Source organism: Odontesthes bonariensis, chromosome 9 (genome assembly GCF_027942865.1).
Source record: "Odontesthes bonariensis isolate fOdoBon6 chromosome 9, fOdoBon6.hap1, whole genome shotgun sequence".
NCBI lineage: Eukaryota > Metazoa > Chordata > Actinopteri > Atheriniformes > Atherinopsidae > Odontesthes > Odontesthes bonariensis.
This window is the reverse complement of record NC_134514.1, coordinates 2,061,380-2,311,244: the sequence shown is the minus strand read 5'-3', so window position 1 is coordinate 2,311,244 and position 249,865 is coordinate 2,061,380. Positions and strand designations below refer to the sequence as shown.

At 43.2% G+C, this 249,865-nt stretch overlaps 8 protein-coding genes across 24 annotated transcripts in view; 3 read left to right on the top strand and 5 right to left on the bottom strand.

Annotated features, from left to right (window-relative positions):
* Nucleotides 1-6,116, bottom strand: part of LOC142388735 (estrogen-related receptor gamma-like) — a 10,163-nt gene extending 4,047 nt beyond the window's left edge. Inside the window, exons 1-4 of the mRNA XM_075474285.1 lie at nucleotides 6,060-6,116; nucleotides 4,288-4,621; nucleotides 2,441-2,594; nucleotides 1-14 (exon numbers count right to left, since the gene is read on the bottom strand). The exon at nucleotides 1-14 is cut by the window's left edge and continues 103 nt beyond it. Coding sequence (XP_075330400.1) covers nucleotides 1-14; nucleotides 2,441-2,594; nucleotides 4,288-4,621; nucleotides 6,060-6,115 — 558 coding nt within the window. The 5' untranslated portion in view covers nucleotide 6,116. The remainder of the gene's footprint in view (nucleotides 15-2,440; nucleotides 2,595-4,287; nucleotides 4,622-6,059) is intronic.
* A 10,450-nt stretch (nucleotides 6,117-16,566) lies between these two features.
* On the bottom strand, nucleotides 16,567-95,586 carry ltbp4 (latent transforming growth factor beta binding protein 4). Of its 9 annotated transcripts, none has more exons than XM_075472758.1 (38): nucleotides 95,232-95,586; nucleotides 83,796-84,016; nucleotides 58,699-58,962; nucleotides 57,824-57,900; nucleotides 57,570-57,743; nucleotides 56,384-56,486; nucleotides 55,211-55,270; nucleotides 52,561-52,683; nucleotides 47,681-47,857; nucleotides 45,551-45,679; nucleotides 44,084-44,371; nucleotides 43,701-43,973; nucleotides 42,384-42,515; nucleotides 41,490-41,615; nucleotides 40,565-40,684; nucleotides 39,731-39,850; nucleotides 38,899-39,018; nucleotides 38,067-38,186; nucleotides 37,431-37,544; nucleotides 37,138-37,257; nucleotides 35,550-35,663; nucleotides 35,355-35,474; nucleotides 31,902-32,027; nucleotides 30,991-31,116; nucleotides 30,201-30,323; nucleotides 28,518-28,649; nucleotides 28,299-28,445; nucleotides 27,783-28,106; nucleotides 27,011-27,082; nucleotides 26,767-26,895; nucleotides 24,863-25,003; nucleotides 24,113-24,265; nucleotides 23,571-23,684; nucleotides 23,297-23,468; nucleotides 21,427-21,716; nucleotides 19,891-20,043; nucleotides 19,744-19,785; nucleotides 16,567-18,918 (listed from the first exon to the last, which is right to left on the bottom strand). In XM_075472758.1, the coding sequence occupies exons 2-38, from the start codon at nucleotides 84,010-84,012 to the stop codon at nucleotides 18,776-18,778; spliced, it is 5,478 nt and encodes a 1,825-aa protein (XP_075328873.1). In that variant the 5' UTR covers nucleotides 84,013-84,016; nucleotides 95,232-95,586; the 3' UTR covers nucleotides 16,567-18,775. The 9 variants fall into 9 exon arrangements, with proteins under 9 accessions (XP_075328873.1, XP_075328877.1, XP_075328878.1 ...); XM_075472762.1 differs by lacking the exons at nucleotides 83,796-84,016; nucleotides 95,232-95,586 and adding an exon at nucleotides 69,681-70,161 and having other exon boundaries at nucleotides 43,701-43,866; nucleotides 43,915-43,973; XM_075472763.1 differs by lacking the exons at nucleotides 83,796-84,016; nucleotides 95,232-95,586 and adding an exon at nucleotides 69,681-70,161 and having other exon boundaries at nucleotides 43,701-43,878; nucleotides 43,927-43,973.
* Nucleotides 95,228-116,406, bottom strand: LOC142388999 (uncharacterized). The gene is made up of 3 exons (XM_075474549.1): nucleotides 116,099-116,406; nucleotides 96,192-96,262; nucleotides 95,228-95,901 (listed from the first exon to the last, which is right to left on the bottom strand). Exons 1-3 carry the CDS (start codon nucleotides 116,356-116,358, stop codon nucleotides 95,228-95,230), a joined length of 1,005 nt encoding a protein of 334 aa, XP_075330664.1. The 5' UTR covers nucleotides 116,359-116,406.
* Nucleotides 116,407-118,336: 1,930 nt separating this feature from the next.
* On the top strand, nucleotides 118,337-125,371 carry ilkap (integrin-linked kinase-associated serine/threonine phosphatase). Of its 6 annotated transcripts, none has more exons than XM_075472750.1 (10): nucleotides 118,337-118,624; nucleotides 120,474-120,590; nucleotides 120,727-120,844; nucleotides 122,030-122,136; nucleotides 122,220-122,313; nucleotides 122,381-122,468; nucleotides 123,759-123,889; nucleotides 123,981-124,100; nucleotides 124,979-125,060; nucleotides 125,165-125,371. In XM_075472750.1, the coding sequence occupies exons 1-10, from the start codon at nucleotides 118,582-118,584 to the stop codon at nucleotides 125,303-125,305; spliced, it is 1,041 nt and encodes a 346-aa protein (XP_075328865.1). In that variant the 5' UTR covers nucleotides 118,337-118,581; the 3' UTR covers nucleotides 125,306-125,371. The 6 variants fall into 6 exon arrangements, with proteins under 6 accessions (XP_075328865.1, XP_075328864.1, XP_075328866.1 ...); XM_075472749.1 differs by having other exon boundaries at nucleotides 120,474-120,599; XM_075472751.1 differs by lacking the exons at nucleotides 124,979-125,060; nucleotides 125,165-125,371 and adding an exon at nucleotides 124,853-124,971 and having other exon boundaries at nucleotides 120,474-120,599.
* Nucleotides 125,372-126,340: 969 nt separating this feature from the next.
* On the bottom strand, nucleotides 126,341-133,573 carry LOC142387964 (claudin-1-like). The gene is made up of 5 exons (XM_075472755.1): nucleotides 133,357-133,573; nucleotides 130,774-130,932; nucleotides 129,790-129,871; nucleotides 129,602-129,715; nucleotides 126,341-126,467 (listed from the first exon to the last, which is right to left on the bottom strand). Exons 1-5 carry the CDS (start codon nucleotides 133,571-133,573, stop codon nucleotides 126,374-126,376), a joined length of 666 nt encoding a protein of 221 aa, XP_075328870.1. The 3' UTR covers nucleotides 126,341-126,373.
* A 3,430-nt stretch (nucleotides 133,574-137,003) lies between these two features.
* On the bottom strand, nucleotides 137,004-145,546 carry parlb (presenilin associated, rhomboid-like b). Of its 2 annotated transcripts, none has more exons than XM_075472747.1 (10): nucleotides 145,431-145,546; nucleotides 141,335-141,524; nucleotides 141,130-141,270; nucleotides 140,502-140,550; nucleotides 139,017-139,112; nucleotides 138,783-138,932; nucleotides 138,628-138,698; nucleotides 137,678-137,779; nucleotides 137,502-137,599; nucleotides 137,004-137,417 (listed from the first exon to the last, which is right to left on the bottom strand). In XM_075472747.1, exons 1-10 carry the CDS (start codon nucleotides 145,505-145,507, stop codon nucleotides 137,303-137,305), a joined length of 1,089 nt encoding a protein of 362 aa, XP_075328862.1. In that variant the 5' UTR covers nucleotides 145,508-145,546; the 3' UTR covers nucleotides 137,004-137,302. The 2 variants fall into 2 exon arrangements, with proteins under 2 accessions (XP_075328862.1, XP_075328863.1); XM_075472748.1 differs by having other exon boundaries at nucleotides 141,335-141,521; nucleotides 145,431-145,545.
* Nucleotides 145,547-147,156: 1,610 nt separating this feature from the next.
* On the top strand, nucleotides 147,157-155,309 carry LOC142387961 (nucleotidyltransferase MB21D2). Its single transcript, XM_075472746.1, has 2 exons — nucleotides 147,157-147,505; nucleotides 152,970-155,309. The coding sequence occupies exons 1-2, from the start codon at nucleotides 147,256-147,258 to the stop codon at nucleotides 154,232-154,234; spliced, it is 1,515 nt and encodes a 504-aa protein (XP_075328861.1). The 5' UTR covers nucleotides 147,157-147,255; the 3' UTR covers nucleotides 154,235-155,309.
* A 15,309-nt stretch (nucleotides 155,310-170,618) lies between these two features.
* Nucleotides 170,619-233,209, top strand: LOC142387960 (fibroblast growth factor 12-like). 3 transcript variants are annotated; one of them, XM_075472745.1, is made up of 5 exons: nucleotides 170,619-171,047; nucleotides 219,344-219,454; nucleotides 221,554-221,657; nucleotides 230,463-230,661; nucleotides 232,882-233,209. In XM_075472745.1, the coding sequence occupies exons 1-5, from the start codon at nucleotides 171,020-171,022 to the stop codon at nucleotides 233,028-233,030; spliced, it is 591 nt and encodes a 196-aa protein (XP_075328860.1). In that variant the 5' UTR covers nucleotides 170,619-171,019; the 3' UTR covers nucleotides 233,031-233,209. The 3 variants fall into 3 exon arrangements, with proteins under 3 accessions (XP_075328860.1, XP_075328859.1, XP_075328858.1); XM_075472744.1 differs by lacking the exon at nucleotides 170,619-171,047 and adding an exon at nucleotides 192,974-193,308; XM_075472743.1 differs by lacking the exon at nucleotides 170,619-171,047 and adding an exon at nucleotides 212,536-213,397.
* Nucleotides 233,210-249,865: the final 16,656 nt, after the last annotated feature.

Here is a 249,865-nt window from a genome sequence, read left to right as displayed (position 1 = left end):
ATACTCGATGTTGCCTTCGTGACCACAAAACAGGAAACGCATTGTTGTGAGTTCACTTTGTGTTGTTCTAATATTCATAAAACCTCATCTGTTTGTGTTTTTTTCCTTCAGAAAATAGCCTTCATAGCATCCAAACAGCAGATTGTGTCTAAAAAGTATAAAATATGGTCATCGAACTTCAATGATACAGTCATTCTTTATCCGTTCTCCTCCAGTCTTTTCACACAGAAATCTATAGAGTTTTGACTCTTTCACCCCCGACCCCTTTAATGTTTAATGGAACTTAACCCCTTAACGCCTATTGTCGCATATATGCTACAAACCGTTTGACTCAATCAACCAGCTGAGATAGCATCTTTATTCCCCCAATGCCGGTTAGTCCATATTCACTACGGACCTAGGAACCTTTATGTAAATAAATATGTTTAAAAAAAAAAAAGGCTGAATAAAAAACATTGTTTTTTCACTGTTATATTACTGTGTTGTTGTTATCTTATTATTGACCATTATGCCTGGTGTAGCAAATTTGCAACATACCAAAATTTCTATTTATTTTTTGTGTAAAAGTGAAATTAATAATCTCAGCATTATTTACCATCTACTTAAGGCTAAAACACACACAAAACATTTTTTTATATACAGCTATATAAATTCAGGCGTTGAGGGGTTAAACTACAGGGCTGTACTGACGAGCTGTGGCGGACTGGAAGCCGCCTCTCAGGCTGATGGTGTTTCAGACCGAAAAACATCCGCAACCTTCAAACTTCAAGCAATAAATCATCGAAACGCCCAAAGTTTCAGATTCTTCTGCTGCGTGCAGAACAAAACCAGAAGCCGGTTTGCAGGTTTCTAACATCTTCGACGGCATGTGAACTTCTGCTCAGTCTGACCTCTCTTTGCCTCCACGGATCAATAAGTGCAGAGGACCAATCAATCGCCCAGTCATCTGAATCCTGGGAGGCTGCGAGCTGATCTGAATCCAGCTTAAGTGAAAGAAAAGCAGCTGATGGTGTGAGCTGATGGCTTCACACACTAATCAATGCGCTGAGCGCGGCGGTATTGATCAGCTCGGCTTATTAACTTACTTTTTCAGGGTTGTTTGATTGATTAAAGACCTTTGAATATCAGAGAATGACACATTTATTTCCCCTTTTGTTTCCTTTGAATCAGAGCAGAGGCGGACGTTAGTTTTCAGAGGATTACAGAAAAACTGCTTGATATAGCAACAAAAACTAAATTTTACATTTCCACCACAAATGAGCTGTTTTCAACTCTAATTTTAAGTCATGCAATACATTTTACATGACATTTAAAGGTGGTCCAAAGGCTTTAAATGAGTTTTTCTGATGTAAATTTGTTTAAAATTGTGATGAAAATTATTAAAAACAAAGTTTAGAATATTTTCATAAATTTATTTTTAAACAAAAATAAATTTATATAAGAATATAAGATATTATTATTATTGGATCCTATACTTCATGTCCCCAACTAAACCGCAACTAAGGAATGACAATAGGGCCAAAACAAGATGATAAATCTGTAAAATAAGACCAAAATGTTGGATAAATGTTATAAATGAATGTGGAAATACTATGACAACATATTAAACATTTTCCTTAATTTCCTTAAAAATGTATATTTTTAATAAGAGTATTTTACATGTGTAACTTTTACTTTAACAGGTCACCCAATCGAAATTATTACCTATTAGTTCACAATGATATGACTGTTGTTTTACATCTTGGTTAGTAACACTTTACAGAAATAGTTTTGTTGCTTTCTGGTTGTTTTTGTTTTTAAACATTACATCATATTTAGAGCTAAATACATTCTTATTACGAGGCCATCATCTCTTTAATGGAAGCCATTTTGCTGGTTGCCTCATATTTCAACACAACAACTTATGATGGGTCACTTCTTGATTGTGTTTGGGTGATAACGTCACTGGCAGGGGGTTAGAAATTAAATATATTTGGTTGGGTTGAAGTTAACAACATCACGTTTGGGACAGAAATGCATTCTTTGTACTACTTCACCATTAACAGAATGGTCGTTATTTTTAGGCCTCTCAACTCTAAATTACCTGTATGAACAAATGACCCATTGGATTGTTTTTTGGAGTTTTTTTTATTTGTTTTTACTTATGTCTGCTATTACTTTGCCCATCTCCCGGTGTTTTTTGTGCCATTTATAAAGAGTGATCTGCTTTCTACCTCCATGAATTAATTAAATTTTCTTAAAACAAAGCAAAAGCAAATAAAATATTCACCAGTATTATATTTTGTGTCTTGCTACCTCAGTTCATTCAATTTATGTGTATGTTTCCACTTTGTTTTGGCACTCGCATTGTTCCATAAAAGAAGATGTGTAAAAGTTTTAGTCCACATTCAGAACTTTGCAGTAGTGACAATAAATGTGGGCTGGACATTGCTTTTCTCACCTTGTATGGTTCTTTTGAAGAAAGCCTTGCAGGCCTCACAGGACGCCACGCCGTAATGATAACCGGAGGCGAAGTCTCCGCATACTAGACACAGCCTCTTGGGCCCAACAGCACCAATAGATGTCAGGTAGTCGCCCCTGAGGATGGAGTCCACCTACAAACAGTAAACATCATCATCAGACAGAGCAGAAACGACCGCCTGAAACCTGCATTTATTCACAATGTAAAAAAATAAGCAGATTAATAATCATTGTCAAACAGGTTTCAAACTGAGTCAGCATGCTAACAAAGTTCAGGCAGTACGGTTTTGCATAATGTCCGATTTATAGCTCACTTAACGCACAATATGGTGACTATTTCTCCTCAGTAACTCTTCATTAGATCAAATTAACCAGATATGTACGGTTCTGCACTGTGAAAAAACCAGAAATATGCTCACTAGTTACTGCTAGCATGTTCCTGCTAGATTAGCATGTTATGGCTAGCTAACTGCTACATTAGCCTCTTCAACAAAAGGCACTGTGCAGCCCAGTCTTTCTAAATTTACTGACAAAAAGCTGCCCGGTTCCAAAGGTTAGTTTATTTTTTTCTTGCAAAGTCTTCAACTTTAGCATTTTCTTGAATGACCAAATTCCATATGAGCAGTTCCTGTCTCCTATTGGACACTAAGAATTATCTGAAAAATACTCTGATAGTGAAGAGAGTTCTGTGTAGTCAGAGTAAGATAATCACAGAGAATCACCTCTCAACTAAACATACATATCTTCTAACAATGGGAATAATCCACGAGAAATATCACCTGAGAGCGTAACTTTTACCTACTAAATTAAAGAAAATTAAGAGCTTGTTCTGCCCTTTCAGTAGTTTCTAAATCCCTGCTCTGTCAACAGCTGAATAAAACTAGTTACAGCTAGTGTGTCCTTGCTAGGTTAGCATGTTAGCATCAGCTCACTAACTGCTACATTAGCTTCTTCAACAAAAGGCCCCGTACAGTTAATCTTTCTAAAGTTACTGATAAAAAGTAGCCCAGTTCCTAAGTTTTACCGAAAATTTTCCTACAAAGTAGTGGTATGTAGCATGCAGCATGTAGCATGTAGCATGCAGTATGTAGTATGCAGTATGCAGTATGTAGCATGTAGCATGCAGTATGTAGTATGCAGTATATAGCATGTAGCATGTAGCATGTAGTATGCAGTATGTAGTATGTAGCATGCAGTATGTAGCATGTAGCATGCAGTATGTAGTATGCAGTATGTAGCATATAGCATGTAGCATGTAGCATGTAGCATGCAGTATGTAGTATGCACTATGTAGTATGTAGTATGCAGTATGCAGTATGTATTATGTAGTATGTATTATGTAGTATGTAGTATGCAGTATGCAGTATGTAGTATGCAGTATGTAGCATGTAGCATGCAGTATGTAGTATGCACTATGTAGTATGTAGTATGCAGTATGCAGTATGCAGTATGTAGTATGTAGTATGCAGTATGCAGTATGTAGTATGCAGTATGTAGCATGTAGCATGCAGTATGTAGTATGCACTATGTAGTATGTAGTATGCAGTATGCAGTATGTAGTATGCAGTATGCAGTATGTAGTATGCAGCATGCAGTATGCAGTATGCAGTATGTAGCATGTAGCATGTAGCATGCAGTATGCAGTATGCAGTATGTAGTATGTATTATGTATTATGTAGTATGTAGTATGTATTATGTAGTATGTAGTATGTAGTATGTATTATGTATTATGTAGTATGCAGTATGCAGTATGTATTATGTAGTATGTATTATGTAGTATGTAGTATGCGGTTTTGAACCTATGGAAACTAATTAAAAGTTTTTCACCTTGGCTGAAAACGAGTCCGTCTGCGACACCGAAAAACAAACCGAGTTGTCTGACGCCGCAGCGCTGCCTCCGATGCTTCCGCCGCTGGAACTACATCCTGCCGGGGAGTCGGGCTCCGGACCCCCGCAGAGGAGACTGTAGGAGGAGGAGGAGGAGGAGGAGGAGGAGGCGGCCGGGCTGGGGAGGAGGAAGGCCGGGTGTGAGGGGCTGAGAACAGGTGTGGTGTCCAGGGGGAAGGAAGGGCTGAGGGGGGAGGAGTGGAGGAAGGAGGCCGGAGACTGAGCTTCATCAGTGGGAGAGGAGGAGGAGGAGGAGGGGGAGGAGTCCAGGAGGCTGAGGAGGAAGAAGAACTTTTAATAAAACAAAAACACAATGAATAAAAAGTCTTAATTAATCAATTCAATCTGTTTATACAAATATGGTGACATCACAAAGTTTTACACAATAAAACACAATTTTACTGCATTATGTTGTCTTTCAACAGGATTTAATAAATCCTATAATAATATATATAATAAATATAAAATAAGAAAATATGGCACAGTATTACAGTGTATGGAGTGACGAGAGTGCCACTAATAGAAAAATACACAGAAAGAAAAATGGGAATAAATTAAAGAAAAAACTGATGTAAAAAAGTGTATTCATTTTTGTAAATCCATATTTTTTTGTAAATTTGTGTTTACTTTGCATATTTTTTACCTTTCATCTGTATAATTTATACAGTTTAAGGCTGATAGATAGATAGATAGATAGATAGATAGATAGATAGATAGATAGATAGATAGATAGATAGATAGATAGATAGATAGATAGATAGATAATTCAGTTTTAAATTCTCTTTATTTTTACACATTTTTGTCTTAATCAATCAATTAAATCTTTTTATACAAATATGGTAACAATATCATATTTCAGACAGATATTGTTCTTCTTCTATTGTTTATTTGTATTTTTAACGGCTGTTTTCCCTCAAAATTTTACAGAATAAATCACAATTTTACTGCATTACGACCGATTATCTGTTTAAACAGTCTTTCAACAGGATTTAACGGGTTAATAAATATAAAATAAGAACGTCTGTCACAGTATTACAGGGTACAGAGTGACGAGAGTGCCACGAATGGAAAAAAAACACAGAAAGAAAAATAGGAATAAATTAAAGAAAAAAATGTGTATTTATGTCTGTAAATCCATATTTTTTGTAAATTTGTGTTTATTTAGCATATTTTTTCCCTTTCATCTGTATAATTTATACAGTTTAAAGTAGACAAATAGATAGATAGATAGATAGATAGATAGATAGATAGATAGATAGTTCAGTTTTAAATTCTCTTTATTTTTACACATTTTTGAATAACAAGTTTATTCTTTCATTTATATTCTCTGATCTATTATTTTCTCATGATTTTACAGATTTATTATTATTGTGGCACTACGATCGTTCCATACCCTGTAATATAAACCATTTATTGCACTTTTATTTGCTTATTGCTGCTCATGTTTTTCTCTCACAGTGATTACAGGGCTTCTGTTTATACATATTTATTTATCTGTTATCTGCTTATAGTTTTATTTTCTGTTATTTACGCCTGAACAGAGTTAAATCTGCACATTTACTTTAGTGTTCGTCTCCTCGTGTCCTGTTATGTGTCACAACTTTTCAGTGTTTTTTAATCATAAAATGTTTTCTCTCTGAGGCTTTCATAACTTCCCTAAAATGCAGCCGAGGATTGTGGGAACTAAAAAAGTAAATGGTTCTTAGACTCACCGGTGAGGGCTGAGGAAGGGATAGTCGGCTGTCAGACAGAAGTCCTTCAGCTCCATCCTGATCTGTGCAAATCCAACAAAAACAGGAAATAAAACAACCTGCTTCAGATTCTTCAGGTGCGGCAGAAACGAGGAGGTGAACACATGTGAGGCTCTGAGGAGTCTGCAGGGTTATTTATCCGTTCATCCTGTCATCCCACAGGAGAGACAGAAGGGGGCGTGGCCAGCTGGCTCAGCCAATCAGCACAGAGTATCACAAGGGGATTGACTTCTTCTTCTTCTTCTTCTCCGATCATCTCTATTGATTTGGACAGTGACAGATGTAGGCCACGGCCGTCCTGCTGATGCCAAACTAAAACTTGTTGTTATGTCTGTCGCACAAAATAATAACAAACAAGTCGATTATTTATTTATTTTTTAAAAAAGGCACAAAATGATTCATTAAATGTAAAACAAAGACGATAAAAGAGCTCCGTAATAAAAAGACACGATCGATTTTAGGTGTGAGGGATAAAAAAGTGAGTTTAAACGGAGCCAAACCAGGTCGGAACGCATCAGAAAAATAATTAAATGTGAAATCAGATGGAAGGATGATGCATTCACAAAATAAAACTTATTTATATGATGATAATATGATGTTAAAATGGGAGATTATCATATTAAATATGTGATTTTTTTTTCATCCAAACAAACATTTGGTGGAATTATTCGACCCTGAATGTGTGACTGAGATCAAATTCGTCTTTTACAGGAGAAACTTTGTTGTGTTTAAGTTTAGTAATAGTTTAGTAAGATGAACAGATAATATAACCAAGCAGTCGACAGGTTGTTTTTCGTCTCTTTCTGAGTTTGTTTATTGTCCCTTTGTGTCTTTTTGTGGTCGTCTTTTGTCTTTTTGTCTTTTTGGTGTTTTTGAGTCCAGTTATTGTAGCTTTAGCTTTGTTTTTAGCCATTTTAGGGCAGGACGATAAATCGATTTGATTGATAAATTTGCCGTTTATGCCCTCTTTGGGCTTCCGTAGTTGAGATCAGCCCATCTGCATCCCACAGAAACAGAAAAAATATGGAAAATGGAAAAACGCGTAGCATATAGCTAAAGATTTGATGCCAGTTCATACGGTGGAAAAGCTTTATTCAGATGCTGAAAACCTTTGATCCCAGATATCTGCTGTTATATATATTTATCTGAAGTTTCCTACGAAGTTAGTTTAAAGTTACAGAGTGAAGTGAATATAGTGAATATGTATCTGAGATATATTCTCAAAGCTGATAAACTAGCTTAGTTTAGTTGGGACATTGTTTTTAGCCGGTGAAGTTACTATATTTTCATTGTTGTGTTTAGTTGTACTTTAAATTTATATTATCTATATATAATCTATATTTTTATTGTTTATTTATTTTTTTTATTGTTTGTTAAATTATTTGTTATTATTTGTTTAAATTTTTATATTTTTGTTTATTTTTAATATATTTTTATATTTTATTGTTCTGACTATTTTCGGATTATTTTATGAATTATGATTATTATTAATTAATTGAATTCCAATTGGCTTGAATTGGACTTACTATCTAAGTGCCTTGAGATGACATTTGTTGTATTTGGCGCTATATAAATAAAAATGAATTGAATTGAATTGAATTGAATTGAATTGAATTGAATTGAATTGACTCCCGTCACATCCATCACCACTAATTACCCGGTTTGGGGTCCTTCCCATCAGTCACTCTATAGTTTGTTCTGTTATTATTGTGCTTTTCTTTGGGTTTTTTGCCTTTTTGAATTGTTCCCTCTGTTAGTTTCTTGTTCTGCTTGATGAATACCTGATCATTCCACATATGTGGAATTTATTTTCACAGCTAAATCAAACATAAAAAGAAGTTTCCATTGAGAGGCTGAGCTGGTGATCAGAGGTTTGACAGCTTCATTTAAGCTGTTTTTTAACATTTCAGCTGTTTGTAGATTCATATTTGCTGCTTATTTAACAATTTTATTTCTATATATTTTCATTTAATTTGATCACGTTTGTGTTTTTTTGTTTTATTTTCCAGTTTTTCCTTTCAAACGAGCAGACAAATTGTCAAAGAAGGAAAAAGAAACAGATCTTAATTTGCATTTTGATAATTTTTAGAATCAATAACCTTAATTTAACCTTAACCTTAAATCAAAATTCCAACAAATGTTATCTCAAAGATCCACTCCAATTCAACCCGATTCACTAGATAATGATTGTATAATCATTATCCAAACAAAGCCAATTCATACGGAACCGGTTTAAAAAGCCGTTTCCTGCTCAGGAAACCAAATATAGGAACATTTGTGCTATTTATAAAGTCATTTACATAACTGTTTATTTTAGGAGTTTTATTAGTTTCAGACTGATTTAAAATGTTTTTTACTTTTTAACATTGGACAGAGGTGGGTAGTAATGAGTTACATTTACTTGAGTAGTTTTTGAAAACATTATACTTCTAGGAGTAGTTTTAAATCTCTATACTTTTTACTTTTACTTGAGTAGATGTGTGCAGCAGAAACTGTCCTCTTACTCCGCTACATTAGGCTACAATGAGCTGGTTACTTTTCTTCTTACCTCTTTGGTATTCTACGCCTCATTATTTTTATCCCCCCGCGTCCGCCTCATTTTAATGTTTCATTCTGACAGAGAGAGAGACTTCCGCCAAAGGCTCTACCACCTGACTGTGTTCCACCAATCAGACGCAGCCGTGCAGTCTGGTCACGTGACCATACTCGATCTCAGCGGCGGGACGGGTTAGCTTTAGCATTAGCAGTCGGAGCAAACAAAGAAAGAAACAGATGAAAAATGTCAGAACCAACGGTGGGAAATGAAGACGCAGACGAGGCCTCATACTGAAAGCATGTTTACCTTACAAAGAGTGAGAAACAGCAGCTACATTATGTGTCTTCTGTGGCAACCAAAACAAACGCACATTTCAGCAGAAACTCAGCATCTAACTTGAGGAAACATGTAGCGCTAAGTTTCCTAAACTCGTTTTCCCCCCATGGATAGGTGAATGTTTGTTTTTTAGGTTACATATGGGTTACATATGTTTTAAACATTTCCTAAGTCTCTTTTATTTTTTATTTAAGTTCTTGAATTTACCTGGATTATTTTAATTTAAGCTATTTTGTAATTAATTAATTAATTTTAATTTATTTTATCAATTGGATGAACTCTAATTTGCCTAAAGATGATTATTTAGTATTTTTGTCTGTCTGATTGAATGCTTGTGTTAACAAATAAATCAGACGTTACTCAACAGTTACTAAGTAGTTTATTCACCGAGCACTTTTTTACTCTTACTCAAGTAATTATTTGGATGAATACTTTTTACTTTTACTCGAGTCATATTATTCTGAAGTAACAGTACTTTTACTTGAGTAGAATTGTTGGCTGCTCCACCCACCTCTGTGTTGGGGTAATAATGGGGATCTGGATGGTGACCCAGAGATAAAGATGGAGGCTGCTGAAGCGGCACTTTCTGACAGCGAGGTGAGAAACAAACACACACACCGTCCTAATCTGACACTCAGACACACAGGCAGCCCAGATCGGTCTCACCTACATCTGCTGTTTCATAAGAGCTGCATGACGAGTCTGTCTGACATATCGCTGTCATCCCAGGTACGGAGCACCGAAGCTGCCGTCAGCTGGAATTAAGGCGAGACACTACAGGTGAATAGGGTAATATTTTAAAATAATAGATATCACCATGAAACTTCTTCAGTTGATTACTTATACAAGTATGAAAAAAAAATGTATTACAAGTTTTAGAAATTTGTATGTTTAATTATGCAAATGAGGCATTATCTCATTAAATATGCGCACATTTGCAGATATTTCCGGAAGCTAGATCTGAACATATGATAAAGCCAAGTGCAAAATTCTTTTTTTATTTTGTTTACACACAAAATGAAAAGAAAATTACAGAGGGATTTCAGGATATCTGCTTTCATTTCCTAGGAAATCAAAATATACTGCCCTTAGACTAAAAACCATCAATTTTCGCTATATTTTTTTTTAAAAAAGTCACATAAATCAGGCCAGGAATGATTTATCAACAAATCCTTCAGTAAATTTCTTCAGAATACTGCTAAGTGTATAACTTGAAAGTTTGGTGTTAGTAGGTGCTCCATAGGCTGAGATATTGATACTGGAAAAATACAAAAAACTGATTTTGAGAAAACGGCATTAATTTTGCCTGCCGTGTCTCGCCTTAATACAGACAATAAATAAATTGCTGAAAAATTCTCTCAATAAGAATTGTGAGAATGTAAAAGAAATAAAAATGTTCTGCTTCTTATTCGTTCTTCATGTTGATAATTATTTACTTTGTCACTCATCTTTCAGTTTTATTTCATTATTTTGTGATGTAAAATGGAATATATTTTATGGACTTATTTGTTACACTCGTCTCTTACTTTGCTTTACATCATTTGATCTTTTTATTCCCTAAAAAAATGTTAAAGGTTAAAGGTCACCCCCAGGTCAGAAACCCAAGAGCTACATCTCAGACTCTGCAGGCCTCAGTTAGCATGTTAAAGGTTAAAGGTCACCCCAAGGTCAGAAACCCAAGAGCTACATCTCAGACTCTGCAGGCCTCAGTTAGCATGTTAAAGGTTAAAGGTCACCCCAAGGTCAGAAACCCAAGAGCTACATCTCAGACTCTGCAGGCCTCAGTTAGCATGTTAAAGGTTAAAGGTCATGACAGCACAGTTAGAAACAGACTGAACAGGTATGGCTTGTGTGGAAGGGCTGCAGGAGAAAGCCTCTTCTCTCTAAAAAGAACATGGCAGCACAGCTTAGGTTTGCAAAGCTGCATCTGAACAAACCACAAGACTTCTGGAACAATGTCCTTTGGACAGAGCAGACCAAAGTGGAGATGTTTGCTCATAATGCACAGCAGCACGTTTGGAGGAAACCAAACGCAGCATGTCAGCACAAACACCTCACACCAGCTGTCAAGCACGGTGGTGGAGGGCTGATGATCTGGGCTGGTTCTGCAGCCACAGCACCTGGGCACCTCGCAGTCACTGAGTCCACCATGAACTCCTCTGGACACCAAAGTGTTCTAGAGTCAGATGTGAGGCCGTCTGTCCGACAGCTGAAGCTGGCTCATCAGCAGGACAAATCCCAAAGATCCCAAACAGCAGATCTGCAGGTTCACAAACTGCAGTTTAAAGCAGTGAAACTACGGCTGTGTTCGAAACCGCCTACTACATACTACATACTACATACTACATGATACATACTGCATACTACATGCTACATACTACATACTTGCATTCCGCATACTCATCGATCAGACAGTATGCAGAGCGTTTACCCACAATGCATTTCGCTCCTACCCGAGCCGAAATCAGCCGGCCTGAAGCTGATTTCTCTTAAGCTCTAAGCTCTGTAAACTTTAGCAACATTTGAAACATTTTCAGGTGAGAAAGTAGTCGTTTAGATCCCCAACGTGTTGAAAACCTGACAAAATACCGGCTATTTACAATTTAGTTCCCACGAATTCGGCGCTACTAAAGCTAGCCGCAGTGAGCTAACGCACTTCCGGTTATTTTCACAAAATAAAATACCCGTTGCCTTTTATCATAGGGAAAGCCATTACCATACAATTGGTGCTTTTGTTTTGAAAACAGGAAGTGAACCTACCCTCGTTGTAGCTAGCTTGAAACAGCCGTTTTGACAGGAAATGATGATCGGCGACGTCACGTTACGTTGCATCTTGGGTAGTTTGAGTATGAGTAGTAACCTCATGATGCATACCCAACATTTCAGAGAATCTAGTATGCATCTGGGAACTTAAAAAAAGTTAAAGTTAGTAGGAGTAGTGGGAGTAGTAGGAGTAGTAGGCGGTTTCGAACACAGCTAAGCTTTCAGCGCAGCAAAAACATCCTGAGATAAGACGGGTGAGATCCCTCCGACGGGGTTTCCTCAGCTGACCCACTCACCTGCATCAGATCTGGGTCAGCTGAGTCAAGGCTGCAGATAACCTCAGATCCCTGCAGTGCTTACACTGCACACACTGTGAACAAGTCCACACCTGTACTGACCTTCTGTTTGCATGTCTTAACACGTTATACACATCTTATTACATATTATTACTTTGTTCTTTTGTTTGGATTTGGATCGGGCTTTGAGCCCGGATGGACCAGCGCGCCACCGGTTTGGTTCATTCTTCAGAAATATTCCCAAACTGAGCCCAGTTGTCTCCAGATCTGAGCTGGAGGGGATGATTCATGGGTGCGTTTCTTCTGTTTTAATTAGGGCTGGGCAACGATTAAAATGTTTAATCTAATTAATCTCATTTGTACGCAGAATCCAAAAATGAATCCAAAAGTAGCGTATAGCTTTTAGCATTTAGCTTTATTTTAAATGTGCTGCCATATGAATGAAAGTGCCATAACATTTGTTGTGCAAACACACTTTTAACATCAGCATCTTTCTGTAGTTTTTATGTAGAAGCCTCGCTCCACTGTCTGTTTCCTTGAATGACTTGCTGCTATCAGTTGTGTGTTTTGCCTTTAAGTGATATTTTAGACTGGAACTACTACGCTGAGAAGACAATTCAACTTGGCAGTGTTTACAGATGACTTTGGTTCTGTCGACTCCGCCGTCTGGAAGAACTTTAAAATGAAAATGGCCGAGTAAAAGTTCCGTACCCTTCTCCATGTTTGGTGGATCCGCCGATTACTTTCTTTTCCTGTTCCACAGCAGACAGCAGCAGACTTTTACAAAATAAAAGCCTGTGAGCAGCAGACTTTTACAAAATAAAAGCCTGTGAGCAACAGACTTTTACAATAATAAAAGCCTGTGAGTAACAGACTTTTACAATAATAAAAGCCTGTGAGCAACAGACGCATCGGACGGCCCTGTGCTGCATGTTGTTCCCCCTCTCTCTGCCCCCCGCTTTCTGTCTCTCTCAACTTTCCATTAAAGGTGGGGTCTGAAAAACGGTTCCTGCAAGCTATATTTTTGAAAATACACAACCTTGCCTCTCCCTTCAGCCCACCCCTCGAAACCACGCCTTCAAAACACATGAACGAGTCACGAGTCTGTGAACGCGCAGGGGGGGGGGGGGAGGGCTGACAGCTGATTGGCATGTCAGAATCCAATAGAAGTAACTCTCATCATTACTTCTATTGGTCAGACATTTCCTCTTGCTACACCCTCTACAATGGACTAAAATATTATTTTTTTTCCCCAAACATTCTATTTTAGTGGGTGCAATGGGGTCTTGAGGAGGTTTTCAGACAATATGATAAAAAATGCTCCAGAAAACATCTCATACCCCACCTTTAAAGGCACAAAAGCCCCCCAAAAAAACTAAAAAAAAACTGCAGTGATGCACGATAAAATATTTATCGGCATTAAATAAATAAATTTATGACTTAAATTTATAATTTATAACTAACGAGTTAACTCGATAATAACGAGTTAACTCGCCCAGTTTTCACACGCCTTAGCAGTACATCATTGAACTGACTGCAGGGGTCCAGAATCCAGCCGCTAAGCTGCTAACGGAACCACCTGAAAGGTCACGTCACACAGCGTGGTCGGGCTTCCTCTGATCTGAGCAAACCTTTAAAGCCAGACCACAGAAGCAGGTAAAACTGTAGAGTCTTTACACTCAGCTTCACATTTAGCTTAAAAATGAAGTCAGTAAGGACTCAGTCTGACGTTTTATCCCAGAAGTTTCATCCGATCGGCTGATTTTCCAAAGTAAATGCATAAAACTCCTCATTTTAAACCTGTTTTCTGACTTGTAGTCCACTTAGTTCATGTATTCCAGCCTAACAACAGGATTCTGATGGATTTAGCCTTTGTTTTATCCTAACAATGATTTATACTGACTTAAGGAGGACTTTTTGGATCCCAGAACCAGGTGAGGGGTCCAGAAAGAAGCCGTTTTTGTTGTTTTCTCACTCTTTAGGCCACAACTGCTCTGAATGAGGATATCTGCAGCGATTTACGCAGTGATGGCTGTTCTGTGAAAGCAAAAGCTGATATTCTGCTGGCTCGCGGCTTCAGCCTTGTACTCGGTGAACCTCTTTAATCCCCTTAATGCTGCCTGAGGGTGTGAGTGTGTGTGGATGGATTGGCCTATAATATAAAGTGGCTTAGTGGCCTGGATCTGTATAAACAGTGCAAGCATTAGTTATGGAGCCAGGTAGAGGATTAAAGGCAGGCAGCACACCAGCGTCACCTGTGGCCACTCAGGAACAAACAACAGAAACTGGCAGCTAGCTGGTTAGCATTTTGCTAACACAGCTTTCCACAGGGTCACTGGGAACAAAGAGCTCAGAGGATAAAGATGCGGCTTCAAAATAATCAGAATCGTCCAATATTAATAGCAGAAGAAGACTTATTCATCTCCCTTCTTTAACTTCTTTGGTAACCATTTGGCCGATCCAGATTTTCTCCTTTTAAAAGTTTCATTACTTGTAAACAAAAGAAAACTGCGGTTTTAACTGAAAATTATTAATTAATTTATCTTAACGAAAATACAAACTATGTACAGTTTATTAGAAAATATACATAATTTTCCTTTGTTTAAAAAAATTCTGGAGGGGAACATTTTTTTCCTTCAAGCTACAAGCTAACACATACCTGCGTTTATCAGCCTTTTAGCCAACAGTTGAGCCATAACAATTACATTATTGAACAATTCTGAAACATTTACGTGAGAAAACTGGGCTGGTTTCAGTATTTTAGTGGGAAATTTTCTTTCATTTTAACATCGTTAGCATTCGATCAGCTAACAAACTTGTGCTAATCTTGAAAGCTAATTTGAAAGTTAACTATTAACGTGATTTTCAACATGAGATAGTTAAACTTTTTTTTTCTAAAGCTTATCTGGGGTGTTGGAAATTCATTTCAAAAACGTAAAATGAGGAACAAAAACACATCAACTACGGTGTAATAGCAATGCTATAATAGCATGGTCACAATTGTGACCCTATTTGAGATATGGTAATGTTTTGTTTTGCTTAATGTACGGGGCAGGGTTAATTATGGGCACCCATATTACTCTTGTGTAGACTTATTTTCCCGTTTCCGTCATGAATTTCGGCGCGCTACTAGTCTAGCAGCGATGGTCCGACCGACATAAAAAGCACACCGCTGCCTGCGCAACGACCTCAATCAGTATGCTATTACGTTTGGCTCTCATTAGTCGAAAGGAATTCTGGCAAAATGGGAAAAAGTGGGAAAATTGTGGATGGGAAAATGCATTGAAAATTCAAAAATAGGGCAAAATGCATTTTGAAAATGCCATAAAAGCTGTATTTTAAACAGGACCTTGATAAAAATGACATTGCTGTCTACAGCAGACCTGTCTTAGGAATTTCGGGCCTCGCAGATGCCCAAAATTCAGTGGGAAAATCGATTGAAAAGCACTTAACGAGCCAAAAATGCCAAAAACTGCCCTATTTTGGAGGCCTCATAACTCAGCCATACAATATCACAGAGACCTCATTCAAAGTTTATGTGTGACAGGAGACTCTCAACTTCAACCAAACTAAACCTTTTTTTTATAGGGCGGGCAGTAGATTAGCACCCATCAAAATTTCTTCAAAATGTTCTAGTTTATTATTATGTCTAACCTAAACCATTTATGTTTTATTTTCTAAATCTTACCATGTATTTTCCAGCAATCTCTTAACCTTCATGTTGTCTTCAATTTTAGTTACATTTCAGAGAATAGCACCTACATCATAACCTCCAATCCTCTCTGTGCCGCACTTCTTTTCCCGTAAACACAAATTAAACGTGAACCAGCATCTTAAAACAACACGAAACACATTTCATTAAAAGTGTGCAAATATATTTTCATTTCTTGTCAAACACAGTGATAAAAATGTGAATCATTAACAATCAAAACAAACATATCAAAAAAACAGACTTAAATTTAGAAAATGTACATAATTTGCAATGTGAAAGCTGGTCTCTGAGATACAGTGCATGTTATACTTCAAACTTCAGATTCAGCATGTTAACTGCCCCAAGAATATGATAAACACACAAAAAAAGTTCACTTCCAGGCTGTAACAACTCCTGTCATTTAGTGGAATTAAGGATTCTTCTGATAAAGTGAATTATTATGCACACAAGCAGCAGCTTCTGTACACGACTGAATAGAAGCTGCACTTGAGTTTGAATTTATGCTCCGAAAAAAAGACAAATAAAGACAAAAAAAACAAATATAAAACTACAGATATGTCAGTAACTCGTGAACACAATTAGTATTTATAAAATCCAACTGAAGACACCAAATTAAGAGATTACTTATATATATTATAGCAGATTCAACTAAAACTTTCTTAAAAGAAAAAAAAAAAAAAGATTAATCCACATTTGGTCTATTTGTACTAAATATTCATTCAGGAAACTCTTTGCAGTTCTACATGACAGACGTAGAATATTTTTGTTTTTACAAAAATAAAGAAAGAAAAACAAAAGCAAAAATAACAACAATTTAAAGGTGAGTTAGTATTTATTAAAAATACGGTAAAGCAAGAGGCAACATTTGGACATTTGGATACTTTGAGCAATCCAGGATACTGTGATTATTCTTTAAATCTCCAATATCCACTCACAAGCTAACTCTAGATTATCAGCGTTAGCAGCAGACTAGATGATAAAGACCAAAACCTTAGGCCCCTAACAGCTGGACCATAAAAACTGCCAAAATTATATGAAATTCAATAATTAAGATATTTGGTTGCTTCTGTATTTCAATATTGGCTGCAGCTCTGTGAGGAAACCACCAAATCAACAAATGCTAACACTTCCCAGCTCGTTTATCAGCTTTTGAGCTAAAAGTTAGCTAATAAGCTAATAAAAACAGCCAAAAATATACAATTCAACTATGTAAATACATCAATTGAAAAAAATTTGACTTGTTGCCTCAGTATTTTGGCTACAGGTGTAAACAAATTATCTTTTTTTTGTTATCGTAAGACTAACATCTCGCAGCTTGTTCGTTAGCATGTGAGTTAACAATAACAACCAATGAAAACAAGTATAGTTTGAAAGTTTTTTTCTAGCTACCAAATTAGTATTAGTTGTTAGTAAAGCACTTGTGGTAAACTGTAAATTAATTTGAAAAAAACATGACAAAACATGGCACAAAAAAATAGTAGATACTGCTGTTAACTAATGTTTGAAATTTATCGCTAGCAAAAGTTGTTTCGGGCTTTTTACGTAAACAAATAAAAACTGCTAATATTACATAAAATATAAAAATTATAAATGGTTGATTTCTTTGCACTTGTTGCTTCTCTAATTCAGTGGCAATACAGCTCAGTGAGCAACGTGTGTTTTTCTATTTCTTTTTAACTTTATGTTAGCATTAGCTTTTTATAGTTAATAGTGTAGATGCTAGCATAGCTGAGTGCTAGCAGGTAATAGCTGTATTTTCTTTTTCTTTTCCCCAGATATCTGTGTTTTGGCCAGCCTATTACCAACTGAAGCTACATTAACCCAACTTTATTTTGTACTGAATTTAAATCATTAATAAAGTCAGACAATATTTTCTGAACCACTCAACCTACAAATCTTTGTTTTACCTAAATGCTATTTTTAATATTAATTTTCAACTAAATTATTGCTATATACTGTCAAAATCACAACTGGTTACATACACTACAGTTCTTTATCTGAAATCGAGTGCTATTAAGTGATGTTAATGTCTTATTGTTACCAGGAAACATAAAATAAAACTTCTACAGCACAACTTTAGTAATTATCTCTTACTAAAAACTACAATTATTAACCCATTAACCCATCAATGCTGTGAGTTTTCAGGAAGTCACAAACATAATCTTGTAATTTGGATGAAGCTTGGTTCCCAACGCAGGGCTAACCTGCGCCAAACAGTGCTAGCATTGTTTAAACTCTGGGCTGAACAGGGCTAAACTGGTTCAGACTGACTTCACTTAGTTAATATTTTGTATTAATTCTCAGCAGATATTTTAATTCGCTTTTTTGTGAATATTATGGACTGGGTTTCATGAATTCATTACTCACTGAAGCACAAAGAAAGCATCCGAAGCTAACCATCGCTAACCAACCAGCTAACCAATTAAACAAAATTAAATGTCTAAACCCGAAACTATTTCTATATTTAGGAGAAAATTGTACACTGATAATTTGTGCTTGGCAGAGCCTCTTTGCCATCTTTGGATGCGATTTCTTAAGTTCTGGATGTGACATTAAGGAGGATCGTATCAGTGTAAACCGTAAAGAGTTCACAGAAACAATGAGTTTATACCGGTAGTTCTGTTCATTGTGTTAATCAGCAGCCAAACCAAATTATTATCGTTTATTTTAACCACTATCCAGCTAACAAGCGTCCTGTGAAGATAAAAGCCCTAAAATCTTAGCAGCTAGCTAAAGAAAAAGCACAAGTGGGGTGAAAACCATCCGGCTGGCCACACTGATGACCGCAGGGTCCCATTTTCAGGCTAAAACAGCATTAAGCTAATGTTTAATCAGGTGGGGCTACATGCTGCACAGGCTAACCCAGTTTAGTGCAATAAAAACAATAGAGTCCATCTGTCCAGAACATCTTCACCCGATAAATCTGTAGTTTGCCAAATGTCGTCCGATAATTCCGATGATAAAGCCAGTTAAACATGCCGCTGTGCAGCCCAGTCTGCTCTAATAAACTCATTCCAGGCCAGTTAGTTCCGGTCTAAGCGGCCACGCAGTGATTCGGTCTGCGGGACATCACGTATCCTCTGCGGCAGACGCAGCGGAACGAACCCTGGGTGTTCACGCAGCGAGCGTTCACGCACGGGAACTCCAGTTCGACGTCGTCCTCACACTCGTTTATATCTGCAAATGCAAAAAAAAGGACAAACTTTTACTGATTAAATCAATTAACCGTGTTAATCCTGAGCGGGAAGCAAGAATAAAAACAACAAAAAAACTAGGGCTGGGCGAGTTAACTCGTTATTATTGCGTTAACTTGTTAATTATTTCACGCCGATAAATATTTTATCGCGCATTAACGCAGGTTTTATTATATATTTTATTATTGTAAAAGTCTGTTGCTCACAGGCTTTTATTTTGTAAGTATGTTGCTCACAGGCTTTTATTTTGTAAAAGTGTGTTGCTCACAGGCTTTTATTTTGTAAGTCTGTTGCTCACAGGCTTTTATTTTGTAAAAGTCTGTTGCTCACAGGCTTTTATTTTGTAAAAGTCTGCTGCTCACAGGCTTTTATTTTGTAAAAGTCTGTTGCTGTCTGCTGTGGAACAGGAAAAGAAAGTAATCGGCGGATCCACCAAACATGGAGAAGGGTACGGAACTTTTACTCGGCCATTTTCATGTTAAAGTTCTTCCAGACGGCGGAGTCGACAGAACCAAAGTCATCTGTAAACACTGCCAAGTTGAATTGTCTTCTCAGCGTAGTAGTTCCAGTCTAAAATATCACTTAAAGGCAAAACACACAACTGATAGCAGCAAGTCATTCAAGGAAACAGACAGTGGAGCGAGGCTTCTACATAAAAACTACAGAAAGATGCTGATGTTAAAAGTGTGTTTGCACAACAAATGTTATGGCACTTTCATTCATATGGCAGCACATTTAAAATAAAGCTAAATGCTAAAAGCTATACACTACTTTTGGATTCATTTTTGGATTCCAAGAAATGGACAACCTTGTATCAGTCCATCAGCAAGTAGACCAAATATTCTTGCATCTGTAGAGAAAAAGTTAGCATTAAAATACGTTACACCTCACTCGGACAGCAGCTTTTCCTTTGAGCTGGAGTCAGAACCCGACTGTATGAACCCACACAGCTTACCTATGCAGGTCATGGAGGTCATGTCCAGCTTGTATCCTTGGTAACAGTCACAGGTATAACCCTCTGCAACGCGAATGCACCGGCCGTTCTCACAGCCGTGCAGTATCCCACAATCCTCTGCTGCGCTCAGGCCGGCGTACGACTCGTAGCGCCCTGAAAGACGAGAAGGAAAGAGCAGCTTGGTCACCACTTTTTTTACCAAACGTCCTAAAAGCTCAAATAAGGGCAACTGGACTTCTTCTTGGTTCCTTTTACCCTCATCTAAAAGGTTTCTTCAGTCCCAGACGAGTTGTCGGGGAGTTTAGCTGACCCATCTGACCAATGTGGGGGTTATTTAAAGAGGAGATATCTAAATGCTAAAGATATTTAAAGGAGAGATATCGTGCACTTTTTAGAAATTTGACACTTTTATGGCAGCTTGAAGGTTTCCAAACAGCAGCTGATTAGCGTTAGCTGCTGCTAAAGGAACAGCAACAACTCCTTAGAAGCTGGTGTACGTCACCTTCATTAGCTAAGCTGTTAGCGTTAGCTGCTGCTAAAGGGAGAGCAATAGCTCCTTAGAAGCTGGTGTACGTCACCTTCATTAGCTAAGCTGTTAGCGTTAGCTGTTAGCATTAGCTGCTGCTAAAGGAACAGCAATAACTCCTTAGAAGCCGGTGTACGTCACCTTCATTAGCTAAGCTGTTAGCGTTAGCTGCTGCTAAAGGAACAGCAATAACTCCTTAGAAGCTGGTGTACGTCACCTTCATTAGCTAAGCTGTTAGCGTTAGCTGCTGCTAAAGGAACAGCAATAACTCCTTAGAAGCTGGTGTACGTCACCTTCATTAGCTAAGCTGTTAGCGTTAGCTGCTGCTAAAGGGAGAGCAATAGCTCCTTAGAAGCTGGTGTACGTCACCTTCATTAGCTAAGCTGTTAGCGTTAGCTGTTAGCATTAGCTGCTGCTAAAGGAACAGCAATAACTCCTTAGAAGCCGGTGTACGTCACCTTCATTAGCTAAGCTGTTAGCGTTAGCTGTTAGCATCAGCTGCTGCTAAAGGAACAGCAATAACTCCTTAGAAGCCGGTGTACGTCACCTTCATTAGCTAAGCTGTTAGCGTTAGCTGTTAGCATCAGCTGCTGCTAAAGGAACAGCAATAACTCCTTAGAAGCTGGTGTACGTCACCTTCATTAGCTAAGCTGTTAGCGTTAGCTGTTAGCATCAGCTGCTGCTAAAGGAACAGCAATAACTCCTTAGAAGCCGGTGTACGTCATCTTCATTAGCTAAGCTGTTAGCGTTAGAGTTGGATCAGTTGGAACTGATCCTCAGTGCAGCTGACAGCAGAACATTTCCACCAGAAGCTGGCTTCATCCGGCCAGCAGGGTGGTTGCGAGGGGGTGGGGCTTAGCGGAGGAGGCGGAGTCAATCAGAACTTTGGTCCACTTCAATCTTCGTTTTCATTTCCTGTTGTTTCAGCATCTGTTTTTTGTATTTTTAGATTTTATTTGTACACTGTTGAAAATGAATTAAAAAAATAAAAATAATTGGATTTCACTCACTCTCATACACCCTCCGCGGTGCTCCTCCCCCTCCCCCTCCTCCTCTCTGCTCGGTGAAGGGAGGGAATGGCGGGCCCGGCCTCCACGCCCTCTCCTCCTCCTCCTCCTCCTGATCCTCGTAGGGGTATCCGGGCAGCGGAGCCAGGCTCAGAGGGGGCAGCTCGGGGCGGGATGGAGGAGGAGGCCGGGCCCCGAACCCGATCTCAGATCGGGGGTCCGGGGGGACACGGAAGGAGGGAGGCCTGAGCGGGGAGCCGTCGGGGGAGCCGTAGTCTCCTTCGGTGTAGTAACTAATGCAGCCGGACAGAAACAAGATGACTGCCTGCTCTTCAGCACTGTCGGCTACAGCAGGTCACATGTCATCAGTGATGTCACCAAATGCAAATTAGGTGACTGACTTTACTACGTTCATAAAACTTTGGGTCCCACTCAATATTTTTCCCATTTACAATCTCTATTTTTCTAAACTTAAGGCAAGGCAATTTTATTTATAGAGCACAATTCATACACAAGGTAATTCAAAGTGCTTTACAACTACATAAAATCACAAGAAGACAATAAAATCATTTAAAAAAAATAATAATAATTTTTTAAAAATTAAAAAAAATTAAAAACCCATTAAAAATAATCATTAATTAATTAATTTAAGAGTGAAGAGTGCAGATAAAATACTTTCAGGTGTCATATGCAAAGCTAAATAGAATTGTTTTCAGCCTGGATTTAAACATTGTCAGACACGGCAGGCAAAAACAGGAATTTTTCATATGGTCAATTCTGAGATTTTGGGCCGGTCTACTCCTTGTATATGTGTTCTTTCAGCCTGCTATGAAGAAAACGTTGCAAACATAAATTAAAATGTTTATTTTATTACATTTTGTTTACTCGCAGCAGCACGTTTCGCTCGAATTTACCAAAAAGTTAGCATTCCAACGCGCCATGCCGAGCTTCATCCGTTTACTGAAGTCTGTCATGACCGGTATCGTTAGAAAGCTCTGAGTCTCCTGCACAATGATATGAAACCCAAATAATGGTACTTCCTTTCTATCAGTAACCAATCAGGAATGTCTAAAGGCAGATTTATAGCAAATGAGAGAATCTCATTGGCTCGTTTCTGCTGACGTGATTCGCTCAGACGCATCACGTGGTGGACTCTGACGCTCCGAAAATCCCCCACAGCTTTAAAAAGAAAAGAAACCAACAATTGCGCTTTGCTAGATGCAATAAATAATCTTTTATTGTATTGAGTTTGTATTCTTTATTAATAAGTTTATTTTATTCTATATTAGTATTACTAAGGACCTGAGCATTTATTCTGTTTTTGAGCCATTGTTTCCAATACAAATGTTTTAAATTTCCCTATTTAAATCCTTTAAATGCCGTTTTCTCAAATTCAGTTTTTTGTATTTTTCCAGTATCAATATCTCAGACTATGGAGCACCTACTAACACCAAACTTTCCAGTTATACACTTAGCAGTATTCTGAAGATATTTACAGAAGGATTTGTTGATAAATCATTCCTGGCCTGATTTATGTGACATTATAATAAAAAAATATGGCGAGAATCAATGTTTTTTAGGCTATGGACAGTAGATTTTGATTTCCTAGGAAATGAAAGCAGATTTCCTGAAATCCCTCTGTAATTTACTTTTTATTTTGTGTGTTAACAAAATTAAATATGCAAATGTGCGCATATTTAATGAGATCATGCCTAATTTGTATTATTAAACGTACAAATTTCGAAAACGTTTTTTTTCATACTTGTATAAGTAATCAACTGAGGAAGTTTCATGGTGATATCTATTATTTTAAAATATTACCCTATTCACCTGTAGTGTCTCGCCTTAAAGGAGAAAACGGGTGTTTCCTCACCTGTAGTCAGAACCTCGATAGGCTTCGTCCGGCAGGCTGAAGGAGCCCGGCGTCCGCCCTCTGAAGCCCGACCTGCTGCCCCCTGCTGGAGAGTAATCGTCATAGTCGGGACGAGTGAATTCTCTGCTGGGAGCCAACGCCGGGGGGAAGAAGTCCGGACCGTAGGGAGAAACTTAAAGAGAGAGGGAGAAAAGGGAGGTTTGAGTAAGATCTGAGTCAAAGAAACTAGCAGCTAGAAGCTAACGGAAACAGATTTTCGGGGTGACGCTTAAACCTTCTCGTCCGGGTCCTGGTCCTGGTCTCACTCCGGTTTCTATCCCGGTCGAGTCCGGAAAACTCCCCGGGTACAAAGAGGAGGTAAACGATCTGCACAGAGTGGCGTAGTCTTCTACAGAGAGAAAGGAGGGAGAGATTCTTCAAGCATCTAACACACCTGCTCCTAAAATTATGTTTAAATTCAGGTTATGTGCTCAGAGAGTTGCCTTTCATAGGCGTCATAAAAGATGGCCGATCTGTGAGAGCTGCTAAAATCTGGATAATAAAAGCTGTTAACGTCCACGTTGTGCTCCTAAGAAGCAGGGTGTGAAAAACTAAGTGAACCCCTGATCCAATCAGGGCTAACATGCTAACTGAGGCCTGCAGAGTCTGAGATGTAGCTCTTGGGTTTCTGACCTTGGGGTGACCTTTAACCTTTAACATGCTAACTGAGGCCTGCAGAGTCTGAGATGTAGCTCTTTGGGTTTCTGACCTTGGGGTGACCTTTAACCTTTAACATGCTAACTGAGGACTGCGGGTGTTTTATTTGTTGTTGTTTACCGGACTCGGTGTGAGGACAGAGGGAACAGGCCAGCCCCCAGCCCTCCCCGTACATGCAGCAGCAGTCGATGAAGGTGACCTGAGCTCCGAGCAGAGGACTCTGACACATCAGGTCTTCGTTGACGTGCTGCCAGCACAGAGACAAGTTCTCATCTGGAAACAAACCAAAGGATTTATCTCTCAGAGTCGTTTCTACGCAGATGACACACCTTAAAATACGTCCACTTTATAGCTCCAAACTCAGGCTCTTTCTTCATCAAACATCGATTCAAGATTCAAAGTTTTATTTGTCACATGCATTGTTATACACGGTACAACAAGCAGTGAAATGACCGCCGTCCACAAAATACAAACTATTAACTACAAAATATAAACTAGGTAGAAAAGTAACATTAATAGAAAGTTAAAGTAAAATTAAAAATTCCTAAATTAGAATAGTAGAATATCAAATAAAATATATAAAATATATAAGCAAGATTAAAATAAAAAATGAGATTAAGAATATATACATATAGAATGAAATAGAGTACAAAATAAAGTAGGGTAAATTTATGTATGTGCACAGGTTAAAGTCCGAGATAAGTACACCGTGTGTGCAAAACCGCAGATTTATGCATGTGTGAGGTGTGAGCGAGAGTAAATCGTTGTCATTTAAAAGTTAACTCTCACTTCTCTCAGTGAATAACAGCAGCTGTGCAGAGCTACAAAGGAAAGGCTAACGGAAAGGCTAACGGAGGGGGCGGGTCTTACCCACGGTGAGGTGGGAGGAGTTCACACAGTTTCGCTGGGTGTCATCGAGCACCAGATGAGGCGGACAGCTGCAGTAATACGAACCGACGGTGTTCACACAAACTCCTCCGATACAGCTCTCCTCCTCACACTCATCGTGATCTGAGACAAACAAACAGTTTTATTTTAGGAAGCGTTTGGCCGTTAGCTCAGGCAGCTAACAGGAAGTGTTTGGCCGTTAGCTCAGGCAGCTAACAGGAAGTGTTTGGCCGTTAGCTCAGGCAGCTAACAGGAAGTGCTTTGCCGTTAGCTCATGCAGCTAACAGGAAGCGCTTGGCCGTTAGCTCATGCAGCTAACAGGAAGTGTTTGGCTGTTAGCTCATGCAGCTAACAGGAAGTGTTTGGCCGTTAGTTCATGCAGCTAACAGGAAGTGTTTGGCCGTTAGCTCAAGCAGCTAATAGGAAGTGCTTGGCCGTTAGCTCATGCAGCTAAAAGGAAGCGCTTGGCCGTTAGCTCAGGCAGCTAACAGGAAGTGCTTGGCCGTTAGCTCATGCAGCTAAAAGGAAGCGCTTGGCCGTTAGCTCATGCAGCTAACAGGAAGTGCTTGGCCGTTAGCTCATGCAGCTCAAAGGAAGCGCTTGACCGTTAGCTCATGCAGCTAACAGGAAGTGTTTGGCCGTTAGTTCATGCAGCTAACAGGAAGTGTTTGGCCGTTAGCTCAAGCAGCTAATAGGAAGTGCTTGGCCGTTAGCTCATGCAGCTAAAAGGAAGCGCTTGGCCGTTAGCTCAGGCAGCTAACAGGAAGTGCTTGGCCGTTAGCTCATGCAGCTAAAAGGAAGCGCTTGGCCGTTAGCTCATGCAGCTAACAGGAAGTGCTTGGCCGTTAGCTCATGCAGCTCAAAGGAAGCGCTTGACCGTTAGCTCATGCAGCTAACAGGAAGTGTTTGGCCGTTAGTTCATGCAGCTAACAGGAAGTGTTTGGCCGTTAGCTCAAGCAGCTAACAGGAAGTGTTTGGCTGTTAGCTCATGCAGCTAACAGGAAGTGTTTGGCCGTTAGCTCATGCAGCTCAAAGGAAGCGCTTGACCGTTAGCTCATGCAGCTAACAGGAAGTGTTTGGCCGTTAGTTCATGCAGCTAACAGGAAGTGTTTGGCCGTTAGTTCATGCAGCTAACAGGAAGTGTTTGGCCGTTAGCTCAAGCAGCTAATAGGAAGTGCTTGGCCGTTAGCTCATGCAGCTAAAAGGAAGCGCTTGGCCGTTAGCTCAGGCAGCTAACAGGAAGTGCTTGGCCGTTAGCTCATGCAGCTAAAAGGAAGCGCTTGGCCGTTAGCTCATGCAGCTAACAGGAAGTGCTTGGCCGTTAGCTCATGCAGCTCAAAGGAAGCGCTTGGCCGTTAGCTCATGCAGCTAACAGGAAGTGTTTGGCCGTTAGTTCATGCAGCTAACAGGAAGTGTTTGGCCGTTAGCTCAAGCAGCTAATAGGAAGTGCTTGGCCGTTAGCTCATGCAGCTAAAAGGAAGCGCTTGGCCGTTAGCTCAGGCAGCTAACAGGAAGTGCTTGGCCGTTAGCTCATGCAGCTAAAAGGAAGCGCTTGACCGTTAGCTCATGCAGCTAAAAAGAAGCGCTTGGCCGTTAGCTCATGCAGCTAACAGGAAGTGTTTGGCCGTTAGCTCAGGCAGCTAACAGGAAGTGTTTTATTTCAAATCTTTGATAAAGATTCAGAGCGTGAGAATTTCCCTCAGAGAGTGACGGGTCGGAGAAGGCGGGGCTTTCACATGGTTCTGGTCATGAGTGACATCATCACATGCACATTAGGTGATTAAATGAAGAGTGACTCAATGTTTTTTCCTTTATCTCTGATAAGCTGCAGCCTGTTGAAGCCTGGCTGTTAAAATGAGGAAAAAGCTTTGTGTTCGTGTTCGTACCGACACACTCCAGCAGCGTGCTGTTGTACACGTATCCGTTGGAGCAGTAGCAGCTGTATCCAGGGATGTTGTTGACGCACACTCCGTTCTTACACACCTCTGGCTGGAAACGCTTACATTCGTCCACATCTGGCAACAAGAGAAGAGGATGAAGCTGAATGTTGGTCTGAGACGCTGCTCTGCATTGGGTAAGAAGAACGGGAGGTAAGCTGATCAGGTGACCTCCACCTGCAGCTGAGCGTACCTGTGTAGCTGAAGGCTCCTGAACCAGGCGTCACATAGCCCCTCCCACTGGGACACAGCGTCAGAAACTCAGCTGGAACACAGAGAAATGTTAGCGTTAACGTTAGCCAGAGAACGAATCCAAAGCGTTAGCATTAGCCAGAGAACGAACCCAAACTGACACGCTGTGGGCCGGAGGCAGAGGTCCACCTTGTATGCTTGGAGCCCCGAGCCACTAGGGGGCCCCAGAGAGCTGAGGTGCATTCAATCAAAGATTGTCTAGTTACTTTATAAACTGTCTCAAACAGTGGCGAACGTTCGTGGTGAAAATGTTTTCTTTGAACAGTTAAATTTAAATGATTTAGTCAAAGATTGTCTAGTTAACATGCCATTCTATAATTCCATAATTGCATTGTTGACTTCGTCAAACTCACGTAGAGTTCCACTGTAGGCTATGTTCGCGGAGAACTAGCCCCTCAGAGTGTTTGCGATTGTTGGCAACGTTCGCCGGAAATACAAGGCTAGTGGAAAAAACCATACTTATGAAATCGTGAACAGCTTTACTTGTCACAAAGAATCTTTAAATTAACACAATTATTATTGGATGGCCAGCTACACCCGGTAGATAAATAGCAACAGGCGAATATAAGTGCCAACGTAGATAACCTATCAAGGATCATTTTTCGTTGGTGTCAGATGTTTTGGTGACGAACACTGGTCGGTAGGGCCCCCTAGGATTTTTTTTGCTTGGGGCCCCCACAGACTCTAGAATCGCCACAGGCCGGAGGTCTCACCTGTGTCCACAGGCGGGCAGGTGAGGTGCTGGCAGCCCAGGCCCCAGCCCTCCCCCACCGTGCAGCAGCACTCCTGCTGGCTGGTGTTGGCGGCCAGCAGGCTGCAGGCGTCCAGATCAGCCAGGTTATAGTAGCACTCCCTCAGCTCACCTGGACGGGCTGCGGGGAGGGGACGCAGCACCGGGGGGAGCTGCACCGCGCCGACACGGAAGGGGGAAGAAGAAGAAGAAGAGGAAGAAGAAGAAGAGGAAGAGGAAGAGGAAGAGGAGGAGGAAGAGGTAGAAGAAGAGGAAGAATGGTGGAGGCTGGGAACCGTCTCTGCTCCTGGTGAAGAGAGGAGAAAAAAAAAAGATCGACTTTACTTCCTGGTTTGGGTTCAAATTAAGTGCTGACTGATACGGTTCTGTCCTCTACATGAATCGTCTTTTGGGACATAAATTAACGGTTTTAGCTGTTTTAACTTAAGGTCAAAGTTCCCGGTGACATCACAGCTGATGTTGTGGGCGCTGTGCTGACCTTGTGGCGGCGCTGGGCTGACACACTGTCTGGTCGTAGCGTTGAACACGTCTCCGGCTCGGTCACATTTACACCTGAAGCTTCCCTCCACGTTCTCGCAGCGAGCTGAGCCGCACACGCCCGGCTGGGACGCACACTCGTCCTCATCTGAGAGACAACACACGGTTTTATTCGTGGTAACGTTCAGGCGTAAACTGAACATGTGTGCGTCAGACTCACCTGCACAGCGGCCGTCCTGGGTCACCTGGAAACCCGGCTCACAGGAAGTAAGGCAGAGGTACGAACCAATCGTGTTCTCACACCGCTGCGACCCGCAAACCGAACCGCCGGAGGAGACGCACTCGTCAACATCTGAGAGACAAACAGAGACACCGTTAGCTGAGTCAGAGTCAGAGGTCGGTAGTAACGAGTTACATTTACTTGAGTAAGTTTTTTAAAACATTATACTTCTAGGAGTAGTTTTAAATCTCTATACTTTTTACTTTTGCTTGAGTAGATGTGTGCAGCAGAAACTGTCCTCTTACTCCGCTACATTAGGCTACAATGAGCTGGTTACTTCTCTTCTTACCTCTTTGGTATTCTACGCCTCATTATTTTTATCCCCCCGCGTACGCCTCATTTTAATGTTTTATTCTGACAGAGAGAGAGACTTCCGCCAAAGGCTCTACCACCTGACTGTGTTCCACCAATCAGACGTAGCCGTGCAGTCTGGTCACGTGACCATACTCAATCTCAGCGGCGGGACGGGTTAGCTTTAGCAGTAGTAGCAAACAAACAAAGAAACAGATAGGTGTTGCTGCTGTTGGCCCAAGCCTTATCAGAAATGGGCTCCATGGAAGGGTGCCATAAAGCATAACTCAGCCATAAAGCATAACACAGACCTCATTCAAAGTTTATATGCGACAGGAGACTCTCGGCTTTAACTGAACCAAAGGGTTTGTTGATACATTATACAGCTTGACACAACGGCAGTTTACGTTTTAGGAAGACTACATCTCAGCTGAGGTGTCTCTCCCACTCTGCTTCTCACTCTAAATTCGATACTGCACCAATTCCTCGAACAAATGTCTCTCATGTCCGAAATATCTGCCCGATCTGGACAAATTTTACTTCAAAACGTAGGCATTTTTGTTCTCTTTCACCCAAAGTCACACTCATTGAGCTCTGCCACACAGATTTCTTACAAATTGCCTCTGAGCACAGAGGTCGCCTCTCCATTTCCATCATAAACGCCTAAAAATCATAAAATTCAGGTGAAAAATTATTTTAAAACTGCCATAAAAAACGGGCCACACATAGTAGCCGAATGAAAACTACACCGCTGGCTTCTGCCGTCTCTTGGGGCGCTGACGGTTCAAGAATTATTCGGATACGACTTTTACTTTTCGAACAGCGACCGTTTGTTCGAGACAGTAGGATACAGTCAAAATTATAGTGCAATTTTAAGAAGCCATAGTGAGCGTACATGTCAGAGACACAGACGAGCCGCACCTGCTCCTGTTACCGGGGCAACGCCTTGAGCAGCACCTGCTCCTGTTACCGGGGCAACGCCTTGTTAGCCTGCTCAGTTCTAAGACTGCTTATGAGGGAGGAGCCAAGATGGCTGCCATGTTAACACAGCTTCATGTTATAAATCTGATTGCTCTTCTCCTTTAAACTGATAGTGAGGGGAAGTTTAAAAATACCCACAATGCAATGGGAAAATGCATTGAAAAGCACTTAACGAGCCCCAAAATGCATTTTGAAAATGCCATAAAAGCTGTAATTTAAACAGGACCTTGATAAAAATGTTTACATGGAGAAATATAAAGAAATGAGGCTGATCAGTACTGACAGTGTGGAGCAACTTCACTCAACTAACTCATGTTGACTTTGAATTTGAGATGTTTGTGTTTGTTTTACCGAGGCAGGCGGTCTTCTCCGGGTTGGTGGTGAATCCGGCTTCACACTCACAGCTGAACGAACCTTCGGTGTTCACACAGCGACCGTCTGAACACACACCCGGCTTCACACACTCGTCCTCATCTGCAGAAACACATAAATACTGTAACTATGGAGACTAAACAAGTCAAATATACAGAAAAATACACGTTTTTAATGAGACTTTCAGAAAATATCAAATATAAAAGTACTTCATCCTGAAATAAACCAACAAATCAGCCAATTGCATTAATCCAAATACACAAGTTTATATTAATAATCATCAGACTGTAATAGAAGTTATTTATGCTCTTATTCTGAAACTTTATGCTCTTTATACTCAGTAGTTACTCTTTATATGTGTTACAATTTTAAATATTACTGTGAATATTTGTAGGCTTGATATTTTTCTGTGACATTAAATTCAGTTTTTATTTAGTTTGAACAGTTTTAAGATAAAATAAATTACTTTAAATATTGATTTCTGACATGCTAGAGCTGATTTAGACACATAAAATCAGATGTTTTCCTGATAAAAAAATTGATTTTTGTGTTAATTATGTGACATAAAAGCATTTAAAACCACTACACAGCAAACAAGCTGAATATAAACTAAACATTTCTAGATTTTAAACTCATTCTCACATCACGACTCTCTTCTAAAACAGGACCAGGACTCTGAGGACGGCTGGTTCAGGAGGGTAATGATCTAAATCTGATTAAAGTTTGATTAAACTATGAACACGGAAACAGAAGCGGTCCCGGGACTCACCGAGGCACGCCGTCCTGTTGGCGCTCAGCGTGAATCCCTGCGAGCAAACACACATGTAGGATCCAGCTGTGTTCACACACTCTCCTCTGGAGAAGCAGAAGTCGCCCTCCAAACACTCGTTAATGTCTGAGGAAAACAAAGAAAATACCCGTTTAACAGCAAAATAATAAATAATAAAATAATACAAATATAATAATAATAATAAAAAATAAATAAACGGGGATGATGATCCTCCAATAGATACAAAAAAGCGTGTGTTCCCTCAGGTGTGTGTGGTTCCTCAGGTGTTAGTTAGCCACAGAAACACAGAGGCTACGCTGCTACATGCTGACCGCTAGTTAGCCACAGAAACACAGAGGCTTCGCTGCTACATGCTAACTGCTAGTTAGCCACAGAAACACAGAGGCTTCGCTGCTACATGCTAACCACTAGTTAGCCACAGAAACACAGAGGCTTCGCTGCTACATGCTAACCGCTAGTTAGCCACAGAAATAGGATGGACACTGTGATGTATTGGTACTTCATGTCGTGTCCACCACACCACTAGGGGTGCCCTCGTACCTCCTATATGTATTGTGACTGAAGTAGAATAAACCAGTGTTTAAATACCAAGCTCAGATGCCGGTCATGTTTGTGTAGCTCATATCTTTGGCAAGATATTATAGACACATTACAGTTTGCCAAGAAGTCCTTAAAGGAGCTGCCTTCTGTGTGCAGAAGGAGAGATTTAAAGGGACAAACTAAGTGCTAAAGATGGCTGCTTTAATGGAGCCATCAAACATTATGGAGGGTTGTGTATATGTTAGAACTTCTGTCAAATTATTTCCCCGATTCTGTGATACCATGACAGATCCTCCTGTTTCTGTATGTGAGAGTTAACCTGTTCTTCCCCCCATCTGTGAGCCACTCACCTCTGCACTGCCTCCCCAGGCCGGAGGTTCGATAGCCGGGCTGACAGTCGCACCGGAACGAGCCGATGGTGTTGACGCAATCCCGATCTCCGTCACACGCCCCGCCGCTCGCACACTCATCAACATCTGCAGCAGAAACAACCAGGGGTGCATTTATTATGTTCTTATCACCCAAAAGAAAGAAGAAGAAGACGTCCTGAGATTAGAGCAGATTTAAAGCTGGAACTCTTTTCACAATGAAGGAGGTAATATAATAAACATCGATTTAAATTGGATTTTCCTGAAGTTAGAAAGGAGGACCACATGTGGACGAAGGTTTTTAGTCCCAAAAACAGCTTTATTCCTGCTGCCATCACCGAACTGGAGACTGAAGCTGAAAGTCGAGTCTGTTCCAAAACTAAAAGGACACGAGTCTGAACCTCGAGCTGTGAGGGAAACTTTCAAATGTCGGAGTTTTGTTGAAATCAGATGAAACATCATGGTTACACTGAGTGAAAAAGCAGCTAAAAGCGCTAACGGCACTTTGTGCTAATAAATCCATACACGAGACAAATGAACACTTCTACAAACGCTCAGAAACACAGAGTTTCTCACACAAGCAGCCATCGTTTGCATTTACGACCCCCTGTGACTATAACCCCAGCGAACGTTCAATCCCTCACCCGCCCCTGGGGCAAACCTCTAGAAAACCGACCAATCAGAGGACACGCAAAGCTAATCTAGAGGTACCAAAGAGTACCAAAGTGTACCAAAGAGTACCAAAGAGTACCAAAGACATTACATTACATTACATTACATTACGGTCATTTTGCAGACGCTTTTAACCAAAGCGACTTACAATAAGTGCGTTCAACATCGGTAGGCAAAAGAACTTCAGGTCACAAGAAATCATAAGTGCATTTCCTTCCAAAACCAAACAGCTAAGAGCAAAACTAGTGCTAGAGTAAGTGCGGTAAGTCAGATACCTCAGCCTCTCACCAACTGCACACCAGTCACAGCGGGGTGGGGATGCAAACCCTGGTTCGGGTAGGGGGTAATGAAAATATAGAGGGTGCCAGTGGTGGAGGAAACAATAAGTGCATAAGGAACTAGGACAGAGGAGGGTAGTTTTCCTTGAAGAGATGGTTTTCAGCCTGCAGCGAAAGATGGGCAGCGACTCAGCTGTCCTGATATCAGTCGGGAGATCGTTCCACCATCGGGGTGCCAGAACAGAGAAAAGCCGTCACCGTGTCGATCGTGCGCAGGGACCCCTGAGTGACGGGGCAGCCAGGCGCCTGGTGGCCGCAGAGCGAAGTGGTCGGGCGGGGGTGTAGGGCTTGACCACAGCCTGGAGGTATGAAGGAGCTGTTCCTTCCACTGCCCTGTAGGCCAGCACCAGAGCCTGAAACTGGACCTCAGCCTGGAGGTATGAAGGAGCTGCTCCTTCCACTGCCCTGTAGGCCAGCACCAGAGTCTGAAACTGGACCTCAGCCTGGAGGTATGAAGGAGCTGCTCCTTCCACTGCCCTGTAGGCCAGCACCAGAGTCTGAAACTGGATGCTGCAGCTACAGGGAGCCGGTGTAGAGAGCGGAGAAGGGGAGTGGTGTGGGAGAACTTGGGGAGGTTGAACACCAGACGAGCAGCAGCTTTCTGAACCAGCTCCAGAGGTCTGATGGCAGAAGCCGGGGCGCCAGCAAGGAGGGAGTTGCAGTAGTCCAGGCGGGAGATGACAAGAGCCTGGATGAGCACCTGTGCTGCCTTGTCGGTGAGGAAGGGGCGAATCCTCCGGATGTTGTAGAGGAGGAATCGGCAGGAACGGGTCACTGATGCGATGTTTGGCGAGAACGACAGTTGGTCGTCCAGGGTCACACCCAGATTCCTCGCGGTCCGGGTTGATGTCACCACAGTCATCCATGGTGATGGCCAGGTCTCTGAACGGGCAGGCCTTCCCCGGGAGAAACACCAGCTCAGTCTTGTCCAGGTTGAGCTTAAGGTGGTGCATCGACATCCACCCCGAGATGTCTGCCAGGCACGCAGCAATGCGTGCTTCCACTGGGGTGTCAGAAGGGGGAAAAGACAGAATCAGCTGGGTGTCGTCTGCATAGCAGTGGTAGGAAAAGTTATGGGAGTGGATGACAGAACCAAGAGATGATGTGTAGAGGGAGAAAAGAAGAGGACCCAGGACCGAACCTTGGGGAACCCCGGTGGTGAGCCTACGTGGCTTCGACACAGACCCTCTCAGTGTGACCTGGTAGAAGCGATCTGTCAGGTAGGATGAGAACATGGAGAGTGCAGAGCCAGAAACCCCCATTCCCTCCAGGGTAGAGAGAAGGATGTCGTGGTTCACTGTGTCAAATGCTGCAGAAAGGTCCAGGAGAATCAGGACAGAGGAGAGAGAGTTAACTCGAGCAGTTTGGAGTGACTCAGTTACTGCTAGGAGGGCCGTCTCAGTTGAGTACCAAAAGAGTACCAAAGTGTACCAAAGTGTACCAAAGAGTACCAAAGACTACCAAAGAGTACCAAAGAGTACCAAAAGAGTACCAAAGTGTACCAAAGAGTACCAAAGACTACCAAAAGAGTACCAAAGACTACCAAAGAGTACCAAAGACTACCAAAGAGTACCAAAGAGTACCAAAAGAGTACCAAAGAGTACCAAAGACTACCAAAGAGTACCAAAGACTACCAAAGAGTACCAAAGAGTACCAAAAGAGTACCAAAGACTACCAAAGAGTACCAAAGAGTACCAAAAGAGTACCAAAGAGTACCAAAGACTACCAAAGAGTACCAAAGAGTACCAAAAGAGTACCAAAGTGTACCAAAGAGTACCAAAGACTACCAAAGAGTACCAAAGAGTACCAAAAGAGTACCAAAAGAGTACCAAAGTGTACCAAAGAGTACCAAAGACTACCAAAGAGTACCAAAGAGTACCAAAGAGTACCAAAAGAGTACCAAAAAAGTACCAAAGTGTACCAAAGAGTACCAAAAGACTACCAAAGAGTACCAAAGAGTACCAAAAGACTACCAAAGAGTACCAAAGAGTACCAAAGAGTACCAAAAGAGTACCAAAGACTACCAAAGAGTACCAAAAGAGTACCAAAAGAGTACCAAAGTGTACCAAAGAGTACCAAAGACTACCAAAGAGTACCAAAGAGTACCAAAAGAGTACCAAAGAGTACCAAAGAGTACCAAAAGACTACCAAAGAGTACCAAAGAGTACCAAAAGAGTACCAAAGAGTACCAAAGAGTACCAAAGAGTACCAAAAGAGTACCAAAGAGTACCAAAAGAGTACCAAAAGACTACCAAAGAGTACCAAAGAGTACCAAAAGAGTACCAAAGAGTACCAAAAGAGTACCAAAGAGTACCAAAGACTACCAAAGAGTACCAAAGACTACCAAAGAGTACCAAAGACTACCAAAGAGTACCAAAGAGTACCAAGTGTACCAAAGCTAACCAAAGCTAACCAAAGAGCGTACCTGTGCACTGTCCGCTGGTCAGAGTGTATCCCGGACGACAGGACACACACCTGTAGGATCCCACAGAGTTCACACACATCTGTCCAGGACACTGAGACGGCTCTGCACACTCGTTGACATCTGAACACACACACAGAGCGTTAACCCCCCGTTTACCCGTCAGGTTTTGATCATTCACCAGATTAGAGCGTTTACCTGTACAGGTGTTGTTCTGGAGCTTGTAACCATGGCGACAGACGCAGCGGAAGCTCCCGGGTGTGTTTTCACAGCGACCGTTGGAGCACGGAGCCTGACGACACTCATCGATATCTGCAGAGATGGAACAGAAAGGGGAACCTCTGATTCATTCACCTGGGAATTACTGCAGGTGTTTCCAGGTAACCAACATTCAGTTCAATTAAAGGTAACTTGAAACAGCCGGCGGCACGTTGGTGTGCCGGTCAGCACCGTCGCCTCCGAGCAAGATGATTCCTGGTTTGAATCCTGGCTGATACCTTTCTGTGTGGTTAACTGGTTTCTCTAAAGTGTCCGTAGAGTGTGAGCGTGACCTGTCCAGGTTTGCCCCGCCTCTCACCCAATGACAGCTGGGATAGGCTCCACCCCCCGTGACACTAGCTTTGTTCAAAACCGCCTACTTCTCCTACTAACTTGAACTTTTTTTAAGTTCCCGGATGCATCCTAGATTCTCCTAAATGTTGGGTATGCATCATGAGGTTACTACTCATACTCAAACTACCCAAGATGCAACGTAACGTGACGTCGCCGATCGTCATTTCCTGTCAAAACGGCAGTTTCAAGCTAGCTACAACGAGGGTAGGTTCACTTCCTGTTTTCAAAACAAAAGCACCAATTGTATCCTAATGGCTTTCCCTATGATAAAAGGCAACGGGTATTTTATTTTGTGAAAATAACCGGAAGTGCGTTAGCTCACTGCGGCTAGCTTTAGTAGCGCCGTATTCGTGGGAACAAAATTGTAAATAGCCGGTATTTTGTCAGGTTTTCAACACGTTGGGGATCTAAACGACTACTTTCTCACCTGAAAATGTTTCAAATGTTGCTAAAGTTTACAGAGTTTAGAGCTTAAGGGAAATCAGCTTCAGGCCGGCTGATTTCGGCTCGGGCAGGAGCGAAATGCATTGTGGGTAAACGCTCTGCATACTGTCTGATTGAATGAGTATGCCGTTTGCAAGTATGTAGTATGTAGTATGCGGTTTCGAACACAGCCACTGAGTTGGATACCTTGAAACAGAAAGTGTCCATAAGGGATGAATTTCAGCCCCATAATATGCTAATTACCAGTTTTCACCACTTTCAGGCCATCTTTAGGTTTGATTCTAACCTAAATACTATGGAAACATTGTTCTATATTACCTCATTACAACTGGATTATTATTACCATATTACCAGATTCCTCATCAAAATATTGCAGCTATACAATCATTTTATTTTAAGTAGGTTACCATATATTACTTTAGTAATAACATATTACCTTGCCATGACCTCACATCTGGCCAGATGTGACTGAATGTAAGGTCATAGCGTTGGCTGCGGTAGAAATGGAGGAAAGTTTTGGAGACGAGCTTCAAGAGAAAGTCCGTAACTCCCCGCATCTTAATCTTGTCTTTAATCAGTTCCACTGTGGAAACATTGGGTGCACACGGCGGGTTTTTCCCCATCTGAGTCATCTGTTTCCACCAGAAATGTTAGAAAGCTGGAAGGCTAAGCTAAATGTGGCTAACGCTCGTTAAACACCACAGTGCTGTGATCAGGTGAGCGGCGTTACCTGTGCAGAGCCCGTTGAGCAGCCCGTACCCCGGCTGGCAGGACGCGCAGCGGTACGAGCCCAGCGTGTTGACGCACTCCTGACTAGGACACTGCATAGGGTCCACACACTCATCCACATCTGGAACACACAGGTGAAATCAAAAATAACAAAAATGATAATTATCAATAAAATCAATGCTGAGCCGTTAATAAAGACCTGATGACTCAGCAGGTGATGAAGGCTCAAATATTCAATCACAACTGGACGAGCAGATCTGTTTTCATGCAGGTGGCGCCATCATGTGTCTGTACCTGTGCAGGTGTTGCCAACCAGCTTGTAACCAAGGCGACAGACACACCTGTAGCTGCCCGGCGTGTTGTCACAGCGACCGTCTCTGCAGGGATTCTGCTGACACTCGTCGATGTCTGAGAGTTCACGACAAAACGTATAATAAAATATATAATTTAATATTTCATAATGTTTTCAAATTTTTTATCTAATTATTGTTATCATTATTATTATTATTGTTAATATTTAATTATTGTTGTTATTTCATTAATCTCGTAAAAAAACACAATGTAATCAATAAAAACTGATTTTAGGACATATTCTAATCATATTTTCTCAACAGATTTGAAGATATAAAGTAAAAAACATTTTCCAGATATTTTTATTGTTAATCTTAAAATATTCTTAAAATATTTTTATAATTATTTTGGGACATTATATAGCAAAAAAAACATTTTCTATATATTTTTTAAAACAATATTTTTAACATTTTATTCTTACATTTTCCTGATTTTTTAACGATATATTTATCAAATATATTCTAGACTTTCTTTACAACTTTCAGGCAAACAAAACAATTCACATCCAATTATAAGCAAATAATAAGTAGACACAACGAGAAACATTTCAACAAACCAACAACAGGAAGTGGGCGTCACCTTGGCAACCGTTCTGCTGGCTGTTGCTTCTGTATCCAGAGGGACAGACACACCTGTAGCTGCCCGGCGTGTTGTCACAGCGACCGTCTCTGCAGGGATTCTGCTGACACTCGTCGATGTCTGAGAGTTCACAACAAAACGCACAAATGTATAACTCAATATTTCATCATGTTTTCAAATTGTTTATCTAATTATTGTTATCATTATTATTATTAATATTTAATTATGTTGTTATTTCATTAATCTCCTAAAAAAACAACGTAATCAATAAAAACAGATTTTAGGACATATTCTAATCATATTTTCTCAACAGATTTGAAGATATAAAGTAAAAAACATATTTCAGATATTTTTATTGTTAATCTTGAAATATTCTTAAAATATTTTTATATTTCTTTTTGGACATTATATTATATAGAAAACTTAAATATTTTCTATATATTTTTTAAAACAATATTTTTACATATTATTCTTACGAAACATTGTCATTTCAATAATTATTCATCTAAATATAAAGTAAAAAAAGGTATTTCAGATGTTTTTTATTGTTAATCTTGAAATATTCTGAAAATATTGTTTTATTTATATTTTTAATTTATTTTCTTGTAATTTTATTATATAGATAACAACAAAATATTTCCTATATTTAAAAATTTTTTTTTTACTATTCTAATATATTTAACTCATTTACAAACACTATCTTACTATTAAGTATCACATAACACACAAATCACATGCAATTATATGTTATATTATGTATATTCATTAGCGAATAATAAGTACATACAACAAGAAACATTTCAATAAACCAACAACAGGAAGTGGGCGTCACCTTGGCAACCGTTCTGCTGGCTGTTGCTTCTGTATCCAGAGGGACAGACACACCTGTAGCTCCCCGGCGTGTTGTCACAGCGACCGTCTCTGCAGGGATTCTGCTGACACTCGTCGATGTCTGAGAGTTCACAACAAAACGCACAAATGTATAACTCTATATTTCATCATGTTTTCAAATTGTTTATCTAATTATTGTTATCATTATTATCATTAATATTTAATTATTGTTGTTATTTCATTAATCTCCTAAAAAACAACGTAATCAATAAAAACAGATTTTAGGACATATTCTAATCATATTTTCTCAACAGATTTGAAGATATAAAGTAAAAAACATATTTCAGATATTTTTATTGTTAATCTTGAAATATTCTTAAAATATTTTTATATTTCTTTTTGGACATTATATTATATAGAAAACTTAAATATTTTCTATATATTTTTTAAAACAATATTTTTACATATTATTCTTACGAAACATTGTCATTTCAATAATTATTCATCTAAATATAAAGTAAAAAAAGGTATTTCAGATGTTTTTTATTGTTAATCTTGAAATATTCTGAAAATATTGTTTTATTTATATTTTTAATTTATTTTCTTGTAATTTTATTAGATAGATAACAACAAAATATTTCCTATATTTAAAACATTTTTTTTTACTATTCTAATATATTTAACTCATTTACAAACACTATCTTACTTTTAAGTATCACATAACACACAAATCACATGCAATTATATGTTATATTATGTATATTCATTAGCGAATAATAAGTACATACAACAAGAAACATTTCAATAAACCAACAACAGGAAGTGGGCGTCACCTTGGCAACCGTTCTGCTGGCTGTTGCTTCTGTATCCAGAGGGACAGACACACCTGTAGCTCCCCGGCGTGTTGTCACAGCGACCGTCTCTGCAGGGATTCTGCTGACACTCGTCGATGTCTGAGAGTTCACAACAAAACGCACAAATGTATAACTCAATATTTCATCATGTTTTCAAATTGTTTATTTAATTATTGTTATCATTATTATCATTAATATTTAATTATTGTTGTTATTTCATTAATCTCCTAAAAAAACAACGTAATCAATAAAAACAGATTTTAGGACATATTCTAATCATATTTTCTCAACAGATTTGAAGATATAAAGTAAAAAACATATTTCAGATATTTTTATTGTTAATCTTGAAATATTCTTAAAATGTTTTCATATTTCTTTTTGGACATTATATTATATAGAAAACTTAAATATTTTCTATATTTTTTAAAAACAATATTTTTTACATATTATTCTTACAAAACATTTTCATTTAAATAATTATTAATCAAAATATAAAGTAAAAAAAGGTATTTCAGATGTTTTTTATTGTTAATCTTGAAATATTCTGAAAATATTATTTTATTTATATTTTTAATTTATTTTCTTGTAATTTTATTATATAGATAACAACAAAATATTTCTTATATTTAAAAAATTGTTTTTTTACTATTCTAATATATTTAACTCATTTACAAACACTATCTTACTATTAAGTATCACATAACACACAAATCACATGCAATTATATGTTATATTATGTATATTCATTAGCGAATAATAAGTACATACAACAAGAAACATTTCAATAAACCAACAACAGGAAGTGGGCGTCACCTTGGCAACCGTTCTGCTGGCTGTTGCTTCTGTATCCAGAGGGACACACACACCTGTAGCTCCCCGGCGTGTTGTCACAGCGACCGTCTCTGCAGGGATTCTGCTGACACTCGTCGATGTCTGAGAGTTCACAACAAAACGCACAAATGTATAACTCAATATTTCATCATGTTTTCAAATTGTTTATCTAATTATTGTTATCATTATTATTATTAATATTTAATTATTGTTGTTATTTCATTAATCTCCTAAAAAACAACGTAATCAATAAAAACAGATTTTAGGACATATTCTAATCATATTTTCTCAACAGATTTGAAGATATAAAGTAAAAAACATCTTTCAGATATTTTTATTGTTAATCTTGAAATATTCTTAAAATGTTTTCATATTTCTTTTTGGACATTATATTATATAGAAAACTTAAATATTTTCTATATTTTTTAAAAACAATATTTTTTACATATTATTCTTACAAAACATTTTCATTTAAATAATTATTAATCAAAATATAAAGTAAAAAAAGGTGTTTCAGATGTTTTTTATTGTTAATCTCAAAATATTCTGAAAATATTGTTTTATTTATATTTTTTATTCAATTTCTTGTAATTTTATTATATAGATAACAAAAATATTTTCTATATTTTTTTTAAACATTTTTTTTACTATTCTAATATATTTAACTCATTTACAAACACTATCTCACTAATAAGTATGACAATTATTTTTTACATATTATTCTTATATTTTCCTGATTTTTTTTAACGATATCTTTATAATATATTCTGGATTTTCTTTACAACTTTCAGGCAAACACAACAAATCACATCCAATTAAATATTATATTATATATACTCATTAGCGAATAATGTATAGACACAACGAGAAACATTTCAACAAACCAACAACAGGAAGTGGGCGTCACCTTGGCAACCGTTCTGCTGGCTGTTGCTTCTGTATCCAGAGGGACACACACACCTGTAGCTGCCAGGTGTGTTCACACACTCTCCAACCAAACACACAGGTGGAGACTGCGCACACTCATTCACGTCTGCGCACAAAAAGATACGAAAATACGCTCATTTCAAAAATGATTTTCATCCGTCTGAGAATAAACGGCCATGAAGAAATTAGTTTTGTTTAACATCAGCTAGGAAAATAAATTAATGATAAATAAATAAATAAATATGCATAAAAAACAGTAGAGAAGATGAAAGTTTTAAAAGTTTTAAAAAGTCAGTAAAAATTGACTGATAATATAAAACTTAAACAGTAAAATCATCAAAAGACAGTGAATTTATTTAAATCTGAAAAATGAAGGAAAGTATATTTTAAAAAATAATCAAGATTACAGAAACATCCCAATAAAATATTCTCCTATTATTTAAACAATATTTAAATTTAAAAATTTACAAACAAGGAAAGAGCAAAGTCGCAAACAAAGAAAATCTGAATTAATTTGTCAGAACTGAAAGATAAACCAATAAAGAATTATATAAAAAGAATAAAAGATAAGAAGTAAGAAACATTATATAAACAAAGATAATCAATTAAATTGATGAGTAACAGAAAAATAAGAAATATTATGAACAAATATGGAATAAAACTATAAGCTATAATAAAAATAAAACTCAAAAGATGATCAATATCTAAAAATATTTAAGATGTCAAATGTCCTCAAATAATTCAAAACAATATTTTAAATAATCTGAATTTAGAAAACTATCAAAAATATCATAAAAATCATCATAAAATAAACTAAAAATATTTACAAATATAATCAGAATCTGAATAAATTGAAAGGATAAATCCGCCTCACCGTGACAGTTTGTGCGCTGAGAGTTGGGCTGGAATCCCTGATCACACACACAGGTGTGTTTCCCACCTGGCTGGTCCACACAGCGGCCACGCCCACACACACCTGGTCTGCTCTCACATGCCCCGCGCACCCCTGCAGTTTTAAGAGAAAAATTAGACAAAAATCGGATTTATTTTCAGTTTTAAGAGAAAAATGACACAAAAATCTGATTTTTTTCAGTTTTATGAGTAACATTTGACAAAAATGTGATTTATTTTCAGTTTTAAGAGAAAAATTAGAGAAAAATGTGATTTATTTTCAGTTTTAAGAGAAAAATTAGACAAAATTCTGATTTATTTTCAGTTTTAAGAGAAAAATGAGACAAAAATCTGATTTATTTTCAGTTTTAACAGAAAAATGAGGAAAAAAATCTGATTTCTTTTCAGTTTTAAGAGAAAAACTATACAAAAATTCGGATTTATTTTCAATTTTAAGAGAAAAATTATACAAAAATCTGATTTCTTTTCAGTTTTAAGAGAAAAATGACACAAAAATCTGATTTTTTTCAGTTTTATGAGAAACATTTCACAAAAATGTGATTTATTTTCAGTTTTAAGAGAAAAATTAGAGAAAAATCTGATTTCTTTTCAGTTTTAAACAGAAAAATGAGACAAAAATCGGATTTATTTTCAGTTTTAAGAGAAAAATGAGACAAAAATCTGATTTATTTTCAGTTTTAACAGAAAAATGAGGAAAAAAAATCTGATTTCTTTTCAGTTTTAAGAGAAAAACTATACAAAAATTCGGATTTATTTTCAATTTTAAGAGAAAAATTATACAAAAATCTGATTTCTTTTCAGTTTTAAGAGAAAAATGACACAAAAATCTGATTTTTTTCAGTTTTATGAGAAACATTTCACAAAAATGTGATTTATTTTCAGTTTTAAGAGAAAAATTAGAGAAAAATCTGATTTCTTTTCAGTTTTAAACAGAAAAATGAGACAAAAATCTGATTTATTTTCAGTTTTAAGTGAAAAATGAGACAAAAATATGATTTATTTTCAGTTTTAAGAGAAAAATGAGAAAAAAATCTGATTTCTTTTCAGTTTTAAGAGAAAAATTAGACAAAAATCTGATTTCTTTTCAGTTTTAAACAGAAAAATGAGACAAAAATCTGATTTATTTTCAGTTTTAAGTGAAAAATGAGAAAAAAAAAATCTGATTTCTTTTCAGTTCTAAGAGAAAAATGAGACGAAAATCTGATTTATTTTCAGTCTCGATGACATGAATGTCAGAACTTTTGTTCCCTGACTCCTGTCTGTTGGTGCTGGTACTCACTCTGGACTCTGGTAGGTCGGGTTGTTGGGCTCATAGCTGGCTTGTTCTGCTGGGGGGGGAGCTCTCCGCCGGGTCTGGACCCGCGCTCCGGGCTCTGTGGCTGGGCTGGAGCTGGGAGCGAGTCCCCTCGGGCTGCTGGCTGATCGGGTCGGGACCCCAAAGACGATCCAGAGGAGGAACCAGAGGAGGACCCAGAGGAGGACCCAGAGGAGGACCCAGAGGAGGACCCAGAGGAGGACCCAGAGGAGGACCCAGAGGAGGGCTGACTGCCTGCTGAGAGCAAAAACCCACCCAGTTACACCCAATAAACACATATACAGGGACCGTTTTAATCTTCCTTTTCTATGAGATAGATTCAGGGTTCAGGTTTCAGAGAGAGCTACCTGGAAGCTGAGGTTTTGGTTGTGTTGTGAGTGACGGGGAAGAGCTGGACCGGTTCTGCTGGGTGGCTGGCCTGCCCTGGACGGCTGTGGTGGGAGGCTGTACGGGCCTGGCTGGGCTGGGTCTGAGGCTGGGTCTGAGGCTGGGTCTGAGGCTGGGTCTGAGGCTGGGTCTGAGGCTGGGTCTGAGGCTGGTACCAGCTGATGCAGAACTGGAAATACTGGTTCCAGTGGAGGAGGGTTTCTGCTGAGAGCTGTGGGTTCCACCACCACTGGACCCAGATTCAGGACCTGGAAGGGGGGTGAAGATATTGTTGATGTTTTATTCATCATTCAAGAACGGAAGCATTTTAAAGGGGAACTCCGGTAAATACTGACAGTAGGACACAGAGAGGTGCGTATCTGCGCTCCCTGTGTGGAGATAGCGCTGTTCGCTCAGCCTGTCATGCGAGGCTAATACGTGGTGGCTAAGGGGCAAGCGCTAACCCTTCCACGTAAAACGACAACTTACACACTGCAGAAACGTCACACCACTTTATAAACCATCCAACAATAAAGTCACAAGCCTTACCATCAAAACCATATGCATGGTTCTCACATTACTGGCATGGGGACGTTACAAAACAACTTTATAAACAGCATGTCACTCACCGGCTGGTTGTACGCTCGCGCATGTGAAAGCCCAAAAGATAATCCCATATACAAAACAATTATCTTCTCTAGAAAAACTGCGTTCAAGTATTTAAAACATTACAACAATACATGCCCAGTAATATTGTAATCCCTTTAACTGCTGGTGAACAACAGATGATTCTTATAAACACGTTAAAATAAAAAAAATCTTGTGTTTGTCCACAGTTAACTCAACATTAATCGCATGATTGTTCACAGTTAACTCAACATTAATCGGAAATTATAGCTTATAGCATTTAGTTTTATTTTAAATGTGCTGCCATATAAATAAAAGTGCCATAACATTTGGCAAAAAATCGATACTTTATCGGGAAACGAAGTATCGATATATATCGCAGTATCGATAAAGATAAGACTTTGTAGTGGAGAAAAAGGAGTCGGACTCACCTTTGTTTTTAGCTTGAGGCTTCTGCTCTTGGTTGGGTTAAAAAAAACAATCCTAATTCAATGCTAGGCTAAGCTAATTTAGCTTGTTGCTATTGTGATTGCTAGTTTAGAGATAGGTTAATATTAGCTTTATTGCTAATGCTAATACTTGCTAACCTTTTGCAAATTTAAAACTAGGTTAATGCTCAACCTGTTTGTTGTTTACAATAATAAAATAAATAATAAAACCTGCGTTAATGTGCGATAAAATATTTATCGGCGTTAAATAATTAACGAGTTAAAGCATTAATAACGAGTTAACTCGCCCAGCCCTATATATATATTTGTTATATATGTTTATATATCTCCATACAGTGCCGTCCTGCACAGAATGACGAGCTGATCAGCTACCTTTGTTGTCCTGCGGCGTCAGCAGGGATCCTCGGCTGCTCAGCTGCTCGTTGACTCTCTGGGTGAACTGAAGAGTTGCTGCTGTGTAGTGATAACCAGGACCAGCCGGGCAGATTTCCTTAAAGGCAACTGGAGGAGTAACAAAGGGAAGAAACATGTGAACGTCAACATCTGAAACACAGAAAAACGATCCCTCTGTTTTTTATTGCTGCAGATTGAGGAGGTGCCCTGGGTTTAAAGGGTGGGTTTCATCTCGTCACCCAATGGGCCCAAAGCGCCTCAGCTGAAGGGATAGATGAGCCCTACTTCTTGATCCCCATTAAAAAGAAAAGGGTCAAATTATCACCACTACAAAATGGAACGGGTCATGGCCAAACAGTCAATGGAGTATCCTAACATGTGGGTATGGGACATGTTGTCAGTACCCTTCACACAACATTTTAAGAAAACAAACAAAACAAAGAATATTATGCCATCCTAGATTCATTTTCCATCTAAACGTCTTCGATGAATGATTTTGGGGGCTCTAAGAACACCGAGGCATCCTTGAAACTTCACCAGATGAAGTCCTTTAAAGGATCCTTGAAATCGGATCAGTCTTTCTGTGAGATTTTATGATGTGGTGTCCTAGAAATCCAGCCGATAAGGATCCTTTCGTGACTTTGAGAAGCTCCTGTCATTTCCTGTCATCTACAGACAAACTTTGTGATGGATTTAAAGTCGTTAGCCTGGACCAAAGAAAAAAAAAAAAGAGATAAACACAGCGAGTTATAATTATTCGGGCCCTCAACTGATTTAAATATTTAATCGCGATTAATCGCAGGATTGTCCACAGTTAACTCAACATTAATCGCGAATTAATCATAGGATTGTCCACAATTAACTCAACATTAATCGCATATTAATTGCACAATTGTTCATAGTTAACTGAACATTAATCACAAATTAATCACAATTTCATTTAATGTTCCAAATGCACCTTAATGGGATATTTTTCAATTATTTTACCAACAGAGCAGACAAATCTGTTTGCTTTACGCACATGCATACATTTCAGTCAATCATATGTGTCCTTTTCCAATGAATTTAATTCTTGATCGATTGATTTATTAATTTAACTTCTCATATTTTGTTGTTTTGGGGGAGAAAAAAAGTTAAATGACAAAACTGCCTTTAAACATCCGGAAGCTGAGATTTTGCAATTTACGACTCAGAATGTTTTACTTTATGGTCGCCTAGAATTATTCTGGATTTTTGATGAATACTTTGTGGCCTCTTCAACAAGGAATTCATGTGTATGGCTGCACGTGTGCAGGGTTCTACGGCTGTGTTCGAAACCGCATACTATATACTACATACTACATACTGCATACTGCATACTAGATACTGCATACTGCATACTGCATACTGCATACTAGATCCTGCATACTTCATACCACATACTTCCATACTACATATTCATCGATCAGACAGTATTCAGAGTGTTTACCCACAATGCATTTCGCTCCTGCCCGAGCTGAAATCAGCCGGCCTGAAGCTGATTTCTCTAAAGCTCTAAACTCTGTAAACTTTAGCAACATTTGAAACATTTTCAGGTGAGAAAGTAGTCGTTTAGATCCCCAACGTGTTGAAAACCTGACAAAATACCGGCTGTTTACAATTTTGTTCCCACGAATTCGGCGCTACTAAAGCTAGCCGCAGTGAGCAACGCACTTCCTGTTATTTTCACAAAATAAAATACCCGTTGCCTTTTATCATAGGGAAAGCCATTACCATACAATTGGTGCTTTTGTTTTGAAAACAGGAAGTGAACCTACCCTCGTTGTAGCTAGCTTGAAACTGCCGTTTTGACAGGAAATGACGATCGGCAACGTCACGTTACGTTGCATCTTGGGTAGTTTGAGTATGAGTAGTAACCTCATGATGCATACCCAACATTTCAGAGAATCTAGTATGCATCCGGGAACTTCTCGCTTACTCAAACTCGCACACTAACTCAGAAAGTTAGTAGGAGTAATAGGAGAAGTATGCGGTTTGAACACAGCCACAGTTATTATGACAGTGGTGTTACATCTCACACCTGTAGGAGGAGCCAAAGAGCAGGCTGGAGTTCCCAGCCTGATGACCCACCTGAACCAAAGTAAGGGCACCTCTGGCAGTCGGGTCCCCAGGCTTTGCCGACCCGGCTGCAGCAGCAGATCTGTTTGGTGATGTTTCGGACAATCGGCATGGAGCAGGAGGACGGACCAACACCCGAGTCCAGGACCCGGTAACACTGACCCTTCACTTCTGATATCACACTGTGGGCTGAGGAGGACACACAAAGACGGGGATGAGCTGCATGGAAGGAGCTCAGAGCTCGTGTTTGGGGTCCGAACCGAGCCGAGAGCCGAAGTGCCGGCAGAGCGCTGCATGCAGAACCAGAACATGCTGTTCTATGGGTAAAAGAGACGCAGTCAGAAACAGAAAACAAGCTCTGAGGTGGACAGCCTGAACCAAACCTGTTCACAGTTATCTCAACATTAATCGGGAAGTAATCACATGATTGTTCACAGTTAACATGAATCGCAAAGTAATCGTATGATTGTTCACAGTTGACTCAACATGAATCGCAAAGTAATCGCATGATTGTTCAGTTGACTCAACATGAATCGCAAATTAATCGCATGATTGTTCACAGTTAACTCAACATGAATCGCAAATTAATCGCATGATTGTTCACAGTTAACTCAACATGAATCGCAAATTAATCGCATGATTTTTCACAGTTAACTCAACATGAATCGCAAATTAATCGCATGATTGTTCAGTTAACTCAACATGAATCGCAAATTAATCGCATGATTGTTCACAGTTAACTCAACATTAATCGCATGATTGTTCACAGTTAACAACATTAATCACAAATTAATCGCATGATTGTTCACAGTTAACTCAACATTAATCGCAAATTAATCGCATGATTGTTCACAGTAAACTCAACATTAATCGCAAATTAATCGCATGATTGTTCAGTTAACTCAAAATTAATCGCATATTAATCGCATGATTGTTCACAGTTAACAACATTAATCGCAAAGTAATCGCATGATTGTTCACAATTAACTCAACATTAATCGCATGATTGTTTACAGTTAACTCAACATTAATCGCAAATTAATCGCATGATTGTTTACAGTTAACTCAACATTAATCGCGAATTAATCGCATGATTGTTCACAGTTAACTCAACATTAATCGCGAATTAATCGCATGATTGTTCACAGTTAACTCAACATTAATCGCGAAGTAATCGCATGATTGTTCACAGTTAACTCAACATTAATCGCAAATTAAACGCATGATTGTTCAGTTAACTCAACATTAATCGCAAGTTAATCGCATGATTGTTCACAATTAACTCAACATTAATCGCATGATTGTTTACAGTTAACTCAACATTAATCGCGAATTAATCGCATGATTGTTCACAGTTAACTCAACATTAATCGCGAAGTAATCGCATGATTGTTCACAGTTAACTCAACATTAATCGCGAATTAAACGCATGATTGTTCACAGTTAACTCAACATTAATCGCGAAGTAATCGCATGATTGTTCACAGTTAACTCAACATTAATCGCGAAGTAATCGCATGATTGTTCACAGTTAACATGAATCGCAAATTAATCGCATGATTGTTTACAGTTAACTCAACATTAATCGCAAATTAAACGCATGATTGTTCACAGTTAACTCAACATTAATCGCGAATTAAACGCATGATTGTTCAGTTAACTCAACATTAATCGCGAAGTAATCGCATGATTGTTCACAGTTAACATTAATCGCAAATTAATCGCATGATTGTTCAGTTAACTCAATATTGATCACAAATTAATCGCATGATTGTTCAGTTAACTCAAAATTAATCGCAAATTAATCGCATGATTGTTCACAGTTAACAACATTAATCGCAAAGTAATCGCATGATTGTTCACAATTAACTCAACATTAATCGCATGATTGTTTACAGTTAACTCAACATTAATCGCAAATTAATCGCATGATTGTTTACAGTTAACTCAACATTAATCGCGAATTAATCGCATGATTGTTCACAGTTAACTCAACATTAATCGCGAATTAATCGCATGATTGTTCACAGTTAACTCAACATTAATCGCGAAGTAATCGCATGATTGTTCACAGTTAACTCAACATTAATCGCAAATTAAACGCATGATTGTTCAGTTAACTCAACATTAATCGCAAGTTAATCGCATGATTGTTCACAATTAACTCAACATTAATCGCATGATTGTTTACAGTTAACTCAACATTAATCGCGAATTAATCGCATGATTGTTCACAGTTAACTCAACATTAATCGCGAAGTAATCGCATGATTGTTCACAGTTAACTCAACATTAATCGCGAATTAAACGCATGATTGTTCACAGTTAACTCAACATTAATCGCGAAGTAATCGCATGATTGTTCACAGTTAACTCAACATTAATCGCGAAGTAATCGCATGATTGTTCACAGTTAACATGAATCGCAAATTAATCGCATGATTTTTCACAGTTAACTCAACATGAATCGCAAATTAATCGCATGATTGTTTACAGTTAACTCAACATTAATCGCAAATTAAACGCATGATTGTTCACAGTTAACTCAACATTAATCGCGAATTAAACGCATGATTGTTCAGTTAACTCAACATTAATCGCGAAGTAATCGCATGATTGTTCACAGTTAACATTAATCGCAAATTAATCGCATGATTGTTCAGTTAACTCAATATTGATCACAAATTAATCGCATGATTGTTCACAGTTAACAACATTAATCGCAAAGTAATCGCATGATTGTTCACAATTAACTCAACATTAATCACGAAGTAATCGCATGATTGTTCACAGTTAACTCAACATTAATCGAAAATTAATCGCATGATTGTTCACAGTTAACTCAACATTAATCGCAAGTTAATCGCATGATTGTTCACAGTTAACTCAACATTAATCGCAAGTTAATCGCATGATTGTTCAGTTAACTCAAAATTAATCGCAAATTAATCGCATGATTGTTCACAGTTAACAACATTAATCGCAAAGTAATCGCATGATTGTTCACAACTCAACATTAATCGCATGATTGTTTACAGTTAACTCAACATTAATCGCAAATTAATCGCATGATTGTTTACAGTTAACTCAACATTAATCGCAAATTAATCGCATGATTGTTCACAGTTAACTCAACATTAATCGCGAATTAATCGCATGATTGTTCACAGTTAACTCAACATTAATCACGAAGTAATCCCATGATTGTTCAGTTAACTCAACATTAATCGCAAATTAAACGCATGATTGTTCACAGTTAACTCAACATTAATCGCGAAGTAATCGCATGATTGTTCAGTTAACATTAATCGCAAATTAATCGCATGATTGTTCAGTTAACTCAATATTGATCACAAATTAATTGCATGATTGTTCAGTTAACTCAACATTAATCGCAAATTAATCGCATGATTGTTCACAGTTAACTCAACATTAATCACGAAGTAATCGCATGATTGTTCAGTTAACTCAACATTAATTGCAAATTAATCGCATGATTGTTCACAGTTAACTCAACATTAATCGCAAATTAATCGCATGATTGTTCACAGTTAACTCAACATTAATCGCAAATTAATCGCATGATTGTTCACAGTTAACTCAACATGAATCACAAAGTAATTAATTAATTAATTGTTTGGAGGCTCTTATTGGGGTTTGAGAGAGTTTAAAAACTGGTGTTTGTTTGTTTCTGTGAAGCACAAGACATTTTGTACCCTGGAAAAACATCTGTAGGACGATAAAGATGTTGGCAGAAAAAACAGAAAACCGAACGCAGACATGTTGTTAATGAACCGGCGTTAAGCTTGGATCGGCACGATGTCACCAGACAGCAGGCAGACCAGCATCCCGCAGCTCCTCCTCCTCTGATTGAATGCCGGTTGGAATAGGCGAACACCGGTCAGGCTTCACTGAAACCGTCTGAGCAGAAAAACCAGAAAAACCGGAACTCTGATGATGGTCAGTGGGAGAAACGTTTAACTAAAATCTGATGGACGTTCAGACTAAAACTGTAAAACAAAACTTACTGTTTCTGCTTAAGAAATTAGATTAACGGTTGTTTAGGCCCAAATCGTCTGGATGTTCTTCTGCTAATTGTGGAAATTAAGCATTAATATTAAAAGTATTGGCATCCGAGTATTACAGGAGTCATTCTTTTTATGTACGTTCTGCCATTTTTTAACAATTTGGCATAATTTTCTGAGGTCTTATTGAGATGTACAGTATGCAGTGACCTCAGACGCCCTGATTTATGCTCCCAGGAACAGGAAGAAGGGGTTTTACACCTCAGACGCCCTGATATATGCTCCCAGGAACAGGAAGAAGGAGTTTTACACCTCAGACGCCCTGATATATGCTCCCAGGAACAGGAAGAAGGGGTTTTACACCTCAGACGCCCTGATATATGCTCCCAGGAACAGGAAGAAGGAGTTTTACACCTCAGACGCCCTGATATATGCTCCCAGGAACAGGAAGAAGGAGTTTTACTAAATATGTCACCTGATTTGGTCTGAATATTTGCTCTGTAAAATAGAAATTATAATTTAATTTAATTTTAAATCCAATGCGTTGAAAAAAGGCAGAAACACCAGTTTCACCATCTTACTGTGGACAGATTTAATACTGAAAGACTAAATTTAGTGAGATTTATTCTGAATAATTCTGTTTTTTGAAGACTTGAAAGACTTTAGAAGATGCTGAAATAAAAAAGTCTGAACTGTAGAAGGTTTAAAGCCTAAAAGTGTCAGTTTCTCTGAGCAGAAACTCCAGCAGGAACACCAGAGCAGCTCAGACGGGTTCTGGAAGTCCCGACAGAAGTCGCTTTATTCCTCTTTTCACGTTCAAGCCGGCAGCGGCGTGCACGTGCACGTGAGTGTGTGTGTGTTACTTACAGATGCAGATTCCGTGCGCGGCGTCGAGGATGAACCCCACCCTACACACACAGCTATAGCTCCCCCTGGTGTTCACACAGAGCCCGTTCTCACACAGCCCCGGCTGGAGGCACTCATTCACATCTACACACATTAACACACAGTCAGTTATCAGAGCCTTCAGTTATCAGGCCCCTCTCTGAGGAACCAGCTGCCAGTTTGGGAGGCAGAGCCTTCAGTTAACAGGCCCCTCTCTGAGGAACCAGCTGCCAGTTTGGGAGGCAGAGCCTTCAGTTATCAGGCCCCTCTCTGTGGAACCAGCTGCCAGTTTGGGAGGCAGAGCCTTCAGTTATCAGGCCCCTCTCTGTGGAACCAGCTGCCAGTTTGGGAGGCAGAGCCTTCAGTTATCAGGCCCCTCTCTGTGGAACCAGCTGCCAGTTTGGGAGGCAGAGCCTTCAGTTATCAGGCCACTCTCTGTGGAACCAGCTGCCAGTTTGGGAGGCAGAGCCTTCAGTTATCAGGCCCCTCTCTGTGGAACCAGCTGCCAGTTTGGGAGGCAGAGCCTTCAGTTATCAGGCCCCTCTCTGGGGAACCAGCTGCCAGTTTGGGAGGCAGAGCCTTCAGTTATCAGGCCCCTCTCTGTGGAACCAGCTGCCAGTTTGGGAGGCAGAGCCTTCAGTTATCAGGTCCCTCTATGTGGAACCAGCTGCCAGTTTGGGAGGCAGAGCCTTCAGTTATCAGGCCGCTCTCTGTGGAACCAGCTGCCAGTTTGGGAGGCAGAGCCTTCGGTTATAAGGCCCCTCTCTGTGGAACCAGCTGCCAGTTTGGGAGGCAGAGCCTTCAGTTATCAGGCCCCTCTCTGGGGAACCAGCTGCCAGTTTGGGAGGCAGAGCCTTCAGTTATCAGGCCCCTCTCTGTGGAACCAGCTGCCAGTTTGGGAGGCAGAGCCTTCAGTTATCAGGTCCCTCTATGTGGAACCAGCTGCCAGTTTGGGAGGCAGAGCCTTCAGTTATCAGGCCCCTCAGTTATCAGGCCCCTCTCTGTGGAACCAGCTGCCAGTTTGGGAGGCAGAGCCTTCAGTTATCAGGCCGCTCTCTGTGGAACCAGCTGCCAGTTTGGGAGGCAGAGCCTTCAGTTATCAGGCCCCTCTCTGTGGAACCAGCTGCCAGTTTGGGAGGCAGAGCCTTCAGTTATCAGGCCGCTCTCTGTGGAACCAGCTGCCAGTTTGGGAGGCAGAGCCTTCAGTTATCAGGCCGCTCTCTGTGGAACCAGCTGCCAGTTTGGGAGGCAGAGCCTTCAGTTATCAGGCCCCTCTCTGTGGAACCAGCTGCCAGTTTGGGAGGCAGAGCCTTCAGTTATCAGGCCCCTCTCTGTGGAACCAGCTGCCAGTTTGGGAGGCAGAGCCTTCAGTTATCAGGCCCCTCTCTGTGGACCCAGCTGCCAGTTTGGGAGGCAGAGCCTTCAGTTATCAGGCCCCTCTCTGTGGACCCAGCTGCCAGTTTGGGAGGCAGAGCCTTCAGTTATCAGGCCCCTCTCTGTGGAACCAGCTGCCAGTTTGGGAGGCAGAGCCTTCAGTTATCAGGCCCCTCTCTGAGGAACCAGCTGCCAGTTTGGGAGGCAGAGCCTTCAGTTATCAGGCCCCTCTCTGTGGAACCAGCTGCCAGTTTGGGAGGCAGAGCCTTCAGTTATCAGGCCCCTCTCTGTGGAACCAGCTGCCAGTTTGGGAGGCAGAGCCTTCAGTTATCAGGCCCCTCTCTGTGGAACCAGCTGCCAGTTTGGGAGGCAGAGCCTTCAGTTATCAGGCCCCTCTCTGTGGAACCAGCTGCCAGTTTGGGAGGCAGAGCCTTCGGTTATCAGGCCCCTCTCTGTGGAACCAGCTGCCAGTTTGGGAGGCAGAGCCTTCGGTTATCAGGCCCCTCTCTGTGGAACCAGCTGCCAGTTTGGGAGGCAGAGCCTTCAGTTATCAGGCCCCTCTCTACCTTTAAGACCAGGCTTAAAACTTTCCTTCCTGATAAAGCTTACAGTTAGGGATGGCTCAGGTGACCCTGGAACATCCCATAGTTCTGCTGCTATAGGCCCAGCCTGCTGGGGGAGCTCCCATGATGCACCTCTCTGTGTACATGTGACATCATTGTTGTCATTAACTTGTGTTTCTCTCTCTCAGCAGGTGTCCCTGGCCTGGTGTTACGGTGCTTGTTGTCCCCTCTTTCCTGTCCTCTCAGCTGGTTCAGGCAGATGGTTCCTGGTTCTGGTTCTGGTTCCTGGTTCTGGTTCTGGTTCTGGTGGAGGTTTCTTCCTGTTAAATGAAGTTTTTTCTCCCCACAGTCGCCTTGTGCAGCTCAGGACGGGGGATTGGATCAGAGAGAAGTTTCAGTCTGTTGGTTTACTGAGCTGGAAACTGAGCTGGTTTTTAATGGCTTGAGATGACATTTGCTGTGATTTGGTGCTTTATAAATAGAAACTGAATTTAATTGAATGGAGGAACCATGAAACAAACTAAAAATCAAATATCAATATGTTGGTTTTTTCACCTTTTCTTATTATAAATCAGTGTTTTCTTCTGTTTGTCCAACAACTAATGAAATTATTTCCACATCTCAGGAATGAATGGAGAAACACTTCAACTCAGGAATCAAACCAACAACTCTGCGCACGTGAGTGTCAGACTTACCAACGCACTGAGTTCCGTTGGCTCGCTCGAACCCGACAGGACAGCTGCTGTTGCTCTGACCTGATGATCGATAATATGATAGAACGGATCAGAACAGAGTATAGAAATAATCAGCAGCTGATGAAATCAATCTACACATAAAAGCAGTCGTTTAATGCACTCTGACGTGGTTTTTACACAGCTGTTTAAGAACAACTGGAATGATTCAAAATCATCTCCTTGTGTTTGATGGACAGCAGCTGGGGGGCGTGTCCCTGCCCAGATCAACACTGATTGGCTCTCTTTGTCATGGTTCGCTGCAGACTCTGAGGTCACACGTTAACCGAGTTAAATGAAATTAAGAAATTTCATTTAAATTTCAAATTTAGATTTTTTTCAAAATTTCAAAATTCAAATTTAGATTTTTTTCAAAATTTCAAAATTCAAATTTAGATTTTTTTCAAAATTTCAAAATTCAAATTTAGATTTTTTTCAAAATTAGTTTTTTTTTTCAAAATTGGATTTTTTTTCAAAATCTAAAAATTTTAAAGAAATATTTGAATTTTTGATTTTTTTTTCAAAAGTTTGAAATTTTAAATAAAATATAATTAGAAATTTCAAATTTTAAATGAAATATCATTTGAAATTTCAAATTTTAAATGAAATATTTGAAATTTCAAATTTTAAATGAAATATTTGAATTTTCAAATTTCGAATTTTTTTTCTCAAAAATGTTAAATTTCAAAATTTAAATGAAATATAATTAGAATTTTAAAAATTTAAATGAAATATTTTAAATTTCAAATTTAGATTTTTTTTTTCCAAAAAAATTTTAATTTAAAATTTTTAAAATTTTAAATGAAATATCATTTGAAATTTCAAACTTAAGACATTAAAACACAAACACAAAAACATCTGATTGGTTTATACGGAGTCGGAGGGCCACTTTAAATTCTGAGGAGGACTCTCTCTGAAAACTCGACCATCATCAGAAACAGGAAGAGAATGACGGGTCCTGATGTTTCATCTCCATCTCCGAGGAGAGGCTGAAGCGTGACCTCAGAATAACGGACTTCAGATTAGAGTAACGGACTTCAGATTAGAGTAACGGACTTCAGATTAGAGATGGAGCAGCGCTCACCTCTCGGGTTTGAAGCTGCCGACCTCCGGCTGTGCTACTCGATGTGTTCGTACCTGCGCTTTCAGGACAGAGGACGCAGTCGGTGAAGCCCCAGCCCTTCCCCGTCCCTCGGCAGCACGTTTCCTTGCTCCTCAGCCCAGGAAGCGGAGAGCTGCACTGCACAAACACAAACACGTCTACCATAAATACTCCACTGTGTTTTAAAGCCCCGGGGGAACCTGGGTGGGCTCATCCTATGAAGCTAACAGATGTTTCACTAACTTTAACTCTCTCAGGAATCAGCACATTGTTGCTCATCAACAGTTAGGTTGTTATTTATCAAATTAATCAAATACAACACCAAACCAGAAAACAGTGCGGAAAATAAATGATAAGAACATTCCTTTGGTTATTTTTCCATTTATTTTTACTTATTTCCTGCCAGAGAGTCTGAACTCAGCATATTTCATCTGTTAACAAACATCATTTTTATATTTCAGCCTCAGCCTGGAGGTCAAATCATGATGAATGTTATTATAGTTTCAAACATTTCAAACATGAAACATCTTTATTTTCTTCCTCATTAGTAGCTCTGAATTACCTGGAGATCCTACGCCAAATGAAACCAAGATGGCGAGACAAAGCAGAAAATATCTCGAGTTAATTTGAGTTAATTTGAGTTAATTGAGTCAAATTGACATCAAATGAAATCTGAAGTAAATCTTTCCAACTTTATCTGATATGTGGTTTCAGACGTAAATAATTCAGGAAAATATAATGAAACAATGTTTTTTAACCCAAGTTTAAAACAATTAAAATATTTTTGTGATGGATTTCTTTTATTTTCACGATAATTAAAAAAAAATAATACAATACTTAAGGCAAGAACCAACGCTTTTGATGCTAATCGGACATTTAAGACCTAAAACTGGGCCTAAAATGAGAAAAAACTGTAAAAGCTGTTATCAAATCAAATTTATTTATTTATTTATTTATTTTTATTATGTACAAAACAATTCAAAGTGCTTCACATAAAGTAAAAGCATTGCAGTGTAAGAAGCATTAAAAATACATAAAATAATATAAAGAGAAACAAATAAAATAATTTAAATGAATTTAAACAGTCCAGATAAATTAAAAGCTGTTAAAAGCAGCTCAAGCTAACAAATAAACTGGTTAAAAACTGCTTTAAGAAAAGAAAACAGTTATTTTTTGGTGTATTCGTGGTCATTTCTGCATGAAGCATCGTCTCAGACTCACCTGTCCATCCTTCACCTCTCTGAAGCAGTACTTGAAGCCGGACTGCTGGGTGTAGGTTCCACCTCCTCTCACCGTCTGGGCCTGGATCAGACCCGCCTGGACCGGAGCCGGGGCCCCCGCAGACCCCGAGGTGGATAAGGAGGAGGGGGGGGTCCTCAGACCGGGACCGGACACCTGGAACAGACCACCAGGGAAACGCTGAAGGAAACATGACAACATGAAGAGCTCAACCGTCCAATCAGGAGCCGTCTCACCTTCATCACCTGGTGGATCTTCACGCTGGCCTCGGGGGGGTGCTGAACACTGACCTTCACCATCTGTGAGCCGTGAGCTGCACAAACATGTTGGAAACAAAAGCAAATATCACAACCAGCCAGAAGCTCTGACCCGAACCCGGTTCAGTTCGGATCAGAGATCAGCTGCTGCGGAGCAGAACAACAAAGAACCTTTAAATCAGTTCATATCTGTTCTAATGAGGCTTAAAGTGAAGAAAATATTATTCAGATGTCATCAGAACATGTAGAATGTGGAAAACTATGTTAAAATGTCAAAAATATATAATAATAACATTAACAAAAGTGTCCGAAACAAGAACATAAAACAGGTTTCAAAAACAAAATAATAAAGTAAATGAGATAAAATCTAATAAATTTAAAAAGGTAAAAAAATACATAGAATACTTACATAATATTATATAATATAATATCATATAATATCAAATTATATTATATAGTATATAATATTATATTATAAATACTCGTAAAATATCAATTAAAAGATAATTATAAAAAACATTTTTGCGAACATTACGTCCTTTTACTGAATACGTCACCTTTAATAAAACGGGTAAATAGTCCATTTCACAGAAGTTTTGCTCTTTTCTTTGTGTTAAATCTCATGTTTGTTCATATTTAATATGTCTACATATTTTTCTTTTTTATCTCGTATTCTGTGTTGTTATCAGTTTATATTCTGACTCTAATTGAACAGCTGAAGATTAAATAAAGAATGAAATAAACAGAAATAGATTATTAATAAGACGTCGACACATTTTGTCACATCGGAACATTAAAAAAGAAAATCAGAGAAAGTTGTAAAGGTCGGGATCAGATTCAGGATTGTGACTCACTTCCTGGTTGCTCCTCCTGGTTCTGAGCCAGAGGCAGCAGGAAGTCAGAGCGGGTCAGCTGCTGACCAGCTGGCCTGGCAGAGAGCAGCGCCGGTTTCACGATCTCATTGGTGGAGGAGGGTGCGGCGGCGGCGGCGGCGGCGGCGGCGGCGGCGGCCGGTGTGACGGGGATGTGGCAGAACTTCCCGGTGAAGTTTGAGGGGCAGAGGCAGCGATCCCTCTGCAGACAGACGCCTCCGTTCTTACAGAGCAGAGGACACAGCACTGAGGACACAAAACAGATCCACATTAAAGAACTGAAAGAAAAAGATTAGAAGCTGTTCTGGAGAACATTTCCTGATTCAAATGTTTAATCTAATTAATCACATGATTTCCCTGATTAATCACGATTAATCTCATTTGTACGCAGAATCCAAAAATGAATCCAAAAGTAGCGTATAGCTTTTAGCATTTAGCTTTATTTTAAATGTACTGCCATATGAATGAAAGTGCCATAACATTTGTTGTGCAAACACACTTTTAACATCAGCATCTTTCTGTAGTTTTTATGTAGAAGCCTCGCTCCACTGTCTGTTTCCTTGAATGACTTGCTGCTATCAGTTGTGTGTTTTGCCTTTAAGTGATATTTTAGACTGGAACTACTACGCTGAGAAGACAATTCAACTTGGCAGAGTTTACAGATGACTTTGGTTCTGTCGACTCCGCCGTCTGGAAGAACTTTAAAATGAAAATGGCCGAGTAAAAGTTCCGTACCCTTCTCCATGTTTGGTGGATCCGCCGATTACTTTGTTTTACAAAATAAAAGCCTGTGAGCAACAGACTTTTACAAAATAAAAGCCTGTGAGCAACAGACTTTTACAAAATAAAAGCCTGTAAGCAACAGACTTTTACAAAATAAAAGCCTGTGAGCAGCAGACTTTTACAAAATAAAAGCCTGTGAGCATCTGCTGAGACAGCTTTTATTCTGTAAAAGTCTGCTGCTGTCTGCTGTGGAACTGGAAAAGAAAGTAATCGGCGGATCCACCAAACATGGAGAAGGGTACGGAACTTTTACTCGGCCATTTTCATTTTAAAGTTCTTCCAGACGGCGGAGTCGACAGAACCAAAGTCATCTGTAAACACTGCCAAGTTGAATTGTCTTCTCAGCGTAGTAGTTCCAGTCTAAAATATCACTTAAAGGCAAAACACACAACTGATAGCAGCAAGTCATTCAAGGAAACAGACAGTGGAGCGAGGCTTCTACATAAAAACTACAGAAAGATGCTGATGTTAAAAGTGTGTTTGCACAACAAATGTTATGGCACTTTCATTCATATGGCAGTACATTTAAAATAAAGCTAAATGCTAAAAGCTATACGCTACTTTTGGATTCATTTTTGGATTCTGCGTACAAATGCGATTAATCGTGATTAATCAGGGAAATCATGCGATTAATTAGATTAAACATTTTAATCGTTGCCCAGCCCTAATAATTCGTTTATGAAATGTTGATGTTTTCTTTCTGCACCAATAACAGAGGAGCTGCAGAAACTCCATCAGTCGCCTTAATGTCCCTATCACCATGGAAACCAGCCAAAAATCAACAAACCAGCCCATAAAAAGTGTTGATAAGCGGGTCTGAAACAAAGCTGGGGGTGAAAGTGGACCCGGCGCCAGCAGCACCAGCTGCCACTTCCTGCTTCCTGTGCGAGCTGCTGCCGCAGGAAGCTGCTGCATTGTTACCCAGAGTGCAGCTGGTCTCCGAACCGCCGCTAATGAGACGGAAATCAGGAACCTGAGAGCAATACTTTCCTAAAAGCCTGAGACTTTGTTCCAGGGCACTTTTACTCTGTTTTTGTACTTTTACTTCAGTACAACGGTGGAGTGTTTCTTCACTTCCTGTTTATTCCAAACACACTCAAACACAGCTGCTGTGAGGCTTCCTACAGATGGACTGCATCAACACATGCATAAACACACGGTTTGAAAAAGGCTTTCTGGGGTAAAAGTGATGCAAGAAAAAAAAGGGAGTTCAGGCATAAACAAGAAGAGATTTTAAAAAGATAAACACAGAAAAAGGCAGAGGCGTGAAAAATGTGTTTGGATGAACACCAGAGCCTTAAAAAGGTATTAAAAAGAACAGCTTCAGAGGGGAACCAGCAGCAGAACCTCAGATACAGGCAGGAATAAGACCTTTTAAAGCTTTAAAATGAGCAGGAAAACCAAAAAATCGATTCTAACTGATAACAAGAGAAGGTGGAACGTTGTCACTTCTCTTTGTAGCCGTCAGAAACCAACAAGCAGCTGATTTTTGACCAGAGGTGGGTAGAGCAGCCAAAAAAGTAAAAGTAAAAGTACTGTTACTTCAGAATAATATGACTCAAGTAAAAGTAAAAAGTATTCATCCAAATAATTACTTGAGTAAGAGTAAAAAAAGTGCTTGGTGAAAAAACTACTCAAGTACTGAGTAACTGTTGAGTAACGTCTGATTTATTTGTTAACACAAGCATTCAATCAGACAGACAAAAATACTAAATAATCATCTTTAGGCCAATTAGAGTTCATCCAATTGATAAAATAAATTAGCATAACTTATACATCATCCTTCCCCTGTAATGTTAAACCTGTTCAAATGGGCTTTAAGCATCTATAGCCATGCTAGCAGCTAACATCCTGTGCTAACACTCAAAGTACTTTGAATTGCCTTGTGTACGAATTGTGCTATACAAATAAAATAAACTTGCCTTGCCTAACATGCTAATAGTTGCTAACATGTTAGCAGTTAGCAGAACTTATATATCATCCTTCCTCTGTAATGTTAAACCTGTTCAAATAGGCTTTAAGCATCTATAGCCATGCTAGCAGCTCAAAGATCCTGTGCTAACATGCTAGCAGTTAGCATAACTTCTACATCATCCTTCCCCTGTAATGTTAAAGGGATACAAGGTAGTTTAGCGGCAGTATAGCGATCTCTATTGGTCAAACTGAAATTCTACACTGTCGTAAAAATGCCCACCTTTGTATTATACACACCCACTAACTAAACATTGTGGCGAATGCTGCCGTTGTGTTATTTAGTCAGTGCAGTTAGGTCATCTGATTCACAAGTGTAGACTGCCCACGTAAGATACTATAATCAGAGATTTTCTGTAGAGAGAACTCAAGATAATATGCTATAATCCTGTTGCTGGAGGAAGTGGCCGGGGACAGCTCGTCTGGGTTTCTCTGCTCAGGCTGCTGTCCCCGCGACCCGATCCCCGGACAAGCGGCAGATAATGGATGTATGGATGGACTGTTGCTGATCTTGAATGGGATTCTTCCCTCATCATGGTGTATTCATGGAGTGATTCCTTTGTATTAGCAGACACTTACAAAAGTTACATCTGAGACAGATGCGCGCAGGCACTACCAACACACGCCGCAATAAACGCAGACTAGCTCTACACTATTCCGATTACAATCACAAATGAATCAATTTTCATTTGTAGATAACAATTCTTGTTCGGATCAAAACGCTATTCTTATTCTAATCAGGTCAGTCCGTGTATTTCTGAAGCTAGGCTACGTCTCGAACTCAGGGGGGAATTAGAGCACCATCATCACCTGTTTCTTTACGATCTAAAACGCAGATCACTATGGTAGATGAACAAGATCACGCTTGGAGAAATTTCACAAAGATGGGAAGTGCCAACATCGAACGTTTCATATTCAGTCTGTGAAAGGCAGAATATGAAACGCTTGGTGTTGGCTCTTCAACGCAAGCGAACACAGCTACAGCTACAGCTAGCATACAGGACCTAGCTAAGTGCCGTAAACACAAACGACTCTTCTCGCGCATCACGACACTTCAGAAGCGGGTCGCTCCTGCCGAAGTTTCATATGGGATTTTCAGCATACAGACCGCTGTTGGGAGCGAGACAGGCTTCATTCGCTTACTATTGACTTGTTTAACCTTTGTTAAACTCCTAAAGGCTATAATTTTAGGTGAAAATGCTACCTAGTGCCCCTTTAAACCTGTTCAAATAGGCTTTAAGCATCTATAGCCATGCTAGCAGCTCAAAGATCCTGTGCGAACATGCTACCAGTTAGCACAACTCATACATCATCCTTCCTCTGTAATGTTAAACCTGTTCAAATGGGCTTTAAGCATCTATAGCCATGCTAGCAGCTAACATCCTGTGCTAACACTTAAAGTACTTTGAATTGCCTTGTGTACGAATTGTGCTATACAAATAAAATAAACTTGCCTTGCATAACATGCTAATAGTTGCTAACATGTTAGCAGTTAGCAGAACTTATACATCATCCTTCCTCTGTAATGTTAAACCTGTTCAAATAGGCTTTAAGCATCTATAGCCATGTTAGCAGCTCAAAGATCCTGTGCTAACATGCTAGCAGTTAGCATAACTTATACATCATCCTTCCCCTGTAATGTTAAACCTGTTCAAATAGGCTTTAAGCATCTATAGCCATGCTAGCAGCTCAAAGATCCTGTGCGAACATGCTACCAGTTAGCATAACTCATACGTCATCCTTCCCCTGTAATGTTAAACCTGTTCAAATAGGCTTTAAGCATCTATAGCCATGCTAGCAGCTCAAAGATCCTGTGCGAACATGCTACCAGTTAGCATAACTTATACATCATCCTTCCCCTGTAATGTTAAACCTGTTCAAATAGGCTTTAAGCATCTATAGCCATGTTAGCAGCTCAAAGATCCTGTGCTAACATGCTAGCAGTTAGCATAACTTATACATCATCCTTCCTCTGGAATGTTAAACCTGTTCAAATGGGCTTTAAGCATCTATAGCCATGCTAGCAGCTCAGGGATCCTGTGCTAACATGCTAGCAGTTGCTCGTCTGCTAGCATGTTAGCACAACTTATTGCCAATGAAACGAAAGGGTGTTTCTTATCCAAACATTCATGAACTTAGTTAAAGAAACTGACTGGAGAAACAGCTGTGTGTCAGGGGCATTGACCTCCGACCCCATGATGTCATCACCCCCTCCCACGTCCTCCACAGTGTCTTACCTCACCGCCAGTTTAAACATTCACACATCACCAGCAAACTATCCTGGGCTTGTGTAAGAGTGTGTTCTTATTTCCTACCATTGTGGGGATTTAACTCTCCAGCGGGACAAAAACAATCCACATGACATAACACATCATATTTCAGGTTGAAGATTTGGTTGAAGGTTATTTATGGATATTAGTCTCCAGGAAATAAATGTAGGTCAGTGAAATGTCCTCCGAAGAGACAGAAACATGTGTGAGAGAGGTTCCAGCTAATGACAAATGAAATCCATATGTCAGCGGTGGTTCTTCTCCCTCTAACCCTCTTCTTACTCTCCTCTTCTGTATTCAAGTTTCCATCCAGATGTACCACAATTATTAACCCAAAGATCCAGAAAACCAGCAAACAAAAAAAATGTGAATTCCACAACAGACACATTGAGTGGAGGCAATTATCCACGTCGGTGACTTCAAATCACCAGTTTCCAAAAAATAAAAGCAGCCAAGAACCACCACATGTGGGTGTATCGTCCCAAACAAAAACCTTTACGGTGTAAAACATCTTTGGTTTAAAGGTTTTTTAATATCTGTTTGTGTTTATTTTTTTATTTTTCCACCTACTGCATGAGATGTGGGCAAAACCATCACAAACAAAGACACATAATCTCACTCATTTCGTCTTCAGAGCAACTATTTTTCATCTCTGAAACTGTGCGTCTCCTTTAAAGTTTGAGTGTGTAACAATAACAAAGATCTATCATCTTTGGACGTTTTCTGCTTCATCCCTCATCTTCAGTCCAGTGAATCTCTGCAGCTGTTACCATGGAAACATCTGCAGATATTCACTTTAAAGCTGCTCAGAACTGAACTAACTCTGGTTCTGCCTCAGATTCTGGGTTTATGTTCATGTTGGAACATGTTTCAGTGAATCTCTGCAGCTGTTACCATGGAAACATCTGCAGATAGTCACTTTAAAGCTGCTCAGAACTGAACTAACTCTGGTTCTGCCTCAGATTCTGGGTTTATGTTCATGTTGGAACATGTTTCAGTGAATCTCTGCAGCTGTTACCATGGAAACATCTGCAGATATTCACTTTAAAGCTGCTCAGAACTGAACTAACTCTGGTTCTGTCTCAGATTCTGGGTTTATGTTCATGTTGGAACATGTTTCAGTGAATCTCTGCAGCTGTTACCATGGAAACATCTGCAGATATTCACTTTAAAGCTGCTCAGAACTGAACTAACTCTGGTTCTGTCTCAGATTCTGGGTTTATGTTCATGTTGGAACATGTTTCAGTGAATCTCTGCAGCTGTTACCATGGAAACATCTGCAGATATTCACTTTAAAGCTGCTCAGAACTGAACTAACTCTGGTTCTGCCTCAGATTCTGGGTTTATGTTCATGTTGGAACATGTTTCAGTGAATCTCTGCAGCTGTTACCATGGAAACATCTGCAGATATTCACTTTAAAGCTGCTCAGAACTGAACTAACTCTGGTTCTGACTCAGATTCTGGGTTTATGTTCATGTTGGAACATGTTCAAAGACCTGAATATAACATTGTTTTAGTTGGAGAACAGTGAAATTTAATAAAGAAATCACAGTTTGTTTCAAACCGATAATAAAATCTATTTTAGTATCCAACAGTAAAAGCTCTGACAGCTCGGACCTGCTGCCAGCAGAAATAACCTGGGATCCGTTCAGATAACACAAATATTCTCCAGTTATTCCAACAACCATCAAAGAGCTGCAGGTCACATGACTCTCTGGAGCAGCTTCACTGTGTAACACCACTCAGTCGGATTGTCCTGACCTCTAACGTCTGTGTTACAGCTTGTGTCTCACAGAGAAACCGAATCAGAAATGAAAGCTTTGCTTCTTCCAAACTCGTTTCACTCGCTGTTGTTGACCTAAAACAATGTGCGTTTAGTTCATTAATCTTTAGTAAAAGCAGCCACTCCCACGTCTCCCAGAAAGAAACTGAGCTTTCCATCGAGGCATTGCTGAGTTCAGATGTCATTTTGGGAACCGAATCGATGCCAAACATTTCGGCTTTTGTTTCCCTGACGCTAAATGTTTGCTGGACTAAAACCAGACTTTTAAAATACACGTAAACATGTTCGTTTGACTGAAATGAGCCGAATTTTTCAAAGCGAGTGGGGTCGTCACTTTCTCTAAAAATCAAGCTCAAACAAATCTTAAATAAACACTAGATTCACTTCGGTTATCAGGCCCCTCTCTGTGGAACCAGCTGCCAGTTTGGGAGGCAGAGCCTTCAGTTATCAGGCCCCTCTCTGTGGAACCAGCTGCCAGTTTGGGAGGCAGAGCCTTCAGTTATCAGGCCCCTCTCTGTGGAACCAGCTGCCAGTTTGGGAGGCAGAGCCTTCAGTTATCAGGCCCCTCTCTGAGGAACCAGCTGCCAGTTTGGGAGGCAGAGCCTTCAGTTATCAGGCCCCTCTCTGTGGAACCAGCTGCCAGTTTGGGAGGCAGAGCCTTCAGTTATCAGGCCCCTCTCTGTGGAACCAGCTGCCAGTTTGGGAGGCAGAGCCTTCAGTTATCAGGCCCCTCTCTGTGGAACCAGCTGCCAGTTTGGGAGGCAGAGCCTTCAGTTATCAGGCCCCTCTCTGTGGAACCAGCTGCCAGTTTGGGAGGCAGAGCCTTCAGTTATCAGGCCCCTCTCTGTGGAACCAGCTGCCAGTTTGGGAGGCAGAGCCTTCAGTTATCAGGCCCCTCTCTGTGGAACCAGCTGCCAGTTTGGGAGGCAGAGCCTTCAGTTATCAGGCCCCTCTCTGAGGAACCAGCTGCCAGTTTGGGAGGCAGAGCCTTCAGTTATCAGGCCCCTCTCTGTGGAACCAGCTGCCAGTTTGGGAGGCAGAGCCTTCAGTTATCAGGCCCCTCTCTGTGGAACCAGCTGCCAGTTTGGGAGGCAGAGCCTTCAGTTATCAGGCCCCTCTCTGTGGAACCAGCTGCCAGTTTGGGAGGCAGAGCCTTCAGTTATCAGGCCCCTCTCTGTGGAACCAGCTGCCAGTTTGGGAGGCAGAGCCTTCAGTTATCAGGCCCCTCTCTGTGGAACCAGCTGCCAGTTTGGGAGGCAGAGCCTTCGGTTATCAGGCCCCTCTCTGTGGAACCAGCTGCCAGTTTGGGAGGCAGAGCCTTCAGTTATCAGGCCCCTCTCTGTGGAACCAGCTGCCAGTTTGGGAGGCAGAGCCTTCAGTTATCAGGCCCCTCTCTGTGGAAACCAGCTGCCAGTTTGGGAGGCAGAGCCTTCGGTTATCAGGCCCCTCTGTGTGGAACCAGCTGCCAGTTTGGGAGGCAGAGCCTTCAGTTATCAGGCCCCTCTCTGTGGAACCAGCTGCCAGTTTGGGAGGCAGAGCCTTCAGTTATCAGGCCCCTCTCTGTGGAACCAGCTGCCAGTTTGGGAGGCAGAGCCTTCAGTTATCAGGCCCCTCTCTGTGGATCCAGCTGCCAGTTTGGGAGGCAGAGCCTTCAGTTATCAGGCCCCTCTCTGAGGAACCAGCTGCCAGTTTGGGAGGCAGAGCCTTCAGTTATCAGGCCCCTCTCTGTGGAACCAGCTGCCAGTTTGGGAGGCAGAGCCTTCAGTTATCAGGCCCCTCTCTGTGGAACCAGCTGCCAGTTTGGGAGGCAGAGCCTTCAGTTATCAGGCCCCTCTCTGTGGAACCAGCTGCCAGTTTGGGAGGCAGAGCCTTCAGTTATCAGGCCCCTCTCTGTGGAACCAGCTGCCAGTTTGGGAGGCAGAGCCTTCAGTTATCAGGCCCCTCTCTCTGTGGAACCAGCTGCCAGTTTGGGAGGCAGAGCCTTCAGTTATCAGGCCCCTCTCTCTGTGGAACCAGCTGCCAGTTTGGGAGGCAGAGCCTTCAGTTATCAGGCCCCTCTCTGTGGAACCAGCTGCCAGTTTGGGAGGCAGAGCCTTCAGTTATCAGGCCCCTCTCTGTGGAACCAGCTGCCAGTTTGGGAGGCAGAGCCTTCAGTTATCAGGCCCCTCTCTGTGGAACCAGCTGCCAGTTTGGGAGGCAGAGCCTTCAGTTATCAGGCCCCTCTCTGTGGAACCAGCTGCCAGTTTGGGAGGCAGAGCCTTCAGTTATCAGGCCCCTCTCTGTGGAACCAGCTGCCAGTTTGGGAGGCAGAGCCTTCGGTTATCAGGCCCCTCTCTGTGGAACCAGCTGCCAGTTTGGGAGGCAGAGCCTTCAGTTATCAGGCCCCTCTCTGAGGAACCAGCTGCCAGTTTGGGAGGCAGAGCCTTCAGTTATCAGGCCCCTCTCTGTGGAACCAGCTGCCAGTTTGGGAGGCAGAGCCTTCGGTTATCAGGCCCCTCTGTGTGGAACCAGCTGCCAGTTTGGGAGGCAGAGCCTTCAGTTATCAGGCCCCTCTCTGTGGAACCAGCTGCCAGTTTGGGAGGCAGAGCCTTCAGTTATCAGGCCCCTCTCTGTGGAACCAGCTGCCAGTTTGGGAGGCAGAGCCTTCAGTTATCAGGCCCCTCTCTGTGGAACCAGCTGCCAGTTTGGGAGGCAGAGCCTTCAGTTATCAGGCCCCTCTCTGTGGAACCAGCTGCCAGTTTGGGAGGCAGAGCCTTCAGTTATCAGGCCCCTCTCTGTGGAAACCAGCTGCCAGTTTGGGAGGCAGAGCCTTCAGTTATCAGGCCCCTCTCTGTGGAACCAGCTGCCAGTTTGGGAGGCAGAGCCTTCAGTTATCAGGCCCCTCTCTGTGGAACCAGCTGCCAGTTTGGGAGGCAGAGCCTTCAGTTATCAGGCCCCTCTCTGAGGAACCAGCTGCCAGTTTGGGAGGCAGAGCCTTCAGTTATCAGGCCCCTCTCTGTGGAACCAGCTGCCAGTTTGGGAGGCAGAGCCTTCAGTTATCAGGCCCCTCTCTGATGGAACCAGCTGCCAGTTTGGGAGGCAGAGCCTTCAGTTATCAGGCCCCTCTCTGTGGAACCAGCTGCCAGTTTGGGAGGCAGAGCCTTCAGTTATCAGGCCCCTCTCTGTGGAACCAGCTGCCAGTTTGGGAGGCAGAGCCTTCAGTTATCAGGCCCCTCTCTGTGGAACCAGCTGCCAGTTTGGGAGGCAGAGCCTTCAGTTATCAGGCCCCTCTCTGTGGAACCAGCTGCCAGTTTGGGAGGCAGAGCTTTCAGTTATCAGGCCCCTCTCTGTGGAACCAGCTGCCAGCTTTGGGAGGCAGAGCCTTCAGTTATCAGGCCCCTCTCTACCTGTAAGACCAGGCTTAAAACTTTCCTTTCTGATAAAGCTTATAGTTAGGGATGGCTCAGGTGACCCTGAAACATCCCATAGTTAAGCTGCTATAGGCCCAGCCTGCTGGGGGAGCTCCCATGATGCACCTCTCCTCCCTCTGCTCTCTTTACTCTCCATGTACACATGACAGATGCAGTAATGTGAACATTTGTCCAAAAAGTCGTTAGATTTCTTTTTATTTCGATAAATAAGTGAGGGTCAGGGTCTGGAGGGATCAGAAAAGTAGCAGAATCTGGTGTCAAAGCTGCTAGTTGTGACCAACCAGTGGACCAATCAGAGCAGACCGTTTCAGGAGGCGGGTCCTTAAAGAAACAGGAGCTAAAATGGAGTATTTCATGAGTTTAATTTATCCAGCGGAGCTCTGAAACCAAACGATGAGCACACTGTTAAACCACAGCTACCAAACCATGTGGAAACATTCAAACAACAAGTCAAACATCGGTCCAACCCTTAAACAGCGGCTTCCAGCTGGCCACACATCAGATAGAACAACTCTACGAACACATGAAGTGATCGACTTTGTACTTCTGGAGTAAAGTTTTCCCAACGTGAACCAGGCAGAGCAGCATCTAGTGGCCGGTGGCGGTATTGCAGGTTAAGGGAAGCCCAACCGTCTGGTTCTTGCTGTTTGCGTAGAAGCAACAAAAATAAAAAAAAGGCCTCTTTATTCGAGGTTAAACCTGCTTCTGTGTTGGTCTTACAGGCAGGAAATAAACTTTGAACTCACAGACTCTGAAGCCTGGTCCGGGGAGCCCGTCCCTGCTGCTGCTGCTGCTGCTACTGCTGCTGCTGTACAGCGTGGTCACGTTGCCCTGCTCGCACTGGTTGACGCATCGCTCCTGGCTGCAGCGCACCTTGCAGACGGTCGGCGTGAACATCACCTGGAACCTCCCTCCTCCTCCTCCCGTCTGCGCGTCGGCCGGCCGGACGGAGGCGAAGGACGCCAGCAGGAAGCAGCAGAGCGGCAGCATGTCGAGCGTTTGCCGTCAGAGTCGGGCAGATTGCTGCATGGCCAGAAACTCCCAAACCTCCCAAACTCTCTGTTCCACTCCTGCTCTGCGGTCAAGTGAAAACAAGAGGCGCAGGGAAAGTGGGAGGAAGAAGAAAACGACCTCCCCCTCCCCGGTTGGTTTGACTCTCCTGAGTGTGAGAGGGGGGAGAGGTAATTGGAAGCAGTGTGCAGCTCTGGGCTGCGCTCCAAGCAAAATGTTTAGCAGGGATCTGGTCCATCAGTCCGAACTGAGAGAGCCAGCTCTGCTGCATGTTAGCATGTTAGCATGAGCAGAGAACAGAGTTTCATAACCGGCTGCAGAGTTTAGAGGATGTCAGGGTGATGATGCAACCCCCGGTTTTAGGTTTCAGGGGGTCGAATTCACCAAATGTCTGCGAGTAGCAGAGCGAGAGGACGGGCCGAGCTTTAGACCTGCAGAGAGACCGAGCTTTAGACCAGCAGAGACCGAGTTTTAGACCTGCAGAGACCGAGCTTTAGACCTGCAGAGACCGAGCTTTAGACCAGCAGAGACCGAGCTTTAGACCAGCAGAGACCGAGCTTTAGACCTGCAGAGAGACCGAGCTTTAGACCAGCAGAGACCGCGCTTTAGACCTGCAGAGACCGAGCTTTAGACCTGCAGAGAGACCGAGCTTTAGACCTGCAGAGACCGAGCTTTAGACCTGCAGAGACCGCGCTTTAGACCTGCAGAGACCGAGCTTTAGACCTGCAGAGAGACCGAGCTTTAGACCAGCAGAGAGACCGAGCTTTAGACCTGCAGAGAGACCGAGCTTTAGACCTGCAGAGAGACCGAGCTTTAGACCTGCAGAGAGACTGAGCTTTAGACCAGCAGAGACCGAGCTTTAGACCTGCAGAGACCGAGCTTTAGACCTGCAGAGAGACCGAGCTTTAGACCTGCAGAGACCGAGCTTTAGACCTGCAGAGAGACCGAGCTTTAGACCAGCAGAGAGACCGAGCTTTAGACCTGCAGAGAGACCGAGCTTTAGACCTGCAGAGAGACTGAGCTTTAGACCTGCAGAGACCGAGCTTTAGACCTGCAGAGACCGAGCTTTAGACCTGCAGAGAGACCGAGCTTTAGACCTGCAGAGACCGAGCTTTAGACCAGCAGAGAGACCGAGCTTTAGACCTGCAGAGACCGAGCTTTAGACCAGCAGAGAGACCGAGCTTTAGACCAGCAGAGAGACCGAGCTTTAGACCTGCAGAGAGACCGAGCTTTAGACCTGCAGAGACCGAGCTTTAGACCTGCAGAGACCGAGTTTTAGACCTGCAGAGACCGAGTTTTAGACCTGCAGAGACCGAGCTTTAGACCAGCAGAGAGACCGAGCTTTAGACCAGCAGAGAGACCGAGCTTTAGACCTGCAGAGAGACCGAGCTTTAGACCTGCAGAGACCGAGCTGTAGACCAGCAGAGAGACCGAGCTTTAGACCTGCAGAGAGACCGAGCTTTAGACCAGCAGAGACCGAGCTTTAGACGTGCAGAGACCGAGCTTTAGACCTGCAGAGACCGAGCTTTAGACCAGCAGAGAGACCGAGCTTTAGACCAGCAGAGACCGAGCTTTAGACCTGCAGAGACCGAGCTTTAGACCAGCAGAGACCGAGCTTTAGACCTGCAGAGACCGAGCTTTAGACCTGCAGAGACCGAGCTTTAGACCTGCAGAGACCGATCTTTAGACCTGCAGAGAGACCGAGCTTTAGACCTGCAGAGAGACCGAGCTTTAGACCTGCAGAGAGACCGAGCTTTAGACCAGCAGAGACCGAGCTTTAGACCTGCAGAGACCGAGCTTTAGACCTGCAGAGAGACCGAGCTTTAGACCTGCAGAGAGACCGAGCTTTAGACCAGCAGAGACCGAGCTTTAGACCTGCAGAGACCGAGCTTTAGACCTGCAGAGAGACCGAGCTTTAGACCTGCAGAGACCGAGCTTTAGACCTGCAGAGACCGAGCTTTAGACCTGCAGAGAGACCGAGCTTTAGACCTGCAGAGACCGAGCTTTAGACCTGCAGAGAGACCGAGCTTTAGACCTGCAGAGACTGAGCTTAAGACCTGCAGAGAGACCGAGCTTTAGACCTGCAGAGACCGAGCTTTAGACCTGCAGAGAGACCGAGCTTTAGACCTGCAGAGACCGAGCTTTAGACCAGCAGAGAGACCGAGCTTTAGACCTGCAGAGACCGAGCTTTAGACCTGCAGCGAGACCGAGCTTTAGACCTGCAGAGACCGAGCTTTAGACCTGCAGCGAGACCGAGCTTTAGACCAGCAGAGAGACCGAGCTTTAGACCAGCAGAGAGACCGAGCTTTAGACCTGCAGAGAGACCGAGCTTTAGACCTGCAGAGAGACCGAGCTTTAGACCTGCAGAGAGACCGAGCTTTAGACCAGCAGAGAGACTGAGCTTTAGACCAGCAGAGACCGAGCTTTAGACCAGCAGAGAGACCGAGCTTTAGACCAGCAGAGAGACCGAGCTTTAGACCTGCAGAGAGACCGAGCTTTAGACCTGCAGAGACCGAGCTTTAGACCTGCAGAGACCGAGCTTTAGACCTGCAGAGAGACCGAGCTTTAGACCTGCAGAGACCGAGCTTTAGACCTGCAGAGACCGAGCTTTAGACCAGCAGAGAGACCGAGCTTTAGACCAGCAGAGACCGAGCTTTAGACCAGCAGAGACCGAGCTTTAGACCAGCTGAGAGACCGAGCTTTAGACCTGCAGAGAGACCGAGCTTTAGACCAGCAGAGAGACCGAGCTTTAGACCTGCAGAGAGACCAAGCTTTAGACCAGCAGAGAGACCGAGCTTTAGACCAGCAGAAACCAAGCTTTAGACCTGCAGAGAGACCGAGCTTTAGACCAGCAGAGAGACCGAGCTTTAGACCTGCAGAGAGACCAAGCTTTAGACCAGCAGAGAGACCGAGCTTTAGACCAGCAGAAACCAAGCTTTAGACCTGCAGAGACTAGGGATGGGAATCGAAAACTGGTTCTTGTTGAGAACCGGTTCCCAGTGTTTCAATTCCTTGGAATCGTTTGGCGATTTTGCAAACGATTCCCTTATCGATTCCAGTGGGCGCGGATGACGTCACCACGCAGCGTTGCGTGGCGAGTCCAGCGCAGCCAACAGTCAACAGTAAACATGGCGCCCAAGCGGTACAAACGCTCGAAAGTTTGGTTACACATCCCTAAAAAAGACGACAACAGGGCAACTTGCAAAGTGAATATTTCACCAAAGGGAGGAAATACTACCAACATGCAATAACTATGTATGAATGATTAACGTTGGTGAATCTGAACCCAGCAACGTTAGCAACGTTAGCATGTCCTCGGCTAACACTGCAGGTAACTAACTAACAAACACTGCCTATCATGTTAGCGCCATTAGCCTCATTGTAAAAGCTGCTGTTAGTAACGGTTAAGGTTAAATGAATGCCTTCTCAGGCATTACATTTAGATGAAATCATGAGAGACAGAGCCTGACTGGCTCAGAGCCAGAGGCTGGTGGTACTACCCCCAGTTCACCTCTACCTCCAGCTTCTCCTTTCACCAGAGCAGGAAGAGTTAAATTACCCAGGCCAGGATAGACCAATGTGGACCTCACCGTTGTTGGGTTTGTGAGGTCATGACTCGTGTTAGTTCTAAACTAAACAAAGTTGATGCTAATCGACCGGTTTGTTGTCCTTTTTCTCCAAATGAGAATCGATAAGGGAACCGACAAAGAACCGAATCATTAAGCAGAATCGAAAATGGAATTGTAGTCGTAAAAATCTCTTCAATTCCCATCCCTACTCGCTTGCTTTATGGTATCCTCCCACCAGAGTCTGGTCCTGATCGATTCTGAACCGTCACCTTATCGTTCAAAATGATTCAAGCCTTGGTACAGGGTTCAATACATGGACCCCCCATGGGGGCCCCAGCGGTGCAATGGGGCTGAACAGAGGCTGGTTGTTCCAGCGAGTGTTTGTCTATGAGCTCATGTTCTGTGAGCTGATGCAAAGCCTGAACCAGCGAGACAAAAACAGGCTGTAAGAAAACAGAAACACTGTGAGCCAATTATAATTGCAGCGTCCACGCTCCAGCTGACCCCCAGAGTCTTACAGCAATGCTTACAGCATTCAGCACAGAAACACAACGATTAATACAGCATCCAGCACAGAAACACAACCATTAATACAGCATCCAGCACAGAAACACAACTATTAATACAGCATCCAGCACAGATACACAACTATTAATACAGCATCCAGCACAGAAACACAACCTTTAATACAGCATCCAGCACAGAAACACAACTATTAATACAGCATCCAGCACAGAAACACAACCTTTAATACAGCATCCAGCACAGAAACACAACTATTAATACAGCATCCAGCACAGATACACAACTATTAATACAGCATCCAGCACAGAAACACAACTATTAATACAGCATCCAGCACAGATACACAACTATTAATACAGCATCCAGCACAGAAACACAACTATTAATACAGCATCCAGCACAGAAACACAACTATTAATACAGCATCCAGCACAGATACACAACTATTAATACAGCATCCAGCACAGAAACACAACTATTAATACAGCATCCAGCACAGAAACACAACCTTTAATACAGCATCCAGCACAGAAACACAACTATTAATACAGCATCCAGCACAGAAACACAACTATTAATACAGCATCCAGCACAGAAACACAACCTTTAATACAGCATCCAGCAAAGAAACACAACTATTAATACAGCATACAGCACAGAAACACAACCATTAATACAGTATCCAGCACAGAAACACAACTATTAATACAGCATCCAGCACAGAAACACAACTATTAATACAGCATCCAGAACAGAAACACAACTATTAATACAGCATCCAGCACAGAAACACAACTATTAATACAGCATCCAGCACAGAGACACAACTATTAATACAGCATCCAGCACAGAAACACAACTATTAATACAGCATCCAGCACAGAAACACAACTATTAATACAGCATCCAGCACAGAAACACAACTATTAATACAGCATCCAGCACAGAAACACAACTATTAATACAGCATCCAGCACAGAAACACAACTATTAATACAGCATCCAGCACAGAAACACAACTATTAATACAGCATCCAGCACAGAAACACAACTATTAATACAGCATCCAGCACAGAAACACAACCTTTAATACAACATCCAGCACAGAAACACAACTATTAATACAGCATCCACCACAGAGACACAACTATTAATACAGAATCCAGCACAGAAACACAACTATTAATACAGCATCCAGCACAGAAACACAACTATTAATACAGCATCCAGCAAAGAAACACAACTATTAATACAGCATCCAGCACAGAAACACAACTATTAATACAGCATCCAGCACAGAAACACAACTATTAATACAGCATCCAGCACAGAAACACAACCTTTAATACAACATCCAGCACAGAAACACAACTATTAATACAGCATCCAGCACAGAAACACAACTATTAATACAGCATCCAGCACAGAAACACAACTATTAATACAGCATCCAGCACAGAAACACAACCATTAATACAGCATCCAGCACAGAAACACAACTATTAATACAGCATCCAGCACAGAAACACAACCTTTAATACAGCATCCAGCACAGAAACACAACTATTAATACAGCATCCAGCACAGAAACACAACTATTAATACAGAATCCAGCACAGAAACACAACTATTAATACAGCATCCAGCACAGAAACACAACTATTAATACAGAATCCAGCACAGAAACACAACTATTAATACAGCATCCAGCACAGAAACACAACTATTAATACAGCATCCAGCAAAGAAACACAACTATTAATACAGCATCCAGCACAGAAACACAACTATTAATACAGCATCCAGCACAAAAACACAACTATTAATACAGCATCCAGCACAGAAACACAACTATTAATACAGCATCCAGCACAGAAACACAACTATTAATACAGCATCCAGCACAGAAACACAACTATTAATACAGCATCCAGCACAGAAACACAACTATTAATACAGCATCCAGCACAGAAACACAACTATTAATACAGCATCCAGCACAGAAACACAACTATTAATACAGCATCCAGCACAGAAACACAACTATTAATACAGCATCCAGCACAGAAACACAACTGTTAATATACAATTCAATTCAATTCAAAAATACTTTATTTATCCCAGAGGGAAATTAAATGTTGATGTAGCTCAATTAAATCAAAGAGTTATTATAGATGCTGATGGCTGTGGGCAGGAAAGATTTCCTGTAGCGGTCCGTTTTGCATCCAAACTGAAGAAGCCTTTGACTGAAGAGACTCTGTTTTCTGATAACAGTCTCATGGAGAGGATGTTCAGGGTTGTCCATAATTCTCTTGATTTTATGCAAAATCCTTCTTTGCATTATTGTCTCCAGAGGTTCCACAGTCGTCCCCAGAACAGAACCAGCCTTCTTTATCAGGTTGTTGAGTCTTTTTAGGTCCCTGCTTCTGACAGATGACGCAAGAGGAAATGACGCTCTCAACAACAGACTTGTAGAATATCTGCAACATCTTGTTGCAAACCTTGAAGGACCTTAGCTTCCTCAAGAAGTACAGTCTGCTCTGTCCTTTCTTGTAGATTGCTTCACTGTTGTGTCTCCAGTCCAGTCTGTTGTCCACATGAACACCAAGGTATTTATATTCCTCAACCACCTCCACTTCTTCTCCCATGATGGAAACAGGGTTTGATCTGACCTTGTTTCTCCTGAAATCTACAATCATCTCCTTTGTTTTGTTAACATTCAAGATGAGATGATTGTTCCCACACCATGCCACAAAGCGGTCCACCAGCTCTCTGTACTCAGCTTCTTGTCCATCTCTGATACACCCGACAACTGCAGAGTCATCTGAATATTTCTGTAGATGACAGGAGTCTGACTTGTACTGGAAGTCTGAAGTGTACAGAGTGAAAAGGAATGGTGAGAGTACAGTCCCCTGTGGTGCTCCTGTGCTGCTGATCACCTGGTTAGACACACAATTCTTCAGTCTGACAAACTGTGGTCTGTTTGTCAGGTAGTCATTAATCCAGGTGATTGTTGAGGCCTCCACCTGATTCTTCTGGAGTTTCAGACTAAGCAGATCAGGCTGGATTGTGTTAAATGCACTGGAGAAATCAAAGAACATGATCCTCACAGTGCTGCCTGCTTTATCCAGATGACAGTGGGTTTGTTGAAGCAGGTGTATGATAGCATCTTCAACTCCAACTCCATGGCGATAAGCAAACTGCAGGGGGTCCTGATATGTGCTGGTTTGCTTACACAGGTGGGTCAACAGGAGTCTCTCCAGGACCTTCATGATGTGGGATGTCAGTGCAACAGGTCTGTAGTCATTGATATCTGAAGGGTGAGTTTTCTTTGGTACCGGAACCAGACAGGATGTCTTCCACAACAGTGGTACCTTCTCTTGGGTCAAGCTAAGGTTGAAAAGGTGTTGCAGAATCCCACAGAGCTGCTCTGCACAGGCCTTCAGGACTCGGGGGCTGACACCATCTGGACCTGCAGCCTTGTTCCGGTTCAGTCTTTCCAACTGCCTCTTCACCTGACTTCTAGAAACAGAAAAGTGGGAGGGGGAGGCAAAGGGGACAGCAGCATCTCCTGATTGGGTTGAAGACAAACTAGTGGAAGCAGAAGAATCCATGACTGAGGTGGAGATGGAGATGTTACAGGAAAGCTGTGGGTCAGAGGAGGGTGGGATGTCTCTTTGGCTGGGAACAGGAGGGGAGGATGGTGAGCTTGTTCCTGAACTGAACCTGTTGAAGAATGTGTTCAGCTCATTTGCTCTGTCCAGACTTCCATCCATCCGATCCTCCCTCTGCTTGAGGCCTGTGATCTTCTTCATTCCTGACCACACATCTCTGATATTGTTCCTCTGCAGTTTACTCTCAAGCTTCTTTCTATACACCTCCTTGCTCTCTCTGATCTTGACTTTGAGCTGCTTCTGTATACTCCTCAGTAACTCCCTGTCTCGCTCCCTAAAGGCTCTTTTTTTCCTGTTCAATAGTTCCTTTAGCTCACTGGTGATCCAGGGTTTGTTATTAGGGAAGCATCTCACTGTTCTGGTGGGGATGGTGTTGTCCACACAGAAGTTTATATAGTCAGTCACACACTCAGTCATGGCATTAATGTCCTCTCCATGTGGCTTACAAAGAGAAATCCAATCGGTTGCATCAAAACAACCCTGTAAGGCTTCTTCAGCTTCATGTGACCACTTTCTAACAGTCCTTTTTGTGACAGGTAGTCTCTGGACAAGGGGTTTATATGCTGAACAGAGAAAAACAAGGTTGTGATCTGATTTACCCAGGGGAGGTCTTGATTTGGAAATGTATGAATCCTTGACATTTGTGTAAAACAAATCCAATGTCTTGTTTTCTCTGGTAGAGCAGCTGACAAACTGTTGAAAAGTTGGCAGTGTAGCAGAGAGTGAGGCATGATTAAAATCACCAGATATTGCCACAAAAGAATTGGGGTGTTGAGTCTGTATCTTAGCAACAACGGAACTGATGACATCACATGCAGTGTCGGCAACAGCTGAGGGTGGAATGTAAACAGCCACCAAAACAACACTGGTGAACTCTCTTGGCAAATAATATGGACGAAAACTTACTGCCAATAGTTCAATGTCAGGACTGCAGAGACGACTCTTCACAGTAACATGTCCTGTGTGACACCATCTGTTGTTGACAAGCACTGCCAATCCACCCCCTTTCCTTTTCCTGCTACTCTTTAAATCTCGATCTGCTCGTACAGTCAGGAAGCCCGGCAGAGAGACGCTGGAGTCGGGTATATGATCCTGCAGCCATGTCTCAGTAAAACACATAATGCTACATTCCCGATATTCTTGCTGAGTCCTTATCAAGGCTAAAAGTTCATCCAACTTGTTAGCTAACGATCTTACATTTCCCATGATGCAGGATGGCAGAGATGGTTTGAACTTCTTCTTTCTTTCTCTCCTCTTTGCTCCTGCTCTGCATCCACGACGCCTCCTTTTCAATTCCAGTGGGATTTCTGGCTTCAGTTGTCGAATTATTTCTGCTTTTCCAATGTTAATCAGCTGCTCCCTGTTGTAAACCACCTTGTTGCTATGGTGATGCATCATGACAAAAGAGTAAAATATACAAAAGTATTGGGAAAAATTAATCCAGCTGCACAGCATCCAAGGCAGGAAGGAACAGTTGTCCAAAAAATGCAATTTCTTCCAAGAAATAACAGGAATGAAATTTAGAAAAAAAGAAAAATCTCAATGTGAGGTACAGAGCTACTCCAACATGCTGCCACCCTCAGCAGCGCATTCTAGAACATATAGCATCCAGCACAGAAACACAACCATTAATACAACATCCAGCACAGAAACACAATTATTAATACAGCATCCAGCACAAAAACACAACTATTAATACAGCATCCAGCACAGAAACACAACTATTAATACAGCATCCAGCACAGAAACACAACCTTTAATACAACATCCAGCACAGAAACACAACTATTAATACAGCATCCAGCACAGAAACACAACTATTAATACAGCATCCAGCACAAAAACACAACTATTAATACAGCATCCAGCACAGAAACACAACTATTAATACAGCATCCAGCACAGAAACACAACTATTAATACAGCATCCAGCACAGAAACACAACTATTAATACAGCATCCAGCACAAAAACACAACTATTAATACAGCATCCAGCACAGAAACACAACTATTAATACAGCATCCAGCACAGAAACACAACTATTAATACAGCATCCAGCACAGAAACACAACTATTAATACAGCATCCAGCACAAAAACACAACTATTAATACAGCATCCAGCACAGAAACACAACTATTAATACAGCATCCAGCACAAAAACACAACTATTAATACAGCATCCAGCACAGAAACACAACTATTAATACAGCATCCAGCACAGAAACACAACCTTTAATACAACATCCAGCACAGAAACACAATTATTAATACAGCATCCAGCACAAAAACACAACTATTAATACAGCATCCAGCACAGAAACACAACTATTAATACAGCATCCAGCACAGAAACACAACCTTTAATACAACATCCAGCACAGAAACACAACTATTAATACAGCATCCAGCACAGAAACACAACTATTAATACAGCATCCAGCACAAAAACACAACTATTAATACAGCATCCAGCACAGAAACACAACTATTAATACAGCATCCAGCACAGAAACACAACTATTAATACAGCATCCAGCACAGAAACACAACTATTAATACAGCATCCAGCACAAAAACACAACTATTAATACAGCATCCAGCACAGAAACACAACTGTTAATACAGCATCCAGCACAGAAACACAACCATTAATACAGCATCCAGCACAGAAACACAACTATTAATACAGCATCCAGCACAGAAACACAACTATTAATACAGCATCCAGCACAGAAACACAACTGTTAATACAGCATCCAGCACAGAAACACAACCATTAATACAGCATCCAGCACAGAAACACAACTATTAATACAGCATCCAGCACAGAAACACAACTATTAATACAGCATCCAGCACAGAAACACAACCATTAATACAGCATCCAGCACAGAAACACAACTATTAATACAGCATCCAGCACAGAAACACAACTATTAATACAGCATCCAGCACAAAAACACAACCATTAATACAGCATCCAGCACAGAAACACAACCATTAATACAGCATCCAGCACAGAAACACAACTATTAATACAGCATCCAGCACAGAAACACAACTATTAATACAGCATCCAGCACAGAAACACAACCATTAATACAGCATCCAGCACAGAAACACAACTATTAATACAGCATCCAGCACAGAAACACAACTGTTAATATAGCATCCAGAACAAAACACAACTATTAATACAGCATCCGGCACAGAAACACAACTATTAATACAGCATCCAGCACAGAAACACAACTATTAATACAGCATCCAGCACAGAAACACAACTATTAATACAGCATCCGGCACAGAAACACAACTATTAATACAGCATCCAGCACAGAAACACAACTATTAATACAGCATCCAGCACAGAAACACAACTATTAATACAGCATCCAGCACAGAAACACAACTATTAATACAGCATCCAGCACAGAAACACAACTATTAATACAGCATCCAGCACAAAAACACAACTATTAATACAGCATCCAGCACAGAAACACAACTATTAATACAGCATCCAGCACAGAAACGCAACCATTAATACAGCATCCAGCACAGAAACACAACTATTAATACAGCATACAGCACAGAAACACAACTATTAATACAGCATCCAGCAAAGAAACACAATCATTAATACAGCATCCAGCACAGAAACACAACTATTAATACAGCATCCAGCACAGAAACACAACTGTTAATACAGCATCCAGCACAGAAACACAACTATTAATACAGCATCCAGCAAAGAAACACAATCATTAATACAGCATCCAGCACAGAAACACAACTATTAATACAGCATCCAGCACAGAAACACAACTATTAATACAGCATCCAGCACAGAAACACAATCATTAATACAGTATCCAGCACAGAAACACAACTATTAATACAGCATCCAGCACAGAAACACAACTATTAATACAGCATCCAGCACAGAAACACAACTATTAATACAGCATCCAGCACAGAAACACAACTATTAATACAACATCCAGCACAGAAACACAACTATTAATACAGTATCCAGCACAAAAACACAACTATTAATACAGTATCCAGCACAAAAACACAACCATTAATACAGCATCCAGCGCAGAAACACAACCATTAATACAGCATCCAGCACAGAAACACAACCATTAATACAGCATCCAGCACAGAAACACAATCATTAATACAGTATCCAGCACAGAAACACAATCATTAATACAGTATCCAGCACAGAAACACAACTATTAATACAACATCCAGCACAAAAACACAACTATTAATACAGCATCCAGCACAAAAACACAACCATTAATACAGCATCCAGCGCAGAAACACAACTATTAATACAGCATCCAGCACAGAAACACAACTATTAATACAGCATCCAGCACAGAAACACAACTATTAATACAGCATCCAGCACAGAAACACAACTATTAAAAGGCCTGATAACAGAGTAAAACTGGGCTACCGAACTGAACATTTACTTCGATTTTTCAGTCCATATAAGGTGTAAAATGTAATGATGTCACCTGGTTTAATGTTCTGTTTTAGTCACAGGCAGATTAAATCATGATTCTTTTTCGTTTGCACATCCCACCTGAGGTCCAACCGGACCGAAGACATCTCAGAAACTGTTCGGTGACCTCTGACCCCCCGGTCCGAGGTCAGTCCCCCCCACAGCTGAACAATGACAGGAACTGTTTACTGGTGCAATCGCAGCGATCAGCTCAGCTCAGCTTATCTGAAGCACACAGTAAAAACCAGGCTGTCGGCTCCACCAACACACCGTGGATGGAAATGTACGCACCAACATATCAGCCCAACACTGGTTATTCTAGCAAATAATGACCCAAGTGTTGTGGTATGTGTGTTAAGTGTGCTGTAAGATCCTGCTAATAGGTCCAAACATGAGCCCGTCTGCTCTACGTCAAACATCACACAGTAAATATTCACACTAAAGGCCGGCCATGAGGGGGGGGGGGATCAGTACAGTCCACTGATATTCAAAATATGAAGTTCCTGAGACTAAATACCAACAATGCAAAAATCACAACTAACTGGCTAATTTCAGGGAAGCGAACACCATGTTTGTGTAAACTCTGTGACACAACAATGTAGCTTAACATGAAATGTTTGCTAGCTAACTAGCAAACAATAGATATAGGCTGCATACTTCCATACTTCATACTGCATACTGCATACTGCATACTGCATACTACATACTGATCGATCAGACAGTATGCAGAGCGTTTACCCACAATGCATTTCGCTCCTGCCTGAGCCGAAATCAGCCGGCCTGAAGCTGATTTCCCTTAAGCTCTAAACTCTATAAACTTTAGCAACATTTGAAACATTTTCAGGTGAGAAAGTAGTCGTTTAGATCCCCAACGTGTTGAAAACCTCACAAAATACCGGCTGTTTACAATTTTGTTCCCACGAATTCGGCGCTACTAAAGCTAGCCGCAGTGAGCAACGCACTTCCTGTTATTTTCACAAAATAAAATACCCATTGCCTTTTATCATAGGGAAAGCCATTACCATACAATCGGCGCTTTTGTTTTGAAAACAGGAAGTGAACCTACCCTCGTTGTAGCTAGCTTGAAACTGCCGTTTTGACAGGAAATGACGATCGGCGACATCACGTTACGTTGCATCTTGGGTAGTTTGAGTATGAGTAGTAACCTCATGATGCATACCCAACATTTAGGAGAATCTAGTATGCATCCGGGAACTTCTCGCTTACTCAAACTCACATACTAACTCAGAAAGTTAGTAGGAGTAGTAGGAGAAGTATGCGGTTTCGAACACAGCCATAGAATGTTATGTGCATATGTCTATCAAGAATATAGAATACAGAAGGCCAAACAAGATGTTTTTAGCATGCTACCACCAGAAATGATGTGTGTTAGCTTGATGCTCGCTAGCTTCGAGGTTTGTTAGGCTGTGGTGGTTTTTTGTTTAAACAAAAACTTGTATACGAGTAGAGCTGATGCAGAAACAATCGTGTTAGTCTGACCAAAATCTGAGCAACAAAGTTGATAAATGATAAATCTAAGTGTTGCATGGACGGACCTGTGGGAGCAGCGAGGTGGACGGCGCTCCGGCCTCTCTGAGGGTGGAAAGTCATCCGGTTGGTTTTCACCGAGGACGAAGACGAAGAGTTGGAAAAGGAGGAGAGGGCGCCCAGCTTCTTCTTCTCCTTTGTGATGTGCTTCATCAGCAGGGCGGCCATGTTGCCTCCTCCTCCGCCTGATGAAGTCTTCCTCAGCAGCAGCGCCTGGGCCTCCATCAGACTGTCACATTAAGAAAAACACACAGGAGACATTAACAGAAACACAGGAGACATTCAGTGATGGCAGGAGGTAAACCGAGGTTTTATCAGGAAATATTAAAACCATCAGGTCCTCAGCAGGTGGAAAAACTCAGGGAATCCAACCTCAGATTAACACAAAACACATTACACCGAGTCATTATTTACCAAACAAACACTAAATCTAAATGTTAAACACTGAGGACACAAAAAGCCTCCTTCAGATTCCAAAGGAGGAAGTCCTTAAAGTCCTTTAAAGGATCCTGGGAACAGGATCAGTCCTTCGGTGAGATATTATGATGTGGACTGGAGGCAGATTCAGGAATTGTACGCTGGATTTAGCGTAGCGCTGTTAGAACGGGCTAAAAACTGCCAAAAAAAGAGATGAAAAACTAATTATTAGGGCTGTCGATCAATTTGAATATTCAATAACGATTAATTGCGGGATTGCTCATAGTTAACTCTCGATTAATCGCACGATTGCTCATAGTTAACTCGCGATTAATCACATGATTGCTCATAGTTAACTCGCGATTAATCGCAAAATAATCAGAGTATTTTTAAAGCTCTTATCAACTTAGGAGCGGACGAATATATGCTGATTCATGCAAATAAATATTACATTTATAGCTGCAACGATCCAAAAGAAACTGTCCTGAACGTTCAATGAGCCATCGATGATGAACGTTTCCAGGCGTCCATCACGACTGGAGCTTAAAGGGACAGTTCGCCTCTTCTGACATGAAGCTGTATGACATCCCATATCAGCAACATCATTTATGAACATCTTCTTACCCCCTGCTGCGTCCTGTGAGCAGAGTTCCAGCCTCGTTTTGGTGTTGATGAAGGTAGTCCGGCTAGTTGGCTAGTTGGGGTAAGAAAATGTTCATAAATGATGTTGCTAATATGGGATGTCATACAGCTTCATGTCAAAAGAGGCGAACTATCCCTTTAAGGGAGGTTAGGACCTCCAGAGGGAGGAAGCGATGATGATAAAAGGCTTTATTACAAACTAAAAGTGGGAGAAAACACAAGATGCCACCACAAAAACTCATCCCGGTAAGCTCCTCGCTCTGTGCAGAAGCCAACAGGTGGAACGGCTTAAAAGAAATATTCTGAGGACCAAAGCTGTCGAGCAGAGAGTAACAGCCTGTGAGATCATCCATCTGGGGCTCTTTATGGAAAACATTTGTTATTTTTATACGACCAGTTCACTCCCGTCTGCCTCTCATGCCTCTACCTTTGGGTTCTGACAGGGCAACAATTTAAAATGTTTAATCTAATTAATCGTATGATTTCCCTGATTAATCAAGATTAATCGCATTTGTACGCAGAATCCAAAAGTAGCGTATAGCTTTTAGCATTTAGCTTTATTTTAAATGTGCTGCCATATGAATGAAAGTGCCATAACATTTGTTGTGCAAACACACTTTTAACATCAGCATCTTTCTGTAGTTCTTATGTAGAAGCCTCGCTCCACTGTCTGTTTCCTTGAATGACTTGCTGCTATCAGTTGTGTGTTTTGCCTTTAAGTGATATTTTAGACTGGAACTACTACGCTGAGAAGACAATTCAACTTGGCAGTGTTTACAGATGACTTTGGTTCTGTCGACTCCGCCGTCTGGAAGAACTTTAACATGAAAATGGCCGAGTAAAAGTTCCGTACCCTTCTCCATGTTTGGTGGATCCGCCGATTACTTTCTTTTCCTGTTCCACAGCAGACAGCAGCAGACTTTTACAAAATAAAAGCCTGTGAGCAACAGACTTTTACAAAATAAAAGCCTGTGAGAAACAGACTTTTACAAAATAAAAGCCTGTGAGCAACAGACTTTTACAAAATAAAAGCCTGTGAGAAACAGACTTTTACAAAATAAAAGCCTGTGAGAAACAGACTTTTACAAAATAAAAGCCTGTGAGAAACAGACTTTTACAAAATAAAAGCCTGCGAGCAACAGACTTTTACAAAATAAAAGCCTGTGAGAAACAGACTTTTACAAAATAAAAGCCTGTGAGCAACAGACTTTTACAAAATAAAAGCCTGTGAGCAACAGACTTTTACAAAATAAAAGCCTGTGAGCAACAGACTTTTACAAAATAAAAGCCTGTGAGAAACAGACTTTTACAAAATAAAAGCCTGTGAGAAACAGACTTTTACAAAATAAAAGCCTGCGAGCAACAGACTTTTACAAAATAAAAGCCTGCGAGCAACAGACTTTTACAAAATAAAAGCCTGTGAGCAACAGACTTTTACAAAATAAAAGCCTGTGAGAAACAGACTTTTACAAAATAAAAGCCTGTGAGAAACAGACTTTTACAAAATAAAAGCCTGCGAGCAACAGACTTTTACAAAATAAAAGCCTGTGAGCAACAGACTTTTACAAAATAAAAGCCTGTGAGCAACAGACTTTTACAGAATAAAAGCCTGTGAGCGACAGACTTTTACAAAATAAAAGCCTGTGAGCGACAGACTTTTACAGAATAAAAGCCTGTGAGCGACAGACTTTTACAAAATAAAAGCCTGTGAGCGACAGACTTTTACAAAATAAAATAAATTATTTTTTTTTAAATAATAATAATAATAAAAACTGCGTTAATATCGCGATAAAATATTTGTCGGCATTAAATAATTATCGAGTTAAAGGTGGGGTATGAGATGTTTTCTGGAGCATTTTTTATCATATTGTCTGAAAACCTCCTCACGACCCCATTGCACCCACTAAAATTTTTTTAAATCTTTTAGTCCATTGTAGAGGGTGTAGCAAGAGGAAATGTCTGACCAATAGAAGTAATGATGAGAGTTACTTCTACTGGATTCTGACATGCCAATCAGCTGTCAGCCCCCCTCTCCCCCCCCCTGCGCGTTCACAGACTCGTGACTGGTTCACGTGTTTTGAAGGCGTGGTTTCGAGGGGTGGGCTGAAGGGAGAGGCAAGGTTGTGTATTTTCAAAAATATAGCTGGCAGGAACCGTTTTTCCAAGATCTCAGACCCCACCTTTAACGCGATAATAACGAGTTAACTCGCCCAGCCCTAGTTCCGGCCCTGTTTGCAGCTCCTTGGTGGGGCAGCACAGAGCCTGGGGGGGGGGGGGGGTAAAGAGGCCTCCTCCTGATGGAAGACAGTCCTGCTGCAGCTCACATTAATCAGCCGGAGCACACAGCTGATAACGGGCTGCCGCCCACAGACGCCCGGCTGTCTCAGTCCAGTTTATCTTTCAGCCCTGTTGTGTGTCTGAAGGCAAACGTTGCAGCTGCTGGTGGCTGTTTACGAGGACGCTGAGGGCAGATAAAACTGCACCGGAGGGGTCTGAACATCATGTTCCAGCCTCAAAACGTCACTTTAGATTTAACTCAGGCCAGAAAGAAGAAGGAACCAAACTTTGGACCTTTTTCTAACCCTCTGGAGGCCATTTGGTCATCGACTCGTCTGTGAATTATTCTGTTCAACGTGAGGATTAGAAAGGTTGGACTGAGATGTTACCTCTCTTACCAGAGTCTGATCCAGAGTCTGATCCAGTCCTCCTTTCTTTATGACTTCCCTGTAACCTTTAAAGTGTCCTGATCAGCAGTTCTGCAGCTCCCTGAAGCTCTCTCAGAGTTTCTCTTTGGACATTTCCTGCTTCTTCCCTAATCTTCCGTCCAGTCCTTGTACCTGAGCATCTTCAGAGGAATGTGTTGTTTCTTTGTTAAGCCACTTAACTCTGAGCTGTGAACCATTCAGGCAGGAAAAAAGGCTCCTAACTCAAGGGATGAACCAGTGTTGTGTCCAACTGAGCAAAGAAGCCGTTTTAAACTGGATCTTTAGGCACTTTGTTCCCAGCAGCCTGTCACAGAGACACATCATTTGTTCCCATTTCTTTAGCTGCATCTCTGAATAACAGCTTCATAGTTTCAACTTTTTTGTACATTTACGTTAAAACTGCTTTCAGTTACCAAAAGAGTCAAATTAATATAAGAAATTCAGTTTAAAAAAAATCCCAATCCTTAAAATTAATGTTATCACGTCTAAAAGTATCAAAAAAACAAACAAACATGAGATCCATCAGTATGAGAGTAAGACCATCATTTAACCGGGGATGCTACAGAAAGCTCGTCTGAGAGGGTTCAGGCTGTGCTGGAGGAGAAAGGAGCTCAGAGCAGATATTCACTTTAAAGCTGCTCAGAACTGAACTAACTCTGGTTCTGCCTCAGATTCTGGATTTATGTTCATGTTGGAACATGTTTCAGTGAATCTCTGCAGCTGTTACCATGGAAACATCTGCAGATATTCACTTTAAAGCTGCTCAGAACTGAACTAACTCTGGTTCTGCCTCAGATTCTGGGTTTATGTTCATGTTGGAACATGTTTCAGTGAATCTCTGCAGCTGTTACCATGGAAACATCTGCAGATATTCACTTTAAAGCTGCTCAGAACTGAAGGACGACTACATAAACTTTACTCCAGCAGCACTTGACTCTCTTGTTGACAGCACTATAGTTTCAATGCGTACAGCACTGGACAATGTTGCCCCTCTGAAAAGGAAGGTAATCAGTCAGAAGAGGCTGGCTCCTTGGTATAATTCACAGCTGCGTGCTTTAAAGCAGACTGCAAGAAAGCTGGAGAGACAGTGGCGTTCCTCTAATTTAGAAGAGTCTCAGTTAGTCTGGAAAGATAGTTTAACAATGTATAAGAAAGCCCTTCGTAAAGCTAGAACTGCTTATTATTCATCATTGATAGAAGAGAATAAGAATAATCCCAGGTTTCTTTTCAGCGCTGTAGCCAGTCTGACTAAGAGTCCGAGCTCTGCTGAGCCAGTTATTCCTTTAACTCTCAGCAGTGATGATTTCATGAGCTTCTTTATTAATAAAATTGTTTCTATCAGAGAGAAGATTGATGGAGTCCTTCCCACTATCATCAGTGATGTATCATCAAGTACAGCAGCTTTAGAAGTATCTTTAGAACCTGATTTGTATTTAGACGGCTTCTGTCCAGTTGATCTCTCTGAACTAACAACAGCAATAGTCTCTTCTAAACCATCAACTTGTGTTTTAGACCCAATCCCAACCAGACTGTTCAAGGAGGTTTTCCCATTAATTGACACTTCCATATTGGATTTGATCAATCTGTCTTTGTTGACAGGATATGTGCCTCAGCCTTTTAAGGTTGCTGTAATTAAACCTTTACTTAAAAAACCTACTCTTGATTCAGAAGTGTTGGCTCATTATAGACCTATATCCAATCTCCCTTTTATGTCTAAAGTTCTTGAAAAAATAGTTGCAGCTCAGCTTTGTGATCATTTACACAGAAATAATCTGTTTGAAGAGTTTCAGTCAGGATTCAGAGTGCATCATAGCACAGAAACTGCACTGCTGAAAGTTACCAATGATCTCCTCTTAGCCTCTGATAGCGGACTTGTGTCTGTGCTTGTCCTGTTGGATCTCAGTGCTGCATTTGATACGGTCGATCACAGTATCTTATTACACAGACTTGAACATGTTATTGGGATTAAAGGAACTGCATTAGGCTGGTTTAAATCATATTTATCTGATAGATTTCAGTTTGTTCTTGTAAACGAAGAATCTTCCTCACACACCAGAGTAAGTCATGGAGTTCCCCAGGGTTCTGTGCTTGGACCGATTCTTTTTACTTTATACATGCTTCCATTAGGTAACATTATTAGACAGCATGGCATAAATTTCCATTGCTATGCTGATGATACTCAGCTGTACTTATCTATAAAACCAGATGAAACCAATAGGTTGGTCAGACTACAAGCATGTCTTAAAGACATAAAGACCTGGATGACTCAGAACTGTCTGCTGCTAAATTCATACAAACTGAAGTCGTTATCTTTGGACCTGAGCGTTTCAGGGAGAAATTGTCTAGCTATATAGTTACTCTAGATGGTATTTCCTTGGCTTCTAGTTCTACAGTGAGGAACCTTGGAGTTATTTTTGACCAGAACTTATCATTTGACTCGCATATAAAACAGGTTTCTAGGACTGCCTTCTTTCACCTTCGTAATATTGTTAAAATCAGGAACATCTTGTCTCAGAGTGATGCAGAAAAACTAATTCATGCATTTGTTACTTCAAGATTGGACTACTGTAATTCTTTATTATTGGGCTGTCCTACATATTCTCTGAAAAGCCTTCAGTTGATCCAAAATGCTGCAGCCAGAGTTCTGATGAGAACTAACAGCAGAGATCATATTTCTCCAGTTTTAGCTTCTCTTCATTGGCTCCCTGTTAAATTCAGAATAGAATTTAAGATTCTTCTCCTCACATATAAAGCTCTTAATGACCGAGCTCCATCATATCTTAAAGATCTCATTGTAAGATATTTTCCTAACAGAGCACTTCGTTCCCAAACTGCAGGTTTACTTGAGGTTCCCAGAGTTTCTAAAAGTAGAATGGGAGGCAGAGCCTTCAGTTATCAGGCCCCTCTCTGTGGAATAAGCTGCCAGTAAATGTCCGGGAAGCAGACACCCTTTCCACTTTTAAGACCAGGCTTAAAACTTTCCTTTTTGATAAAGCTTATAGTTAGGGATGGCTCAGGTGATCCTGAAACATCCCATAGTTGCTGCTATAGGCCTAGACTGCTGGGGGGCCTCATCTGACACACCTTTCCTCACTTTACTCTCTTTATGTATATGTGATATTATTGTGGTCATTAACTCGTGTTTCCCTGTTCCAACAGGTATCCTTTGAATGGTGTTACAGTGCCGCCGTCGCGGTGGCCCTCCCCCCCTTTCTGTCTTCTCAAACCCCAGCTGGTCGAGGCGGATGGCCACCCTTCCTGAGTCTGGTTCTGCCAGAGGTTTCTTCCTGTTAAAAGGGAGTCGTTTCTCTCCACAGTCGCCTCAGGCACGCCGCTCAGGCCGGGAGATTGGACCGAAAAACAAAAAGTTTTCAGTGCAATCTGTTGGTTTTCTTAGCTAGGAAATTGTTTTTGAATTGGCTCTATATGAACGAATTGGATTATTTTATGAATTATGATTATTATTAATTAATTGAATTCCAATTGGCTTGAATTGGACTTACTATCTAAGTGCCTTGAGATGACATTTGTTGTATTTGGCGCTATATAAATAAAAATGAATTGAATTGAATTGAATTGAACTAACTCTGGTTCTGCCTCAGATTCTGGGTTTATGTTCATGTTGGAACATGTTTCAGTGAATCTCTGCAGCTGTTACCATGGAAACATCTGCAGATATTCACTTTAAAGCTGCTCAGAACTGAACTAACTCTGGTTCTGCCTCAGATTCTGGGTTTATGTTCATGTTGGAACATGTTTCAGTGAATCTCTGCAGCTGTTACCATGGAAACATCTGCAGATATTCACTTTAAAGCTGCTCAGAACTGAACTAACTCTGGTTCTGCCTCAGATTCTGGGTTTATGTTCATGTTGGAACATGTTTCAGTGAATCTCTGCAGCTGTTACCATGGAAACATCTGCAGATATTCACTTTAAAGCTGCTCAGAACTGAACTAACTCTGGTTCTGCCTCAGATTCTGGGTTTATGTTCATGTTGGAACATGTTTCAGTGAATCTCTGCAGCTGTTACCATGGAAACATCTGCAGATATTCACTTTAAAGCTGCTCAGAACTGAACTAACTCTGGTTCTGCCTCAGATTCTGGGTTTATGTTCATGTTGGAACATGTTTCAGTGAATCTCTGCAGCTGTTACCATGGAAACATCTGCAGATATTCACTTTAAAGAGGCTCAGAACTGAACTAACTCTGGTTCTGCCTCAGATTCTGGGTTTATGTTCATGTTGGAACATCCATCCATCCATCCATCCATTATCTTCCGCTGGTCCGGGGATCGGGTCGCGGGGGCAGCAGCTTGAGCAAAGAGACCCAGACGTCCCTGTCCCCGGCCACTTCCTCCAGCTCTTCTGGGGGGACCCCGAGGCGTTTCCAGGCCAGCCGAGAGACATAGTCTCTCCAACGTGTCCTGGGTCTTCCCCGGGGCCTCCTCCCAGTGGGACGGGCCCGGAACACCTCACCGGGGAGGCGTCCAGGAGGCATTCTCACCAGATGCCCGAGCCACCTCATCTGACTCCTCTCGATGCGGAGGAGCAGCGGTTCTACTCCGAGCCCCTCCCGGATGACCGAGCTTCTCACCCTATCTCTAAGGGAGAGCCCAGCCACCCTGCGGAGGAAACTCATTTCGGCCGCTTGTATTCGCGATCTCGTTCTTTCGGTCACTACCCACAGCTCGTGACCATAGGTGAGGGTAGGAACATAGATTGACCGGTAAATCGAGAGCTTCGCCTTCTGGCTCAGCTCCTTCTTCACCACGACGGGCCGATGCAGAGCCCGCATCACTGCAGACGCCGCACCGATCCGTCTGTCAATCTCCTGCTCCATTCGTCCCTCACTCGTGAACAAGACCCCGAGATACTTGAACTCCTCCACTTGGGGAAGGATCTCATTCCCGACCCGGAGAGGGCATTCCACCCTTTTCCGGCCGAAGACCATGGTCTCAGATTTGGAGGTGCTGATGGTCATCCCAGCCGCTTCACACTCGGCTGCGAACCGCTCCAGTGAGAGCTGAAGGTCACGGCCTGACGACGCCAACAGAACCACATCGTCCGCAAAAAGCAGAGACCCGACTCTGAGGTCGCCAAACCGGACCCCCTCAACGCCCTGGCTGTGCCTAGAAATTCTGTCCATAAAAATTATGAACAGAATCGGTGACAAAGGGCAGCCCTGACGGAGTCCAACCCTCACAGGAAACATGTCCGACTTACTGCCGGCAATGCGGACCAAACTCTGACACCGGTCATACAGGGACCGAACAGCCCATATCAAGGAGTCCGGCACTCCATACTCCCGGAGCACCCCCCACAAGAGTCCCCGAGGGACACGGTCGAACGCCTTCTCCAAGTCCACAAAACACATGTAGACCGGTTGGGCGAACTCCCATGCACCCTCCAGGATCCTGCGGAGGGTATAGAGCTGGTCCACTGTTCCACGGCCAGGACGAAAACCACACTGCACCTCCTGGATCCGAGATTCGACTATCCGGCGGATCCTCCTCTCCAGTACCCCCGAAAAGACCTTACCAGGGAGGCTGAGGAGTGTGATCCCCCTATAGTTGGAACACACCCTCCGGTCCCCCTTTTTAAAGAGGGGGACCACCACCCCGATCTGCCAGTCCAGAGGCACTGCCCCCGATGTCCACGCGATGCTGCAGAGACGTGTCAACCAAGACAGCCCCACAACATCCAGAGCCTTGAGGAACTCAGGACGGACCTCATCCACTCCCGGGGCCTTGCCACCGAGGAGTTTTTTGACCACCTCGGCAACCTCAGCCCCAGAAATGGGAGGCCCCACGTCCGAGCTCCCCAACTCTGCTTCCTCATCGGAAGGCGTGTCGGTAGGATTGAGGAGGCCCTCGAAGTATTCCCCCCACCGACTCACGACGTCCCTAGTTGAAGTCAGCAGAGCCCCGCCCTCACCATACACGGTGTTGACGGTGCACCGCTTCCCCCCCCTGAGCCGCCAGATGGTGGACCAGAATCTCCTCGAGGCCGTCCGGAAGTCGTTCTCCATGGCCTCCCCGAACTCCTCCCAAGCCCGAGTTTTTGCCTCAGCAACCGCCGAGGCTGCGTTCCGCTTGGCCTGTCGGTACCCATCAGCTGCTTCCAGAGTCCCACTGGCCAAAAAGGCCCGATAGGACTCCTTCTTCAGCTTGACGGCCTCCCTCACCACTGGGGTCCACCAGCGGGTTCGGGGATTGCCGCCACGACAGGCACCGACCACCTTGCGGCCACAGCTCCGGTCGGCCGCCTCAACAATGGAGGCACGGAACATGGCCCATTCGGGCTCAATGTCCCCCACCTCCCCCGGGACATGGTTGAAGCTCTGCCGGAGGTGGGAGTTGAAACTCCTCCTTACAGGGGATTCCGCCAGCCGTTCCCAGCAGACCCTCACAATACGTTTGGGCCTGCCAGGTCTGACCGGCTTCTTCACCCACCAGCGGAGCCAACTCACCACCAGGTGGTGATCAGTTGACAGCTCCGCCCCTCTCTTCACCCGAGTGTCCAGGACATACGGCCGCAAGTCCGACGATACGACTACAAAGTCGATCATCGAGCTGCGGCCTAGGGTGTCCTGGTGCCAAGTGCACATATGGACACCCTTATGCCTGAACATGGTGTTCGTTATGGACAATCCGTGACGAGCACAGAAGTCCAACAACATGTTGGAACATGTTTCAGTGAATCTCTGCAGCTGCTTCCTGCTTACATGGATAAAACATCTGAATACTGAGTCTGAAGAGGGAACTGCTTCATCCTCCAGAACCTGGTCTTCCCACAGCCCGTCCTGACCCCGACTCTGACCCCCGACCTCCACCTTTGACCGCTGACTCAGGGTCGAGCCGACTGATGAATTGTGCTTTAATTCAGCCACACATCAGAGGTGAAAAACCCTCCTCAGCTGGCGTTTTCAGACACAAACAATCCCGTCTTTCTTTGCTCGTGTTCAAAGGAGAAACAAAGAAGAAGAAGCTGCAGCGCTCAGCTGTTCTGAAGTCGAGCAAAGATGGACAAAGATTCAGCGCTTCAGATTCGATTCGAGCTTTTAAACACCAAACAAAGCAAAGGACACGGTGCATTAAAGTGTGAAGAGCTCCACCTGCTGTCTGAAAACAGATCTGCAACGAGTGATGAGACGATGGAGAGAGAAACCGGGTGAGGAGGGAGGAGACAAGGAGACATTAAGGGAGGAGGATCAGGAGGGAGGAGGGAGGAGACAAGGAGACATTAAGGGAGGAGGATCAGGAGGGAGGAGGGAGGAGACAAGGAGACATTAAGGGAGGAGGATCAGGAGGGAGGAGGGAGGAGACAAGGAGACATTAAGGGAGGAGGATCAGGAGGGAGGAGGGAGGAGACAAGGAGACATTAAGGGAGGAGGATCAGGAGGGAGAAGACAAGGAGACATTAAGGGAGGAGGATCAGGAGGGAGGAGACAAGGAGACATTAAGGGAGGAGGATCAGGAGGGAGGAGACAAGGAGACATTAAGGGAGGAGGATCAGGAGGGAGGAGACAAGGAGACATTAAGGGAGGAGGGTAGGGAACAAGGACAGAAAGTGAAGATGAGGAGGAGTGAGGAGATGAGAGAGAAAACAGGGACGTTACAGCATTAAAGGAGCAGAAACTCAGGAAAGGTCAGAGGTCACGAGGAGCGGAGTTCTTGTTACCTTGGCGTCAGCTTCACCTGCCTCCTCTCCTCCTCTCGTCCTTCCTTCCCCTCCCACCTCCACTTCCCTCCCGTCAGACTCGGCTCCCCCTTCGGTCCTGGACTGGATTTCAGCTCCAGGGTTTCCGGGCTGGACGGTCCCGTGTCCTCAGCTTCAGGTCTGGGATCAGAGTCTGGATCAGAGTCTGGGTCAGAGTCTGGATCAGAGTCTGGATCAGAGTCTGGATCAGAGTCTGGGTCAGAGTCTGGATCAGAGTCTGGGTCAGAGTCTGGGTCAGAGTCTGGATCAGAGTCTGGGTCAGAGTCTGGGTCAGAGTCTGGGTCAGAGTCTGGATCAGAGTCTGGGTCAGAGTCTGGGTCAGAGTCTGGGTCAGAGTCTGGATCCGCCCTGAACAATCCCAGGCTCCCCGAAGAGGCTCGGTTCCCGGTAACATCTCCATGAGCAGAAGGCGGGTTCAGGTCTGAGGCGTCGGGCCCGCCGCCGGTTCTGCTGGTACCAACAGCTCTGAGGGCAGCTCTCCGGGGTGAGGGGGGTGGGAACTCCATGGGGTGGATGGACGTCAGCGTCTCAGAGGAAAACTGGCATCGGTTCCCGGTGAATCCCTCTCTGCACACACAGACGTTGGAGTACCGACACAGCGATCCGTTACGGCAGGGAGGGGAACATCTGGCTGTGGGAGGAGAGGACGGGTACAGGATCAGAAGTTCTGTTCTCAGAATCAGCACCGACGACCTCCCAACAATCAGAAACATCAGTACCGACTTACAGCTGCATCTGTAAGAAACAACTTCTTCCTTTACGGAGGTAACATTCCTCATTTTAATGTTTTATTCTGACAGAGAGAGAGACTTCCGCCAAAGGCTCTACCACCTGACTGTGTTCCACCAATCAGACGCAGCCGTGCAGTCTGGTCACGTGACCGTACTCGATCTCAGTCAATTTACGTCAAAGCAAACTTACGTTTGGTGCATCTTCTGGTTTTCGGTGACAGAGTCCAGCCGGCGCAACATCGATCTCCACAAACTCGCGGCCTGCAGAAAGAGAAGCAGTTTTTATCCGATATAAACCGACCGATCAGCAGCTCAACATGTTGCTGGTGTCAGCAGCTCCCTCAGAGTTCACCATGACGTAACCGTCTTCAAATAAAGCATCTAAAACCTTTGTGTTCCCAGCAGATTATCGGCCCGTCGGCTCTCTGGGAAAAGGAGGCAATTCACAGACAAACCCTGGCCGGACCACCCCTCACCCCCCATCAAAGTGACGGGCCGGCGTGACTTCACAGCTGAGTGCAACAGGAAGAGAGATGTGCACACAGGCTCTGTTAGCCAGCTGAAGGCGAACAGGAGTCCGACCTGAAGGCCCTGATGTCGGGGCCACGGCGGCTCCTGAACACCTGCTGAAGGGGAAAATCTGCACTGGAAAAAATCTAAATCTTACCAAGTATATTTGTCTCATTGAGTATCTCATTACACTTAATGTGAGACACAACTGCCTAACAAGCACCATTTCAGCCAGATATAGGGACTTGTTTGAAGACGATACATCTGGAATATCTTGTTAAATGAAAAAGTCTTGAAAACAAATTGTTTTGAGTCACATATCATATGAAACAAGCTTTTTTTGACATTTGAAGAGGTTTTTAAGCTAATTTCAAGATCACTTTTATCTCAAAAGTCCTAAATATCACATTTTATTTCAAGAAATCTTGACAAGCCAATTTTCACTAGTTCCATTGGCAGATTTATTTGCTTATTTCAAGCAAAAACGTCTTTTATTTGTTGTTTTTTACTTATTTTTGGAGGGGCATTTTTTCCAGTGTTTGAGTCATTATTTGAAGCTAAAAATCTAAATCTTACAAAGTATATTTTTCTCATTGAGTATCTCATTACACTTAATATAAGACACAACTGCCTAACAAGTACCATTTCAGCCAGATATAGGGACTTGTTTTAATACAACACATCTGGAATAAGTGAAAAAGTCTTGAAAACATCTGGTTTTGAGTCATATTTCATATGAAACAAGCTTTTTTTGACATTTGAAGAGGTTTTTAAGCTAATTTCAAGATCACTTTTATCTCAAAAGTCCCAAATATCACATTTTATTTCAGGAAATCTGGACAAGCCGATTTTCACTAGTTCCATTGGCAGATTTTTTTGCTTATTTCAAGCAAAAACGTCTTTTATTTGTTGTTTTTTTACTTATTTTTGGAGGGGCATTTTTTCCAGTGTGCAGCCGATCCGTCTGAGATCCGTTTTTTAAGGCTGGAAAGGCCCCGATGAGGCCCAGACTGAGAACACGGGCCTCTCAGCAGAGGATTTAATCATTACTCACAGTGTACTGCTCGTATTGTGGCAGCAGAGGAGGCCTAACTGTATCCAAACACAGCTTTTACCTCACAGAGACCGGCCGCCGTGACCTCGAAGGCCACCGGGTTTCTGCAGCCTCAGCAGATTAAATCTAAGTCTTTAAGAGGTTTAACACGCGGAACAGTTACGATCAGTTATAGTTTTAATCACTCAGAGTAACAAGATCAACAGAGATCATCGAAATCCATCGATTCACGGTTTTATTTGGCAACAGATTCAACCCGACAGGGTTCAGGAAACTGATGACAGAGCAGCTTAGAGGCCGGTTTCAGGGTAGATGAACAGCTGGAAATTCAATTCAATTCGTTTTTATTTATAGAGCGCCAAATACAACAAATGTCATCTCAAGGCACTTAGATAATAAAGTCCAATTCAAGCCAATTGGAATTTAATTAATTGTAATCATAATTATTCATAAAATAATCCAATTCGTTCATATAGAGCCAATTCAAAAACAGTTTCCCAGCTAAGGAAACCAACAGATTGCACAGAAACTGTGAGGGCAACATTTTACCGCCACGGTTTGAAATAAAAGGATTTTTACCCACTCATCCTCAGAATCTGGGAAGTTTCTGGGCTCATTTGTGCTAATCACAGAGTTTACACGACACCAGAAAAGAACAAACTACTGTTAGTCCAACAAAATCAGACTTTTAAAATACATAGAAACATGTTAGTCTGACTTAAATCAGATCCCTTAAACCGGACTACAGCCAGGCAGACGGTCCTCCCTCTGTTCATGCTCCAAACTTCCATGTTTTTCCATCTTTTCTCATTAAAACAGGAATGTTTCCACCTGTGAGACGGCTGTGAAAAACCCTGAAAAAGATCTTTAAGAGACTCCTGACACCCAGAAAAAGTCTCGGAGTTTTTAAACCCTCCGACTAAAGAGTTAACAGAGACTCCAGATCTTAAAGGGCCACTAACTGTAAAACCACAGCCAGATTTTCCTGAGATTATTTCCCATCATGCACCTGGTGGGAACCAGCTTTTAGCCTCGGCTGCATTTTTAAGTGCGGATGAAACATCGTGGAGACATCGCCATGGTTACTGTCAGCCACAGCTTCCCCTGCTTCCTGTTTGGAAGCGACGACAGAGCTGAAAACACAGAACGAGTCCCTGAACGACACAATTTCCAGCCGGTCGCTCTGCTCTAATAAAATCCGGATGTTGTAGCCACAGAATCGGTGTTAAAGCAGCTCAAAGACGGCGTCTGAGCAGAGAACTCTGCCGGACTCACGAGCACCGTGACCTCCCACAGAGGAAGTTACAGGCAGCAGGAGGTAGGGACGGGAATCGAAAACCGGTTCTTGTTGAGAACCGGTTCCCAGCATTTCAATTCCTTGGAATCGTTTGGCGATTTTGCAAACGATTCCCTTATCGATTCCAGTGGGCGCGGATGACGTCACCACGCAGCGTTGCGTGGCGAGTCCAGCGCAGCCAGCAGCCAACAGTAAACATGGCGCCCAAGCGGTACAAACGCTCGAAAGTTTGGTTACACATCCCTAAAAAAGACGACAACAGGGCAACTTGCAAAGTGAATATTTCACCAAAGGGAGGAAATACTACCAACATGCAATAACTATGAATGAATGATTAACGTCGGTGAATCTGAACCCAGCAACGTTAGCAACGTTAGCATGTCCTCGGCTAACACTGCAGGTAACTAACTAACAAACACTGCCTATCATGTTAGCACCATTTGCCTGATTGTAAAAGCTGCTGTTAGTAACGGTTAAGGTTAAATGAATGCCTTCTCAGGCATTACATTTAGATGAAATCATGAGAGGCAGAGCCTGACTGGCTCAGAGCCAGAGGCTGGTGGTACTACCCCCAGTTCACCTCTACCTCCAGCTTCTCCTTTCACCAGAGCAGGAAGAGTTAAATTACCCAGGCCAGGATAGACCAATGTGGACCTCACCGTTGTTGGGTTTGTGAGGTCACGACTCGTGTTACTTCTAAACTACACAAAGTTGATGCTAATCGACCGGTTTGTTGTCCTTTTTCTCCAAATGAGAATCGATAAGGGAACCGACAAAGAACCGAATCGTTAAGCAGAATCGAAAATGGAATTGGAATCGTAAAAATCTTATCAATTCCCATCCCTAGCAGGAGGTCTGGAAGGTTTTCTCACACCGTCCAGAATAACTGGATCCTGTTCTACTGCATGGAAACCAAGTTTAAAATCATCGGTTGATTCAATTTCGTTTCAGTTTGAGAAACGTTGAACAGGTTTCCTCTTTGAGTCGGGCCTGTTATCGATGGTAGAAGCAGGACTCAGGACTGCATCCACCCACTGGATCACCATCCAACCGGCCCAACTCCTACCAAAAAACACTGTGCTGCAACCACAGGCGTTCCTGTTACGGCCTGGGCGAACCATCCCCCCCCCCCAAAAAAAAGACTTACCCGGCACCAACACAACAACATTTTATATTATTTGTATTATTTTATTATATATAATCTTAAATACAAAAAGGTACAAAGAGAACTGAGAAAAAACACGCTAAATAAGTGAAATACAGTATATAAATATAAAAAATGCTTAAATAACCTCAAAATCTTAAAAAATAACCGAAGAAAGCTGAAAAAATAAAAAAAAGCTAATCTATGGAGCATAAAAAAGGATTCCTGCAGTTATCCTAACATCAGAGCTCAGACTGTAGCAGATGTTTTCAGCCTGTTTACAGCCGGCCTTAACTTTAACTTTGTTGTGTTGCAAACATAAACTGGACCAGGTTGCCTTTGGGTGAAATTAGCTGCATGACATGATGCCTCAATTCTAATTCTAGTTCAGCAAAACTAAAAATCAAACACAGTCGTGGCTAATAGCAACATATTAGCAAGAGGCTAACAGATAGCCCTACGTCCCTGATAGATATCTGCATCCCTTTATCTTCTGTCCGTTTCTCCTCTTCTTTTCACAACCTGCATGACTCTCAGCAGCAAGTTGACGTGACAATCAGTCCACTCCACTAACGAAATGGAAATGAGCGGTCGTCTAGAAAACTGGCAAGTTTTTTTTTGTTTGTTTTTTTTTGAGGGCGCACTAGCTCGGCACGGCTCGGCACAGCTCGGTTTGGTTGTGTTTCCATTACAAACGAGCATACTTCGTGCCTCCTGGACGTGGGCGGGGTCGTCGTAACACGGCTGCGCGACCAGAACAACAACAACAACATACGAGGAGGATAGCATGGAGGCGCTCGTGTTGCTGCTCACCCTGTAGAAGGCCAGAGAAGACTCCTGGCCGCCAGACAAAACAGAATTGAAAAGTACCGGAGAGTTTTGTTACGAGCTTCAAAAAGACGACGTTTGGAGGTAAGCTAACGGTTGCTAACGCTAGCTTTTATTATCCGCGCATTATTTCCAGTGACGACACTCATCGCCCAATCAGTGGAAGGCAGTCGGCTGACATCACGTTTTTTTTTTTTTTTTAACAATCTGTTTATTGAGTTTTACATAATAAACAATAAAGTTCCATACAATAATGATTACAGTGTATGTATATATATTTTTTTAGATTTGCAGATATAGATTCAATGTGTCACAAAACAGATATCCACCCCCACACCCCTATCCCTCTGGCACCAAGCCCCAGCAGATAGATATATTTAGATAGAAAGCAAAGGAAAACAAACAAATAGATAAATGTGTGAAAGAGTAAATATAGTAATATCAGTAAAACAAAATATATATACACCGGTATATATACATGTGTAAACAGATGGATAAGTGAATAAGATCAATATAAAATGACAGATATTTGAATAGGCAGATAATAATACAAAATATATAAATCAATTACAAATAAAGAAAAATAGTAAAAAATAAATGATCATTTAAAAAAACAGAAAAAAAAGACAAAAAATATAAAAAATAAAAAACAGGGCTGAGGTGGTACGGAAAATCGTGCCGGTTGCAGGTACGGCGTGCTAGTGGAAACACGCAGAGCCGGCCCAAGGCATATGCCAACTATGCGGTCGCTTAGGGCCCCCACGCCACCAGGGGGCCCCAGAGAGCACCGAGACGTTGTGATAAAAAAGTATATACATTAAATTAAAATAACATTGAATAATTTAAACGAAATTGTATTACACCAGAACATTTTTTTTTTTTTTTTTTTTAACAAAATACTAATACTGGGTTAATTTATGCCTCCTGTTGGCTGCTGCCACCGTTGGGCAAAATTATTTAAGTATTGTATTTATTATTTAAGTATTTAATTTTGATTACAACTTTATTTTTCTGTAAGATAATGTGAATGTCATTTGATTCTATTTTGTATTTGTATTTTGAACATTTTGCACACCATTGCACATCTGAAAGAAATGAAACTATTTAACGTGTTTACTATAAATGCAGTCTCCAGCCTGCTGATGTTACTTTCAAATAGTTAAATTAATGAGCCATACTTATACATCACTCTTTATGTGGAAGTTAATTAAACCATATTTATGAGTTTGCTATCCCTTTAAGGTTAAAAACAAGAATGACACCTGTATAATGTAAGATGATTACAAATAATGCAAATGATTGTGGGTCCGTTACACACATAACAGTGTAGCCTATGGAATAATGAGGCATCTGGAGCTGAGGTGGTGGTAGGGGGGCCCCAAATGAAATTCTGCTTAAGGCCCCATAAAGGCTTGGGCCGGCCCTGGAAACACGCAATAGCGCGCCGAGCCGAGCCGAAGCGAGCTGGTGGAAAAGCGCCAATCGAGTGCGCCCTGGGCGGTCGCCCACATTGCCCATAGCAAAAACCGGCCCTGGCTGCAATGCTGGAAAGTCCTTGTTGTGTCACTATTCAGCACGTCGCTGCACACGTGAAAAACACAGAAACTCGCTCATCCTGAAGAGAAAGTCGAACACAGCTTGAAACTTCTCGGGCCTCTTCCCTCTCTGCTGTGCTTCAGTTCTGCCTCCAGAACCCTGAAATGCAGGCCTCTGATTGGCTGTTTTTAAATCAGAATTCTGGTAAATTAAGAGAATCAGACGGATTCAGAGGGAGTCGAGACTCTCACAGACTGTTTCGTGCCTTTCTGTCGGGGTTCAGAATCAGAAGAATCTGACAGAAAGCTTCGTGAGGCTGCTGATCTGTGAGATTCTGTTCTCTGGTTCTCAGACTGATTCTGTTCTCAGACTGTTTCTGTTCTCTGGTTCTCAGACTGTTTCTGTTCTCAGACTGTTTCTGTTCTCTGGTTCTCAGGCTGTTTCTGTTCTCTGGTTCTCAGACTGATTCTGTTCTCTGGTTCTCAGACTGTTTCTGTTCTCAGACTGATTCTGTTCTCTGGTTCTCAGACTGATTCTGTTCTCTGGTTCTCAGACTGTTTCTGTTCTCTGGTTCTCAGACTGTTTCTGTTCTCTGGTTCTCAGACTGATTCTGTTCTCAGACTGTTTCTGTTCTCTGGTTCTCAGACTGATTCTGTTCTCTGGTTCTCAGACTGATTCTGTTCTCTGGTTCTCAGACTGTTTCTGTTCTCTGGTTCTCAGGCTGTTTCTGTTCTCTGGTTCTCAGACTGATTCTGTTCTCTGGTTCTCAGACTGATTCTGTTCTCAGACTGATTCTGTTCTCAGACTGATTCTGTTCTCTGGTTCTCAGGCTGTTTCTGTTCTCTGGTTCTCAGACTGATTCTGTTCTCTGGTTCTCAGACTGTTTCTGTTCTCAGACTGATTCTGTTCTCTGGTTCTCAGACTGATTCTGTTCTCTGGTTCTCAGACTGTTTCTGTTCTCTGGTTCTCAGACTGTTTCTGTTCTCAGACTGATTCTGTTCTCTGGTTCTCAGACTGATTCTGTTCTCTGGTTCTCAGACTGATTCTGTTCTCTGGTTCTCAGGCTGTTTCTGTTCTCTGGTTCTCAGACTGTTTCTGTTCTCAGACTGATTCTGTTCTCTGGTTCTCAGACTGTTTCTGTTCTCTGGTTCTCAGACTGATTCTGTTTCTGTTCTCAGACTGTTTCTGTTCTCAGACTGATTCTGTTCTCTGGTTCTCAGACTGATTCTGTTCTCTGGTTCTCAGACTGTTTCTGTTCTCTGGTTCTCAGACTGATTCTGTTCTCTGGTTCTCAGACTGTTTCTGTTCTCTGGTTCTCAGGCTGTTTCTGTTCTCTGGTTCTCAGACTGTTTCTGTTCTCTGGTTCTCAGACTGATTCTGTTCTCTGGTTCTCAGACTGTTTCTGTTCTCTGGTTCTCAGACTGATTCTGTTCTCTGGTTCTCAGACTGATTCTGTTCTCAGACTGATTCTGTTCTCAGACTGATTCTGTTCTCTGGTTCTCAGACTGTTTCTGTTCTCTGGTTCTCAGACTGATTCTGTTCTCAGACTGTTTCTGTTCTCTGGTTCTCAGACTGTTTCTGTTCTCTGGTTCTCAGACTGATTCTGTTCTCAGACTGATTCTGTTCTCTGGTTCTCAGACTGATTCTGTTCTCAGACTGTTTCTGTTCTCTGGTTCTCAGACTGTTTCTGTTCTCTGGTTCTCAGACTGTTTCTGTTCTCTGGTTCTCAGACTGATTCTGTTCTCTGGTTCTCAGACTGTTTCTGTTCTCTGGTTCTCAGACTGATTCTGTTCTCTGGTTCTCAGACTGATTCTGTTCTCTGGTTCTCAGACTGATTCTGTTCTCTGGTTCTCAGACTGTTTCTGTTCTCTGGTTCTCAGACTGATTCTGTTCTCTGGTTCTCAGACTGATTCTGTTCTCTGGTTCTCAGACTGTTTCTGTTCTCTGGTTCTCAGACTGTTTCTGTTCTCAGACTGATTCTGTTCTCTGGTTCTCAGACTGTTTCTGTTCTCTGGTTCTCAGACTGATTCTGTTCTCTGGTTCTCAGACTGATTCTGTTCTCTGGTTCTCAGGCTGTTTCTGTTCTCTGGTTCTCAGACTGTTTCTGTTCTCAGACTGATTCTGTTCTCTGGTTCTCAGACTGTTTCTGTTCTCTGGTTCTCAGACTGATTCTGTTTCTGTTCTCAGACTGATTCTGTTCTCTGGTTCTCAGACTGATTCTGTTCTCTGGTTCTCAGACTGATTCTGTTCTCTGGTTCTCAGGCTGTTTCTGTTCTCTGGTTCTCAGACTGTTTCTGTTCTCTGGTTCTCAGACTGTTTCTGTTCTCAGACTGATTCTGTTCTCTGGTTCTCAGACTGATTCTGTTCTCTGGTTCTCAGGCTGATTCTGTTCTCTGGTTCTCAGGCTGTTTCTGTTCTCTGGTTCTCAGACTGTTTCTGTTCTCAGACTGATTCTGTTCTCTGGTTCTCAGACTGATTCTGTTCTCTGGTTCTCAGGCTGATTCTGTTCTCTGGTTCTCAGACTGTTTCTGTTCTCAGACTGATTCTGTTCTCTGGTTCTCAGACTGATTCTGTTCTCTGGTTCTCAGGCTGATTCTGTTCTCTGGTTCTCAGACTGTTTCTGTTCTCTGGTTCTCAGACTGTTTCTGTTCTCTGGTTCTCAGACTGTTTCTGTTCTCAGACTGATTCTGTTCTCTGGTTCTCAGACTGTTTCTGTTCTCAGACTGATTCTGTTCTCAGACTGATTCTGTTCTCAGGTTCTCAGACTGTTTCTGTTCTCTGGTTCTCAGACTGTTTCTGTTCTCTGGTTCTCAGACTGTTTCTGTTCTCTGGTTCTCAGACTGTTTCTGTTCTCAGACTGATTCTGTTCTCTGGTTCTCAGACTGATTCTGTTCTCTGGTTCTCAGACTGTTTCTGTTCTCTGGTTCTCAGACTGTTTCTGTTCTCTGGTTCTCAGACTGTTTCTGTTCTCTGGTTCTCAGACTGATTCTGTTCTCTGGTTCTCAGACTGTTTCTGTTCTCTGGTTCTCAGGCTGTTTCTGTTCTCTGGTTCTCAGACTGTTTCTGTTCTCTGGTTCTCAGACTGATTCTGTTCTCTGGTTCTCAGACTGATTCTGTTCTCTGGTTCTCAGACTGTTTCTGTTCTCTGGTTCTCAGACTGTTTCTGTTCTCTGGTTCTCAGGCTGTTTCTGTTCTCTGGTTCTCAGACTGATTCTGTTCTCTGGTTCTCAGACTGATTCTGTTCTCTGGTTCTCAGACTGATTCTGTTCTCAGACTGATTCTGTTCTCAGACTGATTCTGTTCTCTGGTTCTCAGACTGTTTCTGTTCTCTGGTTCTCAGACTGATTCTGTTCTCTGGTTCTCAGACTGATTCTGTTCTCTGGTTCTCAGGCTGTTTCTGTTCTCTGGTTCTCAGACTGTTTCTGTTCTCTGGTTCTCAGACTGTTTCTGTTCTCTGGTTCTCAGACTGATTCTGTTCTCTGGTTCTCAGACTGATTCTGTTCTCTGGTTCTCAGACTGTTTCTGTTCTCTGGTTCTCAGACTGTTTCTGTTCTCTGGTTCTCAGACTGATTCTGTTCTCTGGTTCTCAGACTGATTCTGTTCTCAGACTGATTCTGTTCTCTGGTTCTCAGACTGATTCTGTTCTCAGACTGATTCTGTTCTCAGACTGTTTCTGTTCTCTGGTTCTCAGACTGATTCTGTTCTCTGGTTCTCAGACTGTTTCTGTTCTCTGGTTCTCAGACTGTTTCTGTTCTCTGGTTCTCAGACTGTTTCTGTTCTCTGGTTCTCAGACTGTTTCTGTTCTCTGGTTCTCAGACTGTTTCTGTTCTCTGGTTCTCAGACTGATTCTGTTCTCTGGTTCTCAGACTGATTCTGTTCTCTGGTTCTCAGACTGATTCTGTTCTCTGGTTCTCAGGCTGTTTCTGTTCTCTGGTTCTCAGACTGATTCTGTTCTCTGGTTCTCAGACTGATTCTGTTCTCTGGTTCTCAGACTGATTCTGTTCTCTGGTTCTCAGACTGATTCTGTTCTCTGGTTCTCAGACTGTTTCTGTTCTCAGACTGATTCTGTTCTCTGGTTCTCAGACTGATTCTGTTCTCTGGTTCTCAGACTGTTTCTGTTCTCTGGTTCTCAGGCTGTTTCTGTTCTCTGGTTCTCAGACTGTTTCTGTTCTCTGGTTCTCAGACTGTTTCTGGTTCTCAGACTGATTCTGTTCTCTGGTTCTCAGACTGATTCTGTTCTCTGGTTCTCAGGCTGATTCTGTTCTCTGGTTCTCAGACTGTTTCTGTTCTCAGACTGATTCTGTTCTCTGGTTCTCAGACTGATTCTGTTCTCAGGTTCTCAGACTGTTTCTGTTCTCTGGTTCTCAGACTGATTCTGTTCTCTGGTTCTCAGACTGATTCTGTTCTCTGGTTCTCAGGCTGTTTCTGTTCTCTGGTTCTCAGACTGATTCTGTTCTCTGGTTCTCAGACTGATTCTGTTCTCTGCTTCTCAGACTGATTCTGTTCTCTGGTTCTCAGACTGATTCTGTTCTCTGGTTCTCAGACTGATTCTGTTCTCTGGTTCTCAGGCTGTTTCTGTTCTCTGGTTCTCAGACTGATTCTGTTCTCTGGTTCTCAGACTGATTCTGTTCTCTGGTTCTCAGGCTGTTTCTGTTCTCTGGTTCTCAGACTGTTTCTGTTCTCTGGTTCTCAGACTGATTCTGTTCTCTGGTTCTCAGGCTGTTTCTGTTCTCTGGTTCTCAGACTGTTTCTGTTCTCTGGTTCTCAGACTGATTCTGTTCTCTGGTTCTCAGGCTGATTCTGTTCTCTGGTTCTCAGACTGTTTCTGTTCTCAGACTGATTCTGTTCTCTGGTTCTCAGACTGATTCTGTTCTCAGGTTCTCAGACTGTTTCTGTTCTCTGGTTCTCAGACTGATTCTGTTCTCTGGTTCTCAGACTGATTCTGTTCTCTGGTTCTCAGGCTGTTTCTGTTCTCTGGTTCTCAGACTGATTCTGTTCTCTGGTTCTCAGACTGATTCTGTTCTCTGCTTCTCAGACTGATTCTGTTCTCTGGTTCTCAGACTGATTCTGTTCTCTGGTTCTCAGACTGATTCTGTTCTCTGGTTCTCAGGCTGTTTCTGTTCTCTGGTTCTCAGACTGATTCTGTTCTCTGGTTCTCAGACTGATTCTGTTCTCTGGTTCTCAGACTGATTCTGTTCTCTGGTTCTCAGACTGTTTCTGTTCTCTGGTTCTCAGACTGTTTCTGTTCTCAGACTGTTTCTGTTCTCTGGTTCTCAGGCTGTTTCTGTTCTCTGGTTCTCAGACTGATTCTGTTCTCTGGTTCTCAGACTGTTTCTGTTCTCTGGTTCTCAGACTGTTTCTGTTCTCTGGTTCTCAGACTGTTTCTGTTCTCTGGTTCTCAGACTGATTCTGTTCTCTGGTTCTCAGACTGTTTCTGTTCTCTGGTTCTCAGACTGATTCTGTTCTCTGGTTCTCAGACTGTTTCTGTTCTCTGGTTCTCAGACTGTTTCTGTTCTCTGGTTCTCAGACTGTTTCTGTTCTCTGGTTCTCAGACTGTTTCTGTTCTCTGGTTCTCAGACTGATTCTGTTCTCTGGTTCTCAGGCTGTTTCTGTTCTCTGGTTCTCAGACTGATTCTGTTCTCTGGTTCTCAGGCTGATTCTGTTCTCTGGTTCTCAGACTGATTCTGTTCTCTGGTTCTCAGACTGATTCTGTTCTCAGGCTGATTCTGTTCTCTGGTTCTCAGACTGTTTCTGTTCTCAGGCTGATTCTGTTCTCTGGTTCTCAGACTGTTTCTGTTCTCAGACTGATTCTGTTCTCTGGTTCTCAGACTGATTCTGTTCTCTGGTTCTCAGACTGTTTCTGTTCTCTGGTTCTCAGACTGATTCTGTTCTCTGGTTCTCAGGCTGTTTCTGTTCTCTGGTTCTCAGACTGATTCTGTTCTCTGGTTCTCAGGCTGATTCTGTTCTCTGGTTCTCAGACTGTTTCTGTTCTCAGACTGATTCTGTTCTCTGGTTCTCAGACTGATTCTGTTCTCTGGTTCTCAGACTGTTTCTGTTCTCTGGTTCTCAGACTGATTCTGTTCTCTGGTTCTCAGGCTGTTTCTGTTCTCTGGTTCTCAGACTGATTCTGTTCTCTGGTTCTCAGGCTGATTCTGTTCTCTGGTTCTCAGACTGTTTCTGTTCTCTGGTTCTCAGACTGATTCTGTTCTCTGGTTCTCAGACTGATTCTGTTCTCAGGCTGATTCTGTTCTCTGGTTCTCAGACTGTTTCTGTTCTCAGACTGATTCTGTTCTCTGGTTCTCAGACTGATTCTGTTCTCTGGTTCTCAGACTGTTTCTGTTCTCTGGTTCTCAGACTGTTTCTGTTCTCTGGTTCTCAGGCTGTTTCTGTTCTCTGGTTCTCAGACTGATTCTGTTCTCTGGTTCTCAGACTGTTTCTGTTCTCAGACTGTTTCTGTTCTCTGGTTCTCAGACTGATTCTGTTCTCTGGTTCTCAGACTGATTCTGTTCTCTGGTTCTCAGACTGATTCTGTTCTCTGGTTCTCAGACTGATTCTGTTCTCGGGTTCTCAGACTGATTCTGTTCTCAGACTGTTTCTGTTCTCTGGTTCTCAGACTGTTTCTGTTCTCAGACTGTTTCTGTTCTCTGGTTCTCAGGCTGTTTCTGTTCTCTGGTTCTCAGGCTGTTTCTGTTCTCTGGTTCTCAGGCTGTTTCTGTTCTCTGGTTCTCAGACTGATTCTGTTCTCTGGTTCTCAGACTGTTTCTGTTCTCAGACTGATTCTGTTCTCTGGTTCTCAGACTGATTCTGTTCTCTGGTTCTCAGACTGATTCTGTTCTCTGGTTCTCAGACTGATTCTGTTCTCTGCTTCTCAGACTGATTCTGTTCTCTGGTTCTCAGACTGATTCTGTTCTCTGGTTCTCAGACTGATTCTGTTCTCTGGTTCTCAGGCTGTTTCTGTTCTCTGGTTCTCAGACTGATTCTGTTCTCTGGTTCTCAGACTGATTCTGTTCTCTGGTTCTCAGACTGATTCTGTTCTCTGGTTCTCAGACTGTTTCTGTTCTCTGGTTCTCAGACTGTTTCTGTTCTCAGACTGTTTCTGTTCTCTGGTTCTCAGGCTGTTTCTGTTCTCTGGTTCTCAGACTGATTCTGTTCTCTGGTTCTCAGACTGTTTCTGTTCTCTGGTTCTCAGACTGTTTCTGTTCTCTGGTTCTCAGACTGTTTCTGTTCTCTGGTTCTCAGACTGATTCTGTTCTCTGGTTCTCAGACTGTTTCTGTTCTCTGGTTCTCAGACTGATTCTGTTCTCTGGTTCTCAGACTGTTTCTGTTCTCTGGTTCTCAGACTGTTTCTGTTCTCTGGTTCTCAGACTGTTTCTGTTCTCTGGTTCTCAGACTGTTTCTGTTCTCTGGTTCTCAGACTGATTCTGTTCTCTGGTTCTCAGGCTGTTTCTGTTCTCTGGTTCTCAGACTGATTCTGTTCTCTGGTTCTCAGGCTGATTCTGTTCTCTGGTTCTCAGACTGATTCTGTTCTCTGGTTCTCAGACTGATTCTGTTCTCAGGCTGATTCTGTTCTCTGGTTCTCAGACTGTTTCTGTTCTCAGGCTGATTCTGTTCTCTGGTTCTCAGACTGTTTCTGTTCTCAGACTGATTCTGTTCTCTGGTTCTCAGACTGATTCTGTTCTCTGGTTCTCAGACTGTTTCTGTTCTCTGGTTCTCAGACTGATTCTGTTCTCTGGTTCTCAGGCTGTTTCTGTTCTCTGGTTCTCAGACTGATTCTGTTCTCTGGTTCTCAGACTGATTCTGTTCTCTGGTTCTCAGGCTGTTTCTGTTCTCTGGTTCTCAGACTGATTCTGTTCTCTGGTTCTCAGGCTGATTCTGTTCTCTGGTTCTCAGACTGTTTCTGTTCTCAGACTGATTCTGTTCTCTGGTTCTCAGACTGATTCTGTTCTCTGGTTCTCAGACTGTTTCTGTTCTCTGGTTCTCAGACTGATTCTGTTCTCTGGTTCTCAGGCTGTTTCTGTTCTCTGGTTCTCAGACTGATTCTGTTCTCTGGTTCTCAGGCTGATTCTGTTCTCTGGTTCTCAGACTGTTTCTGTTCTCTGGTTCTCAGACTGATTCTGTTCTCTGGTTCTCAGACTGATTCTGTTCTCAGGCTGATTCTGTTCTCTGGTTCTCAGACTGTTTCTGTTCTCAGACTGATTCTGTTCTCTGGTTCTCAGACTGATTCTGTTCTCTGGTTCTCAGACTGTTTCTGTTCTCTGGTTCTCAGACTGTTTCTGTTCTCTGGTTCTCAGGCTGTTTCTGTTCTCTGGTTCTCAGACTGATTCTGTTCTCTGGTTCTCAGACTGTTTCTGTTCTCAGACTGTTTCTGTTCTCTGGTTCTCAGACTGATTCTGTTCTCTGGTTCTCAGACTGATTCTGTTCTCTGGTTCTCAGACTGATTCTGTTCTCTGGTTCTCAGACTGATTCTGTTCTCGGGTTCTCAGACTGATTCTGTTCTCAGACTGTTTCTGTTCTCTGGTTCTCAGACTGTTTCTGTTCTCAGACTGTTTCTGTTCTCTGGTTCTCAGGCTGTTTCTGTTCTCTGGTTCTCAGGCTGTTTCTGTTCTCTGGTTCTCAGGCTGTTTCTGTTCTCTGGTTCTCAGACTGATTCTGTTCTCTGGTTCTCAGACTGTTTCTGTTCTCAGACTGATTCTGTTCTCTGGTTCTCAGACTGATTCTGTTCTCTGGTTCTCAGACTGATTCTGTTCTCTGGTTCTCAGACTGATTCTGTTCTCTGGTTCTCAGGCTGTTTCTGTTCTCTGGTTCTCAGACTGATTCTGTTCTCTGGTTCTCAGACTGTTTCTGTTCTCAGACTGTTTCTGTTCTCTGGTTCTCAGGCTGTTTCTGTTCTCTGGTTCTCAGACTGATTCTGTTCTCTGGTTCTCAGACTGTTTCTGTTCTCAGACTGTTTCTGTTCTCTGGTTCTCAGACTGATTCTGTTCTCTGGTTCTCAGACTGATTCTGTTCTCTGGTTCTCAGACTGATTCTGTTCTCTGGTTCTCAGACTGATTCTGTTCTCGGGTTCTCAGACTGATTCTGTTCTCAGACTGTTTCTGTTCTCTGGTTCTCAGACTGTTTCTGTTCTCAGACTGTTTCTGTTCTCTGGTTCTCAGGCTGTTTCTGTTCTCTGGTTCTCAGGCTGTTTCTGTTCTCTGGTTCTCAGGCTGTTTCTGTTCTCTGGTTCTCAGACTGATTCTGTTCTCTGGTTCTCAGACTGTTTCTGTTCTCTGGTTCTCAGGCTGATTCTGTTCTCTGGTTCTCAGACTGATTCTGTTCTCTGGTTCTCAGACTGATTCTGTTCTCGGGTTCTCAGACTGTTTCTGTTCTCTGGTTCTCAGACTGTTTCTGTTCTCTGGTTCTCAGACTGATTCTGTTCTCTGGTTCTCAGACTGTTTCTGTTCTCAGACTGTTTCTGTTCTCTGGTTCTCAGGCTGTTTCTGTTCTCTGGTTCTCAGGCTGTTTCTGTTCTCTGGTTCTCAGGCTGTTTCTGTTCTCTGGTTCTCAGACTGTTTCTGTTCTCTGGTTCTCAGACTGTTTCTGTTCTCTGGTTCTCAGACTGTTTCTGTTCTCTGGTTCTCAGACTGTTTCTGTTCTCAGACTGTTTCTGTTCTCTGGTTCTCAGGCTGTTTCTGTTCTCTGGTTCTCAGGCTGTTTCTGTTCTCTGGTTCTCAGGCTGTTTCTGTTCTCTGGTTCTCAGGCTGTTTCTGTTCTCTGGTTCTCAGACTGATTCTGTTCTCTGGTTCTCAGACTGATTCTGTTCTCTGGTTCTCAGACTGATTCTGTTCTCTGGTTCTCAGACTGATTCTGTTCTCTGGTTCTCAGACTGATTCTGTTCTCGGGTTCTCAGACTGATTCTGTTCTCGGGTTCTCAGACTGTTTCTGTTCTCAGACTGTTTCTGTTCTCTGGTTCTCAGACTGATTCTGTTCTTTGGTTCTCAGACTGTTTCTGTTCTCGGGTTCTCAGACTGTTTCTGTTCTCAGACTGTTTCTGTTCTCTGGTTCTCAGACTGTTCGGGTGGCTCAGATGTTCCAAAGATGCTGGAAATCCTTTGAAAGTGAAAGTTTGACTAAAGAAAGCTGGACTGAAAGCTTTGGAGCAGCATGCAGGACGTGAGATTCTGCTTCCAGGGAAGTTTGTTCCTTTAAATGAGTTCAAAGCTGCTCTCTGAGGCCTCGGTTCACTTCCTACGCTCCCGAACAGCCTCAGCTTCAAAGGAATGCTTCTCCTTTGGTCTCCTTTGGTCTTCAGAAAGCTCAGAGCAGCCTGTTGGACTTTTCATCTCCAGCTTCCTTCCTTCACCTTTCACACATTATGAGGAAGACATTCCAGATCAGAGAGAAAAAGCATCTAAAAATAAGGAAGTTCAGCCCCGGTCTGCTGTTATTTCATCTGAAATAAACTGCTCTCAGACATCTTTCTCCTCACAGATTCTGCAGAGCAGTACATGAAGCTGACTGAAAGGTCAAAGGTTGCCCTCTGAAGCGGGTCACTCATGCTGCACGGCTGCAGCCGGAGACTCGAATCAGAGCTTTCATCAGAGGTTTCAGTTGTGGAACAAATGCATGTTGTATGCTGCAAAACCTGAAGTATTAACCAAGTTAAATCAGGTCCAATGAGTCCCTGCTGCTGGAAGGACCTCCTGAAGCTCTCTGTGCTGCTGCAGAGGTGAAAGAGGGTCAGTTCTGATCAGTTTGTTCGGTTTCTTTGAGACATCTTGGTGCCTTCGCTTCCTTAAAGTTCAGTCTGCTGCCCAGGTGAAGCCGTCAGGGCATCTGTATTGGCAGCCTTTGGCTTATTCCTGTTCCTCCTAAAATCCACAATCACCTCATTTGTTGTGTTTAAATTGAAGATGAGGGGATGCCACATCCTGACTGATTCAGTTCCCTGAACTCAGCCTCCATCACTGATCATCACCAGTTAGCTTCCAGCTGACCGTGGTCACTGGTTAGCTGGTTAGCTTCCAGCAGACTGTGGTCACTGGTTAGCTGGTTAGCTTCCAGCAGACCTTAGTCACTGGTTAGCTGGTTAGCTTCCAGCTGACTGTGGTCACTGGTTAGCTTCCAGCAGACTGTGGTCACTGGTTAGCTGGTTAGCTTCCAGTTGACCTTAGTCACTGGTTTGCTTCCAGCAGACCTTAGTCACTGGTTAGCTGGTTAGCTTCCAGCTGACTGTGGTCACCAGTTAGCTTCCAGCTGACTGTGGTCACTGGTTAGCTTCCAGCAGACTGTGGTCACTGGTTAGCTGGTTAGCTTCCAGCTGACTGTGGTCACCAGTTAGCTTCCAGCTGACCGTGGTCACTGGTTAGCTGGTTAGCTTCCAGCAGACTGTGGTCACTGGTTAGCTGGTTAGCTTCCAGCAGACTGTGGTCACTGGTTAGCTTCCAGCTGACTGTGGTCACCAGTTAGCTTCCAGCAGACTGTGGTCACTGGTTAGCTGGTTAGCTTCCAGCAGACTGTGGTCACTGGTTAGCTGGTTAGCTTCCAGCAGACTGTGGTCACTGGTTAGCTGGTTAGCTTCCAGCAGACTGTGGTCACTGGTTAGCTGGTTAGCTTCCAGTTGACCTTAGTCACTGGTTAGCTTCCAGCAGACCTTAGTCACTGGTTAGCTGGTTAGCTTCCAGCTGACTGTGGTCACCAGTTAGCTTCCAGCTGACTGTGGTCACTGGTTAGCTGGTTAGCTGGTTAGCTTCCAGCTGACTGTGGTCACCAGTTAGCTTCCAGCTGACTGTGGTCACTGGTTAGCTGGTTAGCTTCCAGCTGACCTAGTCACTGGTTAGCTTCCAGCTGACTGTGGTCACTGGTTAGCTGGTTAGCTTCCAGCTGACCTAGTCACTGGTTAGCTGGTTAGCTTCCAGCTGTGTTTAGGGGCCCTTAGTGATACGAAGGGAGAGAAAATAGGGCCAAGAGATTGTGAGGTCTGACTTTTTCCTGGAGAACCATTTTGTGATGCAAATGTATTACTCTGTTGAACGCATATTGTTCTGAGAAGCAAAACGCTTTATTTTTTAAACCCCAGCCAACTAGCCGGACTACCTTCATCAACACCAAAACGAGGCTGGAACTCTGCTCACAGGACGCAGCAGGGGGTAAGAAGATGTTGCTGATATGGGATGTTATACAGTCAGAAGAGGCGAACTATCCCTTTAAGAGGCGAACTATCCCTTTAAGTGTTGATGCTCAAAGATTGAAAAGCAGAATGTTTGACATTGTTTTAACGGCCCAGCGGGGCTTAAAGGTCTTTAGAGGCTTACAGACACACTGACCTGCTCTGTGGGGCTGTTGACTTTGCATCCATCACTTGACCGTCAGACTTGCACTTGAGACCAGTTACACACAAACCCAGCATTTTCACACATTCCTGACGTGTGTGCACACACCTGACAGAAGCCGATTGGTCGGCACACACACAGGATGCTCCGTCAGAGCCTCACCTGGACCTCACCTGTTCTGATTCTGCAGAAAGTTCACACCACCAGGGACTCCTTTACATTCAGGAGCTCCAATAAGATAAGAGCTAAGAGCAATAAGAAGGCCGGCAGCAGTTTATAAAGATGTTTTACCAGGTTAAACCTTTGGTTTGGAGCAGAAAATATCCAACTTTCTGTAAGTGGTTGTGGAGATAAACGATGATTCCACAGTCGTGTTTGCAGGAATTTTACAGATACAGAAGATGGTTCAAAGAAGAACTCAGGTTGTAAATGTAAAGATCAGTACTAGCACGTTGTATCATTTATTTAGTCGTTTGTATTTGTTTATGTTATTATTAGTAGTATTATTTCTATGTATTAGCCTATTATTATTATTATTACTACGTATTGTTATTATTATTTATTATTATAGTATTTATTTGTCTACCTCTTTTTTATAATTTATTTATTTATTTTAATGATCCTTAGCGCTCCTAAAAAGACTCAACAACCTGATAAGGAAGGCTGGTTCTGTTCTGGGGACGACTGTGGAACCTCTGGAGACAATAATGCAAAGAAGGATTTTGCATAAAATCAAGAGAATTATGGACAACCCTGAACATCCTCTCCATGAGACTGTTATCAGAAAACAGAGTCTCTTCAGTCAAAGGCTTCTTCAGTTTGGATGCAAAACGGACCGCTACAGGAAATCTTTCCTGCCCACAGCCATCAGCATCTACAATAACTCTTTGATTTAATTGAGCTACATCAACATTTAATTTCCCTCTGGGATAAATAAAGTATTTTGAATTGAATTGAATTGAATTGAATTAATTGTTGTTGTTTTTGTCTTTATTTAGCTATTTACTTCTCTGTGAAATCCTACAACATGTAAAATACCTGGGGGAGGGGAGGGTGGGTTGTACACAAGTTCTTAAGTTGTTTGGAAAAAGAAATTAAAAAAATTACTTGTATTCCTGTATACACTTCATATGTTTGTCTTGCATTTGATAAATAAAAGTTGTAAAAAATAAAAATAAAAGAAAGAAAGTGTTGATGAAAGTGTCTAACAAACACAAAAACAAACTCCCACAGAGGGCGAAAAACAACAAAAAGATCCAAAATCATCTCTGAAGAGAAAAAACGATAAAAAAAGTCAGAAAATAAGAAACAAAAGAAGTCAAATAACCTCTGAAGAGCAGAAAATGCGTCTTTAAAAAACTTATTAAATAAAAAACAAAGAAGGAGAAAACTTTTAAGCCTGCACTACAGAAGAACTCACCCGCTCAGAGCTGCTCTCCTCCGGCCGCCGGGCTTCCCCGCGGTCCCTGCCGGCTTGGAGTCCTCCGGTCGGGGTGGGGTTGCCGGTCTGCCGGGGCTCTGCCGGCCCTGCCTGCTCCACCCGGTCCGGCCGCCCTCACCAGCCCGCTCCGGCCGCCGCTGCCCGCCGGGCCGCACGCCTCCCTCCTCCCGCGGCTGCAGCGCGGCGCCGCGGAGCGTAAAGATCCCGCTGACCCAGAGACACAGGAGCGAGAGCCGCATGTTGTCCGTCAGAAAACACCTGCAGAGCGGCCTGGGGTCGGATCAGCACCTGGGCCGTCAGGGTGGGACGCGGTTCCACATAAACTGACCCGACACCCTCCAGCTCCATCCAACAGGATCAGCCAATAGGAGCCGCGGGGCAGCCGCGGCCACGGACGTATCAACGAGAGGGCCGACAGGGGTCTGAAGCAGGGGCCAGGGGGCCCCAGGGATCAGGGGGCCCCAGGGATCAGGGCCCCACAGCCCCATAGCCCCACCTTCAAGCTCCAGAATAATTTGAAGGTTGATCTGAACTGGTTTCAGAAGTTAGAGACATTTAATTTATTCCCCTCTCAGTGTTTCGGTGCAATCTGTTGGTTCCCTTAGCTCGGAAAGTGTTTTTGAATTGGCTCTATGTGAATGAACTGGATTGTTTTGAAAATAATTATGATTACAATTAATTGAATTCCAATTGGCTTGAATTGGACTTTACTATTTAAGTGCCTTGAGATGACATTTGTTGTATTTGGCGATTTGAATTTAACTGAATTTAATTTAATTGTTTCCCATCAGTTTTGTTCCACCTGTTACACATGAAATAATTTACTACAATTTGTGTGTTTAATCTAAAAGTATGAAGCTATTAATGAACAATTAGATGGTGGATGGACTCTCTGCTAAAGATAATGCCAACAAAAGAAAATATAAAGAAGGGATGTCAATAATTACAGGTTTTTATGTATTTAAAAAAAAAATTATTTCATAATTTCTCATTTTTATTTCAACTATATGTTTAATTTAATCAAAAGTCTGACTTTTATTTGAATTGTTTTGGAATTATTTTTTTTCATATCTTATAAAATCAAAAGTTGTTTTATCATTTCAGCTTTCAATTAGCATTTAGGTTTTTTCATTTGGTCATTATTCGGTCATTATTTGGTATATTTTTGGTATATTTTGTCATTATTTGGTATATTTCTGGTATATTTTGTCATTATTTGGTATATTTTGGTATATTTTGTCATTATTTGGTATATATTTTGTATATTTTGTCATTATTCGGTCATTATTTGGTTTATTTGGTCATTATTTTGTCATTATTTGGTATATTTTGTCATTATTCGGTCATCATTTGGTATATTTGGTCATTATTTGGTCATTATTTTGTATATTGTGGTATATTTTGTCATTATTTGGAATATATTTTGTATATTTGGTCATTATTTGGTATATTTTGTCATTATTCGGTCATTATTTGGTATATTTGGTCATTTTTTGGTATATTTTGGTATATTTTGTCATTATTTGGTCATTATTTTGTATATTTTGGTATATTTTGTCATTATTTGGAATATATTTTGTATATTTGGTCATATTTTGGTATATTTTGTCATTATTTGGTATATATTTTGTATATTTTGTCATTATTCGGTCATTATTTGGTTTATTTTGTCATTATTCGGTCATCATTTGGTATATTTGGTCATTATTTGGTCATTATTTTGTATTTTTTGGTATATTTTGTCATTATTTGGTATATATCTGGTATATTTTGTCATTATTTGGTATATTTTGGTATATTTTGTCATTATTTGGAATATATTTTGTATATTTGGTCATTATTTGGTATATTTGGTCATTTTTTGGTATATTTTGGTATATTTTGGTATATTTTGTCATTATTTGGAATATATTTTGTATATTTGGTCATTATTTGGTATATTTGGTCATTTTTTGGTATATTTTGGTATATTTTGTCATTATTCGGTCATTATTTGGTATATTTTATCATTATTTGGTATATATTTGGTATATTTTGGTATATTTTGGTATATTTTGTCATTATTCGGTCATTATTTGGTATAATTTGGTATATTTTGTCATTATTCGGTATATTTAACATCTGGTGATTTTGATATTTAACTATCAATCATTTTTCCTTCTCTGGCGGAAGTGGAGTTCATTTCGGGGCTTTTATTTTGAAAGAAACACCAGCAGCATCTTTAGCTGTTGCTGCTAACTTCATGCTAACAGCAATTTTTGAGCTCCGATCAGAGGTTCTGCACCAGAAGTGACGGAATCTGTTCACCAGCAGACTTTTAGGATATTTGGGCCCCGTTTTAAATCGGGTTTCAGCTCACACACGCACACGCACACGCACACAAGTGCAGCAGGGTGCTGGAAGTTAGCGCCAGCAGCTAAGCTAGTTAGCTTGTTGACTAGCTGTTGGGCTAACCCAGCAGAATGGATCTGTTCGACGACCTGCCAGAACCGACACAGACTTCCGGTGAGTGTGCCCGGACTCACGGTACCGGTGCCGAGTTAACGGTCCAGTTAAAGAGCGGAGAAGGCTGCTAACGTTAGCACTGATGCTATTAGAGAAATATGTGTAAGGACGAATGTTAGCCTGAAGAAACATGGAAAAAACAGCAAATGGAAAAAATTAAAAAATTATTTTTCATTTGGTCATTATTTGGTATATTTTTGGTATATTTTGTCATTATTTGGTATATTTTGTCAGTATATATTTTGTATATTTGGTCATTATTTGATATATTTTGGTATATTTTGTCATTATTCGGTCATTATTTGGTATATTTGGTCATTATTTGGTATATTTTGTCATTATTCGGTCATTATTTGGTCATTATTTGGTATATTTGGTCATTATTTGGTATATTTTGTCATTATTCGGTCATTATTTGGTATATTTGGTCATTATTTGGTATATTTTGTCATTATTTGATATATTTTGGTATATTTTGTCATTATTTGATGTATTTTGGTATATTTTGTCATTATTTGGTATATTTTGTCATTATTTGGTATATTTTGGATCTGTTCGACAACCGTGTTAACGGTCCAGTTAAAGAGCAGAGAAGGCTGCTAACGTTAGCACTGATGCTATTAGAGAAATATGTGGAAGGACGAATGTTAGCCTGAAGAAACATGAAAAAAACAGCAGTTAAATGTGAAAAATCAGATGAAAAAGTAATTTACAAACAAACAACAAAATATATTTCTGTTGAAAATAAATAGAATTAAATAAGAGTGAAATTAAACAGGGAAACTGCTTGATTCATGTTGAGATAATAATAAATAAACTTACATCTTAATTTTCCGTATGGTTGATGTAAGATCTTCAGGAACCGCAGAAACTAAGAGGGTAAGTAGCAGCCAGGAGCTGCTGATCAATGCTCTGATTAGCTGATCAATGCTCTGATTAGCTGATCATCAGTCAGTGTGAGCAGCTCTATAAAAGCAAAAGTTCTGCAGCGTTCAGGTGTGTGTTAACACGATGCCAAGGAGGAAAGACATCAGCAATTGTTGCTGCCCATCAGTCTGGGAAGGGTTATAAGGTTACCAAACTATCTGGAGTCCATCGTTCTACAGAGAGAAAGATTATTCACAAGTGGAAAACATTCAGGACAGCAGTCAATCTGCCCAGGAGTGGACGTCCCAGCAAGGTCACCCCAAGGTCAGAAACCCAAGAGCTACATCTCAGACTCTGCGGGCCTCAGTTAGCATGTTAAAGGTTAAAGGTCACCCCAAGGTCAGAAACCCAAGAGCTACATCTCAGACTCTGCAGGCCTCAGTTAGCATGTTAAAGGTTAAAGGTCACCCCAAGGTCAGAAACCCAAGAGCTACATCTCAGACTCTGCAGGCCTCAGTTAGCATGTTAAAGGTTAAAGGTCATGACAGCACAGTTAGAAACAGACTGAACAGGTATGGCTTGTGTGGAAGGGCTGCAGGAGAAAGCCTCTTCTCTCTAAAAAGAACATGGCAGCACAGCTTAGGTTTGCAAAGCAGCATCTGAACAAACCACAAGACTTCTGGAACAATGTCCTTTGGACAGAGCAGACCAAAGTGGAGATGTTTGCTCATAATGCACAGCAGCACGTTTGGAGGAAACCAAACACAGCACATCAGCACAAACACCTCACACCAGCTGTCAAGCACGGTGGTGGAGGGCTGATGATCTGGGCTGGTTCTGCAGCCACAGCACCTGGGCACCTCGCAGTCACTGAGTCCACCAGGAACTCCTCAGGACACCAAAGTGTTCTAGAGTCAGATGTCTTGATCCATAAAACATCAGATTTAAAGGTTTTAATGGTCTCTGTTTGATTCTTCTTCAGGTCCACTTTCAGTCACAGCTCAGCCACAGACCACCAAAGATGAAGAAGAAGAAGAGAAACGGTTCAAACGAAGGCGAGAGGATGCAGAGGAGGAGGAGGAGGAGGTCAAGAAAGTTTGTAAAGAAGGTTTTCAGCTGTTCCACCACAATGTTTGTTTGCTTCTTTTCCTCTCATCAAAGCTCTCAGACGCTGAGTCGTAGGAACCGCGGCGCGTGGACAGCTGGACTCACGCTGTGTGTTTGCTGTGCTTTAGGCCTCCCGGTGCTGAGGGCCTACGTGGCGGCGCGGCGCGGCGAGCGTGAAGAGATGCAGGACGCTTACGTGCTGCTGCCCGACATGAGCAGCTGCCTGTCGTCGCTTCCAGGACACGTGTAAGACCTCCGACTTCTGCCCACCCCCCACAAACATTAGCATCAGCCGTTCGGCTTCTGTCACCTGACATAAAAACATCATCAGCTCAGATTCTGGATCCGATCGTTAGGAAGCTCATCCTTTTCCAGGCGAGTTGATCGAGTAGTTTTACTTTTACATAAATAATTACGTAAAAGGGGAAAATTTACACTTTGAACCAACTTTAAGCCAGTTATTCCTCTGCGATATGACTGAAACACCTTCCTCCTCCTATAGCAGGACCATAGAACGGCAGCTATTAGCTTTCTAGCTAACATCCAGCTGTGTTAACATCTGTTAGCTTCTCTAAAATCAAGCTGCTGCAAACGTGTCCACGTTGTGTGACGGAAATCACTGTCAGTGTGAAACGGGACGATGTTGTTTTACTCGAATTACTCAAAGAATCGTTTAAATGTCACCAGAACTACTTGTTCTATGTCGCATTTAAATCCACGTCAACACTTAAATTTACCAGTGAATGGTTCACGTTAGTTATTCGTATAAAATGATTCATCGATGGGATAATTGATAGAATACTCGATCACCTAAATCATCGTGAAACATTAAATTGCATTATTTTTCAGAACTTTGAGAGGATGGAACATAAATCAGAGTCTCATCTGCATAGAGGCGGATATTTAGCTTAAATGCTGTTTGAGCTGTTTAAAGGCAAAAAATATATAGATTCAAGGCATGAAAACTAACTCCTCTTCATCATCTGAAGCCGCCAGCAACTCCATTGTGTTGCTGGACAAACGGCGTCCGAGCTCAGGTGTCCGGAATGTGAAACAACCCTGACACCTTCAGGTCAGACTGGGAATTACAACATTATCTGACATCATTTTAGGAGCAGACAGAATAAAAAAATGTTAGTTATTCGTATGAAATGATTCATTGATGGGATAATTGATAGAATACAAACATTGAATTACATTATTTTTCGGAAATTTGACAGGATGGAACATAAATCAGAGTCTCATCTGCACAGAGGCGGATATTTAGCTTAAATCCTGCAGGAGCTGTTTCAAGCCAAAGAAAATATAGATTCAAGGCATGAAAACTAACACAATTTTACATAATTTTAGGAGCAGACAGAATAAAACGGTTGACTGAACCTCCGGTTGTAATGTGGGCCGCTGGACGCCGCCTCTCTTTGTGTCCCGCAGGTCTCGCGTCTCGTACTTCGCCGTGTTCGACGGTCACGGCGGAGCTCGGGCCTCACGATTCGCCGCCGAGCATCTTCACCACAACCTGGCCAAGAGGTTCCCCAGCGGTGAGTCTCCGTCGTGTTTCTGCTGCCAGACGATGAACCTCCTGAAGCGTGACGGCCGACGTGGGTTTTTTTTTCTGTTTCAGGCGACCCCGAAAACTTCGAGAAGCTGATAAAGAAATGCCTCGTCGACACTTTCCGACAGACGGACGAAGAGTTCCTGAAGAAAGCCTCCAGCCAGTAAGACGGATTTCAATCCTCCGAAACGCGGACCGACGCCGAACCTCACTCGTGTTTCTCTGAGCAGGAAGCCGGCGTGGAAGGACGGCTCCACGGCGACCTGCGTGCTGCTGGTGGACGACACGGCGTACGTGGCCAACCTGGGCGACAGCAGGGTGAGCGGGACTCTGCTGTTTACGAATGTTTTCATCGACGGGAAAGTTTGAATCACTTTATGAGGGGAAAATAAACCCAAAGAACAGATGGAAGCTTGTTTCTTCCAGGGAAAGAAATAAAGGTTAAAAAGCTGAAGATAAAACATCACATCCTCCGTTACTTAAAGGGACAGTTCGCCTCTTTAAAGGGACAGTTCGCCTCTTTAAAGGGACAGTTCGCCTCTTCTGACATGAAGCTGTGTAACATCCCATATCAGCAGCATCATTTATGAACATCTTCTTACCCCCTGCTGCGTCCTGTGAGCAGAGTTCCAGCCTCGTTTTGGTGTTGATGAAGGTAGTCCGGCTAGTTGGCTGGGGTTTAAAAAATAAAGCGTTTTGCTTCTCAGAACAATATGCGTTCAACAGAGTAATACATTTGCATCACAAAATGGTTCTCCAGGAAAAAGTCAGACCTCACAATCTCTTGGCCCTATTTTCTCTCCCTTGATATTAAAGGCTCCAATATAAACTGTGCAGACCGAGCAGCAAACACCTAAACAGGTGCAGCTATCGCTAGGTGGCTGGACGCATTGATATCAAGGGAGGCAAAAATAGCGCCAAGCGCAGGACCATAGAACGGCAGCTATTAGCTTTCTAGCTAACATCCAGCTGCGTTAACTTCTGTTAGCTTCTCTAAAATGAAGCTGCTGCAAACGTGCGCACGTTGTGTGACGGAAATAACTGCCCGTGTGAAACGATGTTGAGCGAAGCATCGAGGATTTGATATCAAGGGAGGCAAAAATAGGGCCAAGAGATTGTGAGGTCTGACTTTTTCCTGGAGAACCATTTTGTGATGCAAATGTATTACTCTGTTGAACGCATATTGTTCTGAGAAGCAAAACGCTTTATTTTTTAAACCCCAGCCAACTAGCCGGACTACCTTCATCAACACCAAAACGAGGCTGGAACTCTGCTCACAGGACGCAGCAGGGGGTAAGAAGATGTTCAGAAATGATGCTGCTGATATGGGATGTTACACAGCTTCATGTCAGAAGAGGCGAACTGTCCCTTTAAAGAGGCGAACTGTCCCTGATAAAAGTCTATGAAGAGAAAAGGTTAAATATCACAAGAAAAAATGTTAACTTTAGTGAATCTCTGGTGTTATAACTAAAGATAACAGGGAAACACTGCCACCCAGTGGTGGTAGTGGGGTACTGCAGGGTGTTAAAACTAGTCTTTCCCAAGATAACAGGGAAACACTGATCTGCGGGTCGGTCAAACCATCTGACGGCGCCTTCGTGTCTGCAGGCGGTGTTGTGTCGGACGGAGGCGGCGGCGGACGGGCAGAGGAGGCCGGTGACGCTGGCGCTCAGTAAGGAGCACAACCCGACCATCTACGAGGAGCGCATGAGGATCCAGAGGGCCGGAGGCACCGTCAGGTTGGGTTTTTAGCTCCTGACCTCCGACCCGAGTCCTCGGGGGGGCGAAACTAACGGCGGCCTGTCGGTTTGTGTCTCCGGGTGCTCGCAGGGACGGCCGGGTGCTCGGGGTGCTGGAGGTGTCCCGATCCATCGGAGACGGTCAGTACAAACGCTGCGGCGTCATCTCCACGCCCGACCTGAGGAGGTGTCAGCTCACAGCCAATGACAGGCAAGAACAGATCAAGGCTTTAAAACGGAGCGTCAAGTACGGAAGCCCGAAGCTGCCACAGTCAGAATAATCAGAGCGTGAAATGAATCTTTTTCTGATTTGATTTTAAACTGAATTTATTTTTATTTACTTTGACACAGTTTTCTAATCATAAATAATTACTTATTTCGCAAATAAATGTATTATTTTCAAGAAGTGAAATATTTTCCAATTAAAATGAGAAATAAAAGTTAAAAAATCAACTTTTATTTAATCTTAAACTGACGTGAATTCAGTTTAAGATTAAAGCAGAAAATGTACTTATTTCACTTTCTGAACGATTCTTTTGGCCTGAATATGAATGTTTGACCTCGTATCCGAGTCCAGGTTGTGTTTAATGATTGGAAGTTACAGCAGAACCAGAACCAGAATCTGAATCTGAACCGGAATCAGAATCAGAACCAGAATCGGAACCAGAATCAAAGAACCAGAATCAATCAGAACCAGAATAAGAACCAGAATCAGTACTAGAACCGGAATCGGAACCAGAACTAGAACCAGAATCAGAATCAGAACCAGAATCAGAATCAGAACCAGAATCGAAACCAGAACTAGAATCAAAGAACCAGAATCAGGGTTTGCACACACATGTTGAACGACTCCAGACTCGATGATGAAGGAAACCACCCGAGTGACCACAGCTTCAGTTTCTCTCTCGCTGTTCGTTGTTGTAAAAAGGGGCGGGGCTAAGTTTCCCACCTGTCTCACTGCAGGTTCATCATCCTCGCCTGTAAAAAAAAAGGGGCGGGGCTAAGTTTCCCACCTGTCTCACTGCAGGTTCATCATTCTCGCCTATGAAAAAAGGGGCGGGGCTAAGTTTCCCACCTGTCTCCCTGCAGGTTCATCATCCTCGCCTGTGACGGTTTGTTCAAAGTGTTTTCAGCCGACGAAGCCAACAAGTTCGTCCTCAACCTGCTGCAGGTGTGAACTTTTCCTTTAAAAGCTGTGAAAAAGGGGCGGGGCTAAGTTGTTCTCTTTTTTCCCGTCCCGAACCCAACGATCCTTTGACCGTTTCCCCCCCGCAGGACGGCAGCGTGGAGCCGCGGTCGGGCGTGACGGAGGAGGAGGTGCGGTTCGAGTCCGCCTGCCAGCAGCTGGCCGGCGAGGCGGTGAGGCGGGGCTGCGCCGACAACGTCACCGTCATCCTGGTTTCCATTGGCTGCTGATCGCTCGTCACCGTGACAACGTCCTCGTCTTGTTTGTTTTCGAATTAAAACTTTTTCTTTTGCTTCTCTGTCGTGTCTGAATCGGCGTAAAAAACGGAAGCAGGTGGAGTTCACTTTGACTTTTCATCTCGTTACAGACCGAACAAATGTTTATAAGTTTGAATCACTTTTAATCACTTTGAGGTGAAAATGAACCCAAATAACAGATGGAAGCTCGTTGCTTCCAGGGAAATAAATAAAGGTTAAAAAGACTGAAGATAAAACATCACATCCTCCGTTACTTAAAGGAATAAAACATGATAAAAGTCTATAAAGAGAAAAGGTGAAGTATCACAAGAAAACATGTTGAATATCAGATTATTTCTGAGGACTTTAGTGAATCTGGTGTTAAAACTAAATATAACAGGGAAACACTGCCACCCAGTGGTGGTGGTGGGGTACTCCAGGGTGTTAAAACCGTTAAATATGAGTTAAAAATAATTCTGAGCGCTTTTTAAATGTCTCCACAACAGAACTGTGATAGTAAAAATAAGGAAAAAAGTTTTTCTTTATTTTTTTAATTATGTATTTCCATGTTTACACTTTTTTCACATATTTTTAAATAGTTACAGTTTTATTTCCATATATAATAATAATAATATTGTTCCCACAAAAAACCCACACTGTATCAATTAATTGATTTCACATTTATTCATTTATCTCAGATCTTTTAAATGTATTGATTGATTTGTTTGAACATTTAAGTCTTTAGAACCAGATTTTTTTTTAAAAAGGGACATCAGAGAAACTGCCTTTCTGTGTGTTGGTGAAATGCATCCTGGGAGTTGTAGTTTAATTTTGCTGGTAGCAGCCAACATGATGTTTTCACATTTAAAAATGAAAAGACTCCAAAAGTGATCAATCAACAAACAGTCGGTGCATCATAAAATAAAGAAATCAGGTTTATGTAATAAATAAATTATAAGTTTCAAACTTAATTTTTTGTGTTGAAGCGTCCCGCCTGCTGCACACACTCATTTTGAACAACTTCCCAGGATTAAATGTGGTTTCTCGGGCGGGATCAGAGGCTCAGACGTAAGCTTTGCAGCTGCTGCTGGTGGAGGAAGGAGCTGCTCGGTAGATGGTCTGCGGCTGGCTGGTGGTGGAGTAGTAAGAAAGATGCCTGCAGGAGCGAGTCGGGATGTTAGAGGTCAGAACACAACGACGTGTTTCAGACAGTTAACAGAGATATAATGATAAAATATAATAATTAAAAAGCTAAATTACAGTCAGGACAGAAAAAATATGCATCAAAGGAAATTTGAACAATACAATCTGATGAACTGGATTAAGGTTTTAATTATGAGGTGAAAGTTTTAAAGGACCACGGTTCTGATGATGTGACGGAAAAGGATCGATTGACCAATCAGAGCGGAGGAAGCTAAAGGGATGCTATGAGGGTCCCTAAATACAGCGGGCAGCTAACCAGTGACACGGTCAGCTGGAAGCTAACCAGTGACCACGGTCAGCTGGTAGCTAACCAGTGACCACAGTCAACTGGAGGCTAACCAGTGACCACAGTCAGCTGGAAGCTAACCAGCTAACCAGTGACCACAGTCAACTGGAAGCTAACATGTGACCACAGTCAGCTGGAAGCTAACCAGCTAACCGGTTACCACAGTCAACTGGAAGCTAACCAGTGACCACAGTCAACTGGAAGCTAACCAGTTACCACAGTCAGCTGGAAGCTAACCAGTGACCAAAGTCAACTGGAAGCTAACCAGTTACCACAGTCAGCTGGAAGCTAACCAGTGACTAAGGTCAACTGGAAGCTAACCAGTGACCAAAGTCAGCTGGACGCTAACCAGTGACTAAGGTCAACTGGAAGTAGGGTTGCCAACTCCCCGAAAAATAAATAAGGGACACCTCATTAGAAGGGTCGGCCGAAACCGATTGCCTTCACCCTTCCTGGCCTGGAAACAATTTTTTAACTATTTGACTCGAACCTGAATTGAATTAGATGCATATTTTTGAGTGACATGAACACATGGAAAACAAATTATTATCCAGCAATTCACTTTAATATAAAATAACAAATTAACTGAATAAAATAAGTATCTTTCTTAAAGGAGAAGTTATTTGTTTTTTTTTTACCTGTGTCTTTATTTCACCAATACTTTAAGACGAATGAATGAAAAAATGTTTTTCCCCGTTTGAGTAAAGTACTATTGCACTGTTAGCTCATAGTTGCCGTGTTGTTGTTATTTTGTAGCAGAGTGGTGCAAAAAGTCTACATGTCTGTTCATCATTAAGTGGTTTCAGAGTTACATGGTTCTGTAAAAGCATTCAGAAAACAATACAGCAATGTACTGATATTAGAAAATGTAGTTTGTACTTTTAAAAGTAAGTTCTTCAGTACTTTAACTTGAGTAAAATTTTTAGCGACTTTTACTTGTAGTTGAGTAAGATTTGACCATGAGTATCAATACTTTGACTCAATTATTGGAGTTGAGTACTTTGTCTCCCACTGCTTAAAGTAGTGTTGGCGTCTGCGTAACTGCCATATATGCTGCTTTGTTGTCTTCCGCTATCTTCTCAGTAACTCCTCGACCAATGGGATGAGCGTATTCTCGTGTGTGAATATGCTGTCAGCTCATTGGTCACAGAGCAGGACAGGGCCTGGGAAAAATTTACCGTATATTTTCATATAAAGCCCCGTTATTCATTTCCATTGGCATGATACTGCCTATTTTTGGATTCTCACAGTAATACGGGACAAAGTGCGTCCCTTTTCAGTTCAATACGGGACGGATGCTTTTGTTTCTAAATACGGGACGATTCCGTTTTTCAAGGGACGGTTGGCAACCCTAACTGGAAGCTAACCAGTGACCACAGTCAACTGGAAGCTAACCAGTTACCACAGTCAGCTGGAAGCTAACCAGTGACTAAGGTCAACTGGAAGCTAACCAGTGACCAAAGTCAGCTGGACGCTAACCAGTGACTAAGGTCAACTGGAAGCTAACCAGTGACCACAGTCAACTGGAAGCTAACCAGTGACTAAGGTCAACTGAAAGATAACCAGTGACCACGGTCAGCTGGAAGCTAACCAGTGACCACAGTCAGCTGGAAGCTAACCAGTGACCACAGTCAACTGGAAGCTAACCAGTGACTAAGGTCAACTGAAAGATAACCAGTGACCACGGTCAGCTGGAAGCTAACCAGTGACCACAGTCAACTGGAAGCTAACCAGTGACCACAGTCAGATGGAAGCTAACCAGTGACCACAGTCAGCTGGAAGCTAACCAGTGACCACAGTCAGATGGAAGCTAACCAGTTACCACAGCCAACTGGAAGCTAACCAGTGACCACAGTCAGATGGGAGCTAACCAGTTACCACAGTCAACTGGTAGCTAACCAGTGACTAAGGTCAGCTGGAAGCTAACCAGTGACCACGGTCAGCTGGAAGCTAACCGGTGACCAAAGTCAACTGGAAGCTAACCAGTGACTAAGGTCAACTGGAAGCTAACCAGTGACCAGGGTCAACTGCAAGCTAACCAGTGACTAAGGTCACCGTACCCCCCATGCTCCCCGGGCGCTTTCATGGCTGCCCACCGCTCCAGGCTGGCATCTGTCTCTGAGTGTGTGACCCTGTAAGTGTGTGTCAACAGGTGCCAACCTGGATGGGTTAAAAGCGGAGGACCAATCTACCTTCGGGTATCAATAAAGTTAACTATAAAGTTAACTTAACTTAACTGGAAGCTAACCAGTGACTAAGGTCAACTGGAAGCTAACAAGGGACCACAGTCAACTGGAAGCTAACCAGTGACCAAAGTCAGCTGGAAGCTAACCAGTGACCAAAGTCAGCTGGAAGCTAACCAGTTACCACAGTCAACTGGAAACTAACCAGCTAACCAGTGACCACAGTCAACTGGAAGCTAACCAGCTAACCAGTGACCACAGTCAGCTGGAGGCTAACCAGCTAACCAGTGACCACAGTCAACTGGAAGCTAACAAGCTAACCAGTGACCACAGTCAGCTGGAAGCTAACCTGCTAACCAGTGACCACGGTCAACTGGAAGCTAACCAGTGACTAAGGTCAACTGGAAGCTAACCAGCTAACCAGTGACCACAGTCAACTGGAAGCTAACCAGCTAACCAGTGACCACGGTCAGCTGGAAGCTAACCAGCTAACCAGTGACCACAGTCAACTGGAAGCTAACCAGTGACCACAGTCAGCTGGAAGCTCATATAGTTCATACAGGTCACAGTGCCCCCTGGTGGACACTGTCAGTACTGCAGGCAGTGTTGGTGCGTTACCGAGCAGCGGGGGCGGAGGAGCTCCACCTGCAGGAGCAGCACAGCATCGATCCGCCCAGTATGGCCAGACAGGAGGCCCCCCAGCCCAGATACAGACCAGTGCCCAGCTCGAACCTGCAACACACACACAGCGTTAGCTGGAAGCTAACCAGCTCACCAGTGAGCATCAGGGTCTGAGTGAGGCCGACCTCAGTCCTGGGTACAGCGGCTCGTAGAAGTTCTGGATGACCCGAGCAGCGTACCACGACACGGCAATCAGAGTGAAGACGCCTGCGGGAGGAAACACACAAAGTGAGCATCATCTGGAAAGCATCAGGAAGCTGCTGTTAATCCCAGCAGCTTGGTTAGCTGGAAGCTAACCAGTGACCACAATCAACTGGAAGCTAACCAGTGACCACAATCAACTGGAAGCTAACCAGTGACCACAATCAACTGGAAGCTAACCAGTGACCACAATCAACTGGAAGCTAACCAGTGACCACAGTCAGCTGGAAGCTAACCAGTGACCACAATCAGCTGGAAGCTAACAAGCTAACCAGTGACCACAGTCAACTGGAAGCTAACCAGTGACCACAATCAGCTGGAAGCTAACCAGCTAACCAGTGACCACAGTCAGCTGGAAGCTAACCAGGTAACCAGTGACCACAATCAACTGGAAGCTAACCAGCTAACCAGTGACCACGGTTAGCCGGTGGTTATTTTGCTTTTATTGGATTTTATCATAGCAAAGTTAGAAAATTAAAGGAGAATTTTGCACATTTACTGAAGTGGAATATTCCTGCTTTTTTCGATCATCAACAACAACAACAAGATGACACCGAAGGACGTTTGTGTTGGGGGATTATTTCTGATTATTATTTGGATAGCAGGGCCACAGCTTCTGGTCGAGGCGGGGTCCAGGACAGGATGCACCGGCCTCATCATACAGTCCGACAAACCACACACTCAGTTTGTACGGTGGCCCTGAGGGGCAAAATAAGACGACCAAGCCGAAAAAACAGCCATGAAACAAAGATGGCGGTTCTCGTGTTTCCTGAAATGTTTCCTGAATATTGTCCTGATTCGATGTGTTTCAGCTCGTTGTTTCTGAGCTTCTGCACCCATTGAAACCAAAGCAGGGACCCCTTCAGCTCCCTTCGGGGTGTTTTCCCCTCAGTGAGTGAGTCTCTTACCCGACACGATGAACAGGATTCCTCCACTCAGGGCGATCCGCTCCTTGACCCGATCCGTGCCAATCCTCGAGCACTTCAGTCCGAGAGCCGAGACGACGATGGAGGCCAGACCGATGAGCAGCGACAGGATCATCAGAGCTCTGCACACCTGGACGTGAACTAACACACAGATGCACCGTGGTTAGGTTCAGGAAACACAAATCAGAGAAGTCAGAAAGGTTTGAAACATGCAGACGATTCATTTACTCTGAGAATCTGTTGTTATTGGGGCTGGGCGAGTTAACTCGTTAATTATTTAACGCCGATAAATATTTTATCGCGCATTAACGCAGGTTTTTTATTTTTTTAAATTAAATTTAAAAAATAAATTAAAAAATTTAATTCTGTAATTAATCACATGATTTCCCCGATTAATCACGATTAATCTCATTTGTACGCAGAATCCAAAAATGAATCCAAAAGTAGCGTATAGCTTTTAGCATTTAGCTTTATTTTAAATGTGCTGCCATATGAATGAAAGTGCCATAACATTTGTTGTGCAAACACACTTTTAACATCAGCATCTTTCTGTAGTTTTTATGTAGAAGCCTCGCTCCACTGTCTGTTTCCTTGAATGACTTGCTGCTATCAGTTGTGTGTTTTGCCTTTAAGTGATATTTTAGACTGGAACTACTACGCTGAGAAGACAATTCAACTTGGCAGTGTTTACAGATGACTTTGGTTCTGTCGACTCCGCCGTCTGGAAGAACTTTAAAATGAAAATGGCCGAGTAAAAGTTCCGTACCCTTCTCCATGTTTGGTGGATCCGCCGATTACTTTCTTTTCCGGTTCCGCAGCAGACAGCAGCAGACTTTTACAGAATAAAAGCCTGTGAGCAACAGACTTTTACAAAATAAAAGCCTGTGAGCAACAGACTTTTACAAAATAAAAGCCTGTGAGCAGCAGACTTTTACAAAATAAAAGCCTGTGAGCAACATATTTTTACAAAATAAAAGCCTGTGAGCAACAGACTTTTACAAAATAAAAGCCTGTGAGCAAAATTCCTGAGACAGGTATGATGAAGACAGCTATGTCATTTTTATCAAGGTCCTGTTTAAAATACAGCTTTTATGGCATTTTCAAAATGGCCTCGTTAAGTGCTTTTCAATGCATTTTTCCATTGCATTGTGGGTGTTTTCAAACTTCCCCTCACTATCAGTTTAAAGGAGAAAAGCAGATCAGATTTATAACATGAAGCTGTGTTAACAGGGCAGCCATCTTGGCTCTGCTCTCATAAGCAGTCTTAGAACAGAGCAGGCTAACAAGGCGTTGCCCCGGTAACAAGAGCAGGTGCGGCTCGCCTGTGTCTCTGACATGTACGCTCACTATGGCTTCTTAAAATTACACTATAATTTTGACTGCACTCGACTGTCTCGAACAAACGTTCGCTGTTCGAAAAGTAAGTCGTATCCGAATAATTCTTGAACCGTCAGCGCCCCAAGAGACGGCAGAAGCCAGCGGTGTAATTTTCATTCGGCTACTATGTGTGGCTGGTTTTTTATGGCAGTTTTAAAATAATTTTTCACCTGAATTTGATGACATTAGGCCTTTTATAATGGAAATGGAGAGGCGACCTCTGGGCTCAGAGGTAATTTGTAAGAAATCTGTGAGGCAGAGCTCAATGAGTGTGACTTTGGGTGAAAGAGGACAAAAATACCTATATTTTGAAGTAAAATTTGTCCAGATCGGGCAGATATTTTGGACATGAGAGACATTTGTTCGAGGAATTGGTGCAGTATCGAATTTAGAGTGAGAAGCAGAGTGGGAGAGACACCTCAGCTGAGATTTAGTCTTCCAAAAACATAAACTGCCGTTGTGTCAAAGCTGTATAATGTATCAACAAACCCTTTGGTTCAGTTAAAGCCGACAGTCTCCTGTCACATATAAACTTTGAATGAGGTCTGTGTTATGCTTTATGGCTGAGTTATAAGGCCTCTAAAATAGGCCACTTTAGCGCTCGTTGAGCGGAATTCCTTTCGACTAATAAGAGCCAAACGCAACAGCGCACCGATATGCCGGTCGGACCATCGCTGCTAGACTAGTAGCGAACCGAAATTCATGACGGAAACGGAAGAATAATAGTCCAGCACAGGAGTAATATGTGTGTCTAATGCCTTCGGCATTGGCACCCATAATAATAAAACGGGGGTGGTCGTGGCATAGTGGGTTGAGCAGGCGCCCCATGTACAGAGGCTACAGTCCTCGCTGCAGCTGGCCCCGGTTCAAGTCCCGCATCGGACGGCCCTGTGCTGCATGTTGTTACCCCTCTCTCTGAACTTCCCTTTCCATTAAAGGCACAAACCCCCCCAAAATTAATTAAAAAAAATAATAATATTTTTTTTTAAATGCGTTAACGCGCGGTAATAAAGAGTTAACTCGCCCAGCCCTATGATTTAATGTATCTGTGAAGCACTTTGAATCACATTGTTGTTGGACTGTGCTGTATAGATAAACCCGCCTTAAAGGAACCTCTTCTTAAAGGAACTTTTTCTTAAAGGAACCTCTTCCTAAAGGAACCTTTTCCTGGGCCCTGAACACCCTCACCTGGCAGGCCCAGCACCGTCTTGAAGCTGCTGCACTGGATGGATCCCAGCGAATTGGCGGTGCAGCTCATCCAAAGACCCTCGAACTGCCGCAGGCTGGAGGTGACCGACTCGGCCTGGCTGTTCACCCTCCAGGTCTGAGAGGAGGTGCAGCTGGACTGCAGACACCAGGACAGCACGCCCAGAACCAGACCCACCACCTGCAGGGCCAGCACCATGCTGCTGACAGCTGGAGACACCTGAAGACACCTGGAATCACCTGGAGACACCTGGAATCACCTGGAAACACCTGGAATCACCTGGAAACACCTGGAAACACCTGGAAACACGGCGAGCTGCGACCCTGTTTCAGATGAGAGCCGACTGGTCTGAGTTCAGACGTGTTGGATCCGGTCAGAATCCGGTCAGAATCCGGTCTGACGGCTCTGAAACCTTTATTGTTTCTTATCTTGTGCTCAGAGGCTCGGACGGTCCGTCGCTCGGGCTGCTCTCAGGGATCTGAGGCGCCTGGTGTCAGCCCACTCTGGTCCCAGGTCTGCTGGCGTTTCGGGTCGATGAACTCTGTGGAAGGCCTCTGAACACACACCAGTATCGACCTCCAGGAATCCCAGTTTCACCCCCAGCTTGTTGCTGATGCTTCACACATTACATTACATTACATAACGGTCATTCTGCAGACGCTTTTATCCAAAGCGACTTACAATAAGTGTGTTCCACATCGGTAGGCAAAAGAACTTCAGGTCACAAGAAATCAGAAGTGCATTTCCTTCCAAAACCAAACAGCTAAGAGCAAAACTAGTGCTAGAGTAAGTGCGATAAGTTAGGTACCGAGACACATGGGGAAAAAGAGAATTTAGGAAACAAATAAGTGCGTAAGGAGCTGGGAGGAAACAGGTGATGTGAGGGCAGACAGTCAAAGAAACGCATTGAATGCTTCAATCGTGTCTAAAACAGCTTGATTCTTCATTATTTCTAATTCAGACTGAGGCAGTAAAACCAGGAGAAATCTCATTTTATCTGAGATTTTAAATGTTTGTCATGATGCGGACCGGTGGTGGACTTCAGCCCCACTGCATGTTTGCACTGTTACTCATCATCTGACTCACGGAGCAGCAACAACAGGCTAAGGTCTGGACTCTGACTGGACCATTGCAACACCTTGATTCTTAGATCTGCTGCTGTGTTTGGGATCTTTGTCCTGTTAGAGCAGCGAGGATGGAAGGTTAGAATCTGTTCAGTGGAAGTAGGATGTAGAGGATTTGTTGCAAAGTCTGTTGTCTCATTGCTGAGGGAGCTGGGTGTAAGTGGACAGAGCGTGAGGAAAATAGTGAAGGAAGTGTCAGATGAGGCAGTAAAGTCCAGTTGGTGGGTTTGGATTAGAAGAAGCAATAGCAGCTGGGGGACCAGCAGGGGGGGCACTTAGGGTAAACCAGAGGGGAACCCTCAGGGCCTTCTACGCCTTCAGAGAAGGCCTTAAAAAATTCAGAACAAAAACATATTAGTATTAAATAATAATATATGTATACATAAAAAAACCTCAATCACTCTCATTTAATTTAATGCAATACATTACATTCTCGCTAATCTATGTTCCAAAGTTAAGTTTACTGTCAAATTCACATCGGCAATGAAAGGGTTACTGTCCTGAAACATACTATCCAATCAGAATCGTCCATCTCTATCGAAGCAAGATTAACCGGCTCATTAATTGGTTAGGACTTCACGCATCTCGGGGAAGGCCAAGCTATGTGTTTTGGTTTGGAGAGTGATGGGAAAATTGACCAATCACGGTTTGATTTGAAGTGGGCGGGACAAAAAAAAAAGATCGTAGGCCCTCATGAAGTCCGAAAAGTGTGCAGAGTGGAGCGGTTGAGAGACAGAATTCACTCTGTGCACAATATGGCGACCGTTGACGTTCAAACTTTTGTGTGTGCGCCAGTACTTCCGGTGAAAACTTCTGGTGATTTGACAGCTAGCGCATCAGGTTAGAGCCAGTGGCCGTAAACAAAGGTTAACTTATAGCCTAGCAGCCTAGTTGCTAATGCTAGCCGCAGTAACGTTACCAACCATACCCGACGTCAAGGAGTTGGCTGAGCAGGTTATGGAGGGGCTGGCAGAGTTAACTTCATAATGGGTGAGTGCAGGTTTCATTCACTTGTTTTTATTCTTTCACAGGATTGATTCACTTCATTGGTTTATCCGATTACTGGCCGCCGAGCCATTATGTGTCTGGGTTTGTGTAGGTTACTGATCATGGTTGTTAGCAGTCGATAGTCAGGCTGTGTCATGTGTGTGTGAGTGTGTATTTTTTCTATGGGTGCGTGCCATTGACTGTATGAGTCCGTGCTCGTTTTTTTTTTTTTTTATTTAATTAAATTTGAGATACTTTATTAATCCTGAAGGAAATTAAATTTTGTCGGAAGACGAGACCAACGTTGTGGCTAGCTTGATAGCCTTTTTCCCGCAATGATTTTTTTTCTTCAGCAACGAGGGCTGAGGTGAAGGCCCAGCCGTAGTGCTCACGGTTCGCTACTGGGGTAAACAGACTTTTGGAAAAAGCAAAGAAGAAGTTCAAGATATTTAAGTGGAGGGTGTGGCCCATGTGAGCCTTTTGAAACCAGGCGGCCATTTTGGGTGAGTTGGCCTGTATGGCTTTGTTTTTGCTGGCATTTTTAGTGACTGTAGGACTGTTTAGGTGAGTTTGTCTGCTGAATCTGCTGGTGTGTCTTGTCCTGCCTCCACCTCTGGCACCCTCAATACTTTCATTACCCCCTACCGGAACCAGGGTCTGAATCCCCACCCCGCTGTGACTGGTGTGCAGTTGGTGAGAGGCTGAGGTAGCTGGTGGTTGTGGAAAAAAAAAAAGAAAAGATGGTTGTTGTGGTGTGAGGAGCAGTGATGGCTGGCATTAGGGGAGTTACTCTGGGACGCCAGTGATCACTCTCTAGCCTCCTGGAGGTGTCGTGGGCCCAACTAGACGAAACACTGATGAAAGGAGGTTCCCACCCGATGACCCCAATGACATGTTGGTCAGCACTGCTCACTGATCTATATTATAGGGAGTTCACTGAGTCTGGTCCATTTTTTCTTTTCCTTTAGGACAAGTTTCTTGTGTTTACCTTAAATCTGTTGATGAGCCAGCTTCAGCTGTCGGACAGACGGCCTCACATCTGACTCTAGAACACTTTGGTGTCCAGAGGAGTTCATGGTGGACTCAATGGCTGCGAGGTGCCCAGGTCCTGTGGCTGCAGAACCAGCCCAGATCATCAGCCCTCCACCACCGTGCTTGACAGCTGGTGTGAGGTGTTTGTGCTGATATGCTGTGTTTGGTTTCCTCCAAACGTGCTGCTGTGCATCATGAGCAAACATCTCCACTTTGGTCTGGTCTGTCTAAAGGACATTGTTCCAGAAGTCTTGTGGTTTGTTCAGATGCAGCTTTGCAAACCTAAGCTGTGCTGCCATGTTCTTTTTAGAGAGAAGAGGCTTTCTCCTGCAGCTTTAACATTTAACATAATAACTGAGGCCTGCAGAGTCTGATATGTAGCTCTTGGGTTTCTGACCTCGGGGTGACCTTTAACCTTTAACAGTTAGTTTTTCCCATTTAAAAAAAAAAAAAAATCTACTTTAACAAACTTCTCAGCATCTCAGTTCACAGCAAAGAATCTAATTTGGATTCTTTTAGTTTTATTTTGAAAGAAAACCAACAATCATACATAAAAAGACAAAGAAAAGTCTGACGAAGTGTTTCAGAAGGAAGAAACCTGAAAGGTTTTCCGTCTCTCTCTGCTTTCTACAGACTGAAATGAATCAGAATCGCTGATTCCAACATAAATAAAGACACGTTAGCTCAGGTTTCCTCCTTCCTGGTTCCCAGTTGGCTGCAGGGATCCGGCGTCTCTGTCTGTACATTTTATACAACTTTACACGTTTGTCTCAGTTCCAGAGTCCTACATCGAGCTTCCTCCTCCTCCTCCTCCTCCTCCGGTTCTCAGGTCGTGCCAAAGTTTGACGAAAGGTTCTCGGTTCTTCCAGATCAACTCGTGACCGAACATGATGTACCAGCTGAGGAGAGAAGAAGAGAGGTCAGGGGTCAGGGGTCAGAGGTCAGGTGACGCTCTGAGGATGGAAGGAAGAAGCTGAACTCACATTCCAAACAGGGCGCCTCCTAAGTGAGCGGCGTGGTCGAAGAACCTCCATCCCAGCAGCAGGCCGGCTGCATCCATGGCAACGATGGCCTTCAGAGCCTGCGGAGACATGAGAGGGTGAGGATGGGGGGGAGGGGAGGCGGGGTCAGGTGGTACAGGAAGGGGGCGGAGCCTTACGTTGGCGGCGGTGAAGGTGAACATGGGGAGGAAGATGATGGCCAGCTTGGCCTCAGGCATCTTGGTGCAGACGGCTGCCAGGACGGTCATGATGGCTCCAGACTGAAAACACAAGAGAGTGAAGAAAAGAGGATAAAACTCGACCTGATTGGGTATGATGACTGGAAATGGCTGAATGGGATACTTTGGCTGTGTTCGAAAACGCTTACTACATACTGATCTATCAGACAGTATGCAGAGCGTTTACCCACAATGCATTTCGCTCCTGCCATAGGCTGTGTTCGAAACCGCCTACTTCTCCTACTACTCCTACTAACTTTAACTTTTTTTAGTTCCCGGATGCATACTAGATTCTCTGAAATGTTGGGTATGCATCATGAGGTTACTACTCATACTCAAACTACCCAAGATGCAACGTAACGTGACGTCGCCGATCGTCATTTCCTGTCAAAACGGCAGTTTCAAGCTAGCTACAACGAGGGTAGGTTCACTTCCTGTTTTCAAAACAAAAGCACCAATTGTACCGTAATGGCTTTCCCTATGATAAAAGGCAACGGGTATTTTATTTTGTGAAAATAACCGGAAGTGCGTTAGCTCACTGCGGCTAGCTTTAGTAGCGCCGAATTCGTGGGAACAAAATGGTAAACAGCCGGTATTTTGTCAGGTTTTCAACACGTTGGGGATCTAAACGACTACTTTCTCTCCTGAAAATGTTTCAAATGTTGCTAAAGTTTACAGAGTTTAGAGCTTAAGGGAAATCAGCTTCAGGCCTGATATGCAGTATGTAGTATGGAAGTATGCAGTAGGTGGTTTCAAACACAGCCTCTATAAAAATAAAGTACAAAAAAAGAAGAAGAAGAAGAAGAAGCAGCTTCCCTTCCTGTTCTTCTTCAGTTTTGTGTGAAACAAACAAACATGGTGGATCACATGACCCGGAAGCAGCAGCTTACCGCTCCCAGAGACGGGCCGAACCTCCCCGAGGCCAGCTTACAGGCATAGCTGAAGAAGGTAGAAATCACACCTGAAAACAGAGAGAAGGTTCCTTTAAACACTGGCAGCTCAGAGATGCTTCAGAGATGCGTTTAAGATGTCTGCGGCGCCGCACCTGCAGACAGGTAGACGGCCATGAACTGCTCGCGGCCCAGCATGGAGACGGCGCTGGTGGAGAAGCTCCAGAGGACGTACATGTTGGCCGCCATGTGGAAGAAGGAGAAGTGGCTGAATGTGGACAGAAGCATCGGCGAGCAGAGCGTCCCTGCAAAGGACAGACGAGAGGGTTAGAGAGGCCGCCGCCGCGCCCCGCGGTCAGCGCCGCGCCTGATGGCGTCGGGACACTCACTGGAGGTCGGGTCGGCCGTGAAGTATCTGATCATGAGGCGCTGCAGAGACGGGACCCTCCAGCAGCAGAACACGATGGCGTTGGCAGCGATGATCCCTGGGAAAAAAGGTCAGAGTTTAAACAAATTAAACTCTGCAGAGCCTTCAGTTAGCAGGCCCCTCTCTGTGGAACCAGCTGCCAGTTTGGGAGGCAGAGCCTTCAGTTATCAGGCCCCTCTCTGTGGAACCAGCTGCCAGTTTGGGAGGCAGAGCCTTCAGTTATCAGGCCCCTCTCTGGGGAACCAGCTGCCAGTTTGGGAGGCAGAGCCTTCAGTTATCAGGCCCCTCTCTGTGGAACCAGCTGCCAGTTTGGGAGGCAGAGCCTTCAGTTATCAGGCCCCTCTCTGAGGAACCAGCTGCCAGTTTGGGAGGCAGAGCCTTCAGTTATCAGGCCCCTCTCTGTGGAACCAGCTGCATGCATTGCTGCATTTTGCTCCTGCCCGAGCTGAAATCAGCCGGCCTGAAGCTGATTTCTCTTAAGCTCTAAACTCTGTAAACTTTAGCAACATTTGAAACATTTTCAGGAGAGAAAGTAGTCGTTTAGATCCCCAACGTGTTGAAAATCTGACAAAATACCGGCTGTTTACAATTTTGTTCCCACAAATTCGGCGCTACTAAAGCTAGCCGCAGTGAGCAACGCACTTCCTGTTATTTTCACAAAATAAAATACCCGTTGCCTTTTATCATAGGGAAAGCCATTACCATACAATTGGTGCTTTTGTTTTGAAAACAGGAAGTGAAGCTACCCTCGTTGTAGCTAGCTTGAAACTGCCGTTTTGACAGGAAATGACGATCGGCGACGTCACGTTACGTTGCATCTTGGGTAGTTTGAGTATGAGTAGTAACCTCATGATGCATACCCAACATTTAGGAGAATCTAGTATGCATCCGGGAACTTCTGCTTACTCAAACTCGCATACTAACTCAGAAAGTTAGTAGGAATAGTATGCGGTTTGGAACACAGACTCTCTCTCAGCAGGTGTCTCTGGCCTGGTGTTACGCTGCTTGTTGTCCCCTCTTTCCTGTCCTCTCAGCCCCCAGCTGGTCCAGGCAGATGGTTCCTGGTTCTGGTTCTGATGGTTTCTTCCTGTCCAAAGGGAGTTTTTTCTCCCCACAGTTGCCTCATGCACGCTCAGGACGGGTGATTGGATCAGAGAGAAGCTTGGAAACTGTTTTTAATTGGCTCTGAATGCGTTGGAGAGTCTCTCTGAATCTTTGAAGTGTTTGAGATGACATTTGCTGTTATTTGGCGCTTTCTAAATAAAACTGAATTGAATCAAACGTACCAACCGTTTCCTCTTCTGCTGAACTCTGACATATTCGTAAGTTTGGTCATTTCTGACTAACATGAACACAGAGTCATTCAGGAGTTTTTAAAGTGACGGAAACGTTCCGGTTTAAGGACTCAGGTGATGGCGGCGTTCATGTTTCAGGGTTCTGGACTCACCTGTGACGGTCTTCTGGCCTTCACTCAGGCTGTTCCACCATTGGTTGATCTGGGACACAAACAGCCAATCAGGACATTGTTTCCATGCAGTTTTAAATCATCTTTCCTTCTCTTCTTACTCTGGCTTCCAGTCAGTCACAGAATAGATTTTAAAAGCCTGCTGATTGTTTACAATCTGTGATCTGTTCAGAGAATATAAAGCCAGCAGAGCTCTTAGATCCAAGGACTCAGGTCAGCTGGTCCAGTCCAGAGTCCAGACTAAACATGGAGAAGCAGCATTTAGCTGTTATGCTGCAAACAAGTGGAACAAACTGCCAGTGGAGATTAAACTTTCACCAAATGGAGACATTTTTAAATCCAGGTTAAAAACATTTCTGTTCTCATGTGTCTATGCATGAAATCTGCACGATATCTTTGAACTTATCTGGACTGTTGCTGGTTTTTAAATTCATTTAAATGATTTTATTTGTTTCTCTTTATGTTCTTTTATGTATTTTTAATGCTTCTTCCACTCCCTGCTGCAATGCTTTTATTTTATGTGAAGCACTTTGAACTGTTTGTACATGAAATGTGCTACAAATAAACTTTATTTGATTTTATTTGATTTCTTCTCTCCTCCCGTCCTCACCTCTTTGCGGACGTCCCCTCGTTTCTGAGGTCGAACTTTCTCCAGCCAGTCGGCTCGGATCTCGTCGAAGTAGCTCTGGACCCGAGACTTCAGGGACTCGTACTGCCAGATGGCCGCCGAGCCGAAGGAGCAGCCTGTGAACTGACATGGCGTTAGCGCCTAACTGTGACATCACCGATGAGGTCACAGGGTAAAGGTCACCTACCCCCACGGTGAAGAGCAGCGGCCTGACGAGCCGGCCGAAGGCCCGCGGGGGGGCGGGGCTCCGGCGCGGGACCGCAGCCTCCGAGGACTCGGAGTGGGCGGGGCCAAGCTCCTCCTCCGCCTTCTTGGTCTCTGTTTTTTTGGCGACTTTCCTGAAGCCGCACCTCTGCTGGAAGCTGTGAGGCCACCTGCTGGCCACACGGAGGAGAAGTCAGGAGGAGGCAGCGTGAGCGCGACGGGCGCCGCCGGCTTTCAGCGGCTACAGGCTCGGCGCTGCCGTCTCCCATCACCCAAGCACCTGAAGTTATCGGAGCTGTTCCAGAATAACCTGCAGTAAATATTCTTCCTGAGTGATACAGATGTTCGGAGGCGGCTCCAGCTGTGGAAGACAGTCGGTCCACATCTGTCCTAACAGGCCTGGATGCGTTCCAGCTTCCTCTGCAGGTTTCTACGGAAGCCCAGAGCGGACGTGGTACGAATAAACTTTTTTTTTTTTTGATGGTTTTCTCCAGATAACGAGATAATTTACAGATGTTTTCGAGGCCACTTTTTCTCCCCAGTCCGCCCCTGTTTATATGTGTTTATATTTATTTATTGATTTTTTTATTTATCTATCTATTTATTTATTATTATTATCATTTGTTAGTAGTAGTATTTTTTATTAGAATTTGTGTTATTATTGTTGTCGTTAATATACAATCATTGTAAATATTTGTTTGGAGCTACTTGACTAATTTGAATTTCCCCCATTGGGGGATGAATAAAGTATTTTTCTATTCTTTCTATTTCTATTCTATATGTGTTTCTGGTTTTAACCCATTTTTACCCCCTTTCATTGGAAACTGAATAAAGTCGCCTATGAACCAAACATGGAGCGTTTGTGAAAATGCACAAAGCAAATCCCGCTGGTGTGACGAGCATCTGAAGAACGAAATCAGGTTTAACACCAATCACGCATCATTCGGTAACCATGGAGACGGCCTGGTCACTGATGAAGTCGACTACATCCGCAGCATCACTGAGTGCTAGAAAAAAAGTGCTATCGGACATCATGTCCTTTGCCGCAGAAGTTCTCAAACCTCAATAAGTTGAAGGTGAAACTGCAGTTAAAATTTGGCACACAAAAAGCTAAAAGAAAAGAAGCCAAAGTGAAGAGTTTAAGTTACAGGTCGGACTGGTAAATGGGAAAATTCATTCAGGCCGCCATCCATCTCCCCAGATAAGTTCAGATTACTGGCAGTCATCACAAAGTCATTGCAGTTCCCTTTCAACTTTCCCCATGTTTTTAGTTTTATGTTTTTAGGTTCTTTCATGTTTAGTTTTTCCCTGACTTCCCATGTTCAGTTCATTAGTTTCACTCACGTCACCTGCACTCATTTGTCAATCACTCCCAGTTTAGGATTTAGTTTCCGGGTTTCATTTTGTGAAATCCTCTCTTGCCACGTCAAAGATAAGTGTTTTTTCATGCCATGTGTAGTCATTTGTTTTTTTCCTCTCACAGTTATATTCCTGTTTTTGTCTCCACAGTCTAGTTTTTTTCACCTCGTTTTGTTTTTGAATAAACCAAGTTTTGCTTTCCTGAAGTCCGCATCCGTGTCCTGCCAACCCAACCCTGACAAGCTGCAGTCGAGCCGGCGTCTCCTTAAAGGGACAGTTCGCCTCTTTAAAGGGACAGTTCGCCTCTTTAAAGGGACAGTTCGCCTCTTTAAAGGGACAGTTCGCCTCTTTAAAGGGACAGTTCTCCTCTTTAAAGGGACAGTTCTCCTCTTTAAAGGGACAGTTCGCCTCTTTAAAGGGACAGTTCGCCTCTTTAAAGGGACAGTTCTCCTCTTTAAAGGGACAGTTCGCCTCTTTAAAGGGACAGTTCGCCTCTTTAAAGGGACAGTTCTTCTCTTTAAAGGGACAGTTCTCCTCTTTAAAGGGACAGTTCTCCTCTTTAAAGGGACAGTTCGCCTCTTTAAAGGGACAGTTCGCCTCTTTAAAGGGACAGTTCGCCTCTTTAAAGGGACAGTTTGCCTCTTTAAAGGGACAGTTCGCCTCTTTAAAGGGACAGTTCGCCTCTTTAAAGGGACAGTTCTCCTCTTCTGACATGAAGCTGTGTAACATCCCATATCAGCAGCATCATTTCTGAACATCTTCTTCCCCCCTGCTGCGTCCTGTGAGCAGAGTTCCAGCCTCGTTTTGGTGTTGATGAAGGTAGTCCGGCTAGTTGGCTGGGGTTTAAAAAATAAAGCGTTTTGCTTCTCAGAACAATATGCGTTCAACAGAGTAATACATTTGCATCACAAAATGGTTCTCCAGGAAAAAGTCAGACCTCACAATCTCTTGGCCCTATTTTCTCTCCCTTCGTATCACTGCCTGCTGTGCAGACCGAGCAGCAAACACCGTAACAGGCGCGGCTGTCGGCTCACAGGACGCAGCAGGGGGTAAGAAGATGTTCATAAATGATGTTGCTGATATGGGATGTTATACAGCTTCATGTCAGAAGAGGCGAACTGTCCCTTTAAAGAGGAGAACTGTCCCTTTAAAGGACGCAGGCTGATATGAAAGTTATCTCTACAAGACAAACAAACTGCAGTTTCAGCTGTTAGAAGTCGACAGAAGTCAAATCCATGTCGGGTTCTCCAAAATCTGACATTTTCAGCTCGAGTCCGTTCTTGGAAAGTCTTTAAGAACACCGAGAAACTGATCGTGAGCGTTCAAGAAAAGAAGGTCACCTAAATTAACTCGTTATCTCCAGAAAACCATTTATTTATCAGTTTATACATACCACGTCCGCTCTGGGCTTCCATAGGTGTGTCCAGGTGCTCTCTGTCTGACATTTCCTCCTCAGACTCATCACCGTCACCATGACAACACGTCTGCAGCTTTAATTCATCCCTCTTTCCCCTCAGAAACACAGTCTGAACCTGCAAACAGCAGATCCTCTCGCTCAGAGTTTCTCCGTCTGTTTGCTGCGTTCGTCAGCAACAAGCTGATTCACAGCTGGTTCAGCTGCTACAGGAACTCTGACAACACGCACTCTGATTGGCTACTGGAGCCCCTGGACACCACAGGGAGCTCCTATTGGCTCAGAGAGCTGTCAGTCAAGCGCTAAACACGAGAGCTGACGAACCAGAGAGAAGATGTGAAAGATGACTGTATCGTTGGATCAATAAAACCACGAGAAACTCGGCTTTCTGATGGACTTTAAGCAGATTTATTTCTGCACAAACAGCAGCCGAGCTTTAATAAACGATTCTGACAGACGCAAACTGTTTTTTTTTTCTATAATCCAAGAAGCGTAACGTCATTGGATTAAATGTCATCATGTCAAAAAGCATTCAGCACAGAACCAGATGTTGCTGGACACCCTCAGACTGCCCACATCCTGCCTGCTCAGAACTCCTTTACTGGCACCAGGATGACTTGTGACTGGTCATAATGTTATGGCTAACACCTTAGCTTAAAAAAAACTCTGAACTGGACTATCTCACAGTCACAAAAGACTTTTAATTAAAGTTTCTGATTCATGAAACCATCTCCTGACCTGAAAAGATGCCAAATAAGCAGTGAAATGTCCCTTTTTTCCCCACTTTTCAAAATTTTTCTAAACACTAAAACAGATGTCATAACTTAGAAAACGTGTTTAAGAATATATACCACCCGTGAGATGTTATAGTTACTCCTTCTACCTGCTGCAAAATGCTAAAAATGCACTGAAATGACCCCGTGACAGGCGAATCAGAGGCCAACTTCACCCTAAACATGTCAACATATAACAACTAGCCTTCAGTTATTATATTTTATATATATTATATAATATTTATATATATATAACTCAGGAGAAACTACACAGAAACTTTTCCCACAGTTTCTGTGGCTGCTTTCTGAGCTGAAATAGCATAAATAACTCCATGAATGAAAAGTCCGTCAGCTAGCTAACACTCTGCTGGAAGTGAACGGCTTTGATGCTAACAGAGCTAACTGAGCTAACAGAGCTAACACTCTGCTGGAAGTGAACGCCTTTAATGCTAACAGAGCTAACTCCAGAGCAGCGGAGGTTTCTCTGAGCGTCAGCCGGAGCGGGCGGCTTCTCTCCGGCTGCAGCGACTGACCTGCCACCCCTCACGGAGCTCCGTAACATGTCCTCTCCGGTCAGCCTGAACAGGACAGAGCAGCTCCTCCACGCCATGTTGGATACCGGTGACAGCGACCGGTCGACCCCGGGCTGTCATCCATTACCGGGTCAGGACGAGGCGCAAGGAAGGACAACAGCGACGCCTGCAGGAGACATCTGGAACAACACCTGCCTCACTCATCCGATACTTTTACATTTAAAAACTTTGCATCGTTTTAACTGTACAGAAAAATTTAAATTAAAATCATATGATGCTGATTCATTCAACATTATTAGTCATGTTTGATGTTTATGGAAGCTTTTGTGTGCCATCAGAGTTTGAATATAAATGTCTAATATTGAATTTTTACAGCATCAAAATCAGACTTTGAATTAAAAAACCAGCAGTGTAAAAAAAATCAACTTCTAAAAAAGAAAAATCAGTGTAAAAAAAAAGTAAAATCTAAAAAAAAAAATCAGTGTTAAAAAATCAGCTTAAAAAAATCAGTGGGACTTTGACCCCCAACCTCCAGTCACATGGTGGAAATCTTGTTGTCTTCTTTGATTCAGAACCTACATTTTCAACAGATTAATTTTGTAGTGAAATGTTGCCCATTTAAAGTCTAAACATCATTATTCACTTTATTTCACATAAAGTACAAAGTTCTAAAGTTCTTTTGAAGCTTCACAAATTTAGCTTCTGAGTTCATTTCAACAACTTGATTTCTAACTCTACTTAATTGAGGCCCTTCTGATTTAACTTTAAACGCTGATTTTAGTCCTTTTATTTGCCCAGTTTTTGTGTTTCTCTGCTCCACTTGTTTAGCTGTGGTCGTAACTTAATCTTTACTTTAAAACTTTATTTATTTATTCGTTTTGCCTGACCTATTGTTCATTTAATTGTATGAGATCTGTTTTAAATCCAGATATTTGTTTGACTGAGGTATCTGATCATTTTATTTTGTGGATTTGCATTTTTACACCTAACTTTATCTAATTGTACCAAATTATATTATATTATTCTTATTATTGATATATATATATATATATATTATATACTCTTAGATATTTCTTTCATAATACTGGATCCAGTTTAGTTTTTTTTCTCCATTATTTTATGCTTTAGAAAAGTTAAATATAACCTTAAATAAACTATTTTCTAATTTCAAGCTCCGGTCAGTTTAATAGATTTTATCTTATATTTGTTTAAACCTTAAATTAAAGCCACTGTTGCTTTAATTGATTAATCTAAGTAATATTTTCATTTTCTCCAATATATGGTCACTTTATATTTTTAAACTGTTTTTAAATAGTTTTTTTTTATTCTTAGATTGTTTTTAAAGTGTTTATAATTATATAAACATTTTTATTGCTTCATAATGTCTTGCTACTGGATGCTTGAATTTCCTTCGGGATCAATAAAGTATCTATCTATCTATCTATCTATCTATCTATCTATCTATCTATCTATCTATCTATCTATCTATCTATCTATCTATCTATCTATCTATCTATCTATCTATCTATCTATCTATCTATCTATATAATTTTATATTCTCAAGATAATTATTTTGATTCTAAAGAAACTTTTACTTAACGCTAAACAAAATGTTTTATCAACGTGAAATAACTTTAGTTTTATAATTGAATTAAAAAAAATAAAAGTCTCCCGTTTCATCGGTGAAAACTGACCAGGACTTTTATTCTGAAGGCGCCACAGAGCGGAAGTGGCTCGGCTGTTTCCGGTGCTTGTGTTCGGTGTGGCTCGGCTCGGCTCGGCTCGGCCCAGAACAGACCAGAACCTGTGAGACCTTGGAGGAACCATGGCGGCGCCTGCCCTCTCCGGTCGGGCCGGCTCGGCGGGCAGCCTCGGGAACAGCCCCACCATGGCCGCCGGGAGGCTGCCGGGCGGCGGCGGCGGCGGCGGGCCGGAGCTGGACTTCAGGTCGGCGGCCCGGATGGAGGATCTGAACCGGCTCATCCAGGAGTTCAGCAAGCACGACCAGCGGGAGTACGACGACCAGCGGGCCCTGGAGATCCACACGGCCAAGGACTTCATCTTCTCCATGCTGGGTGAGGGGCTCACACACCGGGCCGAACGGCGCCGTTTTCCGGTAAAAGTCACCGGACTGCGGGGTGGGGGGGTTGCGGTAAACAGAGCCCGAACCGGCGGGCTCCACCCGGAGCGGGATGGGGGTGGAGGGAGGCCGGTGCTGCTCCACCTGAACTAGGGTTTTTGTTCTTTATTTGGTCCGAAAATGCAGACTCTGAAACCGTTTAAACATTAAACATGTTTAAAGTTTAATGAGGTTTCCTGAATTCAATTCATTTTTATTTATATAGCGCCAAATACAACAAATGTCATCTCAAGGCACTTAGATAATAAAGTCCAATTCAAGCCAATTGGAATTCAATTAATTGTAATCATAATAATTCATAAAATAATCCAATTCGTTCATATAGAGCCAATTCAAAAACAATTTCCCAGCTAAGGAAACCAATGGAATGGGTCCTCTGCTCTGGTTCTGTTGGTTCTGATGGTTCTGATGAACATTTGTGCACCTCAAAGCTGCAGCTCAAGGTTGTTTTTATTCAGTTAATCTGCAATTAGAAATCATAAATCAGCAGATAAATGCACTTTAAAGGGACAGTTCGCCTCTTTAAAGGGACAGTTCGCCTCTTTAAAGGGACAGTTCGCCTCTTCTGACATGAAGCTGTATAACATCCCATATCAGCAACATCATTTCTGAACATCTTCTTACCCCCTGCTGCGTCCTGTGAGCAGAGTTCCAGCAAAAATAAAGCGTTTTCTCCTTTTAAAACTGATCTACCGGTTTTAAAAGGAGAAAAAAGGACAGATTTATTTAGCCTGGAAGGAGTTTCAGGTAAAGTAAAGATCAACTAAACTCTCTGGCTGGCTTCAGAGTTTAAAACTACTCGGTTAAGTTCAGGAAAACCTCACCGTTGGTCTTGAAACAGACCGTACCCAAACCGGCCCATTTAAACTGCAGGATCTAATTCAGCCTTTAGTCGGGCAGAAAATGTGATTTATAGATTCAGAGGACGTCCTCTGGCGGCAGTTTAAGCTACGCTGGCAGCAAATATCTAACAGGATAAAAGTTGTGTTTATTTATATATTAAAGGGATAGTTTAGTTAAAAATAAAGCGTTTTGCTTCTCAGAACAATATGCGTTCAACAGAGTAATACATTTGCATCACAAAATGGTTCTCCAGGAAAAAAGTCAGACCTCACAATCTCTTGGCCCTATTTTCTGTCCCTTCGTATCACTGCCTGCTGCCACCTGCCGACAGCCGCGCCTGTTACGGTGTTTGCTGCTCGGTCTGCACAGCAGGCAGTGATACGAAGGGACAGAAAATAGGGCCAAGAGATTGTGAGGTCTGACTTTTTCCTGGAGAACCATTTTGTGATGCAAATGTATTACTCTGTTGAACGCATATTGTTTTGCATACTAGATTCTCCTAAATATTGGGTATGCATCATGAGGTTACTACTCATACTCAACCTACCCAAGATGCAACGTAACGTGACGTCGCCGATCGTCATTTCCTGTCAAAACGGCAGTTTCAAGCTAGCTACAACGAGGGTAGCTTCACTTCCTGTTTTCAAAACAAAAGCACCAATTGTATGGTAATGGCTTTCCCTATGATAAAAGGCAACGGGTATTTTATTTTGTGAAAATAACAGGAAGTGCGTTGCTCACTGCGGCTAGCTTTAGTAGCGCCGAATTTGTGGGAACAAAATTGTAAACAGCCGGTATTTTGTCAGGTTTTCAACACGTTGGGGATCTAAACGACTACTTTCTCACCTGAAAATGTTTCAAATGTTGCTAAAGTTTACAGAGTTTAGAGCTTAAGAGAAATCAGCTTCAGGCCGGCTGATTTCGGCTCGGGCAGGAGCGAAATGCATTGTGGGTAAACGTTCTGCATACTGTCTGATCCATGAGTATGTAGTATGGAAGTATGAAGTATGTAGTATGCAGTATGGAAGTATGTAGTATACAGTATGGAAGTATGTAGAATGGAAGTATGCAGTATGGAAGTATGTAGAATGGAAGTATGCAGTGTGGAAGTATGTAGTATGTAGTATGGAAGTATGTAGTATACAGTATGGAAGTATGTAGAATGGAAATATGCAGTATGGAAGTATGTAGTATGCAGTATGGAAGTATGTAGTATACAGTATGGAAGTATGTAGAATGGAAATATGCAGTATGGAAGTATGTAGTATGCAGTATGGAAGTATGTAGAATGGAAATATGCAGTGTGGAAGTATGTAGTATGCAGTGTGTAGTATGGAAGTATGTAGTATGGAAATATGCAGTATGGAAGTATGTAGTATACAGTATGGAAGTATGTAGAATGGAAATATGCAGTATGGAAGTATGTAGTATACAGTATGGAAGTATGTAGAATGGAAATATGCAGTGTGGAAGTATGTAGTATGCAGTGTGTAGTATGGAAGTATGTAGTATGCAGTGTGGAAGTATGCAGTATGTAGTATGGAAGTATGCAGTATGGAAGTATGTAGTGTGTAGAATGGTAGTATATAGTATGTAGGGTGTAGTATGGAAGTATGTAGTATGTAGGGTGTAGTATGGAATTATGTAGTATGTAGGGTGTAGTATGGAAGTATGTAGTATGGAAGTATGTAGTATGCAGTATGGAAGTATGTAGTGTGTAGAATGGTAGTATATAGTATGTAGGGTGTAGTATGGAAGTATGTAGTATGTAGGGTGTAGTATGGAATTATGTAGTATGTAGGGTGTAGTATGGAAGTATGTAGTATGCAGTATGGAAGTATGTAGTGTGTAGAATGGTAGTATATAGTATGGAAATATGCAGGATGTAGTATGGAAGTATGTAGTATGGAAGTATGTAGTATGGAAGTATGTAGTATGCAGTATGGAAGTATGTAGTATGGAAGTATGTAGTATGGAAGTATGTAGTATGCAGTATGGAAGTATGTAGTATGGAAGTATGTAGTATGGAAGTATGTAGTATGCAGTATGGAAGTATGTAGTGTGTAGAATGGTAGTATATAGTATGGAAATATGCAGGATGTAGTATGGAAGTATGTAGTGTGGAAATATGCAGTATGTAGAATGGAAGTATGTAGTATGCAGTATGGAAGTATGCAGTATGTAGTATGGAAATATGTAGTATGGAAGTATGCAGTATGTAGTATGGAAGTATGTAGTATGTAGTATGCAGTATGCGGTTTCAAACACAGCCTAGGTCTCCTTTAAATTCAACATATCTGGGGAACCTGCCACAGTCTGAGTATCAGTGAATCTGTCACTGATGCATCAAACTTTCACTGGAAATCATCTAATTCTTTTCTCCTGCTTGGAGGAACAATAGTGATGTGATACAGAACCTACGCAGAACCCTCAGCTCTCTCAGGGACTCCTGATGTTTTCAGATGGCAGATTATGATCCTGCCTCAGTTCAGCTTTGTGTGGATTATCGAAGGATTCTATAAAAAGATGGAAGTGATTTAATGAGATGAGTCTGACCTGCAGTTACCCATAATGCCCTCTGCTAACCTGAAGAGTCTGACCTGTAGTTACCCATAATGCCCTCTGCTAACCTGAAGAGTCTGACCTGTAGTTACCCATAATGCCCTCTGCTAACCTGAATTTTATTTTGGGAAAATAACAGGAAGTGCGTTAGCTCACTGCGGCTAGCTTTAGTAGCGCCGAATTCGTGGGAACAAAATTGTAAACAGCCGGTATTTTGTCAGGTTTTCAACACGTTGGGGATCTAAACGACTACTTTCTCACCTGAAAATGTTTCAAATGTTGCTAAAGTTTACAGAGTTTAGAGCTTAAGAGAAATCAGCTTCAGGCCGGCTGATTTCGGCCCGGACAGGAGCGAAATGCATTGTGGGTAAACGCTCTGCATACTGTCTGATCGAATGAGTATGCAGTATGGAAGTATGTAGAATGGAAGTATGCAGTGTGGAAGTATGTAGTATGCAGTATGGAAGTATGTAGAATGGAAGTATGCAGTATGGAAGTATGTAGTATGGAAGTATGTAGTATGGAAGTATGTAGTATGTAGTATGGAAGTATGCAGTATGGAAGTATGTAGTATGGAAGTATGTAGAATGGAAGTATGCAGTATGGAAGTATGTAGAATGGAAGTATGCAGTATGGAAGTATGTAGAATGGAAGTATGCAGTATGGAAGTATGCAGTATGGAAGTATGCAGTATGGCAGTATGGAAGTATGTAGTATGTAGTATGGAAGTATGTAGAATGGAAGTATGCAGTATGGAAGTATGTAGTATGGAAGTATGCAGTGTGGAAGTATGTAGTATGCAGTATGGAAGTATGTAGAATGGAAGTATGTAGTATGGAAGTATGCAGTGTGGAAGTATGTAGTATGGAAGTATGTAGAATGGAAGTATGTAGAATGGAAGTATGTAGAATGGAAGTATGTAGAATGGAAGTATGCAGTATGGAAGTATGTAGTATGGAAGTATGCAGTGTGAAAGTATGTAGTATGGAAGTATGTAGTATGGAAGTATGCAGTATGGAAGTATGTAGAATGGAAGTATGCAGTATGGAAGTATGTAGAATGGAAGTATGTAGTATGGAAGTATGCAGTGTGGAAGTATGTAGTATGGAAGTATGCAGTGTGGAAGTATGTAGTATGGAAGTATGTAGTATGGAAGTATGCAGTATGGAAGTATGTAGAATGGAAGTATGTAGAATGGAAGTATGCAGTATGGAAGTATGTAGTATGGAAGTATGCAGTGTGAAAGTATGTAGTATGGAAGTATGCAGTATGAAAGTATGTAGTATGGAAGCAGAGTTGCAGCAACCACAACAACCCTCCACCGTGGCTGCTGTGTTCCACATCAACACTGAAAAGTCCACCGCCACCACGAGGAAAATAAAACGTTCATGGCACTGGACGAGCAGCCGTTTAGCGTAGTGCAGGATAAAGGCTTCGTAAATCTGATGAAACACCTGAGTCCACGGTACAAATGACCAAGTAGGCGGTACTTTTCTGACACAGATACTTTTCTGAGTTGTTTGAGAGCGTTTCAAGCCATTAAATCCCCGGTCAGTTTCACAACGGACAACGTAAGCTTAATGTCAATGTTGAGCCTGACTGCTCAGTGGCTTAGATTTCTTATTTGTGATGTTTTATTCTTGAAAAGGGGGGTGACGATAGCATAAAGCCTACCACTAGTTGTGGTTTTAATTGCAGTTATATAAGCAAAATGTTGTCTGGGAGAAGGGCACTCAAGCCAAACAAATATAGTGTCTATTATATGATATAATTATCTCTTAGATAGAAAATCGGTATTGGAAAAAACGGTTTTGGCAGGCCAGACCTCCTTAAAAACCGTAAATCGGTATCAGCCAAGAATTTTGCAATCGGTGCATCTCTACCTTGATTTGTCAGATGCTTGTTTTTTAAAATGTCTGGTTCTGATGGTGAGATTCCCGGGTTCTGTGTGGCGGTTCTTTCTCTGACTCTGTTCCTCTCCCTCTCCGTCTCAGGGATGGTCCAGAAGCTGGACCAGAAGCTCCCGGTGGCCAACGAGTACCTGCTGCTGTCGGGGGGCGTCCGGGAGGGCGTGGTGGACATGGACCTGGACGAGCTGACCGTCTACGCCCGCGGCACCGACTACGACATGGACTTCACGCTGCTGGTGCCGGCGCTGAAGCTGCACGACCGGAACCAGCCGGTGACCCTGGACATGCGGCACTCGGCGCTGGGCCACTCGTGGCTCAGCCTCCGCCTCTTCGACGAGGGAACCATCAACAAGTGGAAGGACTGCTGCACCGTGGTGGAGCACATCAGCGGCGCCGCCAACTACTTCTTCTCCCCCACGCTGGTGGCCGACTGGTTCTACCAGTCCATCTCCCTGGTGCTGCTGGAGGTGCAGAAGAAGCCGCAGAGGGGGATGCCGCGCGTGGAGAAGGTGGAGCGCAACGGCACCGTCATCTCCGTCATCCTGGGCGTGGGCAGCAGCCGCATGCTGTACGACATCGTGCCCGTGGTGTCCTTCAAAGGCTGGCCGGCCGTGGCCCAGAGCTGGCTGATGGAGAACCACTTCTGGGACGGGAAGATCACGGAGGAGGAGGTGATCAGCGGCTTCTACCTGGTGCCGGCGTGCTCCTGCAAGGGCCGCAAGGAGAACGAGTGGCGGCTGTCCTTCGCCCGCAGCGAGGTGCAGCTGAAGAAGTGCATCTCCTCCAGCCTGATGCACGCCTACCAGGCCTGCAAGGCCATCATCATCAAGCTGCTGTCGCGGCCCAAGGCCGTCAGCCCCTACCACCTGCGCAGCGTCATGCTGTGGGCCTGCGACCGCCTGCCCGCCAACTACCTGGCGCAGGACGACTTCTCCGCCCACTTCCTGCTGGGCCTGATCGACGACCTGCAGCACTGCCTGGTGAACAAGACGTGCCCCAACTACTTCATCCCGCAGTGCAACATGCTGGAGCAGCTGTCGGACGAGGCCGCCGTGCTGCACGCCCGCAAGCTGTGCTCCGTGCGCTCCGACCCGGCCGAGCACCTGCGCTCCACCATCGAGCACGCCAAGGCCGCCAACCGGCTGACCGTGGAGCTGCAGTGGCGGGGCAGCCCCGGCAACCCGCCGTCGCCGCAGTCGGACGCCGGCGGCGAGAGCCAGCCCGACGACCGGCTGGCCAAGAAGCTGCAGCAGCTGGTGACGGAGAACCCCGGAAAGTCCATCTCCGTCTTCATCAACCCGGACGACGTCACGCGGCCGCACTTCCGCATCGACGACAAGTTCTTCTGAGGCGGGGCGTCGGCCCCGGCCTCCTCCTCCTCCCTCTGACTCCTCCCCCTCGCCCGGCTCCGCCTCCTCTGAAACTTTGTTTTTTACTTTTTTTATGTTCCTCAGAGTGACGTGAGTGATCGTCTCGTTGTTTTCTTATTTTTCTATTCCCCCCCCCTCAGCCCTCTCACTGTGTGCCCCGTGTCTTTACCTGCTGGATGCCTTTCACACGGAAGGAAGGCGGGGCCAGCGGTCCGCCTCGGGTGCAGAACCGCCGCTCCAAACCCACCTGGAAGCCCCCCGTTCAGAGCTCATTTTGGGCTCTACGACCTGCCGTTTCCCCTTAAATCAAAGATGTGAAACCTGGTTTTAATTGGGGGGGTTCAGGAGTCGTTTGAACCCCTGAGAACCAGGTGTGGCGTTCTGTGTGGAGGCGGACTCTGTCCCTCAGCCCTGATGGTACTAACGTCTTAGAACTAACTGTAAATAGTGACTGAAGTGTGTAGACAGGAAGAAGAAGAAGAAGGATAGACTGACCATGATTCATGGACTACTTTTTTGTCTAATTTTTGCACAGAATGTAAAAACATCACCACTTTCCTGTTGATTGTGGGCGCCGCGGCGTCCCGATGCTCCATTGATGATGTGTCATATCAGTAGACGGGTGACGGCGTGCCGACGGACGGTCGTACGGCGCGCTTTAAGGGTGATTATTAACCGCTGAGACGCTTCTAAACGTCCACCGGCCACTGCAGAAAAACTAAAAAGCTGTAAAAACTGATGTTGTAGCTCATCAATAACATATCCCAGAACTAATAATCCCCCACAGAATATTTCACTTTGCACTGCATGCACTGAAAATACAGCAGTTTTTGTGTGTTTTAACAGAAATTGGTGTTTACCTCATATACACTGGCATATAAAGGGTTAATTTTTTTATAAATAATTGAAAACTTGGTAGTTATGATCAGAACTGAAGTGGAAGAAAAGATTTATGAAAAAAAGTGGAAAAAATATTAACATATGATGTTTTGGGGATCATTTTAGAAGGGGACAAAAATGTCCTTTTTCAGAAATTAAGGATTTTTTTTTTTTTTTTTTTTTAATCAGGCATAACAAAAAAAATTTAAATCCCTAAAAATCAATGTTATTGCTAATCATTGACATATCCCAGACCATAATGATCTCTACTCAATAATTCCACTTTGCATTCCATATATTGAAAATACTGGCACCTAAAGGCTTGAAATTTAGGCTAAAAAGTTCAAATTGGCATCTAAAGGGTTAATTTTTTAGAACTGAAGTGGAATAAAAGATTTATGGAAAAAAAAGTGGAAAAAAATATTAACATTTGATGTTTTTAGGTCGTTTTAAAAGGGGACAAATGCACAACTGGACCAAATATGATGAGGATCACTATTTCCTGTGTGAAATTAGAGGAGAAAGTACACCCCTAGTGTAGAAAAATGTCCCCTATCAGGGATTAGGGTTAAGTGTGATTATTAACCGCTGAGATGCTTCTAAACATCCACCTTTCACCAGCTGTTGACGGACCGCCCGTTTAAACCCCCCCAAACATCAAGGTCAAATGAGACACATTTCAGACCGTAAGGTCCCAAATAGTTGAACTTTTCCCCTGAAAACTGACGAGCTGACGAAGCGTTTCGACCTCCTGAGGGACGCCGTCACCCCTTTGTTCCACTTTGACCTGTGATTTTGTGTGTTTCTGTCACCTGTTTTTATCTTCAGCTGCTTCTTTGTGTTCAGCTCTGCTTCAGCTCAGCTCAGGATGCTTCATCACTCCGACCTACATCCGATCCGACCGGCTTCTGGCTCCGAGTCTGAGCGTCTATGTAGCCTTTAGAAACTTTAGAAACTAAATAAGGGAGCGCCGCTATGAAAGCTGCAGCGGTGAGGAGTTGTGGGATGGAATGAGTATCTCCGCTTCCTTAACGATCTCCGGTGTTTCCTAAAGGAGATCGTTTAGGAAGCGTCGGAGCTCCTTTCCTTCGTATCTGTAGGATTCAGACGGCTCTGATCATGGCTGCTGCTCACATGCTTCCAGCTCAGTCACTCAGGAAGGTTCCTGAACAGATTTGACTATTCGACTGGCCCCCAGGAACCCAGATTTTAGCTACCAGTTAGCGGTTAGCGCTCCCTGCATTAGCATTAGCATTTTACATGACGGTCCTTTTTAGCCACTTGTTTAAAAGGCTGTTTTGGGCACTCGTGGCCTTTATAACGGTCCACAGAGTTATTATGAACCTCCCGGATGAGGCGGCGCTTTTCGGCCCTCGTGAGCTGGTCCTGGGCTGGCTGTTGAAGCAGAGCTCCGCCCACTTTCTGTGTTTGTGTCAAAGTCTCCGTCATCCAAACGAAAAGAAGCCAAACGATCCTCCAGATATCTGACCGGTAATGTAATCTCCACATATCCTCATCCTCAAGTGCAATTAGTGAGAATACACCCAGAACAAGGACACACTCGTACGTGCACGTATACACCATGTAGCATTCACACAGGTTTAGATGAACACCAACACTCAGAGGGTTTTTACGCCATCAAAGTGCCACACACGATGTAACCGGCGTCTGACCCGACTGCTCCGTCTGATCGGAAACCTTTCGACTGTGACGTTTTCTTTTCTCTGCATCTTGCTGCTCTGCGTCGTTCTGCTGATGAAGTGTTTATCCGCTCAGACGGCGGCCTGCCGACCTTCACCGCATTTCACTGTACAGTTCTCATCATAAAGTATTCTAACTCCACTTTGTCTCCGGCTCACTTTGAATGTTCTCACACATTTGTGGTATTTAAAACTTTGGGTTAATTCAAGATAAGAGCATTTTATTTGAATGAAAAACGTCCTGGTCCAGTCCTCAGTTCTTTATGTTTCTCCATACAAATCTGAGGCGGAACCAGAACTTTTCTGAACTTTACATTCCAGCCTTTGGTTTCACTATATAGAACAGTGTCATCAGCATAAAGGTGGGTTTCTGTTTAAATTTCCTCACAAGTCATTTACAGAACTGCACAAAACTCCTGATCCAGATCTAATTTCTCCATAAAAACAGGAAGCAGCTGCAGAGATTCACTGAAACATGTTCCAACATGAACATAAACCCAGAATCTGAGTCAGAACCAGAGTTAGTTCAGTTCTGAGCAGCTTTAAAGTGAATATCTGCAGATGTTTCCATGGTAACAGCTGCAGAGATTCACTGAAACATGTTCCAACATGAACATAAACCCAGAATCTGAGGCAGAACCAGAGTTAGTTCAGTTCTGAGCAGCTTTAAAGTGAATATCTGCAGATGTTTCCATGGTAACAGCTGCAGAGATTCACTGAAACATGTTCCAACATGAACATAAACCCAGAATCTTGTTTCAAATTTGTTTATTGGGAAATACATCATTTCACAGAGAAATTTACAACATAACAACAGTTATGTTCCCTTTGTTTTTTAACAATATAACGACAATGACAAAAACGAATAGTAAATAAACAAACAGAAACCAGCAAAAACAAAGTCAACTTAGAAAGGAAAACAAACAAACAAAAACACATGGTACCCTCCCACCCCCAGGAGTGCATCCAACCAAGTCTAATCGGATTCCTCGTCAAGATGGGAGACCAAGGGTTGCCAGATCTTGTCAAAGTCCTTCAATTTGTCCTTCAGAATAAATCTAATTCTCTCCAAGTGCAAGGTGTCTGTCAAGTCAGTCAACCAATGTCTGAAGGAGGGCGCCTCTTTCCCCTTCCAGTTAAGATCAGTTTTTTTGCTGTTATAATGCCATAAGCCAGAAGACGTTGGTGTGCAGCATTTAGCTTCCTTAACTTGTCAGAAGTTCCCAGAATTATTAAGATAAGTTCTGGGTCTAATTGAACCCCCAAAATCACACAAAGTCTCACACAAAGGTGAGACTTCAGGAAATATTTTATGCAACTTTGTTTTGGAGTAATGTAGTCTGTGCAGTATTTTAAATTGAATTAAACAGTGTTGTGCGTTAATTGAACATTCATGGATGTGCTCCAAACTTCCCTCCCAAACATTGGGGGGTATCAGGGCTCCGGTCTCTCTTTCCCACTCTTCTTTTATCCTGTCCATTTTGGGCAGGCTCATGTTTTGTAATGTTTCATAAAGATGCGAGATTATGTAACGTGGGTTGGGAAATAGCTTAAAGCGGCACTATGCAACTTTTTCATGGTCATAAAATTGCTTGGCTGACCCGTTCTGATGAAAACGGTGACATTTCCATCCCCATCTGGTGGCCCTAGACCGAAACAGCGCTTGCAACTTTGCCTGTGGCGCCGCGTGCTTTGTTTACCTCTGGAAGTCTCGCGACACACGAGAGCCGAGAACTACTGCTTCACGGCAGGTCTAAAGGGCTCTGAGCCGAGCCAGGTAGCCTGAGAGACACACCCCCTCTCCATTAGCTGTCGACGGCTCTCCAACTCTCTGCCAGTGTCTTGAAAAATAAACCGTAAATTGCCTCTGGTGGTTTTACGACAGTCTGGCTAGACTGTCGCCTTATTTTCTACGGAGCTCCCCCTACAGCTTTGGGGGGTGTATTGCATGGTAAACAAACCCCGTATTACTGAAAGTTGCATAGCGCCGCTTTAAATAAACTCTCTATCTTGTCAGGATTTGCCCTTTCAAAATTAGGAAGATGTGTTCTAACATAGTCCCTAATCTGGAGGTATCTGAAAAACTGATTCTGTGATAAGTTATATCTTCTTTGGAGCTGCTGGAAAGAAGCAAAGGTCCCTTCTATGTATAGGTTACCAACAATACAGATCCCTAGTTGCTTCCAGGTGGTAAAGGCCCCACCCAGAGCAGCGGGAGTGAAAGAGGGGTTTGCTGCTATAGGTAGCAGAAATGATACTGCCTTGAGCTTGAAATGTTTCCTTAGTTGTTTCCATATCCTAGCTAAAGCATAAATTACAGGATTATGTTTAAAGTAATTTCTATTGACTGGCACGGGTGATAGTATAACTGCTCTAATAGAGTATGGTAAACAATCCTCCCGCTCCATGTCTAGCCCAGGGTGAGGTGATGGGTTGTCATCTAACCAGTGTACCATAGAGCGTATCCCAGTGGCCCAGTAACATAAAATGAAATTAGGCAGTGCCAGCCCCCCATTGGTTTTATGTTTCCAGAGATGGTCCTTTTTTATTCTATGGGACTTGTAATTCCAAACAAAAGGGAGAATGATTGAGTCCAGATCACTGAAAAAAGATTGGGCAAGGTATATGGGCAAGTTTTGAAGAAGGTAAAGTAGCCGAGGGAGAAAAATCATCTTAATAGCATTCACTCTGCCCAGTAGAGAAATGGGGAGTGTTTTCCAAAATTGTATATTGTTTGTTAGCTTATTTAACAAGGTGGGGAAATTGGCCTTGTAGAGATCATTATACTTTTTGGTGATTACTATCCCCAGATAGATTAAACTGTCTGATGCTATTCTGATAGGAAGCTGTTTGAGCCAATCTTGATCTGCAACCTGTACTGGTAATAACTCGCTTTTGCCCCAGTTAATCTTGTACCCTGAGAAACTGCCGAACAAATAAAATGTTTTCAATATTGAAGGGATTGTAATCCTAGGCTGAGTGACATACAACAAAATGTCGTCCGCGTACAACGATATTTTATTCTTGGTATATTCTGTATTGTAGCCGTGTATGTCTGGGTGCGAACGGATAGTTTCGGCCAGCGGCTCTACGGCTAAAGCGAACGATAGAGGGCTAAGTGGGCAGCCCTGCCTTGTGCCCCTACCCAGCAGGAAAGGGTCAGAAAGAGTTTTATTAGTGAGTATTCTAGCCCGGGGACCATTATATAAAAGTTTGGTCCAGGACACAAATTTATCACCACAGTTGAACTTCTGTAAGACCGAAAATAAGCACGGCCATTCAACCCGGTCGAATGCCTTTTCAGCATCCAAACTGAGGATAAGTAGGTCTTTATGGGGAAATCTGGGGGAGTGCATAATATTTAAAAGACGTCTAAAGTTGTGAAAGGAATTTCTTTGGGGGATAAACCCAGTTTGATCAGGGTGAATCAACTTGCACATAAATGCATTAAGCCTTCTGGCCAACGTCTTGGCGAGAATTTTTTGATCCGAATTTAATAATGAGATTGGCCTGTAAGAACCCACTTCTTCTAAATCTTTCCCCTTTTTGGGGAGGAGGGTGATAGTGGCTTCAGTCAACTCCTGGGGCAGTACTCCGTCCTCGTACGATCGGGTGTAGATTTTACATAGATAGGGAGCCAGCAGTCCCCCAAAGTTTTTGTATATCTACTGCTGATCCCATCTGGGCCAGGGCTTTTGCCATTTTTCATTGAACCGATGGTTGCTAATAGTTCCTTACATGTGATGTCTGACTTTAAGGTATCACGGTCCGTTTGACTCAGTGATGGGAGATCACACTTATCTAGAAACGACTGCATTATTTCTTCTCCAGAGTTGGCTTCAGAAGAGTATAGGGTTTCATAAAACTGTCTAAATCTATCATTAATATCTTTAGGGGATGTAAGGATAACACCTGAACCTGATTTAATTTTATGGATAGTCCTGTCGTTTTCAAGTTTCCGTAGTTGTCTTGCCAGTAATTTATGAGGCTTATCACCAAATTCAAGATATCGCTGTTTTGTAAAAATAAAGGCTCTGCAAATTCTATCTGATAATATCTTATTAAGTTCATATTTAAGGGTTGAAATTTTTTTATGTTTTTCTAATGAGGGGTGTAGAGCATTTTCCATGTCTAGCTGGTGGATTTCATCCTCAAGTTCTAATTGTTTTGCTTTGTTACGTTTCTTGAGAGAGGATTGGAAAGAAATAATGTGCCCTCTTAAGTAAGCCTTAGAGGCTTCCCATAACAGTGTAGGAGACGTATTCTCATTGTCATTAGTTTCAAAATATAACTTAATGTTTGATTCTAGATATTCACAAAACTTCGTATCTGTGATGAGTTGAGGGTTGAATCTCCAATTTCTCTGAGCAGGCACAATTTCGCCAAGCTGTAGTGAAAATGATACCGGGCTGTGATCAGAAATGATAATATTGTGATACTTTGCGTTGTAGGAAAGTGGCAGAAGTTTGCCATCAACCAAGAAAAAATCTATCCTAGTATAGCTATTATGTACTTTAGAGTGAAAGGAATATTCTCTACCTGCAGCATTAGAAATCCGCCACACATCTAGAACATTCATATTTTCAATATAGGATCTCAGAAGGTTGGATGCCTTGGAAGGTTCCACCCTCTGTGAAGAAGACCTATCCAAATAAGTGTCCAATACTAGGTTAAAATCCCCGCCAATTATAAGATTAGAATTAGAAATATCTGGAATCAGATTTAAAACTTTTCTAAAAAATTCTGGATCGTCATTATTTGGTCCGTATATATTCAGTAATGTTACAGGTGTAGAGTGGAATTCCCCCACAACCATGACATATCTCCCGTCCCTGTCTGCTATTGTAGATAGGTGCTTAAAGGGAACCCCCCTACGGATTAAGCTAGCTGTGCCTCTAGCCTTTACTGAAAAGTTGGAGTGGTAACTATGTTGTATCCACCTACACCTAAGCCTAGCATGCGAGTGGTTCTTCAGGTGGGTTTTTTGCAAGAAAATTACATCAGCCTGTAAGGATTTGAGATGTGCAAGCACCTTGCCTCTTTTAACTGGTTCATTAATTCCATTTACATTCCATGAGCAGAATGTTACATCATCCCTCCTCCTCTCTTTATGCATTGTGTTATGCATTATGTAGGGTGGTTATCGGCATCCATCCTTAGACTCTCTCCCCATTCTGTCTTATTCACGTAACTATTAGTTAGATGACACTCCACCCACCCTTCCCCCATACCCGCTCACTTCCCAACCAAAATACAGAAAAACAGAAAAACAAAAACAACATCAGCAATGTCTAACTCCTCTTAGAAAAGAAGAAACTCTAACAACCAACTGTGGTTGAACTCTTGATGTGGTCTCTTTACCATTATGTGTCACTCTCAACTTGGCTGGGTATAGGAGACCGAATTTGACTCCAGGTTGATCTCGCAGCAACTTTCTGGCTGGAGAGAAGGCGGCTCTGCGTTTAACTACAGTGGGTGGAAAGTCTCTGAAAATTTGGATTCGATGTTCTCGATACATGAGGTTTTTGGATTTCATGACCTTCTGCAGGATGTCCTCCACAGCATGACAGTAGTGCACCCTTAAAATCAGGTGACGAGGTGGCTCATCATTACCAGGACGTTGTCTCAGGGCTCTGTGGGCTCGGTGGATCACTGGTTTTTCACCCAGCTGTAGAACCTCCATAAGCAGCTGTGCCACGAAATCTCTGGTTTTCCGGCCATTTTCTTCTCCCTCCTTGACTCCTGCGATTGTCAGATTCTGACGCTTAGATCGTCCCTCCAAGTCCAGACACTTTTCCGACAGTTGTTCAACTTGGCTTTGTAGCTGCTTCACCTTAGCTTCGAGGTCCACAACAGTATCCGACGTAGCATTAGCTGACTCTCCTAAACTTTTCAGTGTCTCACTTTGGGAATCTAGTCGGCTATTTGCCACGGAAAATGCAGCGTCACATTCTGCTCTCAGAGCAGCAATTTCGGTTCTCAGAGTTGTACTCACATCAGCAATCTTTTCGTCAATTTTGTCGCAAATGTCCGACTTAGCTTGGGATAGCTCCGCTTGCAGTGATGCTATGGCGGCTAACACCGCTTGGTTGTCCGTGCTCTGAGCACTCGACGCCGGGCCCTCGCTCTCACTCTCGACCGGTGTTTCGATCGGGCCTCCATCGTCGTTCGGTATATCCCAGGATTTCCCTTTTTGAGTCGCCATTTTTTTCTGTGCAGTGGGCCCTTCGGGAGTTTAGGGTGAAAAATACAATAACCAGTAGGTCAGAAATAATACAGGTTTTGTTTTAAATGTAATTTTAACGTGAAATCTGTAGGAGCTGTAGCGAGACGCGTCCTAACTCCTCATTGCTCCACAGTGCCCCCCTTACATAAACCCAGAATCTGAGTCAGAACCAGAGTTAGTTCAGTTCTGAGCAGCTTTAAAGTGAATATCTGCTCTGAGCTCCTTTATCCTCCAACACAGCCTGAACCCTCTCAGACGAGCTTTCTGTAGCATCCCCGGTCTTACTCTCATACTGATGGATCACATTTTTGGTTTTTTGATACGCTAACATTTTCCACCTTTTCCACCGTAAGAGCTGCAAGGGACAAGAAACATAAAAACATGACTTTTTCACAAATTCCTTGTGTTATAAATTTTAAACCATTTCAACCATGGTTTAATGAAACAAAAAATAAGGAATTTTAATGAATGACTGAAATATTTATTAACCATTTAAGACCAGAATAATTATTTGCTAACATGAAATTACACGAAACAGACACACGTATAGCCCGAACTAAAATTGCATAGCAGGCTAAAGAAATGCTCTATCGCCCGATCAACAAGCGCTAACACTTATCATCGCGCTAGCTAACATGTGCTTTATGCTAATTTTGAATCCCGACAAAAGGTCAGCAAAATATTAGCACAAACTTTGTGCCTCTGTCAGCTGGGTTCTGAACACATACAAAATGCTAAAACCCACACTGACCGCCCTCGGTTCAGTCTGTTTTACAGCTTCCTGTTTGTAGCTCCGCCCTCGGTTCAGTCTGTTTTACAGCTTCCTGTTTGTGGCTCCGCCCTCGGTTCAGTCTGTTTTACAGCTTCCTGTTTGTGGCTCCGCCCTCGGTTCAGTCTGTTTTACAGCTTCCTGTTTGTGGCTCCGCCCTCGGTTCAGTCTGTTTTACAGCTTCCTGTTTGTGGCTCCGCCCTCGGTTCAGCCTGTTTTACAGCTTCCTGTTTGTGGCTCCGCCCTCGGTTCAGTCTGTTTTACAGCTTCCTGTTTGTGGCTCCGCCCTCAGTTCAGTCTGTTTTACAGCTTCCTGTTTGTGGCTCCGCCCTCGGTTCAGTCTGTTTTACAGCTTCCTGTTTGTGGCTCCGCCCTCGGTTCAGTCTGTTTTACAGCTTCCTGTTTGTGGCTCCGCCCTCGGTTCAGCCTGTTTTACAGCTTCCTGTTTGTGGCTCCGCCCTCGGTTCAGCCTGTTTTACAGCTTCCTGTTTGTGGCTCCGCCCTCGGTTCAGTCTGTTTTACAGCTTCGTGTTTGTGGCTCCGCCCTCGGTTCAGCCTGTTTTACAGCTTCCTGTTTGTGGCTCCGCACTCGGTTCAGCCTGTTTTACAGCTTCCTGTTTGTGGCTCCGCCCTCAGTTCAGTCTGTTTTACAGCTTCCTGTTTGTGGCTCCGCCCTCAGTTCAGTCTGTTTTACAGCTTCCTGTTTGTGGCTCCGCCCTCGGTTCAACCTTTTTTACAGCTTCCTGTTTGTAGCTCCGCCCTCGGTTCAGTCTGTTTTACAGCTTCGTGTTTATGGCTCCGCCCTCAGTTCAGTCTGTTTTACAGCTTCCTGTTTGTGGCTCCGCCCTCGGTTCAGTCTGTTTTACAGCTTCGTGTTTGTGGCTCCGCCCTCAGTTCAGTCTGTTTTACAGCTTCCTGTTTGTAGCTCCGCCCTCGGTTCAGTCTGTTTTTTCAGCTTCGTGTTTGTGGCTCCGCCCTCAGTTCAGTCTGTTTTACAGCTTCCTGTTTGTAGCTCCGCCCTCGGTTCAGTCTGTTTTTTCAGCTTCGTGTTTGTGGCTCCGCCCTCGGTTCAGTCTGTTTTACAGCTTCCTGTTTGTGGCTCCGCCCTCGGTTCAGTCTGTTTTACAGCTTCGTGTTTATGGCTCCGCCCTCAGTTCAGTCTGTTTTACAGCTTCCTGTTTGTGGCTCCGCCCTCGGTTCAGTCTGTTTTACAGCTTCCTGTTTGTGGCTCCGCCCTCAGTTCAGTCTGTTTTACAGCTTCCTGTTTGTAGCTCCGCCCTCGGTTCAATCTGTTTTTTCAGCTTCGTGTTTGTGGCTCCGCCCTCAGTTCAGTCTGTTTTACAGCTTCCTGTTTGTGGCTCCGCCCTCGGTTCAGCCTGTTTTACAGCTTCCTGTTTGTGGCTCCGCCCTCGGTTCAGTCTGTTTTACAGCTTCCTGTTTGTGGCTCCGCCCTGGTTTCAGTCTGTTTTACAGCTTCCTGTTTGTGGCTCCGCCCTCGGTTCAGCCTGTTTTACAGCTTCCTGTTTGTGGCTCCGCCCTCGGTTCAGTCTGTTTTACAGCTTCGTGTTTATGGCTCCGCCCTCAGTTCAGTCTGTTTTACAGCTTCCTGTTTGTGGCTCCGCCCTCGCTTCAGTCTGTTTTACAGCTTCGTGTTTATGGCTCCGCCCTCAGTTCAGTCTGTTTTACAGCTTCCTGTTTGTGGCTCCGCCCTGGGTTCAGTCTGTTTTACAGCTTCCTGTTTGTGACTCTGCCCTCGGTTCAGTCTGTTTTACAGCTTCCTGTTTGTGGCTCCGCCCTCGTTTCAGCCTTTTTTACAGCTTCCTGTTTGTGGCTCCGCCCTCGGTTCAGCCTGTTTTACAGCTTCCTGTTTGTGGCTCCGCCCTCGGTTCAGCCTGTTTTACAGCTTCCTGTTTGTGGCTCCGTCCTCGGTTCAGTCTGTTTTACAGCTTCCTGTTTGTGGCTCCGCCCTCGGTTCAGTCTGTTTTACAGCTTCCTGTTTGTGGCTCCGCCCTCGGTTCAGTCTGTTTTACAGCTTCCTGTTTGTGGCTCCGCCCTCGGTTCAGTCTGTTTTACAGCTTCCTGTTTGTGGCTCCGCCCTCGGTTCAGTCTGTTTTACAGCTTCCTGTTTTTGGCTCCGCCCTCGGTTCAGTCTGTTTTTTCAGCTTCGTGTTTGTGGCTCCGCCCTCAGTTCAGTCTGTTTTACAGCTTCCTGTTTGTGGCTCCGCCCTGGTTTCAGTCTGTTTTACAGCTTCCTGTTTGTGGCTCCGCCCTCGGTTCAGTCTGTTTTACAGCTTCCTGTTTGTGGCTCCGCCCTCGGTTCAGTCTGTTTTACAGCTTCGTGTTTATGGCTCCGCCCTCAGTTCAGTCTGTTTTACAGCTTCCTGTTTGTGGCTCCGCCCTCGCTTCAGTCTGTTTTACAGCTTCGTGTTTATGGCTCCGCCCTCAGTTCAGTCTGTTTTACAGCTTCCTGTTTGTGGCTCCGCCCTGGGTTCAGTCTGTTTTACAGCTTCCTGTTTGTGGCTCCGCCCTGGGTTCAGTCTGTTTTACAGCTTCCTGTTTGTGACTCCGCCCTCGGTTCAGTCTGTTTTACAGCTTCCTGTTTGTGGCTCCGCCCTCGGTTCAGCCTTTTTTACAGCTTCCTGTTTGTGGCTCCGCCCTCGGTTCAGCCTGTTTTACAGCTTCCTGTTTGTGGCTCCGCCCTCGGTTCAGTCTGTTTTACAGCTTCCTGTTTGTGGCTCCGCCCTCGGTTCAGTCTGTTTTACAGCTTCCTGTTTGTGGCTCCGCCCTCGGTTCAGTCTGTTTTACAGCTTCCTGTTTGTGGCTCCGCCCTCGGTTCAGCCTGTTTTACAGCTTCCTGTTTGTGGCTCCGCCCTCGGTTCAGCCTGTTTTACAGCTTCCTGTTTGTGGCTCCGCCCTCGGTTCAGCCTGTTTTACAGCTTCCTGTTTGTGGCTCCGCCCTCGGTTCAGTCTGTTTTACAGCTTCCTTTCGCCGCCACCAGGTGTCAGCGCAGAGTCAGGAGTCATCTGACCGAACACAGGAGCTTCACCTCCGGTAACCTGCACCTGCTGTTGGGACTTTCATCAGATAAACGTTTTGGGATCCTTATTTTCTCTCCTTTACCTTCAGATTTTCCCTGATTCTGGTTTAATTTCCTCATTTTCTTTTATCTCCTTTTCCCCTGACAGTTGTCTTTCCTGCTTCTCTCTTCTTGCTTCTCTCTCCTCCTCACCCCTTCACCTTTCCTCTCTTTCTTTCCTCCCCTCGCTGTCCATCTTGTTCCCCCGTCTGTTTTTTTGTTTCTTCATCTCGTCTTTCCTGTTTTTTTTCCAGCTTCCTGTTGTCTCAGCACCTGTCCTCCACCTGCTCTCCTCCCTCCTTCCTACGATCGCAGTGCCAACGGGAAACCAACCGTCACCTCTGAACATGACCGCAACATATGCTGTGAACGCAGCGCTCAGACGGCAACGAGCATCTGATATCCATCAGAGGAACTTTATCCCAGAGGATCTCTGATTAAACTGTCAGGTTATGTTTTATTAGGGCTGGGCGAGTTAACCCGTTAATATCGAGTTAAAGGTGGGGTAGGGGATCTTTTTCTGGAACATTTTTTTACATATTGCTTGAAATACTCTTCACACCCCCATTGCAACCAATTAATTAAAAGTTTTGACACAAATATGAAAAGTTTTAGTGGCCTCTAGAACGTACAATCTAGGAAAAACAGTATCCAATCACACTGAACGGACCGTTCACAATGATTGGATACTGATGCCGTCTATCAAACTGTAATCTGCTCCTCCCTCCCCCCCTGTGCACGTATCCTGCTCCGTGAACAAATTACGCGTCCAGAAGCTTGGCAGGAAGCTAAACTAGAGCCAGCTTGGCTAGCACCTAGCATTATTAAACGTATAGTTAGCATATACTAAATACTAAATACTAAATACGGCAACGATCGATGCTTGCTGTCAGAACAGCGCTCGTGCACCTTCGTGCTCGTGCGCGTTCATGTACTCTAGAGGCATGGCTTCGGGGGGAAAGTGAAGAAAAGGGTTGGGACTTTTTACCGGTGTATTTTCAAAATGCAGCTTCGCTGGACTCAAAATCCAGGATCTCCTACCCTACCTTTAACTCGCTGATTATTTAATGGCGACAAATATTTGATCGGGTTTTTAATAGGTTTTATTATTTATTTTAGTATTGTAAAAGTCTAAATGCTAAAGGCTATACACTACCTTTGGATTCATTTTTGGATTTTGCGTACAAATGCGATTAATCGTGATTAATTAGATTAAACATTTTAATCGTTGCCCAGCCCTTTTTTATTTTATCTTATTAATAGGGCTGGGTGAGTTAACTCGTTATTATTGCGTTAACTCGCCAATTATTTAACGTAGATAAATATTTTATCGCGCATTAATGCCGTTTTTTAATCATTATTATCATTTTTTTTTTTTATATAATTTATTTTATTATTGTAAAAGTCTTCTGCTCACAGGCTTTTATTTTGTAAAAGTCTGTTGCTCACAGGCTTTTATTTTGTAAAAGTCTGTTGCTCACAGGCTTTTATTTTGTAAAAGTCTGTTGCTGTCTGCTGTGGAACAGGAAAAGAAAGTAATCGGCGGATCCACCAAACATGGAGAAGGGTACGGAACTTTTACTCGGCCATTTTCATGTTAAAGTTCTTCCAGACGGCGGAGTCGACAGAACCAAAGTCATCTGTAAACACTGCCAAGTTGAATTGTCTTCTCAGCGTAGTAGTTCCAGTCTAAAATATCACTTAAAGGCAAAACACACAACTGATAGCAGCAAGTCATTCAAGGAAACAGACAGTGGAGCGAGGCTTCTACATAAAAACTACAGAAAGATGCTGATGTTAAAAGTGTGTTTGCACAACAAATGTTATGGCACTTTCATTCATATGGCAGCACATTTAAAATAAAGCTAAATGCTAAAAGCTATACACTACTTTTGGATTCATTTTTGGATTCTGCGTACAAATGCGATTAATCGTGATTAATCAGGGAAATCATGTGATTAATTAGATTAAACATTTTAATCGTTGCCCAGCCCTAGTTTTTATCTTATTACCTGATAATATGAAATAAAGCTCACTGAACAGGGAGAGCTGGATGCTTTACCTGAACAGGTCAGCTCATTTATGTGAGTCAGAGGAGCATTTTTACCAGTAAACATGTTGTAGTTTACCGGTAAATCTGCTGATAAAGTAAATGTAACTGTTGGTTTGATGATTCTAAAGAAAAATTAACCACTGAAGAATCTGTTTCTTTTAAAGGAAAATTAATATTTCAAAGAATACAAAGTCAGAAGGAACCCTGCGGAGTTATAAATCCAACATCTGGAGAAGGTTTGCTCATTATTCCAGAACAGCACCAGCCTGCCGGCAGCATTTATGGCAGCCATACTTTTTTTTTTTTTTTTTAAATCTGATGTCCCTCAGGGTTCTGTGTTGGGCCCCGTGTTCTTGTCTCTGTATCTGCTGCCTCTGGCTTCAGTTTTGGAGAAACATTTCCATTTTCTTTCATTGTTTTGCAGGTGATATACAAATCTATTTGCTCTTAAACTCTGTAAACACATTTACAATAAAAAACAATAATAAAAAAAAGCCTGGAATAAACACTTCTCATTAATTGAAACTGTGCATGTGCAGATCGCTGTGTTTTTTGGTGGGGTGTATTTGGGGGCGTGGCCTCACCTGGTACAGGTAGTACTTAGTATCTCATAATTTTGACTTAGTATCTCATAATTATAAATTTGTATCTCATAATTTTGACTTAGTATCTCATAATTATGAGATAGTATTTCTAAATAAATTTTTATTAAGTGGCGGAAACGGGCTTCCATATAAAATGTTCCCACACTGTAGAACATGGAACTAAAAACTAACCTAAAACACATTTACAATAAAAAAACAATAATGAAAAAAAAAAGCCTGGAATAAACACTTCTCATTAATTGAAACTGTGCATGTGCAGATCGCTGTGTTTTTTGGTGGGGTGTATTTGGGGGCGTGGCCTCACCTGGTACAGGTAGTACTTAGTATCTCATAATTTTGACTTAGTATCTCATAATTATGAATTTGTATCTCATAATTTTGACTTAGTATCTCATAATTATGAATTTGTATCTCATAATTTTGAGATAGTATTTCTAAATTAATTTTTATTAAGTGGCGGAAACGGGCTTCCATATCAAATGTTCCCACACTGTAGAACATGGAACTAAAAACTAACCTAAAACACATTTACAATAAAAAAACAATAATGAAAAAAAAAAGCCTGGAATAAACACTTCTCATTAATTGAAACTGTGCATGTGCAGATCGCTGTGTTTTTTGGTGGGGTGTATTTGGGGGCGTGGCCTCACCTGGTACAAGTAGTACTTAGTATCTCATAATTTTGACTTAGTATCTCATAATTATGAATTTGTATCTCATAATTTTGACTTAGTATCTCATAATTATGAATTTGTATCTCATAATTTTGAGATAGTATTTCTAAATTAATTTTTATTAAGTGGCGGAAACGGGCTTCCATATCAAATGTTCCCACACTGTAGAACATGGAACTAAAAACTAACCTAAAACACATTTACAATAAAAAAACAATAATGAAAAAAAAAATCCTGGAATAAAAACTTCTCTTTGATTGAAACTGCGCATGTGCAGAGCGCGCTGTGTTTTTGGGTGGGGTGTATTTAGGGGCGTGGCCTCTCCTGGTGCAGGTACAGGTTGGAGGTGCGCCTGCTCCCATGGTGCCTTGCGGTAGCCTGGGCTTCCCCACCTCATCCACCACCTTCATCATCTTCATCATCTTCTCACTTCAGAAACTCGTCCGGCGGTGACGTCACTCCTCCTCTCTCCTGGCTGCAGCATCACGGCGCAGGAAGGACACAGAGCCGGAGAAGAGGAAGAGGAGGGTTCCTGAGAGCAAACTGCGACTTGTTTGCGCTCTTCTCTCCGCCTCCCTCCCTCCTTCCTCCCTCCTCCTCATCCTCCGCCTCCCACTCCGCCTCCTCCTCTCCGCCGCCGGCATCGACCCCTCCGCAGCCGAGCAGCGGTCACATTCTCCGGGGCTCGACGCTTGTTGATAACAGCTGATCGCGGAAGGAAAGGAGGGCAGAAAAGGAGAGGAAGCAAAGCCGGAAAAAGAAGACCGAATCACAGCGGGAGATGGAGGGCAAAGAGAAGGCGCCGGCAGGTAGGAGATGATGGAGGGATGGCCGGGATGGAGGGGTGGAAGTTTCCCGAGTGTGCGGAGGGGTGGAGGGAAGTTGGTGCTTTGTGGCCGCAGAGGGGAGGCGGATGGAGGGGTGGAGGGGTGATGGATGCTGGGTGGAAGTGTGCTGCAGTGCCCTGCCGCTCACATCCTGATGCAGCTGCGCTTTAGGTGTGGTTATTATGGGATGGGGGCAGTGAGAGTGTGTTTTACCCTGATGCAGCAAAACACACAGACTGGGTGAGACTGGATGGGTGAGATAAGACGGAGGCAGGTGGTGAGACAGCATGCAGGCAGACAGGTGAGGAGGCAGGAAGGCAGAAGGGCAGGTTGGTGAGGCAGATGAGGCAGATACAGAGCTTCTGGGGGTCCAGACATCCCGATGGAGAGACGATAAGCAGAACTGGAGCTCCTGCTGGGCCCCGCCACACAAGAAACCAAACAACAGAATGTGGTTCGGTGGATGCTGATTGGTCCGAATCCGGTCACGTGACCCTGCAGTGAAAGAAAAGTGAGGCGTAGTCTCAGGTAACGGTAGTAAAAAGTTCCCCCGGAGCCGTCCGCAGATCGGGTTCACGCGCTTGTTGTGGTTATCGTTAGTTCCTGCCAACATAGTGTGTTCGATTCTGAGTCTGAACCTGTTCGATTCTGAATCTAAACGAGTTCGATTCTGAATCTAAACCTGTTTGATTCTGAATCTAAACCTGTTCGATTCTGAGTCTGAACCTGTTCGATTCTGAATCTAAACGATTTCGATTCTGAATCTAAACCTGTTGGATTCTGAATCTAAACCTGTTCGATTCTGAATCTAAACGATTTCGATTCTGAATCTAAACGATTTCGATTCTGAATCTAAACGAGTTCGATTCTGAATCTAAACGATTTCGATTCTGAATCTAAACGAGTTCGATTCTGAATCTAAACGATTTCGATTCTGAGTCTGAACCTGTTCGATTCTGAATCTAAACGAGTTTAATTCTGAATCTAAACGAGTTTAATTCTGAATCTAAACGAGTTTAATTCTGAATCTGAACCTGTTCGATTCTGAATCGAAACGAGTTTTTTATTTTTGGAGGGGCATTTTTTCCAGTGTGAGAGGGCGGGTCTCTCCAATAAACACTAAGGTATGTAGAGAGGGCATGGCTGATTGACAGGGTAGGGATCCAATCATGACGCCATTCTCAGCCTGCGCTCCTACCGGGTAATCCATGTTATTTATTAATTTATTAATTTATATTCAAACTGAAAACATGAACTGAATAACACCCAAGTCATTCAAGTCATCGTGTCTCAAGTCAAGTGCCGAGTCTTTAACTTCCAAGTCCGAGTCGAGTCTCAAGTCTTTTATTTTTTGTCAAGTCAAGTCACAAGTCATGATTGCAGCAACTCGAGTCGACTCGATTCCCCATCTCTGGTGTACTCATGTCTGGGTTCTTCACATAAAAGCTGCTTCATGCTACGATAAGACGATGTTCTGACCCTTCAAACTCAGCTTTTCCATCTAAATTTTTCTCATCAAAGATGATAAATCTCGTGTAGAACCATATTCTCTCGACTCGTTTGGAAGTTACTAGATTGTGTTTGTTGTCAGTGGCCCTTTAATGAGGTTTAATTACCCAGAAATAAGAGGGGGCAGATGTTTTTAACCAGCTTCGTGTGGCTGGAACCGGCGCCACAGGTGAGGCAGCCATGGGCATTAACTGGGTACGGCAGCTGCCACACCTCGGCTCCAGGGTAATATGTAAATGTTCGTTTTTCTCTTTTTAAAAAAAATTAATTCATGGAATTACTCTGTGTCAATTTGTATTGATTGTTCTATTATTTAATACATATAAATGAACTACAAATGAAATTCTGAACAACACAATCAATTGATCAAAGTATCATCTTCCCTTTTGAAATGTGGTATCTCCCAGTCCCCCCCCCACGAGATGACCGAGCCTGGAGGTCAAAGCTCGGATTTGTTGTTTGCTAATTAATGTAAAATATGAAATGAAAGCAGAAAACTTTAGATTTATTTATCACCAAAAAAGGGGTCCAATGTTGCCCCAGCGGCGGAGGAAGGAGGACCAGGTAGTGAAGGCGGGATTCAGGCTGTTAACGAGGCTGTCCACTTCAGCACCTCCGCTGCTAATGCTAACGCTAATGCTAATGCTAACAGGGTGACGGAGACGAGTCCATTGTCATGTTAGCGGCTATGTGAGTGAGACTGCATTTGCACACAGATAAGTAGGGATGGGAATTGATGAGATTTTTACGATTCCAATTCCATTTTCGATTCTGCTTAACGATTCGGTTCTTTGTCGGTTCCCTTATCGATTCTCATTTGGAGAAAAAGGACAACAAACCGGTCGATTAGCATCAACTTTGTTTAGTTTAGAAGTAACACGAGTCATGAGCTCACAAACCCAACAACGGTGAGGTCCACATTGGTCTATCCTGGCCTGGGTAATTTAACTCTTCCTGCTCTGGTGAAAGGAGAAGCTGGAGGTAGAGGTGAACTGGGGGTAGTACCACCAGCCTCTGGCTCTGAGCCAGTCAGGCTCTGTCTCTCATGATTTCATCTAAATGTAATGCCTGAGAAGGCATTCATTTAACCTTAACCGTTACTAACAGCAGCTTTTACAATGAGGCAAATGGTGCTAACATGATAGGCAGTGTTTGTTAGTTAGTGACCTGCAGTGTTAGCCGAGGACATGCTAACGTTGCTAACGTTGCTGGGTTCAGATTCACCAACGTTAATCATTCATTCATAGTTATTGCATGTTGGTAGTATTTCCTCCCTTTGGTGAAATATTCACTTTGCAAGTTGCCCTGTTGTCGTCTTTTTTAGGGATGTGTAACCAAACTTTCGAGCGTTTGTACCGCTTGGGCGCCATGTTTATTGTTGGCTGCTGGCTGCGCTGGACTCGCCACGCAACGCTGCGTGGTGACGTCATTCGCGCCCACTGGAATCGATAAGGGAATCGTTTGCAAAATCGCCAAACGATTCCAAGGAATTGAAACACTGGGAACCGGTTCTCAACAAGAACCGGTTTTCGATTCCCATCCCTACAGATAAGCTACATAGCAGACTTTTGTGGTGATTATTGTATATTTATTGATTGATACTGTAGTCATGTGACTATAGTGACCTCGCCATAGCTTAGCTTTGGCTGAATTGACGCCGCTGGAGGCAGCCATTGGGTTCTCCAGTATTGGACCGAGCTGCTCCATGGTGGCGGTTGTTTCTCGGTGCTGAAGTCAGTGAAAGTCTGAAACTGCAGAGATTTAAAGCAGCCATGAGTCAGCTCATCAGCTCAGTGTGATATCAGCCCACCTGAACCGGGGGGGGGGCTGAAACACCAACACTCTGCATGTTTGTGCAGTCAAAGGAAACGCTGAATGTTTGAGGATTACTTCCACCGGGTGTTTACTCTCCACCTCCACAAATATGAGCTCTAAGTATAGATTCAGCTGAGTTTCATTTTGGCCAGGTTGGCACTTTTTTCTGCTCTATTTTTGATTTGTTGGCGTGGCCTCGTTTAAGCCTCAGACGTAGCTTTGCAGAGGAAGCACGACTTTAGTTTGTTTGTGTACACAGATCAGTGTTTATCGATCCTGGGATCAGATCTACAGGATTCCATCACCTGCTGCCCAGGACAGGGAAACCCGAGACTCACTTTGTTTCTGCCGATCAGCTGAGAAGCAGCAAACAAACACGGTGTGTATCGGTGTCACTCTGTGGGTTCAGCGGTTAGATTCCCGTCTGAGAAACAACTGTTTTGGGTTTGTAGGCTTAAACCTGTGACGAGCTGATGCTGACTGGCTGTCGCTGATTGGCTCGACACTTTTTATTCACCTGAACTGAGCCGGGTTAGAGTCTGTAAGCTCGGCCCCGCTGACGCATCAGGCAGCTCCACGGCTGTTGTGTTCGTATAATCTCAATTCTAAAGTATCTGAGACTCAGCTTTCTGAAGTGTGTGCCGGATTAGAGGAGCGGCTGCTCGTTGGTGTTAAAATTCAGGTCCGGGTTCCTTTATGTGTTCCAGTAGCTTCGGCCCAAACGGCCTGAAAATAAAAATGTTGCTGTTGTTGCAGACTCCATTTTGTTCAGCTGCATGGTTCTGCTGGACCAGAACCCCCCCCAGCTCTCTGTGATCACCTGTGCAGCTCATACTTGGGTCCAAAGTGTTCATCCTGTGGATAAACCCGGCTTTTCCACCGTATAAATGTCCAAAAAACCCTTCTGTAAGCTCCTCCCACCGGGTCCCTTTCTGTAAGCTCCTCCCACCAGGTCCCCTTCTGAAGTAAGCTCCTCCCACCGGATCCCCTTCTGTAAGCTCCTCCCACCACTCTGGAGAACTAAACCAGTTCCACCAGCAGCAGAAACTGGGCCTTTACTGGGTTTCCCTACATGTTGGTGTGTTCCAGGTGTGACTGCAGAACCAAACCAGTTCCACCAGCAGCAGAAACTGGGCCTTTACTGGGTTTCCCAACATGTTGCTGTGTTCCAGGTCTGACTCTGGAGAACCAAACCAGTTCCTCCAGCAGCAGAAACTGGGCCTTTACTGGGTTTCCCAACATGTTGGTGTGTTCCAGGTCTGACTCTGGAGAACCAAACCAGTTCCACCAGCAGCAGAAACTGGGCCTTTACTGGGTTTCCCAACATGTTGGTGTGTTCCAGGTCTGACTCTGGAGAACCAAACCAGTTCCACCAGCGGCAGAAACTGGGCCTTTACTGGGTTTCCCAACATGTTGGTGTGTTCCAGGTCTGACTCTGCAGAACCAAACCAGTTCCACCAGCAGCAGAAACTGGGCCTTTACTGGGTTTCCCTACATGTTGGTGTGTTCCAGGTCTGACTCTGGAGAACCAAACCAGTTCCACCAGCAGCAGAAACTGGGCCTTTACTGGGTTTCCCAACATGTTGGTGTGTTCCAGGTGTGACTCTGGAGAACCAAACCAGTTCCTCCAGCAGCAGAAACTGGGCCTTTACTGGGTTTGGTGTTGGTGTGTTCCAGGTGATGAGCGTCAGTCAGTGACAGTTTCAGGCAGCAGATCGATAACCGGAGCTCATTAAGCTCAGAGCTGTGAAACAGAACCTCTGGGATCTGGATCGAGCTGTTAGTTCCAGCTGCTCTTTCAGTCAATATTGAGTTCAGTCAATCAGCAGTTCAGATCCGCTGCAGGTTGTCAGCTTCCTCACAGCTGATTTAAACTGACTTTTCTCTTGGTGAAGCAGGTTCCCTTTGTCTGTTTTTTGGCTTTATTACTCAAACATAAAGAATCGTTTTGCTCTGCATGCAGGAATGATGGTTTCAGCCTTTCACTGCTCAGACTGCTCATGGTTCTGACTTATTTGTGTCTGAATCAAGTCCTGAGAACGTGTGTGATCACTGAGATTAAAAGCTTGATGTCATGATATCAGCTGACGTTGTCCCAGTTCTGTATTTATCCAGGCTCAGCAGTTTCTTTCAGCGGATTCAGCGTCATCCATGGACAAAAATACCTTTTTATGCTGCGATGAATCACGCTAAGACGTTTTTGACTTCAGAACCAGATATTTATGTCCAAAGATCAGCAGGTTGCCCTCCTTACACCTCCGCCGTGTTCCCGCCATCTTCCCGCCATGTTCCCTCCATGTTCCCGCCATGTTCACGCCATGTTTCCTCCATGTTCCCGCCATGTTCCCGCCATGTTCCCGCCATGTTCCCGCCATGTTTCCTCCATGTTTCAGCCATGTTCCCGCCATGTTCCCTCCATGTTCCCGCCATGTTCACGCCATGTTTCCTCCATGTTCCCGCCATGTTCCCGCCATGTTTCCTCCATGTTTCAGCCATGTTCCCGCCATGTTCCCTCCATGTTCCCGCCATGTTCCCGCCATGCTCCCTCCATGTTCCCGCCATGTTCCCGCCATGTTCCCGCCATGTTCCTGCCATGCTCCCTCCATGTTCCCGCCATGTTTCCTCCATGTTCCCTCCATGTTCCCGCCATGTTCCCGCCATGCTCCCTCCATGTTCCCGCCATGTTCCCGCCATGTTCCCGCCATGTTCCTGCCATGCTCCCTCCATGTTCACGCCATGTTCCCGCCATGTTCCCGCCATGTTCCTGCCATGTTCCTGCCATGCTCCCTCCATGTTCACGCCATGTTCCCGCCATGTTTCCTCCATGTTTCCTCCATGTTCCCGCCATGTTCCCGCCATGCTCCCTCCATGTTCCCGCCATGTTCCCGCCATGTTCCCGCCATGTTCCTGCCATGCTCCCTCCATGTTCCCGCCATGTTTCCTCCATGTTCCCTCCATGTTCCCGCCATGTTCCCGCCATGCTCCCTCCATGTTCCCGCCATGTTCCCGCCATGTTCCCGCCATGTTCCTGCCATGCTCCCTCCATGTTCACGCCATGTTCCCGCCATGTTCCTGCCATGCTCCCTCCATGTTCACGCCATGTTCCCGCCATGTTCCTGCCATGCTCCCTCCATGTTCCCTCCATGCTCCCTCCATGTTCACGCCATGTTCCCGCCATGTTCCCGCCATGTTCCCGCCATGTTCCTGCCATGCTCCCTCCATGTTCACGCCATGTTCCCGCCATGTTCCTGCCATGCTCCCTCCATGCTCCCTCCATGTTCCCTCCATGTTCCCGCCATGTTCCCGCCATGTTCCCGCCATGTTCCTGCCATGCTCCCTCCATGTTCCCGCCATGTTCCCGCCATGTTCCCGCCATGTTCCCGCCATGTTCCCGCCATGTTTCCTCCATGTTTCAGCCATGTTTCCGCCATGTTCCTGCCATGCTCCCTCCATGTTCCCGCCATGTTCCCGCCATGTTCCCGCCATGTTCCCGCCATGTTTCCTCCATGTTCCCTCCATGTTCCCGCCATGTTCCCGCCATGTTCCCGCCATGTTTCCTCCATGTTTCAGCCATGTTTCCGCCATGTTCCTGCCATGTTTCCTCCATGTTCCCGCCATGTTCCCGCCATGTTCCCGCCATGTTCCCGCCATGTTTCCTCCATGTTTCAGCCATGTTTCCGCCATGTTCCTGCCATGTTTCCTCCATGTTCCGCCATGTTTCCGCCATGTTCCCGCCATGTTTCCTCCATGTTCCAGCCATGTTCCCGCCATGTTCCCGCCATGTTCCCGCCATGCTCCCTCCATGTTCCCGCCATGTTTCCTCCATGTTCCAGCCATGTTCCCGCCATGTTCCCGCCATGTTTCCTCCATGTTTCAGCCATGTTTCCGCCATGTTCCTGCCATGTTTCCTCCATGTTCCGCCATGTTTCCGCCATGTTTCCGCCATGTTCCCGCCATGTTTCCTCCATGTTCCAGCCATGTTCCCGCCATGTTCCCGCCATGTTCCCGCCATGTTCCCGCCATGTTCCCGCCATGTTTCTTCCATGTTTCAGCCATGTTCCTGCCATGTTCCCGCCATGTTCCCGCCATGTTTCCGCCATGTTCCCGCCATGTTTCCTCCATGTTCCCGCCATGTTTCCTCCATGTTCCCGCCATGTTTCCTCCATGTTCCCGCCATGTTCCCGCCATGTTCCCTCCATGTTCCCGCCATGTTCCCGCCATGTTTCCTCCATGTTTCAGCCATGTTCCTGCCATGTTCCCGCCATGTTCCCTCCATGTTCCCGCCATGTTCCCGCCATGTTTCCTCCATGTTTCAGCCATGTTCCTGCCATGTTCCCGCCATGTTCCCGCCATGTTCCCGCCATGCTCCCGCCATGTTCCCGCCATGTTCCTGCCATGCTCCCTCTATGTTCTCTCCATGTTCCCGCCTTTTTCCCGCCATTTTCCCGTCATGTTCCCTCCATTTTCCCGCCATGTTCCTCGTGTGGAGCTGGTGATGCTTTGATACCAAATGAAGGTGTTTCTTATTGTTTCTTCTGATTTAATGATCAGTTAAATTTTATTTATGTTGCACTGAATCACAACAAATGCAGTTAGAAACATTTTTCACATTTTTTCTCCATTATAAGACACATTTTTAACATTTTTACAGGTCACCTGCTACATAAACCATTCCCCAGTATAAAACACGTCACGTTGTTTCTGATGTATTCTTTTCTTTCTCCTCCACAACCACCTGATGGCTCAGCCACGATGCCACGGCCCCCCGAGGGGTCCTGATCCGCAGGCTGAGGGAATCGGAGTAAAACACAGATAAAACGTTTGTTGATCATCAGTTTGATCTCATATCAGCAGATTTCCTGTAGCTTCAGCCTTCAGCCTCTTTTGGTGACTGCTCAGTTCTTCACTTATAAATAATATAAACAACGTTTCTGGCCATCATCAAAGGCACGACTACGTCAGCGGGTGGTGTCGGCTGTGTAATTGGGCAGAAAAACACAGTTTTTACTCTTGTCTGAGGTGGTGAGGTCACGATGATGAAAGCAAAACAGAAATAGACTCACTGAATAAATGATGAGGATGAAGCGGCGGTTTCCATCTCGTGCTTTTACTGGTGCAACCTCTTCTTCTTCTGCTGGGTTTAACGGCACCAGCTCCCTCTGCTGTTTCTCAGCCCACATTTCTTCTTCTTTGGTGTCATTTTGTGTTACGTTGTGATGGAAACCGCTCCGCTGCTGGCTGAACCCTAAATGTTTCTGTGTGGAAACAACAGGGATGTTAGACATTACTGTTACGAATAACATAAGCTAGTCTTTGTTGTTGTTGTTGTTGTTGTTTATTGCCTTGTGCATTATACGGTCAAACCGGTTAAACTGTAAACAAATAAATTTACAATATTTAGCATTTCATAACATTAAAATAAACACAAATTTTAAACCATACTTTTTAAAGCTTCACATTAAAACATTATGATCATATCACAGCCAAAGTTGAGCTGGCTTTAACTCACATTTTTCAACATTATAAGCCACATATAATTCCCCTTTGAACACATCACCTTCAATCTGTTAAATGCACTTAACAAGTGCTAGCATTTCGCTAACTAGCCGCTAACGTACAGAACCCTTAGAAACAGCTAGGCTGTGTTCAAAACTGCATACTTCTCCTACTACTCATACTAACTATAACTTTTTTTAAGTTCCCGGATGCATACTAGATTCTACGAAATGTTGGGTATGCATCCTGAGGTTACTACTCATACTCAAACTACCCAAGATGCAACGTAACGTGACGTCGCCGATCGTCATTTCCTGTCAAAACGTCAGTTTCAAGCTAGCTACAACGAGGGTAGGTTCACTTCCTGTTTTCAAAACAAAAGCACCAATTGTATGGTAATGGCTTTCCCTATGATAAAAGGCAACGGGTATTTTATTTTGTGAAAATAACCGGAAGTGCGTTAGCTCACTGCGGCTAGCTTTAGTAGCGCCGAATTCATGGGAACAAAATTGTAAACAGCCGGTATTTTGTCAGGTTTTCAACACGTTGGGGATCTAAACGACTACTTTCTCACCTGAAAATGTTTCAAATGTTGCTAAAGTTTACAGAGTTTAGAGCTTAAGAGAAATCAGCTTCAGGCCGGCTGATTTCAGCTCGGGCAGGAGCGAAATGCATTGTGGGTAAACGCTCTGCATAGTGTTTGATCTATCGGTATGCAGTATGGAAGTATGTATTATGTAGTATGTAGTATGCAGTATGCAGTATGGAAGTATGTAGTATGCAGTATGTAGTATGCAGTATGCAGTATGGAAGTATGTAGTATGCAGTATGGAAGTATGTAGTATGCAGTATGCAGTATGGAAGTATGTAGTATGCAGTATGGAAGTATGTAGTATGCAGTATGCAGTATGGAAGTATGTAGTATGTAGTATGTACTATGTAGTATGGAAGTATGTAGTATGCAGTATGCAGTATGGAAGTATGTAGTATGTAGTATGTAGTATGTAGTATGTAGTATGTAGTATGGAAGTATGTAGTATGTAGTATGCAGTATGGAAGTATGTAGTATGCAGTATGCAGTATGGAAGTATGTAGTATGTAGTATGTAGTATGCAGTATGTAGTATGCAGTATGCAGTATGGAAGTATGTAGTATGCAGTATGGAAGTATGTAGTATGTAGTATGTAGTATGTAGTATGCAGTATGTAGTATGTAGTATGCAGTATGCAGTATGGAAGTATGTAGTATGCAGTATGTAGTATGCAGTATGCAGTATGGAAGTATGTAGTATGCAGTATGGAAGTATGTAGTATGCAGTATGCAGTATGGAAGTATGTATTATGTAGTATGTAGTATGTAGTAGGCGGTTTCGAACACAGCCCTAGTATATTTTAATAGCATAATGCTAATCTGCCAAACAACCCATGCAGAAAAAAACACATTTCCCGATTGTTTACAACGTTCAAAAATGAACTGACCATGTTGGGCAATGTATTAGAATGTAAGTGAAAGTATTCTTCGGTTTTATGTAGCTGATATGCTTCTTTTAATTACGGCAAAGAAGTTCCTGTTTTATCCCTTTTTTATTTTCTTAACTACATCACTTCCGGTTTTCGTCAAGACCCAAATCGAGGAGTGAAAACAACAATTATAATAAATAAAAGGACGGATCTGGAATCAGACGTCTCTGAGCAGGGGCGTGGCTACGGGGGGGTGGGGGGGTGGGGGGGGCTCACATTTTCTGATGTTTTTGTTGTATATAATGATCTGAAATGTAGACTTAATGAAGGTAATAAAAAGCTGGAATTATTATTATAATTATTATTATTATACCGAATTGAATTATTATTATTATTATTATTATTATTATTATTATTATTATCATCATAATTATTATCATTATCATTACCATTATTATTATTATTATTATTATTAATATTATTATTATTATGCTTGAAGTTGTAGTAGTGGTTTTCCACCGATTTTTTTCAGGTATTGTTTTCTGCCCCCGGATGAGCTAATTGCCCCCCCACACATGCCTTTCTGCTCACACCTCTGTCTCTGAGACTAAAGTGAGGAATAAACTCCATCTTTGTGAGCGATGCCTCCCCTCCTCCACAAACAGCAGGACATGCTGACCTCAGCATGTGAGCGCGCCCCTCCCTGTTTTATGGCCCGTTGTTGTTGTCCTGGCTGCTTTACGGCCTCAGCCTCCAACACTCCCAGCAGCTCTCAGCTCTCCCATTAGGGCAGGAAGCTGATGGAGGAAAACGACACGGATCCGACTGATGGAGACCAATCCATCAGTTTAGGATCGATTTACAGTCTCAGAGCCTGCCGCTGAATGTGGAACGTTCCACCGGAGAACAGCTGACGGCACATTAAAGGAGATGGAAGCAACATCATTTCTTCACATGTGGAAAATATGAAGCTGATTTTATTTAGTGTTGAAGGTTAAAAACGAGTTTTTACCTTCTAACCAGAGCTGGGCGAGCTAACTCGTTATTATCACGTTAACTCGTTTAATGTTTAACGCCGACAAATATTTCAATATTTTAATCATGGACATAAAAAGCAGGTTTTATATATTTAAAAAATGTACACATTTTTTTGGGGGGCTTTTGTGCCTTTAGTGGAGAGTTCAGAGAGACAGGAAGCAGGGGGCAGAGAGAGGGGGAACGACACGCAGCACCCCTGTTTTATTGTTTATTTTATTATTGTAAATTATTATTGTTGCTCACAGGCTTTTATTTTGTAAAAGTCTGCTGCTCACAGGCTTTTATTTTGTAAAAGTCTGTTGCTCACAGGCTTTTATTTTGTAAAAGTCTGTTGCTCACAGGCTTTTATTTTGTAAAAGTCTGCTGCTCACAGGCTTTTATTTTGTAAAAGTCTGTTGCTCACAGGCTTTTATTTTGTAAAAGTCTGTTGCTCACAGGCTTTTATTTTGTAAAAGTCTGTTACTCACAGGCTTTTATTTTGTAAAAGTCTGTTGCTCACAGGCTTTTATTTTGTAAAAGTCTGTTACTCACAGGCTTTTATTTTGTAAAAGTCTGTTGCTCACAGGCTTTTATTCTGTAAAAGTCTGTTGCTCACAGGCTTTTATTTTGTAAAAAGTCTGTTGCTCACAGGCTTTTATTCTGTAAAAGTCTGTTGCTCACAGGCTTTTATTTTGTAAAAGTCTGTTGCTCACAGGCTTTTATTTTGTAAAAGTCTGTTACTCACAGGCTTTTATTTTGTAAAAGTCTGTTGCTCACAGGCTTTTATTTTGTAAAAGTCTGTTGCTCACAGGCTTTTATTTTGTAAAAGTCTGTTGCTCACAGGCTTTTATTTTGTAAAAGTCTGTTGCTCACAGGCTTTTATTCTGTAAAAGTCTGCTGCTCACAGGCTTTTATTCTGTAAAAGTCTGTTGCTCACAGGCTTTTATTCTGTAAAAGTCTGTTGCTCACAGGCTTTTATTCTGTAAAAGTCTGTTGCTGTCTGCTGTGGAACAGGAAAAGAAAGTAATCGGCGGATCCACCAAACATGGAGAAGGGTATGGAACTTTTACTCGGCCATTTTCATGTTAAAGTTCTTCCAGACGGCGGAGTCGACAGAACCAAAGTCATCTGTAAACACTGCCAAGTTGAATTGTCTTCTCAGCGTAGTAGTTCCAGTCTAAAATATCACTTAAAGGCAAAACACACAACTGATAGCAGCAAGTCATTCAAGGAAACAGACAGTGGAGCGAGGCTTCTACAGAAAAGCCTAAAGTAGCGGAGTAAGAGGACAGTTTCTGCTGCACACATCTACTCAAGTAAAAGTAAAAAGTATAGAGATTTAAAACTACTCCTAGAAGTATAATGTTTTCAAAAACTTACTCAAGTAAATGTAACTCGTTAGTACCCACCTGTAGCATTTTAGTTTGGTATGTTAGCAAACATCACTGACATTAATCAGAGGTATGAAGCCGGATACACAGAGGCAGCAGAACACCATTACACAAATGGATCTGCAGCATGTTACTTTAGCCTTTTAGTTAGACCTGCTGGCTTAATGTTTGAGACACGCTGCTGACTGCTGATAGATTAGCAGGCCATTAGAGACGCATCGCTTCAGCTCTTTTAGTCATCATCCGTCCATTTTATCCGTCCTTCATCAGGCATCCATTATCTCCGCAGCTCTTCCTGTTCAAAGTTGGGCTTTGGAGGGAGGACACACCTCGGATAGGTCAGTGTCCGCCGCAGCTAACACTTAGAAAGACACCAAACAGACGGGGCTCAGTCCTGCTTCCATGCATCAGTCAGCAGTAGAGTTGCCAACTCCCTGAAAAATAAATAAGGGACACCTCATTAGAAGGGCCGGCCGACCCGATTGCCTTCCCCCTTCCTGGCCTGGTGAATTTTTGAAGTGAAACGATTTTTGAACTATTTAACTCGAACCTGAATTGAATTAGATGCATATTTTTTGAGTGACATGAACACGGTGTTGTTTTCGTCAACGATGACGAAATCATTTCGTTGACGCCACTTTTTTTCATGACGATAACGAGACGGTGACGAGATAAACATAGCTCTCTGATGAGGAAAACATGACGAGACGTGTGTGAGTTTTCGTTGACGAGACGAGAATGGACGAAAATGTTAGTGGGTGATCTGTCAGACGTTTAAAATGCGTGACATTTCTGCTTATTGTGTGTGTCAATTAAAGCCTAAAAAGCATCTGCTGCGGCCTACAGGAAGGCTGCTGCATTCTGTCCTTGTTTGGTCACGCCCACCACCTGGCGTACAGCGCTCAACGTGCTCAACACGTAACACTGTTTTTACTCATCATGGACCATAACACCGGCGGCAGTTTCAACACAGGGGCTCGGAGGTCACAAACGCAGAGACGACATATGAGTGTATTTTAAATATAACCCAGCAGATAATAAAACAGAGTGTATTGTGAAGGAAGACGGTGACAAATGTTGCCAAAAAGTAGGCGGAAAAAATACGACCAACCTTAAGCGGCACTTTAAGGCTCGCCACAGGGATATTTTTTCGAAGGTAAGCTACAAATGCTGTTAACATAATCGATCAATTTCATAGTAAGCTAATACATTAGCACGTTTTCCACATACTCCTGGCGCAAATGGGCTGCTAACTTCAGGCTAAAGTTAGCTTTTGTTACGCTAACGTCAATTCATTATGTGTGTTACTTTAGCAGCATGTTTAGCCATGTTTACATTCAGTGACGGTGTGGTTATCTCTTTGTGTGTACGTTCTGTCAGCACGTAACTTGATATGTTAAACAGGTCGAGTTACTGTTATACGTAGAGTCTGCTAGCTTTAGCCTAAAAGCCACAAAATTTTGAGTAAAATGATGTTCCTGCCTATGAAAAACAAGTAGACTTTACTTAATTTGTTTAAATAAATATAACTTAAAACTTAGATGTAATTAAGTAAATGTTACTTAATATCTTCAAAACTGTTATGTTTTATGGTAAAAGTAAAATTTACTTGATATTGCAGCATTACATATTACTTAAATCATTTGAGTGCAAATACTTACAAAGGGTTTTTTAAGTAAATCTTATGAGTTGTTTTTTTCAGTGTACCTGAGCCTCTGAGCTCTTTTAGAGAAGGAAACAGCACGAAATCCCAGAAACAGACACAAAACAAGACGAATGTTCCCCGCCGTGCTGACGCCGTCCTCCTGCTCTGATGTAGGCCGAGCCGAGCAGGGCGCTGTGAGGACAGCAGGCCTTTTTCTGCTTATACGCTCAGTAAAGACATCAGGAGACGCGTCAGAAACTGCTGCTGCAGAGGAAAATGAGCTCATTAACAGAGAAAAGTGCTCACTGGAGCTTTCTGTTTAAACTCTTTACCTCAGAAAACAACCCAAATGATCCATTTCTGCAGTTTATCATCAGTTATAGCTGCAGCTAGTGTTACAAACATCAATAAAAGCTTCTGTTACTCGACATTTGAACTTTGTTACAGCAGAGAACAACTCTTTAATATCTCCAAAAAGGTAATAATCTTATTAAAACTCTCATTAGATCAACTTTATTGATCCCACAGCGGGGAAATTCAGTTGTTATGACTCCTCATTTTTTTTTATTTAGAGTGACTTTCAACCCAGTTATCTCGGGGTCTGAATCCGATCCGATTCTTAGTCAGATTAAGGTGTCTACATGCACTTAGTAACTCAGTCTGATTGGAATTTAGCCAATAATCCGATCCATTCAGGGCCATGTGACCCCACTGAGTGAGATCTGTTCGTTGGGGTTATTCAGACCTGATGACCAGACGTTACTCGGTCCCTCCGGCCTCTTTTCTTTGATCTGCAGGACAGGATTGATCAGTAACGATCAGTAATGATCAGAATTGATCAGTATTGATCAGTAACAATCAGTAATGATCAGTAATGTAATGATCAGTAACAGACTGTGTTCCTGCTCCTTTAAGAGTAGCTCCATGAGACGGAGGCAGCAGAGCTTTGAATTATTTATGAGGCTCTTCTGGAAACCGTCCCACACACACGTGCACGCCGCCTGCTGTGCACGCTGAACAGTCAGACCTAATGCGGCTGCAGCAGCAGGAAGATGGATGGATGTGTGTGGAGCTGAGCAGACGGTGATGGTGCGGTCTAATGTCTGGTGATGTGACGGAGGTGTGAAACATGGAGGGGCTGAAACCTAACCGGTTTCTAACCGGAGGAAACGACCCGGTTAGGACTGCAGGATCAAATCATCTAAAATTTACATCAGTCTCAAAGATAAGCTTGAGACATTTTCAGCTGATCCGTCCTACTCCAGTCCACTAGGGGGCAGTAATGCACCTCAGAGCTGCTGGTTAGGCTGGTTGGCTCAGGCAGAACAGTAAAAAATAAACCTCTGATCGTCTTTCCCTTGATGAAGCAGAAGGAAAACCTTTAGGTGGAAACTCAGGTGATTCCAGTGTTCGAATAACGTGGCTGAAATAACTCTGTTAGAGGAAAAACTAGATTTCTTCTTTCATTCCGTTTGCAAACAGCCAGCTCCTCCTCTTTTCTGTGTTTGAGTTATTAAATCTGACTCTGCTGCCCATGAGATATGAGACGGCTCCACCCTGAGAACAGCCTGCTCATGTACAGGCTGTAAAGAGTCTTCATGGCAGCCTGCAGAAGTCTCCTGAACAGGGAGCATCTAACCTGCTGATACTCAGCCTGATGGACACCAAACACTCGCAGTTTTCTGCACCAATGATCAACAGGTTGTGTCAGTACATGCTCAGATATCTGAGGGGCAGAGATGGGACCAAGTCACACATGTGCAAGTCCCAAGTAACTTTTCCTTGGGCAAGTCAAAGTCACCTTATTATTGCAATTTTACCTGCAGAATCTGATCTTAATGAAGTGAAAACACAAAGATATAAGTAACTGTCAGTAAACATCATTGGCCAATGTGTCCAACCTGTCCACCCCGTATCATATCAAGCTAACGTTAGCTAACTACCGGCTAGGCTAACAGGATAATATTAGCTAATTTAACAGCACTTACTGGTCAGAATGGATCTACAAATGATGAACAAAGTTGGAAGTTGTCGTCTGGCTGTCTGAGATGTTGATGCCGCATGTCTTGCACTGAGCTGTTCGTCTTTTGCCGTCAAAATGGTGATTATGAAAGCCGAAGACAACGACTCTCGGTCCCGCTGACATGTTGATGCATATCTGATATGAGTTTATTCTCTCCAATAAACACTAAGGTATGCAGAGAGGGCATGGCTGACTGACAGGGTAGGGATCCAATCATGACGCCATTCTCAGCCTGCGCTCCTACCGGGTAATCCATGTTATTTTTTAAATTAAGTTATTAATTTTACATTCAAACTGAAAACATGAACTGAATAACACTCAAGTCATTCAAGTCATCGTGTCTCAAGTCAAGTCAAGAGTAATACATTTGCATCACAAAATGGTTCTCCAGGAAAAAGTCAGACCTCACAATCTCTTGGCACTATTTTCTCTCCCTTCGTATCACTGCCTGCTGCCGCCTGCCGACAGCCACGCCTGTTACGGTAACTAGCCGTAAATGTACTACTCTTTTGAATGCATATTGTTTTGAGAAGCAAAACACTTTATTTTTTAAACCCCAGCCAACTAGCCGGACTACCTTCATCAACACCAAAACGAGGCTGGAACTCTGCTCACAGGACGCAGCAGGGGGTAAGAAGATGTTCAGAAATGATGTTGCTGATATGGGATGTCACACAGCTTCATGTCAGAAGAGGCGAACTGTCCCTTTAAAGCAGACGGTCGCTCTGCTCTAATAAAATCCTGATTTTATGGTCGTAGTCGTCCCTGTACGATCCCCGCCAGCATTACATTACCGGCCGCCCTCCGTCAGGCGTAGCCAAAGGTCGGAGGGTTTCCTGTTCAGCGAGGTCAGGATTGCATCTTCATGCTGTCGGCTTCATCGAGCAGAAACCTTTTCTGCCAGGATGAGAATCAGCAACTCCTAAATCTGAGGCCATGAGTCAGAAAAGGCTGGATCGCCCAATCCAGGTTGGGGATGAGTCAAATCTCGGGTCTTATTCACGATTCGGGTAGAAAGACGTGAGACTGACAGGCGAATTGGGGCAGCGTCAGTAATAAGGACGAGTTGGTCTGGAGGTCGATCTACATTCCAACCCTTACCTGTAGTCGGAGCTGTGGGAGGAGTCTTAGGGTTAGGGTGGTTTGGGCCACCGGAGAGGCTATACTTAGACCAGGATAAGTGGCAGAAAATGGAGGGTTGGTAAGACTGTTTTTAACTTTTCTGTTGGCTGAAAAGCTTTGCTTCCCTGCTCCCTGCTGGTGGGGAGTGTTGCTGCTCCCTGCTGGTGGGTAGTGTTGCTGCTTCCTGCTGGTGGGGAGTGTTGCTGCTCCCTGCTGGTGGGGAGTGTTGCTGCTTCCTGCTGGTGGGTAGTGTTGCTGCTCCCTGCTGGTGGGTAGTGTTGCTGCTTCCTGCTGGTGGGGAGTGTTGCTGCTTCCTGCTGGTGGGGAGTGTTGCTGCTCCCTGCTGGTGGGGAGTGTTGCTGCTCCCTGCTGGTGGGTAGTGTTGCTGCTTCCTGCTGCTGGGTAGTGTTGCTGCTCCCTGCTGGTGGGTAGTGTTGCTGCTCCCTGCTGGTGGGGAGTGTTGCTGCTCCCTGCTGGTGGGTAGTGTTGCTGCTTCCTGCTGGTGGGTAGTGTTGCTGCTTCCTGCTGGTGGGGAGTGTTGCTGCTTCCTGCTGATGGGGAGTGTTGCTGCCCCCTGCTGGTGGGGAGTGTTGCTGCTTCCTGCTGGTGGGGAGTGTTGCTGCCCCCTGCTGGTGGGTAGTGTTGCTGCTTCCTGCTGGTGGGTAGTGTTGCTGCTTCCTGCTGGTGGGGAGTGTTGCTGCTTCCTGCTGGTGGGGAGTGTTGCTGCCCCCTGCTGGTGGGTAGTGTTGCTGCTTCCTGCTGGTGGGGAGTGTTGCTGCTTCCTGCTGGTGGGGAGTGTTGCTGCTTCCTGCTGATGGGGAGTGTTGCTGCCCCCTGCTGGTGGGTAGTGTTGCTGCTTCCTTCTGATGGGTAGTGTTGCTGCCCCCTGCTGGTGGGTAGTGTTGCTGCTTCCTGCTGGTGGGTAGTGTTGCTGCCCCCTGCTGGTGGGTAGTGTTGCTGCTTCCTGTTGGTGGGTAGTGTTGCTGCTTCCTGCAGGTGGGTAGTGTTGCTGCTCCCTGCTGGTGGGTAGTGTTGCTGCTCCCTGCTGGTGGGTAGTGTTGCTGCTTCCTGCTGCTGGGTAGTGTTGCTGCTCCCTGCTGGTGGGTAGTGTTGCTGCTCCCTGCTGGTGGGTAGTGTTGCTGCTTCCTGCTGCTGGGTAGTGTTGCTGCTCCCTGCTGGTGGGTAGTGTTGCTGCTCCCTGCTGGTGGGTAGTGTTGCTGCTCCCTGCTGGTGGGTAGTGTTGCTGCTTCCTGCTGCTGGGTAGTGTTGCTGCTTCCTGCTGGTGGGTAGTGTTGCTGCCCCCTGCTGGTGGGTAGTGTTGCTGCTCCCTGCTGGTGGGGAGTGTTGCTGCTTCCTGCTGGTGGGTAGTGTTGCTGCTCCCTGCTGGTGGGTAGTGTTGCTGCTTCCTGCTGGTGGGTAGTGTTGCTGCTCCCTGCTGGTGGGGAGTGTTGCTGCTTCCTGCTGCTGGGTAGTGTTGCTGCTTCCTGCTGGTGGGGAGTGTTGCTGCTCCCTGCTGGTGGGTAGTGTTGCTGCTCCCTGCTGGTGGGGAGTGTTGCTGCCCCCTGCTGGTGGGGAGTGTTGCTGCCCCCTGCTGGTGGGTAGTGTTGCTGCTCCCTGCTGGTGGGGAGTGTTGCTGCTTCCTGCTGCTGGGTAGTGTTGCTGCTTCCTGCTGGTGGGGAGTGTTGCTGCTCCCTGCTGGTGGGTAGTGTTGCTGCTCCCTGCTGGTGGGGAGTGTTGCTGCCCCCTGCTGGTGGGGAGTGTTGCTGCTTCCTGCTGGTGGGGAGTGTTGCTGCCCCCTGCTGGTGGGGAGTGTTGCTGCTCCCTGCTGGTGGGTAGTGTTGCTGCTCCCTGCTGGTGGGTAGTGTTGCTGCTCCCTGCTGGTGGGTAGTGTTGCTGCTCCCTGCTGGTGGGTAGTGTTGCTGCTTCCTGCTGCTGGGGAGTGTTGCTGCTCCCTGCTGGTGGGGAGTGTTGCTGCTTCCTGCTGGTGGGTAGTGTTGCTGCTTCCTGCTGCTGGGGAGTGTTGCTGCTTCCTGCTGGTGGGTAGTGTTGCTGCTCCCTGCTGGTGGGTAGTGTTGCTGCTTCCTGCTGGTGGGGAGTGTTGCTGCTCCCTGCTGGTGGGGAGTGTTGCTGCCCCCTGCTGCTGGGTAGTGTTGCTGCTTCCTGCTGCTGGGGAGTGTTGCTGCTTCCTGCTGGTGGGTAGTGTTGCTGCTTCCTGCTGCTGGGTAGTGTTGCTGCTTCCTGCTGCTGGGTAGTGTTGCTGCTTCCTGCTGGTGGGGAGTGTTGCTGCTTCCTGCTGGTGGAGAGTGTTGCTGCTTCCTGCTGCTGGGTAGTGTTGCTGCTTCCTGCTGCTGGGTAGTGTTGCTGCTTCCTGCTGCTGGGTAGTGTTGCTGCTTCCTGCTGGTGGGGAGTGTTGCTGCTTCCTGCTGGTGGGGAGTGTTGCTGCTTCCTGCTGCTGGGTAGTGTTGCTGCTTCCTGCTGGTGGGGAGTGTTGCTGCTTCCTGCTGGTGGGGAGTGTTGCTGCTTCCTGCTGGTGGGGAGTGTTGCTGCTTCCTGCTGGTGGAGAGTGTTGCTGCTCCCTGCTGGTGGGGAGTGTTGCTGCTTCCTGCTGGTGGGGAGTGTTGCTGCTTCCTGCTGGTGGGGAGTGTTGCTGCTTCCTGCTGGTGGGTAGTGTTGCTGCTCCCTACTGGTGGGGAGTGTTGCTGCTTCCTGCTGGTGGGGAGTGTTGCTGCGCCCTGCTGGTGGGGAGTGTTGCTGCTTCCTGCTGGTGGGTAGTGTTGCTGCTCCCTGCTGGTGGGGAGTGTTGCTGCTTCCTGCTGGTGGGGAGTGTTGCTGCTTCCTGCTGGTGGGGAGTGTTGCTGCTTCCTGCTGCTGGGTAGTGTTGCTGCTTCCTGCTGCTGGGTAGTGTTGCTGCTTCCTGCTGGTGGGGAGTGTTGCTGCTTCCTGCTGGTGGAGAGTGTTGCTGCTCCCTGCTGGTGGGGAGTGTTGCTGCCCCCTGCTGCTGGGTAGTGTTGCTGCTTCCTGCTGGTGGGGAGTGTTGCTGCTTCCTGCTGGTGGAGAGTGTTGCTGCTCCCTGCTGGTGGGGAGTGTTGCTGCCCCCTGCTGCTGGGTAGTGTTGCTGCTTCCTGCTGGTGGGGAGTGTTGCTGCCCCCTGCTGGTGGGGAGTGTTGCTGCCCCCTGCTGGTGGGGAGTGTTGCTGCTTCCTGCTGGTGGGGAGTGTTGCTGCTTCCTGCTGGTGGGGAGTGTTGCTGCTTCCTGCTGGTGGGGAGTGTTGCTGCCCCCTGCTGGTGGGTAGTGTTGCTGCTTCCTGCTGGTGGGTAGTGTTGCTGCTTCCTGCTGGTGGGTAGTGTTGCTGCTCCCTGCTGGTGGGGAGTGTTGCTGCTTCCTGCTGGTGGGGAGTGTTGCTGCTTCCTGCTGGTGGGTAGTGTTGCTGCCCCCTGCTGGTGGGGAGTGTTGCTGCTTCCTGCTGGTGGGGAGTGTTGCTGCCCCCTGCTGGTGGGGAGTGTTGCTGCTTCCTGCTGGTGGGGAGTGTTGCTGCTCCCTGCTGATGGGGAGTGTTGCTGCTTCCTGCTGGTGAAGTGTTGCTGCCCCCTGCTGGTGGGGAGTGTTGCTGCTTCCTGCTGGTGGGGAGTGTTGCTGCCCCCTGCTGGTGGGGAGTGTTGCTGCCCCCTGCTGGTGGGGAGTGTTGCTGCTCCCTGCTGGTGGGGAGTGTTGCTGCTTCCTGCTGGTGGGTAGTGTTGCTGCTTCCTGCTGGTGGGTAGTGTTGCTGCCCCCTGCTGGTGGGGAGTGTTGCTGCTTCCTGCTGGTGGGGAGTGTTGCTGCCCCCTGCTGGTGGGGAGTGTTGCTGCTTCCTGCTGGTGGGGAGTGTTGCTGCTCCCTGCTGATGGGGAGTGTTGCTGCTTCCTGCTGGTGAGGTGTTGCTGCCCCCTGCTGGTGGGGAGTGTTGCTGCTTCCTGCTGGTGGGGAGTGTTGCTGCCCCCTGCTGGTGGGGAGTGTTGCTGCCCCCTGCTGGTGGGGAGTGTTGCTGCTCCCTGCTGGTGGGGAGTGTTGCTGCTTCCTGCTGGTGGGTAGTGTTGCTGCCCCCTGCTGATGGGGAGTGTTGCTGCTTCCTGCTGGTGAAGTGTTGCTGCCCCCTGCTGGTGGGGAGTGTCGCTGCTTCCTGCTGGTGGGGAGTGTTGCTGCTCCCTGCTGGTGGGGAGTGTTGCTGCCCCCTGCTGATGGGGAGTGTTGCTGCCCCCTGCTGGTGGGGTGTGTTGCTGCCCCCTGCTGGTGGGGAGTGTTGCTGCCCCCTGCTGGTGGGGAGTGTTGAATACAAAGTCGTGTTTGCTGCCAGCTGGATGGTGGTTTTGTGTGTTTTACATACAGTAACAGGAGTTCATGGAGCGGCTGTAACCCGACTCTTCCTCTGTTTTACCCGGAGCTGAAGCCACAGATGACAGCTGAGATCATATTGTTCACACTCGCTGAGCGCCTCGGTGACGGAGGGGCATTCTGACACCATCAACAGCTGGATGGGCGCTCGGTTTATTTCAGTGTCAGAACTGAAACGTGAAACTTTTAGAGGTGTGGAGCTGCGACTGCTCTGTTTACTACGAGATCGTTTCCTGTCAGCAGCATTTATGAGTCGGGTCTCTGAGTCGGGACTCTGAGTCTCTGCACACCATGACCCGCTACTGCAGCCTGTTCCGTCGCCTTCTGTCCAGAGACAGCAAAGGAGAGGAGGAAGATGATGAGGAGGGCAGCATTTACAGGGACAGCAGCCAGCAGGGTGAGTCCTCAGAGACACAGCAGCGGTCCGGACTCGATGTAGGAAGTAGGACGGAACCTGGCTGTTTGTTTGTCTGATGGAGCTTCAGATTTAAAACGTCTCAGAGATCATAAACACTCAAAGTGAGACATTTAAATATTTCTAAAAGCAGTTTTAAATGCAAAACTTTGCCCGTTTGTGTCCAAAACAAGTCAATCTGTTGAGAATCTGATTTATTTCCTCATACAACACGTGAAAATGATGCTGTGAGCAGGTTCATACGGTTAGAAGATTAAACTGTGACTGAAGTAAAACAAGGCAAACCTATCCAGTGAATACACACATACTCATACTGTTAAAGTCTACTGTTAAAGTATTTACAGAGTCAGATGATTAACAGAAAACTCTTTAGAGAAAACTATAAGGAACCTTATGGATAATACGAGGGGCAATAAAAAGTTTATCTGTAAAGCACATTTTATACAAAAAGACGATTCAAAGGGCCCCAGAAAAGGCTTTAAGAAGCTTAAGAAATAGATAACAGCAGAGTTTTCAGTTTAACTTTGAAAGCTTTAGTTTGGACACGTTTAATATGAGCAGGAAGTTTGTTCCATCGATTTGTAAGCCAGCAGCAACCGTTTAAAGTCTGTTCTGTTGGTAACTGGTAACCAGAGTAAAGATCTGAGGTAGTCGGCCTGAATGAGCCGCTCTAAATCTCACCTGGACACGAGACCTTTGACTCTCAATGTTTGTTTCAGGGGTTTAAAAACCTGGTTTGGCTCCAGCCTCAGTGTGGCCGTTAAAGTTAAACAACTCCAAGATCTCTAGCCTGGGTTTGTGCTTCTGAAATTAAGCAAAATAATAAACCTGAAAACCATAAAAAAATAAATCAGTTCATGTAGAAAAAGTTCTTACAACTGAGGAGTTTTATATCGCTTTAAAAACCAGCAATTAAATTCAGCCTTGTAATGGACTGGCGACCTGTCGAAGGTGTACTGGGATAGGCTCCGCCCAGTATGAGTTAGGATAGGCTCCTCCCAGTGTGAGCTGGGATAGGCTCCTCCCAGTGTGAGCTGGGATAGGCTCCGCCCGGTGTGAGCTGGGATAGGCCCCGCCCGGTGTGAGCTAGGATAGGCCCCGCCCAGTGTGAGCTGGGATAGGCTCCGCCCGGTGTGAGCTGGGATAGGCTCCGCCCGGTGTGAGCTGGGATAGGCCCCGCCCAGTGTGAGCTAGGATAGGCCCCGCCCAGTGTGAGCTAGGATAGGCCCCGCCCAGTGTGAGCTGGGATAGGCTCCTCCCAGTGTGAGCTGGGATAGGCTCCTCCCAGTGTGAGCTGGGATAGGCTCCGCCCGGTGTGAGCTGGGATAGGCCCCGCCCGGTGTGAGCTAGGATAGGCCCCGCCCAGTGTGAGCTAGGATAGGCCCCGCCCAGTGTGAGCTGGGATAGGCTCCTCCCAGTGTGAGCTGGGATAGGCCCCGCCCAGTGTGAGTTAGGATAGGCCCCGCCCGGTGTTAGCTAGGATAGGCCCCGCCCAGTGTGAGCTGGCATAGACCCCGCCCAGTGTGAGCTGGCATAGGCCCTGCCCAGTGTTGCTGGGATAGGCTCCGCCCAGTGTGAGCTGGGATAGGCTCCGCCCAGTGTGAGCTGGGATAGGCCCCGCCCGGTGTGAGCTGGCATAGGCCCTGCCCAGTGTGAGCTGGGATACGCTCCGCCCAGTGTGAGCTAGGATAGGCCCTGCCCAGTGTGAGCTGGCATAGGCCCTGCCCAGTGTGAGCTGGGATAGGCTCCGCCCAGTGTGAGCTGGGATAGGCTCCGCCCAGTGTGAGCTGGGATAGGCCCTGCCCAGTGTGAGCTGGGATACGCTCCGCCCAGTGTGAGCTAGGATAGGCCCCGCCCAGTGTGAGCTGGCATAGGCCCTGCCCAGTGTGAGCTGGGATAGGCCCCGCCCAGTGTGAGCTGGCATAGGCCCCGCCCAGTGTGAGCTGGCATAGGCCCTGCCCAGTGTTGCTGGGATAGGCTCCGCCCAGTGTGAGCTAGGATAGGCCCCGCCCAGTGTGAGCTAGGATAGGCTCCGCCCAGTGTGAGCTAGGATAGGCCCCGCCCAGTGTGAGCTGGCATAGGCTCCGCCCAGTGTGAGCTGGGATAGGCCCCGCCCGGTGTGAGCTGGGATAGGCCCCGCCCGGTGTGAGCTAGGATAGGCTCCGCCCAGTGTGAGTTAGGATAGGCTCCTCCCAGTGGGAGCTGGGATAGGCTCCTCCCAGTGTGAACTGGGATAGGCTCCTCCCAGTGTGAGCTGGGATAGGCCCCGCCCGGTGTGAGCTAGGATAGGCTCCTCCCAGTGTGAGCTGGGATAGGCCCCGCCCGGTGTGAGCTGGGATAGGCCCCGCCCGGTGTGAGCTAGGATAGGCCCCACCCAGTGTGAGCTGGGATATGCCCCGCCCGGTGTGAGCTAGGATAGGCCCCACCCAGTGTGAGCTGGGATATGCCCCGCCCGGTGTGAGCTAGGATAGGCCCCGCCCGGTGTGAGCTAGGATAGGCCCCGCCCGGTGTGAGCTAGGATAGGCCCCGCCCAATTTGAGCTGGCATAGGCCCCGCCCAGTGTGAGCTGGGATACGCTCCGCCCAGTGTGAGCTAGGATAGGCCCTGCCCAGTGTGAGCTGGCATAGGCCCTGCCCAGTGTGAGCTGGGATAGGCTCCGCCCAGTGTGAGCTGGCATAGGCCCCGCCCGGTGTGAGCTGGCATAGGCCCTGCCCAGTGTTGCTGGGATAGGCTCCGCCCAGTGTGAGCTAGGATAGGCCCCGCCCAGTGTGAGCTAGGATAGGCCCCGCCCAGTGTGAGCTGGCATAGGCTCCGCCCAGTGTGAGCTGGGATAGGCTCCGCCCGGTGTGAGCTGGGATAGGCCCCGCCCGGTGTGAGCTAGGATAGGCTCCGCCCAGTGTGAGTTAGGATAGGCTCCTCCCAGTGTGAGCTGGGATAGGCCCCGCCCGGTGTGAGCTAGGATAGGCTCCTCCCAGTGTGAGCTGGGATAGGCCCTGCCCGGTGTGAGCTGGGATATGCCCCGCCCTGATTCAATGTATTTATTTTAACTGAGTTTTAGAAATGACCAAAGCAAGAGACAAAATAATACAATTATAAAGAAATAAACATTTTAGAGAATAAGAACTGAAAAAAAATTTAATTTATGTGTAAAGAACATATACAGATGAATTAAAACATGTATAATTTCCTAAGTTCACAGTTTTCTTTTACTTTAAGATTTAAATGATCTGTGAAGCAGTGAAAGTTTCAGCAGAAATATTCAGTATCTGTCTGTGAGAAGCAGTGAAGCTTCAGACGGTTCAGCCCCCTCCTGGTTATAGATTATAAATATCTGCCATCAGCTCTCAGTGACTCACACCTTCTCATCGCCTCCACCAAACATGTCGCACATACCTCAGCATGTACAAACACTCTGACGCCCTTCAGGTGACTTTCAGCCGACGTTCAGTGCGTTATTATTAAACCGGACTCATCAGAACACAGTCCCGTCCTCCTGTTTGTCTTCTTCTTCCACTTTCTGGGCCGACAGCGCTGATGGACCGTTGTTCCTCTGCTCTCAGCCCAGAACTCAGCTGAACCCAGAATGATGGAAATAAGGAGGTGAGACACAAACTAACCACAAAAACAGACCAGAACTCAGAACCAGAACCACAGAACTGACCAAAAATATTTATGATTGCAATGAATTGAATTCCAATTGGCTTGAATTGGACTTTATTATTTAAGTGCCTTGAGAGGACATTTGTTGTATTTGGCCTTATATAAATAAAAATTAATTGAATTAAATTTAATTGTTTTCTAACCAGTTTGTCTGGCTCAAACAGGTAATAAGAAGCAGGTTCATCATGGGTGCCACCTCAGAAGTTAGCGTTAAGGCCTCGGTATGCTACTCCGTCGTTATCCGTCAATCCGACTCCGTGGTCACGCAGAGGCTATTAAACCTTTCGAAGTTCTCCGTGGGGATGACCACATTATGTCCGTGTCAAGTAAAACAAAGTGCTAACAACATTATTTTGCTCAGTTTCTAATATAAGGCCCAGCTTCAGTCCTCATTGGTTTTTCAAGACGGTGAAATCCACAATCTTGTGATGGGGCTCTAAGTTTTGTTTAGGTTTTATCTGGTTTGGGGACTCATTTCATCATAGGTCCAGAAACTATTCCAAAATCATACTTAAAATGTTTATTTTTTCCTTTATTGATATCTTATTGTTTGAGATTAACTTCATGAGACAGAATTAAACGACTTGAACCTCCCAGGAGTTCGACTCCATGGACTCGTTAATCCGCCTGCCGAACGATCCCGTTTATAGGCTCTGCTGACGTCATGTGCTCGCTTCGTATTTTGGCTCAGAATGTTTCCAACATGGCGGCGAGGCGGAAGTGCTCCAAAGTTTCACCAAAAAGGACAAAACAAGGGCCAGCTGCAACACCTGCAGAGCTTTAAACACATCTAAAGGCCTCAGTTTGCTTCTCCATGGTCACGGAGAGGCTGTTAAACCTTTCGAAGTTCTCCGTCGGGCTGTCGGATACCCAAGGCAGTTCACCCCCCGATCAGTAGGCGGCGCTACGTTAGACGACCCAATCTCTTACGTCTATGGTGAAAGTGGTTGATTGGTTGTTCACCTTCCTGTGCTTGGTTTAGGGACCGTAGCATCCTTTCAGTGAGGTTGTTTTTCTGAAGTGTTCTTCGATAAAGTCTCTGCTGAGCCTTCTCATTGGGAACAGTGGTGTTGGCTCCTGAGTGAACACCCAGAACCAGCAGTCAGCTCTTCGGTCTCGCTGGTGTTGAGGTCCAGGTTTGTTGTCCGAACACCAGCCAGCTGCTCCGCCTCGTCACCTGGAAACAGGGAAAAATAACTCTGCAGTATACCTGTGTATACCAGTGTACCTCAAGGGTCCGTACTTGGTCCAACCATGTTTTCTCTCTGAGGTCCATATTGGATAAACATAACCACTTTTACGCTAATAATACTGGAGACTTGGTACCATCCGACTCCTGTGTTTAGTGGAAGTTACAACAAAGTGTATCAGGTCTGACCTCGGCTGACCTCAGCTCTGTTGCTCCCTGCTGGAAACCGCATGCAAAGAAAACTCGTTTTGGTCTGGAGAAGAGTTTTAACCAAGGTGAAACTTTTTCTGTTGATGACCTGGAGAAAGTCGCTGCAGCCCTGTGTAGGTGGGTGTAGACGGTGCACCGATGCTCCTGATTGGTGAAGAACTCATTATCCCGTACAAGTCAAAATTAGTTTATGTTTAAATATCTGAGTCTCTGCCTCAGGGGGAGGAGCTTCAGCCTCAGGGGGAGGAGCTTCAGCATCTCTGGATCTGGTTCTCAGTGAGAAGCTTTCAGGTTGCTGCTCCAGCTTTGCTCCAACCCTCAGCTGTGGGCTCAGATCTGGGCAGAGACCCAAAGAAGGAGGTCGTGGATACGAGCGGCTGAAATGAGTTTCCTTCAGAGGGGGGCGGGGCTTAGATATAGGGGGAGGAGCTCCTCCATCCAGGGGGGGCTGGGAGTAGAGCCGCTGCTCCTCCACAGAGAAAGGAGTCAGCTGAGGTGGTTCCTCTGTTAGGATGCCTCCTGGGAGGAGGCCCCGGGTCAGAACCAGAACTTTCTGGAGGGATTATACATCCCATCTGACCTGGGAACACCTCGGGATCCTCCAGGAGGAGCTGGAGAGGGGGACTGGGTTTAACTCCTGGACCTGTTGGTTCTGACCACAGTTAGATAGATAGATAGATAGATAGATAGATAGATAGATAGATAGATAAGTACTTTATTCATCCCAATTTGGGAAATTATTGTGTTGCAGCAGCGTACAGAAAAACAAGCAAATAGAATAAAAATAGAGAAATACACATCAGCTATAAACAAATCTACAGTATGAAGAGTAGGGTAAATAATAATAATACTAGTAATAACAATTAACATCAGTAAACTAAATAAAAACAGATTTTTACATTTAACAATAAAGGTAAAAATAAATTTAACTGAGCAGACTGAACCAATAAGAAATATAGGGCATATGGGTAATTTACATTATATTGGACTATGATGATATTTGTGCAAATGTTAGATAAGAGGAAGATGATGGATGGATGACTTGAACTGTTCACATTGAAACACCCAAATAAACACACAGGAAACACTTTCATCATGTGTCCCTGGAGACTTTTAAAGATGGTTTACCTAAAGCTGAAGACACGCCCACTCAGTGTCAGTTTTTGAATGAAGGCTGGACATCAGCTGAAGGATTTATGGTTTCTCTGGGAGACGAGTTAAAGCTCATCTCATTTCCCAGCCTGAACCAGGCAGTATTTAAGGTAGTATTTAATAAACTGAGACTTCAGAGCCTCACTTCGGTGTGACTCAGCTTTAACAGATGTGTTTTATGCTCTCTGTCAGCCTCTCAGAGCTCCTCTCTTCTCCAGATGAGTTTTTTTTTATACATCCTGAGTTCGGACTCACAGGCGGGAGCACAGAGGAGGGAAATAAGAGATATGTGATGACTTCCAGTATGACCTGATCTGTATTATAGGGTTTCTGTCTCCCTCTGGTGGCCAAAGTGAGCAACTGCACCTCTGTGAGGGTGAATTTAGCTCCTGTTAATGAGTGAATAAATCAAATGAAATGAACAAATAAGCAGATGAAATCAGGAGGGAAGAGGAAGCTCAGCCTTTAACTGAACCCTAACCAACAGGTTCAGAGCAGAACCGGGTTTGGGTTTAGTTCTGGGGAAACATGGCGCCACTGAGCGTCCTCACAAAGATCGACGCTGAGTTTGAGTTTCAGAGTAAAAATAACTGAAGCTTTTTGCTTTTCAGAATCATGAATTTTGCAGCAGCTGCGTGTCCTGAATTAGTGATTCTACATCAAACATTTAACGCACCAACATCATCATCATCACTTATTTATGCAGAAACAGTTAAAATAAGAAACAAATGGAACAGATGAACGACCTACAGAGCGTAAACATCCATTTTATGGGATGTGTTGCAGGTCTGAGGAGTAGAAATGATGTTTGTTATCAGATAAAACGAAGCTGGAAATATCTTTAGGTTTGTTTTGTTTGCTATGAAACAAAGTCAGAAGTTAAATGGAAGAATTGTTGCTTTTTTCACCCTTCCAGCTGCTCTGAGGTTGTGTTTCATGTTTCCTGCAGGGCCGTACACAGACATTTGGAGGGGCAGGGGCTCAGAGTAAAAAGGGGGCACCAAAGTGAAACGTTCCTTTTGTTTTTGCTTTAACGTCCTCTTCTTACGAGGCATCTCTGCTGAATGAAACATGATTGATAAACTGTAATCTAAAGCACATAAAACACACACACAAAGTGACATTTCATACTTTTATCAAGACATAAACTGTACAGATAAGAATTTGCTCCATGGTGCTGATTCATAATCTGCCCTTTATTATTCATAGTGCTGATAATAAAGTAAAAAATAATTAAATAATATAGAAATCATGTTTTTAAATGTATTTGTGTTTGACTATCCACTTTGCACAAGACAGCAAGGTTATAAAAGTTATATATTTATGCATATTATATTTAATTTGAGCGTTTACAAATGTTATAAACAAGTACAGATTGTTTAAATGAGAGGTTGAGAAAATCACAATTCAAATTCTTCTAATTATTATCGTCATTGTTGTTGTATTTATACTAATATAGTCCAAAATGATGTGAATAAGCATGTACAGTGCATAGTTTTAGTGGAATAACTGATGCCTCGTTGCCTCTGGAAACATCCATGAAGGAAAAACCCTGCAGCTCACTGACAGTAAAAGTATTTATCTCTCTGATGCACTTTGCTCATGACAAAAGGAACTTATAGAAACAAAAAGAAGCAGAGAAAATTAACCTGTAATGCTCCTGTTCGCCACCAGATGGCAGCACGTTCCCGGTTTAACTGAGCACAGAGCTTTAAGCTGATTGGTTCACTCTGAACACCTGGAGGATCTGTAGCCAGTAAACCTTTAACCAGCAGTTTGTCACCATGTTTCCCAACATGATTCAGCTGATTACCCTCCCCGGATGCCCCCCCACCTCATACTTCCTGTATATTTAGCTCTCACTCCGGGTTTCTGAGTCTTTTGGAGCTTTAAATTAAAACTTTTGGGACACTTTTTCAACCCAGCAGCTCAGGAACTGAAGGGACCAACAAACTTGTTAGTCATCTGCTGTTTGAACGAACAAATCAGTGGCAGATTCATATTGTTTTCTCACTTTAGGACACAATCAGTATTAATAATCTATATTTTTAATCTGCATATTATTAATAATCAGCGGTGAATCGGCCTCTAAACATGTCGTTTGATTTTTATCACAAGAAATGTTCAAAATGATCATTTTTCACATGAAACACGTGAAATGTTTTAAAGTTGTTTCCTTCTGGAGCGGATTAAACACGAGGTCGTGACATCATCACGGTCCTCACCGTATGCAGATGATGAGCGTTTGTTTCAAAGATGCGTCACATGACCTGACTTCTCCTGGTTTACAGGAGAAGGAATGAATCCTGGATTCAGGGTTTGCTGTGTGGGATGAATCATCAGCAGCAGAAACCGGAGGATTCTGATGTATAAATACATTCTGGGTGCACGTTTGTTGGGAAACAAAAGGCAGCGGGACAATGGAGGCTTTTCAGCTGCTGTTAACCTGCAGCGAGCGCTCGGTTTGAACGCGCAGCGCCGCCTACACGCCGTTCCTCAGCCGCTTTCTGCTCAGCTGCAGCGGGAGGCTGTCAGAGCTGCAGGTTCTCTGCAGTTATTCTGAAGATATGAACCCAGAACCAAGGCCAGACTCACGGACCGTCCTGTTCCTTCGCTTTTAATCTGAGGATCTGAGATTAAGCAGGGGTATTACAGATCATCAGGACATCATTTTACAGGTTAAAATGTGTCGTTTAAACGTGTTTCTCTGCAGAAACACAGAAATAATTATGTGGGACAGGATCTGTAAAAATAAAGCCTCAGCTGTCAGATTAATTGTGATGAAAACATCCATTTTCTACACCCACTTAATCCAATTTAAGGTCGCGGGGGGGCGGAGCCTATCCCAGCCGCTATTGGTGAGAGGCGGGTTCGCCTGGACAGGTGGCCAGAGACAAACGAGACAAATAACTGTACAAAGGTCCAGGACCAGAGTCCTAAACCAGAGTCCTTAACCAGAGTCCTTAACCAGAGTCCTAAACCAGAGTCCTAAACCAGAGTCCTTAACCAGAGTCCTTAACCAGAGTCCTTAACCAGAGTCCTTAACCAATGTGTTCGAAACTACATACTACATAGGCAAGGCAAGGCAATTTTATTTATACAGCACAATTCGTACACAGGGCAATTCAAAGTGCTTCACAGCTACATAAAATCACAAGAAGGCAATAAAACCAAATAAAAAGAAAAAAGAAAAAATTTTATTAAAAAAATTTAAAATTAAAAAACAAAAATTAAAAACTCATACTGCATACTACATACTATATACTGCATACTACATACTACATACTACATACTGCATACTACATACTACATACTTCATACTGCATACTGCATACTGCATACTTCATACTTCATACTGCATACTTCATACTTCATACTGCATACTGCATACTGCATACTGCATACTACATACTGCATACTGCATACTGCATACTGCATACTTCATACTACATACTACATACTTCATACTGCATACTGCATACTGCATACTTCATACTTCATACTGCATACTTCATACTTCATACTGCATACTGCATACTGCATACTGCATACTACATACTACATACTTCATACTGCATACTGCATACTACATACTGCATACTGCATACTGCATACTGCATACTTCATACTTCATACTGAATACTACATACTACATACTGCATACTGCATACTGCATACTTCATACTTCATACTGCATACTGCATACTACATACTGCATACTGCATACTGCATACTTCATACTTCATACTGAATACTACATACTACATACTACATACTGCATACTACATACTACATACTTCATACTGCATACTGCATACTGCATACTACATACTTCATACTGCATACTGCATACTGCATACTGCATACTACATACTACATACTACATACTTCATACTGCATACTGCATACTGCATACTTCATACTTCATACTGCATACTGCATACTTCATACTTCATACTGCATACTGCATACTACATACTGCATACTACATACTTCATACTGCATACTACATACTACATACTGCATACTACATACTACATACTGCATACTGCATACTGCATACTACATACTTCATACTGCATACTGCATACTACATACTACATACTGCATACTGCATACTGCATACTACATACTGCATACTGCATACTGCATACTTCATACTGCATACTGCATACTACATACTGCATACTACATACTTCATACTGCATACTGCATACTGCATACTGCATACTTCATACTGCATACTACATACTGCATACTACATACTGCATACTTCATACTGCATACTGCATACTGCATACTGCATACTTCATACTACATACTTACATACTTCATACTGCATACTGCATACTGCATACTGCATACTTCATACTGCATACTGCATACTACATACTGCATACTACATACTGCATACTTCATACTGCATACTGCATACTGCATACTGCATACTTCATACTACATACTTACATACTACATACTGCATACTTCATACTGCATACTGCATACTGCATACTGCATACTTCATACTACATACTTACATACTACATACTGCATACTACATACTGCATACTACATACTTCATACTGCATACTGCATACTTCATACTGCATACTGCATACTGCATACTACATACTGCATACTGCATACTTCATACTGCATACTGCATACTACATACTGCATACTACATACTTCATACTGCATACTGCATACTACATACTGCATACTACATACTGCATACTACATACTTCATACTGCATACTGCATACTACATACTGCATACTACATACTCCATACTACATACTTCATACTGCATACTGCATACTGCATACTTCATACTACATACTTACATACTGCATACTGCATACTTCATACTGCATACTGCATACTACATACTGCATACTACATACTTCATACTGCATACTGCACACTACATACTGCATACTACATACTGCATACTGCATACTTCATACTGCATACTACATACTACATACTCCATACTACATACTACATACTGCATACTGCATACTGCATACTTCATACTTCATACTGCATACTGCATACTTCATACTTCATACTGCATACTGCATACTTCATACTTCATACTGCATACTGCATACTTCATACTACATACTGCATACTGCATACTTCATACTTCATACTGCATACTGCATACTTCATACTTCATACTGCATACTGCATACTGCATACTACATACTGCATACTACATACTTCATACTGCATACTACATACTACATACTGCATACTTCATACTGCATACTGCATACTACATACTGCATACTGCATACTGCATACTGCATACTGCATACTACATACTGCATACTACATACTTCATACTGCATACTACATACTACATACTGCATACTGCATACTGCATACTGCATACTACATACTGCATACTGCATACTGCATACTGCATACTACATACTGCATACTGCATACTGCATACTACATACTTCATACTGCATACTGCATACTGCATACTGCATACTACATACTGCATACTGCATACTACATACTACATATTTCATACTGCATACTGCATACTGCATACTACATACTTCATACTGCATACTGCATACTGCATACTACATACTACATACTTCATACTGCATACTGCATACTGCATACTGCATACTACATACTGCATACTGCATACTACATACTACATATTTCATACTGCATACTGCATACTACATACTTCATACTGCATACTGCATACTGCATACTACATACTACATACTGCATACTGCATACTGCATACTACATACTACATACTACATACTAATACTGCATACTGCATACTACATACTGCATACTGCATACTGCATACTACATACTACATACTGCATACTGCATACTGCATACTGCATACTACATACTGCATACTCATCGATCAGACAGTATGCAGAGCGTTTACCCACAATGCATTTCGCTCCTGCCCGAGCCGAAATCAGCCGGCCTGAAGCTGATTTCTCTTAAGCTCTAAACTCTGTAAACTTTAGCAACATTTGAAACATTTTCAGGTGAGAAAGTAGTCGTTTAGATCCCCAACGTGTTGAAAACCTGACAAAATACCGGCTGTTTACAATTTTGTTCCCACGAAGCTAGCCGCAGTGAGCAACGCACTTCCGGTTATTTTCACAAAATAAAATACCCGTTGCCTTTTATCATAGGGAAAGCCAGTACCATACAATTGGTGCTTTTGTTTTGAAAACAGGAAGTGAACCTACCCTCGTTGTAGCTAGCTTGAAACTGCCGTTTTGACAGGAAATGACGATCGGCGACGTCACGTTACGTTGCATCTTGGGTAGTTTGAGTATGAGTAGTAACCTCATGATGCATACCCAACATTTAGGAGAATCTAGTATGCATCCGGGAACTTCTCGCATACTCAAACTCGCATACTAACTCAAAAAGTTAGTAGGAGTAGTAAGAGAAGTATGCGGTTTCGAACACAGCCCTGGACAAATGTCACGTTATCAGACCGATACAGGCCTGACGCTGGGTTATAGCTGTTCACACCCGTGTAGAACCGTTTTTTTATGATCATTTGAGCTCATTTAGTCTTCAGATTGACCTGCGGATTGAAAACTGTGTTATCTGGAGGTGCTGCTGTGGACCAAAGCAGAGGAAGTGGACAGTCTGACTGACATTGTGGTGATCAGAGAGAATGATGGAGATGTTTTATCTTTGTCCTCTGCTTCCTCAGTCCCAGTGTGCAGGTGCGAGGACGCAAATACACGACAGTAATTAAAGAAACTGACCTGGTTTTTCTGAAAGGAGAGTAGGCCTACATTCAGCACGATGTTGCGCTCACTGACACGAAGAGGAAGACGCCGGGCCTGGTGGCGATGATGATGAAACCTGATGAACGTGTTTCAATTATAACAACGTCAGACCAGTTCATGTTGCTTCAAAAACATAATAATATTTTTTAGGGACTCGAGAATTCCAGAAATTAATAAGATAAGAAATACGTTTGCAATTATAACTATTTAAAACAAAGTATTTTTCCATAAACATTACTCCTGATATTGATAACAGGACTATAGAACAGCAGCTATTAGCTTTCTAGCTAACATCCAGCTGTGTTAGCATCTGTTAGCTTCTCTCCTGCTGTCTCTGCTTTCATAAACTGTATTTTAAAGCAGCTGAAATCCTAATAAAGCCTCTTATTTCCAGTTTTATTGTCTGTTATCAGACAGCACAGTGACTCAGAATAACAGCAGTTAACACCTTAACCAACAGTCTCTGATGTTACAGATACAGCATGTCTGATAAAATGGGCTGTTTTTATTCTGGTTGGACTGATAGAGGCCCAGTTAGGACAATATGATGGTGTGCTTGTGCTAGCGGGGTAGTTCTGGGGACATTTCAAGAAAATTAGCCACTATTTGTCCAACACAATAAACACTAGTTGCATCAGCCTCCTTCTGTTCTCTGCTAGCTTCCTTCTGTTCTCTGCTAGCCTCCTTCTGTTCTCTGCTAGCTTCCATCTGTTCTCTGCTAGCGTCCTTCTGTTCTCTGCTAGCTTTCTTCTGTTCTCTGCTAGCTTCCTTCTGTTCTCTGCTAGCGTCCTTCTGTTCTCTGCTAGCGTCCTTCTGTTCTCTGCTAGCGTCCTTCTGTTCACTGCTAGCATCCTTCTGTTCTCTGCTAGCTTCCTACTGTTCTCTGCTAGCTTCCTTCTCAGCTAACAAGCCGACTGATTTCCATTAAAATGCTAACGTGAAATGTTCTCTTGTGTTTGTTCCGCTCAGTGGACTCGATATATGAACTGGCTGCTTTCTGTTGAGATGCTGTAGCATTGACGTTGTGCTATCATGCTAAGCTAACTGGCTTTTACAATGGACACACTGTACAGTATTTTCTCTTTTGAGCTTTGAATCCTGAATTCTACAAAAGATCTGATCAGAGATGACACAGGGCCTACAGGGGCGGACATGATGGAATATTTCACTGAGTCATTGGTTGCTGTGGTGATTCCCGCCTTTTTCAAGGAGCAGGGGGGGAGTGGAGCGCCCCTCTGTTGAGCAGACCGAGGCAGACAGGAGATAGAGCCTCTAACAAACACTCACTGTGTGAAAACTATAAGTTGTATTTAAATAATCTTTAATCATAAGTTACAGAAACTTATACAGAACACACAAAAGTTTTTCTTATGGCTCTACTGTCTACAATTTAGTTTTTATGGCCGGTTGAAGAGACCCCTCACCTCTACATCTGAGAGAAAACTCAGGGCTCAAATATAACATGTCGGTTGGAGTTTTGGTGGGCACACTCTGCGGAAGTGACCTCGGGTGAAAGTGGACAAACATTTGACTATATTTTGATGTATAAACCGTACGTTAAGAACAGTAAAAGTAAAAATGACAGAAGTTTAAAACCAAAAGTTTAAGAGTATGACCTCACCACACCTTAACTAAACATTTAAATAAAGAAATCTCCCAAAATTCTGAAACTTAAACTGCAATTGTGTGAAAACCATAAAAAAAAAACATAAATACAGATTCAGTCAGTAAAATTTTCTGTGATTCCATTTAAACTTTTAATGTTTTTACGGTGAAGTCTGGCTGAGCTACTGGGCTCCAAAGTGGAGAACTGTTTCACGTTTTGTTTTTTGAAAATTCGGAAAATGTCGTACAATAAATTGCTATCGAGTCGGAGCACATCATTTCCATGAAAAACTTGTTTACATTCTGACGGTGTTTGCATTGAGGAGCTTCTGGGGAAGTAACTGCATGAATTTATGAGTTCCCTGGTCGAACTAAGTCATGGACTGGCTAGCTGTGCTAGCTAACAGCTGTGTTCAAAACCGCATACTTCTCCTACTACTCCTACTAACTTTTTGAGTATGCTAGTTTGAGTAAGTTCCCGGATGCATACTTGATTCTCCGAAATGTTGGGTATGCATCATGAGGTTACTACTCATACTCAAACTACCCAAGATGCAACGTAACGTGACGTCATTTCCTGTCAAAACGGCAGTTTCAAGCTAGCTACAACGAGGGTAGGTTCACTTCCTGTTTTCAAAACAAAAGCACCAATTGTATGGTAATGGCTTTCCCTATGATAAAAGGCAACGGGTATTTTATTTTGTGAAAATAACAGGAAGTGCGTTAGCTCACTGCGGCTAGCTTTAGTAGCGCCGAATTCGTGGGAACAAAATTGTAAACAGCCGGTATTTTGTCAGGTTTTCAACACGTTGGGGATCTAAACGACTACTTTCTCACCTGAAAATGTTTCAAATGTTGCTAAAGTTTACAGAGTTTAGAGCTTAAGAGAAATCAGCTTCAGGCCGGCTGATTTCGGCTCGGGCAGGAGCGAAATGCATTGTGGGTAAACGCTCTGCATACTGTCTGATCGATGAGTATGCAGTATGCAAGTATGTAGTATGTAGAATGCGGTTTTGAACACAGCCTGGCTAGCTGGCTAGCTAACAGCTAGCAGAGCTGACATTTACAAAGGTTATTAAGTCTTTAAACATGCAGCAAACCATCAAGCAGCATGTTTTATTCCCACAGAGAATAAAACCTGTTGGTTCATTGATGGTTAGCTCTTTCTGTTACTCACTCGCTGCGATGATGATGATGATGATGATGATAATGATGATGATGATAATGATGACTCCATGTTTGTTGTGGGTGACTCATCCTTTATACAGCTGATAATTGGGTTGTGTAACGAGCTCTTCACAGCTAATCGGTGTGTCCACTCACAAAGACCGCGCTCCACGTGTCGCCTTTCACACCATCAGCAGCCAATCACAGCTCGGCCACAGGGGGCTGAAAGACGGGAGCTCTGGGAAATGAACGCCTCGAATCATCAAATCAGAGGTTCAACAGCTGCTTGTTGCATTAAAAAGCCTCACTAAGAGCTGCGTAAACACAGGATCTGGGATCTTTTTTAGGAAAAATCTGATGTTTTTCACATTTCCCTCAAAGATTAAAGGGCGTCGGAGTCAGTTCCGGCAGATCTGGGTTCTGGGTTCTGGTTTTCTGTGGACTTCTGGTCCCACCTGCAGCAGTGAGATCAGATGTGAGGAGATGAATGAATCCTCGGTGCTCTGAGGCGGCAGCAGCGTGGCTGAGTGTCAGATCATGTCGGTTCCTACAGTGTTTTCCCTCTCAGAGCAGATCACATGCTCCCTCATCCCTGACAACATGTTCATGTGAACTGCAGCAGGCGTGAGAACGCTTTTATGTAACCCTGCAGTCGATTTCACGGCCTCTAATGAGAGGAGTGTGTGCAGCGCAGCAGAAAGACTCCGAACTCCAAACTGCTTCATTTTAATGAGGCTTTACACGGACCCTTGTTTGAGGAAAAACATGGCTGGAAACTGGAAATCAGAGGAGGCATTACTGAGCTTAAGATTGGTTTTAAAGAGCTTCCGAACGGTCAGATCTGAAGAAACTAACCTTTAATATTTGGTTCAGTTTAAGAACAGGAAAGGTGGCGAACTTGAGGTAGAAATAAGTTTTTTTCTATTGTTTTGATTAGCGCAGGGCGAGTTAACTCGTTATTATCGCGTTAATGCATTAAATATTTAACGCCGACAAATATTTTATCGCGCATTAACGCAGGTTTTTTTCAAAATTATTATTATATATATATATATTTTTTATTAAAAAATAAATACATTTTTTAGGGCTATTGTGCCTTTATTGGATAGGAAAGTTCAGAGAGACAGGAAGCAGGGGGCCGAGAGAGGGGGAACAACACGCAACACAGGGCCGTCCGATGCGTGATACACTACTTTTGGATTCATTTTTGGATTCTGTGTACAAATGCGATTAATCGTGATTAATCAGGGAAATCATGTGATTAATTAGATTAAATATTTTAACCCAGAATCTGAGTCAGAACCAGAGTTAGTTCAGTTCTGAGCAGCTTTAAAGTGAATATCTGCAGATGTTTCCATGGTAACAGCTGCAGAGATTCACTGAAACATGTTCCAACATGAACATAAACCCAGAATCTGAGGCAGAACCAGAGTTAGTTCAGTTCTGAGCAGCTTTAAAGTGAATATCTGCTCTGAGCTTCTTTCTCCTCCAGCACAGCCTGAACCCTCTCGAGCTTTCTGTCCTTTCTTTAAGGAGTCTTCAGGAATAGTTCTCCAGGCTTCTTGAAGGACATCCCAAAGCTCTTCTTTGGAATTTGGAAAATCAGAACAGAGCAGGCTAACAAGGCGTTGCCCCGGTAACAGGAGCAGGTGCGGCTCGTCTGTGTCTCTGACATGTACGCTCACTATGGCTTCTTAAAATTACACTATAATTTTGACTGCACTCGACTGTCTCGAACAAACGGTCGCTGTTCGAAAAGTAAAAGTCGTATCCGAATAATTCTTGAACCGTCAGTGCCCCAAGAGACGGCAGAAGCCAGCGGTGTAATTTTCATTTGGCTACTATGCGTGGCTCGTTTTTTATGGCAGTTTTAAAATAACTTTTTCACCTGAATTTGATGACTTTAGGCCTTTATAATGGAAATGGAGAGGCGACCTCTGCGCTCAGAGGCAATTTGTAAGAAATCTATGTGGCAGAGCTCAATAAGTGTGACTTTGGGTGAAAGAGGACAAAAATGCCTACGTTTTGAAGTAAAAATTTGTCCAGATCGGGCAGATATTTTGGACATGAGAGACATTTGTTCGAGGAATTGGTGCAGTATCGAATTTAGAGTGAGAAACTGAGTGGGAGAGACACCTCGGCTGAGATGTAGTCTTCCTAAAACATAAACTGCCGTTGTGTCAAAGCTGTATAATGTATCAACAAACCCTTTGGTTCAGTTAAAGCCGAGAGTCTCCTGTCACATATAAACTTTGAATGAGGTCTGTGTTATGCTTTGTGGCTGAGTTATGCTTTATGGCACCCTTCCATGGAGCCGTCTAAAAGCAGTCTAAAACCCACAAAGAGCTTCTAGATTATTCATTTCTGGTGGAATAAAACAGTTTAATCATTTAATTTATATTAATTGTTCCATAACTTGTCATTGGATTATATCTTGTATTCCTTTTTTAAGCTTTAAAATTAATCTTATTTACTTTTTCTTGATGTTGAATAACATATAATTCTTATTATTGTCTGTTTTTTCCCTACTTTTCTACTTTTAGACGTGATAACGTTCATTATTTTAGGATTAGGATTTTTTTTAAACTGAATTTCTAATATTAATTTGACTCTTTTGGTAACTGAAAGCAGTTTAAACGTAAATGTACAAAAAAAGTTGAAACTATGAAGCTGTTTTTCACAGATGCAGCTAAAGAAATGGGAACAAATGATGTGTCTCTGTGACAGGCTGCTGGGAACAAAGTGCCTAAAGATCCAGTTTAAAACGGCTTCTTTGCTAAGTTGTCTGTTCTGTGTGGACACAACACTGGTTCATCCCTTGAGTTAGGAGCCTTTTTCCTGCCTGAATGGTTCACAGCTCAGAGTTAAGTGGCTTAACAAAGAAAAAACGACTACTTTCTCGCCTGAAAATGTTTCAAATGTTGCTAAAGTTTACAGAGTTTAGAGCTTAAGAGAAATCAGCTTCAGGCCGGCTGATTTTGGCCAGTGTTTCTCATGTTCGGATCAGGGAAACTGAACTAACAGCATCTCCAGGATGATCTGGATTTTGGGTCGAAGCACCGAGGGATCGAACATCTCAGCATCCAGCGGCCGTCCTGCGGTGCGTTTGTGTGAGTCGGGAGGATGCAGCGCCGGCAGAGTGGTCTGATGTGGGAGCAACATGAAACATCAGGCAGAATATTTTTAGGAGCTCCTTCCACACCTCCACCTCCTCCTCCATCCCTCCATCGCTCTCTCTCTGACGGCTGCTCTCTTTCTGCTCGCCGCTCAGCCTCTGCTCACATTCAGCAGCTCTCAGCCTGAGAGGAGGAGGAGGAAGAGGAGGAGGAGGAGGAGGAGGAGGAGGAGGAGGAGGAGGAGGAGGAGGAGGAGCGGATCGGGGAGAACAAAGTGGAGTAAAACAGCAGAATACAGTCAGCTGGATCCTCTCTGAGCGTCGGATCGTTCCTGAAAGCCTCAACGCGTCTCTGAGAGTCGACAAACGTTTGAAGATGGAGACGAGGAGACGCCGCAGGACGGCTTCGTCCCTCTCTGGATCCACCGGGTCGGCAGCCATGTGCTTCCACCGGAGGTCTGAGAGCTGAGCGGACCGGTTCCCCAGCAGGCTTCCCTCCAGATGTTCTGCCAGCCGGGGGTGCAGAACATCTGGAAACCGGCTGGAACTTCTCTGCCGTCGGACCAAACTTTGATGACTTACTTTTCTGGTACATTTTAACGGAACTGCGGATGATTCTGAGCTGTGGGATCCATCTTTTCTGCCTGTTTGGTGTTTTAATCATCAGATCTGAAGCTGTAAGATGTGACGGTTTCAGTCCTGAAAGCTTCGATCTGTTTCCGTCTGTCGGACCGGAATGAGTCCTAAAGTCTCGGTGAGTTTAAGGATCCCTCTGCTTTGCTTTGAGTCAGCGGATTGAGGCGTTTTGTTGTTCTAACGATGGATCGGGTTTAAGCCAACGCACCTCCATCGAACGTTTCCTCTGAGTTCGGACACTCGGGGATCGGCCGCTCTCTAACCGCCATGTTGCCCGTTCTGGACTGAGAGGCGATCGTCTTCAGACTCTAAGCTCGTTCCTCGGGGGGATGGCGGCGGCCATCGCCAGCTCCCTGATCCGACAGAGGCGCCAGGCCCGCGAGTCCAACAACGACAAGGTCGCCACCAGCAAGAGGCGCTCGAGCCCCACCAAAGACCCGCGGTCGCTGTGCGACAGGCACATCTTCAGCGTCTTCAGCAAAATTCGCTTCTGCAGCGGCAAGAAAAGGCCCGTCCGCAGGAAACCAGGTGGGTTCACAGTGTCTGCAAACAGGAGATCCTTCCAGGAACCTGCTGCTCTCTAAGCATGAAAAACACGGAGAGAAAACAGAAGAAGAGCGTCTCCATGCTCTGAGATGGAAACAGATGAATAACTGGCCAACAGATCACATGATGGATCAGCTGTTCCTGCTGAACACCACCTGACACCATCAGCCTGACAGCACACACAGCTGGAATCAGATGTTGGTTCCCAGAACCTTTCAGGAACATTTAGAAATGTTCCCCGAAGGTTTGTTCTGGTTGTGCTTTGGTTTATCAGGAATGTTTCAGTACCGGTGCAGATATAGGCTGTGTTCTAAACCGCATACTTACATACTACATACTGCATACTACATACTCATCGATCAGACAGTATGCAGAGTGTTTACCCACAATGCATTGCGCTCCTGCCCGAGCTGAAATCAGCCGGCCTGAAGCTGATTTCCCTTAAGCTCTAAACTCTGTAAACTTTAGCAACATTTGAAACATTTTCAGGTGAGAAAGTAGTCGTTTAGATCCCCAACGTGTTGAAAACCTGACAAAATACCGGCTGTTTACAATTTAGTTCCCACGAATTCGGCGCTACTAAAGCTAGCCGCAGTGAGCTAACGCACTTCCTGTTATTTTCACAAAATAAAATACCCGTTGCCTTTTATCATAGGGAAAGCCATTACCATACAATTGGTGCTTTTGTTTTGAAAACAGGAAGTGAACCTACCCTCGTTGTAGCTAGCTTGAAACTGCCGTTTTGACAGGAAATGACGATCGGCGACGTCACGTTACGTTGCATCTTGGGTAGTTTGAGTATGAGTAGTAACCTCATGATGCATACCCAACATTTAGGAGAATCTAGTATGCATCCGGGAACTTCTCGCTTACTCAAACTCGCATACTAACTCAAAACGTTAGTAGGAGTAGTAGGAGTAGTATGCGGTTTGGAACACAGCCTTTATCTTGTGGTCAGATTCTTTTAAAGGTGACATTTTCTGCCCTTTTATGCTCTTTTTCTAACAATTTGGCACAATTTCACAAGGTCTTATTGAGCTGTTTGAGACTTAAGATTGAAATATTTGTTGGTTTAGCACAGCGGCCCTCTGAGTTATCGGGCTGTTTTCAGCGGGGACACTTAGCACGTTAGCAGCAGATGCTAATGGAACGATGCATCATGAGTAGTGACCTCATGATACATACCCAACATTTCGGAGAATCTAGTATGCATCCGGAAACTTCTCGCTTACTCAAACTCGCATACTAACTCAAAAAGTTAGTAGGAGTAGTAGGAGAAGTATGCGGTTTGGAACACAGCCAGAGCTGGGGTGGTTTCACGGTTTCTGGACCCCAGAAGTCAGACTCAAACTGTACGATCGACTCTCAGGATGTCCGTCAGTGTCAGACACTGAAGGTGCTTTAAAGGCAGTGTCTGATGAAGGCAGGTTTGAAGTTTCTTCTCCACAAAACAACAAACTTCTGACATGTTTCCCTGAACATCTCAACGGTGAAGTTTAGTGTTTTTATGGCTGTAAATCAGCAGGATGAACGTGTTCCTGAATCTTTGCTCGGAGCCAGGTTTCAGGTTCGAGTCAATCGAACTGCCTCCATGTGTTTGCTGCAGGTTCCCCAGAAGGATCCGGCTCCACACAGGCAGCAGAAACTCAACACAGGCAGCAGTTGTACTAAGCGTTGCATAATTTTCCTCCGTGATGTTAAATATTTGATGCTTTCAGGAAAGAAAAAGGCCGAGTGTAACTCCTGCGCTTCCCTCTGGAGACCTTCCACGTCTTAAAGAAAAACCTTTTAGCATCCAGATAAAAGTTGACCCGCAGTGGAGCTGATGAAATCGCCGTCGTCCCAGAAGCGTCGTGCTCGACGTTTACACATTTATGAGCCGTGTGAGTCGATGCCCACCCCGCTTCCTGTTTTTTTGGCAAAACAACTGACGGCTTCTTAAAGGAGCTCTTCTGCTCCATCAGCTCCTTCACTCTTTGCATCGCAGAGACGGGTTTGACTTAAAGATTAATTTACTGGTGAGCGTCATCAGCTGCAGTTCTGTTCACAGGGGATATAATATGTTGTCAGTACTGATCAAAATAATGCTGATCATAACTTAGAATCGTGCAGCACTAATCTGTCCCATAGCTGCGAGTTCTCCATGATAAAATACATTTTATCGTGTAAATTAATTCCTAGTCCCAATATTTTTCCAACAAACTACTTCACAGTTACGTGTCGTTACATCTTCTGTCTGATGTAAAAGTGACACAACAGAAAAGTTTTTCTGCTCTCACGGCTGCTTTCTTCGTTGCTTTTAGCGTTAGCTGCGGAGCGTTGGCTAAGGAGCGTTAGCCGGGGAGCGTTAGCTGTGAAGCATAATACAATACAATGCCAGGGGGTCACATTATACAAAACAGTGATAAATTAGTGAATAAAAATATTGTATAAAGTGTACAGCTCTCACGTTTGTGACATGTTCGTTTGTTTCTGTTTGTCTGGCGGTGTTGTCCTTCCGGCTCAAAGCTCGGACCACCGACCAATCAGCATATCGTATTGAATCGAATTGTATCGTATCGCATCGAATCGTATCGTATCGTATTGTGAGATTAGTGTATCGAATCGTATCGTATCGTATTGTGAGATTAGTGTATCAAATCGTATCATATCAAATTGTATCGAATCGTATTGAATCGCATCGAATTGCATCGAATCGCATCGAATCGTATCGAATCATATCAAATCATATCGAATCGAATCGTATCAAATCGAATCGTATCAAATCGTATCGAAATCGTATCGAATCGTATTGAATTGAATCGAATCGTATCAAATTGCATCGAATCGTATCGAATCGTATTGAATCGAATCAAATCCTATCAAATCCTATCGAATCGTATCGTATTGTGAGATTAGTGTATCGAATCGTGTCGTATCAAATTGTATCGAATCGAATCGTATCGTGTCAAATTGAATCAAATCGAGTCGAATCGTATCAAATCGTATCGAATCATATCGTATTGGGAGATTAGTGTATCGAATCATATCGTATCGTGTCATATCGAATCGTATCGAATTGTATCGTATCGAATCGTGTCGAATCGTGTCGTATCGAATTGTAACGAATCGTAATGAATCGTATCGAATCGTATCGAATCGAATTGTATCGTATCGTATCGAATCGTATAGAATTGTATTGAATCGTATCGAATCGAATCAAATCGTATTGTGTAGAATCATATCGTGTCGACTCGTATCGTGTCGAATCATATCGCATCGTATCGTATCGAATCGTATCGCATCGTATCGAATCGTATCGCATCGTATTGTATCGAATCGTATCGTATTGTATCGAATCGTATCGTATCGTATCGAATCGTATCGTATCGTATCGAATCGTGTCGTATCGTATCGTATCGCATCGCATCGTATCGTATCGAATTGTGTCGCATCGTATCGAATCGAATTGTATCGTATCACATCGCATCGAATCGCATCGTATCGCATCGTATCGCATCGTATCGTGAGTTCAGTGTATCGCTACAGCCCCAGTTGCACATAAGCAGCTGGAAATGTGAGAGGTGTGTTAACCAGAGTCAGAGGAACAGAGTCAGTCGTGTCCCAAACGTCTGTAAATGAAAGAGTTAGCATTACCGTTAGCATTAGTGTTAGCATTAGCGTTAGCAGGGACTGTCCCCAATCAGAGAGCAGAGTGTGCTGCTCTGATCGGGCTGGAATGTGACGGACCTGCTGCATGACGCCCAGCTTCACAGCTCTGTTTGCTTCATCACGTCTCAGCTTGTGATGAGGTGTTTGCCTCCACACAGATGTGAGAACTCACAGCTCCCCCCCAAACGCTGTGTCACACACTCATAAATATAGCTCTCAGCGGAGAAGAGGCCCATGTGGAAGTCTTTTAAAGCCGCTTTAATTAGATAAATATACAGGTTTATCATTGTGTGGAGGCAAAGGTCAGATTTTAAAGGGTAAAGTAACTATTAAAGAATCACAGGGAGGTTATTCTACAGTTAACGGGTTTGGAAGTTTCCTTTAAAGGCAGAAATACAGAGGAAACGATGACACACGAGGTTCTGCAGGTGGAACCTTGTTGTCATTTGTTTGAAACCCAAAGAGTTCACACCTCCAGCTCCCGGTTAAACACTCTGCTGAGTGTTTCCTGCCGTCAGGCCGGGCGGATGCTAAGTAGCACAGCAGCCAGCTCCACATTAGCCTCTCCGTCTTCCGGTCTATTTCTGCCAGAGATGAGTCCTTGTGGCCCACATTGTCGTCTGGAGCTTCGCTTCCTGCGTTCGGCCTGCAGCATGTTTACATCCTTCAGCTGAGTCACGCAGGAGGAATCCAGCCCATATGTGACCTGTGGCCTCGGGGCTTTGCTCTGATGGCTGTTTATGGACTAAAAGAAGCCATTTTAACCACAAACTGTGCAGGGATACAGTATGGTGTTTCACACCAGCAGCGGACCTAGCTAGATCTACGCCCTGGGTGAACCATCCCTTGCAAATCCACAGTCTGGGCTTCTTGTTGTGTTGCAAACACAAACCAGACCAGGTTGCCTTTGGGTGAAATTAGCTGCATGACATGATGCCTCAATTCTAATTCTAGAATCTAAAAAAAATACAGTCGTGGCTAATAGCAACATATTAGCAAGAGGCTAACAGATAGCCTATAGCCTATAGCCTATGTCACTGATAGAAATCTGCATCCCTTTATCTTCTGCCCGTTTCTCCTCTTCTTCTCTTTGTAAACTGGGCACCTGATTCATGGGCATCAACTGGGTACGGCAGCTGCCACACCTTGGCTCCAGGGGAAAATGTAAATGTTCGTTTTTCTTTTTTTCTTTTAAAAAAAAAATTCATTTATGGAATTAGTGTCAATTTGTATTGATTATTCTATTATTTAATACATATAAATGAACTACAAATGAAATTCTGAACAACACAATCAATTGATCTAAGTATCATCTTCCCTTTTGAAATGTGGTATCCCCCCCCCCCTCCCCCCCTTCCACGAGATGACGGAGCCTGGAGGTCAAAGCTGATGTTATTAGCTGGATTTTTTGTTTGCTAATTAATGTAAAATATGAAAAGGAAACAGAAAACTTTAGATTTATTTATCACCAAAAAAATGGGTCCAATGTTGCCCCAGCGGGGGAGGAAGGAGGACCGGGTAGTGAAGGCGGGATTCAGGCTGTTAGCGAGGCTGTCCACTTCAGCACCTCCACCGCTAATGCTAATGCTAATGCTAATGCTAACAGGGAGATGGAGACGAGTCCATTGTTATGCTAGCGGCTATGTGAGTGAGACTGCATTTGCACACAGATAAGCTACATAGCAGACTTTTGTGGTGATTATTGTATATTTATTGATTGATACTGTAGTCATGTGACTGTAGTGACCTTGCCATGACCTTAGCTTTGGCTGAATTGATGCCGCTGACCTGATGGCTTCTTTGGTTTTTCACTATGATGATGATCCATGATGACTCCACATTATTACCTTTGCTTTTCCCATTAACACCGTCCGTTCACCCGTCAATCAACCGGAGTCATGTCACATAAACAAATTTACGTAGATTTTTCACATTTTTTTTTTACATTTTTCACATAACCCAGTTAATTACATGAAGGTATATGGGTCTATGTTAATTTTAGGAATGAAATACAGTTCATTTGGACTGGAAGCAGGTTGTGTTGTGTGGCGCTTGTGCGCCCTGGGCGGTCGCCCACATTGCCCATAGCAAAACCCGGCCCTGTTTCACACATTGTAGTTTCATAAAAAAAAGGGTTTCCGACTGATTTTCCTGACTGTATTTAGACTGAAGACGCTTTAGACTCCCACAGAAACACCTATAGGAGGGGAGGCGGGGTTTGATGGCGTCGGTCAGCTGCAGGGAAACCGGCCTCACGTCCGTGTGTTTGTGTTGCAGAGCCGGAGCTGAAGGGCATCGTGACGCGCCTCTTCAGTGAGCAGGGCTTCTTCCTGCAGATGCAGCCGGACGGAGCCATCAGTGGATGCAAAGACGAGAACAGCGACTACAGTGAGTCACACAAACGCTTCAAATGTTACAGCAGCTTCATTCAAACCCGCTGCACTTCCCCTCATTTTCAGACAGAGTAAAGAGTCCTGATCAGATCTAATTTCTTTATATTTCTCCATAAAAACAGGAAGCAGCTGCAGAGATTCACTGAAACATGTTCCAACATGAACATAAACCCAGAATCTGAGGCAGAACCAGAGTTAGTTCAGTTCTGAGCAGCTTTAAAGTGAATATCTGCAGATGTTTCCATGGTAACAGCTGCAGAGATTCACTGAAACATGTTCCAACATGAACCTAAACCCAGAATCTGAGGCAGAACCAGAGTTAGTTCAGTTCTGAGCAGCTTTAAAGTGAATATCTGCAGATGTTTCCATGGTAACAGCTGCAGAGATTCACTGAAACATGTTCCAACATGAACCTAAACCCAGAATCTGAGGCAGAACCAGAACTTTTCTGAACTTTACAACTTTACATGCTAGCAGATGAGCAACTGCTAGCATGTTAGCACAGGATCTCTGAGTTGCTAGCATGGCTATAGATGCTTAAAGCCCACATGAACAGGTTTAACATTACAGAGGAAGGATGATGTATAAGTTATGCTAACTGCTAACATGTTAGCAACTACTAGCATGTTAGGCAAGTTTATTTTTTTTGTAGAGCACAATTCGTACACAAGGCAATTCAAAGTGCTTTGAGTGTTAGCACAGGATGTTAGCTGCTAGCATGGCTGTAGATGCTTCAAATAATTTGGACAGGATTACACAACACTGGTTCATCCCTTGAGTTAGGAGCCTTTTTCCTGCCTGAATGGTTCACAGCTCAGAGTTAAGTGGCTTAACAAAGAAAAACACATTCCTCTGAAGATGCTCAGGTACACGGACTGGACTGAAGATGAGGGAAGAAGCAGGAAATGTCCAAAGAGAAACTCTGAGAGAGCTTCAGAGAGCTGCAGAACTGCTGATTAGGACTAACAGAAATTACATGTTTTTGCTCATAAATTGAAAAATTGAGTCCACTTTCTAAGCGGTTCCATCAAAAGTAAAAAGTCTTTCTCTGTCGTTCTAAAAACAATCAAATCAAAATCAAATCAAATTTATTTGTATAGCACATTTCATGTACAAAACAGTTCAAAGTGCTTTACATAAAATAAAAGCATTGCAGCAGGGAGTGGAAGAAGCATTAAAAATACATAGAAGAATATAAAGAGAAACAAATAAAATCATTTAAATGAATTTAAAAACCAGCAACAGTCCAGATAAGTTCAAAGATATCGTGCAGATTTCAGCATAGACACATGAGAACAGAAATGTCTTTAACCTGGATTTAAAAATGTCTCCATTTGGTGAAAGTTTAATCTCCACTGGCAGTTTGTTCCACTATAGATGGAAACAGCAAACATTTTTAGTGTTTTTAAACTCTGAGAGAGCTTCAGGAAGCTGCAGAACTGCTGATCAGGACACTTTAAAGGTCACAGCAGATGGATCAGCTCACCTGAACCCTGTTTCTCCATCCTGCAGCTTCGGTTCCAGCTGTTTTGCAGCTGTTTTAAATTTTTGTGGCTTTTTCCTGAACATCTGGATGTTTGTCATCATTAAAGTTTCTCTCCACCTGAAGCACCAGATGTTTGAACTCTCTGTCAGAGCAACAGGAGCTGCAGGATGTCAGGTTCAGATGTGGAAAACAACAGTTTTCCGTCACGTTCCTGCAGCAGATCGGCTTCACTGCTGAACACCAGCAGCTCTAAAGAGGACAAGAGGAGGAGGAGATGTTTTGGTTTCCTCTCAGATCATCTGAGTTAAATAAAGGAGGATTAGCAGCAGCATCGCCACAGGCCTCTTCCTCCTCCTCCCCCGCCTCACCCACACTGCAGCTCTCTGTCCCCGAGGATTAAATCACCTCTCATCGCTCGGTCCCTCCGTCGCCTCCTTCTCTCTTTTATTCGTTCTTCTTCTGTGGTTTTATCAGCTGCGGGCGCAGCGGCACGTCAGCGGGCTGCGGAGGATTTTAAGCCCCGTTACGGATCCAGCTTTGTTCGGCCGGTTTGATGTGCTCAGGTGTTCGTTTAATGACGCTGTTCGCTCTCTGTGTGTCTCCTGCAGCTCTGTTCAACCTGATCCCGGTGGGTTTGAGGGTCGTGGCCATCCAGGGAGTGAAGGCGACGCTCTACGTGGCCATGAACGCTGAGGGATTCCTCTACACATCAGTAAGAAACCCTGTCCCGCCGCCCGGCCGCTGACCTGTGCTCAGCGCAGGAGTCTGACGAGTTTAAAGAATAAGAAAGACTTTAGGTTTTCCATCCCGTCTGCAACTTAATAACAATTCTGCTCTTTTCTCTAAAATCTTTGGGTTGTTTTGTGGTTTTGGCTCCTTTCCGGGTTCCATCCAACACTCTTTTGTGCTTTAATAAAAGCTCATTCTATGCAGACGATCACACGTTTTACAAACCTGCACTGGAAAAAATGCCCCTCCAAAAATAAGTAAGAAAACAACAAATAAAAGACGTTTTTTGCTTGAAATAAGCAAAAAAATCTGCCAATGGAACTAGTGAAAATCGGCTTGTCCAGATTTCTTGAAATAAAATGTGATATTTAGGACTTTTGAGTTAAAAGTGATCTTGAAATTAGCTTAAAAACCTCTTCAAATGTAAAAAAAAAAAAAAAGCTTGTTTCATATGAAATGTGACTCAAAACAATTTGTTTTCAAGACTTTTTCACTTAACAAGATATTCAAGATGTTTTGTATTAAAACAAGTCCCTATATCTGGCTGAAATGGTGATTCTTAGGCAGTTGTGTCTTAAATTAAGTGTAATGAGATACTCAGTGAGACAAATATACTTGGTAATATTTAGATTTTTTCTGGTGTGACCTTCAGTGCATCAGTTTTTAGGAGGTTTAGAAAATAAGCTTTTGCTTTTTGGCTCTTTTCCGGTTCCACTCCTTTTTGCTTTAATAAAAGCTCATTCTATGCAGACGATCACACGTTTTACAAACCTGACCTTCAGTGCATCAGTTTTTAGGAGAAATGTTGGATCGTTCCACACAAAGCTGAAGCAGTGTCAGATTATCCGAGTCCGTAGCACAAACACCATGATGCTTAAACAAAGAAAAGTTAAATTTAAACAAGTTACACATGATTAAATGCTACGAGATGGTGGGTTAGAATAGGTTAAGCTGATTTGTTTTGCAGTTATTGCAGCAGAAACAGACACTGAACAATAAAAAATAAGTTTAAAAACCAGTTAGATTCCCATTCAAAATAAAAACAAGTTAATGGAATAGCTTATTCAGATGAAGAATAGCAGCTGGGACACAGAGACTCCAGGTTAGGCTTCAGCTTGTTCAGCTTTGTTTCCTTCAGAGGTTCCCGTATCAGAGATGAAACTGACTCTGAATCTATAAAATAGTGTAAAATAATTAAACTTCTCAGTTAGTTTCATCTGATGTTGCTCTGAAACAGAGAACCTTTAACTTCTAAAGATTTAACAAGGGGAAGTTTAAAGAATAAGAAAGACGCTTAGATTTTCCATCCCGTTATAAATAAATGACTTTCAGAGTCTTCTCAGAGTCTTTAGGACCAAATGTAGAATCTGAAGCAGCAACACACTCATGCTTCCCACCGGCTTCCTGTTAATGAGATGCATAAATGATGAGTAATAAATAAAGAATGAATTATACGGAGATTACAATAAGAGTAGATCTCAGCAGCAGTCTGTAAAAAAGCTGCTTTTATGTGTGAAAATAGATCAAAAACCTCTAAAGATAGAACAGCCGCTGACTGCTTATAAAGTGCAGAATCAAAGTTCTGTGTGATGATAAATCAGGGTTTATAAAAAGAGCCTCGTGTGACGGAGCCAGTCTGTTCTGTGCACGGTGTGCACGAGTCTGATGGATCAGAGGGGCTGATGGTGTGTCACTTTGTTTGTTGTCCACTCCTGTTGATGAGAAAGCATCGTTCCATTAGCATCTGCTGCTAACGTGCTAAGTGTCCCCGCTGAAAACAGCCCGATAACTCAGAGGGCCGCTGTGCTAAACCAACAGATATTTCAATCTTAAGTCTCAAACAGCTCAATAAGACCTCAGAAAATTGTTTAAAAGAGCATAAAAGGGCAGAAAATGTCACCTTTAAAAGAATCTGACCACAAGATAAAGTCTGTGTTCCAAACCGCATACTTCTCCTACTACTCCTACTAACTGTCTGAGTTAGTATGTGAGTTTGAGTAAGCGAGAAGTTCCCGGATGCATACTAGATTCTACGAAATGTTGGGTATGCATCATGAGGTTACTACTCATACTCAAACTACCCAAGATGCAACGTAACGTGACGTCGCCGATCGTCATTTCCTGTCAAAACGGCAGTTTCAAGCTAGCTACAACGAGGGTAGCTTCACTTCCTGTTTTCAAAACAAAAGCACCAATTGTATGGTAATGGCTTTCCCTGTGATAAAAGGCAACGGGTATTTTATTTTGTGAAAATAACAGGAAGTGCGTTGCTCACTGCGGCTAGCTTTAGTAGCGCCGAATTCGTGGGAACAAAAATGTAAACAGCCGGTATTTTGTCAGGTTTTCAACACGTTGGGGATCTAAACGACCACTTTCTCTCCTGAAAATGTTTCAAATGTTGCTAAAGTTTACAGAGTTTAGAGCTTAAGGGAAATCAGCTTCAGGCCGGCTGATTTCGGTATGCAGTATGTAGTATGCAGTATGCAGTATGTAGTATGCAGTATGTAGTATGCAGTATGCAGTATGCAGTATGTAGTATGCAGTATGTAGTATGCAGTATGCAGTATGTAGTATGCAGTATGCAGTATGTAGTATGCAGTATGTAGTATGCAGTATGCAGTATGTAGTATGCAGTATGTAGTATGCAGTATGTAGTATGCAGTATGCAGTATGCAGTATGCAGTATGCAGTATGTAGTATGCAGTATGTAGTATGCAGTATGCAGTATGCAGTATGCAGTATGTAGTATGCAGTATGCAGTATGCAGTATGCAGTATGTAGTATGCAGTATGTAGTATGCAGTATGCAGTATGCAGTATGTAAGTATGCAGTATGCAGTATGTAGTATGCAGTATGCAGTATGTAGTATGCAGTATGCAGTATGTAGTATGCAGTATGTAGTATGCAGTATGCAGTATGCAGTATGTAGTATGCAGTATGCAGTATGCAGTATGTAGTATGCAGTATGCAGTATGCAGTATGCAGTATGCAGTATGTAGTATGCAGTATGCAGTATGTAGTATGTAGTATGTAGTATGCAGTATGTAGTATGCAGTATGCAGTATGTAGTATGCAGTATGCAGTATGCAGTATGTAGTATGCAGTATGTGTAGTATATAGTATGCAGTATGCAGTATGTAGTATTTAGTATGCAGTATGTAGTATGCAGTATGTAGTATGCAGTATGCAGTATGTAGTATGCAGTATGTAGTATGCAGTATGCAGTATGTAGTATGCAGTATGCAGTATGCAGTATGTAGTATGCAGTATGTGTAGTATATAGTATGCAGTATGCAGTATGTAGTATTTAGTATGGAGTATGTAGTATGCAGTATGTAGTATGCAGTATGCAGTATGTAGTATGCAGTATGTAGTATGCAGTATGCAGTATGTAGTATGTAGTATGTAGTATGTAGTATGCAGTATGCAGTATGTAGTATGCAGTATGCAGTATGCAGTATGTAGTATGCAGTATGCAGTATGTAGTATGTAGTATGCAGTATGCAGTATGCAGTATGTAGTATGCAGTATGTAGTATGCAGTATGCAGTATGCAGTATGTAGTATGCAGTATGTAGTATGCAGTATGCAGTATGTAGTATGCAGTATGCAGTATGTAGTATGTAGTATGCAGTATGTAGTATGCAGAATGCAGTATGTAGTATGCAGTATGCAGTATGCAGTATGTAGTATGCAGTATGTGTAGTATATAGTATGCAGTATGCAGTATGTAGTATGTAGTATGTAGTATGCAGTATGCAGTATGTAGTATGCAGTATGCAGTATGCAGTATGTAGTATGCAGTATGCAGTATATAGTATGCAGTATGTAGTATGTAGTATGCAGTATGCAGTATGTAGTATGCAGTATGCAGTATGTAGTATGCAGTATGCAGTATGCAGTATGCAGTATGTAGTATGCAGTATGCAGTATATAGTATGCAGTATGTAGTATGTAGTATGCAGTATGCAGTATGTAGTATGCAGTATGCAGTATGTAGTATGCAGTATGCAGTATGCAGTATGTAGTATGTAGTATGCAGTATGCAGTATGCAGTATGTAGTATGCAGTATGCAGTATATAGTATGCAGTATGTAGTATGTAGTATGCAGTATGCAGTATGTAGTATGCAGTATGCAGTATGTAGTATGCAGTATGTAGTATGCAGTATGCAGTATGTAGTATGCAGTATGTAGTATGTAGTATGCAGTATGTAGTATGCAGTATGTAGTATGCAGTATGCAGTATGCAGTATGCAGTATGTAGTATGCAGTATGTAGTATGTAGTATGCAGTATGTAGTATGCAGTATGTAGTATGCAGTATGTAGTATGCAGTATGCAGTATGTAGTATACAGTATGCAGTATGTAGTATGCAGTATGCAGTATGCAGTATGTAGTATACAGTATGCAGTATGTAGTATGTAGTATGTAGTATGCAGTATGCAGTATGTAGTATGCAGTATGCAGTATGCAGTATGTAGTATACAGTATGTAGTATGTAGTATACAGTATGCAGTATGCAGTATGTAGTATACAGTATGCAGTATGTAGTATGCAGTATGTAGTATGCAGTATGCAGTATGTAGTATGCAGTATGCAGTATGCAGTATGTAGTATGCAGTATGTGTAGTATATAGTATGCAGTATGCAGTATGTAGTATTTAGTATGGAGTATGTAGTATGCAGTATGTAGTATGCAGTATGCAGTATGTAGTATGCAGTATGTAGTATGCAGTATGCAGTATGTAGTATGCAGTATGTAGTATGTAGTATGCAGTATGTAGTATGCAGTATGTAGTATGCAGTATGTAGTATTCGGTTTCGAACACAAAGTTTCTCCACTGGCTTCTCACTTCTTCCAGGAAGTGGTTTTCTTGTTTAAACATTATCTCATTCAGGACGTTTCCGTCACTTCGTCAGACAGATCGAATTCTCCTGCCTTTTTGTGTTCGAACTCACTTTAAAACACATTCCCGGTGAAATCGTGGGGCCTGATCGCCGAGCAGAACACAACTTTCAGTTGCAGCTATGTTGCCGCTTTACCTCGGCGAGATCCTGGATCATCCATAATTCATTTGTGCTCCTTCCATAAAACTTTAAAATGCAATTCTTCGCTTGTTTGTGCGCAGCGTGAGAAACGAGATGGAGAGATGAGGAGATGATCCTCTGCACGAGTGCGTTTGCTCTGAGAGGAGCAAGATATTTCCTGTAAGAGTTACAAGATGAGCCATTTCAACAAAGATAAAATCACATTTAACTTTGTAATAGGTCAGAGATCTAAACTGTAGTTCAGCTGAGATGATTTAAAGTTCAGGAAGGAAACAGGAACATTTCTTGTTATTTTAACGTGATCCCAGGATGGGAAACATCACCGCTGGCCTCACAGTAAGATTCAAAACGTAAAGAATGAGGTTTAATAATCTGTTTTCAGTGTGAAAGCATGAAATTAACACATGGAGCTTACAGTCTAGTTCATTTCAGATCAGCTCAATTGGTTATTTTAGTCAATTAAGTCCATTTTTTAAGCTGTAACATCTATGATGGAGCTTCTGCTGCAGCTTTGCAGATGGATTAATAACAATTCTTTGGGTTATTTTGTGGTGTCGAGTTTAGAAAATAAGCTTTTGCTTTTGGCTCCTTTCCGGTTCCACTCCTTTTTGCTTTAATAAAAGCTCACTCTATGCGGACGATCACACGTTTCACAAACCTGGCCTTCAGTGCATCAGTTTTTAGGAGAAATGTTGGATCGTTCCACACAAAGCTGAAGCAGTGTCAGATTATCCGAGTCCGTAGCACAAACATCGTGATGCTTAAACAAAGAAAAGGCTTTCAGCTCCACCTCTTAAATCCTTCTGTTGAAGCTGACGCTGTACTTTACTTTATAGAGATCCTGATCTGCAGGGAAACGTAATGACTTCTTGTTTGGCCCATGCTTAATCTTCTCAGTTAGTTTCATCTGATGTTGCTCTGAAACAGAGAACCTTTAACTTCTAAAGATTTAAACTAGGGCTGGGCGAGTTGTCTTCTCACAGATGTTTATTAACGCCACATCAACACCGTAGAACTAAATGTTCGAGTAAACAAAGTAAAAGACAACATTAGTTGTTGTAATCATTAAAGAAATAGCATTCTTAGCATTGTCGTCGGTACCAATAAATAATCAAAGGGCAGAGTCATTCCCCAGAGGCAATCTGCACGGTCAGAACTAGGATTCTTTAACTTCCACTTCTCCTCTGCATCACATTCACACAGTTACAGCAAACACCACCAAGCATGGAGGAATAAAATAAAGATAAACCAGCAGCTAACATCACCGCTACAGGTGTGAAGCTAACGGAGCTAACCGGCGCTACTTCCTGTTTTACTTGTTTCAACATAAAAGCACGCATTTCAAAATTAATTCAATAAAAAACTTCTGCATTTACAGCCAAGTTGAATTGTCTTCTCAGCGTAGTAGTTCCAGTCTAAAATATCACTTAAAGGCAAAACACACAACTGATAGCAGCAAGTCATTCAAGGAAACAGACAGTGGAGCGAGGCTTCTACATAAAAACTACAGAAAGATGCTGATGTTAAAAGTGTGTTTGCACAACAAATGTTATGGCACTTTCATTCATATGGCAGCACATTTAAAATAAAGCTAAATGCTAAAAGCTATACGCTACTTTTGGATTCATTTTTGGATTCTGCGTACAAATGCGATTAATCGTGATTAATCAGAGAAATCATGCGATTAATTAGATTAAACATTTTAATCGTTGCCCAGCCCTAGTTTAAACTCTACAGATGAATAATATTTATGACTGAATAACATTTAAAGTCCACAGAAGAGCCGCTGATGATGTTGTGTTGAGGGTGGGGGGGCTGTTCTGCTCTGATTGACTCGACTTGACCACCTGGTATATCCAGAGGGTGCACACTCACACATGCACACACCTGTTATATCTGGAGGGCAGTGAAATGTGCTAAACTGGGACGTTAAATCTTACCGGCTGCAGATTGTTAACAAAGTTCAGCGGAACGAGGCCGACGCAGCTTCCTGCTCTGTGAAGGACGGGTCAGGAAAAGGAAAAGAGATGTTACAAAAGATGCACTCTCATGAATATTTTAACCTTAAAGAGGTTTTCAGAGTGTCTTACAGCCTTACTAAATAAAGTCTGCTCTCAGATTTAAACTTAGACGGCTTACATTTAGAAAGATGTCAAATGAAACGTAAACATTTCTGTCCTTAAGCTAAAGTTTCTTTTTGTTTGATAAATTCTTTTTGGTTTTATACTAAACACATAAAATACAAGTCTGATTCCTCTCTGAGTTATATCCTCTGTTGGTTGTTCAGCACCAGTTTAATATTGATTTCAAGTTTCTTAAGCTCAGACGAAAGAATTCAGATCTCACGATATGCAGACGATGTCTCGTTTTATGTTCATCAACTTCTACAACAAATTCAGTTCAGTTTTTGAAATTCTCCTGTTGTGTGAGAATCACTCATTTCCTCAGGATGTCCCACTCAGTCCTGAGGCTGATCCAACAGTCCTGAGTGTGTTGAGGAAAACTCAGGAAGCACTTTAATCTGCATAAGTCCTTCACCTGCTTCCTTGAGATAAGAAACTTGATTTTTTTTTTCAAGATAACACTTTAAGATGCATTAGATGCATCTATCTCTTTAATAGAAGATATAATACAGACATCCTAATCCAGAACCAGGAGCTGTCAGAGTCTCTGCAGGACCAGGAAGAGGTTTAACATTTAAGATTCCCTTCAATGATCATGTTGGGAAAACAAAGTTCGACTCAGGACTCCTCTCAGCACTTTAAGAAAAACACCTTCAAAGTTACTGGAAGCAAAAAGACCCTGGAGATGAGCAAGTTTGATGCAGTAGAGTTTATTCAGGAAAAGAAGAATTAACCTGATTCCTCCCCAGGGGAAAAAGACTGATTTTGCAGTAGCATTGTGCACGCTTTCATTCCTGGAAAGCCCTGCCTTTTCTTTAAAAAATAACCCTTTTTGCCCTGAAAGCGATCCATCTCTGCTAATGGTTTAACTCTCAGATAACACCTCAGGTTTCCTCTTAGCTAATCAATCTGGATCAAGCCAGTTTCAACCCATACCAGCCAGCTCAAACTTATTTTTCACTGTTGTTTTTGGGCCAGAAAGCTTTCTTTGTATTAGCATATATTCCATTATCAATCCAGTCTAGTACATTTTCATAATACCCGTGGGTTAAATATAGTGTTTTAGTTCATAATAACTATAAAATGAATGAGGTAACTTACATCAGAGTGATGTAGAGTACACAGTATTTAGAATGAGGTATCTAGTTATTTCTCCTGCAGTCATCAAATGCTGCAGGAGGTTTTAACAGGATGACCTATTTATTTAATAAGATAAACTCAGCAGTGGCATTTGAATACAACTCAATTCAGTGATACTTTATTCATCCCCAAAGGGAAATTATATCGCTCCAGATAACAAAATAAAATATAAATCAGCTGACAAAGTGTAGCAGAAAGGAAGGTGTGGCAGAAACTGTCTCTGTCTTTAGTCTCTGTCTTTAGTCTCTGTCTTTAGTCTCTGTCTGCAGTCTCTGTCTGCAGTTTCTGTCTTTAGTCTCTGTCTTTAGTCTCTATCTGCGGTCTCTGTCTTGTTGAATAATATTGATCTGTGTTTGTGATGATCTCTGATCCCCAAACAGATAAAAACACAGTTTTTAATAACTCTGATGAAGCTTTTCTGAAGTTGAGCTGACATGAAGTCTGATGTTTGGATTCTGTCTCGTGTCTGTTTCAGGATGTGTTCACATCAGAGTGCAAGTTCAAGGAGTCCGTCTTTGAGAACTACTACGTCATCTACTCCTCCACGCTGTACCGGCAGCACGAGTCGGGCCGGGCCTGGTTCCTGGGTCTCAACAAGGACGGGGTGATCATGAAGGGGAACCGAGTGAAGAAAACCAAACCGTGCTCACACTTCGTCCCCAGACCCATCGAAGGTGAGACCAGCACACACCTGGACTCCAGATGTTTCAGGTTTCATCTCAGTTTCACCTACAGGACAGAGCAGGTCCACGGCCTGAGCTGAAGACGATGAGGGGGAGGAGGAAGAGCGTCTCAGGTCTGACTGGTTTGATTATGGGGTTCCTCAGGGAAGCGTTGTGGGGCCCCTTCACTTTTTTAAACATCCCCACCTCCCGTAAATGCTCTTATATATTGATATGATATATGATAAGGATGAGCTTCACCTCACTTTCATACTTCTTTATAAATATAAGATGAGTTTATTTTGCGATTAATTGCGATTAATCAGGGAAATCATGTGATTAATTGAGTTTATTTTTCATGAAATAAAGAGAAATGAGTGGATGATAAAGTTTTGTTCCATTCCAGTTTATGTTTCCGGAGCTTTTTAAGTCAAAGCCCTGAAGCAGCGGTGAAGCGTTGACTCCGACCATGAGGGAGTTCAGAAGTGAATGAGTCTGAGGAGGAGGTGAAGCTCTAATATCACAGATGGAGGTTTAACAGGAGACATGAGGATCTGTCTCTGCTTTCAGATCCCCCATCTTTATTTAGTACATCTGCCAACCATCGCCATCCTCTTCCTCCTTCCCTTCATCCCTGTTGTGTGTTTACAATGTAAAAAAGGCTGTTTTTCACCCACAAACAGCAGAAGTTCTGACATTTGTTCTGTTCACCAGACTTTTGCAAAGCTCTAATTATGTGTTTATTGCATAAACGAGGTGATGGATTCACACAAACTTATGGAGTTTCCTGGATAATAGTTGTTTAGAGAGGATGACATCACTCAGTGGGGTCACATGGCTCTGAAAGGATCAGATTATTGGCTAAATTACAATCAGAATGAGCTGAGCGAGGGTAATTCTCCTTGGATATCTGGCGGTGAATGAATGGGATCAGAGGCACAAAGCGTGTCATACCCCGGTATGATAGGTGGCGCTGTACCCACTCCAGCTGTTGCTAATAGAGCCACTTCCTGTTGACCTCTTCACCACCAACAACAACAACAAACTCAGGCATTGGAGAAAGATGGAGAACGCAGAGCCAGATGAAGCTACGTCCCTCTACATTTGCTCTGTGATGAGCTGCTTGTTGCACAAACTCGATGCCCAACGGAGCATTCTCCATCGCGTTGTTTGTTTCTTTCTGACGGCGACAACAACAGGAATATCGTCTCCTTTGACTTCCGGGTCACGACCCCGGGAAAACATCTGGAGCATGCTCAGAACGCAAAGTCTGATTCACCACGCGCTTCAGCGTCTACAAGCAGGTTAGAGTGACTTTAACCCAGTTATCTCGGGGTCTGAATCCCATCCGATCCAGTTCTTAGTCAGATTAAGGTGTCTACATGCACTTAATAACTCAGTCTGATTGTGATTTAGTCGGGCTGGGCTAATTAGGGCTAATTATTTAAAGCCTATACATATTTTATCGCGCATTAAAGCAGTTTTTTATTATTATTATTATTATTTTTTATTATTTTATTTTGTAAAAATCTGTTGCTCACAGGCTTTTATTTTGTAAAAGTCTGTTGCTGTCTGCTGCGGAACCGGAAAAGAAAGTAATCTTTTAATGTTAGAAGCTAAACACTACTTTTGGATACAGTTTTGGATTCTGCGTACAAATGTGATTAATCAGGGAAATCATGCGATTAATCAAGGAAATCAATCGATTAATTGTGATTAATCAGGGAAATCCTGCGATTAATCAAGGAAATCATGTGATTAATTGAGATTAATCAGGGAAATCCTGCAATAAATCGCGATTAATCAGGGAAATCATGCGATTAATCGCGTTTAATCTGAGAAATCATGCGATTAATCAGCGAAATCATGCGATTCATTGGGATTAATCAGGGAAATCATGCGATTAATTGCGAATAATTGCAATTAATCAGGGGAATCATGCGATTAATTGCGATTAATCAGGGAAATCATGCGATTAATTAGATTAAACATTTTAATTGTTGCCCAGCTCTATAATTTAGCCAATAATCCGATCCTTTCAGTGCCATATGACCCCACTGAGCAGTATTTAAAGTCCTGATCAACAGTTCTCCAGCTTTCCGGTGCTCTTTCAGAGTTTTTATTTGGACATTTTCTGAATCCTGTGAATCCTCCTCCCAGCGCAGAGTGGTGACTTCTGACCTCTGACCTCTAACACAGCTGTTCTGTCCCCCCCCCCCCCCACCCCTGCAGTCTGCATGTACAAGGAGCCGTCGCTGCACGAGCTGGAGGAGAAGCTGCTGAAGTCGTCACGGAGCCCGACGCTGAACAGCGGGCGCGCCCGGAGCCTGGACCGGGAGCCGCGGCAGCCCGACTCCTCCACAGAGCGGGAGGCGTCGTAGCCTGCAGCGCCACCCGCAGGACGAGGAGGAGAACTCCCATTTTAACGCTCCCTCTGTTCAGCAACTACAACCACACCAACGACGACAACCGCCACGACGAAGAAAACAAAAGAAGCTAAAAAAAAATGGGGGAATCTTTTCACTGGTGATGAAATATTTTAAATCAGCGGGGGAGGGGAGGGGGAGGGGCTTGTTGGGAAACGGAAAAAATCAGGACGTTGATGATGGCGATTTACATTTTATGCAAAAAGCCCTGCTGAGATGATGCCGGGAGGCGAGCACACCTACTCTTCATCGTTGTAGTCATCGTCATGTTTCCCGAGTCGAGCGAGCGCTGAGAACTCTGAAGCTTTGATTCACGTAGAAACTTCACTTCCTTTCATTTCCTAACCAACGCCACCACTTTCGCACTTTTCACACGCTGTGCTTCTGCTTCTTCTTCTTCTTCTTCTGCTGCTTCTTCTTCTCCGTGTCGTCCGTCCAATCAGAAGGAAGAGGTTGTGTTTCTTCTTCTTCAGCTGCCACATCCTGTTTGTTTTTTCTTCTGTTTTTTACTGAGTTTGGACTCGTTGGGGGTTTGTCTCAGACACTGCCGATTCAAAGAGTCTGACTTCCTGTTGTGTTCGGGCCGGCCCGGTTCTTTAGGAGCGGCTCGATCAGTTTACCTGGTTAGGTTTAGGGATTTTACACCTGTAAACCAACACGACCTCCACCCCCCTGCATGCTTTAAGTCATCCGGCAGACTTCCCTGCTTCCTCTTTATTTTATTCAGAGTTGTTTTTTCTTTCCAAAAAACTTTTGTTTTTGTTCCCAGAAGCTGGAGAAGTCGTTTTTTTAAAATAGAACCAGATTTATGTCGTCGTAGATGAAAGAAAACTCACCAAAGGATATAAGGCAATAATAATAATAATAATAATAATAATAATAAACTTTATTCATAAACAGATGTGACAAAGTTGCTTCATGTAGCTACAGATCAAGAAATCAAGTAAAATCAACTTCAAACAAATCGATACAACAATATAAGATAGGTTAGGGTTAGGGTTAGGGTTACCCTACCCTAACCCTAATTAGAGACGTGGAACCGAAGCGTAAATCAGATTAAAGGTCATTTCATGTTCTTAAACAGGCCAAAAAATACACGACTGGAACATCAGGAAGAAGCTGAGCAGCCAGCAAAAACTGAAAAAACAAGCTAACAAGCTAAACACGCTAAAGCTAAAGAAAACAACGAGCTTAACGATATAAACTCAGACGCCATTTATAGACGTCCACAGAAAATAAAATGTTCTGAGATGTTTCCTTCAAACATCTGGAGGAAGATTAAGAGTTTTCCCAGCTGAGAACCTGGAATCCAAAGGTTATTGTTTAGGTTTAGGGTTTCCCAGGATAAATAAAAAAAGATTTTATCATCAATATTCTCAATTTGAAGCTACATTTGACTTAGTTTTGCTCTCGTTTAGACGGAAGACACCACACGAAGCTGATGTGGGAGGTGCAGAGCGGGAACGTGACCTCAGAACGGAGCGGGAGCTTTGTGTTTCGCAGCGTTGAGACATTGTTTGCAGAAGCGTCGCATGATTTATTGTCCCAGAGCAAAGCGACGTTTGGGGAGTTTGAAAAATTTATTGAGACGCCGACAGCAGAGTCGTGCGACTGACGGGAGGCCCCGCCCACACTCGTTCGAAGCCGCTCCCACATGTGTTCTAAGCCCCGCCCACAGGCGTTTAGCTGCGACCGGATATGATACGATATCCTCAAACTGACCTCGTTTGTGTTGTTTTGACACAACCTGCTGTTGTTGTGATGCGGTTTGACACGCTTGGCTCTGATTGGTGGAGAGAACATACCGAGTAGAGGCAGACGGTGTTAAGTTAAAGCCCCGCCCCCTTCAGTTTATCTGCCAATCATACTAAAGAGGGCGGGGTTATTTCCAGTCCCCTGACGATGATCCTCAATGAATCATTTTGTGAGTGATTATTATTATCGACAGCTAATTATTGATGATTTTTTTTTACCCACAATGCAAAGGTCAGATTGGCAATATATTGTTTTTATTGATTATTATCACACAGATTCCAGAAAAAGTGAAGTTTGTTTCATCAAATCTCCACAAAACAACGAATAATCAAATTTTTCTTCTTGTTCAATGACTAAAAAATGGTTTTCAAACTTTTTTTTTCCAGCTGCAGAAACAGCTGTATGAACTAACAAGTGTCCAACACCTGTTGGTTCCGGCTCTGCGAGGATCATGTGCTTTTATATTCTTTGTTTTTTCACTGAAAGAATCATTAAGATGAGATCAGCTGTAACAATAAGATCCATCTGCAGAGTTTGATCCCTAATCGGACGGGAAAACAGGAAAGAACGCTGATTTCCACAGCTGTCAGCTTCAGAATTTCCCCGTTTTTAACCAAAATTAGTCCTCTATAAATGGCAGCCAATTCTTTCACTAATGAAGAGTCTAATTGTCTAATTTTAGGAGAAATGAAGTCTCTGACTGATGATTAATCGCATGTTTTCACAGTTTGCTGTAATATTAAGGCATCAGTTTTGGAGACAGAAACAGTTTCTCCTCAGAACGATTCATTCAGACTCGTGGGATGAACACTTTTCTGGTGTCGGCTGATGGGACGGTCATGGTAGCTCCTTTAACACTGCCCTGCTTCGGCTTGACGAAGATCACTGCCCTGAAAACTGACACTGTTTTAGTCCGACGTCGTCTGAACCTCATGAAGCAACCGTTTAGAAGTCCGAGTAAGAACCACTGCTGCCAATCAGTTCTGCAGAAGCAACTTTTCAGGTTGATCAACTTCCTGTCTGGTTGCCACGAAAGGCAACGTGCTCATGATGTTCAGACCGAGTTGCCACACTGCCCTTCCAGCCTTTGTTCCTCTTCTTCCTCTCAGACTCGAACCCTTTACTCCTCTCTCGAATTACCAGCCGAGTTTCCCAAAAACGCCTTAAGCGGTTCATCTGAAGTATGGATGAAGTTAAGAAGATATGAAGTTATCTGGAGTAGATTTGAGATATTTCTGAAGCTAAAACTCGTGAAGTTTTTACTCTAAAACCTCGAAGCAGCTCGTAGGTTGGAAAACGAGACGTAAGATAATCTCTTAAATGTTTGGGAACCTCGGTCGCCTCCCATCAGCCGCCATCAGCCGCCATCAGCCAACAGGAAGCTGCCGCTTTAAAACAGACCAAAAGCACTTTGAGATTTGTTTGTTTGCAGGATGTGATGGGAAGGATGAAAGAAGAAGAGTCGCTTTCTGCCACCTGCCTGAACATAAAAGTGAACGCCAGAGGGGGCGGAGTCATAGTGGGCGGGGTCAGTGAGAACAGGTGTTTTTATGGTGTTTTTGTTTTAGTCTTGGTTTGATGGACTAATCCACTGTTCTGCCTCTGAGAAAGTCTTCCAGTTTGGGGTTCGTGTCGGACCTCAAGGATCGTAGAGATCAACGGGAACACTGGGCGGTTTGAAGCGTTTCCTCTCCCAGAATGAATGGAATGAAGCGTTTCCTCTCCCAGAATGAATCGAGTGAAGCGTTTGCTCTCCCAGAATGAATCGAATGAAGCGTTTCCTCTCCCAGAATGAAGCGTTTCCTCTCTCAGAATGAATCGAGTGAAGCGTTTCCTCTCCCAGAATGAATCGAGTGAAGCGTTTCCTCTCCCAGAATGAATCGAGTGAAGTGTTTCCTCTCCCAGAATGAACCGAGTGAAGCGTTTCCTCTCCCAGAATGAATTGAATGAAGCGTTTCCTCTCCCAGAATGAATCGAGTGAAGCGTTTTCTCTCCCAGAATGAATTGAGTGAACCGTTTCCTATCCCAGAATGAATCAAGTGAAGCGTTTCCTCTCTCAGAATGAATCGATTGAAGCGTTTCCTCTCTCAGAATGAATCGAATGAATCGTTTCCTCTCCCAGAATGAATCGAATGAAGCGTTTCCTCTCTCAGAATGAATCGATTGAAGCGTTTCCTCTCTCAGAATGAATCGAATGAATCGTTTCCTCTCCCAGAATGAATCGAATGAAGCGTTTCCTCTCTCAGAATGAATCGAGTGATCCGTTTCCTCTCTTAAAATGAATCGAGTGAAGCGTTTCCTCTCCATATCTCTCCAAGCGTCAAACCGCTCGACATGAACACGAGTATCGTTTCTGTCACTTCAGCCGCTTCTCAGCCGGCTTCAGTTTGAACCGTTTCAGTGTCGCTGCCTTCATGTAACGACGCCTCACCTCGGGATCTACGGAAAGAGAGCAGGGCCACAGAAACACCAAATCATTAAATCTGCTCATCACAATCACGTTTCAGCTCTGGAACTGAAACTATTTTCCAATTCAAAAATACAACTCTGATCATTTTTAATAATAAATTTAAAATAAAGTCAAACATTACTGTCTGATTCTGAGTCAGTGAAACAGCTGCTTATTGGAAATACCTACAGAAAATATTCGATTTAAAAGCCTTGCTCATTAGAAAAACAAACGTGCACGTTTCGTCTTTAAATGTGCACGTTCACAGACGCGTTTCTGCTGTAAAACACAAAGTTAATCCAGCTGCAGAAACTTAAACTTTTAAATGTATTCAGGTCTTTAAATCAGACTTGAGGATGATTTTAACAAGTTTTACGTCCCGGGGGAGAGATCGTGTCTGTTTTTCGGCCTGTTGGGGGTGCTGCCGCTGCCACGCTGACCTCCCCGTGGTGTCGGTCGGCCTGTTGGGGGCGCAGCCGCTGCCACGCTGACCTCCCCGTGGTGTCGGTCGGCCTGTTGGGGGCGCTGACCTCCCCGTGGTGTCGGTTGGCCTGTTGGGGGCGCTGCCACGCTGACCTCCCCGTGGCGTCGGTCGGCTTGTTGGGGGCGCTGCCGCTGTCACGCTGACCTCCCCGTGGTGTCGGCCGGCCTGTTGGGGGCGCTGCCGCCATCACGCTGACCTCCCCGTGGTGTCGGTTGGCCTGTTGGGGGCGCTGCCGCCGTCACGCTGACCTCCCCGTGGTGTCGGTCGGCCTGTTGGGGGCGCTGCCGCCGTCACGCTGACCTCCCCGTGGTGTCGGTCGGCCTGTTGGGGGCGCTGCCGCTGTCGCGCTGACCTCCCCGTGGTGTCGGTTGGCCCGTTGGGGGCGCTGCCGCGCTGACCTCCCCGTGGTCTCGGTCGGCCTGTTTGGGGTGCTGCCGCGCTGACCTCCCCGTGGTGTCGGTCGGCCCGTTGGGGGCGCTGCCGCGCTGACCACCCCGTGGTGTCGGTCGGCCTGTTGGGGGCGCTGCCGCCGTCACGCTGGCCTCCCCGTGGTGTCGGTCGGCCTGTTGGGGGCGCTGCCGCTGTCGCGCTGACCTCCCCGTGGTGTCGGTTGGCCCGTTGGGGGCGCTGCCGCGCTGACCTCCCCGTGGTCTCGGTCGGCCTGTTTGGGGCGCTGCCGCTGCCGCTCTGACCTCCCCGTGGTGTCGGTCGGCCTGTTTGGGGCGCTGCCGCTGCCGCTCTGGCCTCCCCGTGGTGTCGGTCGGCCTGTTGGGGGCGCTGCCGCTGTCGCGCTGACCTCCCCGTGGTGTCGGTTGGCCCGTTGGGGGCGCTGCCGCGCTGACCTCCCCGTGGTCTCGGTCGGCCTGTTTGGGGCGCTGCCGCTGCCGCTCTGACCTCCCCGTGGTGTCGGTCGGCCTGTTTGGGGCGCTGCCGCTGCCGCTCTGACCTCCCCGTGGTGTCGGTCGGCCCGTTGGGGGCGCTGCCGCGCTGACCTCCCCGTGGTCTCGGTCGGCCTGTTTGGGGCGCTGCCGCTGCCGCTCTGACCTCCCCGTGGTGTCGGTCGGCCTGTTTGGGGCGCTGCCGCTGCCGCTCTGACCTCCCCGTGGTGTCGGTCGGCCTGTTTGGGGCGCTGCCGCTGCCGCTCTGACCTCCCCGTGGTGTCGGTCGGCCTGTTTGGGGCGCTGCCGCTGCCGCTCTGACCTCCCCGTGGTGTCGGTCGGCCCGTTGGGGGCGCTGCCGCGCTGACCTCCCCGTGGTGTCGGCCGGCCCGTTGGGGGCGCTGCCGCGCTGACCTCCCCGTGGTGTCAGTCGGCCTGTTGGGGGAGCTGCCGATGCCGCGCTGACCTCCCCGTGGTGTCGGTCGGCCTGTTGGGGGCGCTGCCGCTGTCGCGCTGACCTCCCCGTGGTGTCGGCCGGCCTGTTGGGGGCGCTGCCGCTGCCGCGCTGACCTCCCCGTGGTGTCGGCCGGCCCGTTGGGGGAGCTGCCGATGCCGCGCTGACCTCCCCGTGGTGTCGGTCGGCCTGTTGGGGGCGCTGCCGCTGCCGCTCTGACCTCCCCGTGGTGTCGGTCGGCCTGTTGGGGGCGCTGCCGCTGTCGCGCTGACCTCCCCGTGGTGTCGGCCGGCCTGTTGGGGGCGCTGCCGCTGCCGCGCTGACCTCCCCGTGGTGTCGGTCGGCCTGTTGGGGGAGCTGCCGATGCCGCGCTGACCTCCCCGTGGTGTCGGTCGGCCTGTTGGGGGCACTGCCGCTGTCGCGCTGACCTCCGGTCGGCCGCTCGGAGGACAGGGGGGATGGACTGCTGCCGGGCTGAACTCTTTCTTTGTGTTTGCTGATGTTTGCACCTTTTCTGAGACACCTTCATATTACGCATCATATATTAGAAAAGTCATTGCGAATACGCAGCAGGATGAAAAAGATCCCTGAAAAATAAAAAAAAGAACAACATGAGAACACGAGTGTCCGTCTCCTCTCTGCTTCTGTCTGTTTGATCCTTTGAATCCGGAGAAAAAAGGCTCTTTTCCCTCTGAACACAGGATTATTTTTAGTCCGCACCACATCTCATGCAAACAGAAACGGGAACCAAAGCTTCAGCATCAGGACACTTTTACTAACAGAAACATGAATTATTGAATGTTTCCATCCACACTGAAGTGCTGGACAAAGCATTTCCTCTGGAGAAACGTTAACATTTCAGTTCTGTTATGTGCAGTGAAAACATTTCCTTACTGACTTTAAATGGCTGTGAAGGAGATTTAAAATGCATTTAAAAAGTCCTCCAAAGCCCACATGATGCACTCAGCTCTGGAAATAAAGGATGTAGGAGGAGACAGAAAATACTTTTATTAGCTCCAAATCTATTTCACACATATCTAATCAAATGTTAGAAATACTGAGAATAAAATAAAATTTATTTGTAGCACATTTCATGTACAAAACAGTTCAAAGTGCTTCACATAAAATAAAAGCATTGCAGCAGGGAGTGGAAGAAGCACTAAAAATACATAAAAGAATATAAAGAGAAACAAATTAAATCATTTAAATGAATTTAAAAACAAGCAACAGTCCAGATAAGTTCAAAGATATCGTGCAGATTTCATGCATAGACACATGAGAAAAGAAATGTTTTTTTATAGAATAATTATGTTTTTGGTTCATTTAAATAAAATCAAACTGCAGTCGCCAGCAGGGGGCGCTGCTGCTTAGAGCTGTTAAACATTCAGCCATAGAAGAAGAATTAAAACGTTATATTGAACTCTTTGGCTGTGTTCAAAACCGCATACTTCCATACTGCATACTCATCGATCAGACAGTATGCAGAGCGTTTACCCACAATGCATTTCGCTCCTGCCCGAGCCGAAATCAGCCGGCCTGAAGCTGATTTCCCTTAAGCTCTAAACTCTGTAAACTTTAGCAACATTTGAAACATTTTCAGGTGAGAAAGTAGTCGTTTAGATCCCCAACGTGTTGAAAACCTGACAAAATACCGGCTGTTTACAATTTTGTTCCCACGAATTCGGTGCTACTAAAGCTAGCCGCAGTGAGCAACGCACTTCCTGTTATTTTCACAAAATAAAATACCCGTTGCCTTTTATCATAGGGAAAGCCCATAGAAATAGAGAGTAGAATGGCCAATGAGCCTCTGGGCATGCGTCAGAACCGCCGCCATCTTGGTACATGGTTCCAATCCTAGCATGCTAGTCAATCGTCAATAACAGCATTCCGCACACCTCGGCTGTGGTACAATTTACGTTAACATCTCGCATTAAAAGTGGGTTTCATGTGGTATATAATGTTGGCGTGTTTGTTTATTGTTGAACTGGCCCTTCAGGAAATGGTTTAAGTGGCTAAAACACGGTAAGAATAACTTTAAAGTTAGCATAGGCATGCTATTTGCAACAGTGCTTGTTGCAGCACGACAACATTCCGTACACCTCCGTTGTTGTTCAATTTACTTAAACATCTCCCATTAAAAATGATTTTCATGTGGTATATCATGTTGGTGTGTTTGTTTATTGTTGAACTTCAGGTAAGAGTTCACGTGACTTAAAACACGATAACGGGCCCTCCAAGAAAGCATTTAAGTGGTAAGGATCTTGTTTGAGCGAAGTGCCCGATTTGTGACAGAACAGCTAACTTACGTATATGTTTTTTTTTTTTACACCGTAGTTTGTGAATAAATACCCGTGGAGCTATTCTGTAAGCTGAGTTTTGCACTAGAAGGGTAACGTTTCGGCCAGTGTACGAAACGTTGTTTAAATAAATTCAGCATTGGACAAGAGTGTGCAGTATCTTCCAAAAGACTGTACAGTAACATTTTAGGCTTAACCAAGCTGATCTGTCATTTTAGGAGTTCGTATGAATGAAAGAAAAGGTAATCAGGCCTACGTTATGAGCAGAAATATAGGCTATGTTGACCAACATTGGCTTATATATCATTTTACCCATGTAAATGCTTAACATTTGTAATGAACGAGGATAAAAAAAACACCGGCTGTCAAATATGTCAATTTACGCCGATTTAATTCCGTATGTCTGCTTAGTTCCGGTCGATGTTCATTAATTTCAATGCAGCGCTCGGCGGCGCTAGACACGTTCCAAGATGGCAGTCTGTTGACGCCACCGTTCCAAAGGCCGTTGCGTTCATTGGCCATTCTACTCTCTATTTCTATGGGGAAAGCCATTACAATACAATTGGTGCTTTTGTTTTGAAAACAGGAAGTGAACCTACCCTTGTTGTAGCTAGCTTGAAACTGCTGTTTTGACAGGAAATGACAATCGGCGACGTCACGTTACGTTGCATCTTGGGTAGTTTGAGTATGAGTAGTAACCTCATGATGCATACCCAACATTTCAGAGAATCTAGTATGCATGGAACTTCTCGCTTACTCAAACTCGCATACTAACTACTAGTAGGAGAAGTGCGGTTTGGAACACAGCCTTTTTGTTCAGTTTAGTTCAGATATTTTGTGGAAAACACGGAATTAAAACTTTAAATTATCAAATTTATCAAACTCTGTATCACATGATGTGATACACATCAGGAGGATGTTAGATTATAAGTATCAAACTCCGCCCACAAGACATTTGCAGGTTAACTTCAGTTCCTGACATGGTTGGATGATGCAGCCAGGCCCACCTGCAGCTACATATGATCGTGTCCTGTCTTTATGCTCATATAGTCTGACTTTATGGAGTGAAAGTTGCAGCTGAAAGGAATTTGGGGGACAGAATTAATACCTTTCCTTTCATAAAGGAAGCGACCGTGTTTTATGTGTTAAAGAAGCAACTCGTCCTCCAATAAAAAGGACCATCATGAGCTCATGTCCACGTCCAGAGGTGGGTAGAGCAGCCAAAAATTGTACTCAAGTAAAAGTACCGTTACTTCAGAATAATATGACTCAAGTAAAAGTAAAAAAGTATTCATCCAAATAATTACTTGAGTTAGAGTAAAAAGGTGAAAAAACTACTCGAGTACTGAGTAACTGTTGAGTAACGTCTGATTTATTTGCTAACACAAGCATTCAATCAGACAGGCAAAAATACTAAAGAACCATCTTTAGGCAAATTAGAGTTCATCCCATTGATAAAATAAATTAAAATGAATTAATTAATTACAAATTATCTTAAATTAAAATAATCCAGGTAAATTCAAGTGCCTCAATAAAAAATCAAAGAGCCTTAGGAAATGTTTAAAACATATGTAACCCATATGTAACCTAAAAAACAAACATTCACCTATCCATGGGGGGAAAAACGAGTTTAGGAAACTTAGCGCTACATGTTTCCTCAAGTTAGATGTTGAGTTTCTGCTGAAATGTGCGTTTGTTTTGGTTGACACAGAAGACACATAATGTAGCTGCTGTTTCTCACTCTTTGTAAGGTAAACATGCTTTCAGTATGAGGCCTCGTCTGCGTCTTCATTTCCCACCGTTGGTTCTGACATTTTTCATCTGTTTCTTTGTTTGTTTGCTACGACTGCTAATGCTAAAGCTAACCCGTCCCGCCGCTGAGATCGAGTACGGTCACGTGACCAGACCGCACGGCTGCGTCTGATTGGTGGAACACAGTCAGGTGGTAGAGCCTTTGGCGGAAGTCTCTCTCTCTGTCAGAATAAAACATTAAAATGAGGCGTACGCGGGGGGATAAAAATAATGAGGCGTAGAATACCAAAGAGGTAAGAAGAAAAGTAACCAGCTCATTGTAGCCTAATGTAGCGGAGTAAGAGGACAGTTTCTGCTGCACACATCTACTCAAGGAAAAGTAAAAAGTATAGAGATTTAAAACTACTCCTGGAAGTATAATGTTTTATAAAACTTACTCAAGTAAATGTAACTCGTTACTACCCACCTCTGGCCATGAGATCATGTCCACGTCATGCTCACGTGTTTCCTTTAACGAAACACAAAGTCCTCATCAGGAGGGCGAAGGGGGTCGATGGTGTCATCGCACGCAACACTTTCATCTGGTTAAAGCCGCCATCAGGGCGCGTTCACGTCATTGTGATCCGATCTGAATAAAGAACTCAAATACGAGTACTTCTGTCTTTCTAATCTGGATATTGAGAAGAACTGAGCCCCTTTTTTCTAAACTTTCTGGAGAAAAACTGGCTTTGCATGGTTGAATCAGAAGCTCTTCCCTTTGACTTTACTGAAAAACTTTGTCACAGTTCGTTGGAGATTGAGGTTAAGGGCCCAGATGAACAAAGGTTTTATTTAAACTCAACAAAAGATGCTGCTGAGGCAGGATGGAAACAATCTGGCTGAGGTGACCACAGGTGAGTGATTACCAGCAGACAGGTGGGACTGAGACACCTGAGGACGTCTGGGGGTAAAGACAAGAAGAAGAATCCAACAGTGAGGACTGAAAACTAGGGCTGGGCGAGTTAACTCGCAAATTATTTAATGCAGATAAATATTTTATTATTTATTTTATTTTGTAAAAGTCTGTTGCTCACAGGCTTTTATTCTGTAAAAGTCTGTTGCTCACAGGCTTTTATTCTGTAAAAGTCTGTTGCTCACAGGCTTTTATTTTGTAAAAGTCTGCTGCTCACAGGCTTTTATTCTGTAAAAGTCTGTTGCTCACAGGCTTTTATTCTGTAAAAGTCTGCTGCTGTCTGCTGTGGAACAGGAAAAGAAAGTAATCGGCGGATCCACCAAACATGGAGAAGAGTACGGAACTTTTACTCGGCCATTTTCATTTTAAAGTTCTTCCAGACGGCGGAGTCGACAGAACCAAAGTCATCTGTAAACTCTGCCAAGTTGAATTGTCTTCTCAGCGTAGTAGTTCCAGTCTAAAATATCACTTAAAGGCAAAACACACAACTGATAGCAGCAAGTCATTCAAGGAAACAGACAGTGGAGCGAGGCTTCTACATAAAAACTACAGAAAGATGCTGATGTTAAAAGTGTGTTTGCACAACAAATGTTATGGCACTTTCATTCATATGGCAGCACATTTAAAATAAAGCTAAATGCTAAAAGCTATACGCTACTTTTGGATTCATTTTTGGATTCTGCGTACAAATGAGATTAATCGGGATTAATCAGGGAAATCATGTGATTAATTAGATTAAACATATTAATCGTTGCTCAGCCGTCGTGAAAACTAAAGCAGAATATCAGGAATGAAGCTCAGAGGAAACACGGAGCAGAGACTGAGAAACTGATAAATAATCAGTCCGTTCATATTCATGTTAATAAAAACTTATTTAATCCACCTGTAAATATGAGTCAGTTTGAACATCATCTCTTTCTCAGCTGCGGTTATAATCAGGTTATAGTTCAGATTAAATCTAACCTACAAACTTTATTTCAGCCTCTTATATATTTCCAGCTGTTTGTCTGACATATGAAGTAAATAAGAAGGTCAGAACTAGATCTAGTGCTGGGATCACATCCTGCTCAGTGGGAAGCAACATGGTGGCTCTGCTTCATCATCTCAGGATCCCTTAAAACGATGTTTCTACATTTGTTTCAGGTGGGTTTTGTGCTTTGTCTTCTCTGAATCCCAGTTTGTAAGTTTGTACGCTGAGCAGGAGACAGAGTTCCTCCCAGGAGAAGAAGTTCTGAAGTGAAAAACGAGGCTCGTGCAGCTCCTTCTGCTGCAGCACTGAACACTCAGCAGCTGGTTTCCACCTCACAGACCATTCTGTGAAATGTTTTGATGTCTTAAGAGCTGCGGAGCTTCATCCAAATTTAACGAGGAGACACAAAAAGACTCTGTGACTATCCGCTGTGAACCCAACATGAAGGCTGAAGCCAAAGGATCCAGAAACAATCCAAATGAAGCTCATTTAAAAGAGATGTCAACGTTCATCCATCCAAAAAGCCATCTGACGGCGGTTTGGCGCCCCCTGGTGTCCATTGAATGTAATTACACGCACCACCAGGCATCTATGATGTGTGGTGTAATGCAGCTTTAGAGAAAGTTCAATAAGGGAGATCTGATTTATTTTGTTGTTTTACTTTAGTTTCTCATGAGTCCTCAGTTCCTCAGCTCACCGGTTCATTGCCAATCGGCCCCAGCTGCCTCCCTTTCTCATCAGTTTCCTGCTGTTTTCTGGCTCCTTTGACTGATCTCTGTTCTGGTTTGTTCTGTTATTTAGTCTTTTGTTTGGTGTGAGGTTTCCTGGCTCAGCTGCAGTTTTCCTCTTCATCGTGCACTAACCTCTGGGCTGCTGTTTTCTGTATTTGAGTTCTGGTTCTGACCCCGGGGCCTCCTCCCAGGAGACATCCCGACCAGAGGAACCCCCTCAGCTGACTCCTTTCTCTGTGGAGGAGCAGCGGCTCGACTCTGAGCTCCCTCCGTATGGTGGAGCTCCTCCTTCCGTATGGTGGAGCTCCTCCCTCCGGATGTTGGAGCTCCTCCCCCGGATGGTGGAGCTCCTCCCTCCGGATGTTGGAGCTCCTCCCCCTGATGATGGAGCTCCTCCCTCTGGATGGTGGAGCTCCTCCCCACGGATGGTGGGTCCAGAGATGCCTAAGCGCCTCCCCCTGAGTTAGGGACAGAGGACAGCCTGCAGATGGAGGTTGTTTTTCCCTCAGAGTGATGGGAGAATTGGAGAACTGCCACATGAAGTATATTTGCTAACATGATGAACAGTGGGTCGATTTACCACAAGCTAACACATGCTGCCACTCAGTGAGCTGCAGTGTTCTGGGTATTTTCTTCATTCGGGAACCTTTGGGTCAGAAAAGTCCTGAAGTCCAAGATTCAGTCACACAAACACACTGTGTGTCCAATCCAAACCGGATTAATATAACCTGATTAATCTAACCTGATTAATCACATCTGATTAATCTAACCTGATTAATCTCACTTGATTAATCTCACCTGATTAATATAACCTAATTAATCTCACCTGATTAATCTAACCTGATTAATCTAACCTGATTAATATCACTTGCTTAATTTTACCTGATTAATTTCACTTGATTAATCTCACTTGATTAATCTCACCTCATTAATCTCACTTGATTAATCTAACCTGATTAATTTTACCTGATTAATCTAATTTGATTAATCTGACTTGATTAATCTCACTTTATTAATCTCACCTGATTAATCTAACCTGATTAATATCACTTGCTTAATTTTACCTGATTAATTTCACTTGATTAATCTCACTTGATTAATCTCACCTCATTAATCTCACTTGATTAATCTAACCTGATTAATTTTACCTGATTAATCTCACTTGATTAATATAACCGGATGAATCTCACCTGATTAATCTAACCTGATTAATCACATCTGATTAATCTAACCTGATTAATCTCACTTGATTAATCTCACCTGATTAATCTAACCTGATTAATCTAACCTGATTAATCTAATTTGATTAATCTGACTTGATTAATCTGACTTGATTAATCTCACCTAATTAATCTCACCTGATTAATCTAACCTGATTAATCTCACTTGATTAATTTTACCTGATTAATTTCACTTGATTAATCTCAATTGATTAATCTCACCTGATTAATCTAACCTGATTAATCTCACCTGATTAATCTAACCTGATTAATCTAACCTGATTAATCTAATTTGATTAATCTGACTTGATTAATCTCACTTGATTAATCTCACCTGATTAATCTAACCTAATTAATCTCACCTGATTAATCTAACCTGATTAATCTAACCTGATTAATCTAATTTGATTAATCTCACTTGATTAATCTGACTTGATTAATCTCACCTAATTAATCTCACTTGATTAATCTAACCTGATTAATCTCATTTGATTAATCTCACTTGATTAATATAACCGGATGAATCTAACCTGATTAATCACATCTGATTAGTCTAACCTGATTAATCTCACTTGATTAATCTCACCTGATTAATCTCACCTAATTAATCTCACCTGATTAATCTAATTTTATTAATCTGACTTGATTAATCTCACCTCATTAATCTAATCTGATTAATCTCACTTGATTAATTTTACCTGATTAATTTCACTTGATTAATCTCACTTGATTAATCTCACTTGATTAATCTCACCTCATTAATCTCATCTGATTAATCTAACCTGATTATTCTCATCTGATTATTCTCATCTGATTAATCTAACCTGATTAATCTCACCTGATTAATATAACCGGATGAATCTCGCCTGATTTTTTCTCACCTGATTAATCTAACCTGATTAATCTCATCTGATTAATCTCATTTGATTAATCTCACTTGATTAATCTCACCTGATTAATTTAACCTAATTAATCTCATCTGATTAATCTCACTTGATTAATCTAACCTGGTTAATCTAACCTGATTATTCTCATCTGATTAATCTAACCTGATTAATCTCATCTGATTAATCTCACTTGATTAATCTCACCTGATTAATATAACCTGATTATTCTAATCTGATTATTCTCATCTGATTAATCTAACCTGATTAATCTCACCTGATTAATGTAACCGGATGAATCTCACCTGATTAATCTAACCTGATTAATCTGACCTGATTATTCTCATCTGATTAATCTAATCTGATTAATCTAACCTGATTAATCTCATCTGATTAATCTCATTTGATTAATCTCACTTGATTAATCTCATCTGATTAATCTCATATGATTAATCTAACCTGATTAATCTCATCTAATTAATCTAACCTGATTAATCTCACCTGATTAATCTAACCTGATTAATCTCATTTGATTAATCTAACCTGATTAATCTCTTCTGACAAATCTCATTTGATTAATCTCACTTGATTAATCTAACTTGATTAATCTGACCTGATTAATCTAACCTGACTGATCTCATCTGATTAATCTCACCTGATTAATCTCATATGATTAATCTCACTTGATTAATCTAACCTGATTAATCTCATCTGATTAATCTCACCTGATTAATCTCACCTGATTAATCTCACTTGATTAATCTGACTTGATTAATCTCACCTAATTAATCTCACCTGATTAATCTAACCTGATTAATCTCATTTGATTAATTTTACCTGATTACTTTCCCTTGATTAATCTCACTTGATTAATCTCACCTCATTAATCTCACTTGATTAATCTAACCTGATTAATCACATCCGATTAGTCTCACTTGATTAATATAACCGGATGAATCTAACCTGATTAATCACATCTGATTAGTCTAACCTGATTAATCTCACTTGATTAATCTCACCTGATTAATCTCACCTAATTAATCTCACCTGATTAATCTAATTTTATTAATCTGACTTGATTAATCTCACCTCATTAATCTAATCTGATTAATCTCACTTGATTAATTTTACCTGATTAATTTCACTTGATTAATCTCACTTGATTAATCTCACTTGATTAATCTCACCTCATTAATCTCATCTGATTAATCTAACCTGATTATTCTCATCTGATTATTCTCATCTGATTAATCTAACCTGATTAATCTCACCTGATTAATATAACCGGATGAATCTCGCCTGATTTTTTCTCACCTGATTAATCTAACCTGATTAATCTCATCTGATTAATCTCATTTGATTAATCTCACTTGATTAATCTCACCTGATTAATTTAACCTAATTAATCTCATCTGATTAATCTCACTTGATTAATCTAACCTGGTTAATCTAACCTGATTATTCTCATCTGATTAATCTAACCTGATTAATCTCATCTGATTAATCTCACTTGATTAATCTCACCTGATTAATATAACCTGATTATTCTAATCTGATTATTCTCATCTGATTAATCTAACCTGATTAATCTCACCTGATTAATGTAACCGGATGAATCTCACCTGATTAATCTAACCTGATTAATCTGTCCTGATTATTCTCATCTGATTAATCTAATCTGATTAATCTAACCTGATTAATCTCATCTGATTAATCTCATTTGATTAATCTCACTTGATTAATCTCACCTGATTAATCTAACCTGATTAATCTCATCTGATTAATCTCACTTGATTGATCTAACCTGATTAATCTCACCTGATTAATCTAACCTGATTAATCTCATCTGATTAATCTCATTTGATTAATCTCACTTGATTAATCTCACTTGATTAATCTAACCTGATTAATCTCATCTGATTAATCTCACTTGATTAATCTCACCTGATTAATCTAACCTGATT

What these genes read in the sequence shown, in the direction of transcription:
- ltbp4 (XM_075472756.1), bottom strand. Translation starts at nt 69,924, where the DNA reads ATGCTGCCGCTCTGCTGCTTCCTGCTGGCGTCCTTCGCCTCCGTCCGG. An exon ending in CCAGCAGAACGGTTGCCAAG is followed by an intron (nt 37,545 to 38,066) that starts GTGACGCCCACT and finishes GTGAACTCTCAG; the next exon opens with ACATCGACGAGTGTCAGCAG. An exon ending in CTGCCCGCCTGTGGACACAG is followed by an intron (nt 27,083 to 27,782) that starts GTGAGACCTCCG and finishes TCTGTGTTCCAG; the next exon opens with CTGAGTTTCTGACGCTGTGT.
- LOC142388999 (XM_075474549.1), bottom strand. Translation starts at nt 116,358, where the DNA reads ATGCGGCTCTCGCTCCTGTGTCTCTGGGTCAGCGGGATCTTTACGCTC. An exon ending in AGGAGAGCAGCTCTGAGCGG is followed by an intron (nt 96,263 to 116,098) that starts GTGAGTTCTTCT and finishes CTCTTTCTGCAG; the next exon opens with GCCGCGAGTTTGTGGAGATC. An exon ending in AACCAGAAGATGCACCAAAC is followed by an intron (nt 95,902 to 96,191) that starts GTAAGTTTGCTT and finishes CTCCTCCCACAG; the next exon opens with CCAGATGTTCCCCTCCCTGC.
- ilkap (XM_075472749.1), top strand. Translation starts at nt 118,582, where the DNA reads ATGGATCTGTTCGACGACCTGCCAGAACCGACACAGACTTCCG. An exon ending in GGCCAAGAGGTTCCCCAGCG is followed by an intron (nt 122,137 to 122,219) that starts GTGAGTCTCCGT and finishes TTTCTGTTTCAG; the next exon opens with GCGACCCCGAAAACTTCGAG. An exon ending in CTGAAGAAAGCCTCCAGCCA is followed by an intron (nt 122,314 to 122,380) that starts GTAAGACGGATT and finishes TTCTCTGAGCAG; the next exon opens with GAAGCCGGCGTGGAAGGACG.
- LOC142387964 (XM_075472755.1), bottom strand. Translation starts at nt 133,573, where the DNA reads ATGGTGCTGGCCCTGCAGGTGGTGGGTCTGGTTCTGGGCGTGCTGTCC. An exon ending in GACGGTGCTGGGCCTGCCAG is followed by an intron (nt 130,933 to 133,356) that starts GTGAGGGTGTTC and finishes TCTGTGTGTTAG; the next exon opens with TTCACGTCCAGGTGTGCAGA. An exon ending in TCCTCCGCCCCCGCTGCTCG is followed by an intron (nt 126,468 to 129,601) that starts GTAACGCACCAA and finishes TCGCTCCTGCAG; the next exon opens with GCATCTTTCTTACTACTCCA.
- parlb (XM_075472747.1), bottom strand. Translation starts at nt 145,507, where the DNA reads ATGGCGTGGAGGAGCTGCTCTGTCCTGTTCAGGCTGACCGGAGAGGAC. An exon ending in CGCTGCTCTTCACCGTGGGG is followed by an intron (nt 141,271 to 141,334) that starts GTAGGTGACCTT and finishes ACGCCATGTCAG; the next exon opens with TTCACAGGCTGCTCCTTCGG. An exon ending in GAGGGGACGTCCGCAAAGAG is followed by an intron (nt 140,551 to 141,129) that starts GTGAGGACGGGA and finishes TTTGTGTCCCAG; the next exon opens with ATCAACCAATGGTGGAACAG.
- LOC142387961 (XM_075472746.1), top strand. Translation starts at nt 147,256, where the DNA reads ATGGCGGCGCCTGCCCTCTCCGGTCGGGCCGGCTCGGCGGGCAGCCTC. An exon ending in CTTCATCTTCTCCATGCTGG is followed by an intron (nt 147,506 to 152,969) that starts GTGAGGGGCTCA and finishes TCTCCGTCTCAG; the next exon opens with GGATGGTCCAGAAGCTGGAC.
- LOC142387960 (XM_075472743.1), top strand. Translation starts at nt 213,199, where the DNA reads ATGGCGGCGGCCATCGCCAGCTCCCTGATCCGACAGAGGCGCCAGGCC. An exon ending in GCCCGTCCGCAGGAAACCAG is followed by an intron (nt 213,398 to 219,343) that starts GTGGGTTCACAG and finishes TTTGTGTTGCAG; the next exon opens with AGCCGGAGCTGAAGGGCATC. An exon ending in CGTCCCCAGACCCATCGAAG is followed by an intron (nt 230,662 to 232,881) that starts GTGAGACCAGCA and finishes CCACCCCTGCAG; the next exon opens with TCTGCATGTACAAGGAGCCG.